This window comes from Psittacula echo (assembly GCF_963264785.1).
Source record: "Psittacula echo genome assembly, chromosome: 1".
In the NCBI taxonomy this organism is placed as follows: domain Eukaryota; kingdom Metazoa; phylum Chordata; class Aves; order Psittaciformes; family Psittacidae; genus Psittacula; species Psittacula echo.
Genome location: NC_137735.1, coordinates 108,121,982 through 108,410,339, shown reverse-complemented (window position 1 = coordinate 108,410,339; position 288,358 = coordinate 108,121,982). Strand labels below are relative to the sequence as shown.

At 40.3% G+C, this 288,358-nt stretch overlaps 2 protein-coding genes across 4 annotated transcripts; one reads left to right on the top strand and one right to left on the bottom strand.

Annotated features, from left to right (window-relative positions):
* Positions 1 to 53,478: 53,478 nt before the first annotated feature.
* Positions 53,479 to 216,858, top strand: PHF21B (PHD finger protein 21B; the record flags this gene model as incomplete). 3 transcript variants are annotated; one of them, XM_080628820.1, is made up of 15 exons in its annotated part: positions 53,479 to 54,207; positions 54,854 to 54,886; positions 55,170 to 55,235; positions 154,090 to 154,413; positions 177,604 to 177,696; positions 191,074 to 191,424; positions 193,188 to 193,310; positions 198,563 to 198,614; positions 204,654 to 204,730; positions 207,240 to 207,294; positions 210,733 to 210,755; positions 212,092 to 212,250; positions 213,224 to 213,299; positions 214,204 to 214,307; positions 216,634 to 216,858. In XM_080628820.1, exons 1-15 carry the CDS (start codon positions 54,154 to 54,156, stop codon positions 216,856 to 216,858), a joined length of 1,815 nt encoding a protein of 604 aa, XP_080484946.1. In that variant the 5' UTR covers positions 53,479 to 54,153. The 3 variants fall into 3 exon arrangements, with proteins under 3 accessions (XP_080484946.1, XP_080484947.1, XP_080484948.1); XM_080628821.1 differs by lacking the exon at positions 154,090 to 154,413; XM_080628822.1 differs by lacking the exons at positions 54,854 to 54,886; positions 154,090 to 154,413.
* Positions 216,859 to 236,587: 19,729 nt separating this feature from the next.
* Positions 236,588 to 287,567, bottom strand: LOC308226754 (rho GTPase-activating protein 8-like; the record flags this gene model as incomplete). Its single annotated transcript, XM_080628777.1, has 12 exons — positions 286,963 to 287,567; positions 283,524 to 283,661; positions 277,592 to 277,679; positions 274,337 to 274,468; positions 271,369 to 271,455; positions 267,873 to 267,971; positions 266,764 to 266,874; positions 256,449 to 256,522; positions 245,668 to 245,745; positions 244,872 to 245,000; positions 242,057 to 242,160; positions 236,588 to 236,785 (listed from the first exon to the last, which is right to left on the bottom strand). The coding sequence occupies exons 1-12, from the start codon at positions 286,997 to 286,999 to the stop codon at positions 236,588 to 236,590; spliced, it is 1,275 nt and encodes a 424-aa protein (XP_080484903.1). The 5' UTR covers positions 287,000 to 287,567.
* Positions 287,568 to 288,358: the final 791 nt, after the last annotated feature.

Here is a 288,358-nt window from a genome sequence, read left to right as displayed (position 1 = left end):
GCACAGCATGGCGTGTTACATTAGTAACAAGTAATTAATTATTTATTATTTTAATTAATAATTAATTATATAATTAATTAATATAAATTATATTATAATTAATTATTAATTAACAAGTAATTAATTAGTAACAAGTCACATTAGACTTTTGTAGTGCTCAGTTTATGAGAGGCTCTCCATGGCTATGAGGCAAGATTGCGGCTTATCTCCATGGCTGAGGCATCATCTCTATGGGCTGAGGCACCAGCCAACATGCCTCCAGTAGGACCTCTGTTAGGTGAGAATAGATACCTTGATTGAATTCAGCTATCCCTAATGCTTCAAGCAAAATCAGGCTGATAACTCCAACCAGATTAAGCTGCTTAGGCTGATGCAGGTAAGTTTAGCCAGAGACAAATTAGGAAGCCCTTATAAAGCCTAACTGGTAGCAGGTGAGGCAGTGTGTTAACTTCTGACTAAGGATGTTGTATGTGGGATCATTTATTGTACTAGCTTCACTCAGGACCTCTGTCTGGGGTCCTCAAGTAACTAAACAGCAAGGTAATTCCTATCGCAGTGTTGCCTACAGACCTTTTGTGGTTGATATGAGTGTGCTAGTGGAATTGTTCCTTGTAACTATTGTTAATTTCCATATAGGAGAGACAAAAAATAAGTGGTATGTTGGTGTAAATTGCCTTAATGCTGCGTTAACTGTATTTCTCCTAGAACAGCAAATATACTGGTGTGATAATGCCTTTGAAAAGAAATTACATCCCAAAGTAGGTATACATACACAAAACCTGTGTGTCGAAATGCTCTGAGTGGCTGTATGTATCTAATGGATCTGACTCTTTGCTATGCCGTCTCAATATTATACTGCTGTAGCAGATAGAGGAGGGAATTGGTTTTCAGTGAAGAGAGTTCATCAAATTCAATTGTAGAACATCCCAGTTTCTTTGGCTATGTGGCCTCACAGCTCAATCCTGACAGTCCCAAGTTACTTTGAACACTTGGTCACTCCTTTAAATGCCGAAATAGGAACCAGTGGGTACTCTGGTGGGTGGTATCGTACAACAGAGAAATAAACAACCAAGAAAGGACTTTCTCACCTAAACTTTCCAAGGGAAATCAATGTGTGCTGAACCACAGGCCTTGCAGTTACTATTCTGGTTTTACTGAGCACGCAGGCAGACCAGGCCGAAGACTGTTGTTTCTTTATCCATTGAGGTGCCAGAATAATTAAGGTGCTGACCAGAATAAGAGCTAGCCCTCAATTTTTGTTGCTTATAAACTATTCTGTTGACTACCTGTAAATGCTGCTAGGTTAATGCATGGCTGTGGATTGTACCTAATGTAGGCTTCCTGTTAAGATGCTGTTATTTTTTTTTTTTTTTTTTTTTTATTTAAGGATTAAGAGATTATAGACAGATTTCTGTAAGCACACAGTTGACTTGAGAAATCTGTTTTGGAATAGTAGCCACAAAGCCATGCAATCTATTTACCTACTTATGCTGATAAACTGGCTGTATCCATGATGCAATTAATAGCTCCCTGTAAATGCAAATGTGAAGCATTTGTATTTTTGTTAGTTGACTTCCAATTGTATGTGTGAAATGGTCAGGATTAACAGACACCCAAAAACCTTGTTGACTCTGCAAACTGCATGCATGTTTACAGCTGACATGCTGCTCTAGAAGTCAGAGAATATGATATTTTCTACCTTTAGTTTAATAATGGCACAATAATCATAGAATGGTTTGAGTTGGAAAGTACTTTAAAGATCATCCAGTTCCAACCACCCTGCCACGGGCAGGGGCACCTTCCACTATACCAGGTAGCTCAAAGTCCTGTCTAACCTGGCCTTAAGCATTGCTAGAGATGCGACAGCTGCAGCTTCTCTGGGCAACCTGTGCCAGTGCCTCACCACTCTTCCTAATTTCTTCCTAATGTCTAATCTAAATATGTGCTTTGTCAGTTTAAATCCATTCCCCACCTTGTCCTATCCTTACAGGCCTTTGTAGAAAGTCCCCCTCCAAATTTCTTGTAGGCCTCCTTTAAGTACTGAAGGGCTGCTCTAAGGTCTCTCTGGAGCCTTTTCTTCTCCAGGCTGAACAAGCCGATGTCTCTTAGCCTGTCTCCATAGAAGAGGTGCTTCAGCTCTCTGACCATCTTCATGACCCTCCTATGGACTTGCTCAAACAGATCTGTGAATGTCCTGTGTTGAGGGCCCCAGAGCTGGACGCAGTACTGCAGGTGGGGTCTCAGGAGAGCCATGTAGAGGGAGGGAATTGCCTCCTTTGACCTGCTGTTCATGCTCCTTTTGATGAAGCCCAGGATATGATTGGGGTCTGGGCTCTGAGCGCACACTACTGGCTCATGTTGAGTTTTTTGTCAACCAACTCAACCAACTCTCCTCAGGGCTGCTCTCAATAAGTCTGTTTACATTTCTTTTCCTGTCTCTACATAGAATTAGGACATGCAAAGTAATAGAAAATGAAAATCATGTACAAAAATTACCTTAAACTTGTTTGGTCTTAAATGCCACCACCACCAAAGCTTCTGCTGGGTTTGAGTGGTGCTGTCTGTTAAGCTGGGAATTCTATTTTCAGGAGAGCTCGCCCAGACAGCAACACGCTGCTTCGCCAACCTTTGCTAGTTTGGATTCAGCCACTCTTGCCCAAATTAGCTTTTGGTCCTGCTTGCAGAGGTGGATGTGAAGTGCTTGATGCTGTTTTTGTCACCTCTCTCCATGTGGGGAAAAGTAGTTCCCTGTATGGAACTGCTACAGGCCAAGGGAGACCCTGAAATGAGTCAGAAGGAGCTCAAATAGAAATATTTGGTGTGTGCAGCAGTGAACTGAACCTCACAACAAATCTCCCTCACCAGGTGTGATTGCTAGAGTGGGTTTTGGGAAAAGGTGCGCATTATGCAGCTTTATCCGCTCACCTCGGCTCTTGCCACACTCCTAGTGTCAGCTCCCTGAGTCTTCCAATATCCAGTATAACAACTGGGTGGCAAAAGAGATGTTTCATCCATTTAACTTAATTACTTAGCTTCAGCAATACAGATCAGGATTTTGCTTTTGTGCCTCAGTTCCATGTTTGTGAAGCTGGGATAATAGCACTATCTCACGTCACTGATGTGTGCAGTGGATGAACATGTTAAAATTGCAAGGCTCTCAGTTGATATAGCAATGGGAACTCTATAACCATCTAAGAGAGACAGGTGGGTATTTATTCCTTTTGTCAAAGGTGGCACTTAACCTATACCTGCAGGTATACTCTTAATTCTGATGCAAAATGGATGTGGTTCCTGCGCACCACTGGCTTTGCTTTGCTTTAAAATGTAGTGAGTTGTGGCCAAGTTGTTCAAAATAAGAACATTCTTTTTCCGTTTTTTGTTTCTTGCTTATTCTTTTCTTTCTTTGACTGAAAATTAGGGAAAAAAACCCTAGTTCTTTGTTCTAACAACTTTCTTAGCCTTTCTAGTTTAACCAAATCCCGATGGTGTGATTATAGCACAAGCACATGCACTAATATCTGTGTTGGCTTTCTAAAGTCTGCTTAAAAAAACCATTTTCAATGATTTCCAAGTACTTGTTATAAAGATGTTCCTCAGAATGAAGGGTTTGAGTGCCTTGGAAAATGTGCCGTCTAATATGCTGTCAGCTCCCTAAATGCTAAGATGCAGCAGTACGTACATTTCTTCCACTGAAACAGCTTCCTGTGGCCATAAGGTGGCAGTGGCCTGGAAGGTAGTGGAAATAAAAAATCTTCGGGACATTAAATCACAATAAAGCCAGGGCAGGAACTGCAGGCAGCAGTCAGCTCTTTCTGATTCATTCCAGCAGAAACTTCTCTATCTCTCCATCTGTAACGTTGTACATTTTTTTGCTTTGTCTCTTTTCATGATCTTATCAAAGCCGATTAAGCAGCCCTGCTGTAAATGAAAGCTGTGAAGCTGAGCTGAGCAAATCAGGCCATCCCTGTGGATGTATAAATGAGTCAAATGACCTCCAAAAGCATGAATCTTAAAATACAGTTGTATAAACTAACAGATCTCAACGGTGATTAGTGCAAGCAAGCCTTGGAACATCAGAAAAGGAAGTGGGAGAAGGGGGGAGGGGGAAGAAGCAGCAACCTCTTTAATTAAAGTTTCAGTTTGCTCTTCCAAAAACACAGCAGTGACACATACAAGGGCAAATGTGCACAGCATTGAAATAGTAGCAGGGGGGAAGGCATGTTAGCAACTACTGCTGAGGTACTACAGCTGGCAATAAAAGTAATTTCTACTAGTGAATGAAATGGCTTGTTGAAGTCAAAGCTAGAAGGTGAAGTCCTGTTCCCTAATGGAGCAAATGAGAGCCCTGTCCTTGATGTTAAAGGTTTAAATACTGCTTGACCTGTAAGGCAGGGTAGCAATTATTTGATGGAGACCAGGAGAAGGGAAGATTACCAGAATGTGTTAATTTGTATTTCCTTGCCAAATCATGGATGGGCCAGGGGAGATTCACAGGCATGTTCCACAGTGTAAGGAATGTGATCTGCTAGCATATATGTGCCTGGGATAGCAGGAGATGATCTGTGGCTGAGCTGGCCCACGATGGTTGGCAATAACTGATAGCTGTTACAGCATGTTGCAGGGATGTTGTCCAGGAAGCTAGGGACCAGGTCAGGAAAGCTAAGGCCCAGTTAGAACTGAGTCTGGCCAGAGATGTCAGAGATACCTATAGAAGCCCTTCCTGTTATGTCGCAAACAAAAGACAGACTAGGGATAATGTGGGCCCTCTCCGGAAGCTATCAGGAGAACTGGCTACCCTGGATTTGGAGAAGGCTGAGGTTCTTAATGAATTCTTTGCCTCAGTCTTCACCAGCTCTGGCCATGCTTAGAAAGCAAATGCAGGGACTATTAGAATGAACACCTTAGGCTCACTGTAGGAGAGGATCAGTTTTGTGATCATTTAAGGAACCTGAATGTGCACAAGTCTATGGGACTTGATGAAATCCATCCACGGGTCCTGAAGGAGCTGGTGGATGAAGTAATTAAGCCACTGGCCATCATATTTGAAATATCATGGCAGTCAGGTGAAGTTACAGATGACTGGAAAAGTTACTTGACATTTTCAAGAAGTGGAAAATGGATGACCCAGGGAACTACAGACCAGTCAGTCTCACCTCTGTGCCTGGCAGGATCATGGAGCAGATTTTTCTGGAAGGCATGCTAAGCCACATGAAAAACAATGAGTTGGATGGTGACAGCCAGCATGGCTTCACTAAGGGCAAATCCTGCCTGACCAACTTGGTGGCCTTCTATGATGGGGCTACGGAACTGAAGGACAGGGGCAAAGCTGTAGTTGATGTTGTCTACCTGGACTCAGGTAAAAATCTCAAAGCGTTTAACACTGTCCCACATGGTATCTGTGCCTCTAAACTGGAGAGACATCAATTTGATGGAAGGACCACCCAGTGGATAAGGAACTGGCTGGATGCTCGCACGTAGGGAGTTGCAGTCAATGGTTCAGTGTCCGGCTGGAGACCAGTAATGAGTGGTGTCCCTCAGGGATCAGTGTTGGGACCGGTCTTGTTCAACATCTTTGTCGTTGACATGGACAGTGGGATTGAGTGTGCCCTCAGCAAGTTTGCCGATGACACCAAGCTGTGTGGTTCGGTTGATACGCCGGAGGGAAGGGATGCCATCCAGAGGGACCTCAACACACTTGTGATGCCAACCTTATGAAGTTTAACCGTGCCAAGTGCAAGGTCCTGCACCTGGGTCAGAGCAATCCCAGGCACAGCTGCAGGTTGGGCAGAGAAGAGATTCAGAGCAGCCCTGCAGAGAAGGACTTGGGGGTGTTGGTCGATGAGAAAATGAACATGAGCCGGCTTCAGTGTGCGCTCACAGCCCAGAAAGCCAACTGCATCCTGGGCTACATCAAAAGGAGCATGACCAGCAGGTCGAAGGAGGTGATCCTGCCCCTCTACTCTGCTCTCGTGAGACCTCACTTGGAGTATTGTGTGCAGTTCTGGTGTCCTCATCATAAAAAGGACATGGAACTGTTGGAACAAGTCCAGAGGAGGGCCACGAGGATGATCAGGGGACTGGAGCACCTCCCCTATGAAGCCAGGCTGAGAAAGTTGGGGCTGCTCAGCCTGGAGAAGAGAAGGCTGCATGGAGACCTCATAGCAGCCTTCCAGTATCTGAAGGGGGCCTACAAGGATGCTGGGGAGGGACTATTCATCAGGGACTGTAGTGACAGGACAAGGGGTAACGGGTTAAAACTTAAACAGGGGAAGTTCAGGTTAGATATAAGGAAGAAGTTCTTTACTGTGAGGGTGCTGAGGCACTTGAACTGTTTACCCAAAGAAGTGGTGAATGCTCCATCCCTGACAGCGTTCAAGGCCAGGTGGGACAGAGCCTTGGGTGACATGGTCTAGGGTGAATTGTCCCTGCTCATCGCAGGGGGGTTGGAACTAGATGATCTTTAAGGTCCTTTCCAACCCAAACCACTCTGTGGTGTGTTAGTGGCTTTCCGTAACAAATTAATTTAGCGATTTCAATCTGGTTTAGGTCAAGGACTATTGTGCCAATAATGGCACAAATGATGATAACGCTTACATTAGGACTGCTCTTAATCGGGTAGCTATTAAGTCTGTGTATGAGATGTTGGCTGAATTGGCACATATGCTTGACTTGACACTTTGTATGTATTTCTCTATCCACAGAGTGTGATAGAAATGTGGCCAGTTAGCAAAATAAAATCAAATTTGATTATTCTTACCCCAGTGATACTGAAGATGCCTTTCCTTTTATTATAAAGGACTCATGAATCTTGGATAGGGACTAATCTTGCCAGATACCAACAGGAAAGGTGCTCTGTGTAGCTCAGTTTTGCAGTGTTTTTCTACTGAGTTGGATATTACCAGCTCTCCTCTGTAAAAATCACACTCTGGTTATATTAAGTACCTTAGCGACAACAAGGTCTATCAGCATTGTAGCTGTGTCCCTTGTCAGACTTGCTCTGTTCTTCTTGGGAGTGGGTTCTTGGAGCCCTCTCATGAGCCACAGGTGTAATCTTCCCAGGTTATTAGATGAAGAACCTTGTATTGGGTTAAATTTGGGGGTGGCAAGTGAGCTATTTGTAGTTGAGCCTGTGGCAGTGTGACAGTTTGTTCTTCAACTTCCAGGTTTCCCTTTGAGTGCTGGGATCCAGAAACTTGACTGATAACCATGGTTACTACTCCGAGTTGATGCACTTGTGCATCAGCAACGGCTGCCATCTCTTCTAACAATATTAGGTTTAAAAACCAAAAAAATCCCGAGCATGAATATAAAGTTAAAGTCCAACCTTGAACCCTGGTGACCCTGCATCTGAATAATGGTGGAGCTATGTTTTGCACTAGCGATATAGCTTCTGTGTAGTAAGGACTCGGCAAGCATCTCTTTTGCTTTGTCCCCACTGTTGGTACAAATTAGATGACTCTGCTCTGATCGCTCATCCAAGTGATCAGATCAGAGGTGGTAGTTGATAAACTGTGAGACATCAGTGGAATTAAGTTAAACTGCTGGAGACAAAGGAGCTCTGAACCCCCTCCCTAGCTGACAGATCAGAGAAGGATTTAACAGCTTGAGCAGAAATCACTCCATTGAAAGAGAGGCAGTGCAGTTACATTGATGCTAGAGGTGTCTCTTAAATATCCAGTGAGCCTTAATGACTCCCCTTTTCATACTCTGGAGCATTCCATTTACCAGAGAAAAAAGCAAGTTACATAAAACGTTTTTGTATGTGAATCCTTCTCCTGTGACACTCCTGTCATTTCAGGACATTATTCAAAACAGGCTGATTATGATTGCTTCTCAGATCCCACAGAGGTGATTTATTAAGCCATCCCTACTTGCTTCTTGCTACTAGAGTGCAAGACACCTGGGCTGCATTCATAAGGGATTTCTGTATTTCACTCAGAGCTCCCTTTAGTGAGTCAAGATAGTCACGCTCTTCCTGCACAGACCTATGTTTTGCAGTTACTGGAGTCAGAGATGACTGCTGAGGCACTCTGGAGCTAAATCTGTAATATATTTTAAAAGATTTTTTTTTTGCTAGTGTTTATAATTTAAAGGGATCAGAGTGGAATTATGCAGAGGTCAAAGGGGCAGCAACACCGTGGGTAGTGATGTATACACTAGCTTTAAACCAGCTAGCTCAGTTGTCAGAAGTGATAAAGAATGCAGGAGTGTAACTCGGAAGAGGATTTGAAAAAGCCCAACTGGACCTTGAGTGCACACTTGTCCTATTGGCTTGTGATGGAGATCAAGAATGTGTCCTGTGTGACCATGGAGTAGAGTTAACTAACCAACCTGATGGCTGTTCAAGCAACTTGAAATATGCCATGCATATGGAGTCAGAAAGCACAACTCTCACAGTGGCTCTATTTAAATAGCGTGATTATACTACAAATTCTTAAATTGATGTTTTCTTACCATACCAAAACTGTGAAAACCCCTTTGCACCAGTAGGTTCAGCTGGTGTGGCTGTTTTGCCCAACAGCCAGGTCACAACCTAGGCAGGAGTTTTCATATTAAAAATATTATTTTGAATTTTATTCGGGAGAGAACTTGTAGCCTGAGCCATTGGTAAATACGGGACTTCTCACCCTTAGTCTCAAACCTTTTTGACAAGAGTGGGACAGAAGATGTTCATGTCCATTTGCTGTGGGACATTAAAATGAGGAAACTTTCATTCACACTTCCAAGTTCTTTCAGCCGTGTAAGCACTCTTAGAATACATGAGAGTTGCCCTATGAGAATGGAAGTAAGAGGAGCTGTTCAAAACAGAAACTACATTCCTACAGCCCCAAGTAATCAACAAATAACTATTCATGCTGTATCCCACCCAAACTGAGATAGTGGGGTTCCTATCAATTTTTCCCCAAACTTTTATATTGTACTCTTCAACCAGAAACAATACAATTTTAAAAGTACTTGAAGTGAAATGATCATTTTGTTTAAAAAAAAAAAAAAACAACCTGCCTTTTTGTCTCACAAATTTTAAGCTTTTGGATCTTATGTTTCAAGCTTACCAATAGCAATTGCATGGGAAGATGCGAATTTAAGCTAGGAAATAGAAACTGGGAATCTTTCATAATCATGTGATTCCGGCAGCTGCGGCTATAACCACTAAAATACTCAAGTTGTATCTTAAATAAAATTTTGTACTGGAGTAACTTTTATGGGTGATGAAACCGCACAGCATCCTTTGTCTTTAAGGCTTTACTTTGAAGACACCCTTGAAAATCTGATTCACTGTGGGAATAAACTTCTAAGACCAGCTTCTTTTTTTTTTTTTCTGCCATGTTTCGCCTTCCAAGTGTGTCACAGCCTTTAGCAAGTTGGTGATCATGGCCCCAAGTGTGTTTTCTTGTTAAATAAGCATTGATCAGGCTGGGAAGGGTTCAGAGATACTGACAATCAGCCTGGCTTTGGTCCCATGTTAGACAGGGGTGGGGAAATATCATGGGAGGAAAGGTGTAAGGCATGAATTGAGTGAACAGATGAGAGCTTGTAGAGCTGACCCGAAGGAAACTGAGCAGGCTTTACAGTTTATTAACAAACTTATCTTCTTTTTAGCTTATGTGAAAGAGGCCGAGTTTATAGACTCTAACTGATGCACTGACTATCTGAGAAAATGTTGGAAAAGATAGCAGCTCACAAGCCTTATCGTAGCATTGATTTAATTTTTTTTTTAAAGTTCTCAATTGACTTCTAGTTTCAAAAATCAATGCCGTGGTATGACCTAAAGGCAGGAAAGAGGCTGGCCATCTAAGAACAAATTTCTCCAAATACCTTTAAAAGATCAGCTTCATCATGTGCCACAGCAGTGTCGAAATCACTTAAATAAAACAACACTACAAAGCTCTTTTTTAAAAAGGACAGGTTTTGTTCATATTGGCATCTTCCTCATAAATACACGCTAACTTGAAATAACTTCATTTGGAAGAAACTAAAACAGCTTTGTTTCCAAAATAAGATATGAAGCATTTGCACTTAATCACAGTTACAAAATATTCTCATTGCTTTTAATAGTAATTCAGCAACTGGAGGAGTGTCTGCCCCAGTCAGTGGTGCTGCTTACATTCTGACTATGTCCAGCACTTGGCCTCCTCCTCTTTCACCTATTGGACTGTCTGGTAGATGATCACACACCAAACCCCACACTCTCATCCAGTAAATCTAATGCATCAGTCTCTTACATAGCAGCTTCTTCTCTATTTCAGAAGTTATTTTTACTCATTTGCTACACTTCGATTACACAATAACATTGTCTAGGACTTGAGGGTGCTTTCCTCTTTGCTGACATGCCCTGCCGACAGCCAGCAGAGCTGCTGTCTCAGCACTGCCTCTTGGTTGTTCTGTTTTGTTGTACACTAATATCTTTTTATAAATCAATCATAATCATTCCCTTAATTGAAGTTCTGTGACTGGAGGTTTTGTGTTTACTGATGTGCAATGTCAATATGGCCTTGTGCTGGGATTATTTAACACCTGGATCTGGTATCCTAGATCCACTTAAGCACATGCTTTCCTTCAGTCAGTTTGAAATTTGGTGCATTAATATATATTTTTCTAGTTACAGTCATAGTAATGGAGGATTTAATATGCTGTTTAGGACAATTTTTTTCATGAGGAACATGAACAGTTCATGTTTTATCATTGAAGAAATGTACTACTTCTTACATTCAGTGTGTGTATGCATATACATGTATTAGTAGCATGAAGATTAGCCCCCTACCACTTCACTAGTTTATGCTATGGTTAGAGGCAGGGAGAAACCCCAGGAACAAGCAGCCATGGAGCTATGTGCCAGTTTCTAAATCCACCTAAAATGAACCTAAATAGTCTTTCCATCAATGTTGGGATTTTAGAAGAGTTTCTGTGGTTTCAGGTGTAAGAGAAGATGTTCTTTTTCTGCTGAGATAAGGAACGCTGGCATCAGCAGGAGAAGTAAAACTGCACCAGCAGTTCTCACACTTCAGTTATTCTGTTCTGAGGGGATGTAAATTCCAGTAGAAATACCTTTTGCCCAGGATTTCTGAAGGGATGTTTCAACTGAATAGGTTTTAATATATCTTGAGAACCAAAGAAACTCCAGGACATTGAAAAACTGAGCACAATGTACTAATAATGGAGAAGAAAAAAGGGAGGGGAGATAGGTTTGGCAGCTCTGGCCAGCAATCAAACTCCCACCCAGCTGCTCACATGTTCCCCTGCTGCATTAGCAGGATGGAGGAAGAAAACAATGAGATCAAGAAAGCTCATGAATGGAGATAGAAAGGGATGTTGCTTACCACCTACCAGTTACCATTGCAGGCAAAACAGACTCAACATGGAGAAATCAATTTATTGCCAACTTAAATGTATTTTAATTATTGATTTGGGTGTTGGGGAACAAAAACTAAAACAGAACTACCCGAAGCACTAAAACCCTTACTGAAAACACCTTTCTCCCCCTTTTCCAGGCTCAGTTTCACTCCAGACTCCCCTCCTGCCCTTGTAATTGCTGGAGGTCACTCAGTTTCTTCAATAGGAAGATGAGTGGCACAAACAATATGAGGGGGTTTGCAGAGTGGTTTCTCTGCTGCTCCTTCCTCTTAGTTCTTTTCCTTTGTTCCATGCGGGTTCTCTGTGGGCCGCAATCCCTTTGGAAATACCTGCTCAGCCATAAGGTGGTAGCTCTTCCTTTGACCTCCATGTTCTGTTTCCTGCTCTTTCCCTGTACTGTTTTCTGCCCTTTCTTATACATGTTTTCAGAGAGGTGCCACCATCTTGGTGGTTGGCCTTAGCTATGTGCTATGGCAGGTCTGTTATGGAGTCAGCTGGTACTGGCCATGAGTGTCATGGGGCAGCCCCTGGCCTCTTCTCGCAGAGGCAGCACCTGCATCCTGCCCTACTATCAACACCTTGATAGCTACACACAATATGTAAGATATTGGCTGGTTAAAATAACATGAATTCCAGAAGAAAAAAAACCCCAACATTGAAATTAGACTTTCAATTTATGCAGAATATAACTCTATGGATGTGAATATAGTGAACCAAACTTTATGCTGAACCTAGCTCATCAAACAGATCTCATGTAGTCCTTGATTTGACTAAAAATTTGAAGAATAAGTAACCAGGTGTAATATGATTAGTTTTGTATGGCCATTGCTCCTTTTCAGTAGTGACCAGAAAGTGCAAAAGCCTTGCATGTAGCAAAAAAGACTGAACCAGCAGTACAAAATCTAGAGGGCATCCAAGTTCTTTGGGTTGCTGTGTAGCAAGGGCTCACTTAAACAACCTGTGTCTTTAGCCAAGGGCAGACACTAGGTTGAATATGTAAGACCAGGGATGGCGATAACCCTTATTCCCTCATGGGATGGCCTTGGAAAGGGTTTATTGGACATATGGGAAAGCATGAACTACAGCATCCAGTGTGATGTTGTAGAGAGGAAGAACATAGGCCTTATGTCCCTAGCAAGTGAAAGCAGTGAGTAGGAGCAAGGTGGTGGTACTATCTTTTCCTGCTGCAGAGCAATATTTGAATTCTTTATCTAATTTTGGCTTCCGCATCTTGGATGTAGGTTAAATAGTGGAAATGGCACAGGCTTGCAAATGTTATTTTGGGAGTGAAATCACATGAGGTTTTGTTTTGTTTTTCTTGAGGGATTGTAGTCATGTCTGTACTGAGCAAGGTACAGTGGTATGCAGAATCCTTGGTTGGTGGCAGGCAAGTGAGTTTGCATCCTAGGAAGCACCTGGCAGCTTCAGTGCTGTGCTGCTGTGTTAGGAGTTGTTTTGCTTCTTGTGGTGCTCTCAGAACAGTTAATGACCTGTGGGGCATGCTGTATGGAAATGATCCTCTGCTTTTTGAACCTGTGCTAGTGTTTCTGCCCTCTATCTGTAGTCCCTGGGAGATAGGCTTGTCACCTCCGCTGTAGCCTTAAGGAGCTCATCTCCACTCACCCATCAGATAACAAGTACACTTACAAAAAGCAAATACTGGTTAGCCAGCCTGGAGACCTTTGAGCTCTTGAACCTCCAAGCCTCTATTTCCTTCTCTGTAAAATGTTGAAACCAGGGAGATAAAAGTTGTTTCAGCCTGGAAAATGTCACAAAGTGGCCTTGGCTGGCACTGCTCTGATTAAAGAACACTTTGTTGGGATGGGCATAGCAAACAGAATAATCTCTTTGGCTTGCTTTAAGTATTGTTTTTTTTCTGTTGTTTTCGTAGTATATAATGAAGGTTTTATGCTTAAGCTTTCCATCTGAGCCATGAAGGAAAGTTAGCCTAAGATTGTTGATGTTTACGTAAATCTGGAGAGATGAATAAACATCACTGTGCTGCTTTTTAACTTCCGGGCAATCAAATAGTGGCTGATAATTTACTTAACTCAATGACCTCTTCCTTTCTGCTGCAGTTTAAAACATTTGGTGATTCAGGTACCTGGCCTGTTATTATCCCTGTAGTATTTATTGGTGCATTCAGCAGAAAATCTTGCACTATGTACAAATCTCCCATTCTCCATGTTCATAAATGCCTGGCTAATTGCTTATTATCATACTGAAAAGCTGCACATTACAGAGCAGATGCCAGCAATTCGAACGGCTGGATGAAGCTTGGGTATCTACTTCAGTCTGCTCAGTGCGGCGGCTGCAAGAACAAGAGGCACTGAGGAACGCTGGGAAGTACAAGCCGGAGACAGCCTTCTTAAAAACTGGGATAGTCAGCAGTAAATGTTAAATATGCTGTTACAGACCAAAGATTTCCCTGCTTTAATCCTTTGGCAGTAAAGGAGAGCATCACATGAAATAGATATAAGTGGTCTTCCACAGAGAAAGTATGCTGATCGTCTCCTAACAAATGCTGGGATAACCTTTTTAGTCTTGTTAATTTTCTATCTTTTTATAATTTCTGTCATTCAAATCTTGTTGTGTCTTTACCTATAAACAGTGAAAGTTCATCGGGTAAATCATCATTTGAGCAGCTTTGAAAAAGCTGTTTGTGAGATCCTAGTACCTTTTCTGGCTGCGTTTCCTTTACCGATTAATGTATTTGCTCAAAGAAATCTCAGGAGCAACTTACCAAACACTACATTCTTCCTGCACACAGGCAGCTCCTTTCTGCCCCTATATTCAGCTTCAGTTCTGCCAGCAAAGAGAGTCTGTGCTGTAAAGTGCCCTGATTTCAACTGATCCAAGTTGAAAATAACCTGCCAAAAACCTGAGTGCTTTAGTAGGAGTGGCTCCTTGGTTTGTTTTGGAGTCTGGATGTATCCACCTTCACTATTCAAATAAAGCCACAAGGACAGAAATCGGGACTGGGGAAACTTAAACCATTGTCACTGCCAGAAAGGTACACAGGGCCACGGTCTTACTAGGGTCCATTTGTCTGTTCCTATCTATTATTTTGGATAATTGTTTTCTCCATAACACTTACCACAATGCCTCTGCAGTGACTTTTCACAGTTTCATAACAGGGCATATAAACTGTTCCACTTCAATGCACAAGTTCAGGTAATTTCTCATGGGTAGCACCTACAAGGTTAAGGCCCAAGAGACTCTGGTATCAGCTGGTACCTTCAGATACTCTGTTTTTAGTGTACTGAGAATATCTGGGTGAATACTGTCTGGTGGAGGGGATTTATTGCCTGAAAGTTACCCAAGTTGTTATTGCTCCTTTATTTTATACCAGCACAGCCTGAGCCTCCAGACTGTCTGTCTTCTTGGGCAATAATCCTACTGGGCCAAATCATAGCAGGTGGAAATGGGCATATCTCTGCTGAAACAGCTGAAATTAGGTGAGAGGGTGGAGCATCAGATTGTGAAAATGGGAGCAGCAGCAGCAGGAATCAGCCTTGTAAAACCTTGTCATCCCTTGTGATAGAAATGATGCAAAGAAACAGTTGAAATGGTATGCAATTTTCCTATCTTCTGTCATTCTCATCTCCGTTTTGGGTCACTTGCCTGCTATTACAGTACACATTTTAATAGCACATGTACGTAGCTAAAAGTGTTTGCCTATGGAGAGCAGAAATTACATGGGTCTAGTGTCTATACCTTACCTCAGGAGGAAGTTTGGTTCAGCTGAGTTACCTGGGTCACCTCCATTAGTCACTTTAGCTAATGTAAAGTATTAAGTAAACTTTGTAGAACTGAGAAGCTTGTATTTTTCTTCATTTAACATTTTAGTACTTTAGATTCCAGAGTTTGTAGGTTTTCTGCCTACTTGCAAAAGTAGTTGTTCCCTTTAATCTTTAAAAATTGCTAGTTTAGGCTTTAAGACAAGAAAGATTGAATAAATACCATGTAGAGGAGGCAAGGTATTAACAATACTGCAATCCTTTTTCTTTTCTCTCCAAAGTTATCTCTGTCTGCAGCATTTTCCTATTGCAGTAATTTTTCTTAAATTATATATTATTTATCTATTTTTGAATCTATGTATGTATCATTGCCAACAGTAACACTGGTGAGATGTTGGTACAGAGGAGACGTCCATTTTTCTTCCCTTTTTCTCATGGACTTGAGAGGACTGGAACTCTTGACAGCTGCATTTGGCTGAGCCAAAAGCGAAACAGAACAGACATCAGAGTAAATGAAATGGTATTAATCAAGGAAAAAGGTAATCATGACACAGGCAAATGTTTTGACTGCTGGGAAGAGCTGTGAGGCTGCAGCAGAGCCAGCTGCAGTAGGAAACATGGTTGCCACCTTTTGACAGTGGAGTGACAGATAAAGCTGCTCTGGGAGGATCATGTTTTCTTTGCCTTTATCTCAGTGTTTTTCACAACAGTTACCTGACTATTTTTGAATGGACTAAAATCCTTCCTGTTCCTTCACTGAGGTCTGATAATTATAGCCACATGTCTGCAATTTGTCTAGTCTAATTTTATAGGCTGATCATGTGAAGGGGAGGCGGAGCTGGGTAAGGTATTCAGAAGAGGAGGTATTGAATGTCGATGCAATATGCTGGATCTTAACATCCAGGTTGTCATTATATCAGCTGTCTGGCTGTCAGGAGAGTGTAAAAATATTTCTGGGCTGACTGGAAGATTTCCTGAAGGAAATACCTGGGAAGCTTTCACTTGCATGCAGGTCACTGAAGGAAGACAGCAAAGAAAAGTGCTCTGAAACTTCAGGGTGGTCTTTCCCATGGAAAGGGTGGTTAGACTAATTCTGCTGCTTTTTTCTTTTTCCATGTTAAGATGAAAATCATAAGGTGAAAAACATAAAGGGAGAAAAAAGTCATCCTACAGCAGAAGGCTATAGGTTTGCCAGAGAAAGCCATCTAGTGGTCACTGTACTTTACCTCTCCTTACACTCAGCCTTGCAGGCATCTTGCCAAAACGCTCAGGTTTTTAGCCATCATAGAGGTTTTGTGCGTGCTGCAGGAGATTACACACTGACAGAGCTTGTAGCTGTACCCTCCCAAGCAGAAATAGAGGATGGAGGTGAGTGGTCTCTTATTGAGTAGGGCAAGTGATGAAATGACCCACCTGAGCAGAAGAGAAGTCAGGTTGTCCATGATAAAGATGTTTGTAGTGGTGAACACAAAAGGATACCAAAGGTTGAGGCTGGTCTGTAAGAAACACTGCCAGAAATGAAGTGACTCAAGTAAAATCCTGCCTGAATGGAGTGTCTAAGTCTGTGCTGAGCATCAAGAGCATGGTGACCCCAGCTGTGCCTGGGATGTATACATGACAGCAGAGTAACAACTCCTGCTGGAACTTTTTACTCATTAGGTGACGTAAACCCCAGTTCATCAGTGTTCTGTGGATTAGAGCTGAATTTATTAAATTGTTTTATCCTAAAAAAAAATTATTTTAAAAACCCAAATGTTTTTGTTTTGACATAGTCTAAATGTTTTGACACTTATATGTAATTTTAAAAGTTGAAAAACATGGGGTTTGGATGGCAGCCTTCACTTGATCACCATATGCAGTTTTTCCACTTCCCCTACAAAAAACAATCAACCAAATATATTTCATATTAACCTGAAATACACTCTGCCCTGTGCTCTCTAGTTCAGTCAATGAACAAAAAGCACCAGCATTTACATTGCAAGGCCTTAGTTTAATGTCCACTTTAATCTTCAAGGAGATACTTTAAGACCTGTTCAGCAAAGCTGACACTACAAACTTTTTGCAAGGTATTACAGAATCCACACTGGAGGTACATATTTATTAGGAAAATAACCATCTAGGCATCACAGAGTGACAGAAATGCAGGGTTTCAGAAAAACATGGAATAACAGCATTCAGTGCAGGCTGTGCGCACTCCTTTTCTGTTTGCACAATAATTTTCATGCCCTGCAGAGTAACTAAAATATTCCTTATATCATTCTGCCTCCACCTTTTTCGACTGACATACTGAAGCCCTGTGCAATTGCATGGGTTCCTCTGAGAAAATTGCTCCTATCTAACTTCCAAAGCTACATTTGTCCTGCTGATGGATGTAACAAGTCCCCCTCTGCAATCAGTCTGTAAGAGATTTAAGTCTGTGCAGAGGCTGAAAGTCTGCGGCAAGCTCTGGGGATCCCCTGGCCAACCTCCGGTGCAGTGATGAAGATGGGAATGGTCAGGCAGTCTCAGTAAGTTTTTGATCTCCATGGGTGTTATAGAATTAAACAGGTTGTTTTCTCAGAGAATCAGTGAATAAGCATCAGTTTTGTAGACTGCGCCCAGGGCAAAGCACCAGTGGAGTCCAGTGACTGTTGTGGTATTGTAGAACCGAGCACCTAGTTTCGTTTCTTCTCTGTCCTGCCCCAGCCCAATGTGTCCATTGGCCACTTCTGTGTGATCCTGGTCTGACAACCACAACCGTAGGAACTGTAGGAAGGTCCTATTGCAGGGAAGCATGAAGATCATCAGGAGGGCGAATGAAGTGAATGTCTGTGTGTATTTTAGTGTGGGTAGAGGTGAACAGTCAATGTCAGTGAGGAAATGCAGCAAAGTAGACAAGCCTATTAGAATTTTTTTTCTGCTGTGTACTCTTTGGGAGAGAAGACAAAAGATTAAACAATTCATTACTTCAGCGGCTGAGACTGCACAGCTTCTAAAATGTCTTCATAGTGCGTATATTGTGGATTGGCACAAATACAATCCTGTTATTAAAATCCAGCCCTGACTTACAGGGCTGCATTTCTCCCCTTTTCTGAAACTTCTAAGGAGGAAAAAACCCCCAGAAGTGCCCATATTTCTAGTTTTCCCAAAGGTCCTGAGGAACCCTGAGCTAATCAAAAGCTGGTGCTTGTTGTAGATTTGTCCCTTGCCAATATCAAATCTCTACTATGTGAAAAGTGAGCCCAAACTTTCAGTAATGAGGAGATAGAGAAAAAGGTGCATTTGATTTAATTTTTCCTTTCCCTTTCTTTTATCCTGTCTGTGGTAAACTATTTTCAGCTATTCTAGGGATCCAGCTAATGAATCTGTGTGCATTTGGAATTTGCCATGTTGAACCTTGAATGCCTGCAGAGTAAGTTGAGTTCTTCAGGTGCAAAGCTACAAGGAGGGAAGGGAAAGTGGTGTGTGTGACTCAAGAGCAAGCAATCAAATCCATCTTCCTGAAAAGAAGAAAAGACTGGGCAGTTTCTTTCAGTTTCCTTCATGGGTTTTTCTTTGCTTGTCTCTCTTGAAGAGCACAAGTGTGAGAGAGAATATCGGGTCAAAAAAATAATTTTCCTAGTCAGCTGGAATAGTCTTTCCTATCTGGATGATCCTTCTTTCTCTTTGCCAACACCATGTAAAACAAACAGTGGTAACAGTCAGCAGGCCACCTTTTCCATGTTTTCATTGTAACTGTTCATTGTAAGTTCTTGCTTTAATAAGCAGATGGGTTTTTTTCATAATGCTTATGTCGTGGTTTAAGCCCAGGCCGTAAATTAGAACCACGCAGTCTACTTCCCCCACACACTTTCTTCCCTCTGCTCCTGGAGAGGTGGGGAGGAGAATCGAAAGAATGCAGCTCCCACGGGTTGAGATAAGAACAGTCCAGTAACTAAGGTATAACACAAATCACTGCTACTACCACCAATAATAATAATGGTAAAGGAAATAACAAGGGAAGAGAATACAACCGCTCACCACCCGCTGACTGATAACTTGTCCCCACCCCGCAGTGATCCAGCCCTTCCGGGTAACTCTCAGTTCTACATCCCGGGCAGGACGTGCTGTGCTATGGAATACCTCTTTGGCTAGTTTGGGTCAGGTGTCCTGTCCCTGCTTCCTCCCGGCTTCCCCTCCTCCCTGGCAGAGCATGAGACTCACAAAGTCCTTGCTCAGGGTAAACATTCTGACCAGCAACTGAAAACATTGGCTTTATCAGTATTATTCCCAGGCTGAAAGTCAAAACCACAGCGCTGCACCAGTAGAAAAAATGACTGCTACTGCTAAACCAGGACAGCTTAAAAGGAGTTAAAGCATCAAAACACAAAGAAATAAGGTGTCAAGTTTTTAACTAATGGATTTATACAGTAGAGACCCCTTAAAGATGGCTTGGCCTAAGTGATCCACAAAGACCTTGAGGGCCTAAGTCCACAATTTATTCTGTGGACAATAGTCTCTTTTGAAAAACTCGTGCAATCAAAATTTAGAGTTCAGCAAAGTGCTTAATGTTATCGAAGCATCTTAATATAAATGCATGAGCTTCCTGAGCCAGCTGCATATGCTTCTGCCTGCATTTCTTTTCTAGAATGCTGGCTCTTTTGCATGTTTTAATAAATGAAAAAAATCTATAGATCTCCTTGTTTCAAAACAGCATTTTTATCTCCTTTGTGATCCGATGAATGCCATCCTTTCAGGACTGTATTTTTTCAGGAGCAAAAAAAAAGGAGGGAAAAGTCAGTATTTTAAAAAGTAAGAAAAGAGTTTGTGCATTAGTATTTAACAATGTTGTTTCTTTAAAAACAACCCAAAACTCAGCTGTGGATTAAGGGCAATGCTTATTATGTTTGACTATAAAAAGGCACAGGTTTTGTATAGATGTGAGCGTTTGAAAACATAAGGTTTTATAGAAACCACACTGCATCTTTATTGCCTTCACTCCTGGTGAAAGCCGGGATGCCTTATGGGAAACATAAGGAGTTACTGAAGAGATGTGAATATCCTCCTGAATATCTTAAGGTCGAATCTTACCTGAGAATCTCATGTTACTTTTAAGGGATCTTTCTCTGTGGTGTCTAGGGCCAGATCCAAATGTATTTGAATAAATTTGAGTTCTTGCACTGACTTCCAAAGCCTTCAAATCACATCCTAAGTGGCTTACTGTCTAAACACGACTTACTTCGGTAGATTTCTCACTGAGATCAGTGGTGACTTTGCCAGGTTAATGAGAACTTTCCTTCGTACCTCCAAAAAGTGTTGCAGATGACTTTGGAAGATCTGCTTTATTTGCCCATGCTTTTGAATTCAGTCACACCTGTTGCTACAGTGCCATTATTTGGTACTTGTTTCAGCTCATGACGACTTGGAGGTCTGTGCATCAGGTGCAGAAGTGTGGCTAGCGCAGGCATGGTGCCCATCCTGTGGCTTCAGGCTCCAGGTCCTGTATTGTGCCTGTCATACCACTGTCAGCAGGGCTGTGTGGACACAAGGGCTGGGGGTTGCTAGGAATGCCTCACACTTAAAGGATGCAAGCCATCAGCAAGCCATCAGAAGCTGATGCCTTGCCATAGAAGCAAGAGAGAGTCTCGGAGCTGCTGTGGCCCACAGGGATGTTTGGGGAATCTTGCATAGAATCACTTTCACCTCTGACTTCTGAGCTATTTCTGGAATTTGCCCTTTGTTCAGCTCATTGATAGTGATTGGTATACAGCTTACGAGGTCAGGAAGAATGGTGACTCTTGGTCTAGGGGTAGATCCTGTTTGCAGAGTTTTCTTGGATTCACAAAGATGACACCCTGACAATGCCAATGGCAGGAGACCTACTTCCCTGAGGGCTGCAGGGCAGACAGAGGTGGCTGATAGCTGCAGCTACAACTTCACTACTGTGATTCTAACACCTATAGGTGGCCTGTAAGGAGGAACGTTTCTAATCCCCCACTAAAAAGGACTTGAGTAGTGTGAGAATGAAACCCAGCAGTAACTGGATTGCGTAATTACTGTTACTTTTGAGTTCACATTTCACAGATTTTACATTCAGTTAGAGATTTTTAGAGAACAAGGAAAATATATAAGCACAAGACTTTTTAATCTGTTTTGTGTGTGTATGCATACATGTGCATTGTCTTTCTGAAGTGCCTGGACAAAGGAGTAACTCAAGTGCCTTCTCCAAGATCCACAAAAGGAACTGACTCTGGGTTAGCCGAGTCCCTGGCCAGGTTCTCATCTCAGTCAAGATATCTTTTGCTAGAAAGGCAGCTCTGTTATAAGCAAGGAAAGATCCAAACCTGACTGAAATCTTCAGTAGGATTTAGATTAAGCCCACAAATCCTGATTCTGCAAAGATTTAAGCTTATGCATAACTTTACATATGTGAATAGTCCCATCGAGGTCAAATGAATTAAAATAATGCACAAATAACGAATTAAAATAATGCACCTGCTTAAGTCTTGGCAGTATTGGGGCCATAATGAACTGGGGGAAAAAAGACCCACAAAAGAGAAAAGCTGACTTTTTCAGAGCTATTAAGGTGTTATTTCAGAAACCTAGGCAGTGACAATTGTATTTACATGTACCATGCAAAGCCTAAATGAATGGGAGCGTTCATTCATCCGTGTCATGTATTTGGGTCAATGAGGGATCCCATATGGCTTCAAAGGTTCGGCTTTTCTGCTTTACTCAGAAAAGCACCTGAAAGTATTAGTTTTGCAGCCTGATCCTACTGGGATCAGTGGATGCTTTTATTGTACAGAGACTGCAGGATTGGGATTGCAGGCCTTATTAAAAATGGGCCCATACTGAAGGAAAAAAGTGTGATAGGCTGAGTTAAGAGCCTGCAAAGTTGCAAGGGCTTCCTCATGGTGTGAGAAGCCAGATCCTCTATAAAATAGGGGTAGGAGAGGTTAAATAAATTCTTATGGGGGCAAACAACCCCTGTGCTAAATCAGGGTTTGAGCTGAGGTGTGAGGGTGATATGTGCTTGTGCCTGCAATGACTTTGCTGGCTGCCTCTCCCCTTTTCCCTCCCCTCTGCCTTCAGTCCTGGGTTTTAATGCCTGAGCTTCTCTTTGCTGCCACTGGGAAAATGTGTCTCCCTACTCCTCTAGCAAGCAGCAAAATTAGTGAAAGCAGCACCCTTGGTTAGCACACCTTTTGACCCATCTTTCTTCTGTGTTCAAGGGGCACAAGCTTCCCTCTGAATACATGGTGTTTGCATCCCTTCAGCTTGCCCTTCTGGGTTTTTTTTTTCCTGGGTCTAGCTCCATGCATCTGGGTCTTCAGAGCAACAGATCATCACTGCAGAGGTAAAGAAACTCAATGCATAGGGGGAAATCACCCCTGTGCCAACAGCTGGCAGAGCTTTTATGCCAACAGAGCTCTCCAAATGGGGGCTAAGCAAGGGAGAAATTGTGTAGGCACTCGAGCAGCTCTGTATATGTGGAAGGTTTTATACCTAATGTGTTATCATCATCCTTATCCTTAAAAAGTCCTCTGCGCTTCATCAAGCACTACCAAAACATGCTCACTTAGGAAAGGTAATACTATGCCAGATGCAGCATATGTGCAAACTCAGTGATGGCAATTTCTGCCCATGAGCTGACCTAGACCGTTCCTCCCAAATTATTCTTGTAGTTTCTAGCCCCAGAGGAGCAGGGGCAAAAAGCTGACCCTGAACTGTTGGCTTGAGGATGCTCTGCGTGGTCTGCCCAGCATCAAGCCTTGAGGGAGCAAACAGCTCACCAAGCTGAAGAAAGTTCTTGTTAAGTGCATTTGCTGGAAACAGAAGCCCCCCAAAGGGATAATCACATGGGACAGCCTGGTCTAAGCCCTAGCTTTGGAAGCCAGAGATTACATTTCAGTATGAACCTAATATAGGAAGCGAAACAGCTTTTCCTTTTGGACTGGCGTCCTGGAGAAACACTGTGCAGTTCCCATCCCAGGAGCAAGCCATGCTATTTAAACAACCTGAACCAGAATCAAAAGAGATAAAAGTTTAGATGCTTTTGGTATCCATACCAGCTATCAGCAGTGTCAAGAAGCAACGCTTGGGGAAATTAAAACCAAAGAAAATCCACTTCGTTGGCTGAAAGGTCCCAGGGAGCCCCATGGACAAATTGTCTTGCCCCCAGAAGCTGTAGCTGAAGCAGTGTGGTTATGTGCACAAAGGTGGGGGAAGAAGGAGGTCACGCACCAGTACATATGGGGAGCAAATTGTAATTCAGATGTTAAGATCTGATTGTCATGCTACAGGAGACTGGGAGCTTCTGCTATTGTCTTTGTGGAAAAGATGGAGCCAGTTGAGAGTTTCTGCTTATAGCAGCATTGTATAACAGTGTGTGGGGGCCAAGACTCTGGGGGGTGGGAAAGATTTTAAATATACAAATGTAACAGTAGTCATGTCGCTGATATTAAATGTAGGGAAATATGGTGAAATGGGTTTATCCAAGTCCCCAAGCCAGCACAGAGCCGCCTCAGCACTGGTCTGCTGCTGACAAGTGGTCTGTCCTCTAAACCAGACCCGAGAGATCAGGGGAACAATACTGTCTTCATTCAGCTCCCAGTGGCAGGATCTCTAATGACAGCTTTGAAAATACTTCTTAAATTACTTTTCTTTGCGAAGAGGAGACATGTCACTGAGAAAGTTCCGCTCTACCCCAATTATTTGTGTATCTTTGCAAGTACTCCCCACGCATGCACAAAAATACATGCTTAACTGTGGCTTATTAGTGGCTTCAGACCCACAGAACCAGTCCTGTAAATATCTGCATAGGCACAAAAATAATAGTTACAAAAATATGAACAATTATCTTACTGCATATGTGCACTTGCTCTTCGTTTGCTGTAGAAAGACACTTTCAAACTACTAAATGCTGTTAGACTTCTTAGAGGAAAAAAAAACCACCACCAACTGCCAAGTGTATGTATTTGTTTTAACTAGAAATTGTTTGGAAAGGACCAGAAGTATGAGCAGCTGGTTAACTTCTCTTGATTATTTTCCCCTACACTTCTAATAATGAACTCAAATGATTTTAGCACCTTAAAAACACTCTGCTTAAACAGACTATGCGTAGGCAAATTTAGAACTGTACAGAAGTCCTGGAACACAGAAGTAATGATGGGGGGGGGGGCGAAAAAAACCCACGAAGATAAATGAGAGGTAAAAAGAAATTGTAACAGGAAGAATAAAAAGCCATTTAAAACACACACACACAAAGTTAAGAGAAGTCCGCACAGTGGAGTGTTGCAGCCTGCCAGGGAAGTATTGGGGAGCAGGTGCTTGTAATAATGCCAATATTTTTGGGGGTCTCTAAGCTGCAACATGAGGCAAAGCTGAGGATGGGAAGACGACAAGATGGGGCAGCAGTGCTTGAGGAGAGCAAGGGAAGCGGGTACCTCTCCTTACCCTTCCTGACAGCCAAACACAGTGGAAGTCTTTCAGGAGCGGATCTTATTGTCCTTCCACTGTTGCACTGCCAGAGGGAGACAGAAGAACCCCCAGCAACACCTCCTCACAGGAACCCCACTGTGCCACCCTAAGAGCTCAACCACACCATCTCAGCCTGACCACGGGATCTGCTGCAGCCTGAATGCTGAGTTTTGCCTTCACTATCTGTGAGGAAAAAAGTCTTTGTAATGACTGGGGTGGCAAATTCAGTGTTGTTCACACAGATGAGGTGTAAGAAAATGTGTTCAGCAGAGCAGGATGGGCCTGGGTGTCGTTTCCAAGGTGTTCGAAGGAAGAGTGCAGCAGTGGCAGCCCTGTGTGGGGTCCAGCCTGTACAAGTAGGTGGATAACACTGCTAGTTTGGAAGCAAGTATGGATTTTTATCCCCATATGTCACTCACCTCGGCTGTCTTTAGTTAGGCTGTCTGTAAATTGTTCTGGAGGCCACACCTGCCCCAAAATCTCCCATTCAAAAGACAGTCTGTATCTGGGGGATGTACGACTTCTTAAAATCACTGGGGCTCTCTTAAGGGAAGACTGATTTCATGGTGTGTTTGAACAATACATGGAAGAAATAATGGGTTTTCTTGATTGCTTCAGTACAAATACTTAATAGAAGTAACTAATGATAAATGTCCTGAAGAGCTGTGTAGAAGAAGGACCACTGTAAAGGAAACTGAAGATGTACTTTAGGCTCCTGATTCTAAGAGACCTTGACTGTGCTCTACACTTTAATACTGTATTTGAAGACTCATGTTGTGTTCCTCACCAGTGAAATTGTGCAAATAACTTTATACACCAGAAGCGCCATTACACAGTTTTGTCACCATGTCTAATTTTCCTTGAGTACACCAGGAACAATAAGCAACCTACACCTTGGTCACAGATGTCCTCTCCTACCCAGCTCTGTCTCCAAATGATTCCACCCACCCCCCTTGCTACTCCCAGGATTATTTTTTGTTTAATCTTGGCAGTCTTTCAGTTTTTCTGGTCTTATCTATCATTTCTCAGTTTAACCATGTCTGAGCTTTCAGCGTACCTGAGGGAAAACTCATAGCTGAGGGGAGCTGGAAGCAGGAGGGGAGAGCCAAAGCAAGGGATCTAAATGATGCCTCCCAACATCTTTCCAGTGATCCCTGTAAAGAAGGAGGCTGGCGTTCAGCCTGGCTGTGCTGCTCCTCCTTTGCTCATGAGGTCTTTGCCAAAGTGCTCCCAGGATTTCCTCATGGAGTTGGGAAGCCTTTCCCTTCATTACCACTCACACTCAGCTGGGAAGTTTTGATTTTGATACCAGCATCTTATGACCAAAGGTTGTCTTGAGGTTTCTCGCACAACCGCACTACATGTTTTGCAGCAGCGCATGGAGGTGAGGAAGTTATTCTGCGTTGGTAAAATTGAGGCATACTTTAATTGCCAGTTGCCTGCAATCAAAGTGGATGACAGCAGTGTGAGGGGTAACTAATAAGGGCAGAGCACCTCAGACAGTTTGGAGTTTTGAAGCTTTGCAGGGAGATTGAAAGGAGGCACTGCTGCCACCACTGTGTTAAGTTCTTTGGAGTAGGACGGCTGTCAGATGTGCTCTACAGCTAAGTACAGTTTACTACATAAAATGAAAAGGGAAGATGAAAAGGCAAGGACAACTAAGATTGTGCTGAAGTGGAATTGCTGTGGCTCTTCCAGGGACCATGACGCATCAAAGGCATTGAGGTTGGTCATTTTTCCTTGCAAGTAGCTCTGTATTTAATTTGCGTAGCTCCCAGTGAGAGCCTGGTGCTCTGGCACCTTTAATAGACAGCCATAGCACAGGGGTTCGCTATTTCTTTAATGAGATGGAAAATACACGAATCTCCCTCATTTGACTGGTGGTTGTTACCCCTCTGCTCTGATTGGCTCCTGCCCTGAAATATTTTAAACTGTTTTGCAAGCAAGAAAAAGAAAAAGCAACCTCAGCTTTTCATAACATTCAGCTGAAGTAGGAAAAACTCCAAAGATTACATGAAAGAGAAGATGGGAAAAAACCCACCCCAAAAGGCAAAGCAAATGGGCTGTGAAACTGCTGATAGGGAAAATGTTTTCATAAAGCGGTGAGTGCTCTGAGTCACTCTTCTCCTTTGAGTCCAGCATTGCTCCTGTTGGTATTGACAGGAGTTTCGGCAGTGGAGAGCATGTGGGCTGGATTGGGCCCTTCACTCCTGTTGATGCTGTCTGAACAGTTCTCTCTGGTGGTTTTGTTGCATTTATGACGTTCTCAAACCTTCTCGTTCAGTTTTCTGAGGAGTCTCCAGGTGTCCTGCACATCCCCCTGGCATGGCATAAGACCATTCCCCATTTTTCCCATTAAGGATGTCACCTGGCAGCTTGGATACCGTTGCTCCTGACAGGTGCTTTAGGAATCCCCCATTCCAGACTTGCGAGCACCTGAGGAGGGACTTGGCATCTCTAGGCTATATGAAATGTTCTTCTCTTCCCACTGCTGCTGACTGTGGCCCACTTGTTCCTGCGTTTACCACAGGACTGGGGGAAGAGTAGCCTGTAAAATATTTTGACTGAGTAACAGGGCTCTTCAACTGTACTAATCTCCCTTCCAATCTCTCCTTTTTTGTGCCATTTCCCTATGCTCTGATTGAAAACCATCCCAGCAATAAAAAGAGGTATGGAGGTTATGGAGCAAGTCATCTTTGTAAACACTAAGGAAGGAGCCTATGTGAATCTGTTTAGGTGGTTTCATGTTGACAGGTGGCATTTAGCACTTAAATAACTCCATAAGCAATTTAGGAATAATGATCAGTGTTCCCAGCATCAATGCTTTTAAATCTTCCTTAGCTTTCCTTTACTGAAAGACCTATAAAAAAACCTTTGAGAAAGTAGGCAAGCAAATAGTAATAGTTGTTGTTGTTGTTTGTGCCTTATAATTTCTGTTTAGTCACTGAAATGGAAACCAAGATGATTCTACCTGAAACAAAGCATTTCTGATAAATGCATCTGGGAGACTGTGTATCCCAAATTCAATCCTAAAAGTACCTATTCTTAAGGCAAAGTCATTCTGAAAGGCCTTTGTTACCAGAATGACAAAGTCTCCCCATGTGGTCTCTCTAATATCGCAAATAGCCCTTTTAAGTTTGACTGATGGCTCAGGCCAGTGTTCCTTTGATTATAAATGAGGTAAAGTGTTTGCATAGAAAAAATGGTATTTTATAGAACATCTCTCAGTGGTAGAACTAGTGAAATTTTCAAACACAGTTTACTCATTGAAAAGTGGGGGTTTGGCTGAAAAAGTAGAAAAATCTGGATGTTTTTAACTACTGAATTCACTGTCTTGTGTTTCGAAACAATGCTTCATTTTAAAAATGCTGTTAAGCACATTTTAAAAGACAAATAGGATGGGGGGGGAGGTGAATATTTCAGGTTGAAATAAGTATTTAGTTTGGCATCCAAAATATAGGTTTCAGTTCTGTGCAGCTTCTGGTTTTCTTTCTGGAGACATGGTTTGAATAAAAAGTGTGAACACAAAGCAAGTTTGTATCTGGTGCATCTGATTTTTCTTCTTCTCTGTCATGCTAAAAAAAAATCAGTTTGATCCATCAGGTTGATTGAATTCAAGTGCTTTAGGAAGTTACCACCCCTTAGTTGAGATGTGATAATTGACTGTGTGTATTTTCCTGTTTCAAATGCAAAATGAAATGAACTTATCCTGTTTACCTGTTCTGGCAACATTTTAAGATATTTTCACTTAGTTGTTTGTGATCATGTTTCCACAATCTGGTTTTTAAATTGAAGTGAACTTCCATATTTAGGTAAGCTGTAAGTCTGGTGCTGTTGATTCCCGCTAGTGACATAACTTCTGTACTTAAAAAAAAAGTCTCACAGGCAAAATTTCATTTAAGGAAAAAGAACATATATTTTCTGCTAGCATATATTAACACTTCAGGTATGTCCAACAACAAGTCAAAGCTGGTCCCCTGTTAAAATCTGCAGTTCTAGGCTATGTCAAAGAAAACAGATGAAGTCTTTGAAATTAAGTTGAAGCAAGTATGTAAAGAAGTGAAATAGAAGGAAATAGAAGGAAAGCTAGTGTGGCTATAACACTATACAGAAGTAGTAAAAACACTTTATTCAGATGAAAACGTTAACTTTATATCAATGCTGAAAATAAATTTGAAAGATGAAGTAATCAGTGAAAACCGTTTTGGGCAATTTCTTCAATGGAGAAACTGTTTTATTGGCTGGTAACTTAATAAAAAAGTTATAAAGAATAAGAACTGCCTGTAGCTTATTAGTCTATTGGATACAATAGGACAGATTGAATTCCTGTTGTACATAAACCTAAAATAACTTCCATGATGCCATCACACTCTTTTTACTACTCTGAGGAGCAAACAGCAAGCAGAAGGTCCTTTTTCTTTCAGCACTGGCAGGGAATTGCACATCACTGATGAAACCCTTTCGGTTAATCCATGAAGCCAACATGACTATTTGTATGAAAAAGGCAAGCCAAATAGACTGCCCATGCGGATACCTGGGCAGGTGGGTGTTGCTCTCAGGTGTGTTTCTTTGGCTCAGTAACCTGCACCCATGATAAGAGTGCGAGGACAGGGAGCTGCACAACCCTTTTCCTGCACATTCCAGACACACAGGTCTCTTGTAAGGAGAAATTAAAGCTTCACCTCCATGATTTTGTTGCTATTACTAGCCATGGTGTCTTGAATAAGTGGTCACAGCTTTCATCACACAAATAGAGCAGATACAAGGCTTCCTATATCATACTCTCTTCCACTCCTCTTGCCAAGTCTGATTTGGGATCCATCACTCTAGTGCTCCTTTGAGATTAATGTATTTGAACAAAATATAAGGTGGTGCAAAATGTGTCTCTCTACAGCAAAGCAATGTGTTTCTTTCTAAAACTGACCTGCAAATAGATGTCTTACAAAGGACGTTTGCTTTGGGGGCAGTATTTTCTAGCAAGAGAAAAAAAAATCAAGATGATCAGTAACAGGCTTTTACTATTTGCTTTAGTATTTATTTTACTTACAATCTCTAGTAAGAGACTTTGGGGAAATTCAAGTTAAAAGACAAATAGATTAAAAATCACTGGTATATTCTACTGTATTGCATCAGATTTAGGGTACGCTTTTCTTCATTATTTAACCTACTGCTCATTTACTATTAGACTTATTTTTAATTTAAGTCAGTGTTTTGTCTTTTACCTTGGAGATAGTAGTGGTTGAAATGGAAAATTTCTGCCTACTTTCACTTCTACCTTAATACTGTGTTGCATGATCTCTGCTATCTCTGCTTTCTCTGAACCATGCTATTGTGCCACAGGAGCAAGACACCTCCTCTTTTAAGTGGCACTAGCTGTCAGCTGGTCCACATGAATACTGCGTAGTCAAGGTAGCACGCGGTCTTGTTTTTCTTTTATTTGAGGGGCAAATATAAAGATCAAGATGACACAATCAAAGTCATAATTCCACTCTGGTCTTCAGTTACGCATTCCCTGTGCTATTCAACTACAGACTTTTACTAACTTCTGCAAAGAGATTTAGCTTTGCATATGATTAAATGGGTAAGGTCTTGGAGTCTCCCTCTTCCGCTGATCATTTATTTCTTCTTTGCAAGTTGCAGGGAGAGAAGGGTTTAAATAGCAAATTGGCATCTGCCATACAGTCACATGGAGCCCATCTATATTTAGATTGATGTCTATAGCAGCTACACTGATCAGGATCATCCTCAGTTAGAAAGGCTGTAATTATGGCATTCAAACAAACCAGCGTCTTGCTTTCCTGCTGGGTTAAATCTGGAGTCACATCATAGAACTTGTGTGTTGTAACAAAAAGTAGTATCTGCTTCCAACTGCTCAAGCAAGGCTTCAAATAGGTTTAAGTCAGGTTGAAAACTATATTTTTAACATATAGCTGAGATAGTTACCTGGTTTGGGAACATGGAGAAGATGGCTTCTGTCCATGTTATAGCTACAAGCATTGTCCCACGGTATAGGAATATAAACTTCAGACAGAATCTTTATTCAGAATGATTGGTAAAATTGAAAAAAACAGGGAGGCTTTTGGCACATGAGTGTTTCCTCAGTTTTTGAATAAAATTCAAAGAAATTGCAGAGTTTGTGTGGAATAATTTAAAGCTTTCAAAGATTTTCCTTGCTACAGTTACATTTCGATATAGAATCATAGAATAGTTAGGGTTGGAAAGGACCTTCAGATCATCTAGTTCCAACCCCCCTGCCATTCACAGGGACACCCCACACTAAACCATGCCACCCAAGGCCTCATCCAACCTGGCCTTGAACACCGCCAAGGATGGAGCATTCACAACCTCCCTGGGCAACCCATTCCAGTGCCTCACCACCCTCTCAGTAAAGAATTTCTTCCTTATATTCAATCTAAACTTCCCCTGTTTAAGTTTGAACCCATTACCCCTTGTCCTATCACTACAGTCCCTAATGAAGATTCCCTGCCCAGCATCCTTCTAGGCCCCTTTCAGATACTGGAAGGCTGCTATGAGGTCTCCACGCAGTCTTCTCTTCTCCAGGATAAACAACCCCAACTTTCTCAGCCTGTCTTCATGTGGGAGGTGCTCCAGTCCCCTGATCATCCTCGTGGCCCTCCTCTGGACTTGTTCCAACAGTTCCATGTCCTTTTTATGTTGAGGACACCAGAACTGCACACAATACTCCAAGTGAGGTCTCACAAGAGCAGAGTAGAGGGGCAGGATCACCTCCTTCGACCTGCTGGTCACGCTCCTTTTGATGCACAAAAGATAAAAAGAGAAAAAAACCCCTCTCCTTTGTGATTATAGATGAATAAGCCACCAACCATGATGGAACTTTAGTCTTCTTTTCCCATGTTGCTTAAGACCTGCCGCTGCCCACCGTCACTCACTGCTGAGCGCCCAAGATGGAGGCCACGGCCCCCCCTTCCCTCCAAGCCCCCCCCGCCCCCAGTTGCTTGACTAGAACTTGCTGAAAAATACCAATCTTGAATAAAAATGAACACCTGAAGGTGTGTCTCAAACTTAGGCACCTTCACTAGTGGGTTGAGATGTCTAGTAAAAGCTCATGGCAGCTGAAACTGAAACCCTAAAGTGGCCTAAACATTGGCAACTTTGGGTTCTGAAGATATCATCCGGAAACCTTTCAATTTGCTAATTGAATATGAACTTATCCACATTTACATTGCACTGCTTTGTGGTGAGGGTGTGGGGTGTGTGTGCTGACACAACAGTCCTGATAAAACTACCAGTGTGGTTGCAGTTACTCTCGGCAGGATGCTGTATCTGGTTGAGGAAGCGCAAGCAGTATGAATATGCTGGCAGAGAAGCATGAAGAAAATGCTGCATGATGTGGACAAGGCTGTCAAGCACTGGTCTGATCTAAGCTTCTGGAAGTTAACCGTCGTATTGACTGCAGTTGGTTTTGGACTAGAGCATGCCCTTCACATGCTCCTCAGAGACAGCAGTCCTCTTGCAGGAAGAGGAAGATGCTTTGCCAGCAGTGGTGCAGCTGACCTTGGGACACCTGGAAAATGTGGAATGGAATTGCAGGTATACATAATCAATGTGGTTTGAAAAAGCTTGTGTTTGCACCTGGTGGTACTTTGCTGCTCCTGGAGCCAGTCTCGGACAGGTCTTTGCTTGGAGAGGTATCCAAATACAGAGGAAACTCATGCCTTCTGCCCCTATGAGTCTAACCACAAGGGACAATGTTGCTTCAAACCTAGCCTCGGTGAAGCTTTTGTAACTCTCCTACCTACTCCAGGGATGCAGTAGGCAAAGTAAAATGTCCTTGGTAGAATACTATAATACTTCAAGGAGAGGATCTGAAATTTTCTCACTTTTTGGTGGTCAGTGACACAGCAGCCCCTAGGGAGGCATCAACTGACAGGAAATGCGTCCACTTCTTCGTTTCTGCAGAGAAACTGATTAGGAGAAAAGGCTTGTGTATTCCTGGCTTGGCTTGGGTTTTCTTTTCTGTTTTAATAAGATGGCCTGTGCCACAGAAAACAAACTAAACTGCTTTTTTTTTTTTTCTCCATTCCTAATCTCTCAATGTGATATAAATACCATCCTACAATTTAGTGTTGCTAATTAATATGTACTTTCCATTACCTTCCTTTTGGAGAGCTCATTATCTTGAGGAATGTAACTCTTCATTCAAACATTTCATTTTGTAGCAGGAGAAAGAGACGGAGGCGCAAAAGAACTACTTTAACTGGATTGTGTAACAATGGCTGTGATAATAATTGTCTGGGAGAATTATATGGAGGTAACAAAAGGCCTCACAAAATGAGTAGATTACAAAGACTCTTTTATGACTGAAAAATACTGATGTCCTTAAAAGAGAGAGAGAAGTAGGAGTTGGGTGATTTTGTAGGAAAATGCAAAAATTATACTGAAGTTTGTCTTGGAATAGTGAAGACATTTCCTTAGGATTGCCAGAGGAAAGCTGATACTTTTTTCTCTTGTTTCCCCACCCCTATTTCCACAGCACGTGTTCCTTTTCTTGCTCCAACACCAGCAAGAGGCTGGGCTGGTCAGCCTGGCCTGGTCTCCCATCAACTTTGCATTCGCTGAGTGTTCATCAAGTGAAGCAGCTCTGTGATTTCCTTCGGCTCCTGTGCAAGTGTGATTTATCTCTGTACAGACAGCCTGTGCCCAATTTGTTTTGGTAGTCTAGGCTCGCTGCCAATGCGTCACCCTTTAGGATCCAGTTGCGCAAACAGTGCTAGATGAGGCAGTCCAGGGTCTTCACTGAGTTTGAGGAGAGGTTGGGGGGACAGAGAGGCTGAAAAAGTGGGATATTGAGAGGAAAGCAGAGAGAAGCAGGCAGAGGGGGTATACTAGTTATTCTGGGCACCCATCACCATGACAGCTACCTATTATTAGATCTATCATATACACACTTATTTCCACAGCATGCAGAGGGCTGGTCTACAAGTTGAAGGATGGTTTTCTGCCCCTTTTAAAAATGCCAGACTCTTCATTGGACCTGCTTGACAAGTGGATTCAAGCTTGTTAGTTTTTTCTTAACTCTAAGTTATAATCATGAAAAGTCTGTTGTTCTTATCATTTATTTCTGCTAAAAGGTTGCACTTGCTGTCACCATTTGGAACGCTGTAGCCGTGTGTATTGAACACTGTTCAGAAATTCTTATTTTTGTCACCGAAGTACAGCTGTATCTTAAGGGTGGTACAGAATTAGAATAAGGTATAATGAAGTACTGTAGGCTGCTAATACACATTACACTTAGCAGCACCTTGGTATGTGGAAATGTGCCACTTCACACATCTGGCTAAAAGGAACAAACAAGGAAGAGGTTTAAATTCTTTTAACGCTATCAAGGGCTATGTTGTCTTCAATGTAACTGATAATTTCTTCCTGTCCTTGGTGACTACCCAGATGACGACCTTTCCATGACTAATGTTAATTTTAAGCACTTCAAAGGAATGAGGCAGGGCAGGGGGTGGATCTGCTTTGAAAAGCAATATATTTTTCTGAGAGGGTGGTGGTTGTATGGATCAGCTTTCTGACCTGGCTAACCACATACCTGTAAGTGGTGGTGGAGAACAGGAGGATGTGAACAGAAGCAGGAGAGAAAGCATGTTACTCCCAGCTACGGTGCTGCTGTGGTGCAGCACCCACCTCTGTGGTGGAGGTAGCTCTCTGATGGGAAGTGCTGCCATACCCCACTTCTATAGGCCCAGCTATGGAGTGGGATTTGTGGCCTTTTAGGTGTGATGCTGGATTATAAATGCAACATGAGCTGAAAGAGCCAAGGAACCTCTGAATAAAATCCACCAAAGTCAGCAAGTGGAGCAGAAACTGCTTAAGGTTAACAAGAAACTCTTGAGAAGGCACTTCTTGAATCTCATCTCTCTGAGCCTGGGATGTCTCGGGCAGCATTAAGGACACTTTGCACTTCAATTTGGAAGTGTCCCGTTGAGGCAGACATCCAAAGTCTCCCTATCAGCAAACTGTGGATGGTAGAGATACTAGAGACAGTTTCCCTATGGATTTGTGACTCTCCCACAATCTCGCTACAGTGACCCTCCCTGTTCCCTCACTGCAATATGGCTTTTGCCCCATAAGGAGATGATTTCCCAGTTGTGTGTTCAATGCCTCTCCTGACTAAACACCATGGCTGGAAGCAGTATGGTTACTGCCATGTCCCTATAGTCCATGGACAGGTCATGGTTTTGGCTTGCATATCTAAATGACACTGAGTCACTGAAGCAGGCTTGGAAAGAGAACAAAGACTAAGTATATTAGTTAACAACAGAAAAAGTACAAAGTATGCACTAAAAATGGTAGCAGTGTTTTTTAGCGTGTGTATGTGAAACTGAGTCATCCTACTCTTAATCTCATTTTGATTACAAGGTTTGCAATTCATGTAAAATCAGGGCAGTCCTGAAGTGGGAACAGGAGGTGGTACCCACACACCCACCCTGCCTGCTGGATGCTCTCAGGAGCTCTGAGCAAGGCTGATGTCCACAGGAGTCTGGTGAGCAAAGTCGGGTTCAGTCCTCATGGTTTATTCTGAACTGGACATCCAGGACACCCGTGATGGCATCACTGCTTGGGGTCCCCCAAACAATGAGGGGGAGGCAGAGCTGCTTCAGCAATGCTTGTGCAGCCCTGTTCAGGGGGCACGGGGCAGAGTTGCTTTTCCAGGGCTGCCTGCTCATCTCGGCAGATGCTCCTTTCTTAACCCTTCCCCTCTCTCTCCCTTCCCCCCAAACAGCCCCTTTTCCCAGTCAAAGCCTGTTTTCCCCAGTCAGTCACTAAATCAGTCGGATGTGTCTCCCTTCCCCCACCTGACACGGTGACGATGAGTGCCTGCTGATCATTCCTTTCATGTAGACTCTGCTGGTTGTTGCTTCAGTTATTAAAACACACACACACCAAAGCCAAAAAGGAACAAACCACCCAAGGAATCCCGCTGCTGCTCCCGCCTCTCTGGCCGGAGCGGTACCCCAGACATTACGAAAAGCAGCGCTGCCTGCATACCTCATCCCACCCTCAGGCTGAGACAGGAGGATGGATAGGGAGTGTAAAATTATTCCTGTGGACCTGGAGGAGGTGGAGCTTTCTCCTCTTTGCTTTGAGTTGCAGCAGTCCTGAGCAAGCTCAGGGCTGCGGTGTCAGTGCGGAAGAGGAGGGCTGAACTTGAGCGCACTTCGCCATCCCTAGGTTCAGAACAAAGCCCCGTCTTCTCCCACTTCCCATCGCAAGGCAAAGAGGAGAGACCTGAGCATCCCTCCCCTTCCCCCGGCCGCTTTCCCTGCAGCCCAGTGGATCCAGCATCCGCGGCTGGCTGGGCACGTCCGCTGTCCTTCATCATCCTCCTCCTCCTTCTCCCCTCCTCACCCCGCTAAAACACACAAGCCCGGCGGCTTTAGTGAGATAAAAAATGAGATCTTGCGAAAAGTCAAAAGCATTTGGGGAAGAAAACAGGTTGGACATGTAAAGAGAAAAAGAGTTGAAGAGTTTCACCAGTGAGCCATGAAATGAAAAGTAACAGCTGATGTACTGGAGGGAAGGAGCAGAGAGTCATCGGCAGGAACTGTGGATCCAAGGTTAACGGGGGGGGATGGGGAGCTGAAAGTTAAAGTAATTACCAAGGCAAAGGAGGGAGAGAGAGAAAGGGAGCCGGGCTGCTGCCTTGCTTGTGCTGCAGTCGTTGGGAACGAATCGCAGGGAAAACTCTTGGCTACACATTAGCAAAAGCCTTTCCGCGCTCAAGAGCCAATGCCCCCCTCCTGTAAAGGCACGAGGCTGAGCACCTGGTTGCCTTAAAATAAATAAATAAATAATAATAGTAAGTCCCAAAGGGCTGCCAAGAATTTTCATTTTCTACCCTCACTGCTCCTTGCCCGGGAGGCTGAAAGGAAGAAAATACTTCACTTTTTTTCTTTTATTTTTCCTTTTCCCCCCCCCCCTCTCCCAGCTCGAAAGTAAACACAGAAACAAAGATGAAAATAGAGACACGATGAGTGGTAGTAGTGGTGTAGGGGGTAATCGTGCAACTGGGTGTAGGTTAAAAACACCAACAATAATGTTGAAAGAACACCCCCTTAATTTTTCATTTAGGAATATTTAAATGAATGTGTTGAAAGCTGTGAAGGATATTGTGTTGTCCTGGTGAGATGTAAAGTTGAAGGCATAAAAATGAAATCAAACCGAAGGAAGAATTTTTCTTGCTCATGTTTTAAATTAAAGGCCTCTTACACACAAAACTAAAAGCAGGGCATAAGTTTTCCCACTTGGTAGCCCTAGGCCTAGGAGCTGAAGCCCCAACACATGGAGCAGGGTGCCAATGGCATGCCCCTGGCCCAGCCCTAGCACTCCACAGCATGTGGGATTCCCATGTGCACGCAAGGCTTTCCAACCAAGTTGACCAAACCCCAAGAACAATGAAGCTGAGGTGGTCTGAGGAAGCCAGCTCACCTTCAGTCCCTTCTCTTCCTCTCCACCTGCTCCTTGGCTAAAAAGCCTTTGGCGAGAGTCCCTCACACAGGGACCCTATGTGGGGAAGGGGCGCAGCAGCCCCTGCTCTCTTTTGTTCCAAGGTGGCTGCAGCTGCACTACATTTCCCAGCAGGCTCTACAGAGGAGGAGGAGGGGTGCGGAGAAAGGCTTTTCCACCCTTCTTCCTCCCCCATCACATTCCTCTTCAGTGACGGGAAAAAAAACCAACCCGCATATTCACTTTGCTGACACATCATGTGTGTTGAGCACGCAGGAGTGGCAGGGTGGTGAGGAGCAGATCATGGAAAATAAAGGGGAACTTCCTGCCTCCAAAACCAAACTCCAGAGACACGTAAAAAAAAAGAAAGGGGGGGGGGGGTGCGAGGGGAGGAAAGAGAAAAGATGGAAAAAAGGAAGGAAAAAAAAAAAAAAAAAAGGAAGAAATAAAAAAGAAAAGGGAGGGAGGAGGGGAAAAAAAGCCGAAACAGTTAAATCCTGATGTAGGAAGAATGTAACACTGAGCTTTGAAATCTTAATAAGTACACAAAGGAGAGATGCTACTTTGTTCTTTTGTGTGCAGGCACGAACAAGATCCAGTCACTCCAAATACACAACTTATGCAACTATTTTTCCATCACAACTAAAGCACATGCATGTCTTGCGTAATGTTGTTTGCCACCATACAAATGTTTCTTTTCTGGCCCCTGTAGAGCCTACAGATTGCTTTACTGATCTTCTGCATCAGATGGCTTTATCCTTCTGGTACTGCATCTATTCAGATCTGAGGTCTGTGTAAATATGTATAAACAAAATGCATATTTTGTAACAGGTTTATTTTTAGTCCCTGTGTTTTTACGCTAGGGAAAAAGAAGTTTGTTTAATTGATACTGAACCTGTTGGTGTAAGATTGGTTAGTGCTAACAGAGATATAGTGGAAGCTTAAACCTTATAAAGGCTTTAAAAAAATACACTAAAAATTGCTGGGTTTAAGTGGTCTTCCTACAAACACTGCCCTCTCAGTTATACCTCTGACATCAGCAAAGTGATCCAGTTTAAATGAAGAGATGTTTGCCTCAGGTTTCTAAAGAATCCTGGTGATAGGGTTTCTCTCTAACAAGAGATTGGAAGCAGTGATTATAATGAACTAAGGAAACTGCTTGCACAGCCTCTGCTCCTTGGGGAGCTGATTCAACGCACACAGTTGTGTGCTACGGCATGGGCTTGTGTTTAGAAGCCAGATTTGAATGATTGAAGTGAAACTTAGTAGTAGACCTTACATTTAAGCATGTGGGGGTGTGCATATAAGTGTGAGTGTGTGTATGTTGGTATTTACATATGTGTGTACATACATACGTAGACATATATACGTACATATGTAGATACATCAATGCCATGTATTCACTGTGTATCAATTGTCTGTGTGATGAGATAAACATAATGTCAGTATACACAGTTGTCTATATGATGAGAGAGAAATATAATGTCAATATACATGAGGTTGAATGTTATTTTAAATGGTAAGTTAGATTAACTTCTCCGGCTGGTTTGGCAGAGCAAATTATTCTTGTTCAGCTGTAGATTTCATCACAGTGTTTTGTCCTTGGTGTCCTAGGATACATTGCCAGGATTTTTTTAAAGATTTTTACATGTATATATTTAAAAAATATTTGCCTGTGCTGCTGATAGCACATATCCATTCTGGAGGAGATAGTTTTATATCTATCATTTTCACATCAATGTTTTCACTTTTGAATTGTAACGAAGGTAACAGTCCAAGCGGGTTCACTCCATTATAGCTTCACTTTTGCCTCTGAAGTCTGGGCTTCAACCTTACTGAGGATTACTAAAATATATTAACAATCAGCATTGTTTTCACTGAAATTAAAATTCCTGTCAAGGTGGCATCAAGTTTTTTATCAACCAAGTAGGGCTTAGATGGTTGTTTGATTTTTATTACACATAGTATAATGGAGTTTTGAGCCAGATTTGTGACTTCAAGCCCCAGTCATAAGAAAGAGGGATAAGGAGGCACAAAGTCTCAGACAGGTCCCTTGGGGTCACATTTTATTCCCAGATGGCCTTTCTTCCTAAGATCAATTAGCAGCTTCCCTCAACATGTTGCTACCTCCTTCCTTTTCAAAAACAGCTCCTGGTCCCATCCACTCATTGGTGGAGGGATAATAGCATGTTCTCTCCATTGCCCCATCTTCGTCTTTCCACCAAAGAAGTATCTGAGCTTCCTACTTGCTCGTTGAATTCCAAGCTCTGATGTGTTTTATGTGCAGGTGTGTCAGTAATGGTGTGTTTGCTCAGACTCCTGTAGCTGAGCTGTAGTATGAGTCACAGTCTAGTCATCTAGTAGTGACAAAGCTCTGCCGGGATGTTAGCTTGAATGGTGAACCTTTTATACTGTATTTTTTAGTCCATCTTGAGGCTAGAATTAGATTTACCCTCTCTATAGGATAAACTTGAGGGCTTCTTTTGCTCTGATATAGGAACTATGGTTTAGAACCAGATGAAGAATATTTGCTAGAAGATGTCCCTGCTTTAAAGGGACCTTTAGATCTCCCTTCCAACTCAAACTGGTTTATGATTCCTTGTGCAGATACTCAGTTGTCTTCAGATTATGTATATATAAGGTAAGAAAGAGGATACATTTTCTAAAGCGTTTGCTGATTAGAGTGGACACATTACTGTAATTCTTTAATTTCCCAAGACTGAGCGCAGAACTGAGAAGTGCAAACTTCTATATTGCAAGAGTTAAGTGAACTTGGTTTAAACAGTTTCTTTTGTGTTGTCCTATTTAACGCCATTGCCACATACGTTTTTTCTGCAGCTCTTTTGAGTAGCTGCATCTTCTCAAGACATCCATCCCATATTTATGCTCACTGAATTCCTCCTGAGCTCAGCAAGAATATGATGTTTCTAAGGTGTTCCAGACTGGGCCCAAATACAATTTTTTCCCTTGCAATATGTGGCTAATGAAAACATTATTCTTCTTACCCTGCTCTTGCTGAATTTCTTTCTTGTTCTGCTATTATTTTATTAATAATTCTTGTCATTATATAGCAAAAAAATCTACTTTTACTGCCTTGTTGGTGTACTGAGCTCAGATCCGGCTTTGATGAAAATAATGAAATGAATGAAATAGGTGTAAGGATCTGGATTATTGTTGGCATGAAAGGCAAGCTGTATGCCCAGTCTTGCAGCTCGCACTCAAGCAAGCTAGACCACTGGAACAACCCCTGCATGTCCTTAGGCAAGCCTCATTGAAGTCAATGCGCGTTAAGGCTGAATAAAGGAATTCATTGATTTCAGTGGTTCTAATCTCATGTGTCAAGATTTATTCATGTGAGCTGCAGAATTGTGTTTCAAAATTGATGGTATTTCATACTGTAAAACAGATGCCCAGACCTGAAGCTAAGTCTCTGGTTGCTATTCTGCTTATGATTACTGCTGGATTCCTGTTAGTATTTTATGTATAGCATTTGAACTAGTAATTGAGGATGTTTTACATTAGGTAGATACAAAAATATTGTTAGTGGCAAATACATTTCATAGTTTCCTATCGTTTTGGAGCAGATGAGCATGGAATGTATTCAGGAAGGTAAGTCATGTGTTTCAGAGCCTAACATAAAGATAATTAAGAAAAAAAGATTAGCACAAAGCCTTGGATCACTGACATTGTAACAAATCAACACAAGCTAAGAAATGGAAGGGAAGAGAGGGACCAACAGGCTCACTTCCATTCCTGCAGAGTTAAGTGAGGGAATACTTGGAAAAGTTGTTTGCTTGTTTAACTTGGTTGCTGCAAAGTTGTCCTAAAGGGATTCATCACTGATGGAAAATGAGAAGAGAAAGTCTCTGGGACAGCCTTTTTAGTAAGATCACATCTATTTTCATGATGCTTCTTTACAGTGTAGATCTATGACTGAGAATCTGAAGGGAAACCTTTAGGAACAGAAGCCAGCCAGTACAGGAGGCACCTCTCCAAGTCATGTTCTTTAGACCCAATTTATTTTTCAAATCCTCTCCTTTAACTTTTGTAATCATTCATTTCCCCAGCGACACAAATCAGCTGAGGGTGATATGAAGGAGCGCAGGGACCGGAGGATGTACACAGGCATTCTGACAGTGAAAACAGTATTGCTGAGCCAGGGCACTCAAATGTCATGAGTCAGCCTGTTCCTAGCTAGTCATGAGACTGAATAAAAAAATCATGAGACGTTCTTAAAGTAAATTCAGGCTTCCTTTTGCTTGCTTTCTGATTCTGGTTTTGTCTTTTGCCTGGGATAGGTTTGCAAGTTTTTCCCAAAATATAAAAGGACTAGAAGGGGATTTAAGTCCAGAAAAAAGGGCATTTATAAAAGCAAGTCCAACGCTTGTCTTGCAAGAATGGGCAAAATTGTAAAAAAGGTTTCTGCAGAGACATAAAAAGAGTAAAACAAGCATTACAGAGCATCCTTATACAACTCACCTAATATTTAACTGGGACAAGGACATGGAGGCTGACATTTAGCCCAGAAAAAATTCAGGGAAAGTATATAGACTGGCAATGTAGCATGGAAAATACATAGGAAGTATCAGGACACCGGTGGCCTTTATCACTAATTTGGATCAATTGCAGCTCAGAGATTTGCATCAACTTTCAGGCTGTGTGTAATTCAGTATGTTTGTTTTTATCTATGTAGCATGGGCACGGCTGGAGGACAATACCTTCCTGTGGGAGACACTGGGAGACACTCAAGACTTGCAGAGACACTTAAAGTCTGCCTACTTTCAACTGGGAAACGGGAGCAAGCAAGGTGTATACACCTAGCGTATATACCCCCTCCTTTATTTTGACAGCCCTGGTGATTTCTGGAAAGTGCTCAAAAGCCTTTTGTTTTACTAGCTTTTGGAGGAGAGCTTATCAGTGAGGTGAGAGGACTTTAATACCCTATCAGAACATTGAGGGTCAGGAGATAGTCATGACTTGAGTCATTCACTCAAGTGTTTAATCTGGTTTTTTTTGGTGCTCTGTTGTGTTTTGCAGCCTTTGCACATCTTTTGTTGCACTTATGCTTAGTGCAGAGAGGACTATTTAAAGAACCTCAGTATGTTTATTTAAAGAAGAGAAAAAAACCCTGAGAATGCAGAATGTACTTTTTAATATTCTGTGGAGCTATTCTCTGTGATTACATGTTAAGTAAGATACAATAGCCAATAATTGCATTGCACATAGGGACTTTTGGTCATAACTATTTAATTTAATTTATTAATATTTATATTTATTTTACTATGGTTTGGTTTTTATTTTTTATTTATCTACCTTTATTTATTTGTACTTATTTATTTCATTTAATTTCATGTCATTTTTTTAACCTCAGCATATACAGCTCCTAGCGCAGTTATCATACCAGGGAGCTTATGTGTGTGCTGCTGGCAATACTAGGAGATAATTAGTGTACCCTGCTCAAGAGAATTAGTGCATGGACTGCATGAACAATATCCTGTTGCTCAACACTTCTCATTTGACTTTCTTAGACCCCCTATTTTGAAGATGATATTCCCATAGCCTCGCTGCGGTGCTGTGCGGTGTTACTTTCAAGTGATATTAACAGGGATGATATTGATCTGAATATATTCCCAGAGTGATCCTTGGAGCAAAATTTGTTGAATGAGTGTTATTTACAAATTCACCCCAATGTACAAAAGAAATTCAATTCTTTTTTCAAAGCAGAGTGATAAAAGGATCCTGGTGACTGGATCAGTCTTGCAAAACACAGCGAGCCTGGAAGAGCAGGACAACAGCAGCAACAACAAAACTGAAAAAGGGGGTGGGGAGGAAGAGAGAAAAAGAAATACAATATCTAGGAGGTTTCTTTAATTAAAACCAGATTAAATATTCGTGCTTTGCAAATGATACAAATTGATATAGTTTTAAAAAGCCATTACTGGTACTCCACTATGGGAGTTCAATATACTTTCTGCCCTAGGGCTCTGTTCAGCAGAAATGCTAAACAGGGCTTCTATGTGCAGGAGCCTGCTGAATACGGTGAAATGGGCTGCTTCATCTTTTCATCCTATTCAGTAGAAATTTGACTGTCCCATGAAAATGTGAGTACTGCTGGGGACTTTTGCACAGAGCCAAAGAAAGGTGAAGGCTTCATTGTAATACTTCTCTTGCTCCCTGCTGGGTTACTGTCTGTTCATTGCACTACAAAGTCCTGTTCCGTTCTACCACCAAAATTAATTTAATATTTCCATTTGAAGTAAAAGTGGCATTGAGTTAAATCACTGCCAGCCCATGGGGGAACAAAACCTTGTGGATATGTTTGCAGCACTTTGGGTAAAAGCAAAATGTGGCATCGAGCAGCTAAGTCAATTGGGATGGAGCCAAGATGACAGGTGTCAGTGCTTTTTCTACACTGACCACAAGAAGATGACAGAGATCAGGAAGTTTGTGGCCTATGCCAGAGCCAGGCCTCGTTTCTAGGGTTTTAGGACAAACACAAAATTTTCCCCATGACAGATGACTTATTTGGTAGAGTGAAGACACTAGTGGCACAGCTACCTCTTCTGTAACAGTATGGTTGAAGTGTGAGTAGGCTTGGGCTGATAGTTGGTTATTCTCTCTTCTCCTATCTTTCCCTACTAGAAAGCTTAAATAAAGGATTTTCCAAACTGCTTGAGAGATTTAAATTCATAACACTTGTTGGAAAGAGGCTTTTAAACCTCCTTGGCAGCCTGGGAAACCTCAGGCTTAGTGTGGGTCATTTTTGCATTACTGTGATTTTCAGCCAGGTTTATGTATCAAGCTGCCCAAGTTTTCCATGTGCTACTGGGAGTTGAACCTGTTCAAAAAGCATTTTGTAGAAACAGTTGGCTCATTACCTCCTGCCTGAAAAGGAGGTCAAGGCACGCTCTGGAGAGTGATGCTGGAAGGTATGAACTGCTCATTTCCTAGGAAGGAAGCAGATCAACTAAAAGTGAGGAGAGAACTTGCTGTCAACTTCAATATCCTGTTGAATTCTTCATTAATGTGAAATGTCTGTGAGTAGGTGATATTCAGCAGAGATAGGATTCGTTTCTCAAAGGAGGTTAGGAGCTCAATCTCAATGACTCAATGAGACTCAAGTGTGAATGCATGCATCCTGAAAGGGATGGGGTATCTGAAGTCCAAATGACACTGCAAGTTTCTTTTCTATACCTTTTACACTGACACAATACTATGCTTTACTAGCTATATGCCCCGGTGCCTATATGTCTAGCCTAAAACAACAAAATAATAAAAAGGTGATTAATTTGGCTACTCTTTGTTTTCAGGGGTATAACTTGATACAATTCAAAGTGACTTGGTTCTCCAGGAAAAAAAAGTTAGCACCCTTTCCAACATGAGAATTGCAACACCCAGAATTTACTGATCAAATTTTAAAATACTCCTTTAACCTCAAGGTCATGGGGGGATTTTCAGAAGTGCTTAGCATTATTATACCTCATTTGAATTTTACTCTTCAATTCCAAGTTAGTGATGTTAGCCCAGTATGAGAGCTTTTGAAAATCACACTGCATTGATTTAAATCTTACAAGCAGCAATTATATGGCACTGATACCACAGATGTAAATCAGGGGTGTGTTACACTCTCAGGACTTGCTTCAGCAGTTCAGCCCAGGCACATCTCCTCCTAGTAAGGTGCCAGATGTTCTTTCTGCACTGGCTGCATTGTACAATTCCTTGACGTAGCAGGAACCTTTTCCAGGAAGAACACTTTGTTGACCAGCTTTTCCCAAATGTCCAGGACTATGTGGAGCTTAGCCACCTTTCCATGTGGGCTGCTCTGTAATATGGGGACAGTACTAGAGACTGGGATTTCACCGTGTTACACTTTCTATGGTCATTTACATGGATGTAAAAGTCTATGTAGAGACATTCAAAATGTTCTTTCAAAACAAAAGGAATCAACTGAGAAGAAAACTCTTCCCAGGGAAAATTAACACAAAAATCCCCTATAGGGAATCATGTTTCCAAAAAGCAGGCCATGCACTTTACCAGGCACTGCAGAGTAGGTGATATGTGAGAAGCAGCATACAAAAACTAAGTTTGGTAGTTAGAATAAAAAGAAATAGGGTAAAGAATGGAGCTGACTTTAACTCTTTGTCCACAAATAAGGCGTGTGTACCTAGCTTGTAATTTTTTGGGGGATGAGTAACAGAACTTCAGTCAATTCTTCATGATGACTCCTCTGGAACAAGTCCAGAGGAGGGCCACGAGGATGATCAGGGGACTGGAGCACCTCCTGTATGAAGATAGGCTGAGAAAGTTGGGGCTGTTCAGCCTGGAGAAGAGAAGGCTGCGTGAAGATCTCATAGCAGCCTTCCAGTATCTGAAGGGGGCCTACAAGGATGCTGGGGAGGGACTATTCATCAGGGACTGTAGTGACAGGACAAGGGGTAACGGGTTCAAACTTAAACAGGGGAAGTTTAGATTGAATATAAGGAAGAAATTCTTTACTGAGAGGGTGGTGAGGCACTGGAATGGGTTGCTCAGGGAGGTTGTGAATGCTCCATCCTTGGTGGTGTTCAAGGCCAGGCTGGATGAGGCCTTGGGTGGCATGGTTTAGTGTGAGGTATCCCTGCCCATGGCAGGGGGGTTGGAACTAGATGATCTTAAGGTCCTTTCCAACCCTAACTATTCTATGATTCTATGACTTCTGACAAGAGACAGAAATGTTTTGTTTATCACTTTTACGTGAAGTTATGTTAAAATTACTGATGCAGCTGCTTTTCATAAAAACAGCATGGGGACAGTGATGCTGAGACTTGCAAATGTGCCAAAAGTTTTGATTTTAATAGATTTTTTTCCTCTGTATCAGAATGTCTGTGTTTTTCAGAAGTCTTTTTATCTGGGGGTATGACAGCACAGGGACTTTCCAAGGACTGAAACAAAAGCAAAAGCCCAGCTGATTTACACTGTCATGTAACACACTGGTAGTTTGCCAAATGCGTACAAATACTGGTGGTTTTTTGGATTTAAAGGGCCACATCTTTTTTGCAGGTGTGATCATGCATTTTCCATTGAAGTAAGAAAGACGTAAGTAAGTAAGCGCATTGAATAGGATTTTGTCCTATCTTGAGATTCAGTCTGCTTGGAAAGTCTGATCCTGTGATTCAGAGAGGAGGCTAAAATGAGATAGCTGGGAAAAATCAGGGAGAATATAAGAGAGAGATGGAAGGACAGGATGAAAGACAGAACAGGAAAGCGTTTATAACACAACGAGAGAACAAGGGAGATTGTTATAACTAGAGAAATACTTAGAGCTGACAATCGAAAGAAAACCATTTAATTGCAAACAATGGGCTTCAGACCACAAGATGAAGAGCTCGTACCTTCAGGGAAAAGACAGATTTTAAAGGTATACAAGCACCTAACACCTTCTGAAATAAAAAAAATTGGTGATTTGCAGGACAAGTCAGATTTCTAAAGGCGCCTGGGATCCAGGTCAGAGGTGTAAATACCTTTAAAAATATGGTATTTGTATAGTATAATATTCTGGGTCCTCAAATCTTCAGTGTTGAGGAAATCGGTGTTCCAAAACTGGGATGCAGCTGATATGAATGAATGTAGCATGTCAGAAAAATCCCATTAGTCAAATCCTGAATACCTTGCTAGAGCAAGGAGGAGGAAATTTGCTCTTATAATGATAGGACAAAGACTGCAGAAAAGTTGCAGGACATTCCATTGTGAATGCTAATTTTGTAGAAGTAACTTTTAGAGACAGGCCAAAGTGAGTATAGCCTTTTGGCTGCACTCTAAAATCACTGTGTATCGGCTTTTAGGTTATACCAATACCCTAGAACACCACCCTGTCTTCTCTTATAGATACTGTAGCTTCTACAGCTTTTGATGTGACCCTTCTCTCAACAAAGAAAGCCAGGAGATTGTGTTTATATCTACTAGCCTCTAGAGTCTTTGAGTTAGGAAGGATCTTGTGCTTGTCCTGACTCATACTAAGAGTATTTCTGAGAAGTCAGTATGTGTAAATAATTTCTACAGATGTGGAAAGAGTAAAGCAAGAAAATAAATACGTTCAGGAAAATCTTGATAATTATTTAAAGACTAGCAGTATTTTAGACTTCCTTCAAGTTAAGTTTTACACTTGGAATTGTTACAAAGAAAAAGTGTTTGTTCTCTTAACATCACTTCCCCCATATGAAGATGACAGGAAGTCTAAAGATGCTGGTAACTGGAAGATGGAAATATGGAATAATAACTTTTTTCTACTTTTGCTATTCAAGTAATCATAACAACAGAAGCAATATGTTGCAAGACATAAGGTTAATATCTATTTTAATTGGGTAACTGGGAATAAGACTTCTGCAAGGTCAGTTAGAGAGTGAAACGTAAAACAGGACAGCTGAGTATTAGCAGGGGGAACCCTGTGAAGAAGAAGGAGAGCTGGTAGTAGATACAATTTAGGGTATCCTAATATGATGTCTCAGCTTTATCATCAGAGAGATAATAGTACATTGATCCAGAAAAGGTCTTAAGAGGTCATCTTGCCTCTCCGATTTCTCCAAGAGGGTATGAAACCATTCTCCTGTCTTTTCTGGAGACGGTTTGTTTAACCTCTTCTTAGAGATCTCCAGTACCAGTGATTCCACCATCTCCAAAAGGAATGTGTACTAGCATTACCTACTTTTGCCTTTAAATATGTGGGGTTTTGTTTGTTTGTTTGTTTTTTTTTTTTTTTTTTTTTTTTTTTTTTTAATGTTTTTTCTGAATCTCTCTCTGCAATGTAAATCTAACCCTTCCTGTTCTCTCCCTGAGATGAGAAGAACCAGTTATTCCCTTCCTCTTTTTATATATCTGAAGACTGTTAGTATGTTCATCCTGCTAGCCTAAGTAACTGCAAGCCCTTAACTAACTCTTTATTTGCAGATTAAACATTCTCTAGATCTCTGATTGCTCTTGCTAATGTCCTTTGCTTTCCCTCCAATTCAGCCACGTGTTTGTTGAAGTGCAGTGCTCAAAATTGGACATAGCTGTCCAGCTGAGACTTTGCCAGTGCTGAATAAAGCAGAAGGATTATTTCATGTATCCTAATCACTTCAATCCTGTTTATGCGTCTCAGCCCTTTTTTTTTGCAATAACATTGTTTTTGACTCTCAGCTTGTGATCCATTATGAACTCATTCCTGCAGAATTACTATCTAAGCAGTTAGTTCCTATCTCTGTATTTGTGAAGTTGATTATATCTGCATACATTTAGTCTCTAATACTTGTTCACATGGGTTTGCAGATTACTTTTTCAGACCATTTCTCCAATTAGTCACAATCATGCTGAGCTCTCATCCTATCCTATTTGTCCTCCAAACTTCAGATTATTGCTGAATGTAATACTCTCTATTACATCATATAGTTCATAAATGACAATATTACATACTCAAAACCAACAGGGTGAGAAATCTGGTAAGATGTTGATTTGCTGTTTCTTTTCCATTCTGCCTTGGAGGAATAAATGTTTTTCGGAGTCAGAGATTTTCTGGCAGGAGATGGGGAAGGGGGTAGGTGAAAGGATTGTCTGTATCGTGGGAAGATCACTAGACGTCAGATCGCTAGTGAAGATATGCTTAAGTATCTTAGTGCTTGCCTCACCTACAGGCACCTGTTCCTGCCATGTCATTATACTTCTAGAACCATCTGAGGAACCAGGATCAGGTTGGATAAAGTATGTGAGTTTAACAGCATCTGGAGGGAACTGAAAGCTTGCTGACAAAAAAACAACCCAAAGACAACAACAAGATGAGGAAGAAAGCTGCACACCAGGAATAATAGCTTGAGGAATTCCAGTTAAGAGAGTGTTGCCAAAGTTCAGCAGAGGTCTTTATCATGGTTGGTAGGGTAAGCTCTTTTTTTCCTATACTGAATTCCCAAAGGGATTGAAATGCAGTCTGATGTTGTTGTTGTCTAACAATGCACCATTAATAGTTGGGGTCCTCTCAGCTTTCAAATGCATGATGCGGAAACAACAAAAAGAGAATAAGTTCTGATCCTGTGACCCTGATTTTACTCAAGTCAAGGAAGTGAAAGGATGCAATTCCTCTTGCAACTACATGGAAGAGCTAACTTCTGAACCTGTGAAAAGTGAACAATTTGCAGCTCTGGTGATGGAAGTGTGGAGATACGGGCACTCCAGGTAATGAGACAATGAGGATGTCAAAGACTTAGAAATGAACCCAGAGGATCAGATCTTTAGATGAATGTTGCAGCCTCCTGCACATCTTTGACACCAGCATTTAATTGTTCTTCATATCCCTTCCCTCTGGTAATCATAGGGAACTCCTGAATTTCCTGATCAAATCTGCCTTTTCCTGAAGGTTTCTAGTCCCTGATTAAGTTGGCTTTGGGAAGAGGAAAAAGTTATTTCCATAAAATAATTCCTGTTCTCTAAAGTGTCTTCTCAGTTAAGCTGGAGAGATGATCCTAAAAGGGGGAGGAACATATTGCAGGATGGAGGTATCCAGAAAATACAGAGCAAACTACGTATCTTGGATAGTCTGGCTCACCTTAAGCCCCTCAGTGTGGCTTCATGCTCTGCTCTTCTGTTTTCTTACCTATCTGGTTCCTAACTTTTATTATAACTGGCTATTCCCACCTGCAAAAAGAGCCCTTGCTCTCATAGGAAAATTGATAGTGGCTTGTACAAAGATGAATCTGCATTGTACATTGCCATTCACTTCAAGTACTTTCCCAAGGCAGCCTGTGTAAAACAGCTGCTCCCTTGTTGTTCACCTTCCCAGGATCTTATTATCTTCAGATACTTTTCCTTGCCAGTTTGGGAAGAGGCATTCAAAGTGCATGGCTTCTGCAGAAGAGCCACTGATTGTCTTTACAAATCATGGTCCATTACCTTATTCCTCCACACCTTTGTAGCACTCTTTGCAGGAAAGTGAGGGTATGTGGGGATGTGGATTTTCCAAGTTAAGGGTAAGAGAAATATGACATTACCAAACGCAATTAAGTGTCTTGATCTTCTTTGTAGCTTTGCAAGTCTTCCTCTGAATCAGTAATTGTATCTAATAAGGAAGGAACATCATCACCTCTTGTAGGAATTTGAAGTCTGAGATTTGACTCCCGGTTGTTGGATTCCTGGCTACCTGTAATTAGAAGCATTAGAAGAAAGAACTTTTGTGTGGTTTGTGTTCTAGATACAATGATTGGGCCTGAGTCTCTGTATGCAGGAAATACTGTCACAAAAAGTGTTATTTACTGGCTTTCTGTTGATGCTGTACAGTGCATTTTTAGGTAATCCTGTGAGGTAGGTCAATCTATCAAATACATTTTTGCAGTAACTTGTTGCAGAAAAAAAGTGTGTGATTTAGAAACGCTTGTGCACATAAGTAACTTTATTACCAAGGACTCTCAAATTGATGCATATGCATAAAGCTTTCCATGAGCAGAAGTGTTTGTAAAATTGGCCTCTTGGTTCTTATTCATCCAAACAAAGTCACATAGAAACCAACAAAACTTTTGGCAACAGAGAAGTTACATTTATATTTCACTATAGAACACACACCTTTTCTCCAGGACTGCAGACTACTTTTGTCTAAAAGTCCTCATCCAGGCTCGGAACATGATCTCCACTGTAAGGAGAAAAGAGGGGTACAGTTTCTTCTGGAGGACTTCTGAAGTTCCACAACTTCTAAGAGCGAGGATAATCTTTCCAGTGGTCAATCAAAAATGTGTTTAATCACATGACATGTCACACTTCTATAACATTACTTTCATTTTGTTAGCAACAATCATAAATTTCCATGCTTAAGCAGACCCCTCTGCAACGCCGCCAGACATTCTACCTGGTCTCCCATTTCCTTCACATTTTCCAGCTAAACTGTAAGTGTCCCTTAGGCAGATGAAGAGGTGGAAGGGAAGCCCACTGAGCTCTTGTGTCCCTCCAGCAAGTAGGATGACTTTTGCCACCATAATCTTCAAGTAAACTGCATAAAGCTGTTAACATTTTTATAGGTGACTGCATAATGTTATTGCACAAATGTATTTGGCAGATTAATGTGTTTTACACAACTTCCCAGTAAGAACTCCAATGTTTTCAATCCAGATACCAAATACCCTGTGGAAAACAGACATTATCTTGTGAAAAAGAGTGAAACTAAGTTCTTGATTTTACCTATTTGAGCAGTGTGCAGACACTAAACAAATGCTGTAAATGTAGTCCAGAACCATAATAAACATAACTAACCTGAATAAGGCTTTTCTAAAATAATTTCTTTACTTGTAAGGTTAATAGAATTTTTCAACTTAGTCTTTATTCTTAATTTTGGCAGGCTGAGAATATTTCTCCATGAACCTTAGTACGATCATAATGTAAGAAGTTGTGTTATTTTCAGACAAAGTATATTTCAGAAGTTTAATGAAAATTGGATACACTGCTTCAGACTGCCAGCATGTTGTATCTCAAAGTTTTTATTACAGTATGGTTGATGTAAGTTGGTATTGGTGCTATATTGGTGTCCTTAATTAGTTTTGTAATGAATTTAATTGGTTATTAAAATTGGCACCCAAGCACATCTGGAGGACAGTGGTGTTTTAAATAGTGGCTAATCATTTAGGGTGCGTTTCAACCTAACGTTTTAGTGCAGTTTAAATGAAATACCAGCGTTCAATTGTTGCAGGAATGGGAGTATGTATGCACCAAGGTTCTTGTCCCTAGCACTCTATCAGCTAACTCCTTGTTAAAACTTGTCCTAAATTTTGACTGTTATTAATAAATTTATTCTGAGCATTATTTTTGGCTTCCAACCCCACTCTGGCTATGCGTTAAGACAACAGTAAATCTAACTGCACAGCTCCTATTACTGCATAGAGACTACCGCAGCTGCATGGCAAAATATTGACTTCATATAAATTTGTGCTGCCAGTTTAAATGTATTTTACAAAATTGACAGCAGGGTTGATGCTGGATCAGACAGTGTCTGCCCATACGACCTGAAGCTGGGTCACGTGTTTGTGGAACGAAAGTGCTGCATGGACACGTAAAGGTGATATCTTTCTGTCCGCAGCTGATCTAGACTTCATCAATGGTGCTGAGTGACCCAGTGGCACATGGATCTGTTGCAGACAGCCAAGGAACTGTGGCTTGACTTGGATGAACTCGGGTTTCCACTTAAGCCAACCCTTCCGGTTTAAAGTCTTTTTGCTGTTACTTAGTAACTAAACTGCGGCTGTGGCTCCGTCTTGCCATTCATCCCCTCAGCAGCAAGTTTGTTTGAGAGGGTTGCATGAAGAGTATCCCAGACGTCCCATGTCTTGCCCCTTTAGCTGCTGCAACTTGTTGTTTGGGTGCTTGTGCTCTCAGCTGCAGACCTGAAAACAGTCTGCCCACCAGAAAAGTGTTTTAGCTCCTCTAAACCCACTTTGCTTTTTAACGTGACTCAGGTATGACGTCCCGTTTTGGGATGCGAGGACACCAACTGTTGGGCTCGGTACAACCCAGGCGTGGAGCAGCTTCTTCTGGTGTACTGGAGGAGGCCGAGTATGAGGTGAACGGTGAACAACTCCAACTCGATGCGCTGCCAAGGGGAAAACGCCCTCCCTGCTTCCTGAAGCTGTGCGTTGACCTGGCTGAAACCCCACCCGGTGCCGAAGCCGGGACCTCCTGCAGGTGCCGGTTGTGCCACGCATTATCCCGGTTCTCCTGGGCTGCCGGGACGCCGGCAGGAGATCGGGCTGCTCAGAGAAGTTTTCTGAGGGGTGAAGGTTTTGGGGAAGGTTTTTGCGGAAGTTCTTTCTTTCAGGGGGGGAAGCAGCCGCCCCAGGGGCGGGCACACCCCCTCCCCACACCCTGTGGCGGGACGGGGCGAAGAACGGCTTTCCGGGTAGCAGCTAATCCTGTGCCGGCTGGGACAGGGAAATATAGAACTGGGAGAAGCGGAGCGGGGACCAGCAGAGTACGCGGAGAAGATGGCGCGGGGGAGGAGGGGGCGTGCGTGCGTGCGTGCGTGCGTGTGAAACGGGACCGGCACAAACTTCCCCCTCCCCAGCCGCTGAGGACCTGCCTCTCGCCTGGCGGGGAGGTCCCTTCTCCCGCCCCAAGAACAGCCCTTTTAACGTGGGGGTGCGGGAGTGTAGAGCCACGGAGCAGCGCCCGTGGCGGCGGCAGCCCTGAAGCGATGGGGGGCGATCAGCGTGTTTGCGGGGGCAGTCTCGCCCCGCCCCTCTCCCCGCGAGCCCTCAACCGGGAGGGGAGCGAGGGCGCGCGCGCGCGCGCGCCGACACTTTGTTGTTCACTCGGCTACCGCGGCGGCGGCTGCGGCGGCGGAGTGAGGGCGCATGCGCGGGCCGCAAGCCTTCACTCCAACACTCCCCCCCCCCCGTCCATCCGGGCACCAGTGCCGAATTAGCATTGACAGCCGAGGCACAACTTTTTTCCCCAGGCAAAGTGAAATCAAGGCGCGCACTCCGAGGAAATATAGTCCCTCCCGTTCCCAGCCCCTTGCCGTCCCCATTGGCGGCGGGAGGCGGTGGAACGGCTGCGGGGCGGAGCAGGGGAGGAGGCGGTGGCGGGGGGAGTGTGGGAGTGGGGGGGTTGGCGCGGGGGCGCGCGGGCGGGGGCGCCGGGGGGAGGGGCCCCCCCTACTTTGGCGGAAAGTGAGTGATGAGTCTGTGTCCCCAGCAAAGAGGCAAAGAACTTGCTTTGCAGACTGAGTAGTTGTTTCTTTCGACTGTTGTTGTCGCTTTTTCCTTATTTTTTTTTCAATTATTGTTATTATTACTGCCAGTCCTTTTTATTATTTTTAACTTTTTTATTATTTTTTTCTGGTCTTTCTTTCCTTTTTTTATTCTTCTTTTTTTAATTACTTCCTATTTTTTTCCCGTGGAGGGAGGGGTGGCTGCCTGGCAGCGGGTCGGTTGCAAAAAGCGAGAGAGAGAAAAAAAAAAAAAAAAGCCAAAAAAAAAAAAAAGCCAAAAAAAAAGAAGCAAAAGAAAAAAAGGAAAGAAAGGGAGGAGGAAAAAAAAAAAAAAAAAGCCAAACAAAACCAAACCAAAAACCAAACCAAACAAACAAACAAAAAAAAAACTTCATTCGGATCTGAAAGTGGCAGGAAAGTGCCTGGCAAGTTGCAGGGATGGAGCTACACAGCTTGCAAGAGGCGTTAAAAGTGGAAATCCAATGTCATCAGGTAAAAAAAAATACCAACAATAAAATTATAAGCAAATAAAAAATGCTCTCGTATCCCCGGCGCTTTTGAGAGGGAGAGGAGGATCGGAAGGGAGCCCGTGGTGCATGCTTACCAAGTAGCCTTCGCTTCTTGTCGCAGGGTCTATCGATCAGGGGAGGGGGGCAGCGGGGCCGGAGCCGCGGCCGGGGCGGCGGAGGGGGGGGGTCGAGGCCGCGGCGGGGACCCCCGGGGCTCCCCCGGCCCCCCGCGGCAATGGCGAACACTTCGCCAAAGTAGTTTTGCGGCTTGTTTGGCTGAGTTTTGGTTTGGGGTTTTTGTGTGTGTGTGTGTATGTGGTGTGCGTTGTGGAGATGCGGAGTTAACGTTGCGGTCGGTGATAGTGCTGAGTGTGTGTGCGTGAGTGTGAGTGAGTGTGTGCGAGTGTGTGTGTGTGTTGGAGAGATTAGGACGAGACTTGAATATTTATGAGCTTTGCTTGAAACTGACTCGCAGTGTTTACTTGCCTCTTTGTTCCTTACCCCCCTCCCTCCCCCGTCCACACACATACATACATTTAAAAAAAATCCATTAAACTTGAAACAGTTTCTAATTCCTCCTTTTTTGGGGGTGATTTTTTTTTTTTTTTTTTTTTTTTTTTTTTTTTTAGAAACTAGTTGCACAGATGAAGCAAGATCCACAGGTAAATGCAGATCCTTTTTTTTCTCTTATTCAGTATTTTATCCCTGCTGTAATAAGCGCAGTTGTGCTGGGACAGCAGGATGAGAAACTTTATCAGTAAGAGATCTCATTTTGTAGCCTGCACTGAGCTTTCTTACTAAGGAGGGTGTTTTGTGTGTGCATGCTTTCGTATGGCTTTGGTGGAACGGTTTTGCCTTTGAACAATTTCTAGATCGCAAGTTTATTCATTACAGGGGTTAGTTTACACTTTGCCTCTAATATGCATCTTGTTGCCGTTTTTGCAGAACGGGGATCTTAAGAAACAAATCCATGAAAGGCAATCAAGAATAGCAGCTCTTAATGAGAAACAAGTAAGGAACAGATCGATTCAGTTGTGTTTGGTTTTTCTTCTTGTTTTTACAATGCACTATCTAAACATCCGAAAAGTGTCTGCGTTAGCTGAAAAATACTGACAGCAGGGAATATAACATCCATTTTCCTAAGCGTAAAGTAAGAAAATGCATGTTTTCAAAATGAGGTCGGAGTCTTGAATGTCTTGCTGGGGGAAGGAGTGATTTTAGTACTAGTAGTAGAAAGATAAGCAGTAGTTAAAACGTACAAAAAAAAAAAAAAATGAGGCGTCCATTTTGAGTTGGTCGACATGTTTTAGGAATATGGAAAATTCTCCTGTCTTGGGCTACTTTGTGCACTTCCGTGTAATGTGCCGAGCAAGAGTTGGGAGGGAGGAGGCTGGAGCCGAGTTAGGAGCCATTGCTGGATTTGATTACAAAACTGATTTTTATTGATCACTTTATTTTCTTTCTTTTCTTCTTTTTTTTTTTTTTTTCCTCCCCACTTGCCTTTCTCTTCCCTTGGTCTGATCTGACGTGTTAGATTTTGATTCGAGTTCACTTAGGCACTTTCACTTTTCCCCCCCTTCCAAAAATATGAATAAAAACAGATTAACCTGTTTCAGCTGCTGGAAGAAAAAAAATACATAAAACGGGGGAGGGGAACAAAACAAACCAGAAACCTCCCTCCCTCCCCCCTCTCTCTTTCCCCCTTCCCTCCCCAAACTTTCTCGTCCCTCTTTTTTGTGCCGAGTGACCCCCGGGACCGCTGCTCCGCCAGTGACCCGCCCCCCGGGAGGAAAGTTGCCGGGCGCGGCGGGGGGCGGTGGGCGTTCAGCACCGCGGACAGCGGCCGCCGCCGCCGTGCACGCACTCACGCCCGCACACTCGCATTCACACTCACCGAACTATCCGCACCACCTCCCCCCAGGGCCCCTGTCCCCACTTCCAGGACTTCCAGTGCAGGAAGTGCAGTTGACAAAGCCAGTAGGAGATCTGCTTGAGCCACCCCCCCTCAGGGTTAACTTTCCCTCTCCACCCCCCCGGCTCCTTATGCCCCTCTCCCCTGGGGGCCGGCGCGGCAGTGCTGAGCTCCCCTCCCCGTCCCTCGGCTCCCGGCCCCGCGGGCGACGGGAGCGAGCGCGGTTCCACCGGAATGCAGCAGCCCTTTCAGCACCGGGGCTGGGGACAGCGCCCGTGGGGCGCCGCGCTGCCAGCCCCACAGCCACCGCCTCCTCCCCGGCCAGGGACCTCCGGGAAGAAGCGAAGGTGCACGTGTGCAATTCCACCCCTTTTCTCCCCTTCTTTTTTCCCCTGATTTTGTTTTGTTTTGTTTTGCCGGAGTTGTGGTTAAAGTTGAAAAGTGATCCGTGCATATATAATCTTTGCACATAGGTGGTAGTGGTTATATGCCACCCTTTTCCTTCCAGTTTATTGTAATCAGAATTTGTCAGCACTCTCAATTTGGTAGTGGAAGCTTCCATTTTGTGAGGAAGGGGTGTTGGTTTCTTCTAACATGGAGAAAAGTCTGCAGAGTTTGAAGGTGGGGGATGGGGCCCCATTCATGCTGAACATTACCATTTTGATTGCTTTGATGCCATTTTTGGAGGGGGGAGGGGATAGAATACCCTACTCAGCAGAGCACAAAGATATTTAATCACTGTATAGAATCAAATCAGATACTTTCTTTTTTAAAGCAAATCTGACACTACGTGATAGCTAAGGGCTGTTAGTCCTTTTTTTGCAGTGTAAAACAGCAAGTTGTTGAGTCTAATACTACTATACTGAGTAGAAGATTTTTTTTTTTTAAACAAGGTAACAGCCTTTACTGCAACAATACATCTTTATGTGTTCTTTCTTCAATATGGAAATAGTTTTACTGTTCTAAGTGGGTATTTAGAACATACATTTGATCATTTTCCCCTGTATTGTAGCAACTATTTCAAGGCTGTTTAAATTTTTATGATCATAGTAAATGAGAAGCTATTTATTATGTGTCATGTTGGAATTTAGATAAGGCAGAGAGACACATTTGAAAATACAGTTTGAATGTTCTGATTCAGCTCAGTGAAAAAGGTTTTTGCTATGCTTGCACAACATATTTATGTATAATCTAAACTAACTAGTAAGCAGTCGTATATTTATGACTTGCCCTTCTCATAACCTTATAAATGAATCTATAAACTATGAAGTAACTAAACGTAAAATACTAAAATTCTGTAAACAGCCTATTTGGCCTAGCAGGAAACTACTGGTTTTAGGCAAAACCCTAGATTTTTTTTACTGATTTTGTCGTCCTGTGCAACAGGAACTTATAAATGAGAGACTGGCTGGTTGTGTGGTGTCCTTTTGCTCCAGACTGCCACCTCTGGAGGTCTAAACTGAAATCTTTCTTGGGTCACAAGTGAAATGAGTGTGGAGGTCTTAGCCTTTGACCAAGTCATAAAATGGTGGTGTAACTTTGCAGACTTGCTGTAATTAGTAGTTGCTCGTTAGGTAATGGCTTATAAATGAACTGTCGGTCCTTGAGGGCATGCAGGAGGTGCACTGAAGGCTACTGAGACAATAGATGGGCTAAGGTTGGAGCCTTTTAGAGGCGTCAAGCTCTCACTTTTGTGGCTATGCCAAAACACTTAAGCAGGCAATGTAAGTAGGGTGGTTATTTCTACATAAGTATTTACATTCCTTCCCTCCTTGCCCCCCCCGAAGATTTGTTTAGGCACAACTAATTCATAATTCAATAATGTATACCTTTGATTGTGCATGCACTGAATACAAAAGATGCTAAAATTGCATTTCAATTAAACTGCACATGTGGATGATGAAACAGATAGTAAAATGAATGGATGATCACATCATCCACATCTGTTAGAAATACAGCAGGAGTGAGGGTTATCTTTCAGTACCCCTATTCATCAGTTTTCCATTGTAGTCATTGGCATTTCTGGTAGTATTTCCATTTCTTGAAAGCTACAAATAAAGAGAGAAAAGACTGAATGACAAACTCAACTTTTGGTGAATGAAGTAAATGTATAAAGTAGACTTTTACGCACAATTGGATTTTAAGTTGCAACTTAATTAAGGATCCCTGGCCAGCCATTGATACTTCTTTTATGTTGGTTGTTTAGAGAAATATGGAATTAAATGCAGTTTTAATATTTTCTCAGTGCTTTCAAAGAAGCACCGCAGAGCCATCATTTTCATTATTGAAATGATGCAGCTTCAGTCAATACTTAATTTGGCATCCAACTCAGAAAGACAAAAGTTAGACTTTTGTTAGAAGAGTATCTTTCATCTGCTATAGTTTTGATGAATTGTAATAGCATTTGAGAGTGGGTTACCTCTTCTTTAACAAGATATGATGTGTGAAGACTCCATTAGTTGGTCCAGTGGTTTTACACCTTCAATCTACAGCACATGCAGAGCAGCGGTAACATTTTTATCTAAATTGTCAAGCAACAAGCATTTATATGTAAATAAAAGAGCTATCATAAGAGCCAGCATTGGCCTTAAAGCACACCAGAGGTGCTCTGCTGCATGTGATTCTTGCTTTCTTTATGTCCTTAAAGAGTCATTAAGGGTCTTTTAATTTTAGAAAGTTGCCTCTTATTAATTGTTAAGATAAACAAATACACAAACCTTTAACCTCCAGTTAGAAGTTACTTGTTACTGATATAAGCATTAGGTGGTAAGCCAGGTCTTAAAAATTAACAATGAGCATGTGTGGGCTACTATTTTTTTCAACTGCAGTGAACTCTGAATTCAGACAGCCTGTCCTAGAGCGCAGTAATAAAAATATGTCTTCCTGAAAGACATTATGTGTATGCCATTCACTTATGCACTGCCTCATTTCTTTACCATAATTTACTATCTATGCAGAAAATCAACATTAGTGTCAGGCAGACTTTCCCATCCTGTGTTATTGCTGGTTTGTATTTTTGGGTAGTATATCTGAAATTAAATCGCTGACTGTATTTTGCCTGTGGTGATCACCAGCAAAGCCTATTTGTGGAAAGTGTTAGACTTCTTAAAATTTAAGTACAGTTCTTACGCAAGTTGTTGGAAACGATTTAGCTCAAGATGTCTGGTTTTACTGATGTTGTATCTTTGGCTGGGAGAAAAGGAGAAAGTGTGTTTTTGGTTTGTTGAAATTCATGCTGTGCTGTGCCTGGAAATGGCAGCATTGTTTACCCATGTTAAAGGGTAAATTATTGGTATTTGCCAAAGCTCAGTATTTCATACGGCTGGGTACTTTCAAAATTGTTGAAGTAAAAAAGGGTTATAAGCTTCAGTGAGAACTGAAGAAAAACCTGAAAGGCGTTTCCAAATCAAGTTGAACCTAATGTCAAACTCTGTCCCAAGGTACACACAGCACTCCCATTTGTTGTGGCAAGAATTGCATCTATGTATGACTTGGTGAAGTCGAGGGAGACAGGGTGATGAGCTCCCAGTTGAAGTATTAAACTTTTCAATCAATGCATTGAGTCTTTAAACACAAAGACAGCAGGTATTAAATATGGGCTTGACTTCGCAGTTCTTCTGCACATTGAGGTCTTGCTGACTTTGCTGGGAAATCTGAACAACTGCAGAATCAAATGAAGCTTACTGCATTAAAGTAAAGATTAGTTCTGGATTGTAATTCAGAAAGCTTCAATTCGGTTTTTTTTTTTTATTTTTTATTTATTTTTTAAGTTCTAGAATCAGCTAGTAATTTATTGGTTGCTTTTGCTATCTGTAGAAAAAGTGACAAAAGTAGGGAATAATTTGTCTTCATCTCCTTGGAGAAGAAACTTGCATAATGGCAATCCTAGCATTCTGTTTGTGCTTTCAGTAGTATTTCATACTGGGGAAAGGGGATAATGAAGGACATTTTCATAGAGGTGAAACACAGTGGAAATATGTATACTTGTGGCTTTCTGTCTTCTGTTAGGTTGCCCTTGTAAGATTCATGGGAATCACACATCTGTATGAAAATTTGCACTGGAGGTGGTTAGAACCGCCTTTTGTTTGGTAGCTGCTTGACTGGCATCTGAAATGCTATTTCATTCCAGCATTTTTCTTTGACTGTACATTTTTCTGTACTTGTACAGTATATCACTTGGCAGGGCTAAGAGTTGAAAAGTAAATGTTACATTCATTCTAACCATTTTAAAGAGTTCACTTTGATATTTTAGCCACTTAAAACACCTGCTGTCAGAACAGTACAATTGATTTCAATTAACTTTGAATTTCTTCAATAAGATGACTCTTATAATAACTCCAGTAATCCCATGATGCCTCATTAGAGGAGCTGGCTATGATGATTATCCCTGTGATTTAGCAATTTTTTCCTTACAGTGCCTTTGTCTATTCAGAAAAAGGAATTATGCCAACAATACCTTTTTATTTCACTTCTGATTTTACACTAACAGTACTTGCTACCTGTTACACATTGTAAAGTATCTAATTTATACTTGCAGGAAACAGGTATTTGTTCAGATGTACACAATACATCCCCTTTGAAAGGGGAGACCCTTTCAGAGAAACTGGATGTAGAGTTTTATATAGGAACTCTATGTCTCGGAGTTAGAATTTATTTTAGTTTTTTAGTACACACAGTTAGACAGTTAAAAGTGGTGCTTCTGCAGGAGTCTTTGTCTAGAGCTCTGGTTTAATGAAACAAATTCTTCACTGGTTTGTCCTATGTATGCAGCTTATCCAGAGCAGTGTATCACATCAGGCATTTATACTAGTTCACCTTGCTTCAGGATCTTGTCCATGGACTCATTCTGCTTGTGGAAGAGAAGGAGAATATGTCTCTAAATGTCTTCTTTCCATAACATGGTGCTAGAGAAGGGTTTTGAGTGGTAATTTTAACTCACATTTCCAATGAGGTACTGCATCACTCTAAGCACTTCTGGTATGTTCCAGTAGAGAAAATCTCTTTTCATCTCATTCCAGATTTGATTTTCAAGTTGAAAGCATGAAGGCGTATAAAGGCACGTTAATACAGAGTTACTTTTAACTTTTCTCTCTATGCCTTTCTCTTTGTGATCAAAGATAAAATATGCAGTATTTTTGCACTTGATTATAAAATTATACCTCCCTCTCCCCTCTGTCCCCCAAAACAAAATCTGAAGCATTAACACAGTTTCTAATCAATAGAGTTAAAGGGTAGAAGTTTGCAAATCAATAAGACAAGGCTGTGGTAAATGGTGTATGTGTGGCCATGATGTCAAGGAGGGCAATTTGCACACACAGAGTAGTTGGACGTAAAGGAAGTATGAAAATGGGCTGCAAGTTTAAGATAAGAACAAAGAAGAACAAAAAAAAAAAAGAAAAAAGAATTATACTAATTGAAATGCAGATTTGTCTTTATGCCATGAAAGTAGACGGTTATTTCAGCCTAACAGACTTGTATTTGGTTTATCCAATCCTCATAGCTGAATCACCTTAACCACACTTCCCTTGTATGCATGGATATAAATGTATGGGTTGTTGTGGGTTGTTTGTTTTATTTGGTTTGGGTTGTTTGTTGTTGCTTTTTTTTTTTTTTTTAACTTAAGATGGTACTACTTTTATTTGGAAATGTTCTTCTTGAGCCAAAATGTGCTTCCTTAAACATGCTTCCCTCCCTTTTTCTTTTTTTGATTCAGCTACTTATTGTTATGTAGTAGCAATTTCCAGAGTGTCATATGAAATTGCTGATGCGGCTTAGTTCTAGCTACAACCTGCGACTGCCAATAGTAAGCATCTATTGAAATCTAATATGTACCACAGGGCTTCTTTGCACATGTACAGGCAGACCCTTCCGGTTAATATATAGAGGAAGGGGAAAAATGGGAGGATGTATTTTCTTTTTTTAACCCATGGAGGAGTTCAAAATGACCCTTTGACTGAATAAAAGTAAACCAGAGAACTGGCCCTAAATGCAGCTGCAGTAAAAGCAAAACAATAAGTACCTGGGAATTCTGTAGATATGATGGGTTATGTTAATTTGAGGTTTTTAGAGGCAATCTTATTTTTAGAGTTGGAACTTAGTCTTAAGAGCCTGGGCATTGAGGCTGTGGCAAGAACAGTGTGTTGGCCTGAAAGTTTGTCTGATTGCTTGCATTTAATCAAGAGAAACATACAATTAGTCTTGAAACAGAAGTTAGATCTGTGTAGTGTATAGGTTGTTTTCCTTTCCACACTGATTTAACTTGATCATGTTGGTACTTTGAGATGTAGCTTACCTCTTACCCAGTGAGAAAGAATGGAATAGCCCTTCTGTGCAAACTCAGCTATCGATGAAAAATCGCACAAGGTTACAGAAAGTGAAAATGTGTATTACATTTTGATTAACATGAGTCAAGTGAGAATCACTGATATTTTTGACATGTGCAGAAATTAACCTGCATTTTCTGTAATTTTCCATTTTTCTAAAGCGCTTTGAATCAGCTAAGATTGCCTAAAGATTTATTGGTGAACTGAAGCCTTCTTAAGAATGAGAAAGATGAGAGAAGCTTCCATTCTCAGAAATGTGCAGACTCTGTGTGTAAATGTGCTTGTGCGTATGTGTGGTTGGGCATGAGCATAAGGTCTTTCTCTTTGATATCATTCAGGCAGAAAGCCAATATGCGCATGTAAATGAGCCTGAAAATGTAATTAAAAATATATACATACTGGGGACTGTGATGCAGAATTTAATATGAGATGCAAGTTACAAAGTGACAAGTAACATTTCCTATATGATCACTGATACTAACTCTGATCTGTGATTTATGCATCTCATGTGTTATTAAGTGCTGAACAGATAAATGCTGAAATTACTTCTTTAGATGTAATTTCACCACAATGAGGGAATGCAAAGTATGCCTTGCCCATTCTTTTCCCTTCAACCAAAACAAAAGCCAAAATACACCTACCATGAAAATGTTACTACGGAGACTAAAAGTATTTTATATAAGATGAGATAAAGACCTTTCTGATAACGTATCTTTCCTGGCAATGAAAATGTGACAAAATAGTCTTATTTGTGTTGTTAACATATTTAAGATCAAGGAAATTCTGAAAATTGTTAACATACATCCAGGAACTCATACACAGATGGAAAAGATAAAGCTTGCCAGGTGAAAGACATAAACAATCTTGGCCTTTACCTCAGTGTAGATAACAAAGGCTCACACATAAAAGCTTATATGAGAGGCATCTCAGAAACTCCAAACTTTGGGCAAGAAGCCAGTTTTCTTTGCCTGAAAGTATTTTCTGAAAGTTAAGTTAATGCTGGGTGCAGGAGCTGACATTTCTGCTCTCCAGCTTGGGAAGAAGCTACTTGGAGAAGCTTAATTTTTCATTTAAAAATACAAGTGGAACTCTGATGTATTTCTATCAACAGCTCTGTAGCCCATAAATACATGCAACCTAAGCCAGTGCCTTATTTACGTTATTTTATTAACATTCTTTGCTGAGTGGGCTTGAATGGAGCACAATTTCTCATATAGAGGATCTAATTATAAACACAAGGGACAGAACCAAATAAGCAGTCTTTAAAGGGAAAAGAGTCTAGCAGCTTTGTTTAAAGTGTCCTTTAATGAACTTCTTTAGCAGCTTGTATCTTAGCAACACATTTTATTACATACCAGTGCGGGAGAAGCAGTTTACAGATGGAGTTGCACACAGTAATTTATTTCCCCCCCTTTTTTTTTTTTTCCTTTTTTTTTCTACTTCTCTGTGGTGACTCAACTGGAATGTGCAGAGTAGCTTTTCTAGCACTGATAGCTCACTCGAAATCCCTGATTGGTTCATTTGTATCTGTTCTGTTTTGTTAGTTGATGAAAAAGGCATTTAGTATGGTAAATGCATAGTGATTTTGCTTGCTCTTAGAAATTCAGATATGACTGTTTTGAATAGGCATGGATTTAAATTAAAAAACAACCCAAGGTTCTTTCAATGCACTTTTTAACTTGAATTTGTTCCACTCATGCTAGTCCTCATTGCACACAGGCGAGTTTCAAGATTTGTAGGTTATTTACTCTCCAGTGTTACACAGGGTTATTATAATCTATCGTCTCTACTCCTCTAAAACTAATTGGAATATAGCAGTGACAGGGATATTTGCAACCTTTTTTCTTTCTTCTTAGACAAAACCTGTCACTTAAACTGCAAATATATAAACAAATAACTGTTGTTTTAAGCCCAGTTGAAATACTGTGTTAGTCACTCCTTCAAATGACCTATACTACTTATCTTTGTTGAAATAAATACTTTTTGTTCTCTCTGTTACTAATTGAAGACCAAGTTCTGTTTGTATGTTTGAGTGGAAAAGTCTGTGAGTAGCCTTTTTCAATAGGGTCTGTTAAGGAATGCAGAGCTACTGATTATTTGTATGACCAATAGAATCTAGACGTCATTATTTTTTTCTCATAAATTAAAGGGGGAAAAAATGCGTTTTATGAGCGAACAAAATACTATTCAGCCCAATTTACATTTTCTGCTGGCTAGGCAGGTGTAAATCCAGAAATATATTTCCCTGGAGTTACCCAGATTTTGCACTGGTGCGATAAAAATCAGAATCTGGCCAGAGGGAGAGAAGCAGGTGAGAAGAGGAGAGGGCAGGTGAAAGCAGTCCAGAGTGTTAGGAGAGCCCAAAGAAGATAGAGATTGTTGGCTTAGAGATACTGCTCTTGGGGAGGGCTTCATTACACTTGTGTTAAGAGCTAATATGTTAGGGTTTAATATTAAAAAGACAAACCCCGTCAATTTCATAAAGTCCATTGGTATTTGCAAGTAGACAGGAGATGGTTTTGAGAGAGATTTAATTATTTATTTGCTTAACATTAGTAAAATGTAAATGTATTTCCAATAACTGTCGAACTGTTATGTTTCTTGAATCTTTAGTTCAAAACAGAAATTTATTCTCACTCTAAAATATGGATGGATAAATTTGACTCAGTTTTCTGGTTTCAGTATGTCAGGCAACAGTCTGCCTGTTATCCCCTTTGGATCTGCAATATCTCAACCTTAATAAGAGCGTAAAAGAAGTCCTTTGAACTTTAAAAGCAGAAAGTGTGCCACAAATGGTGGAGGAAAAGACACAGTCCCACCTACCTTTAAAATGCTGTGATATTAGACCCAAAGCAGAAGGATGTCCTCTGAAGCCAAAAGTGATTAAGTTGCCATGTGATGAACTTACTTTTTTCTTTTACAATTCACTCCACTGTTTATTAACTTAAATTGGATTGAAAAAACTCGAAGCTGGGGAAATGCATCAGAATCTTGCACCATCACCAGGATTAATGATGACAGCCTGAACTGTCAAACAAGCTAAATCATGAAATTTGCAGTATTGCTAGACAAAGGGTTATATGTTTTTCTGCAGCTGTATTGGCCATAACAGAAGGGACCGGCAGTTTCTGATTACAATTCATGTCCTGTCATGAGAAATAGTATTTACGCTATGCACGACATTTGAAGACCATGTCTCAGAGTAATTTTTTTTTAATGTGATAGCGCTGGGAATATATAAGTGAGGTATAAAAGCAAGAGTCTTAACATATTTAGAAATTTCCTTTGCAAATATTGTGGTAACAGAACAAAATGAAGAATTTAATTATTTTCCAAAACATTTAGGAAGCAATTAGTAACCTGTGTATCAGATTGGCCAAAACAAATCAACCAGCTCCAGTTGTTCATTTTTCCTTCAATAAAGAAAGAAAATACTGTTTGTTTTCTTTTTTCAGAAACACAAACATTTCCGGAAACTTCTTTAACCCTCTGAGCACTAGAACTGCACCTCATTACAGAAGTACTTTTACTAAGGGATACTTAAAGGAACTTCCATCCCAAGATGAAGCAAAGACTCATTTATAAACAATGAGAGCAGGAACAATAGAAAGCTGAGTGCATTCTGCATGAATAATATAACTGAGGATTGTGAAAAGCCTATGATTTTCATATGCCAAACTCAGTGTGGGAGTGCAGCATTCAGCTGATTTTTTCGACACTGGAGATTCATCCCTTCTCCCCCCCATGTGTGTGTGCAAACATACACAGAGGACTAGCACTGATGATTAAAGAGAGTCATCAGCAGCTCCTGTGCAGTGATGTTGAGACTTGGGTGTAAATTCATAACAACTGATGGAACTTAGGTTGAAATCTATGCCAACACTTGGATTTAATATATGCCTTAGGTGGGTGGAAGAAAGGCCAGAGACCTGTTTTAAGAATAGAATTTGAGCGTCAGTCTATATTCTTGGCTGTGAGTCTGATTTTTGTTTGCATTCGTGAGTTTTTTAAGTCATAGAGCTTGTGAGGCCTTCAGTGTGAACTCGTATTTCTGGCACCTTTAATATATAATTTTTATTTATGAGACTAAGTCTGGTTTCAAGCTTTGGGTTTCAGGCTTCTTGGTTGAAAAATTTTGGCTATAGTTGGTTATTTTCTCTTTTTTTCCTTTTGCATTTTCTTAATTAAAGTCATTCTGGCTTTTCATTCTAAAGAGCTGAACTGTAAGCTCTTTGGATCTGGATCTGCCTTTGTCCTGTGTGCATTTAGTGCTTGGCTTAATGATATTGCCTTCCAGAACTCCCAGACCATAAGGTAGTGCAAAGTGGGTAATAAATTGAAGGCAATAGTAACTGATGTTTTGCCATACACAGCGGCAGAATAAACTTTCCCCAAAACTCATCTTTGAGTGTCTTTGCCAAGCATGTTACTTAGGCTGGATGAGGCAGTCCGTTCCATCCACTGTTATGGATTTGCTATCCTATAAAGATGTTCATAGTTTTATAGAAAATACTATACATATAGTTATTTTCTCAAAGTTGAGGAGTTGTGATTTTTTTTGCAGTTCAGTCCCTGCTTGCTCTTTGAAATTACCACCTATTAAACTGATTGCTGTCAAATGGTAATGATGGATTTTGTAAGATGATCTGATGTCCTGAAAGCTGGTCTGAAATCTACTAATGTATTTCCTGAAGGTCCTTCTACTGGCTGGCACTGTTTGGTTCTACTAGTGTTAGCAGTTTTGTTGGGTTCAGTTGAACTGTGACTGTTGATACTTTCCAAGCATCTTGACCAGGTGGATATAACTTTCTCTACCATCACCAAGCTACTCTTTGTAAAAAAAGGGTCCTAAATTGCCTAACCACTGTTACAATGTTTTACTTGGTCCCTAAGAGTCTTTCATTAAGCTGGTTTCAGCTGATGCCACTGTTAGTTTGCCTATGGTGTTTCTCAAAAAACGGGCTAAACCTTCAGATTTTGGTGTCACTTGCAGTAATTTCTTTAAAAAAATAGCTTTGAAATGGTAATCCATGTCGTGGTTTAAGCCAGGACAAAGTCAAAATAATAACTAGACAAAAATTACTACATATTTACTTAATGATTCACTATTGCTTGAAAAAGATCTTTTTATCAGGAGATACTTATGTATTCATCAGCTGGGCTGTTGCAACCTATCATGTGAACATATAAAGTTTTTCAGATGCATTGTTCTCACCAGATTGGACACATACATGACCTGAATTTTATTATGATGAAGATTCTGGACACAGCTGAGGTCCGAGCTCCTATAGTCTGCTGGGTTATGATCCACTGAAGTATTTTTACCTTCCCAGGTTAAGGATCCATTAGGTAGGAACAATTCCTTCAAATACATTACACTATTTCAACTTAGAAAGGCTTGAAGTTAGTACTTGAAATGGAATACTGGATGTCCATTGGAATTTGGTTTGATATGCTGAATGTGCAATGAATCAGTCTAAACCAGAAATTATTTGGTTGCTTTACAAGCCTATCCAATATTATTCTGAGATAACTGTCCTCTGTCTATACTAAGAGCATCCAAAATGTTTGAGTGGTTTTTTTCCTGTTTTGTTTTGTTTAGTGATTTGTTTGGTTTTTTTTTAGTGGAAATGGCTTAGGAGGAGAAGTGGGCACAGAGATTTATGTTTCAAGGGTCAGATTCTGCTTAACTCAATTGTTTTGCCATAAGCACCCTTCATATTTTAAGGAGAAAAAAATTTTCACCTGGCAGAAGAGGATTACAGACTGTATAGAGATCCAAACACTCAAAGAGAATGAGAAACAGGTGTAAGAGATGATATCTAAAATAAAGGGAGAAATGTTTAAGCTTATGGGTTCTTTGTGAACACAACAGGGAGACCCCAGTATTGGGGTGGGAGATCAAGAGGGATAGTTAAAAGTTTGAGATGGGAAGATGGTTGTCTTTCCCATTTCCTGGCAAGCTGAGGAGCTTCTCTGGAGGAACTGCTAGCAGGCAGGTTGTGACTGTATGCATACCCATAGCTGGCATAGGTCTGAGCAGTTTCCACTTCTGACATTTCCTCTTGTCCCACAAGAAATAGAAGCTAACATTTTAAGCCTAATAAGCTAATGATAATAGGCAGAAATTCTGTTCTGCAAGTTTGATGCTACGTGGTTAGTTAAGACAAGGACTGGTATGCCTATGCACACTTTTCAGTCTTACTCTGTTTATTTGCATGAAGTATGAAGTTGATCCATTCTTTCATGGAACAAACTTTGCTGAATTTATACCCAGGAAATGTGCAGCAAACTGAGTTTTAATTTAACTGAAATCATTAATGGTTAGACATTTTGAAATGCTGTGCACTTTTATTTCTTAAGGCTAATATACTCCACCTTATTTTAATTACCAGCTGTAACTGGAGGTGTGATTGATTTTTCTCTACTGGAATGTCATTACTAGCCTTTCTATATTCAGATGTCCATGTTAAAATGTTTGAATAACTCTCTATTTAGAGTTATGATATCTCTGCTTAGTGTAGTGGTTTCAAGCTGAATCATTTAATTTGAATTTATTCTTAACTCCCAGAATGGATGTGTCATTTTTCTTCCCTTACTGTGTACCAAGAGGTAATTTAAAGCTGACCTAGGAAAATGCACAAATAACCCACTCTTACTTTTCTTTTAGGTAAAGCTACCTCAGCTTTCATAGGGCAAGTAAGAAAATACATCAACACTGCCTGAGAGATGTTGACGTCTGATGCTATCACTTGCCATGACTAAGATTATCTGTTTCTAATGTAAATGTTCATAAGGAGTAGTGCAGGTAATCATACAGTGAAAACTGAACTTCCACTACACACTGGTAGTTTTGGCTCCCAGCTGGCTTCCTATCTTTACTGCCTCTCTTTTCAGATTCCTAATGTTTGTAGCATTATCTGGTACATGAGACGCAGAAAAATCAATGTGATTCATAAACATAGTTGAATCTTATTTGGCTTAATTTACTCTTAACATTTTGCTCACTGTAGAAAAGTAAGCAAATGTAACTGAAAAAAAAGCATACTAGTGGCATTGTTTAAAGTTGAATAATATTGGCTGTTATAAAAGAAGGGAACAAATGAGTAGTCTTCCAATATTCCTTTTTGTTAAAAAGCAGTATTTTTGGACCCCAAACTTTACCACTGTAGACCAGTGCTATTAGGAGCTGTGTAAGCAGCCTGGTAGGGGATCAAAATGCCAGTGGTGGTGGGACTGGGGACTGTATAAGTTGGGTTAGGTCAGGTCTCACTGACCTAGTGGTATCAGGGTTGTGCCATAACGTAACTGACCACTCTTCTCTTCCCCAGAAGATGCTCAGCTACCACAGATATAGTTGACCTTATACAATTCTTCCTGGCACTCAGTCATGAATTCATGCTGTCAGGATGTTTTTCAATGGTGTGACACTCCTCCACAGTAATGAGTCTGCATAGAAACACATGACTACATCACATAATTAAATGGAGAGCTGCGTATGCTAAGGGATTAGTGTATAGTGGTGTGCTTGGTGTGTAACAATTGTTTCTTTAAAACTTGAGAGATACACGTTGAGTAAAGGTAAATTATACAGTGATTCTCTTACTGCAACTACAATAGAAATGAAGGTTGGGTCTTGTGTTGGTCTCAAAGAAGTGACAAGAAGAATGAGTTTCTAGACAACTTTCCAATAGAGAAAGTGGAAGCAAACAGCCAGTCTCTTAACATCCAGGGGAATCTGTGACATACAAAGGCATTGAGGAGCCTTGGCTGGCTGCTGGGAAAGAAAACACATAGCAGCAACTTCTGTGAGAGCTGTAATGTTTGGAACTATTTCTCCAGGACATGCAAAAAATGTTAGGGGATGAAAGGGTAACTCAGAGTGTTAGCCAGTCTCTGTTTACTGCATGTTGGGAGTCAGTTCCAGCTGTCGTAAATTTCTTGATGCACAGATGCTTTTGTCATATTAAGAAACTGATTTCAAATTATTTTATGTTCTGGTTCTTAAAGCATCAGTCATAGGAATGTCTTTTTTAATAATTTGAATATAGAGGGGGTTTGTGGTTTTGGTTTTCTTTTTTCAAAACAGAGGTTGGTGACCTAGCTTGTAGGACCACATTGGGATTCTCACAGTAAGTCAGAAGGTTTCTGGCACTTCATGCTCCATCGTGATTTTGGTACCTAGAAGAGGCTTGAAACATTTTAGCAGAGTGCAGCATTGTGCTTGGATTCAGGGTGTAAAAGAAAGGGCTCTCTACACAGTCAAGAGATGGAGGTGACAGTTTAAGTTCTGACACTGCTATTTCTTCTTTGCTGCCAGGAAGCACCAGAAGATGGCATGGTTTGTACAGATGCATGCTTGAAAGTGAATGAGTGAGCTTGCGAAACTGCGATTAATAAACTCAGATAGAGTGTTAAACACTGTCATAAAGAAAAGCAGCAGCGGCAGTATTTTAATTCTTATTTCTTCTTTCTGCCAGTAAGGGACAGCAGTGAAGTCTGGCCTGTCAGCCTATGCTTTTCTGAGTTTGGATGACAGAAAAAAGGGGAGGGAGAGGTGAAAAGAAAGCAAGTGTGATGTAATGTTGGTGCAACATACACAGAAAGGTCAGCCTGACAAAAAAAGGGTATTGATGGTAACTGGAAAAAACACCACCTTCTCTCTCAAGAATTTTGATGTAAAACTTCCTGTATCTCCTCTGTATCTGTCAGCTGAACACTGAAAGGCACAGATTTATCCCTCTAGCTTTCCCCTTCTCTCCCTTCAGTTCCCAGAAAAAGTGCTGTGAGAAGCACAGGGTATTAAAATGATATTTTACCACCTTAACTGAAGTGCCAGAGTCTGCTAGTTTTAGAGATTCAAGGTGTAAAACTCTTTGTTTCATCTTATCAATCCTATTGTTAGAAAAAGTAGGAGTGTATTTTAAAAAGCTGTGTTTGTGGGGTTCTGCCGTATTAGCAGGCTCTGCGTGGCCTCCCAGCATTTTCACTGGAGGAGAGTAGGAGGTTTCCACACTTCACACTGCTCCTTTCTGTGCTCAGAGGTACTGGCTGCCATCTAGGGGGAGGAGAATTGGTGGAGCTTTGGCTCTCTGACCAAAGCCTGACCAATGCCCATTATAACTTGCTTTTTGCCATAGCCTGACCAATGCACATTATAACTTGCTTTTTACAAATAGAGACAGACGTATGTTTGTTTTCTCCCATGGGAGGAAGAGGAGCTGTGTATGATGTGAAGGGGCAAGATGCCATTCATTTCACTTTAATGAACTGAGCCAGCAGATAAACACTTAGGTTGTTTTTTGGTGTTTGAAAAACTCAAACAGGAAAGCTACTAAGAGGCAATAATGCATGTGGGCACATTTGAAAGGAAAGGATTGTCGTTATTTTACTCAACCCAAAGTTTGCCTTCACATAGCTGAAATAGGTGAAATTTTTTACCAGTTTACTTCAGTGCAGCGGTTTGAATTGGTTAATGTTATATCTCTGGCCTTCTCCAAATATAAAGGACTATGAAAATGTAAAGAATTATGCGAATTCTTAAAATTAAGAATTAAGTTAAAAATTAAATTACAGATATGAATTTAGATAGAAGAAGAGCCACTTAAAGCTATCTCCCCTACCATAAGTGTTTCAGCATGTGACATGCTGTTGCTGATAACCTTTGCATTGTAAAATTCATAGAAGAGCTATGTGGTTAAGGTTGATAATACAGAGTTGCTATGTTTTTGTTTTGTTTTGTCTTAAACATTGGCTATCCAGACACTGGTACTTCCTTTCTAAGGGCAGGTTGAGCTTAACTCTGTGACTTGATCTTTTATGAATTTTTGAGGCAGAGAGCTTGATGTTGATTCCAGCGTACTCCAGGAGTAACGCAGTTACAATGTACGCAGAAGTTGGTGGAGTGCTGTAATATCGAAACTGCTTTTAGACTAACCACAGTTCTTACAGGGGTACTTGAAATTTGCTGTTTGCCATCCTGTAGGCTTGTTTCTGCAAATGGGACATCTGGGGGATGGGTCATATTTTCTGCTAGTTTAGAGCTTTCTGAAATCGATACATTTACGCTAGTGGAGAACTTGGGTCTGTATGAGTAAAAGTGGGATTTTAACAGACCTATCAATAAATGCACCCTGTTAATTTCTTTTTGTCTCCCCTCATTTCCTTTGGTAACTACTGTGTTCTGATGCAGAGATACACATAAGTACATTGATTTGCAAGGGTGCGTAGTTTGGATTTTCATGTTGAAGCCGGGGTGTGTTTATTTCACAAAGAACTAGTGTATGTAGAAGTGTAAAGAGGCAGTGATTGTTTCACAAAGTTGACCACGGCCTTCAGGTATTGGCTAATTATTTCAAACTTCTTTGGAGTAACTCATCTTAAATTAAGACTACCTGTTAAGGATGTTGGAACTTCCTGGTGGTTGGCAGGTTAGAAAAGCTCCCCATGTATTTTCACGGTCTGTAAGAGCTGAAGACAGGTTTGCATCAGACTCAACCCTCTTCCCCCTCCCCCCAGCTTAGTTGGACTTAGTAGCTGGAAGTAAACATTGTATTGGATCATTCTGGAATTTTATATCTATGCAGCGTCATGTGAATCACTTTGCAGATGGGATGCTTCCAAGTATAACGAGTCTATAGATGATGTAACAAAATGTAATTTTCAAACTGAAACTACACTGATCACAGTGGGGGGTAGGAAACAGTGTGCGTATGTAAAGCTAACATTACAGGATTAAAGTCAGAAGCTTGCATGGAATACAAGGAGTCTGGTTTTAAATGCAGTTCTATATCTGTGGTTGCATTTTCTCTCCAGCATGCTCTTTGGTCTGTTCCTTAAGGCGTAAATAGTGCAGTTAAGTGCAGCTCGGTTCTAAGAAGTGTCAGTGTGAGCAGCTAGACTTTTCTTGCTCAACAGATCTGCTTTTTGCTGTGTTAGCTTAATGACGCAGCATTGGATTTTCAAAAGCTCTTGACAATGGCCTATAGTATCTCTTGCTGAAGTCAATACGAGTTTTACTGTTGACTTCAGCTGAAGCAGACTAAGTGCTTCTACAGTGAGAGCTTTTGTTGAAAACCATCTGTAACTACAGCCCCATGTGTACGTTGTTCAGGAGGGACTGATCACAGCAGCACCTCTGGTCCCTGTCCCCAGGCCCTTGATCAGTTGAGTTCCTATCTCCAGTGTCAGCCTTAGTCCAGCAGCCCCTGAGGGTTCTCTGATGGGAAGGAACAATTGACATTCGGACTCATTAAACTTCACTAAATTTGTAGGAATTCTCCAAGAAACATGCTCAGAAGTGACTTTTTCCCAAGTTACCTTCAACATGTTCTTTCCTCTCCAGATTTAGTCAGTGTTTTCCTCACCAGTAGAGACCCAGACCCAAAGCCATTTCAAAGTCAATTGAAAGGGTCCCTGGCATACAGCCTGGATTCAGTTCAACTTCCTTACCGGCTCAAGTAGTTCTCACTGCCTTCAGTCAGTGGGCTACAGATCAGTTGTGCTGTCCTTGACGGCTGAAACAATATGGGTTTAAAATGGGGAAAATGTATTAACATTCACTCTTGGAAATCCCCAAACGTGAAAGGGTTTCGTTCGGGTTAAGAAAACCCCCAATGCTAAAGCCAAATGTCAAGCAGTGACTTGTTGAGTTTCATATGTAAGTGAAACACTTGTGCTGCAAAGCAAAGGAAAGCACAGAGAGGCTTCATCTGATTGGGAGCATGGAGTCAGAATTAATTCTGCAAACAGATGTTTCCAAGGCCAAGTTATGCATGTGTGGAAGTGGAATTATAATAGGTGTTGTTTTGCTTGCTTCTTTAACAGACATCACAGAAAGCTTTCTGCAGTATTGTTGACATTCAAAACACTGTAGAAACATGGCTCAGTTAAGTCAGGCTGCCAAAATGGTGTGGATCTCAACTTGCTGCAAATACATAGCTGTGGTTATTTAAGCCTAATGGTCCTGTGGCTTTTTTTCTCTCTTATATATATTGTTCTGTAAGCATAAAGTCTTTGGAAACTATGGTTTTGATGTTTTTGTGCCTTATCTTAGTGCTTAAGGAACAGGCAAACTGATTCAAGGTCTTGCAGTAACAGGGGAATACAAAGGTATTCTCAAATACTAATTCTCTAGTGCCTGTTGAGAGGTGGTCAATGTTGCCTGACATTCATTTAGGCCAAATAATGAGCCTCATGTTTTTGTGAAGCTTGCTGGTAATTTAATATCCTCAGGATGTCTACCCTTCTGTCCAGTTTTGTTGAAATTCCACAATAGGTTCAAAGTAGCACACAAAAGTATTGTAATTCTGTAAGTATCACTTCCTTAGAAAATGAGCTTTAAAATGGTTTTATTATAGTATTTTTGATACTTTTTTTGTTTTTCTTTTACGCTTAATCTTACCTAAGAGTTTCATCTGCCATCTGATGTGAGTGGTGGACTCTTCAAGCTGAAAAGGTGCCCTTGCTATAAGTAGCTCAGAATTCTTTCCTACTTAGCAAGTCATAAGAAGAAGCTTTGCACCTTTTTGGCACTAGTGAACAACATTTCTACTTTTCCATTTATTTCAGTAGGCAGCAGTGGCATTTGACCATCCTCAGAAATGGCTGAGAATTCTGCAGGATGAGGCTTTGCCTGGTACACCTGCTCCAGGAGTTGCTGTCTGTGTCCCTGCTTCCTCTGATGGACATAGAGCTTGGCTTTTGTTCTGTCTATGCTGTTGCCACCAGATTGTGCAGCTAAACTGTATTCTGTATTTTGCATTTCTAATTGGTATTTGCAAAGGGCAATAAAACTTTAAAATGAAACATATTTTTAATTTCCCCTCTGGGGTATAGGTAACACCTATGAGGGTAAGAGGCTATAGGAAACCCCTCATATTGAGTGGGCCATATGCCCTGCTTTACTCCATGCAAAGTTTCAGGCTTTGCTTTGCTTTGTGGAGGAGGCCACTCTAAGAACCTCATGAATGAATCAAAAGTTTTCTGGAACCTGTAGGGCTTTGGTTTGGAGTTATTATTTAGGTCCAGAGTGATGTGCCAGCCAAAGTTAAGGCACCGTTGTAACATACCGCAGATACAGGTCTAATAGACTGTCTGTACTTCAGAGGGTTTGCTGTCTTCGTCCTCCATCTAGCAACTAACTCTGAGGAAGGGCAGCAGAGCAGTTGACCACTTGGTAGGTAAGTAAAAGCTAATTTAATTATGACAGCGACAAAAAAAGGAAGAACAAAGAGGTATAGAAACCCCCATATTTGACATGACTTGGAAAGAATGTTCTAGTGGTTGTCTGACTGGATTGGGTCTCTGGAGGCATAAAATCAGTTCCTTGCTTTGGTGATTTTTTCCTGTGTATAATTTAGCCGGTCCCTTAAGGATACCTGATCCTCCTTTCCTATTTTTAAAACACAAGTAGCACACTGCTCTTATTTTAAATAATCACCATAGTATACTTTCAGAATAAATACCTTCAAGATTGTTGAGTATCAGAATGCTGAATACTCCAATTGTGGTGTATATACATATAAATGATATAACTTTAATTTTGCCATGATCATATAAATATCTGAATTCAAAGATATCAAAATATCTATATTCAAAGATGTACAACACAGAAATCCCTGAGAAACTGAGAATGTTCTCTCTTTACAATACAAAACAAAGCCCTTCTTCCCTTCAGAATGTACAACCTCACTGCTGTTCACTCATTTGTTTCTGTTGGCAGTCTTGAAATAAGATTTGAGGAGAGGTCTGAAAACCTGGTGGACTAATTTAGGTCAATATATTGTCAAGAGGTCTTTGTATAGTCATGCATCAGACAAGGGCCAAATGAAGCCAGGAGAAGTGTTTTCATCACATCACAAACAGGAGCTCCGTTTTCATGAGAATTACTGTTCTTGCTGTCACTGACATCATCGGCAAGACTTAATTTTTCTTCAGCAAGGGCAAAGTTATCAGAAGCTTTCACATTTTTGGGTGCTATTTTAAGTGAGGATGTGGCCACCTTTTACCTTGCCTTGGCATGATGCTCCTGCAGTGATGTGATGAGCCAGCTTACTGAGCTGATTCAGCTGAAGTAACCTTACTATAAATAAACAAACAAACAAATAGTTTTATGTTTCCCCCAGGCTATGGGTTGGTTTGTAAGACCTGTGTTCAGGATTATGGCTGCCATTTGGCCCAAACCATTCTTTACAAAAACAGAACTGTGCTGTATTACTTTGCAGCATATGGTACACTGATCAACAATGTCACTGGTATTTTACCAAAAGGTTTGCAGCATGCTATGGAGTGGATTAATCCCACAGACCTGTCATATAAAATCTTTCCATTTGGTTGCTTGCTTTCACACAAGGTTCTGTAGCAGTTAACTACAGACTATTTATAACTGTCTTAGTAACTAATATTAAATTATGCTTCAATTTTTCATGAATAATCACCAAAAAATTCAAATGAGGAATATTATCTATATTCTGTCTCCTAGAAATAGAGATTTCCATGTATACATTAGTGCAATCAGCGTGGTAATTTACAGTTGCATAGACCTTCAGCAAGTCATGCAAAATCCATGGGGTGTCTATTAATGCTAGAGTGTTAGCTGGAAATCTGATAGAGCTGACAGATGTGTACTGTGAAAGGTCTTGTTCCTTCCTGCACAGTTTCTTTGTATTCACTCATCTGTGAACTTTCATCCACAGCACTGGTTCCTTCTTAAAGCCAGAATAGCTCCGGTTCCTCAATGCACCTTAGGTTAAATTCATTTTTGATATAGTGCGTGATCCTCCACCAGAGGATTCTGTGATTATTGAAAGGGTTCACCACTAAATTTCTTCAGTCTTGCTTCATAGACTTCATTTGATTTTGGTGGGTTAAAGGCAAGGACTTCATGGCCAAATGAAGGTTGCAGTGGAGTTTTTGATGTGCTGTAGTTCTGGGGTGAAGCTTTCCAGTAGGCACTGACTACATATCCTAGTAACATTCTAAGCTGCAGGTTCCTTCCAAGCATATTCTGTTTGATGATAGCACAGGAAATTGATTTTTCTGCTTCCTAGGTGGAACCAGGAGATAAGTACAGTTGGTAGGTTGAGCTATACCTACCAGCTGTGGGTTGAGCTATACGTACCTGCTCAAACTGACTCCAGCGTTGCCATTTAGAAAGCCTTTTAGATACACTCTGAATCTCTTCAAATGGATACTCGGTCTGGGTGTTGGAATTTAGGCAATCCAAAGTGCAGTGACAGTCAGTCACATCTATACAGTGCCCCAGGTTTTACCTTGTTCTTCTCAAACATCAGGAAGATGACGTGTGCTTCACAATCCTGTTGAACTGCAGGGTGTTGAGGATGTGTAGTACCACTTAGGAAGTGCCTCACAGAACTAGTCTATGGCTTGCCAGGCTATTTCTGCTCTGAGGTGTATGTGCCTCTTACGTTCAGTGGAATGCCAGTGCCTCTCGCAGCACAGAGTCAGGCTTCCTCAAAGATTTCACATTCCAAAACAATTGTTTTAATTGAATGTAGGGGAGAACAGTTACAGGCTGTGATTTTTTAAAATACTGAAGTCTTTTTAAGCGGATCAGATTTTTTTTTATGTCTGTATTCAGCTATTTTTGATCTTGTCACAATTTTAAATCCCCCTGATTATGATTTTCTTCACTAGCCTCCAGGTGTTGCTTGCTGTATGTGGAAAACTTGGCAGTTATGAATGTTTGCTCCTAATGAGTTGCCTTTTGTGAAAGGGCATTGATTTCTTGATCAACATCACAATTTTAAATGGCCTTTGTAAACTCTGTTACAAGTAGCTGCTTGCAAAGTTCAAAGACTAAAATTAATTAAAATCTGAGACACTCTTCAGTATAAAATATTTAGTTGTTTTCTTTCTTCTTTGTTAGGAGTGGCAAACGTTTGTGCTAAATTGGCAGCTAATGGTAGCCGTGAGTTAATTTGGTTATTGCTTTTTAAGGCACTGCTAAATATTCAGGTACAGTTCCACTGTTATAACAACTATGGTCTTTTCTGCATTTGCATTCGTAAAAATAGTGGCTAATATTTTGAAGCAGGAGTGAAGTGACTGCATGTTTACTGATGACAGCATTTTGAGGATGTGTTTCTGTTGTGACATAATACAGAAACTTGGCTGTTGGTTTTCACTCAGAAAGCTGTTGGCTGCATAGATAAAAGTGGCTGGATTTAGGCTGGGAGAAGGTCCTCAAAAAACCAGAAGGGTTAGAGAGTTTGATCTTTCAGGAACCTTACGGATTTCTGAGGGCTGTATTGATACTCTGGGGAATAAGCTCAAACCTTACTTCAGTGTTAAGTTTATGTCTGTGGCAAATTGCGCTGTATGTTGTGCAGGACTACGGGTGGAATAGTAGTATTCACTTCTATAGCATCAGTACTCTAGAACTGCCTTTTTATCTGCCTGAAACTCCTTTTCAGAATGTGCAGATCTCTGGTACACCTTAAAATCCCCAGCAGGATGGTCACCTATTAAAAATGTATGGTACAGTGCAGTTTTTGACAGAAGTTTCATTAATTTTTTTTTTTTTTTTTTCAGGCTGAAGGAAAATTGTATATTTACAAAGGTAATTTCATTTCTGGAAAGCACATTTTACTTATTGAAAGAGCTTCCAGAAGCCTGTTAGGAGTCTCTTTGTGTTAAGCCAGGCACGGAAATATAGTGGGGAACATTTTCTATCTGAAGAGCTTTCAGTTTAGACAAAGACTCATTGTAATCCCACTTCCACAGACAGACAACTGAGGCACAGAGGTATTTAACAAGGCAGCCAAGGTTGTGCTGGGAAGTTTGCAGCAGAGCTGGAAACTGAATCCAGGGTTTCTATGTCTAGTTTATTGTTTACCCACAACACTGCCTTGGCTTTCAGTTACCTCCTAACACTGAAATCAGGTGTTTCTCAATAGCTCTGCAGCTGAGTGGATGTGTGGACATCCTGTAAAGGTGCTGCTCACCTGCATTTCTGCTGGGAGCAACCTGAGCTGTTCCCCTTCTTTGTGGGCAGCAGCAGTGGTGTCTGTGTTAGGCTGAGAGGCAGCGCAGTACTGTGCACGTGTCTGCTCACCTGCTCTGGCTCTTAAATGAAAACATTCAGAGTGCCAAATAGTCTTCCTGATGGTATTTTCTACTACTTCTGTCGCAGTGTGAAATAAATGAAAAAAGCCACTGGCCTCTCCAGACAGCCATAACAAAAAAATGAGAACAAAGCTTCATTTTTCATCCTTGCTGAAATGTTTATTTGAAAGCAGCACGGCAAGGTGGAATAGTTTGATTTGATTAGCAAGTCTAAATGTATTAGCAGCAAGACAGAAACTATATTACAATTAGTGATAATTAGTTGCACTGATTACTTCAGACTGCAGTGCTGTTTGACAGATGTTTTTCTGTGGCACAGTATTGAAATAGGAGGGTGTTTTACCCTTGTGTTGGTTCCTGGCTTTCCTTCTGGTGGTATCTTCATCTTGTCGTTGTTTGCTAACAGTCTCCACCATGCCTACTGTAATTTGTGGCTTTGTAAATAAAAATACTCTTGTTAAAGTTAAGTTTAAGCTGGTAAAATGCATCTTAGTGATGCATCTTCTCATCTTGATGCTTGACAGCCCTAGAGAAGGCCTCTTTTTCTCCATGTAAATGGTTACAGCCCAGCCCATCATCTCTGCTACTGCCTATGAGCCCTGTCCCTAAAGTCTGACTTAAAACCCCATTAAATAGCACAAGAGGCTCTCTCTTGAATGCAGAAGACTGGTTCAAATGCCTGCAGCCAGAAGGGAATCTAGCTTCTCTGTCTGTTCAGCCCTCGGTCTCTGTAAAACACAGTAGGGATATCTGGCGTTGTCAGGATTAGTAGCAAGAAGATGCTTTTCAGGGTCAGATTAGGTAGAGTAAAACCCTTTGGGGGACTGGATCCCGCAGGGAGGAAATGACCTCTTCAGCTGGCTTGCTCAGTCCCACCCATGCAGAGAAATGTGGAAACCAAATTGCCATTTACAGACTGAGTAGCAAGTGGGGAGGAGAATGAGCATTCAGAAGCTACCGTTTATGTGTCCATAAACCTCCTCATATTCACTGCTTTGTTAGTTACAAGGTCCTGAAACATTCCTGTGAATCATTCCAAAGAGAATCACTTTTCAGATTGTGTGTCCTTTTTTATAGGCGGTTGCTCTACCAAACAGTGACTGTGAATCCTGGGACACAATCATATTCTCTAATTTCCAGGAACTGTATAGAGCTAACCTCGCTGGCTCAGCCTCATGATGATAAACATATTAAGCTCTGACAATCATTCTGTTCCTTAGGAATAAACTGATACAATTTTGGATGTCTTGCTTTGGTGTATGAGCAATAATCCCATTATCAGTCATCCAGAATAAAGTGCATTATGGTATGTATTAATATAGACCCGTGCACCATCTGTGAGCTGTTTGGGGACAGATAAGCTGGAAATATGAATTTGTACAAGCCAAATGTTTCTGGGTTTTCCAAAACATACCCCTTATATTACTGTACATATGTTTTGCTTGTTGTTTCAAAACAGTGGTTTACAGACTCTACAAAGTACTTCTATCAGTTGGCTGACATGATAGGTCACAACAAAAGGGATCATTTAAAGGTATGACACAATTACTTACGTACTAGTATAGTAGCAAAAGCCAGAGGTTGAACATCTGGAATTGCCCATGAAAAATATTTGAAGATTTCTGGACAGCTAGCTGTGTAAGAAAGGGCTTGGTTGCTAATATTGCATGACCATTCTCTTCACGCCTATCAACTCTTTTAGAAATTCACATGTATTTCCAGCTGGTGAAGTTATGAGTCAAATTTAAATTAGAAAAAAAAAAGAATATAGACATATATAGAATATTGCCTTATCATCCTGGAGATGAAGTATTTACACCCTTTACCAACAAGGCTGTATTTCTGGATATTTCATTTGGCAGATCGCCTATTCCTTGTCACTGCTCTGATAACATGAAGCATTGAAGGATTTTCCTGCATTGTAATGTACTGGGGATCATTCTGGGTGACTTACACAGTTCTCCAGGCCTGTTGTTGTCTTGCAGTGTAAAATCAGGGTAACTGTAAAGCAAGTAAGGAAGCATCAGCTAGCCTGTGTTGTGAAGAAATGTTAGGAGAGATTTGTTTGCTGAGTTTTTTCTCTGATGGTGGGATTCTGCCCTTCTGCAAAGCTCTGAGCACCCTCAGTTGGTGCTCGCTGACTTCTCTGGCTGTGGGGCATTTCACAGGGGAGCTCAGCACCTGGCGGGACTCAGCTTGCAGTGAGTAAAGTGCCAGCTCTGACCTTGTTTGAGGGGAGAACAAACACAGAGCTTGGGAGAAGTACTTAAAATGTGAAATTAAATAAATTTGAGGAGTACATAAGAAACAGAGAGTGGGGGACTCTGCAGGAGGCAGGAATGAAGGAAAGAGGCTGACTAGTTGCAAGCCTGATGGCACAGTGCTTGCTCCTTCAATTGCTGCATCCCTCTGTACGCCCCTTCCCAGGTGGGAGCCTTCCTTGAGGATTGCAAAGTTGTCCCACTTTTTGCCTTCCAACTTGCTGTAATAAAAAGACTTTGCTTTTACATTTCTCTCTCTTCTTCAGCTCTCTAAGCAATTAATAAGCACAAATTAATACCAAACTCCCCAAGTCCTTGTTGTAGATAATGCTTGTCTCCCTTCCCTCTGTTCACAGGTAGGTGAGGTAAAGGATGAGGCTTAAGTGATGTGACAAAGATCATGCTAAGAGTTTGTGGCAGAAGTGGGAAGAGCTCTCCTGAATTGTATGCAGATCCATAGAGGCATTTTGCAGCTAATAGGTCCTTGAAATGAAAAGCTTATAGATAAGTTTATGGATCTGGCCCTTATTTCTAACAGCTGTGCTGTCTTTGTGGTATCTACCTAGTCAGCAGAAGAGACTTCACAGAAGTAATTATGATCATGTGGCTTTGCAGCTGTAGCAAACAGGAATTGCACAGTATCTCTTTAAATAGTATATGAGCTTTCTTGGATGTTCCCAGTGCAAATGGAATACTTTTTTCTAGCTTGAGTCTTTTAGGCTGGTCGACAGAGTGAGTTGAAAGCCATCTGTGGATGCATGGTTTCCTTGGAGCATTTGTATGTAAACTACAATCTCATGACACCAGCCCACAGAAAACTTCCTTTACTGGAATTGTAGAAGGCAGCATATTTATTGGTCAGCTGAAACAGGAAGTTTAAGTGAAGGAAAAAAAGGGTATGTGATATAAATCCTGCTACAAGAAGCTTCAAATATGGAAAAATTGGATTTGCGGAATTAAAAGTAACTTAAAACGAGGCATTAGAAAAGACATAAGGTACCCTTCTGGCTGTCTTGCTCTATCCGTCTTGATCTGGCAGTGCACCTGCATAGGCCATTAAACTGATTGTCTCAGGATATATTTTTGAGATGGAGTAAACTACCTGATATTAATTTAAGAAGAGGTGATAATGGTATCGTGCTGGCAGTGTACACTTGTAGTGATCAACCCTGGCAACTGTTTCTTTGAAAGCTCTGAAACATAAGAGCATGAATTTTCATTAATGGGAGGAAAAAAAAAAGAACAGAGACGTGCCTAAAACTGAAATTAGAGACAGCTTTATACCAAGCTATTAAAAACTGTTTTTAAAAAACATCACTAGGATTCTTGCACTGATTAGGATGTTGCATTAAGGGCCTGTCATGACCTGCTGTACTCATTGCAGAAAGCTGGCAGAAAGCCTGGAGAAACCAAATCAGCTCAGAGCCCAACTTCACAACTGCAGCTTGTCTTGGTTACTTGGCCAAATGACAGTCCCTCCAGTACTTAGGATGGTATCTTAAAAATCAGAGTCTGAAGTTGGATTTGGATTTCATAGCATGATCATGTATATTAATTTTTGTGTATACATATATATACATTTATTTTTACATATAGATGTGTGTAATCTCAATGTGAGCGCAGAGCTTAGCATCACTGCAAATTCTGTATCTTTGAAACTGACTTACAGAACATCCTTTAAAAATAGAGGCCCCAACTGAGTTATTTTAAAATACATAATTTTAAATTATAAAAGCTTTATTCTGTATCCCCAGTGATGCTTCTAAGAGTCTTTTGCCAAAAGGAAGTAAATGGATATGAGCATAGCAACCCCAGACAGCTACTGCTTGAGACAAGTAATCAAAAGCAGAACTCTGAACCTATCTAGGCACAAACTGCTGTCAAATGTACAATGAAGCTTACTTAAAACAATAGAGGGAACAGTTTTCCCTTTGCTAGTGGAGTTCCGTTGTAACTGAGTTAGTCACCATTTGTAGCCATAATACATAAAGTAATTTCACTGTTTTTTGAAGCTGATAATTTCTTTAACTACAGTGTTACAGGTCAGACAGTCTTTTATACAGCTGGTCACCCTCAATAAATCTGTTTCTAAAAATCATTTGGCAGTTGTGGAATATATGACAAGTGTCTTATTAGATCTAATCTTTATATAAAACATACTTAGTGGTGTTCACTGTGTAATATTTGCTCTGTTAAATTTCAGTTACTATCATAATTAGGAAATACTGATTTAAAGTGCCCTTCTAGGTGTAATGGAACAGTGCCTAGTATTTAAAAAAGCCATTTCTTTTTCTCTTTTACTTGTCTAGTGTTTGATGCCCAGTGTCCTATGCTAGGTCACACCAGGTGATATCACAGACCAAATAAACACAGACATGAGCTGATAAAGTCAGAAGGCTTATGATGTCTGATTTTTTGTGGCCCTCCTTGAGACTCTCTCCAGCAGGTCCATGGTTTTCCTGCACTGAGGACACCAGAACTGCGCACAGTACTCTAAGTGGGATCTCACCAGCATGGAGCAGAGAGCAAGAATCACCTCCCTCAACCTGCTGGTCACACTCATTTTGATGCAGCCCAGCACACAGTTGGCTTTCTGGGCTGCAACCACACACTGGTGGCTCATGTTGAGCTCATCAGCCAACGCTCCCAAGCCCTTCTCCTTACAGCTGCTCTCAATCCATTCTCCGCCCAGCCTGTATTTGCGCTTGTGATTGCCCTGACCCAAATGCAGGACCTTGCACTTGGCCTTGTTGAACTTCAAGAGGTTGGCCCTGTCCCACTTCTCGGGCCTGTCAAGGTCCCTCTGGATGGCATCCCGTCCCTCCAACATGTTGACTGCACTGCACAGCTTGGTGCCTTTGGCAAACTTGCTGAGAATGTACTCAATCCCAGTGCAGTTTTAGCACTGCAGATATCCAAATGTATATCCCAAACACTTGAGTATATGAAAACTTTTGCAAAATATGGCTGTGTTTTTATATATCAGACCTGGTCAGTTGCTTTCTTGAAGTTGTGCACTGGGTATGTTTGCAAATTCCCTCTTGTTTTCTAGGACAGCTGGCTCGCTTTCCTAGCACAATGTAGCAACAAGAGCATCACTGGCTTCAATTTCCTGCTGAATCTGTTTAACTTTAATCTTGCAGTCTCCTGCCCTCTCTTGCACTGTTTTCCAGTTATCAAGCAAGAGCAGGGGGTCACTTGGCTTTTCAGGATTTGATTAATGCCATTGTTGTGAATCATTCAGTTTGTTTGGTACCAGCAAAAGTGATCTGAGTAGCAATTTGCAAAATCTGATTTAGGATTTAACATGACTTAAAAAAAAATAATTAGTGCCACTGTTGAGGGTTCTCAACTTTGTATGTTCATATTGAAAAGCCAGTGAAAAGCAAGATAGAAACAATTTAACCAAAACAAGTGTATGTTTTTGTGATGCAGAGCCCATATTCCATTATAGACACCCAGTGCCTCAGTTCCTGGAAATGGAAGCTGCTGTCTATGATGGTAGGTGTTGCAGAGGTGATCATGTGTCCGTGTGCCCATGATTTCTTTATGGATACAGTTTTATGTGATCCTACTATACATTAATTCACAGAACATTCTGCTTCCTTTGAGCTGTGAGAAATTGAAGCTGCAACATTCCACTGCATTTTTGACCAGAGCTTAGTTAATGACAGCGGTCAAGTCTGCCTGTGATACAAGTTGGGGAATTTAACTTGGACGTAAATTTGCCATGAGTCTTTGCAATACTTTAACATGTGAAAAATGATACAAGACTTTTGCTTGTTTAAGACAGTTTTCCATTGCTTTTGTTAAAGAAGTAGTCATAAGAATGAGGGGTCACTGCAGTCACTGTACCTCTTCTCTTTTACAGTGTCTGAACATCACAGTCTCCCAGGCAGTAAGATGTTACTTTTTCACACACTAGGGTACTGGGAAATCAATGGAGAGATTTTCAGTAATGCCCAACGTTTTACTCTCACCAGTGGGAACCCCTGGCCCCTCTGGAAGATGAAGCTTTGTGGCAGAGATGAACACAGCATCCCTTGTCTTGGGTCCCAGGGTAGCGTCACGAAGGGTTAACCCATGTCGGTGGGCCATGGCTAAGACACAGCTTGGATGCTTTCATGCTCTGAAAATCTACCAAAATCCATCTGGTAGATCTTTTTTTGAAAATACGAACCTACACTTCATCTTTGAGCATCTGACTGGTGACAGTGTGTATTATCTCAGATTCCCCGTGGCAGCTTTAGTAGATGTGGTCTGGTAGTGGCCAGCCTCAAAGGGTACCTGCACTAGCTTGCTCCCACCTGAAAGAGTCTCATGGGAAGGTCCCTGTTTGCCAGACATGTTGGAGTTTCAACTCAGATTCTGTTTAATCATTGTTGAGTTAGGCAGCAACAAGATGATTTCTAGCTTTGTAGATGGGGCTCCCTCTGTTTTGAACAGTGCTTGTTTGCTGTGCCCCTTTTTATTCAGTTGGCTGTCAAGTTGGCATCTGATAAGAAACCCTCTAATCTTGGCTGGTGCTGGTCAGCCATTTGCTCTGAGCTGTAAAGAGAAGCTGCCTGCGTAGTTCACATCAAGCAATGTGCCAGTCTTTATCCTTGTCAGTGTTATGCAAATCCTCAGCACTGATGTTAATGCCAGTTTGGTTTTATAGTCTGGTGACAGCAACAGCCCTCAATATTAAATACAAATATACGTACACAGTTACGGCAATGATTACTCTAGACGCTCAGCTAGTCATAATATTTGCACTTGGCGTGATAAGGAGCTTTGAATGATAATAGCACTATAGTAGAAGCTTGTTAAAGTGACAGTAACCCTGGTGTCATTATTGAGTGGTGCACTTGCACTTGCTTCCTGCAGCTTTCTCATAGACTGTCCCTCTCCGTTTGTGTGTATGTAATGTGTAGAAAGAGAAAGTGCTCTAGCTCAGCTTGAGGATGCTATGTGAAGTCCTCTAAACTTCTTTAAGAGTTTCATCTGCTCTACAACACCACTGAGACTTCAGAGTGATTGTAGTTACTAGGAATCTTTTGCTACGTAAGTCTTATTCCATTAAAATAATCCGTTCCCGATGCAGGATAATCAAGTCCCAATAGATGCTGGTTTTATTTACTAACAGAAAAAAGTCTTACAGCTTCCATCTAGCTTCTTTGAATGGTACCAGCTGCAAAGGGGAGCAAGTAAGAATAATGTTGTCATATCACGACAGCATTTTGTGTTTTGTCTTTCTGTTTTGGCTAAAGTGGTAACATGTCGAAGAGTAACAGCAAGCATCCCAAACCCTGTGTCTTTTTCCAAAATGCAGCTATGCAAACTGGCTTCTATTTGGAGAATTTCTGGGATCCCATACCACAGTTGGGTCTGTAAGACCCAGGACACTTTTGCTGCTGTCAAGCAAATAGAAGCAAGCTGCCAGAATTTGCTGGCAGGGCCAGTGCTTAGGTGCCATTGCACCCACGGTTGTCATTCAGTAATCCCAAGCCAAGAGTTCCCCACTTCCCAAAGTCACACTTCCCCTAGGCACGGGCTGATCAGAGTTCTTGCACTTTGGGATCTTTGTCAGCTTCCAGAACTTTAAACATCTTGTTCGTGCAGGTTCTCTTCGTGTGGTCTGTGTTATGGCCAGGTGTGTCAACACATGAATGCCCATCTTCTAAGGGATTTTTTGTGTGCATGGCTGTAAAAACTCAGTCCATGCTGTACTTGAGGAACATTTAGCCTATGATAGTAGCTACTTGCCAAATTTTCAGCTTCCAGTCCTGTAACAATTGTGTAGAGAGAGCTTCCTGGAAAAAGAATTTAGGTGTATGCCTGGAAACATGTAAATAACAGCAACAATTCTAAAAGTATGTATTTATATAAGTATATGAAAGGCATAACTGAATATTCTTGAGTTATTAAGAAAAAAAAAGGACAAAAGAAAAATGCCTTTTTATCTGGCACCCAAGAGACCTCTCTGGTAAATAACATGTGCTTCTGAATTGAACTTTAATTTGACCCATCTTCAGGAAAGCTGTCTAGCTATGAGCTTGAAAGCTCTCCATTACTGGAGCCCATGGATCACCCAAGCTATTTGCCATCTATTGTACCACCCATGTCCTCTCTGTGGCAGTGGCCTCTCCAATGCTATTAAGAGCAAGAAGGATGAAAGAATCACAAGTAACTGACTTATGGCAGAACAAACATTAATGAAAAAAATCTAGTGATTTCAGGTGGGTTTCATGTTAAAGCTGATGTTCTACAATAATAATCACATTTGGAGCAGGCTGTATTAGCAGATAATGTGCCTTTAATGCCATTTTATGACTTTGCCTTCTTTTCATCATGAATAACTGAGATTAGAGCCCATTATTTGCCCAGGAAGCCCACAAAAGTCCCTAACTAAATGTAGTTACATGAGTATCTTCATCCAGGAGACAGGACTTGCCTCTTTGAAGCCATTTTGTTGAACATTTAATGTGTATTTTAATTCCAGTTTGTCTGAGTTTAATATGCAGTACTGCAGTCTCTCTCGATATATTATACATATGCGTCTTCTAAAAGATTGGAATAGCTCTTTTTAAAATTGAGTTTCAATTTTGTTTTACTTTTGCAAAATTAATGGGCCCTAGACAATTCATTTATGTTAAGAAAGAATACGTGAGGGTTTTGGACAATCTGTCAAAAGACAAAATATTCTGGTTTGAGACTATCATTTGCATAATTTGTTGTGGAATTTGAAAAACATGAAACAGTAGAACTCTGAACCAGCAGATATTTCTTTTTCTAGGGTAAATTGAAATGAAACACTGACCAGACACATATTTTATATTCCCTTACTATCTTGAGTGCATGTGTACAGCTACTTAACTAATGCTAAAGGTTGTGGATGTCTATTAAATATTACAAAGTTCACTGTGTTCATGCAGATTATGTATGTTAGTATTTTGCAGTTCAAGTTAACGGATGCTATAATCTTGTGCAGATTTCAAACTCAGTAAAACACTTCAGGGTTGTTATAACTATCCCAGAAATTGCTATTATACATACACAGAAACAGAGTTAAAAGATTAAAATTTGGAAGTGTGTCAAGCATGTTTTAGTGTGGAATTGCAACATTTAACTACATGGATGTTCATAACTCTGCATTTAAGCAGTGTCTGGCCTTAACCGTACAACTGTCATTAGTAAAATTTACTGGTTTTAGCACTAGTGTTGATTGTTTTAGTTTGTTTCTAAACACAGGAGGCTTTTGTCTTATTTATATATTTTTGCTTATTTTTACATTTGTGTTTGTGCTATCACTTCAGGGCAGAGTAAGGGTGACTTGATCTTCTGTCATACAACATTCTAAAATGTACAAGAGTTGCTTTAGCATTGGCTGTGCCATTTTAATGCAAATAATGGGAGCACAGAATCATTGCTTTCTTTTACTTCATAAGTACTGTGGCAATTCCTATGAATGTCAGTCACAGCTCAAGCTCCTTTCTCCTGCTCTTTACAGAAATGCAGAACAAAAATAGATACAGTCCCAAGTTACTTTAATTTATAATAAAAATGAAGTCTAAGTTACCTTAATTTATAATAAGAAGTAGCACACGGTGTTGTTATGATCTGAAATAATGCAATATAAAGGTACTTTTATAATGAAATGACTTCTAGACAAGTGTCATAATATATTTTTACATTAATAATAAAATTAATTTTAAATTAAGAAAAATGAACCATGTTCTTTGCGGCTGTGAAAATGCCAATACTCAGACTCCAGTAAAGTCTTAGGTATTCTGGAGTCTTTTGTCAAGGAGTAGTAGCTTGTCATGAAAACCCTCACTGGTAATAGTGCTGTGTGACTTCTTATCATGCTGTCTTTCCACTAGGGAGTTTGTAGTCAGTGTGTACTACAGCACGTTCTAGCTGTGTAAGCCTAGTTGAAACAGCATGTTTTAAGCAGACTTGGCCTGAGCACAATCATAGAATCATAGAATAGTTAGGGTTGGAAAGGACCTTAAGATCATCTAGTTCCAACCCCCCTGCCATGGGCAGGGACACCTCACACTAAAACATGCCACCCAAGGCTTCATCCAACCTGGCCTTGAACACCGCCAGGGATGGAGCATTCACAACCTCCCTGGGCAACTCATTCCAGTGCCTCACCACCCTCTCAGTAAAGAATTTCTTCCTTAGATCCTATCTAAACTTCCCCTGTTTAAGTTTGAACTCGTTACCCCTTGTCCTGTCACTACAGTCCCTGATGAATAGTCCATCCCCAGCATCCTTGTAGGCCCCCTTCAGACACTGGAAGGCTGCTATGAGGTCTCCACACAGCCTTCTCTTCTCCAGGCTGAACAGCCCCAACTTTCTCAGCCTGGCTTCATAGGGGAAGTGCTCCAGTCCCCTGATCATCCTCGTGGCCCTCCTCTGGTCTTGTTCCAACAGTTCCATGTCCTTTTTACACTGAGGACACCAGAACTGCACACAATACTCCAAGTGAGGTCTCACGAGAGCAGAGCAGAGGGGCAGGATCACCTCCTTCGACCTGCTGGTCACACTCCTCTTGATGCAGCCCAGGATACAGTTGGCTTTGTGGGCCGTGAGCGCACACAGCTGGCTCACGTTCATTTTCTCATCGACCAACACCCCCAAGTCCTTCTCTGCAGGGCTGCTCTGAATCTCTTCTCTACCCAACCTGTAGCTGTGCCTGGGATTGCTCCGACCCAGGTGTAGGACCCTGCACTTGGCATGGTTAAACTTCATCAGGTTGGCATCAGCCCAACTCACAAGCATGTCGAGGTCCCTCTGGATGGCATCCCTTCCCTCTGGCATATCAACTGAACCACACAGCTTGGTGTCATCGGCAAACTTGCTGAGGGCGCACTCAATCCCACTGTCCATGTCACTGACAAAGATGATGAACAATGTTCATTACTACCTTTCCTGAATACATTGTTAGTAGTTTAAAAGAGGTGCTGTACTGCACAGGCAAGATTCAAAGCCTGGGGAAGACAATCCTATTGATTCCAGAGGTTTCCAGCTCACATATTCAGGCCTGTCATGCCTCTTGCTTAGAGAAGGGCCTCAACAGAATTTGCCTCTCATTTCCCTTTCCACTGAAGGCAGACTGAATACCCCACTGAAGTGCAGCAGTGTACAGTGGCCAGTGTCCTGCTCCAGGATCATCTGTGCCAAATGCAGCATGTTAGTCAGCTTTGTGCTTCACTGGTCTGTGGGCTGGGGCAGGGGGTTGCACAGCTGGAGACAGCTTGAGACAGGAGTGCTGCTAGAAAATGGACTGCCTGACAGATGTGCTTCTCTTAAGTGGTTGCTTCTCTTGGCACATGATTCAAGATGGTGCTGAAATCCAAGAAGTGATATTCAGCTGTTTTTTGAAGTATTTCTTGGTATTGCTTGGCTTCCCTTGAGGTCAGAGCTGTGGGAACTGAAATGGATGTCACGATGGGATGGAGAGTGGCTGTGTCACCAGAGAAACCAAGAGCTGCAGCTTCTCCTGGGAGGTAAAGACAGGTTGTTATCAGCTATGAAACTGTATGTAGAAGCATCACTGTTTTTCAGAGACCATAACTCCCAACATGCCTTGAAGATCTGTATCTTTTTCTTTCCTGCTTCCTTTGTAACAAACTTTGGTTATTTCTGACGTCTGTACGTGGTTAGCCCAGTGATAGCAGTCTGTGTCTTTGATTATTACAGCACCTTTCTCAGTATGCAATATCCACAGTTGGTTTTCAGTGGCATATTATGGAAGTGCAAAAGGAAGTACATCTTATTTTTGATGGAGTTACTTCTTTGAGGGAAAAACAAAGAGAGATGTATAAATTGTACAAGCAAGTTAGGCTTGACAAAGCCATTTAATGAGAGATGTTTGTGGACTGTTGGTGAGAAATCAGTAATGGGCTGAAACTCCTTTGTAACTGCTCTTGAGTTACAGTTTGGCCTCAAGTCAGTTGTCCTGCCTGTGCTTTTTTTCTCTAAGCAGCCTGGCTTTTCTCATATCTCTTGATAAAGAAATCCATAGGGCAATGGTTTGCCTGGTACTGGGGTTGTACAGTGCCTCTGATGTAGAGCTTGGTCTCAGTTAAGGTCTCCTAGATCCAGTGTGCAGAGCCACTTCTGTGGGCACAGGCATAGCTCCCTAGCCGCTCCATACCCCAGGAGGACCAAGGCAGTGGTGGCACTAAGATGGCTCTCATTCCGACAGTATTTAATAACGAGCTTTAACTTTTGGTCAGCCTGAAGTGGTCAGGCAGTTGGAGTAGATGTTTGTCCCTTCCAACTGAAATACCCTGTTCTGTCCCATCCCATCCTGTAGGTGATAAGCCTGTAAATGCTTACTGTTGAATAAAGCTTTTTTCTGTTAGGAGCCAGAGTAATAGAAGATGCTGATTTTCTCACACCCGTAACAGAGGGGCCACACTCAAATTCTGTGAACAAAGTCGTGTTTATCTTTGGCTTAAGCTCTAGAAAATGTGAAGATAAATGTGTATTTTACATACATCCAAGGAAGGGCCCTCGAGTGGCTCTTGTTAAAAGAACATCACAAGCAAAACACTGTGCAGTCTGACACTGTGTCCAGCTTCCAGTTTCTCTTCTCTAACTGTGGGCAAATCATTACGTATCTCTGTCCTTAGTGACCCATCTGTTGTTGAGGCTAGTCGGACTGTGCTTTAATGTGACACTTAATGTGCAAATGCTTTGAGATGCATGCATAGAAAAGGCTGCTGTGTCACACCCAAGTTATTGCACATGCTATGTTCTCTTTAAGTATGGTAGATGCCTAGTGTATCATTACTTCTGTGGCCAGACCTTTTCTGTACCTGTCAGAAGCAAGGCAGTGAGTGCCATCTTTTATACAAAAGAAGAGGAATAAAGGATGAACAACATATTATGCCTGGGAACTCTAGCTGCACCCATTGAAATCTATTGATTGAAAGGGGAGCAAGATCAGAGCACTTATGCTTTTATTAATGATACTGACAGTTTAGTATGTGTGGAGAATGGCTTGTAATTAGGTTTGGAACAGTTATTGATTATTGTCATTTTCAGTATTGATTATCTTACCACTTGGAAAAAAAAGAAATAATACATAGACTCCTCAGCAATGCAGAGCGAGGCCTCTTTGGCCTGCCTTTCTGCTGCTGCAGTGAAGATTAAGCTGCTGCTCATGATCAAATGAAGTCCTGTCAGCCGTGTGGGTTGGGCTTTTAGTTTAATGATGCTGGCTACACTCTCCTCCTCCCGCATGGCATCTTAGTTCATTGGCTGCCATTCAAGGAAGGATATACCTATTCCTTTTCTGAACTGCTTTCCAATATAAATTTCTGAAGGAGATGAGGGCTAAATCCTTACATCTTGGATGGAAAGCTAAGATTAATGGTAGTTATTTGTCAGCTGATAACCTCTGAAAAGAAAACATATTTGTCACCCACCCCTATGATCAATGTTGTATAAAGCCACGCATATAATGACTTGGAACAAATGGGAATATCCATGATATGAGCTAACAGAACCAAAGTACAAAATACATAGAACTCTTTCGAAAAGTCTCTGTGATCCATCTGATGCCTCAAATAATCACCATCAGTCTGCAAGAACAGACACTACACTAACTTTCAAAGGCTCCAGAGCTGCTAGATTTCAAAGACCAGCAGTGCTGACCACTCAGAGTATCTGTAAGATGGAAGTTATATAAAAATAGATTCTGAAGCAAAGGAAAAGTGTGCTTTAAAAATAGCAACAATACCCAGGTTGCTCTTCAGTTGTGGTGACATGGCTTGTAAAGGAATTTTGTGGATGGCTGTTTCAGACGAGAAGAAAACCTGTGTGGTTTGGGTCTGCTGAGGTCACTGCACCTCTACCATCACCCTGGGAGAGCAAAGCTGCCTGTAGCAAAGGCTTGGATTGCAGTGAGGTTTAGAGGGCATTCCAGTGACTGGGCAGTATCAGTCATTTGTTTCCTGCATTCAAAACAAAACAATAAGATTTCTGGGAAAGAAAAAATTCCTTAAATGCCTGGGATATTTTCCGAGCCTTTTGCAGCAAGGGCAAGTAGTGCCGAGTATTGAATTTTTGCCTTAATGGAAGTTTCTTTGAACCCAAGAAGATAAAGTGTTCCCAGTGAATAATGAGAGAGACAAAAGTATGCTATTTTTTCCCCTTGGTCAACTTCTGCTAGATCTTGAGGTTTTGTTTTTTCCACCATTTCTGTTTTGATTAGTATGGAACATCCATTCCACGGTGGATTTCTTTTTTTTTTTTAAGAACAAAGACCCCCTTTGACCTGGATTTGGATGCATCTGTGACAGCCTACTTCACTGGCTGCCAGCTGCGCATAGTGCATTTAATTGATGAAATAATAATGATGAACCGTGCCTGAACTTGCTTTGACGACCACTTGAAGCAGAAGCCGTAGTAAATCAGGCCAGTGCAGCAGCACCCCAGTGGTCACAGTCCATCCTCAGGCTTGGTGTGTGGAAGACATCACCTAAGTGCTGCCTTCTGGGTCCTGAGCACGTCCCCACAGGCTTGCTTCATTCCCATCTAGGAACTCACCTCTCCTTCCTTTAATTAAAAGCTAAGTGGAAAGAATCTGTAAACCCTTTTTTTTTTTTTTTTTTTTTTTAAAGAGCAACATTTTTATGCATCCTTTTAACTGCCCACTGCATTAAGATGATTAAAACAGAGAGCTTTCCCTTTCTAAACTGTCTTAATGTAGAGACAGGCTGGGGTAGAACTGCTAAATAGATACGATGGCAAAGCAATATATCTGCCTTAGTAACAGTTCTTTAGTGTGATTACTGCTGCATGTTCCCTCTAGCAGCCCAAGGCTGCACATCGTTAGCTTCCAAAACAGAACTTTCACTGATAACTGAGGCTCCAGCCCTGCCATTTTTACATGGGGAAGATGTAAAAGTCTCAGCAAGCTTTGTATCAAGACTCAGCCTTTTCATGTACATTCTTAAAGATCAGTGGAACATACCAATGGTTTGTTGTTGTAGTGTTTTAATGAGGGGAATAGATTTGGAGGGGTTTTTGTATGACTTAATTAACGTTACCCGTTGGTTTAATGTTGTGAAAGAGGACTTTAAGATGATAAATACTTTGTTTATAAAGTCCCCCTAGGTGTCCTTTGCCTTGAAAACTGGGCTTTTGTTTTCAGGACCAGTGTGGAAAGAATAAGTACAAGATATAGAAAGAGAAAAGGTTTCCTTAGGCTTTTGTTAGAATTTCAGTCTGGGTTTTTTTGTTGCTTGTTTTTTTGCTGGTGCTCTGACGTGCCAAAATGTATCAATTAACTGCAGCAGAGAGATCAGAGCAGTTCTTGCTTTGCAAAAAAAAAAGGACTATTTATGCTCAAATATTGTGTTTTAGAGCATGGGGTACTGAAAAAATATTTTTAAAAGTACTACAGTGACTTTGTTTTCCTTTTGGGAAGATCTCAATATTGATGGTAATTGAATGAGCAAGTGAAGTTCAAAAAAGAAAATTAATTTTATGGGTTTTGTAACATGAGACACTTCGTAGAGGAATTGCATGAGGTAAGACTGCTGTGTATGTGTATTGCTAATGACTGTCCCTCTTAGTGTGCAGTTTATTCCAAACAGACTGGTAGTGGAAGAACTTGGGCAGATATACTGAAGTCCTTGATTCTTCATCATGATGGTCAACTATTGCAGGAGTTTGCATAAAGCGTAAGGAATTTGCAAGCCATGTGAGATGTGGTATTCCAGTTGAGGATCACTTAGAAGCCCATTTGATTTGCTTAAGACCGTACTGGGCTAGATAACCTAGATAGACTTTCCAAATTCTATTCTATTTTCCCTTAGTCATCCCATATAGAAGTTATCTTTCACATTTCAAGGAAATACTATGACCGTGTTGAGAGGCAGCTACCTTGCTGTGAGTTTCAGTTGTGTGCTGTTTTATTGTTAACTGATTTTACCATTAACTGATTTTACCTTCCACGCTAACCAGGATATGTGCCTATTGACCTGCAGCCTGGGTGATTTCAAGCCTCTGTTTATAAATGCTTATGGAAAATGCTGTCTAATCAGTAGAGTACAAGGGTGGAAACCAGGACTTTTGGGTTCTTCGTTGCAGCCTTGTGGCTTTTTCACTTCGAGCATTATCCAATTACCAGTGAAGCATTCCCATCACCTTCAGCAAGAAGTTACATACAGTTTTTGCTGCATCATTCAGTTTATTCGTGTTTTTAAAGAGGAATTCCAAGTGTTAAAAGTACTAAGAGGGCTTCCCTGGAACAGTGTGTCATAGTTACTAGTGCATTTCTGCATTTTTTGTCTCTCAAGACTTAAATGCATTGCTCCGCCCAGTGGGTGTTTTGGTTAAGGGGCACAGGTAGTCATATTGGCAACTTTGAAGTTATTGACTTGTTACAAATGCGGTAAAGCCGTTGTTGTGTTGGTTGTGATGCTGTGGCAAAGAAAAATTCAGCTACATTCTTGAGAATAAGTTTGTAACTCCTGGACTTTCAAGATCTCAAAGTTGTTTGCCCAAGTTCAATGCACATCCTTCAGGAGATCTTCAGTAGCATCAGGAATTAGAAATACATACTAGCATTATTTCATGAACTTTAACAATAAGGAATTAATAAGGAATTGACTTTGTCTTCTTTGTCCTTTGCCACACACTGTATGTGACCTCTTTACTACTTAAGCACTGTGTTTGGGAGCATAAGATAAGGCATGATTCTGTTTTCAGTTTTATTTAAATTAGGAATGGCTCTGTTGAAAACAGTGATTTTTATCCAGGCAAAACAAGTTCCCAAGGGAGAGAAGTTGTGTCAGCAAACTTGGAAGTCCTTCTCAAGCTGTTTAAATCATCAAAAATAGTCGAGACTGATACATTGTGGGTAGATATTACTCAAATTCTTTCAAAGTGAACAAGTGGTGAGAGTCAAGGCTTTGTTTGCCTTTTTTTTTTTTTTTTTTTTGTATATTTTATGTTTTACTAATCTGAAACTGAAATGTCATTAACTGTCAGGACTGACATTTCTTCACATGGCTTTAGTAGCACGTCCCAGTGTCCAGCAGCATTATGACAACCTGTCTATAACTGGAAACTGATCTGTCAGTGTTTAAGCTGAATGAAATAGAAGCAAACAGTAGGAAGAGTGAATATTATTGACTTAAAATTGACTTCTTATTGGCCTTGTTATCCTAGACAGCGTGTTAGGATGAATGAGGCATTCCCCATATCTGCACTGCTTTTAGGTAACAGCATTTGTTTTGAAAAATGTAATCTTATAATATGAAGAAATACTTGTGTTACTCCATTATTTTTAGTTTGCTACAGACCCTGTAAAAATGACAACAGCAGCCTGTTAGGGATTAAGTCCCATTTGGCACTAAGTCTTGCCCTTCACACAAACCCTCCAGCCTGTGCAATCTGGGGGTGCCAGGACATCCTTTATCAGAGCACCTTGCTTATTTATTATTCCCACTCAGCACTGTGGTTCTCTGAGCGCACAGAGTGAAGCCAAAGGATTTTGAGATCCTGCCTCAAGTCTGGCTGATTTTCTATCAAGCTAAGGAATTGTGAGAGAAATGTAGGTCGCTTTGGCACTCCACTTCTCCCAGGCTTTCAGGCTGTGGTGCAGGTACCTGCAGCCTTCAGGCCACTGTCCCAGCTGGAAGTTGAAAAGGGCACCATAGAAAGGCTATAGAACTGGCCAGGCTCTGCCTTGCTGAGTGTACGTATGAGTTGGAATTGTGCTGAAGTGCATTTTTTTCAAAGCACAAAGGGAGTTAATACTTGGTGGATGAAAATATTACAGAATTGATAATGCTTCCCATGTTTTCAGATCAGAGCAGTCTGGTTTTAAATCAGCTGAAAGAGAAGTCCTAGATTAAAAAAGAGAAAAAAGAGAGTGTTTGGAAGGGAAGGGCTGGCAGAACTTTGACAGTGGAGTTAGCATAGATTTGAGCTTTAGGTCCTACAAAAGAAGACTGGGTAGATGGAGATAGGGAAGCAGAGGTAACAGGATGGCGTGGTGACCAGAGAGGTATGAACAGCTTTACTGTATGAACAGGTTTACTGGATTCACATCTCACATTCTGATGGTATGAAGCTATATGCCTGGAACTGAGAACCTTAAAATGCCAGGTTTTGAGTTTCTATTTACTGTTCATGCTATATTGTTGAATAATAGAGTATCTTGGAGAGCAGCAAAGTGTCTTTAAACCCCTTCCATGGTACCTGAAGGGATTCCTCCCTCATTCCATTCGTATTAAGCAAGTATGTGCCTCTCCAGTGAATGAACAGGCTTCTAAAAATGCTCCTCCTGTCTTAAAATGCCAGAGGGATGGAAAAAGTACAGTGAAGCAGATAGAAAAAGTTTAGTCAGATTGAGATAACACAGGAGAGAGAAGGAGGGAAAAAAAAAGAGAAAATAAAAGCTTCTACCAAAATTGTACCATAAATGTGAAGAAATGGTGCTTATATGATCTGACAAGGAGCTAGTTAATGGGATCCATATCCACAAGTTACAATAATGCAGTTTTTAAATTGAGTTTTTGTGGCAGACCGGCTGAATAAAATTGCTAAGCTGTGCTTCAGTTGTGTAGTAAGTGGTGCATGTGGTGTGAAAGACAAGCTGCAGCGTGATAACAGGTTATCTCTTCCATGCACAGAGAGTTCTGTATTCTGATCAACTCAGCAGCATGCACTGGTAAATATTGGTCCAAGCTATTTGGTCATTAGAATTTATTGTGTTGGTTAATCACACTGAGTTTAGTCACTCTTTCTGTCTGAATTTACTGGTTTACTTGCAGAGACACTCCTGTGCAATTATAATCCTGTGTCCTGTTGGCATGAGATGCAGGATTACTGAGGAGCTCAACGAGATGCAACGGCATGTGCGAGAGATTGGGGCGGGTGAGAGTGGAATCAGTTTTTGGTTCTCTCTGGGTTTTCAGGGTCAATTCCAGAAGTGAGCATCTCTAATCTGAGTTCTTGGCAGGACTAGAAATAGAACAAATTCTGCCAAGGTTCACTGAGCACCTAGACTTAATTTGGAGAAATCTTGGCTCATGTTTGCCAGCAGTGGGGTAGCTCCCCAGTGTCCCCCCCACCACCTCATTCTGTGGCAGTTGCCCTGCTATAAAGAGGGACAGCGTAACCTCAAAATCAGCTATGTAAGTGACTTGGCAGTGGTGCTGCTGGGATTCCTGCAGTGCACAGCCAATGCATTGACTTCATTTTCAGACATTTCCTTCCTATAGTTTTCAGACAACAGTAAAACCTAGTTTGTTGTGGGGATTTTTTAATTATTATTATTATTTGGCTTCCTCTTTTTGTTCTAATGTAAAGTCTGTTGCTTGTTGAAGTAAAATAGTGGGAAAGTCACATTTACTTTGATACCGCTGTGTGCCTAGCAAGTGTCCTTCCATCTTGGGCTGACATGAGTGCAGAGATCCTGTTATTGCAATTCCAGGAGTCTTTTGGAGAGGTAATCCTAGTTGTCCCAGTATGTTTTGTGATTTTGGGATGTTGACAGATGGAGATTAGGATGAGATTAAATGAGTATTTTACTGCTTGTGATGTAACTCAGGCTTCAAACCCTAATTTCAAATACTAGGACGCTGGGGCTCACCTTACTGGCAGCCGTCATGGTTTTGCACAGATACCACAGTGGTGAATACTTTTTGGATTAAGGCTCAGGTTTTCTCAGAGAATGTTAAGCTTTTGTTCTAAAAAAAAGAAAAGTTTTTAGCTTACTGATGGTGGAGAGAAACTCAAAAACTCGATCCATTTGCAGGAGCCCACCTGAATCATTCTGCTTGCATCTTAGTGTTTTCAAGCTCATTTCTGTTCTTGTGTGTGTGGGAAGGGGCTGAGGTCTTGAGTTTCTGAACGTTTGGAGCTGCCAGTGTTGCTTTTTATATACCACTGCAAGATTGTAGTCCCAGGTTTTTAGGCGTGTAAAAACTTTTAACTGTTACTGAAATCAAAGAGAGCACAAACGCCTAAATGCCATTAAAAGTTTGATTTCCAGCTCATACTAGCTTGTACTTTCACAGCCCAGGTTGTTATTTGTTTCAAAGCAGTGTAGGGGTAAAAGTCTTCTGAATGAAAGAAAAGTTTCTAAAATCCCTGAAAGAACTTAGAATTATCTATGTTGTCTATTCTCCAGACCTCCCTGAAGTGGAGGTAAATTAGGGAGAAGACATAAGCTGAAGCTTTTCATTTTCAAATTGCAGTCACAGCCACAGCAATTTACTGGATCCAGCCTACTATTTTTGCCTGTGGTATTTAGAGAAATAAACTCTTTTTAAGATGTAATTTCCCAAGTACTCTTTGTAATATCTGCACTCATTCTGGCTCTAGAAAGGCTAGGAAATATTGGAAAGTCAAGGTTAGGCATTCTTTCTGGTGACAGTCAAATGGGAACCTACTGTCAGAGTTCATCATGTGCCTGCCAAATTCATGTGTTTTATTCTGGCAATGACAACTTGAAACACAGGATTGAAGCTTTTGAAGCCCCACTTCTTACTGATGCTGGCTTCTTAAAAACAAAAGCGTCCATAAGAACTTAAGAGTGACTTACAAGGTCAAATCAAAGGTCCATTTAGCCCATTATCCCATCTGTCATAGTAGAGTGGCCCATAACAGGTACAAGGGAAGGGTGTTACAGCAGAGCAGGTAAGCAGGGATACTTCAGGCAACCTCCCGCAATTTGTGGCTCGGGGACTTCCTGAGCCAGAGGTGGTCTTTTTCTAACGTCTCCATAATGGTCCTTAGCAATGCCTTTATTTGAAATTCAAGTAATCATTTGCCTGCGTGGACTTGAAATCATTCTGGAGGCATATTTATATGGAAGGCCAGGGGCCCATTGGATAACTCAATATATTTCTAAGTGGGAATCACCACAGGCAGCATATCTAGCTGTGCTCAGAAACATGAACCCATATCAGCTGCCTTCATTATAGAATTACACTTGAGGGAAGAAAGTAAGATGAAGAAATTAAACCCCGCAGCCAATTAATGAAACAAAAGGGGTGGACTGTGGATTTACCACCAGATTTTCCAAAGTGCTCAGTATCCGAAGCTCTCACTGGAAGATCATAGTTGGATTTTCTAAGCAGCTCAGTGCCCAGTATGTGAAAATCTGCCTTAGACCCCTAGTGAGTAGTTTCTGGATGGTTGGCCTTTAGGTTTGCAGTCTGAGGAGCCCTGTCAAACATTTGGTTGGAGTCCAATCAAAAGCACACCATTTTTGCCTGGAGACCTGTGCTTTTCTTCCCAGTGAGTCTTTTCTAGTTATTTGTGGCTAGAAGCTTAGAAAAGCTGGCTGACAAATTACAGTACCCTATCCTTAAAGTTCTCTTTACCCCAACCATTTCTCCACCTCCTACACTTCTATGCACCATTCATGGATTTGCTGAGGCATTTGTGTGCCAGCAGGACTATTTGGAAGGCATGAGCAGTTTGAGGTGACTAGAACTGGGCCTGAGATACAGCAGATGTAAACACTCAAACGTCCCGTAGGCCAGCACAAGGTCAGACTGAAATGCATGCGTGGTAAATGTAGAGGAAACCTTTGCTAAATCATCACTTGACCTACAAATCCCTGGAGCAGTGCTTCTTTCCAGCCACACAGGTGTGGTGCACCTCCTCCTGCCTCTTCCCATGGTTATCATCAGATGGACAGAGGAGTGGGAGAGGGTTTTGCTCCATCACCCGAGGGTATCAGTGGGCGCTGCTGAGTGGGGTTGGTGCATTGTAATTTACTGCTGTCGTAGATCAGCAGCAAATTACTATCCCTTGGAGCAAAGGGGAGGCAGAGATTTGATTCTCTCCCGATGAGGATGCTGAGGAGGCAGAGTTATCCACAATGCTTGGGGCAAAGATACAATCTGGCTGTCCATTGTTAGCCTTGTAGTTTTCAAATGGGATCATTATCAGATGCATAAATGTAAGCAACGCACCCACATTTTGTAGGCATTTACATTCAAAATTCAGATAAATAAAAATTGATCTCTAGGAGGAAGGAAGGTTCTTTGGCTATGGGCACATTTTTATTTTCAAATAGCTACAAATATGAAATTATTCAACTCATTAATTGTGCAGCTTTATGAGAATGAGCATATGGCTACAAAAATCTTTTTCTCTCTTCTTCTGCTGTACTGTCGCCCCCCCCCATGATAATCAGTCTATGTTTAGACCTGGAAATTCAATGCACCATAAAACTATTAGAATTTCTTGGTGTTGTGAAGCATAAAAAATCTTTGTGGTATCAAGCTCATTGTTCCATTATGTCAATTTAATAAAGACTAGAAATACGTTTGGTCTGGTTCAGAAATTTAAAGAGAGAAATTTCTAAATGAAAACCAGAAAAGTTTTTTGTTTGGTACAAATGCTCATGGCAGGACCAACCGCTTGAAGTGTTTGTGACAGCAAACAGAGGCAAGATTTCAGGGATATTTTTGTGAAGTGTGCCTGGTTTTCAACCAGATCTTTACACATTAACAGAAAGCGAAGTATGATAACTGTGTGCTCTGTAATGACATACACAACACATGGAATTCCAAACAAGTATATGCAAACACATGATTAGCAAAGCAGATTGTTACCCAAATTAATCCCAAAGCAGATTTTTAACTAAAGCACTTACAGGAAACAAAAGCACATTTCGTTAAACTTTCTTTATCGACTGCGTAATTGCGCAGGTTGTAATGTTGTCTTAGGCTGAGCTGCTTCTTGCTTTGCAGGCAGGTAGAAGGGATCCTTTTTTATGCACTAGCATCTCTGTTTAGGAGGCCTTGCCTGTGAGTGGCTGCTGTGAGGACAGGATTTTTCACTTCAATCCAGTGGGGAGCAAGGAGCAAGGGATGTTCAGAGCCTCCTCGTGAGTTCTTGCAGCTGAGCCTACGCACAGGCAGAAATAATGGGCTGCCAGTATTCATAGTGCAGAAGGGACCCTGTTCAAGGCAATGTTGGGAAAACTCAGCTGTATTTTTCTGTGGGCAGAAATTCACAAGGGGCTAGGGGGTGGTAGAGGCCATCCTCAGGCATCCCCTTACAAAGCTGCCTGGGTCCCAAAGCACAGGTAAGCTTCTGTAGATTTTCAAGGGGAGAGAAGGGCTAAAGTCTTTGTGCTTGTCTGCTGATGCTCTGTACCAGCTTTCAGCTAGTCACCCACCAGAGTCAGTTTGAATACAGGATTTTACAAGCAAGTACTCCTTTGAGTTGTGTGGGGATTAAAGCAGACCTGTCCCTCAGTCCCCCTCATCAAGAGAAGGAATGAGAGAAAGTTAAATGCCCAGCCTCATCGTGCCTTTTCCTTGTAATTTCTGACTTTTAATCAAGAGCTAAACTGTCCATGGCAGATGTGATGAGGTTTCCTGTATTGCAGTAACTGATGAAATTTTGGAGAAGCCCCATTTTTTGGAGCAAAGGGGTTTCAGCATGAAGTTTTGTCTCATCAGAAAGCTGAAGTTTGTATTTTGTTTCACACAAAATAGTGCTAACAAAAAGCAAAACATCATCGAATGTTCATTAAAAGGGAGCAATAACATTGCTGCTTGTTTTCTCCTGTAGAAACAGGGTGAAAATGATCTGTCTTTGGTTGATGAACTCTTAAGTGGTCAAAAGGTCAGTAATGAATGTCACCAAAATGTTTCTGGTTGGACTCCCCCTACTTCTGTAATGGCTTTTACGTAAGTAAGCCAGCAAGGTCAAAGAGTGGGAATTAACCGTGATTGCCCTGGACAGTCATTGGTACATCAGGTTCTTCTAAATTCAAATGCTATGCGCCACTAGCTAGTCAGTGGGTGCTCTTAGAAGAACAGAAGTGTAGGTGCTGTCATGAGTAGCTAACTAGGTCTCTGGAGACTCACACAGCACCCTTATGCCTCTTCACTGATAATGAGCACCCAGGAAAGCAGGGAAAAGGAGCACACTCTTAATGTTCAAAATCTGCACTCTCTAAGAGTAACATATGACTTAAAGCGGCATGGACATTTTGCATGATGAAGGAACCCTGTATCTTCTGAAGACTCATAAAAAGTGATAAATACCAATATTTCTGTCATTAAATGATATCGTAACTGGAGCTAAATCGCCACCTGCAATGAGTAAATTAAATATTGACTATTTCATTGACTGTTAGATTTAATTTGAAGCAATCATGCAGGAGCTATAATGGCACAGAAGATGAGTGACTATTTAATCTTGGCTGTCATCCCCGTTAAGTGTTGAATAATGAGAAAAATATGTACTTGACAGATTAAGGGAGTTGACTTCATCTTGGGTTTCTGTGTCAGGGCTTACCTTCATAAATTTGTAACAAAGCTGTTAGGAACAGCTGTTGCTGCAGCGCTTGCCTCCCTTTTGGCATGGCAGGACTTGGTAACCTCAGAGGTCTGTCTACAAGAGATCCAAGTTGACTCTGTTTGCAGCAGAAATGTTTGTATGAGCTAGCAGAGGGATTCAGTGCTTTTCCAATAGCCTGTGAGGAGAGCTGTGCCCGGGGGCCAGATACAGCTCTCATTAACCACACTGCCTTCTGCAAGCTTATCTTAGAAAGTAATATGTGTTTTGCCTGGGACAGTGTTATGCAACTCAGATGCACATACAGTGTCTTCTCTTTTTTCTTTTCACTTGCTACTTTGCCAACTGTATTAAAACCTACACCTCCTTAGCTGAAAGCTTGGTTGTCTCTTGGGGATTGCTCTTTCATTTAAAAAGAAAAATGTCTGGTTCCCGTGGAGCGCTGGCACTCTCATCTCCCGCTGAAATCAGTGGCATTTCAGGTGCTCAGCACGGTTTAGTGTCTAAACAAGTCGTGTGCGCCATCACCACTAGTGGCATTTTCCAGTTTTCGCTCTCCCACAGCCATTGGGTGTCTAAGGGACAGCAAAGGGTGTTCTTTACAAAGAACAGGAATTTGAACTTATTCCATGCTTAAAACCCAGAGATCAGATAGAACTTGAATCTTTGTTTTCAGTTGAACTTATTTTTTTAAATCTTCTCATCCTTTTCATGTGAATGGATGTTTCTGGAGTGTGGAATAGACAAAGGTTCTTGTTTGCACAATGCTGACATTTTTCTCCCTTGCATTCACATTTCTTCATGAAACAGAGCATCTCTCAGCAGTGCGCTCAAACTAGTAGCTCTCTGCAGGTGAATGCCACCATTACTATGTATGATGAAGTCTGCTCTAAGATGATTAAATTTAAAAAGCAGCTGTCATACACAGGCAAGCATAGAAAAACTATTAAAATGGTTCTGTTTGCCTTTAATGCTTTCTGGGTTTTCAACATTTGCTACAGTATCGCTTAATTGTTTTCTTCTGCAACTAAGGTCTTCAGTTCTAGGTGGTCAACTCCTGACCTCTCTTTCCATGCATCTGTAGCATCCCAATCTTCAGCCACACAGAGAAAACTGGGATGAATTTAGTGCAGTAAATGAAGTCACTTTGCTAAATATATGATATGACTTTGAATGTAATGACAGGCAGTCTGTGTTGCCATCTACCATCTACAGGCTTTTAAAGATAAGCCATTAGGTCTGTAGTTTTGGGGTTTTTTTTTTGCAATGTCTCAAATCTATGAGAAATGACAGTAAAAATAAAGGGCAGCTGGTTCTTGAGAGGACAGTAACACTGTTATTCCTTGGAATTGGCATTGCATTAAACTTGGCAGCTGCTGCTGGACCTAGCTCATAGGTTAAGTTCTGTTTTCTTATTTGAAGAGGAGTAGCAGCAGGCCCAAGCTTTTCATCTCCTATTCCTAGATCCAAAAAAGTAAGCTGATGTGGAAAGTTCTCTGCTTTGCTGTTTTGAGGGGAGGATCAGTTGCAGGATGGGGGAGGTGGAAACAAATCCTATGTCAGGCTTTGCGGTATGACTGTGGCTGCCCCCACCTGCCATCCAGGGCTTTGCAAGAGGCACTGAGATTCCTTCAGCCTTGCTGCAGCAAAGCAAGCCTGATTTGTGCAGTTTGTTATAGCTAGCCACCTGCACGAACACGTCCTCGTGCCTAGACCTTCTAGAATAAGCACAAGGTGGCTGCTGCATTCAAAGAGCTGCCTTGACCTTGTACTTGGATGATCTCCAGCACATGTTATGTCCCATGCAGGGAGTCCTGCTCTGCAGATGACTGGGTCTATCCAGGTGGGACTGGTAGCATGCAGGCACATTGGTGTAGAGGCTGTGTCTGGGCCTGAGCTTCCACATTTGCTGTCCCCAGCTGCAGTGAGTCTGGTCTTTGGGGTGGCTTTGTCAAGCCCTTTGTAAAATGATGGCCCCGCTTCTCTAGGGACAGTCCTTCATGTGGCCGTGGCAGTGACTTCAGCAGAGTTGTGCCTGGTTGCAGCAATGTTAGGGAGCTCAGGCCCAACATCTGCTGGGGCAGCCGACTGCATCCTCTTTAGGTTGAAATTTGTGCTTTAGGTGGTGGATGCTTTAAAGGCATGCTGCTAGTTAAAACTGTGACCTACTTAACATTACCTCCTTGTGTCAGTTAAATTAGTATGTTCACCATGCTATAAAGTTTTGCAAGTTCCCCTGTGTGCACAGAAGAGTCCAGTCTGTGAACCCCATCCTAGCCTGTTGGCGAAGGTGCTAAATGAATTTTATATTTCTGTAAGATACTTGCTTTGCCTGGCGTCACTTGCCCAGGTGGGTTATGAAATAAGGAGTGTGGATCTGAGATCTTCACATAACTATCATCCATGTGTGTGCTTTCTGTGAAGATGCTCCTGGCAAGTGGCTTTAATAAGGCTTTAATAAGCCTTGAGGGGAAAAAAGGTAAAAAAGCCACTAGACAAGTTGTTAATTAAATGAATTATGTTTACAAAGGTAGGCATTAGAGGTGACAGCTAAAATCTAAATGGAACTTACTGATGACTGCGGGAATAAAGTAGCAAAACAGAAACTTGCAAGTAAAACAGATAAAAAATTATTTGATGTGTCCAGGGCAAGTCACATCAGACTTCTTCTTTTTTTTTCTGTCACCCCAGTATTCAGCAGTTCTAAGCGAATCTTATGCATGTTAGACATCCTTTGAGTTTGACTGCAATGGCACAGCTTAGATTTGTTTTTAAGATGATAATCAAGTTAATATAAAGAAAGTGGTGAAAACTGAGTGGCTGCAAAACTGATATGCTAACTATACCCATGATAATCTAGAATATACTTGCCTTTCCTAGAGCGGGTAATATCTGTTAAACAATTTAATGCAGTTTGAAAAGCAGCCATTCTGTGACTTAATGGTGCCTGGGAATTAAAAGATCTACCATTACAGCAATGCAGCTACTGGCTGACCAGAAAAAAAAAGAGTAACCCTGCCAACTGTTTGTTTCAAATACAAGTAAAGACTGTGCAGGCCCTGGTTTGGAGCAGCAAATTGAACAGCTGCAGATTTCTGTAGTTTGGTACTAGAGGTTTATTTTTATTGGCCTATTCTTAATTTTGGATAAAAAGAAATTTAACCCCACTTTAGTAAAAGCAAGGCTGGGCCTTCTGCTTGCTGCAGTTTATGTGTGTGCTGGTGGCTACAGGTTAGCTAACAAGTTGTGCTCTTCATCTGAAGTTCATTTACTACCATGTGCCTCGTGATAGGCAAGTAACAGACAGAAAAAATGCACTTAGTATATGACTAGTATATCTTTCCTTTTTTTCTTTCCCTTCTTTCCCTTATGTACTTCACAATTTAATCCTGATGTTTATATACAGCTGAGGTCCTAACCCTCTGTTTGTTGCATGATCTCAGCGTATAAAGTAATTGTGAAGTTCTGCTGAACTGATGAGTCTCTCAATAGTCAGTGGTGTTGTCTGGATAAACATAATTTTTTTTTATAGTTTTATTTGATCATGGTCCCTCAGTTAAGGCAACTTAATTATATTTGTTTCACATGTATTTAAAACAGGACTCAAATCCACCACTCAGTTCCAACTCAAGACGCTATTTGAGGACTGCAAGTAGGCTGATATAGTAGATTGGATTGAGCGCTAGCCCCATGCATGGGATGAACTTCACTCTTTTCTTACTTAGCTGAAATCCCTTTGACATCCTTCAGAATAAGTCTGAGAAACTGAGAAGGAAACAACAGTACTGAGGAGTGTGGGGAATGAGTTCAGTGAAAGATTTACTCAGTAACTGAGTAAAGGTTTCAGGGTTTTGCCCTTTGTCTCGCCCAAAAAAGAGCTTCTGTATGGGAAAAGTACAAACAGAACTACTCATCAGTGAGACCAGTCTTCTCTGGATTACATTGCTCTAAATTGTGCAGCAATTCCCAGAGGGAAGACCTACTCCATTTGAGAAACATTCCCTCCAGAAAACATTCAGGGTTTTTAATTGCATTAAATGAAATACACTGTGCCTGGATTATATTTCAAGACAGCTGATTAATTAATAAATTAGATAGGCTAAAAGGAAATGAAAATGAATATAAAAAAAATACAGCATTAAAAATGTGAATTTATCATACAATTAGAACACAATGAAATACATTTACTGTCTTAATTTGCATAAAGTGAGAATGGTGAGCTTTGTCATTAGCCTGAAATATGTGAATTGCTGGAAGTGATAACTAACACTTCAGTACTTGGGTGCAGCTAGATTAAAATGACCACAGCTTGAGAAACAGGAGAATGCCTGCCAGTATGTGAGAACCTCTATAGAGAATGCACCAATGGCCATCTCAGGCATAACTCCAGATTGTGTTCTTCAGTGAGCAAAGACTTCTTTCTCTTTCAACTACAATTACAGGACAAGACATTTGCATCTCTGAACATTGCCTTTGGGACTGAATTTCTAAAAATCATGCTGCTTCTCAGTGTTCCCTATACCTTTTTGAATCACCTACCATGACAAGCCCTACATTTTGGGGCTTAAGCAGATTCTGCTGTTTCCAGACCTTTAGCTGTTTTCTAGCCGAAAACACATTTCAAGAGTATGGTATCCAGAGCAGCTGTGAAGTGCTGGCACAACCAGTGGACCATGAATTTGGGCCAGTTTTTTTTTGGGAGTCGAAGCTAGAACCCAGTCAGAAGTTATTGAGCAGATATAGGGGTTCCTCAGAGGGACTTGATGCCTGCTCAGAAGGCAGAAGATTAAACAATCCCTTTTGACCTCGAAATCTTTGAACCACAGACCCTTTTCTGACTTGCAAGTTCCTAGGACTATGACTTTGCAGAGAAGGGATTCTGTATTTCCAGCAGCAAGATGGACAGCTGAGCAGTAGCATGGACAGCTACGTGTTTGGGGGGAGCTCTGGTATGGTACAAGTAGCAACTAAAACCAGACAGCATAGGAGCAAATACACAAACCAACCTGTGAGAAGACAAAGTAGAAACTATATATTTTTTTTTGTTTGAAAAAGCTGAGTACACACAGGCAACAAATGGAAGACTTCATACCAGTTGCTTGCCTTTAAACAGCTCTTTTAGAAATCCTGCATTTATTGCTGTTAAAGAATGAAGAAAAAACAATTTGTCTTCAGGGTAAAGGTAGAACTGGCTCTCAGTGCTTTCCAAACGTTTTAAATCTAGCGTATAATAAGACACTCCTTAAGAAAGATGCTTTGTGTGAAATGCTGAAAATGCTAAGGATTATCAAATTCCACAGAAAGCATCCTATTGAGGAAAAACACTGATATATTCCCAGGAGACCTATTTAAAGAGATTAATATTCCAACTCCTTTCAGACATTCCCGGCAGGAAGTAATAAGTTTAGACCTAAGCAGGTTTTAAGATTTTAACTGTGGCAGTTGAAGCTGTTTTAAGGAAACATGCTTATCTGTAAATAGATAAAAGTAAGGACAGAGTGGCTTTGGAGTCTCAGAGCTCTGCAGTAAGACATTAAATAAACCAAGATCCTAATTTAAAATGGTGAACCACCTCCTGGGCTGGTGTAAATTATGTAATTCCTTTTGAATGAGTGGAATTATGCTGATTAATATAATCTGAAGACTTGTCTTCCTGTTTCTCAGATTTTTTTTAAGTCTGTAACAATTCTTTGCACTTTGTTAATTGGCCAGATATTAATCTCAGACAACAAATGTGTGTTTATTCAAAATCATGGATAAAGTTACCAGTGTCAAGAAATAAAGCATGAAACAGGATCACCAGAGAGAGAAAACAAAAATTTGATTGCTGTTGTTCTTGATATTTGGCATCAGAAACTCTGAAATGGTTACTTTATATTAATCTTCATGTTAATATCTTTACACAGTGTATTTTGTTTCAGAAATAATATCAGTTTCACCAGAGTGGCCTCTAAAGGTGCCCCACAAACATCTCAAACCACAAGCCATAGAAAGACAGATTGCTGTGATGTTACTGCTTTGGAGTGGTCTCTCACTAAGCCAGTGCTGGAAATAGTGCCTTGTATGAAATGTTTAGGATTGTGTGAACTCACCTCAACCTCCTGGGTGTAAAGCACAAAAGTTTTCCTTCAACTAATGGTGAATATTGGGTTTGATCTAAGCCTGAACTTTGCATTGACACAATTAGAGGGAACATATATGTATCTTACATTCAGAATTCTACTGAGGGAATGGTAGTCCTGGGTGAGGACAGGTGGGGGTAATAAAGTGTTTGACTACAAAAGCTGGAGTTGCTAGATCATGTCTGGGCTGAAAGAATTCCTGGCTTCAAGATTCAAATGAAGCCAATGAAAGACGGGGGGAAAACAGTTGCATCATCCTCGTTTTACATGTGGGAAAGTGATGCAGAGAGTGGTGTACCTTAGCTTTCAAAAATGTGGTAGCACTTAATCTGGATTTCTAGTTAGAGTTCTGCCCACCAGTCCTTTAATTAAGATAGAATTTTGGCCTAAATTTGAATCATTATTTTCTGATTGCATGAGCTAAGCAGCCATAAAGTTGCTTTTCTATCTCTGTACTCGTGAGAATAGAATGATAGTTGGAGATCTCAAAACTGCCGATTTTTGAAGCATAGAAGGTGTTTCCATATGTGTGAGCTAGGAGGCTGATCTGAATCTTGAGGCTCAGATCAAAATCTCAAACACAGTTCCTTTCATGAAATGCTGTTTTTCTCTATTTTGGGAGAGGTAGTTTCTGGAATGATGAAGTGTCAGGAGCGTAAAACTCTAAAATGCTGTGTACTGAATACTTCTCATGATAAATGGTGCCTGAGTGTAGGAATGCAAATAAAGAGACACTTGAAGTACAGTTGCTTGTGGATTAGATATTCAGGACCTGCTTCTCAGCTCTGTTACACTGGAGTAAGCTGATATGACACACAATTAAAATCAATACAATTGTGCAGGCATAGAACTGGTTTGTATGGGGGTGGAGAATCAGTGCCTTGCATTCTTAGGAGGACTCCAGTTGCTAAGATAAGTCCATGTGCTATAAAATGCTGATGATTTTAAATCAGGTACCCACTAAAATGCCCATACAGACTCTTTTGTTCCCATTGACTTTAATGGAGAGTGAGAGTGCTGAGGATACGATGGCAAGAGGCCTGATCTGTGCCTATCTGCAGGCCTTTCTTAAGCCTGGCTTACTATTAAGGGCATGATCCTGCTGTCCCTATGTGCATTCCTGGAGCTATCAGTGCAACAGCTGTCGTGTGAAAGGGCTATAGATCAGCCCCCATCTCCTTCATTCTCCAGTTGCTAATTTTTAAAATATGCTGGAGGGAAAATAATGTGACTAATTAATTATGCTATTTTCCTTGTAGCTCTTTAAATGTAAGGTCATATTTCTAATGATGAGAATTTCCATTGAGAATTACTCATGAAAAACCAACCAAACATTTTTCCTCCACTACAAGAAATTCCTCTTAGAAGAAACATTAGAAACAATTAAAACATTTTGAAAGTTAATAAAGAGCACTCTGAAGTGGGAAAAGAAAAGTCATGCTCATCTATTGCAGTGTTCAGAAAGAATTGTTCTTACATCATCTTCCTGGGAGTCTTTTAATATTAATATTAATGTAATTAAGAATGGAATTTTGCACCGGTTCATTCTGAGAAGGCTGCTCACTGAGATTTGTGTCTTTTCTGACTCTTCATGCATTTTATCCTTCTTTCACCCAGTGTGTGGATTTTGAAGCTGGGCAGTTCTAGCAGGAATGAAGCAAAGGGAAATGAGTCCTAAGGGAAAAAAGCCAGGCTGCAGATTGCATTGCTGCTGCAGCAGACCCCCCAGTGGCAGGTGTGATTTGCTGCCTGGCCATTTCTTCACCAGAACAATGCCAGTCTGCATTGTCAAAGGGATGCCTTCTTGTCCCCGTTATCTTCTTTGTGGCTGCGTATGCATATGTGTACGTGTAAGTGTATATGGGGTTTTCTCCCTCTTTACACTCACTCCTAAAGGATAATGGAAGGAAGAGTCAGAGAGAGGAACAGCTGGCAGGTTATACAAATGGGTTTAGGGAGGGGTCACCCAGGGGGATGTATACATCCTTGCTCACAAAATGGCAGCCTGCAAAGAGAGATACCAAGCACATTCTGGCAGATGGACTTGTGCTCCCAATTACAAAGACAAAAGCAACTTTACACAACAAATCCACAAGCACTTGTCATTGAGGAACTGCACTTCAGTCATAACCAAAAAAAAAAGTCCTTTAAATTCCTGCATCCTCCTTGCCCTCATGTGGATGGAACTCTGAATTTTGTCTATGTTGCGTGGAACTTCTTAAAAGACGAGTGCTTTTAATGGTGCAAAATGTCACCCCCCCTCTTCGGCAGGGAGTTTTAACTGTTTCCTTTAAAAATTCATTTGGAACATGGCTTTCCATCTCATTCAGAAGAGGTTATTCTGGAGTACTACAGACTGAAACTCTTGCTGATCTTTAATTATGAAACAGGGACTGTCTGTAGTATATTTCCACACCCCTGGGTCTAAGCGTGGTGTCAGGGGAGTGATTTATGGCTCATATAGGTAAGGCTTTTGGCTTTAGGCAACTTGAATGTGCATTGCATGTGCAGTCATACCAAACTTCTTTGTGTATCCATCAGCTCTTTCTTATAATTGAACTCAGCAAGAGCAGTCCTACCTGTTTGCAACTAATCACATCTTATGCTTACAGTTAAGCTGTGTAGCAGTCAGCACCTTATAATACGAAAACAGTATTTCTTTCACTTATTGCTAATGCTGGCATCTGTGTTTCAGTCTGCTGTGTAGGTAGGATCCATTTGTTACTGTTTTCTTTTTTTTATTATTTTTTTTAATCAAAATTGACTTTTTTCCAGTCATTCAGTAGCTATCAGTAGATTTGCAGTCACTGCCAAGAAAGCCAGTGACTGTGCCAGACTATTTGGGAAGTTCAAAGCAGAGTTGGTTTAAAGAAGTCCTCATTTGTTGCCTCAAGGAAAGTGTCCATTTTTCAAGGGACAGTATCTCTCTTTAATCCTGTGGTTGGAAGGCTATGGACGAAGGCTGAAATTTGGAGAAAATATATTTCTGATTTGAGGCAAATTACGTATTCCGTATACTAAATGCTGCGAAAAGAAACAGAAACTTAGTGTAATTCCCAAATATGTTAAAGACATCATGGCAGTCATCTAGAAGTTTCTGTGACTTCGGCATTTCAGGTGTGGATTGTGGGCTGGTCTGTTAAGGAACAAGAAAGAAGCAGCATAAGCCAGTGAGTATCTTTTTCTCTTGAGGACACTGCATTTCTGGGTAGGAGACTTCTGAATACCTCCAGCTGCCCATCCTGGGACAGAGCGTTCTCAGAGAAGTAAGAGTTCCTCTAAGCTCTTCTTCATAGTTCTTTCTTTGTCTTTCCTGTAATTTTGCTGTTTTCTGGTTCTTGGTGATACCGTATCTGTGTGCATCTCCCTGACTCATCCCCAAGTTCTTCAGATTGTTCAGTTGGCTGCTTGGGCCAAGGCTCATTTTTATGTGCTGTCAGGATCCTTTGTGTTGTCCTTGACTAGCCCCTCAAGAGCTGAGAATTAATTCTTGTCCTCAGCCAAGTGAGAAAACAATAGTTGTAAAAACAGGGGTAATATTTACTTGTTAAAGACATGAAATATATTTCACTGAAATATTTTGCCTATCTGGAAACAGTCTCAGCCACCATATGAGAATGTGATGACAGAAATTAAATGTGAGCCTCCCTGGTTTGACAACACACAGAGCATGTGTGTTGTGTGCTGCTGAATTCCACATGCCAAATGCAGTTTTTTTGTTCATAGATCAAAATCTAGGTGGTCACCAATTCTCTACTAGGACAAAGAGAGGAAAGCCAGAAGAGTAAATAATCATGGTACTTACCATTGATACTGCAGTTCCTTTCATCTTCAAAGTGCTTTGTAAACATTAAGTAATTAATCAGATTCTGAACAGATTCTTGAAACGCAGTGAGACAGCCTAGTACAGTAAGCATTTGAGACACATGGCAGCGACAAAACCGGCAGCTACCAAGAGTACAGCTGGGAAGTGTGCAGGATGGAGGGGAACGGCCCTGGGACCTGTCTTGAACTGGAAAGGATGTTGTGAAAGATACGGTGTGTGTGGAGGGGCTGGGGGGAATCTTGTGGAAGGGAGAGGGGGACTGTCACGTCTGATGTGAACAGCTGTTCATCTCTAAGACCCTCCTAGAGTTTGTCAAGAAATCTTTGCATTTTCTAAATGCAGCAATCAAAAAATGTACCTACAAGAGATGCAAGAATCCTGAGCAAGGAACAAGACCTGCTTATATCTATGAACCTAAAAGGCATAAGATATTGCATGTGCTACCGTACATGCACAGAAGTCTTGTCTGCCTCTCTCCCCAGGACATATAGCCATAGTCTAATCTCTCTATGAAAAGACCCATCTGTCCAGGCTATTCAAGTGACATTTACACTTCAATGGCTTGTGATCATCACTGCTCAGTGGCTTCCTGTATATTATGGAGAAAGAGGTACAAAATTAGTTTTTCTGCACTCACTTCCAATTGCCTAGTGTGAAATGATTTTAAGGCCTGTGGAACGTGAAGCAGTGTTTCACAGAAATGTCTTCTTTCTCTCAGATGACATCACGATTACATCCTTGCTATCAAAAGAGAAGGGATTTCTAATCTGGCTGTTTTGTGACATCCTCCAGATCAAATAGCGTTTGATGTCTCTTCAAACTCAGGTCACTGTTACTAAGGGGACTGTCCTTGTGTCAGGAAACTTGAAGTTCTGCCTTTTGCCTTGGAGTTAGCATTGGAAGCATTTGAATATTTTTCAGTTTATGTACATTTTCAGCCACTACTCAGATGCCTTTAGGTAGTTGTAGACAATTAGTGTGGAAGGGGAACCATCTCAATCTTTTGTCACCACAGCATTAACTAATCTGTAGGTTTTCTATTTAAAGGACTAGTTTCTTAGCATGTGTGTTGAAATAAATAAGTGTTAAATTGTTCAGGGATTTGTTTATCCAAAACCTAAAACTAAGGGAAAAAAAATAAAGTTACAAATGCAAAGTGAAGGGTGGGTTGTTTTGTTGGTTTTTTTTTTTCCATCTGTGTTGCAATATAAGTAAAAATTAGCAATAATCACAATAGCCCCAAGATGTTTAAGTCTATTTACATTTTAACCTTTTCACACTATGGTTGTAATGTAACAACATGTGACTTTTACTTACTAATGGCATATCAGCTGCCTTGAGGAAAATTATCATGTAAACAAAACATTGTTTGTTAGCTTTATTCTGGCACATGTGCTGTTCATTAACAAATTAAAACTTTATTCTAACTAATTCCTTCTTTAGTTCCTGGGAGTAATAATACTGACAATTAATGTTGCATTTTGTGCTTCGTTCTGTAGCCTGGCCTACACACAAATAGTACTGGTTAAAATAAATTGGTTTGTAAATCAATCTAATAAAGTCATTGCAACCCCCTTGTGTGGACAGTCTTAAAACTGAGTTAAGCTAACATGATATTAGCCATTCTTAAACCAATTTATGTGTCCTCGCTCGGGAGCTGCTCCAATTTAACTAAATTGATTTAGAAACCGATTTAGTTAAATCGGTGTAATTTCTCTGTGTGTAGACCAGACCTTAGATTCATCATAAATTACTGAAAGTATCAGCTTATCTAATCAGAATGCATTATACAATGTTCATGGTTGTGAGAATAAACTAGAATCAGAGGCAAGAATTATACATGAGACGCTTCTATGAGATGTTGTTCAAAAGACAATAAACAGGGCACCAGCAAGTGCAAATTGGTGTATCAGTGGAGTTACACTGATTTATTCAAGCTGAGGACCTAGCAAGGTGCCCTGGAAAGCACCAAGTATCCTTAAATGGTGATGATGTGATTCTGTCCTCTCATAGTATGTCTGGCTTTATATGAATCAGGTCTTGTACCCTTAGTTTGTCACGGCTACAGGTGTGTCTGTCCTGTCTAAGGATGCAAAGAATAAGTAAAAAAGGTCTGTGTTTCTTGTGCTTGATTTTTGAGGTGCTCATGCCAAAATATCCTGGAGGGGAATTGGGTCCTTAGGTCTTCAGAAATTCAGTGCTCAAATAAAATCTCATTATATAAGTAGTCTGGCAGCAATGTTTTACATCAGCAACCAAGGAAGAGCAGGGTCAGACACCTATTGTTGGGTAGCCATCACTCAAAAGTAGAAATTATGGAACAGACTAAGAAAGACTCCTTTCTAAACCTTAATATGATAGGAAGATGAATACCTTGCCAGACACTTCATGGCATTCTCTCTGTTGTTTCTAGTTTAAGACAGGTATCGATCCCTGTTTTCTTTGATAAGAAAAATGTGAATCTACTTGCCAAAAGTCTGAAATAGAAGCCAGTAATACTTTCCTCATGAAAAGGATATAATTAGTGCAACAGAAGTAGTCACTTATTTCTGTCGCTTGGGAAAACAATTTAAAAATAACTGTGATTTTTACCAGTTTCATCAGGAAATATGTATTTAGTTTTATCACAAATGGACCTGCTGCAATAGGATGATCCACATTTATGAGTACAGTCATTGAGACCAAGGGAAGTTCTCAATGGCAGTTGGGAACCTTTTGTTCAGAAAAGAGCAGAGTGATCTGAAATAGTGTTCTTGTTAGATCTATGTTTCCTAAAGCCTTTGTCCTTTGAGAATGTGTACAAAATCCTACACATCCTAAACTGTCGAATTGCGTTCTGCACAACATCCTTGTCTCTAAATTGGAGAGACATCAATTTGATGGGTGGACCACTCGGTGGATAAAGAACTGGCTGGATGGCTGCATGCAAAGAGTTGTGGTCAATGGCTCGATGTCCAGCTGGAGACCAGTAATGAGTGGTGTCCCTCAGGGATCGGTGTTGGGACCTGTCTTGTTCAACATCTTTGTCAGTGACATGGACAGTGGGACTGAGTGTACCCTCAGCAAGTTTGCCGATGACACCAAGCTGTGTGGTTCAGTTGATATGCCAGAGGGAAGGGATGCCATTCAGAGGGATCTCGACATGCTTGTGAGGTGGGCTGATGCCAACTTTATGATGTTTAACCATGCCAAGTGCAAGGTCCTGCACCTGGGTGGAAGCAATCCCAGGCACAGCTACAGGTTGGGCAGAGAAGAGATTCAGAGCAGCCCTGCAGAGAAGGACTTGGGGGTGTTGGTCAATGAGAAACTGAACATGAGCCGGCTTCAGTGTGCGCTCGCGGCCCACAAAGCCAACTGTATCCTAAGCTGCATCAAAAGGAGCGTGACCAGCAGGTCGAAGGAGGTGCTCCTGCCCCTCTACTCTGCTCTCGTGAGACCTCACTTGGAGTATTGTGTGCAGTTCTGGTGTCCTCAACATAAAAAGGACATGGAACTGTTGGAACAAGTCCAGAGGAGGGCCACGAGGATGATCAGGGGACTGGAGCACCTCCCCTATGAAGATAGGCTGAGAAAGTTGGGGCTGTTCGGCCTGGAGAAGAGAAGACTGCGTGGAGACCTCATAGCAGCCTTCCAGTATCTGAAGGGGGCCTACAAGGATGCTGGGGAGGGACTATTCATTAGGGACTGTAGTGACAGGACAAGGGGTAACGGGTTCAAACTTAAACAGGGGAAGTTTAGATTGGATATAAGGAAGAAATTCTTTACTGTGAGGATGGTGAGGCACTGGAATGGGTTGCCCAGGGAGGTTGTGAGTGTTCTATCCTTGGTGGTGTTCAAGGCCAGGTTGGATGAGGCCTTGGGTGGCATGGTTTAGCATGGGGTGTCCCTGCCCATGTCCCCCCCATGGCAGGGGGGTTGGAACTAGATGATCCTAAGGTCCTTTCCAACCCTAACTATTCTATGATTCTATTCCATGATTCTACTTTAGGTGAGCTCTACCCAACTTTTAGTATGTCAGGCCATTGGTTTATTGTGATACTTGAACAAGGCTTACTAGGGACAATGTCGTCCATGTCCCCCCACCCCAGTTTTTGCAGCACAACCTTGAGGTTGGTGCAGTATGGTCTTATGGGCTTGCCTAGAGGTAAGAACCTTTGCTAACTGAGCTATGACTTGCTCTGCTATTGCCACTCATTAGAGACCACAGGATTCAAGAGTATGGCTGCTAATTTCCTATGGCTTTCCTGACAACACAACTAACAGTTAAATATTGCTCCTTTTTACATTAGAAACAACAACAACAAAAAGAGGTATCAAGACTTTCCTGCAATGCTATGTTCTTTGGCAGGAAAACTTACAGATAAATAGGTCTAGTTATGAGTTTCTCCTCAGCAGCAGCTTGCCATCACAATTTATATTCCGTGAAGCTAAAGTATTTCTTTCATGAAAAGAGTGGACAATTAATAAATTTATTATCTTTCAGATCTTGCAGAGGTTACATTTGTGTCTTAATTGGAACAGGGTTCTTTTTATTTTTTTTTCTCTAACAGAGAGAAAGTCTTTCTTTTTAAGAAAGAACTAATTTAGCATAAAATGTATTTAGTGTCAGGGCTTAATAGAATGAGTAAATCATCACCTAATACAATAATATCTTAGGCTAGTTAGAAAAATTGTCGGAACATGAAGTAAGCATTGGTATAGCGAAATCCCAGCAGAGCACATCTAACATGAAAATCTGACTAATAAAATTCCTAGTTTGGCTAATAATTTTTCAAAGCATTAATACTACAGCTAGTGTGTGAAGTCTTCCACCTTTAGCACCATGAATTATTGGAACTCTGAAAACGCATTGTAAATAAGTTATAAATGTGAGTGTGTTCACAAGGCTCTTTATGTTTCCTTTTATTACAATGAAAAATTTCACATAATTAAGAACCTGACTTCTACTGCCATGGAGGAATAATGGTTAAAGGTGGATATGAAAAACGATGCTGAGTGTGTAAACATGGAGACATACTTTGAGATAAATCTTACTTCCAAATCTATCCCTGTCAGCTACCATCTGAATTCATCTGGCACAGAGAGGGTATATAGAATGCTGCATCCGTCTGCCCGGAAAGCGGGGAATATAATGTACAACCAAACCCAAACCTCATTAGCTATTATAATTTCTTCTGAAGGTATGTAGTTCGCAGTGTCTTAGTAAAGTGCATTAGCTGTCAGGCTTTTTAAATGCCTCGTAATAAAAGCACCAGCTGCCAACAAGCTAGCCTTCTCTCCTCCCCCTCCCACTGCACACTGGTTTTATGGTTGCTAGCGCAGTTTTTATTAGATATTCTGATTTAACTAGCAGAAATTAAAGTGTGTAAGTTTAAAAAATCTGAAGATAAGAGACAGAGGCGGCTGTGTGCTCTATGTCTTTCATTATGAACATGGAGAAGTGAGTGTAGCCAGGGAGGCTCTCAAAGGCATTCAGAGCAAGGTAGCTACACTTTTTAGGCAGCAAGGAGCAAGTAGGATAAAACATCTTTAAAATTATGTAAGATGTTTCACTTTTTAAAAAATAGTTGTGTGAGTATTATTCCAGCCAGTAATGCTGAATATCTAAAGTAGAAGATCCTCCCTGGTATTGCTTTGCTTATAGCTATTAAAGGCAATAGGTTTATGTGACCTTATATTGGCTGAAGAAACCACTCTCCTTTTCCAAGCTCGTTTGTGTTTCCAGTGATGTTAATAGGAGCTGTGTTGTTATGCATGTGAATGAGAATGGGACCGTTGCAATACACACACTTGTATCCCCAACCGGAGTCAAAAGTCAGCTGTGATTTGACATAACAGTAGAAAAACCAGCTTTCAGTCATTAGTCCTAAGGCAGGCAAAGCACAGATGCTTAAAGATCCTTTCTGGACAATGTGTAAATAACTGTAAATGGCTAGAAAAGAGGTTAGAATGAATGTAAGTTAATGTCTTCTGATCCGTTGCTTTAGTTAAGATGCATTTGCAGAATTTACCTGAACCACCTGAGATTTCAGGAGTTTTGTAGTTCCCAAATCAGAGTGGATGAGTGAAACAGTCTTGTGGAGTGTCCTGAATACAATAGTGTTTTTCACTGGACATGGGTTTTCCAGATCCATTTTCTATAGTGTATTTCTTACAAATTAACTTCTCAGCAGCGTCTTGGCTCTGTTCCTGTCCCTGTCACCAGTTCTTTCTATGACGTTGTGTATGGCTTCACAGTGCCAAGTATCTTTAGTTCTACTTGATTTTAGTAACTATTAAGGACATATTTAGGAGTGCCTAGGAAACTACACCTCACCCTGGAGACTTTCTCCATTGATAATCCTAAACCTAATTCTCTGTCTCCTCTACAGAAGTAATAATCACAGTAATATCTGGGCATTTTGTAAAGGATGAAGTGTGATGCATTCCATCAGTGTTTGAGAATTTTTTTGGGAAACCAGGAAGAAATTTCCTTCATTAGGATGCAGTTTATTACTGGTGCTTTATTGTGACCAGTGCTTCAGCTTCCCTGTGGAAAAGGTTGTAACTAGATCAAGTGTTTTCCAGCATGACCTGAGGGATCTGGGAGAGGTAACAAAAGACTCAGAAGGTCTGAGGAAGCCAATCATATTATTGTTATGCTCAAATTTATTGTCCTGATATTAACACATACATGGGAAAATGTTAGGAGTGCACAAAAGGAAAAGCTCTGTTGCTTTACATTAAGGTTTTAAGACCAAGTAGTGGCATTAGCAGCATTGTTAGTTAAACTGGACATTTAGAAAAGATGTTTCTTTTATACAAAGGGCTCCTTTACTCCCCTCTGTCCGAGCTCAAAGAGGTCTTAAAACCCTTATAAAGAAGTGTTACATTCCACTTCAAGCCTCTTTTCATTAACGGAGCAAAGTCCATGAGAATTCAGTTCAAAGCTGCCACGTGTGAGTGAGTTTTGGGAGATGCCTATGAGCCAGGTGGCTCAGTCTTCAGGGAGCATTCTTTAGAATGAGAGAGAGAAATTCTCTGAGCCAATCTTAGTGGCACCTGGGTAAGCAATAGGCTTTGCAACAGACTTTACTACACAGAGCCCTGCTGCTTTACTGCCATCCTTATTGCCTCCAGTCATGTCCCACTGGGTTTCTGTGTGCCTGGGCCCTCGGTACAGGCAGAACAAAGAGTGATACGAAGTGGGAAAGGAAGGGAGGATGAGGAATATATCAGGGGGATACAGTGCAGGATGAATGTTGAACAGTGGCCTCTATGTGACTCCGAAATAACAATTGGTGGGCAACAAACAAAAACCCACCTAGCATTATAGGCAACCAAAGTGCCGGTGAAAATCAAGCTCATTTGTAAGATGATCTGTTAGTCTTATTTGTGAAGAATGATTCAAAACTGCTGTGTACTTTTTTTCTTTGCGTTCTTTGTGCTGCTTTTGTTTGCATGAGCTGGAATATGTTGTATAATATGTTTGTGATAATGTTAGCTCTCACAGGCAGAAGAAAGAAATGAGATATGGGACAGGAGGGACACCAGTAGATTTTATTATTATTATTGGTTAGAATATAAGAAAGATGGAATTTGAACATATTCACTATGTCTTATCAAGATTTTTGAAGTGTAAATTTTCTCCCTCTGTTATTTCCTTACAGATGGGAATAGTAAAGTAGTTTAAGCCTTGAAAGAATGTTTAAGTAATCTTAAAGTAAAAATCACTACAGGATGTTGCTTTTAGAAAACGAAATGAGTAAAACAGGGAAATCCAAGGTAAACTCAAAGAATACCTAAAGCTTTACTTAGTTACAGAGATGTGCAGTCAAAGCAAGCCAAAACAACCTTACCTTATCTCTCCCATTATATCATTCAGTAATTACATATTACAGGATGTGTAACAATGAATGAAATTACAGAGACTCTGACATTTTTCCCCAGTTTTTCCTCTTCCTCTGAAATCACCAGAGATCAGTTTTATGGTCTTCTGGACTGAGCTTTCTATCTCGGGTTGTCGATTACAAGATCAGTGGTTCGTAAAACCAGGCCCTCACTAGCATCCATGGTTAGTCTAAGGATGAGGCCCCAGGCTTGATGTGTATAAAGCTGCTTCAGTGATTGAATGTGCAGTTCCAGTATTATCAATCTTTTCAGCAGGGACTGAGGTGAGGTCAGGAAAGGGGAATGGATATGTTTTGATCCAGTGTTCCCTGTCCTCAGACGTGACTGGTTTGCTTTGAGTCTACAGGTGTAGGGTGGAAGTGGCAGCATTGTTCCAAGATGCCAACTGCAATGCAGTGTCACCACATGAACTGATAGTTCCCTCTGTTAAAGTAGGCCTGTTATCAAAGGGATCAGGCATTTCTCTCTTGTTGATGATAGAGGATTTGGCCAGTTCTTTTCCGCAAGATCTCTTCTTTTCCTCTTTGAAGGACAATCTCATTGTTACATGTTCTCTCAAAGCTGACTTTGATCAGTGCTGTGTACAGTCAGGTTCATGGATGTATGCTGAGAAGCTGTTATGTCTGCCACTCAGTGCTGCATTCTGACCTTAATAATTTTGGCATTCCAAATCCACAACCCAGCACTGACGAATTGAACTTTTTTTTCTCTTGGCAGACTGTACTTTACTCATGTGAACTATAATCTTCTGCTGCTCCTCTTCCCACTGTAGAGGTTTTTAACTTTAAAAACTAGTCGTGGCGTGGCTTATTTCAAAGGGATGTTGAGCTGTAACAAAAGGAGCTTGCCAAGGTAAAAAGGAGCAAACTGACCTGGCCTGTTTGTTTTAGGAAGAACATTAGCAATTCACTAAGATAAATTCAGCCATGGATTAACTGTATTAACGTTGATATTCCCCCTGCAGTTATACTCCATTGATTTGTACCAGAATTATAGGGCCTTTCCATCACTGCATTTTCATAGTTGGATTGATACCATAAAGCCTTATTGCCAAAAATTCCAAAATTACTTTATGCTTTCTGTTCTGCATCACTTCATTTTCTGTTGGGTTTGGGAGTACCTAAAAGGTGGTACCTATGTCTACTGGGTGATACACAGACCACTTCAAATTCTGGCAAAAAGCAGGGAGCTCAAGGACAGGGAGTCATGGTTCAGTGGCCATAGCTGTCCCTACTGCTGCTTGTCTGAGGCCCTTTGGCCATGGCCTGTGTGACCAGGAGTCAGAGATGTTATTTACCATTCCCTAACTATTCTGTGATTCTGCCAGAGATGTTATTTACTGCAGGAGGATCTGGCTGGTTTTGGCAAGGCCAGTTATCTTTGTTCCTTTACTTCTTCCTTCCTGGCATATCATAGAATCATAGAATAGTTAGGGCTGGAAAGGACCTTAGGATCATCTAGTTCCAATCCCCTGCCATGGGCAGGGACACCTCACACTAAACCATGTCACACAAGGCTCAATCCAACACCTTGAACACCGCCAAGGATGGAGCACTCACAACCTCCCTGGGCAACCCATTCCAGTGCCTTACCACCCTCTCAGTAAAGAATTTCTTCCTTAGATCCAATCTAAACTTCCCCTGTTTAAGTTTGAACCCGTTACCCCTTGTCCTATCACTACAGTCCCTGATGAATAGTCCCTCCCCAGCATCCTTATAGGCCCCCTTCAGATACTGGAAGGCTGCTATGAGGTCTCCACACAGCCTTCTCTTCTCCAGAACAAGCCCCAACTCTCTCAGCCTGTCTTCATAGGGGAGGTGCTCCAGTCCCCTGATCATCCTCATGGCCCTCCTCTGGACTTATTTTTGTGGCACTCTAGCACCTATGTTTAATCTGAATTTGTCAATGATCTCCACTTTTTTCCTCCTTTACTCGCTTCAGCTCAGGTTCTTTGTAGCATGACCAGAAAGTCTCAGTATTTTCTGATGTCTGCCTGTGGTAAGCCCACATTAGCTTTCAGTTGTCCCCCATTACTAGAAAGTCCCAAATTTGAAATTGAAATGTACTATCATCCTACTCAGACCTACTGTTATCCTCCCTTTTCATTATTCTAGTTTATTAACATTTGAAGGCCTGAGAAGAATGCAGCAAGACAATAGAGGACCTTGTAATGTGATGACTCGGATGCAGACACAGCAGGCAGAGCTTCAGAAGATTAGAAATGGTAATACTTGTAATTAGAAATTCTGCAGTCAAGTAATGCTAGTTAGGAACTTGCAAGCAGAATTTAAGCACTCAGATTAATCTATATGGTGTGAAAATAATTATGTCAAGTGAAGTGTTTCACCATCAGGCTATCTCTGGGATGAGTCCCTTGGATGGATCTTCATTTTGAATGCCAGTGATGCAGACACAGTGTGAGGCATTAGCGAACAGGTTGTAGGGTGCACCACTTAATACAGTGTGTAACTGCTCTCTTCTGCAGCTGTAAGGGAAACAGAACTTCCCAATCCTGGGTTTATGGTGGTGCATTTACATATTAAGCCAATCCTTGTAAACTCTGCTCAGAGTGCTGCAGCATTGAAAAGCACTGGGCTGGGCAGAGGAAGATTTTTCAGTAGGTGCAGATGAATACCCGTGTTTTTCCAGCAGATTGGTAAATGCCATTACCATTAGAAAAGTATGTCTTAATTCTCATCTGTGCTGAGAGCATGTATTTCCTATCCATGTCTCCAGGAGAGTTGTGGGCATTGAACACCTTGTTTACAATTTTTCTCTTGGGGAATTTGTCATTGTGTAAAGCAGTAAACATCGATTTTGTAAAGGATTTCAAAGCATTCACCTTATAAGTAGAAATATACACGTTTTGCCAAATCAGGAATACTTTCACTTTTTTTCCCTCTGGTTCTGTTCTCTCTGTGCTCTTGAATGTTTGTAAGTAACTACTGGGTATGGCTTGTTCTCTAAAGTTGTTTTTTTTCTTCACCTGTACCTGCAGTTTCTCTTATTTTGGCAGCATGACTTTGTTCCTCAATATGCTCATACTACATATGTTTTTCAGACTAGTTTTTCAAGCTCCAGCTTTTACTGGCTTTCTTTTTTTCTGGGAAGACTATAGACAACTCCCAAACCAACCGTGTTAGTCAATCCTCTGCAGGTACTGTAGAGCCAAGCTGATACTCTTGGTCCGTGGCCACTCCATCACCTGAAGTGAAACCACTTGAGCTTGAGCCATCAAGATGTATCAGCCATTTCTATTCTGCAAGCTGGAAGATGAAAAAAAAAGTGCTGTCAGCACAGGGCAGGCTCTGCATACACCAAGGCACTCTGTGACACAGCAATCTCATGACATGCACCAGAGCTCCACATAGGCAGACTCATGCATCGTCATGCAAAGCAAATGCTTCTGTATATTTTAGGATTTAGAAATTAAGGGCTTCTTAAGTTACAGCAATTAAAAAAAGTTGCTGCACAAGATCACTTACAAAACCTGGCTTTTCTAGAACACAGGAAACTAGGAATATGAGTTCAGAAGCTGAGGTGAAAAAGGTGCCGGGTTTATTTTAATGAGCATTTAAAAGCACCAGTCATTTAAATGTGACTGTAGAATCTGTCTTCCAGTGGCTAGTTTAAACAAATATCTGTGGTGGAATGTCTAGATATACTTGAATATGTTTGAGCCTGCCTAAGAACAAGAGTGCAAAGATGACTGCCTGAGGTTGCTGGGACCCAACGTTTTCTGTTTCTATGTCTTTATTTGCATAAAGAATGTATCTTGATCTGAAAACTGTACTGGAATATATCCAGAATACTTTACCAGCTTATATCCTTGTTTTTCTTCCACTGTAGATCATTATATTTTTAATACTGTAATTGACATAATTAGAAATATTGATTCTATTTCAAATGAAGCAATTTAACTGTAAATGTGCCAAGAAGCCAAAAAAATAATCAATCTACTGTTGCTTTGCTTGCAGGAATGAATCTTGATCCAGAGTCAGCAGGGTTTGTTATTTGGGTTTCTTTTTAATTTTCATTCTTTGGTTTGGATCAGTTGCCACTAATACAGTATTGTCCCCAGCTCATGTATTTTTTGGATTGCTTGGTGTCAAAGATGCTCTAAAAGGCATAAAATGAGTGTGTTAAAATAATCTCTGATAGTATCATTAGAGGGACACAGCATACTTAAAATGTGAAACAGTTTTCGGTTTTAGTGCATGCTTCTCCAGTGGGAGGTCATATGGTAAAATTTAAAATAGTGTGAGTATAATCTGGGTCATGGAGAGTGGAGCAGAATGACATTCTGCGTGAGAAGAGAAAATGAGAAGTTACATTACTTTTTGTCTAAATAAGGCAGAGAAGTGAAGCATTTATATTGCATAATTTGCAAAAAACACTGTGTTTGACTAGATGCACATGTTTCTGAAACAAGTGCTTTGAATAAACATGAATAACACACAAAGAAACTTACTGGTCTCCAGAGTGAAGGGAACGGATTTGAGTCTACAGTTAAAAAAATATATATCCACAATAAACCTTTTAATCAACATATTGATTGCTGAGTTCTCTTTTTGTACCTCTAGCACAGCAGAGTGATTTTTTTTTCTCATAAAGCTTTAAGAAAGCTCCTGGATGGCATTTCTATGTAGTACTTGAAAAGAAGGGTAGAGACAGCCACTGCTACTCTAGGTCTCCCTGGAGAAAATGCCCAATCAATTCATTCCAGCAGAGGAAAAACAGTGAAGGTTCTTTCAGTAGAACTAAAACTGTAAAAGTGATTTTTAACTATATTTAGTGTGGTAAGATTGTTTTTTTTTCTTGGTTATCTTAAAGTCTGAAGCTGATTTTCAACTTACTACACATTTCCAGTAACGTGCCGTTCTCTCTAAAAATACAGACTTTGAGGAAAACAGAATGTTTAGTACCTCTTAGCCAAGAGCTGGCTGTGTGTGTAACTCCTGCTACAAATGTCTTTCTCCAAATGCAGTTTGAAGCTGGTTATACATTTGGATTTGTGGCTCAAGAAAGGTTCAGTGTGGCCTATTAAACAAGCTTGTGCTTTTTCATGGGGTTAGGCTTAAAATAATTGATGAATACTGAAGGAGAAAGGCAAAGAGTGGAGGAGTGCTAGAAGGCTTGGTTTGTGTATCACTGCCATTGCAGTACCGCTTCTTTTCTAGTGCTGCTGTGTATGAACTCGGTGTTTTTCTTGGCATGACATACAGAGGCTACTTTCTCCCCTCCCTTGATAAATTTGCATGGTTCTACAGCCAAAAAGAGGTTTAAAAGGCCAGAGATAGACTCTGTCATTCTTTCAAATCAATCACTTTTGTTATGTTACACTGACAGTAGTATCCAAAGAGAGATTGAGAAGTATAATGACATATTGCATTGCCTATTTTTATGCCTTTTGCTTTCCTGGATTGAAATGTTCTAAAAATGCAAACATGCAGTCCATTTTCAAAACACTATATCAAATCTGAGTCAGAAATAACACGTGTTGGGCCCTTCAGAGAAAAGTGGTAGTTTGAGAAAGATAAAAGTAAAGAATTTGTCCATCTTCTATGTTTTCTTGTGATCCACTGGAGGAAAGCTACTATAGAAATATGAAACATTTCTTTCATGAGTCTCACAAGTTTCCTCGACAGATTCAAACTTTTTACTTCTACAAGATCAAGCTAGGGAAAAATATACCTTTGTATTTGAAGACCAAGTTTTTTGTTTCTTTCATTACCCTTTCATAGGAATTATATTTAAGATGCTTGAGCAAGAAATTCATATTGGAAGATCAGCCAAAGACAAAGTGGTGATACATTTATAGAGGAACTGGTACAGTTAGTACCTAATTACTGAAATAATACTTAACATGTCAAGCTCCATTGTACAATTTGCTTCTAATATAAATTAATAGAAAGTATCCAAAATCATAAAAAAACCAATCCCTATCCTAGCACATATCAGCCAATTGGTTCACTTTAGCATATACATGCATATAGATACTTACGCACACATAAATATATATACCTACTTATGTGTGTTCTCATATAGATAATGTGTGTGTGTATTTATCTCTTTGATTTCATTATTTGATGTCTGTTAGAGCATTTCAGCTTGTTTACACTTATTTAAGTCAGGATGTAAATTTAAAGTGCCGCAGCTAACTGGAATGGTTACATGTGTAGACAAGTTTTTTGTTTCCAGTAGCGACGTTGCAAGAAATGTAATGAAGACTTTTTCACACTTTTGCTTGAATTTCTATTCCTTCACTTTCTGAAAGTCATTTTACCTCACAGGTATACACTGATTGATGTTTCTTTTAGAAATGTGTCAAGAGAAGAGCAAAGTGTTGCATGTGACTATAGAAGATGAGCACAGCAGATGCCTGTTAATTTACCTAAAAACATGGGACACTGAGAGTATTTAACTACTAGCCAACACTCTAGGGATAATACACATTTGCTGTTTTGTGTATAACTCCCTATGCATTTTAGTAGTAGTCAGAATCTAATACAAACATATTTGTTAACTTTTTAATGGAGTAAAGACTGACCATGGAGTGTTATAATTTTAACCATCCTGGTGGTGCAGAACAGTGCAGCCCTGTCTGATGGCCTTTGAACAAGTGCATGTATTACTCTATGGAAGAAAGAAAGCAGATGTAGCTGGTGAAGGTTCCCATCTGATTGCAGTTATTGATGAAATTCTGGCTTCAGCAGAAGCAGAGCAAGGTCCTACAACAGGATATAAGACAGCCAGTGCTTTAATTGATTACAACCGCCCAATTCAGCACAAGTCAAACATTTCAGTCTTCCCTGTGCTTGATTTAATTTGTTTAAATGTCGTGTGCAAAAGTGGTGGAGGCTCTTGGCTTCTTGACAATCTAGTTGGCATTTGATCAAAGTCAAATGTTGCTTGCACTTGCCAGGAAAAAAAAAAAAAAAAAGAAAAAGAGTTAAAAATGGAGTATTCAAAGGTAGAACTCATGCAGGAAATGTTACTGTTTACTGTGTAGTTGCAAAAGTCCCCCCACCTCCACTGTGTCACTTAACCCCAATTTAAATGGGGAAGAGATTTGACATCTGTCAGCTGTATAGTACCGAAAGGACATTCAGTTTATTTCTGCTTAAAGACTGTGTGGACAGCCCACTATGTTTTTGACTTTGGTTGCTATCAGAAACATAAGAAATGCCAATTTAGTAGGAGAGAAAATGGTGACCCTGGTCAGACTGCAGAAGATGCAGGAATAGCTTCAAAACTTCTGCCAGCTTACAGTTATTTTCACACTCCCAATTCAGATAGCACATGCATGGAGAAAGGTTCACTCTCCTGGCAGGCTCTTTTGCTGTTTTGGGGTTTTTATTAAGTTCAGCTCGCTGAGGTTAGGCTGAAAGCAGCACAGTAACCGAGGAGATAAAAAGTGGATAGCTAAGCATTTGAGTGAAAGGGAAGATTTTTCAAAAGGAATTAAATTAATTAGAAAACAAAGGTCTTAGTTAAAGGAATATTATTCATCGGTGTTTTTTCTGATTGACCGTAAAAATTGCAGCTCTTGTTCCATTGACTGCTAAAATATTTATGATTTTTCGTTTTCATCATCAGCACAGACTGAACTTTTCCTCCTCATGTGTCTTTTAAATACCCACATTTTAATCCTCATAAAATGATTCAGAGTAATTTGCACCATGAAGTCCCATACTAATTAGCTCTCTCTGATTCAAAATCAGGTTTGCATTTGAAAAAAAGTGGTGTTCTTAAACACTGTAGCTTCAAAACTATCCTGCCTTCTGCAAATTGAGTTGAGTTTTTCTCACTTACATATCATCCACAAAATCAGGTTAAAAACCAAAGGCCTGGTTACTATTATGAGAACATAATAGTGGTTGCATTGAGTCAGAGTGGACATCCGTCCAGTATTGGTTGGTATCCTGTCTGCATTAGCAGCCAGAAGGGAATGTGTAGGGACAAATAGAAGAGCAAGACAAGTTCATGGGAAACTTTCTCAAATCTCCCCAGCCACCAGCTATTTTGTCTCAGGTTTCCTGAGCCAAACGTAGTCCCCATGTATTTAGCTGTCCTCAGTGGCATTCTTTACCGTGAGCATGTCTTGTTTTCCCCTGACCCCAAGTAAGTTTTGAGCACCCACAGTGTCCTTTCAAAAGGCTTTTCCATTTTGAACCTGGCTTCTACAGGTTTCATTTGATGGCCCATTGTTCTTACTGGAAGAGACATAAATAATGAATCTCCACCTACTATAGGATTTAGCAAACCTGTATCTTGCTGTTCTTTGTCAGCTCCATGCAAAACTGGAGAATTCAGGTATTTTTTACCTTTGGTCATGATAGAAAGCTATTTTGGTGTGTGACAGACCTCTGAAGCTTTTCCAGTTCTAACGTTAACCGTTTGCAATGGCAGGATCAGAACAGTACTTAGGGTGCTGAATGTCAGGACTTGCTTCTCTAATTTATAGTCTCTTTAATTTGTGTTCGGCTGTCATATAAAGAATGAAATTAATTACAGCAGAACTTTCCTTTTAATTGTTTTTCTAATTCAGAAAGACAAATGCCACCAGTTAGGAAATCTGGAGAACTTTAGAATTAAAGTTGCAGGACTTGGAGAAAAGTAGAGGGATTCAAGGCTCCCTAGGAAGAAAGGAAGGAGAAAGACATGGAGAAAATGTTGCAAAAATGAAAAGCAGACACTATAGATGGCTTACTCTTCCATACTATAAAGATATTATTTCTCTTCTCTTTCATCCTTGCAAAACTTACACTTGGAATAGAAATGGTCTGCGAGATTTTTTGAGCTTCTTTTAAATTTGTATTTCACCCTAACCTTTTTCTTTTTAACATGGAGGAACCTTTTTATCTATGTATTGACAACTTGGGATCTGCAGTTTTTCTTCTAGTACACAACTTTAAGAACCTGATAAAGTGCTCATTAGGTTAATAGAAAATTTAGAAAGTTAGAACAATTTATTAAAAGAAGAAAGAAGCTAAAAAAACCCCTCATCATGCTCAGATTGTTAATATATGCCAAGATAGCCTCAGTGAAAGGAGGCAATCAAATGAAAAAAGCACTTCAGACATGCACAGTCATGAAACATGGGCAATATCAGGATTCTGCAGAATGTCTGTTAAAACATAACTCCCTCAAAGCCATGGTTCTGTGCTTTGGAAGATAACCACATAGCCAAATCTCCTATTAAGTGAATAAGCCCTCAAAGATAAAGACACACCTCTAGGTTGGTGTCACTGAGCTTGTTATTGTCCAGTTCCATTCTATGTCCTCATTTGACATATTTAGTCATATGAGATACTCCTCCTGATGTCTGGCATTCCCTGCCAAGTTTTCAGAATTAGGACCACAGTTGGAAACCGTATGAATAATCACATTTTATGAGCAGCAGATCCACAGATCCAATCCACAGCAGAGACTGGGCTATCTAAAATATACAGTCTGCTTTAATTTATTTGATGTGTACTTACCCAGCTTTTTCTAAAAAGTATTGAGAATCTGTTACCCAAACCAAAAGCACTGTGTTATATTTATTAACTGATTCAGCATTTCTGATAAAGCCTGAGTCTTACGCACTGAGACTGACTATTCGGTGTTGAAGCTCTTAACTTTAGAACAATGCTTGGAGGGTTTCCAACAGAAGTAGTATAGGCACTTTCCCTGATTTTATAGTTCAGAAGCTGATCTTATTTTTGATTCATACAGAGGGGGAAAATATAGAACCCTAATTATTATTGAACCAGATACAGTAAGGTATTCTGCCCTCCTCCTTGATTCCAGATCCAGATGACTTTTCCAATATGGTATTGTGAGAGGTGTAATCTTATTCACTGTATTCCAGATTCCCAAATCTTATTTGATGTTCAGTCATGGGAGCACTTCAGTCCCAGCGATTCCCAGTGGCTGAAAGTAATGACACCCAGAAAAAGACTTATGCAGGTGTAGTCATCTGAAAGGACAACACTGAATGCTAAAAGTCATTGGCATACTCACGTAATTTAAGCATACTGATGAATTCAGTCTGGAGCCTTTGAAATGGATATAGTAAGGAGAAAAGGGAGAGCTTGAAGATCATTACAAGTGCACTGCAAGCAGGCATAATTAACTACTCATAAAAAAGAAAGCCACAACACACAAAAACCACTCAGGAGACTGGACAGTGGCTTGCAGCTCTCTGAAAGACAGTGCTCGTATTTCTTATGTGATCTGCATTAATGTGCAAAGTATATTGTGAGGCAGTCCCGTGACTTAAAATATTTCATTAGAGACCAATTAAAGACCAGAGTAGTTCCTCTGATAGGTGAAAAATATAAGAACAATAACAAACCCAGTATTTTCTTACCTGGTGGTTCTGAGTTCCCTGTTGTGGATGTTAGCTAGGGGTTTTTTTGTTGGTTTTATGGAGAAGAGGTTTTATAACTTTTTTGTGGGGTGTTTTTTTTTTGAGCTCTGCTGCAGTTATCCTGCAAAGCATAAAATCTGGCAATATTATTATACCTCTGTAAACAGAAGGTCATTACTGCCTGTATTTTCTTTTATTGTTGAAGTTTTGTTTGAACAAATAAACAAACCAAGAGAACACAAATAAACACACCTCTGGGTTACTGAGTTGCTGGTAAGACAAACATTGAAATCCTGTGTGGGTGTCTTACAGCAAAGAAATGATTCAAACTGAGGATTGGGGTTTTTTTATCACATTCGTATTTCATAATAGCACTATCAAGTAATTCTGTGTATTAAGTGCTGTAAGAAAACTTGGGCCCACGGTCACAAAAGCACTTAGGACTTTGGAATTCAAGATCCTGTCTGTGTGAATCCAGAACACAGTGTCCTTGCTGACCTGTGATAAACTGACAAACATTGCCAGGCATAGTCTCTAAAACCATGATTAGTATATGAGTGTTGATCCTTAGGGAGTGCAAAACTGACTTCAGTTTACTTGAATTCACCTGAATATTCACATTTATAAACCATACCTAGTACTTAATCCTCCTGTACAATCCTCCAAATACTCATGTGGTTACTGATGATTCAGAGAAACATTTGTGCTCTGTCATTGCTTACAGTAATTGAAGTCCTGGTCCGTTTTGATGCATAAATATAAGAAGGGCGAAATCTGAAAGTTTAAAAGCTTCTGACTCACCAAGAATGAGTAAGGACTGACATACAAGTTTTGAACAGCAGCATGAGGTAAAATGCTGCTGGAAAATTTAGTTTCATTGTGCAGCTTGAGTATATAGCATATAAATGAAGCACGGCTAACTGTAGCAGGGATGCTGTGTATCACACAGTACTTGACTTTATTTTTAAAGCCCTGTGGGAATCATGTGACTGTATAAAGTTTTTCACTCTAATTTGTATAAATAATTGGATTTCTAGTGATTATTCATGAAAGTTTGGCAATACCACTCTATAGAGACGATTACCAGGGGTTGGGGGGGAAAACCCTTGTAAATTATTGAGTTTTAAAAGTCTTATATTTTAAAGTTGTTTCTGTGATTAGTTCCAGTTGAAATGTTTGAATGTGTGAGTTTTGTCAGCATTCTGAATCTTAATGAAACTGTATAAATCTTTTTGTTTGTTGGTTTGGGGTTGTTTTATGTTTTATATTGTTCATTTACATTCACTATTAGTGACCTGGTTCAGAAATATTTAAATAGTGATGTTAGTGGTGGTGTTCTACTTAAGATCTTGTCTAGTCTTTAAACTGCAGTATGTAAAGGTATTTTAAGATCAGAGACATTGTATCTGCTAAACTGGAAGGAGGGCTATGAGGTTTTTTCTCATCTCTCTGACGAAGAACTATGCAGTTGTAGACCCTGCACTCTTAATTTCCACTCCAGTTCCAGAGCTGCGGTAGCATAGCAGTGGGAAGGCATGTCATAACAACAGCTGATCTTCAAACTGTTCCAGGATTTACTGAAATAACTCCATTTATTCATTGAAATATTCTCATCAGAAAATCTAATTATGGAACTTAGTCTCCTCTGCCTTCAGGGTCTCAAAATCAATCTTGTGTTCATCAGGTTTAATGCAGAATTTTCACTATTTGTTGAGTACCTTCCCTGGCTTATATCTACACATACACAAAATATGGGGCACGAATGTGCAGTATAATGTATCTTTTTAACCTAGGACCAGTTTGGTAATATTCCAGTATACAGATCTCTCAGATAAAGAAAATCTAGGGGTTCAGGCTAAGGGTTGGATGCTGGGTACGTTTTTAAATCTTGTTATTTTTGAAAAAGGATTTGATCGGAGCATCATAACTGGCACCAGAACTGATCAAAACCTGTAAAATGAGAGAAAGAGAGGGGGAGAGAAAGAGATAGGAGGCAGAGAGAGAGAGATGGTCTCTAGACCTTTAAAGAACAAATAAGTTTTCGGTTCCCATCCCTCTGGAGGGACCCAGTTTATTTAAAAGCTGAAGTGAGCTGTGGGACTGCTTAGCTTGTTTTTGACTTCACAGAGCGCTGAAGGAGTAGGATTTCTCTGCGTAGCGATGAGCCATATGGGGTGTTTGTGTAATATCTCCTTGTGGGGAAAGGAATGAAATGAGATCGTGATTCTCTGTTCCTTCTTTAGAAAGTCCCTCATTGTAAGACTTCTGCTCCTGGAAAAGGCTCCGCCCTCTTACACACAGAACCAACCACCTTCCTAATAGCAATACTCCATTATAACGCTCACACAATGTTTGGCTCCATGCCAGGCTGTAATTTGTTTTTGACATCTATCTACTGACTAATGTGACAACCCACACAAGTATTTATTTCCAGAAGGAGGAATGCATAATGAGAGATGTAGCTCTCCCAAGTTCTGAGGAGCCGTTTAATGAAAAAGAGGGGGAAAGAGCAACCACCCACCCTTCCTCCCAAATGACAGGTTTTGCAAAACCCAAGCACCAAATTCAACAACTTCGAAGTTGGCCTTTTGAGGTTTTTTAGCTGCCATTTTCCCTGCTGTAACTTCACAGGAGCTGGTATTTGTTCTTTGTTGAGCTAGGGGTATTTGGAGACTTAAAAGGGAGATGTTTCTAGAATGCAGATGGCTGAGATCTAGGCGAAAGGCTGGACTGCACATGCTGCATTGCACATGAGTACTACATGCTCCTGCACACTCAGCCTGTTTTGGCTCCCTAAGTCTGACTAAAATACACAAATTCTAGAGCAACAAGGCAGCTGTTAGAAATTCTGGCCATACGAGAGGCCCAGTAGCCCTAACAAACCTAGCAACCACTGCAGGTAAAACTCCTCAGCAATTCCAGTCAGAAACCAGGCTGAAGGGCTTAGAGAGCAGGAGGGTAAAATTTAACTATTTGAAGGGATGACCAAAGGAAATAGAGGATTTGCTATTTCATGAGATCCTCATATGAAAGCAAGGATGCCTTCTCTGGAAGGTCAAGCTTTACCTAAAATTAAGTTATTAGTCTCTGCTTGGTTGAATGCTATGCTGGTGTTATATGAGATGTCAGACTAGGTGTTCTGGATCATCCTTTGTAGCGTAAGAATCTATGAATGGTGATGTGTTGGGTTTTCTTCCCATCAGCCATACTACTACTATTCCTACTACTATTCCTACTACTATTCCTACTGGGTCTTTGCTTGGATGGGAATTCATTTAGTTACAGCATAGGTCTGTAAGTGTACCAGTAAATCTTCAAAGTTTGCTGATTGTGCGTGTTATAGGTACCTGGCTGATGTGCTTATATTCTTTTAGTTTGGTCCTAGTTTTTATTATTACATTAGTAGGTTTAAAAGCAAAACCAGTGATAAAAGAGTCTGCAAAACTGTTTTACCAAAGAGCAATACATCTTACTGAAATTTTAACACAGTGCCATAGGCAAGCTTCCCTCTGACTCAGCTCTTTATTACTAATAACTGTTCATTGAATATAGATTTTAGTGTAACTTTAATGCTTTTTATTTACGCACCATTAGTTAATATAATGGGTTAATTTTATGTGATGCAGTTGTGTCCTGGGAAAATCTCCTGATGTGAATCAAGAGAATTTGGCTTCAGTGCACAAAATTCTGAAAGTAAAACATAACTTGCTGATGGGACCGCTAGCCCTGTTCATTTTTGTCATAGTATTGAGCTGGGTTCGCCATTCAGTAGAGTAAGCATTTAATTTCCCAGAAATAAGGCAAACTGATTTGGCCCCAGACATAAGTTGAAGCAGCCAAAAGTGCTCCTTCTACCCGAACTGCAGTGCCCTCCGTGTGTATGGATGTCCTCATGGAGAAAACCAGAATCATCATCCCTCTTTTCTGGGAAAAGAACATCTGGGTTAGCAGGCAGACATTCTTTGTAGCTGGGAAAAATGCTTAAGTGGCTAGAAGCTAAACTGGAAATAAGATGAGGATTTTTAACAGTGCAAGTCATTAACCTAGTAAAGCAGTAGATGCTATTACTTGAAATCCTTAAATTGAGGTTTAACCTTGGTTTCAGAATGGTTTCTGGGAAGAAATTGTAAGCTTCATGCAGGAATTACTGATTTAGGTTTTCTTGTTGGTGCTATGTGGTCAGTTGGTTAAATAATCCTGAAGTTGCCTTAAAACATTTAGCTGTGCATATAGTAATGTCCAGAACACTCTGTGATAACCAGCAGGATATGATAGGCTGTAAGATGAAAACCAGTGGTGGTCCAAAGGAGTTTTTTTGTGCATCTACACCAATGACTTTTGTCCCTTCAGCAGTTCCTGGTAGGCGTGTGTTACTGTGCACCCCTAGCTAAGCAGTTTTGGTCTGGAACTTGACTCACGCCCTGTGGCTTGAGGCAGTGATGGGCAATTAGCAAATAAAAATACCCTACAGATCTGACAGGGAGTCATTGCAAATGCTTTGTTGTTGGAGCTTGTCCCAAGAAAAATGGAACCAGTTTTGAGCCAATCTCCAAGGTAAATGTGGCTGCTTTTCAGGAACAACAGTTCCTCAAGATGCTAATGAAGGTGTGTAGCCCTTATTCATTCTTGCCAACATGCTAGGAAACATAGGGAGAGGCCAAGGAAAATAAAAATGCTCATGTAGCTTCCTGCAGTTAGCTGTGAAAAATTGTTAAGGCATTTGAAGGGTTTATCTTTTTCATAACCAGTGTATTTTCCATGGTTGCTTGTGGTCCAGCAAACCATGCCTATTGCTATTTTAATATAACACAATGCAGAGTAATTATCCTAAAACTCACTTTTTCTTACTATAACAGGCTCAAAGCCTATAGCACCTATACTATTAGTTACCAGTCACTTGACAGAAACTAGGCATTGTGAAATTTTATTTTACTTTGTTACTTCAGTATAAAAAAGCTTTAGAAGTCACTTTAACAGTATTTCTGTGTAAAATTGTAGGAAATGTACTCTCATATTGCCAGCCCTTAAGAAGAGTCATGAGTGATTAAAAAAACTCCAGGCATCTCATTTATAGTTTAGTCACGATGACGCAAGGACGGATTTTTTGTTGCCATGAGCCAACTTTTGTTTGTACTTGTGCTCTATGCCAGGACACTGAGTTTTTCTAGGTCGTTTTGCTCTGTCTCCTGCATAGTTGCAAAAATCCTTGTTGATGAGGTCACACCCAAGCTTCATTGCTTAGGATGAGCAACCTTTACAGTATCAGCCTACTTCCTAACAAAAATTGTTCTCACACAACACTGCAGCCTCTCATGGAAAGCCAGAACTTTCCAAGGTAGGAGGACTGCCATGCAAGGCTGTGTCAAAAAGACATGTGCGTGTTGCCTGTGTACCTGGAGGAACATGTTTGAGGAGTTGTTTTGCCTTTTATTTAAAAGCAGGAACAACTAAGTGGCGCTCTTGGAAACGGAGAAGGTGAGGCTACCAAGCTTCACAGGCAATGTTGTCCCTGCCTTGGGGAATGCTGGCTAGGCAGCAGCCCATCCGCGTGTATGGGAGACAATTGCTGCAGGTGCAGTTCAGGGATGGGAGGATATTTTGTCAGATGGCAAATTATGCCCCATCATGATTGCATCAGCCTGCATCCTGAACACCTGGACGCAGGATGTCTATACCAAAATTGCCTGTCCCTGAGATCAGTATACAAATTTTCTTGCTTTTGGCATTTAGACTAATTCTTAACATGTTAGAAGCCAGACTAAATGCCAACATCATCTATTTGGGAGTTTTCTCTGAACATCAGATGTTTGAGGTCTAAGGTGTGAAGGCCTAGACTGAGGCAAGGTGAGTCTGATTTATGGTCTGGGAACAGAATTCCTGCAGCTCACTCCTCACTGAGATATCCTAATTTTATACAAATACATCTCCAAGATAAAAACTAATGTGTTTGCATGACTGAATGTCACACTGTTTAGGTTTCTGGGCTTGAATTCTCCAACCTTCATCACCTAATAGGGATGATTAAATTAGAAGCCCACATGCCTAGTGTCAGTGGAGAGAAACAGACCTCCTCATAGCCGAGTTCACCTAGCAGGTGGGGTGAGTTTCCTTTTGAGGTGCTTGTCTCTTTCCATGTAAAGGCATTAGTAGGATGTTCCCAGACAGATTATGGGTCTATCAACTCACAGTGGGTTCTGGAAGGTCCTCGTGGGGTGACTGAGGAGCCTCATGCTTTGCTCCATGTTTGAGCTAGCTCTAACTGACAGTGGAGAGAGCCTCATCAAGTTAGTCTGCCTTGCTTGTGATTGCCCTTTATGAAAATAGTGACCAGAGAGAAAGTAGCAGGACCATTTAAAGACATTCAGTTGGATTTCTTACTGCTTTTACATCAGTTTGAACCAAGACTCTGAGTTTGAACCAATCTCCTGAAGCTGATAGATGTTAGTCTGCTGTGGGAGAGAAGAATAAAGCTCAGTGAGCACATAAACTGAAGTAGAAGTTTCTTCTGACTTGATAGTCCAGCAATGCTCTGAACTGTAGGTGTGCCAGCTTTAAATCTGCAGTTACCAAGTTCAGTGAGGAGGGAACTGCAGAGGCATAAATCTTGGAAGATAAAAAAATATCACAAAATTTGAGGCCCCGTTTTCATCTCCTTGGCACAATAGCTGTCTTGCTCTGAGAGTGGGCACCTCATCTTCCCTTTATGCTGGCAGAGAGGCTAGTCTGGGCATGCACATGTGCCAGTCCAAAACAATTGGGTTGTTTTTTGTTTTCCTCAGGTCTAGAGTTGCTCTTGGAACAGCATAAAGACTGCACTGGCTTATGCAAAGCCCTGTTTGTCAGGATCAAAAGCCTGGTTTTATTTCCACCTTCCAGTCATTCTGGACTGGACTTGGCCTCTTTTTCTGCAGCTTACGTAAGGGTGTCACTGCAAGTCCTGTTACACTCAGGCCGTATGATAACTGGCAAACTCTCTTATGAAATCGCTCATAGAGCGCATTTAAAAACAAAAAACCACAACACAAATCTCTTGGCTGAAAACATATGTGCCCTGTTTCAACATATGCACCATCTTACTTTCATCCACACCCTCCCCAGATAAGCAATCAACGAATAAACTTCTAGTATATTGAGTTTTTGAATGGTAATGCTGATAAGCCCTGAAGTGCAGTGATGCTAATGGATGATACCGATATAATAAATAGCAGGAGATTCAGTCATGCTCACTGCTACAATACTTAGGAGCTTCACTTTCTTTTCAGTTTGGAAAACTTTCCATTTGCAGATTGCTTTTCCCATTTATAGATTTAGCTACTGCTGAATTCAGCAGTCTTTGTCTCTTGCCGCCTTGTCCACCTTCACATTAAGAAAACATTTCTGATGCTGTCCTTAGTTCTTTCTGAAACTTTTAGTTAAAAAATCGAATGCATTTGCCTTTAGCCTAGCACAGCACTGCATTCCAGCACATCTTGCTTTTGGTTCCTGGAAAGAATGCTGTCAAGAAATCTTAAGTTTTGAATGCCTTTCCCTTAATAACCCTGTTTCTCCCTTGTCTGTTCCCTCTCTTTGCATTTGATGGATTTTTGTTTTTTTCGAAATCATTTTTGTTGACTTGTTTTTTTGATGGCTCCCGTTCTTCAGGTTGATTTATTACTTTCATGTCAGCATAAAACTTAGGGTGGTATCTCATAGGTGGATGGGTCTACATGTGTATGTTAGTGTATATTAAACTGAGGTATGAACTTACTGTGCATAGCCTTTTTGGTAAAAATTTTTGTGTGTAGAAATTGTTATTAGAATTATTAAATATAACAATATAATAATTTTTATAACCAAGAGATTTATTTTCCTTGAAATGGCTGTTGAGAATAAAGAATGTGTTCCCTGGCAAGCTATAAATGCTTTAAGACAGGTCAAATTTTAATTCTAAATGACTTGACAGAGACCTATAATCCTCTGAGGGTTGAGAGGGTCATTTACTGACTGCGTCCATGCAGTCTTTAGCCTCTGTGCTGAGTCTGCATATTATCCTTGGTTATGTTGTAGGCAGCAGTCTGCTGGAAACGGGACTGTTTCCACCCAGGCGGTTGAATACCCAACTGAAGAAAGCAAGTGTTGATTATTGATTACTACTGGAAGTAGCATTACTACAACTTGTTTGCCTAGCAATGAAAGGCATGGTGGCTTTTTACTTTGTTTCTTTGGCCAAGGTGGATTGTCCTAATGGGTTTTTGCATGTGTTTTTTTTTCTTGCTTTTAGTCTTTAATCCCTTCTTTTATTTCTCCCTGGTTTCTTCACAATTCACTGTGAAGTTGCCAAGCCTATGCCCATCATTGCCCAAACACTATGCCAGCACTCTTCTGGAAGGGTGCTTTTCCTTCCTGCTGCACTCTTTCTCCTCACTGCCTCCTTCTGCTGTGTTGGCCCAGTTGTTGCTACAACTAGGGTGTGAACTGAGGTTGGTAAGCGATCTTTGTTAAAACCTGTATTTGTTTTCTTTGCCAGGTTAGCTTTAATAAGTAGAGCTATTAGTTTATTGTGCATCTATCTGAATGCTGGTGCAGTCATGTAGGTTGGGATGGCACAGGAAGATGATCAAGAGACCAGGAGATGGATTTCTCTAGAAGCAGTGTGAATTTATATTGGCATACAATGTTTGGTGAAACACGGCCTGTTCCAGTCACCTCCTGGAGAAGACAATCATTTATTTTATTTTTTCACAGTTCCTTTTAAAGATTTTAGTTCTTTGGGAAAAAAAAAAAAAAGATTAAAAGCAGGGTTGAAAGCAGGAATAAAATGATATGGAGCTGGATGCAGTCACACTATCAATAAAGAAGCTGTGTAGAGAGCTACTTCTTTCACATTGAGTGTTGTTGACATCCTCACCTCCTGCTCAGCTGGAATCCACTGGAATGAGCAAAGCATCATTTTGCTCCTTACTTGCCCCATTCTTTTTCTACATCGTGTCTTTGCAGTTCACAGAACTGCAGCCCAGTCTTATCCTGGGGTGGGGGTTACACCCCAGATGATTTTGCAACATGGGAGCTGGAACAAGGACTTTCTTTTCCTTTCCCACTTATGGCTTGACCTGCATTTGAACTCAGATCTCTAGCGGCTGCTGCACAAACCTGCCACAGAACTCCGTGGCCATGTCCTAGTCGTTGTCTTCTGCTTTGAAGAATGTTCCACTTTTGCAGAGAAAAAGGCTATCCCGAATGGAAGTGTGTGTGCTGGAGAACTGGAGAGACAAAGCATCAGTTTTTACTGACCACCCTGTCATTTTTTGTGTTCAGCTTCTTTGCAGAATGGCTTTTATCAAAATAAAAGCTATTGGCTGTGATAAATGTTCCAGGCAAAGGGTGTGAGTGACTGGCTGAGGAAGGGTTTTTATTAAGTGGCTATGATGTTTTGCACTCCTAGGACACAATGGGAAAAAAGGCCAAGGGAATGTTTTTTATTCTGATCCTTAAATGTAACAAAGTTGTAAAAAAGTTTGCTAAAGCTTCTCGCATTCTCTTCTTGCCTTTCTTTTGTGCCCTTGAATCCTGTCTCAGTATACACACAGTTCTCTGTCACTCTGCACAGCTCCCTGTATAGCTCTCATGCTTGAAGTACGTAAGTGCTTTCCACTACCAAGAAAATCAACATACAAAATGTCTTGCTTTCTCCTGTTGCTGGAAGTAGTTCAGCAACCAGTTCACATGCTCATAACTGCAGACTAGGGTCTAAACTTTGCAGATAATTTCCATTTTATCTGTGCATTATATAATCATCTCCATCTTTATGTGTGAAGGCGACGGCAGAGTTACTGTGTAGCGTGTCCTTGCTTTCTCCTTAGCCATTGTGTTCCTCTCCTATTGTTGTTTTGAAGTGGGCCTAGTCTGTTCTTTCTCATTCTGTCTTCTATGTTCTGTTTTATTTACTGCCATTGGCATGATCTGCATTATTTATTGCTCGGTACTCTCTCTTTGGCCTCTGGAATAATGGTTGTGTAGTGTCTTAGTTTCATCCCAGAATCTACACAGTCCTTCATTAGCAGCTCCTTTGTCTCTTTTTAATATTCTTTCCCAACACTGCTGCTGTATACCTTTCTTTCCCTTTCAGCATTATCTTATCATTTGCATTTCCATTAAGTTAGAGTGAAAGCATATCATTCCCTTGTTTCTTAAATTTACCCAATATTTTCAAATCTGCTAATGTATTTATACAGTTCAGTCGTTCTAAATAGTTTTTTTCATGCATTCTCTGAAGTCTTATTAAAAGCAAAATATTACATGCTGTATCCCTCTCTTATTATGACTGATCAATTATCTGTATCTAGTCAAGTGGTATTACTTGTGAGTCTCAAACTGTAAAAATTTGCTTTTGATTTTTCACATGTATGTACTCACGCAGCATTCTTTGTCAGACTGGGGGGATTAGGGAAGGGAGGTTAATTTTTTTTTATCTGTCTAAACCACTCATGTCCCTAGAGGAACTAGGCCATTATATGTCCCCCATAAAAAAAAGTAGAGGATTGCACAGTGGTCTGAGCACATGACAGGGGGCTTGGAGTTCCTAATTTCCAGTATCCCCTACTTCTGTAAGGGGTGGTATCTGATCAGGTGATATTCATTCAGCCAGGTTTTTGAAATTGTTTTGATAATCCATTGTTTGATAATCTACCTTTTTGAACATCCACTTCTTGAAAGACAGAAAAAAACCTACTCACTGCTGTTGCTGCCTCAAGTGCTGTGGCAGCCACACTTGCCTGCACGTTCAACCATAAGTTTGGATAAACAGGGCGGTTTGACTGTCCAAATTTACGTTTTGGACAGGGCACATGGTAAATGAAGTGGTGCAACTGAAGGAAAAATGAAGTGAGGAACGAGGGTGCTCTCCTGATGAATAATGTTTTGGGTTTGCACATCAAGGTTCAATTTCCAGCTGTGGCTTGATATGTCATGTGAATGTGTCTCAGTTTAAGCTCCTGCAGCTTCCTTCCACAGATGTACTCAGATCTGCTACCTCTGGAGGGGTTTCATTGGATCAAAGGGGCTTCTATGAATGATAGAGGGATGCTTGGAGATTGTGGGAATAGACAGAGAAAAGTGTTGAGACTGTCATCCTCTGTATATTAAGGTGTACGAGAAAGTAAGAGGTCTTGAGATGGAAGCCCACTGACAACTCATCCTTCTAATTTACTTCTGGAAAGCACCTGCACAATTGTTCATCATTCTCATTTCATAATTTATGGTAAATTGTTTTATTTTATAGAGCAAGAGGAAAATCTCTCAGAGGCTTGCCACTTCAACTCTTCTCTGTCCATTCACAAAAGGTGCTCCAGAAGGGCTACTGTGAGAAATTTGGCCCCCTGTTTGTCTCCTCTCCCTTCCATCTTCCTTGAATACCTTTCTTCTTCAGACTTTAACACCTCTTTATAGAGGTGTAGTTAGCAGTTGTGTGTTTGCCATCTCTGACTCTGGCCTTTACTACATTTCTGGATCCATAGATTGCTTTTTATGCAACTTGTGGAAAGAAAAAGACATGTAATTAACTTTGTGCCCTCCACTTAGTTCATTATGTGGCCAGGCCTGCACACATAGACCCAGAAAAATGCTTAGAGCTGTGAAGTCCCATCTTCATCTCCACAAGGGTTCCTTTGGAGGTCATCAGAAAATACTGCAGACAAGATTAGATAAACAGTATGATAGTGCAGTAGTTTTGATACGACAGCCATAATCTTGTTGGATTAAGATGAAATCATATTACTCAACTCACCTTTAATAACAAACAAACAGCATTTAATATATGCTAGCCGGTTAATTTTCACAAGGAAGACATGTTATCATTTTGGAAAACTGAGGCAGAGGGATTTATCTAAACCTTAGAAGACACCTCTGATTACATTTCCGTTCTGATGTGCTTAACCAGAAGTAGACACAGGTCCAGCCAGAGACTGGGGTGAAAGGACACTACTCACTGTGCTGCCAAGCCACATGGGTTTTTCACTAGTAAGGTGTGCTAATAGCTGGTGGGTTTTGCAAAAAAACCCGTTCGTAATTTTGCTTTCCTCTTCTGTCCTTTGAACTAAGCACTGTCTTCAGGTTCTGCAACAAAATCTAGAGCTCAGTTTTATTCCTATCCCAACGTTCATGTGCAAAAATGAGCAAGGTCACCTGGGTTCAGGGTGTATGAGCATAGGTGACCTTGCCTGTGGCCACTGGTGCCCATGTGCCAGTTAGCAGTTGTCCATGTGAACACAAGAGCCTGAATTTGGACAGAGGTGCCTAGATGTAGGCACTCAGTTTGGGCTGTTTATTTCCCCTTCCTCTTGTTTGCTTTCACCAAAGCTATACTTTGGAGTGTTGGAAAATTGAAAGGTTGCTCCGAGCAGTTTCATAACTACCATGCAAATATGCTTGCCGTTGGAAAACAGTAATCACTCCAGTGTAACACAGTAATACTAAAAGCTTGCACTGTCAGGATGACATGAGCATATGTAGAATTGCTGGGGAAATGTCTATACAAGGTCTGGAGACGAAGCAGGAATTTTTTGCAACTTATCCAGAATTTCTGATGGGAATACTTCACAAACTGAAGCTGTGCCTTCCCTTGGGGAAAATGCAACCATTTAGCTTCTTTCTTCTTTATATGTATACTGTGGAACGGATGGTTTGATCCCATGGGAAGTCTGTATCTTTTCACAGTTACATTTGTTCATTTCAGGAGGTGTCTGTATTACCTGGGAAAAAGGGAGTGTGAGGGGGCAGGGAATAAAGAAACAAAATTTGGCTTAGTTTATTGTATTGCCAGTTCTTCCTGCCACACCAAGGAAGATGGGCATTTCCAAATTTGATTTTAAGCAAGGGTGAAGGAGGGAGAAATCAAAGAAATTACTATCAGGTCGGGGGGGGGGGGGCAGGGGGGGGTTGGTGGAAGGAAAAAGGGGGGAGGGAATGTGAATCAGGAGGCAGCAGCTTTGAAACTATATGCAATAAATTACTCAATTATTGTTTATTTTTCTCATTGCGTGCAGTTGCATCTCTTTTTGCCTTGTTTGATCATAAGAAGCAGCATGTTTTTAAGTAAAAAAGAGAAGCCCCTGACTTCACATTTTAGGCTGCAGACATACTAGGATGCAAACTTTAGTGACATTCATGCAGAGGAAAAGAAAATTGTGAGGCAGATTACTGAAACAAAAGGAGGCAGGATATCAAGAAATGCAAGCTTTGATGCCGTTTAGAAAAGGTCTGGGTCCCATGATTTATCTAAAAATGACAAGATGCCCCTCTAAAAATGCAAATGTCTGCACTGCATCTTGTAGCTATAATGAATGAGTCTTTCACACAATGGAAACATTCAACTTGTTCTAGGGCACTTACTGTGGCTCCATATGCTGAGCTGCATGTGCCTGGCCTTTAATCACTCTGCCTTTGTTTTTTCAAAACTTAAATTAGAAGCACATTAGTGTTTATATGGTGTACACTGTTTTTGGTTTTGTGTGTTTGTTTGGGGAGAGCTGTTTTTGGTTTTACTATCAAATAAAGCCAAGATGAATTCGGTCCTCCTGAATGCAAAGGACATGGCAAATCATGGGAAACTGAAGTTGGCAACAGCAAAAGGATGTAAATTTTTAGCTGCTAATGGCAAGTAGGACTCCAGCTTTGGGGCTAGGGGAGAACCCTTGTTACACAGCGGGGAGCCATTTAAACCCTCCTCTGACCTGCCAAGAGGATGCCTGTATGCTTTCTGGTTTATTCTAAGTGAGATCAAGCCGAAGTTTTCATCTGTTGTAAGTTTGGGTTTAAAAGAAGCATTTCACAGACATTCAGACTGAGCTGCAATCATGCTACTATGGACCTGATCCAGAGCACAATGCACCCCATCCGAAGGCTGTCATTAACAGGAGCTTTAGCGTGGGCTACATCTTACTGTTAGCAGTTTACTACGCAGTTTTTCTTGGGATTAAGGAAAAAAATAGAGATCCATCCATCAAATCAAATAGGAAACCAACCGCTCTTTCCTTGAAGATTTTTTTGGGAGGGATTTCTCCTACATGCATAATATTTAATGCTCTGGAAGCATGTATGCAGCGTATGTGCGAGTGGGCACACATGTAACTCTGTTGCAAGTTTTAGAAGCTCCTTTTCTGACAGAAAAAGTGGGCTAATTAATAGGAGTAGCAGACAAAATGCCAGCTTGTAGATTTGTTTCCCCTGCAGAAATCAGCCCCCCGTTAGACTGCTCCTTCTTGATCTGATGTAACAAGAAGAGAGAGTCAGCTGTGAATCAAGCGCCTTGTTCTCATTTCCTTGATCATTGACATGGTTTGGGAGAGAGAAAGGAGGAGGGATTATTTGTGAGGTTATTAAAAAAAACACCCCCACCCCAGCTCCCCCTCCTCTCCTTCAAGATGCACAGGCACTTCCAGAATGTTCCATAATATGAATCTGACTTTTCTCATTAAATATCATCCTCTTTCCCCCCTACTCCTTGTTAGTTAAAAAGTGCTGTTTACAAGTCACTAAGCGGATAATTCTGAGCTTTGATGAGTGGATTGTCAGTTAGCAATACAGTTGAAAACGTGTTGTTTTTTTCAGTCAGCAAGCTGTTTAATGGTTTCAGAAATTAAAGGCTAATTGCACTTGAGTGAATATGTGCTTTTCCAAGCCCACTGTTACCATTATTAGGGTGTTTACCAGTTTGGAAAATTCTCTCTTTACATAAATCAGCTAATTCTTCATTGCTGCCCTGTCTTGGAAAGTAGCCACGCAAAGAGCTTTCGCCACATCAGACTGATGAGCTGGGGTGGGGTTTTTGTGGTGGAACTTTAATCATTGCCTGTTGTCGCATTTCTGCGCGATGGCTTTGCTTGCAGTGTTGTACAAGTTTGTTCACGTAACATTCATGTTGTAAACGATCCTTTGTGAAAGAAAACTGCATGTCGATATTCTCGCTACGGTATGAAGGAGATAAGGAACGTGATTGTCTTCAGAGAATAAGTGAGAAATAGGGTAAATTTGCTAGCAGAAAAAGTTTAGCTTTTGTATGCTGCAGTATGCTTCTGTGGTACATAAAATTGCTGATGTGTAGAAGAGCTTGGGAATGCTTCTGAAACAGATTTTTAATAGCAATAACGTTTATGGAAGCCTTTCCTGGGGAACAGGGCTGGTCAGAAAATCCAAAGCCATTGCACCTTAATAGAAAGACTTTCATTATTTTCTGGCATTTGCTTTCCTTCTAATTAATGTCATACACAGAAGGGGTAATCATTCAGCCATCTTTCTAGCTTAAAAAGAGTCAAAGATTAAAAAACAAACAATTACCCAACATAATTAATTTGAGAGAGGATTTTTGGGGGGTATGTTTAAGGGGGGAAGGGGGGTGTTGTTCCCCTCTTCCGTTCCAGGCAGTGTTTGTCATTCTTTGGCAGGAATGACTCATTTATTGTCTGACTCTCCAATCTGGATTCATACAGGGCGGCTTTCATTCCCTCCCCCACCGCCAAAACTCTTCTGATGTGCTGTGTATTTGTTTGGGAGGGGAAAGTAGAGGGGGGGAAGGGAGAAGGTTATATGTTTCTGACCTGCTTTACTGCTTTTCAACTGAAAGTAAATTAATGCACACACTAGATTCCCCTCTGCTGTGCTGATTGGATCCTTGTGCCGATTAAATATTTCACACTGATAGAGGGATGCTGAAAGCACTCAGCTGGTAATGTGGTATGTACATCAGTGATACAATAACTGACTTTCAGGTTAAAGTCAAACAAAACCCCCAGTTTGCTGCAGTTTTGATTAGAATGAGTTTCACTTTGAATTTAAATCCTTGAGCCTGCTGCAGCGATGGCTAATTAACTGAGATCTGATAGAGAAAAAGGAATACATTCCTACTTCTAATGACAGGCAGGCAGGAAGTTGTCAAAAAGAAAGGGGGGGGGGGGGGAAGAGAAAGGAGAGGGAGAAGAATCCAACAGACAAAAGAAGCCTTAAAAAAATCATAATGCCGAGATTGTACTTCAACACACGTAAAACCCCCTGCTCGGGTTTCACCCTCGGCCTCCTTTGGCTGGAAGTCCACCCATGGAAAGGCTGTTTCCATTGAGTCCCAGATTTCCTTCAGCTATTTTTGTATTTTTGGTTTGGTTTTTTAATCCTCCTGACAGAAACTAACAGCCGAGTTCCACCGAGTCGGTCAGTCACTACCTCCTCCGTTATTAACCGTGCTTTGGGGGGCTGCCTTTAGGAAAAGCAGGGGGACAGGGGTTTGCTCAGGGAGCAGCCGAGGGGGTGTCATGCAGCCCCGGCCTGGAGGAGGAGTGGGAGGAAAGGGAGGAAGGCTGCCTGCTGCCTGCCCACTGCATACCACCCAGCATCCCGCGCCATGCTGACCCCTCCCTGGGGGTCATTAAAAATACTTCTGTCGAGCAATTTCCCCTCCCTCCCCTCCTTTCTCCCCATCCCTTCCCCCAGCCCCAGCCTGGGCGTTGCAGGGAGAGCGCTTGCATCAAACTGACAGGTCATTTACCGAGAGATTGGCAGGAGGAACTATCCCAGCCTTGCTTAAAAATGCTCCTCCTCCTCGGTTGCACATCTTGAACACAGTGTTAACATTGAATGTAGTGTTTCAGGAACAGCGCCTAAAACTTTTCCATGTGAGGTTTTTCATCCTCATTGTATGAAAACATGTTTTAAAGTCTTCTTTTTGGGCATAGGCAACCTGGTGCCCAAGGGTTTTATGCAAAGGGAAGTGTTTTTTATGGAAGTCCAGAGATAAAATACAGACTGCAGAGCTTTCTGCCTCCATAAACACCCACCAACCTCCTGTGGGTACCTCTGTATGTGTGTAGATGATGCTCAGCCGAAGCCCTGCTCATTTTTGTTTCAGTGTATAAAGTTTTGCGGGTGGTTGGTTCATGACTTAAGGTATAGATCAGGCAGGATCAGCTGTGTATAAGTAGCAACTTGGAAATGCATGAGGAATACTTTGAAATTCATAGGATTGTACCAAAGTCCTAAGACACTATACTAAAGTGCCATAGCTGGTGGCCTGTCCACAATGCATTTGTGTGTTGTCACTCTTTGAATATTAAATATTCTGTTGTTCAAGAGAATTTTATTGTGACAATTGAGTAAATGAACAGAGGTCACGGCCCTCATTGCTGGAGAAGTCTGTTCTGCTGTTTTGCATGCAGGGCCTTAGATTAGTGCTGAATGCTAAATTATTAATTGACAAGTCATCATTTTGGTTTGAAAGTGGATTGCCAGTCTTCTGCAAGCTAAATAAACTCTCAGGGTTATGCCAAATGTTTTCCCTTAGCCATGGGGCCACTAAGAACTGATACTGCTCTGAAAACAAGTCCAGTTTTTCACAGTGAAACTGCTTCATCAGGAGGGCATCGTTCTAGAAAAATTAATGGACTGAAATCTCTATCTACAGCACGTAGGTGTTAAAACAGAAATGTGATGGACAGTGAATTTTAGGTCCTTTTTAAGCAGATCTCATATTTTACTAGGAAAATGTGAAGGTTTGTTGAGAGGCATGTGTTTATTTTAAATCACTGCCATGGCAAAGAGCAGCCAATAGCTGAGCAGTCCTCCATTGTAGAGTATGACCATATTTCTATTTGAGATGTATGTGTAAAGTAAAGTTGACATTGTATTGGTGAGGATTTGAAGATGGGATGTAAGCCACGGCAGAGTGAAAATGAACGGATCAAAGCCTTACACTAAAAGTGATGCTGTCTCTGCAGTGTACGTACATTCGTATACCATATTGTTCAGGGTGTGTATCACGACAGCACAGCCCCCTTCGAATCCTTTCTCCCTTTGCTCTTTCCCTTTCTTTATTAACTGAACAGAATGATTCATGGTACATGAGGGAAGAAGTAGCATTTAAGTTACCACTGGTAGGGAGGCTGAAACTACTGCGCAGTAGCTTCTCACCTGCAAACCTTTACAGCATAGACCTCAATAGAAAGGAGAGAGTGGGGGGAGAGAGGGCTTGCGTGTACAAATAAATAGAAAGGCCAGAGTTATTTTGATACATATGGAAAAAAATATTAGCTCTGCTTTGAATAGTTGAGACTGTGCCACATACAAGATGGGAAATCATAAACAAGTGGCAGCTTTCCAGCACATTGTAGTGTGTTTGCATGTGACTGGCATACATATTTCAAACTCCGGTTTGCCTGTGGCATCCTGCAGTGAAAATGAAAGTTGTGTTGCTATTGAAAAGGCGCCGCTTGAAAATTGGTGTATTGTAAGAACTGTTATGCTGTGGATGAGAAGCAGCGACCTGCTTTCCAGCATTTAGAGCCAATGTTTTTTTCTCTTTTGGCTCTTCCACTACATCAGCACATGTTTTCAGCTGCAGTGTCCAAAGCTTGCTTCGTTTCTTATTATTCATAATTCCAAGAGTGTCAGAGAACATGTTACGCTCACTGGTTACAGAAATGCAGATTTCCTTTCTCTTTAAAAGCCAAGACTACTCTTTTAATTATTCTGGAAGAAACAGAATACAGCAGATGTAGGTTTTGTTGAGGATTTTTTTTTTTTAATCTCTCATATAGTAATTTTTGGTTTTGCCAACAGTCCTTTATCGAGGTTTTTACAGGGTACAAGGTAGAAACAGTTCTTACAAAGAAAAGCTGCATAACAGCTCATCTCCTAACAGACACAATCTGATTAAGGGGGGTATTTTTTAAGTTTTGGTAGGTCCATTTTCAAAAAATGAATTAAATGAGACACAGAAGAGATACTGTCGCTGCCCTTCCCCAAACAGACAGTTTTTCTGTAACTCTCTTATGGAAGCTAATCTTGAGCACCTGATCCTTTGTATCTGCTTCCAGATCTAGTTTCTAAACCTTGCAGTTATTTAAATAAACTTAGCACAGTGTTGCTCCCCAGGGAGGTGACCGGCATGAGCCGATTGGCCCTTTTCCCCTATATTTACTTACAAAAGAGCCCCAAACCTAAATAAAAATGAAAGTTTTCCGTAAGGAGATGAATGTTCAACTTGACAAGCATTTCACATTTATCACATTTAGACTGAAACAAGCAATAACCCTTATTTCCTTAGCTTTTTGTGTCACATACAGATGAATAGACAGGTTTGTCACTTTATTAGGAAAATACCTCCACATATCACATGCAAAGATACAGAAAACTAACAGTTAATACAGATAGGGAGAACAGTGGAAACGGATGGATAGTAGCTTGAGTACTGATTTTTTCTATTTCTATACAGAATTTCTGCTTTGCATTTCTTGGTACAATTTCCTCCTCTGAAACAAGACAAAAAGCAATCACTTGCTATTGAATTTTGTCAAGAAAGTCATAATCGGCTCCTACTTAATTTACTTGCTTTTTCCACTGAGATACCAAAGATTGTGTATCTTTTGGGATCATGGAGGTTTGTTTGCTCAGATGTTCTTTGAACTGCCCAAGAGAAAAGTAAAGCTGTACCAAGACCCCTAGAATATTGCATATTAGGAATTTTATTTCAGTGAAAATGGAAATTAGTACAATAAAACTATGTATTTCTGTGAGAAGTTTTCCATTCAGAAATCAAAATGTTCACATGTCTGAGGACAAACACTAGAAGACACTTCATCAATACAGTAACCTATCAGGGAGAGCGAATGCTCATAATTCCATAAAAAAGAATCCCTGGCTACTACTGATGTTGGCAGCAAACCTGTGGTTGTCTGCAGCCGAGCTAGGATTTCACTTAACTCCAGTTAAGTGATAGATTTCTAGCACTGTAACCAGGTACAGCATTTTCCAACAGTCTGTGAGCTTTTAGCATTTCTCACATTACATAAATAAAAAAAAAAAATACAACCACAAAGCTGAACTCTAAATATGAACACTTTGTGTCACTGTACAGGTTAATAAGGTGCCATGCAAGGAGGTGTGCAGTATAGTAGGAGAGATGGTATTCAGCTCTCCTGCATGCACTTGCTTTGCATCTGTATCACCACACCCCTGGGGCATTCAGTAAGTACAAGGAACACCAGTGGAAAACTGTACTACAACAAAACAGAGTAGTTGTATAGGATTTCGTCACAAGCAACTTTTCCCACCTACATAAAACACACCTGAGCTGCTTGGCTTTCACTTGAGTACTTTTAAACACACAGGTGTATTTCTGTACTGAAAGAAAAGTTCCCTCTTTCCTCTTCAAATGATCTATGATGTGCAACAGCATAGTCTAAGGAAAACATTGCTGATGCTTCCTTGGGATGACAGTTGGGATAATGGAGAATGAGAGGTGAAGGCAAAACTGAACAAAGCTTAAAACAATTTATATGAAGTCATCATTACTAGGATAATGTCATTAAAAAAAAATGTTTCTTTATATTAAAATACGAAGCAGGTATCTCTGACAAAGTGCACACTTTCTATTTCACATGAACACAAAACCTGCAGTTCCCGGAGCAAACATATTTGACAATTAAGGCTTTGCAGCCTTAAAGTGTGTAATGGGTTTAAAGGTAAGAAGGAAGCTATGTTCTTAGAAGTCAGTTACTTTTGTACCACTTTATGTACAGAAGACTTTCAGCCTTAATTCTGGAAAGAACTAAGCATTACTGTAACTTTATATACACACAGATATATGTATGTATCTACACTGTATTTTAAACAAGCAAAGTTGACAACAAAACTCTTAATGACTTTACTAGTACAGCAGCAGACCTAAAGAGGCAGTGGCCTTTGGTAGAGGGCTACACATTAGATAAAATGGCATTGAAGCCAACAGGACCAGACAGTGAATAACGTTACAGGCAGAAGTCTTTGCAGGACAAAGTACCTTTACTGTCAACTCTCGTAAAAATGAGATGTTTAATACTTCAAAGTATCAAAAGGGGCTTGACCTGGCATTTTTTTCCCCCACATATACCTAACCTGCCTAAACAGTTGGACTTAATGATCTTGAAGGTCTTTTTCAACCTAGTTGGTCCTACAATTCTGTGATTCTAAACGGCATTAATAAGAACAGCTTCTGAGATTATTTCAAGTGCAAGAACTTTTTTGCACAGACGCTGGCATTTACGATACAGCAACTTAACAGCGCCTATAGAAATCCCACATGCAAGTCCTGTAAGGGATAGAGTTAAGAAGATCATAGTCAATGTACCCCTGTTACAGGCGACAGAATGGCCACTCTGTAGCAATTTAAAAGCACAACTGTTAAGAAAAACAGAGAACAGCGAGTTAAAATGGGTGCTATGGAGAAAAGTTAGCTGGGGGGCAGGGGGAACAAAACAAAACAACAACCAATAGTGGAAGTTTGTGAAGAAGGGAGAGGAAGTCAAGGGGAAACGAAAAACGGACTCCGACGTGAGGCTGAAGGAACATGAGAAATAAGCGAAGCGCTGGGGTAAGGTGAGCACGTGTAAGGGACTTTCAGACCAATGGAAGGGAAAGTTGAAAATAACGTTCTTTAAGCCTTCTATTATTAAGTAAACTGCAGTATTATCTAGACCTATACCCGGATTAGTAGTTCCGGGCACAAACAGATACCAAAAGACTTTGGAAACCTCAAGTAAACAGCGACTTCCCGAGCGAGGAGGCAAAGCGCAACCTTGTCCCCTGCCCGCCCGCCCTTCCATAAAGAATTACCTTAAAATATAATAATAATAATAATAAAGGGGGGGGGGGAGTAAACCCAAACCCCTGTTGCCGGGGCTGAGCCCGGCAGGGCCAACCCAGCCGCTGCGCTCGGGAGGACCGAGCAGGGCCGGTATCTGGCTGCAGCCCGGCGAGTGACGATGCCGCTTCTCTTTCCCCTTCTCTCCCCCGGCAGAAGCTGGCGGTGCGGAGCTGCCCCGCGGCCGTGCTGGTGGGCACCGGCGCCAGCGGCAGCGCCAAGCCCGGCGGCGTCCCGGCTCTCCTCAAGGCACCCGGCGGTGGCGGTGGCGGCAGCGGCGGCGGCGGGAGCCCCAGCGGCAGCCCAGGGAAGAGCCTGGCCATCTCCGTTGTGCCGGCCAAGGCGCCCATCGCGATGGTGACGGCGCACCTCAACGGCGGGCTGGGCGTGGAGCCCCCGCAGACCGCCCCCATCAACCTGCAGACCACGGCCAAGCTGCTCGGCGCCCGACGGCCGCCCGAGCTCGGCTCCAACGCACAGGTAACGCCGGGCGGGCGGCGGGGCGGCGCGCTGCGGACTCCGCCGCCGCGGGGGGCGGGACGGGGCGGGGCCGGCGACCCGACGGGGCGGGGAGGGGCGGCTGCTGGAAGCGGGGGGTGTTGTGGGGGCTACGGGTGGTGGCGGGGCTACAAGTGCTCCCAGGGTACGGGCATTCGCTCCGCTGCCTTGGAAAGGGGAGGGCTTCTCCTCATGGTGCTGCTGGAAGCTTCCGTCCCATAGCGAGTGTGGGTGTTTGCCCGCTTGGGGTACGGGGTATTCATCGTCCTGCCCGAGGTAGAGCGGGAACTGGGCTGAAGCCCGGGGCTGCGGGTGTTCTGGGAGACAGACAGGTCCTCTCACTTCCGACAGCGTGGATGGGATGCGGGTCCTTGGCCGAGGAGAGCTGCGCTGGGCAGGGGGGAGTTGGCTGCTTCTTGTTGCTTGCCCCCAGTTCTGTCGCTGTTTTTCTGATTAAGCAGCAGTTCTTTAGAAACAGCAAGGTGATACGTGAAGAAATGTTGGTTGCCACGTTGCAAGCTTAGAGACTGGTCATAGGGGCGGAGAGTCTCCTGGCTGTGCTGGCATTTCAGGTACCCGTGGTGTGTGCCGGTACCTTCCCTCGCTGAGGCAGAGGGACCAAAAGCACCGCTGTATGGGAGCTGGCAGGCTGTTGTTTCCAGCTTCAGGTGTATGTATATCTTTAATGCCTATGTTCTGAATAATCTAATATGCAATGAATGGATTGAATTCGTGAAAGGAGGTCAAAAGAGGAAGGGAAGGTGTTTGCTGGACACATCATTTTGTGCAGTCTGTTAACAGCCACACAAAAGAAGTTTTTGCTCCAGTCACAGTATATGTCAAGAGAAGGCAATGATGCTAATGATGTTAAAATGTGAAAAAAGTGACAAAGCCTTCCTAAAACTTTGGAGAAGAGGATGTAAACTATTATTGCTGTCATTGGAAATGTGGATTTCTTTTCTACTTTCTTCACATAGAGCCTGGGGTATTCTGGATTTTTTGTACTTTAATTCCCCTTCACAAGCTCAGGATACAAATCCCTAATAATCAGGAAAGAACAACACAATATGGATAAGGGCAATAGGCAAACTGTACCTGACATTTGTAAATGAAGGCTATGTTGGAATGCTTGAGGTTTCTTAATACCCAGGAGGCCCCTTCCTAAACACTGGACAGGGAATGACCGTCACCTATTGCATCCTCTAACAAATGGAAGGCACATCCATCCACTTTGGGAAGCAGATTGTCCTGTCATTTTTCTGATACACTTAACTAGCTGTGTGGGGAACTTTAATTTTGAATCCCTGCTCTGTATTCATGCAGGGTAATTTCCTTTACTGAAGGTGGGTTTTATGCTTTATTGGAAAGATACTCGACACTATCCTAGTAGGTATTTCATAGAATCCTGGCAAATGACTATATGAATGATAATCATAGATAAAAGTTTCAGTATTTCAGTGGTCTATCATTTTGTGAAAGACTATCTTTTATTGTCACTGTCAGGAGCCATAGGAAAAAAAAGAGCCAAATCAGTGAAGGAAGAAGCTTGAAATCATATTTAATGTATTTAGCCTCAATAGTGACCTGACAGTACCAGGTGCTGGAGAACACTGCTGGTTAGAATAGTTGCCTGCAAGCTTGTAACTTCTCTAAGTGTTGTTAAAGGAAAAGACTTTCTAACCTGATAGACTACCATGCTGTTGAATTATCCATGGTACTTCGCATTTATCTCTTCAGAAGGGCAAACAGGTCCCTCTTCTGCCTTCCACATTGCCAGAGCAATCCCAGGCACAGCTACAGGTTGGGCAGAGAAGAGATTCAGAGCAGCCCTGCAGAGAAGGACTTGGGGGTGTTGGTTGATGAGAAACTGAACATGAGCCGGCTTCAGTGTGCACTCGCAGCCCACAAAGCCAACTGTATCCTGGGCTGCATCAAAAGGAGAAGCGTGACCAGCAGGTCGAAGGAGGTGATCCTGCCCCTCTACTCTGCTCTCGTGAGACCTCACTTGGAGTATTGTGTGCAGTTCTGGTGTCCTCAACATAAAAAGGACATGGAACTGTTGGAACAAGTCCAGAGGAGGGCCACGAGGATGATCAGGGGACTGCAGCACCTCCCGTATGAAGATAGGCTGAGAAAGTTGGGGCTGTTCAGCCTGGAGAAGAGAAGGCTGCGTGGAGACCTCATAGCAGCCTTCCAGTATCTGAAGGGGGCCTACAAGGATGCTGGGGAGGGACTATTCATCAGGGACTGTAGTGACAGGACAAGGGGTAACGGGTTCAAACTTAAACAGGGTAAGTTTAGATTGGATATAAGGAAGAAATTCTTTACTGTAAGCGTGTTGCACTGGAATGGGTTGCCCAGGGAGGCTGTGAATGCTCCATCCCTGGCGGTGTTCAAGGCCAGGTTGTACAGAGCCTTGGGTGGCATGGTTTAGTGTGAGGTGTCCCTGCCTATGGCAGGGGGGTTGGAACTAGATGATCTTAAGGTCCTTTCCAACCCTAACTATTCTATGATTCTATGATTCTGCAGTTGGCAGTGTACTACAATCTGCAGTACACTGGTGCTCATGCATAAGTTTCTATTCTATGTTCTCTCAAATCTGAAGCAGTATTTGACCTGTCATTACAACTTTTCTCACAAAGAACAGCTTCATTTTAGGCAGAAGCTTGCCGTTATTGGAATAGCATGAAAATACTGTCCAGCACTAGGGGTTTGCCATGTTTTTGCTAAAGGTTCGGTGTTTTACTTTAGAAATGTCTTCTCATTGCAAGTTTTCAGCAAATATAATTTTGTGATTTAGTATCTCTGATTATATTATTTATGGAAGAAGAAGCTGAGCAATGGCAAATTTCTAAGGCAGAAAACTATATTGTATAAACTACATGAAACTATATATATATATGGTTTCTTCTATTGAGGATAGTAGTCAGCAGGCATGGATAAGAACAGTTAGAAGTACTGAGTTATAAATTCTAATAAATGCAAGCTGACCTTTGGTCCTAAGTTGTCAGGAAGCGTAGTGCTGGATTGCATGTTAATTAGCACTCTTTTACCCAAACTAAATTTGGTTTGCAAGATTTCTTTTTTGGGTCCAGTAAAAAATCTGTTCTTGCTTCATGCTCAGTATTCTTGATTGTTCCCAGAGTGGTGATTACAAATCAATAGCAGTAACACCTTAACTACAATCACTGTAGCTGACATTTGTTAATAAGCATTTACTTTATCTTCTTCTATTTTTTTGTTGGTTTTTTTTTTTTTTTTTTCTCAGAAAAGCTTTTTTTTTCTGCTCAAATGAATGAAGTTTGGAGGTGGGGGATAATGACAGCTTTCTGCAAACTGGGTTAAGGTGGCAAGCTGATAGTAGTAAATGAGATTACTGTTGTAGCCCATTCCTCTATATCTGCAAAGTGAGGGAAACGGCAAGGGCATAAAATGTAATGTTACGAGTTTCTGAGCAGTGGTTTCTGCTCAAAAGCATTTAAGGGGATCAGGATATGTGTACGGTCATCTCAAGTGATATCTAGCAGGAAGAATGAAATGCTAAATGAAACTCAGCAGAAAAAAAATAGGTCATCGAACACTGTAATCTGAATACAGAACTTTCAAGTATAGATAGGATTAAATGTAAATTTGTTACAGAATTTTCATTTGGGTAGCTGCATGTCAGCACTTTCATTTTAGGCTGTTGTTTTTATGATTTTGAAACGTTGTTGACTGTAATGGAAGCCATATCTGCACTGAAAAAAGTATCTAAATAAATATACGCATAACATACTGGAAGATTATTTAGATATATATCACATGTTTTATTAGAAGCAGGAAATGTTGCAATATTAACAAAGATTGAAATCTGTAAGCATTGGAAATTGTGAGCTCCAGAAACTAGTGCTAGGTCTATTCCTTGGCAGCCTTTCAGTGTCAATCCAGTGTATGAAGACATGACTGATGGAGCTACATTGATGAAAGTATATGTGCAGGGATGTCATGGGTATAGCTCTTTCTCCCGCTTAGAGAAATGAAGGTTAGAGCTTCATTTTGATGATCCGGAGCAAGTTATGTTGGCAAAAGCAGAATTTTGCTGGCATAAGCTGAATTTTGCTGGCATATGCTGTATACACGCTAGGACTGCTTTGCCTTCAGAGAATAGCTATTGCTGTTCTGTATAGAGAATGCCCTAGAGCTACTGGGTAGTTGTAGGATATCAGCATGCCTGTACCTACAAAGTGCTCTTGGTATAAAAAGATTTTAATATAAACCTCTCAAATTACATTTTTATTGTAATTGTATTTTTGTGGTATTTGCTATTTCCTATCCTAGCCACCATTTTCTAACTAAAGCAGGATCTGAGGTTGCTTTGCTGAAGGACAAGGTCCCATCTGCTGTGCTGGAACAATGTGCTGGGTAAAGAAAATGCGCCTCCTCATTCTCTTCGAAATAGCAAAACTGAGGGCCAGCAGGCATCCCAGAACCTGGTTTGGGGAAAGAAGAAAGCCTTTTTGCCATTTGAAAGACAGTTGGATCAGCCCACTATTGGGAGAACAAGCAAAAAGGGAGGAATACAGCTTTCAGACCACTTGGTTGCTTTTCAGGAGCTGTAGTGAAAGAAAAAAAGGCACTGGAAGGCCATATATGCCCTGGGCCATGAAGCACCATGATACAGGCACTCAACATTGCCCCACAGGAATGTGATGCAGAATGGCTGTCAGTGTCCTGGAAGCAGTATGCTGGGTACTGCTGAAGGTAACCTTTGCCTCTCAGGCAGCTCCACTTCTTTAGTTCCAGAGAGACGTTTGCTATCTTACCTATATCTGTGCAGCCCAGCAGTATTCTCTGAATACACCTGTCGTGTTCTGTATGTGTACTGGTCCCAGAGGCTTCTGAAGTGTGAAGTGGATATTAGGTGCAGGGATATTTGGATACTGCTGTAATAAAAGAGCTGTCTCTTGTCTGTGTTCCTGGTGTGATGCTCCAGCCTCTATTACTCTTTGTGGCTCTTAGAAAATATCTTAGCAAGGCACCGACTCCCTCCACCAACATCAGAACTCCATGAGCAACAGCATAAAATCTGCTCTTCTCCATGCTTTCCTTCTCACATATGTATTCCCTGGGTCAGCTGGAGAAAAGTTTGGCAAGCTTCCCCATGCACATGTGCTGTTGCGTCTTGGGGCTTGTCTATACAGGGAGGTTATTTCAAAGTAAAATACAGTATGAGGATTTATAGTGCTATAAATTCTTGGCAAGATAGTAAACTGTTCTCCACAAATGCTTCATTAACTCCACAGCTCAAAGAACTACTTGCATCCGCGTTTAGATTGAGCAGGCTATGTGGATATCCATGTTTTGTTCCACGAAAAAGTGGGTTTTGTACATGTAGGAGGATGTTCATATATACTTCTTAGCTATATTCAATTCACTAGAAAAAACTGCATTCCAGAACTTTAAGAACATACCTCTGCCTGTGATGGCTGTTTTTCAGAATAATTTATTTGTAGAATGATGTATTACCTTTCTCTTCACCATCCCACTTAATGTGCTCCACTCTGCTCTCTGTAAAAGTGCTTCCTCCATAATTGGAAATCCACCTGCGTGTATGACTAAGTCTTTTTCACTTTTATTTATTATTTGTATTGCAGTAGTACTTAGAGTTTTTATTTATAGATATATTTATCTGTATTGGTTATGTGGCTATAGATAGCTTTATTCTATGATCCATGTTGCCACAGTGTCTTGAGTACATGGCAATAGTTAATTTATCCTCACAATATGGAATTATTATGACTAAGGTGCTATTATTCCACATTTTGCTGTTGGAAAACTGAGAAATAAAAGATCAATTTATGCTTCTTCACAGGAAGCTCCTAGGGGTTGCTTTGGGAAGGATCCATGTATTGGCAGCAACACTACTGGCCTTTTCAGTCATTTTGAGAATGCTTCAAACATGTCCATGCTGCACACTCCATTTTTGGGAGCAAGAACTGTCCCACCAGTCCTTGGAGCATGCTATGGCCCCGTCTAGCTCTTGACATAGCTCTTTGCCCCATACTGCCCCATACTTGTTGATCTAGTATTCAGTTTTCAGCATCCACATTGATCTCAGCGTGCCAAGGCGCAGGCAGAAATAACTAGTGAGTACAGAGAAGGATGAAAGAAAGATCCAGAGGCTCCAAAAAAGTCTAGGGGAGGGGAAGAATGAAGACACTGCATTATGAGTTATGACTACCGTGGTAATTTTGGCAATGAACAGGAGGACTGGCAGTCTTGTTGGCATCAGAAGTGTACCAGGCTATCTGTAATGTCTGTTGTAATGTACCAGAAAAATTGTGTTTCTGGAGTACCTGGCTTCTGGTCTTACTGTCATACCAGTCATATCTTTCTCCAGGTGTGGGATGATCAGCAATGGCTTGTTAATTTCAAGATATTGAAGAGTTTTGTTGAGGGCTCACTTGTGCTTCATTTTGTCTGGCACTGTGCTGGTTTCTGAATGCCTCTCCTGGAGGGACAGAGCAGTGATTGCTTTGTGTGGGTGACAGTTCCTATGGACTTTCCCCAAATTGTGCTGTTTTTTACAATCTCCACAAACATGAAGTGGGGGCTGGATCTCTTGCCGGGGCCAAATTAGCACTCTGAGCTATCCGTCTGCTTCTGCCAGATTATGGGGGCAATTTGGTGTGGTAACAGTGTTCTATTAGGAATAACAATACAGGAGAGAACTACAGAGAAAGCCTGTGGCAGGAAGATTTTGAACAGGAAGGCCCGAGGATGAGATGGTTGTGGTACTGCACTTGTTGTCATGCCCATGGGTTCATAAACCAGAGTTATTGTAGACAGAGGATTTCTGAAGTATAATCCTGGAAAGTCTCCTGTCTGTGGAGAGCTCCTAAGGACCAAAATCCTTCTCTGGAATCCCATTTGAGCTGCTGTGGGTAGTAGCATAGGTAGGGCATTTTGTGCCAAAAACTCTGCAGGGGTTAAAACAAGCAGAGATTGTCTGAAGTATTCCCTGTCCTAAAGCCCACGAGAAATTCTGCTTGTGGTACCTGAAGCCAAGTGTCTTGCCTGGGGACACACAGATGCCCGTATAGGGCAGAGAGTTGGAACAGAGTCAAAAACTACTCAATTAGCCTTCCTGTTTGGTCTCCATAGTAGACACTGAAGACTTAGGTTTTTGAGGGAGCTTTTCTGCTAAAGAACATGTAATGCAAGCAGGCAAGACAAAATTTGTGGGGGAATCAGAGTGCAGAGAGATGAAGTGAATTCTGGGGTCACACAGCAGAGAGATTAATCCATCACAGTCTGACATTTTGTCAAGTAGATCACACCTCTCAGGCTTTCAGAAGGATGTCAGCCACACTGTGAGTATGAGCAGGATGAAGACATCGGGTTATTTTAGTTCTGGACCTCAAAGGATTCAATATTACATATTCAGTCTCCTGCATCATCCTTTGATAGCTTTAAGGCAAGTTATCCTCAGGAAGTATTTGTAAATGTAGAGAAGGACAGGTAGCTCAGGCAGATTAGATCAAAAAGACAAGGAGAGGGGGAACCCCAAGGGTTCACAGCCCCACACACCATCCAGTGATCCATTCTGTCACTGGGGTTTACTAACTTTTAACTCCACCATTAGAATGTTGTAAAAAGCATGGTAATTTTAGGAAATGGATTATAGAGTATGTGGGACAGATTCTGCTTGTATTTGTACCATCTTCACTGCAGGTTTATTAAGGGAGGTAAATGAATCTACTCCATATTTAAATACGGGTAGCTAAGAGCAGGATTTGGCCTTAGTGCTTGGATATATACTGCGTAAAAGCACTTTAAAATTTGTATTTCTTGCTAAATAGCATAAAATTACATCCTTTCAGGTTAATTAAACCGTTTTGCAATGCTGGTTGCTGTTGATGGGATATTTAAATGTCAGATTCAGAATAAGCACTTGCTTCTTGATTATAAATGGCTTCCTTTTAAATATCCCAGACGTACATATATGGTCAATACATCTAAAGTGCATGGATTTCTGCTTTTCTCTGTCTGCATTTTCATTTGGTCTGCAATAGGGTCAAACACCCACTGGTATCAAAGACTGAATAAATACTCTCAGGAACTGAATAAAACCTGATCAGACCCAACATGGTATTCCTTATATAGCCAAACATTTCCAGTGAAGGCAACTGAGTATTCAGCAGGAAAGGATAAGCAAAAGTGGACTCACACTGACTGTCTGATGCTTCGTTGTAAGAATCTAGGAGCAATCTTTCCAAATCTGTTTCTGTGGGGACTGGTGAACAAACACCATGCTGCAAGAACTTAAACAACCTGGAAACAATAGCAAGTCCCAGTTTTGGAGACCGTGCTATGGTTCTGTCATCTGCAGCCTTTGTGTCACTAAGCATCATCTCTGTAGGTTCATGTGAAGTGGGATGTAGGTATGGATGTGCTAATTCAGTGTTGATGGAATGTGTTTTCCTCCTGCAAGTGTCTGGGAAGAGTCGCTACTGAGGAACATGAGTGGAAGTAGATTAACTAAAATTACTTTTGTTTTGCCAGTGATTTCTGATACAGCAGAAGAATGACAGAGGTCTCAGCTTCTTTGTATATATGGATCCTTATAGCCAGAAGTGATTATCTGGCCTGTGTATAAGGAACCAAACAAAAGAGACCAGGTGAAAGGAGGGAAATGCATTTGCTTGAATTTCATGCCTTTTTTGGGGACCTTTTTAAACTTGCTAACAGGGAAAGTCTTAAAATGTAGGAATATATAGGCAGTCCCCTTAAGGAAGTTTCTGGGATATTTTTATGCATGCTTAGATATCATCCATGTAAACAAAGTTCGGAATCCCTTGTTCTAATGCTTAGAGTTTATAGCACATTATTGTTCTGATGCTTATCAGGGTAGCTCCCATGGAGAGCTTTGATTCACTTCAGAAAGCCAAAGAATGCTCTGAAAATGGTAATACACTGTAGTTATTTCATTGTAATTGGAGGCTGTCTGTGCCTCACAGAAATTACCAGGCAGGCATTCTTGAAAATGTCAGAATTTTCGAGTTAGTTCCATTTAAAATGGGGGGAAAAGAATGCGAGGGGATGGATAAAAAATTTGAGGGCTGTGTAAGTTGAAGTGCAGTTTGTTGTAATGAAGGATGATCAACTTTGGGGCTGGGGAAATCATCTCTCAGGTTTTCTAAATTACAGGATGCATAAAACCATCCGCTTATATACTGTTACTTTAATAAAAGGCACCACTTTAGGAAATGAAAGGCTTTGGAATATTGCCAAATGTTTTAGTTCTGTGTATTGTCAAAGGGTAGTTTTTCATTATCCACTGAGTTTGTGGGTAGTTGAATAATTTGAAGGAATTTGAGTGTTTGATACCAGTCTGGAAACTCTGTATTTACCTTTTTTCAGTGTTCATATTGCAAATACAAGCATGATAAGATTTTCTGTTGATGTTATAACTGTATCAGATTTAGCAATTGGTCTGCTATTAGTCTCATAATGTGCATTTGTGTCTAAATTAATCGGAGAACTGATCAGAAAATACTGCTCTTAAATTATTTTGTGTATAAATGTGGGGCAGGCATAGAGAGAGAGAGACTAGATGCTGTAAATACAGAGTGCTGATGAATATTCAAGTAGTAAATAGAAATATCTTAGAAGTCATTCCTGACAGTAATAAAGGCAGCAATTTGATTTCATCTGTGGATAATAAACTGGTTTCACATTGCAATAAAAGTGGTGCTTATGTTATATTAATATTTATTAGCACTTATTGATGTTAGGGTTTAGTTGTTATCTTTTCTTCACATCACAGCCATTTTATAAAAATTGAAGTTAAATTGCTACACAATAAGCAATTAAAAGTGTTTGTGTATGTGAAAGAGAAAGGGAAAAAAATTCTGTCTGTGGAGGTATTCCTGTATGGAAGAGCAGACCTTCACTGTCTAAGAATCTAGATAGTCATGCGCAAAATGATGGAGTTATGTGAGTTTTCACTAGTTAAAGATTTGGCTCTCTGAATGCATATTTCATAAGCACTGTTCTGCTGTTTATATCAGAAGTGTTTGTATGGGTTTCCTGTTGTTTAATGATATATTTTTGTATTCCTTGCTTTGACTGTTTGCAGTGCCTCATAAAGAGAAGAGACTGTGTATTACATTTAGTGGCCTTTTTTGTGTGACGTGCAAAGGATTGCTAACTTGCAGGATAATGTGAGTCAGAAAGTGATCTGATCCAAATTTAACCAAATTTGCTCATCTCTAAATTTAGAGAATAGCTGAATGGCAAGATAGATATATTTCCATCAGTGACAAGGACAGAGTGTTGGCGGATGCCTGTTAACAGCTATATCATGTGGTTTTTGATACTCATCTATGTGTGTATGGGTGGGAAAAGTGTAGTTACTAACTTTTATTTATCATGAGCCTGTTTCTTCTTTGACTGCTTTTAAATCACTCTTAGGCTTGATGTTCTTTCAGTGCAGATAATTCTTGTGCAGAAGGTATGCTGTAGTCTTGAGTCACGTTTTTGCCCTCTGAGTAGAAAGACTTGCATTGGACTTGGATTTTTATCATTATGAAAACTGAAACATAGACCCTTTTAAAATAAGCCAGGTACCAAGCAAGGTAAGACAAACCAAAATTCTTTTTGTTGAGCTTATGGTCAGGCTTCAATATCAATAATTTCAGAAAACAGGTTCAAGTCTATCCTTTACTTGAGCATAACACTGAGTTTAATGTGTATAATTCACATTTTCTGTAGGATTAATAATGTGCTTGTAACTGAGTTTGTATTTACCTGCTTTTCTGTGCTGGGGTCTTAATCTTCTTGATTATTCTAATTCTTTGGCCGTTTGGACAATATTTATTGTCCTTGGAGATTTGACAAGTGAAAGCAAGAGCATGTTCCCACTGCTTTTATACAAGACATTTAGTTAATGGGTACAACTGTTTTGTTTTGGTTTTTTTTATCCCTCAATAAGATGCTTATTATAGACCTCTGTTTAGCCTGTTTGATTTTATTAAGACCCGAGTTCAGTGACTGTGTCATCAAATTTGCACACATAGTGATGGATAGTGATATTACAAAAAATTTGATTGCTGTATCCCTCACTGAATAAAACAATGAGACTGGCTGGTTTGGAGATAAGTTCATTTTTACATGCAAAATCACTGAACTAGCAGTGATTGAATAGGTAGTACCAGAAAGCTCATGACAGCTTTGATAAAATTTAAGTAATATTGTGTTTCCTGTAGTTTGTTGAAACAGTAATAATGATGTAATGGTCTTTCCTTAAACGTTTCTGTCCTTACAGTTGAAAAATAAAAACACAAATAAGCCTTATTTAATTTAATGTAGTATTCATTTTCTCTTTAAAGAATTGGTAAACTAAAGTATTTTTTAAAGGCAGCTATTTTAGTGTAATAGCAATGAGAACATTGTAGAAATTTGTTAGGGATACTGTGGGGTATGATTTTAGAAGAATGTATGTAGTAATTAATTAGCATGTCCTCTAATAAAGTCCCATGACCCTATTTGCTTTTATAATTTTTTCTTCAGAGTGAAACATTACTATTCATTTTCCCCTGCACTTTTCAAAATATAAGCAAATAATCTATATTTTGGTGACTTGTGTTACTTTCTAATGTTTCTTGTTATACAGGAAATTAGACACTGCATTTGTTAGTATTGCTGGAAAAGCCCAGCCTCCCTATTAAGTATGAGAAGATAAAAGGTTTCAGGTTTTTTGTGTTCTTAATGTGGGCTTTAAAGCCAGAGTAAATGGCTTTGAGCTATTAGTATGATGGCTCAAAGTGTTTATACTTTGTTCTCAAATCTTGAGGAATATGAGCTTAAACTCTGGTTCCTCCAGCCTGTGTCTAGAAATTGTTTCTGAATTTAGAAGTTATTATATAGAAGGAGGAGCAACCTTTGTCTTGATATACATGTCCTTCAATGAATTTATGTCTTCCTAATAATAAAGTGTTACTCAACAAATTTTATGAGCATTTTTAAATAAGTGAATTTGTAGTATCTCTACTGAAGTCAAGTACAGTGAAGCTAGATTCATACCAGCAGAGTTAATCTACAAGATTGCATCACCACCATTTTCCTAATAGTAGTACAATAGGCTTTGTATGCCATTAATGATCATTATTATTACATTTTCTTTGAAAAGGAACTTAAAAACCCCAATCTTTGTGACCTATTCATCCTAAATTTTATGATTTTTCAGTTTGCAGTGTCAAGATGGAGGCTTACACAGAACTTTCATGTCTGTAAGTAGATAACTGAAGACTTGAGTAGCATCCCTTACTAGTATTTTGGTTTTTGGGTCAGTGTCATGACATAAATAACCCTGTGTGAGTAACAGTCAGTCAGTCTAAAAAATTAATAGAAATTTCAGGTAGTAAAGTTCTCTTTTGTTTCCCTGGCAATTATTTGGGATTTAAGATACCATTTTCCAATTAAAGAGAAACCCAATCAAACAACAAAACCAACCAACAACTAACCCCCTACCCAAAAAAAGCCACCCCAAAAATAAAAAAAAAACCCAAAACCAGAAAAAAACCACAAAAAAAAACCCCAAAACCCAAACAACACAATTTCTCCCTTTTAGGTCTGGGAATGACTGGGTTGAAGTCATGATCTCCGTATGGGTACCTGCACAGACCTTCATTGAACTGAGTTAAGACTCATAAAAGTTCATGGTTCTGCATCTATGAAGGCATTATTGTTGTGCTATCTAATTTGCAAAGTATACAAGCTGAAAACATAGGACATACAGCTGAAAAATAGGACATATTTTCTCTCATCTTTTATTTCTATCAGAAGTGTTTTAAACTAGATCTTTAGAAGTACTTCAGTGTTGAAATGGAACTAGCTATCTGGAGTTCAAAACTTAGATCTTCAAACGGCTCAGTAGCTATCAAGTCTGAATCCGAGTGAAATCCATAATGGCTCTATTTCTACTAGTCATGTTCCCTGTGTGCCAAAATGTTTGCACTGAGGTATTGTAAGAACTGCTGTGCTGATAACAGGGTTGAACAACAAGGTGGTCAAAACATTGGCTGGAACTGTGGGTTGTCTTTTCCCCAAAGCGTTCTCTAACCCCTGGGCCATAAGACCACATTCTTCCCTCACTGACTAATTTAGCAGAAAATCTTGGAAGAAGAGTCTTTCTCCCAAGTACGTTCTGATAGTTAAATGGCTTACAGAGCCGTGTGTGAATGTAGGAACTGAAATCTTTCTCTGGAGTGAATGAACTCCAGAGAAACTGGTTGAAGGGAAAGATGAGAAGGAGGAAGAAAGGAAAGCATAGTTTTCTTGGAGTGTTTTGAATGAAAGTGGTTGAAGATCTATTAGACTCCAGGGAGGGGCTCAAGGAGGTGAATCCCAGTGAAGCATGTCTCTTCTTTCAGAGCAAAGTACCAAGGCCTGGAGTCAGTAGCACAGTAAAACACTCCTATTGAACACATCTATCTAGATATCTATCTTCTGCCCTAGGGTCCTGATTTACAAATTTCTTCCCAAAGTGCCCCATCAAACTCTGGATACCCTACACAGGAAAACTTGGATGACTAACTGAGACCTGCAGTAAGGCACCTAAGAGCTGGATATTGTACCATGCCTACCTTCATGTGTTTGTTCATGTTCAAGGTACAGAGTTGTTGCCTCCTCAAACGTGATGTTTCCATGCTTGCCAAGAAGCAAACTTTCAGGTGTCCAGAGAATATTAATGGATAAATATGAAGCACATCAGGATTTTATTGTCTTTAAGGCTTGGTAGCAGTTGAGGGGGTGGGGGTGAGAAGGTGATTTTGGACACTTCAGCTGGAGCTAGGTTGGATACAGGCACATTGGGGTGTTTCTGAAACTCAGCTTACTAGGACCTTGAAAGATGTCCCAGTATCCAGGTTTATCTGGGACTAGCAGGATGAAGCATCCTAAGTAGAAGCCAGAAAATGTCACATGGGCTAGATAGTAGACCAGAGTTGTAGTTTGATTTTTGCTGGTTTTCTTCTTATAATTTCTGCACTTCAGAACAGATGCAATTTTGAGGTTCAGAAACAGAGGAACCTTTGCTGACATTAGCATTTATAAGACTAGTTCTGCTACTGCTAATATTAATGCAGCAGCTCAGGAGGAAAAGGAGTTTTTCTACTTACTAACTCTAAAATTTCCTGGCTCTGTTATTGTAAGGAAACACTGGTGCTCACTTTGGTTATTTGCAACTCTGGAAAAATATCATGTTTAATATATTATTACGTGTTCTGAAATGTGTGTTCATGTATTCACATACATATATTGTATATTTATCTTGCATATGTATGTATTAATTCATTTATGTAAGCATAAATTTGCCAAATCCTGTTGCTGTCTGAACAAATCAGCATTAAAGACCAGCCTTTTTGTTTGGATCATCAAAGAATCAATTATATTTGTAAGTGAATACTGTAGTTTATCAGCCTCCAAAACTAAATGAGGTGCTGCTGTATTTCAGTTTTTTCTTTTAATTCAAAGAAGGCTGATACATACCAATATCTACAATGATTTTTCACAGCTGCAATCCTAGGACTATGGAATACCAAAGTTAAAAATTCAATAGCAACGGTAATTCTGCCATGCTGTACTAAAGCAGTGTTTTCCACTGAGTTTTGTTAACGGGCAAGTGGCTCAATATTGCTGAGTAGTCTGCCTACAGAAAAAATGGAGAAAGCTAATGGGAAGTGCTGCCCATACAAGTTAACATTTCCTGAGAAAGTTATTGCTTCATTTTACAACTAAATATATTAACAGTAGAATTTTAAGATCAGTCATGTTTATACACACTTTATATGTAATTCAGGCAAAGTCTTCATGTTCCTTCACCAAGTTTTATGCTCAAGGAATTTACTTTTGGTAATAACATCCAGTTATTATGGCTGAACTGATTTGATAGCTTCCATGCTTCAGAAAGGTTGGAACCATCATTCCATTTTTCTGTTCCTCTGCCTTTGTGGTCTTTGTCCATCCCTCCCTCCCTCCCAGCTAAGAATCCTTGCTTTAACCCTTGCCTTTATACTGTGCTTATTAGATACTTTCCTAAGCAAATCCAACTAGCAGAAAACTTTCTTTATCCTGGTTAGCAAGCTGAATTAGTTCAGCTCGGGGCCTGACAAAAGGGACTGTGTGGTAGTGAGCAATTAGATCATCTCAGGCTGTCACTTCCCTCATGTTTTCCAGTTCTTCAGAGTGACTGAAGAATGTATAATAACTGCAAAAGCAGTTCTAGCACCCTGTGGGTGCTAAAGTGGAATAATTTGGAAGACAATTTTTCAGTACCTCCTAATAGGCTGCATGGGTCATTCCGATAGGTGAGGATTCCTAAATCACTAAGGAATGATGGTTGTTTCGTCCTTTATTTTCCCTCCCCCTGTCTTCTCTTTCCATACCCTAATCCTCATGTCCTGCAACTGGGGTAGAGCAGTAGTACTTCAGCAGCTTCTGGGGCTCTGGTGAAGATTTTCACTTATGCTTCAACTCACTTGAGGGAGAAGCTAGAAACTGCTTTGTGTGACATGCTGTGCGCGCATTTCCCCTTTTGCTCAGAAACATTTCTGCAGACTGAACAGACAATAAGTAATTTGAAGACATTAGTCATTAAAAACAACATCAACCTGGAACAGTTGAGTAGTTAAACAGCAAAACTATTATGAATCATCTGAGCAAGAGACTATAGGTGTGATCACAGCTGCTGAGCGTTGTTGTTGCAACTCAGTGAAACTATACTCATTTGTGCTGGAGGTGGAGACTTAATTAATTGAATATGATTTCTGAATAAAGCTTCACCTCACAGAACAGGTGTGTGCATGCTAATGCAGTCACACAGGCAAGCTTTCTTCTTTTTTATTTTTTCTTTCTTTTCAGAAATTTAGAGTGTGATCTAATGACTGTGAAAATTCCTTACTTTCCTTTGATAAAAATAATGGTGCCTTAGAAAACCCAAATCCTAACCAGTAAATAATGTGGTGGAAGCTGTGTTTAAGAACTCATATTTGACACAGCTATCTGTCCTCTTGCGTAAATAACCAGTGGGATTTCTGAACCAGGGAAACTCGTGAACTTTATTCATCACGTTTTTCCTTTGCCAGAGTACACACCCACAGTGTGTTCAAACAGTTTGTACTTTTGAGTTTACCCAGATGGGAATCTGCAAGTGGCAAGTAGGTAGAGGTCTGAAAAGTCCGAAAGCCGTGGTAAAAGCAGTCATAACTTCGAAGGTGCTCTGAAAAGCCTGAGAGCCACAGTAAAAGCAGAAAATTGTTTGTATCACCTCTCCATGTACTCCTCTGCTACCATCATGAGTTTTGATACCACTGTGGGTTTCCTTGCAGATGAGTGGCGTTGAAAAGGATGAGTATCAAGGCCTCAGCAGCAACTAAGAATTTGGTATAATGTTGTTTTCAAATCAGGTGTGGAATTCAGGGTCTTGCGTCTTGCTGCTTGTGGCTACCCTGGTTCTGGGCCATGTAACGGGCAGTGAGGGCAGTTGTAGGCTGTTTGAGTGCAAAAGCATCTTGTGCAGTTTGAGTCATCGTTAGTTGGCTATAATGAGGGTTGGTTTAAATGGTATTTTAGTGTCTAAAGAAAGGATGGTTAAAAAATACTGATATTTTAAAAAACAATAGAACTTGTGTTTCTGATTGTCTGCTTCATAACAATAATAGATGTGCACATGAAAGCATGATTAAGGAATTCTGAGTAAAAAGAAAGGAAGTGGGGAAAACAAACACTTTGAAAAGCTGGAAGAGAAATATGTAAATGCCTATGAAATTCCAATTAAATTACCGTTTACACAAACTATGTGGCTGAAGTGCAGTCTCTTTGCATACAGTCTGGCTGTGAAACTGAAATATGCCATTATTCCACCGGATTATTAGAAACAGCATGCACAGTGATTTGACCATATTTTGAAATGAAAAATTATTTCCACAGACTTTTATAGAAGTCTAGAAGGAAAGAGAAAATATGTGTGCATGCACATCTTGCAGGAGCCTCAAAGTTACATCCAAGCGCACAGAGCTTTTACTGGTGTTCTATGTGGAAAAATAATAGCATTCAGATGGTTAGGTTAGCTAGAGGACAGCAACCATCCTGGATTATTGAGGTAAGGTGCAGCAAGTTTTAAGTCAAATGAACTTGGAGGCTGCTTATAGTGCTTGGCATTTATATAAAGCAAGCTCAAGGTTGAATGCTGCGTTCAAGTTGTAAAATGGATGTAGAATGGGTAAAAAAACCCTGCAATTACTTCAGTGACGATCCATTCAGGTTAAGAATTTTCATCTTTGCTGTTGCCATAGCAATCTGTTCCCCTGTCACTACCACATTAAAAATCCATTCTGTAAAACTGTTGTTGCCATTATTGAACACATAACAGACAAAAACATTTTTTTAATAGCTTAGGTGTCTTATTTGCAACACGAAGACCTAGATCTTAGAGAGATGCATATGTACTTTAAAGAGAAAAAGATTAGTGTTTCTGTAATACATTGTGCAAACACAGTATTTGTGCTGCACTGTTGATGTTAGTTTAAAATAGTTTGCAAATAATACAGCAATGCAGTGTCAGTTGAACTCAAATAATTGAACTGTTCTGCTAAGATATAACAAACCCATATGTTCCTGAGTTAAGTGTTTATTTTGGTAACATGCTGTAGTGAAAAGCTTTTGAAACTGTATGGCTTTTTAACCTTCTGTTACTCAGTGAGTCTGATTCTTTACAGTGATTGACTTCAGTGACTTTCCCTGTACTGGTGTAATTCTGGAATGTGGGGAGAGCTGTGTCCCGAACAGTTTATGATCTAATCCTAAACTGCTATGTATCCATGCTCAACAATGAGTTTTGTATGGACAATGAATTATAGGAACAGGTCCTTAAGCATTTTTTAGTACATCCAAATGAGAGGGAAAAGGAATTTGTAATTCATAGCAAACATAGCAATGGTCTTACAACTATATTTACGCAAACAGCAAAATGTAAATATCTTTCAATAAAGTAGAGATACATATCTGGAGAGAGAGATTTATTCATTCAGGGTTGAAAGGCAGAAGTTTACTAAAATCACGAATGTGCAGAAGTCGTGGATTTAAAAACTCGTGTATTGACTAAAGAAGTTATAATCTATTAGTAGAAAACTAAATGTATGGCCCTTGGTCTTATCATCGACAATGTAAATCTCATCCTCGTTTCTGCCTCAGCATCCTTTTATTCTCTAAACATCTCTATCCTTCATCCTTTGAATTCTTATTATCTGTCCATACTGTACTTCGTTTCACTTTTTGTCTTCCACTTGCCACTGTCCCCACATTTCTATCCCTCAGTTGTCATTGAGAGCCTTGACTAGGGAAGCTGTTGATCTAAAGCACAAGAAGCATAAGAGAAGAAAATATAGCAAATAGTTACAATGCTATTTGGTATTAATAGAAAAATTGAGGGTGAGAAATTATTTTCTTTTTTAACTGCACTTGGCAGTAACTTCTAAATCTTTTATCTTCTTTTGATCATGTGGGAGGAACTGGTTTTTTGTCTTTTAAGGCAACTGTGTCCTCCTGTTTTGGGGCTTTTGAGTTGGTTTTCTCTTTTTTAAATTCTTATTATTTTCTTAGTGAGTAAACTGACCACTGAAAAAGATCATTTGATTTGCATCTCTTCACCTGTTTCTGCAGTTTGAAATGCGACCCTCTGGAGCGTGCTGCTCAATTACGTTTACCCAACAACTGAAATTGCAGGACACCCACAGAATGGGCCTGCTGTGGTTACTGTCTGAGGGCATCTGTGGCTTGCTGAAGCGAAAAAGGTGTCTCTGACATACGAGATAACTGCTCTGTATAAGTCACTGAAGACAGGCATTTGGAAACCGTTTGTGTTGCAGCTGTATGCATTCAGTCGACATTAACCTCTACAGTGGGTGATGAAGTGGCTGAGGTTCCTATTCCAGTCCAGGGTTGAGGCTGCTGCTTGAGGTAGGAGTTAGCAAGGGATCATGAGCTCCCAAATGCTTGCCTGGGATAGTAAGTGCTGCTGGATTTAAAGTTCAGTTAATTAGACAGTATGAAAGACACCTGATGAATTTGGTTTTATTTGAAAAATGTCTCAGTATAAAGATAGTAAATTTGGCTGAAATACATACTATCAAAGCAAAACAGTTCTGAGCAAACTGAAACTCATCTCTTCACTTCCTCCCATTGCTGCACATTTCAGTGCTCCCTCCACACTTTATGTGTTTCAGGAAGTCATCAGAAAACCCCAGGTAGACTTAGATAGAGGAGAGATTTGGAGTTATCTTTGACTTTTATGAACCTTTTTTATTAAAATGCTTAGAGCTGTAAATGTAGAAACAAGAAACTCATTTATCTTGACAAAAGTGCTGCCATAAACTATTCAGCACTCATAAAATAACCTTTTAAATTATTGTTTCTGCTGGTATCAATAAATTCATACAAAGTGCTTAAAGGTCAGGCATTGCCAGAAAAATGTCTCTTCAGCTTGTTAATTAAAGGTTTATACGAATGTGCACCAGCTTGCTCTGAACAAATTGGAAAAATGGAAAGAGGAAAAAAAAAGGCCTACTTGGATGAAAATGAGAGCATGGAATTAGTGAGTGATGAGTATTTGATGCACCAGTCTCACCATGGCAAGCCTGGGAGGTTTGTGAGTGAAAATAGGTGGCACTGTTAACAAGGAAAAGAAGTTTAGTTCCCTTTTTTTGAGGGAGGTGTCTTGATTACTCACTTGTTGCGGCCCATGAGCTGAGGACCCAGCTAGAACTGAAGCATTAAGGTGAGTGTGAGCAGTATTCATCCTGCTACAGCTTAAGGCATGGGGAGTTTGTCCAGTTCTTATTGCCTGGCCAAAAACATCAGATAAAGACATTTACTTTTTTGTTTGTCAGGCAAGTGGTTTTATCTTCTCCTTTATTTACTGCTTAAATTGGAACAAGGCAGTGCTCTGAAATGCACTGAAATATGCACCCAGAGTAAAACTGCCCAACCATCCATTCTAGCCCCTGCATCTCCTTCATTGCAGAGACCACAACTGTGATTCCCTCTGCTTTATACTTCACCTCTTTCGCCCATCATCATAGAGACATCCTGATGGATCATTAAAACCTGACCTAAAATGAGGTGACTCAGATGTGACTCTACTTCGACAGATGAGATAATCAATAATCAATCACATGGATGAGACACTGAATGTAAGAAGCCTGGCTTGCATTTTCACCTGCACAACAGTCTGGCCCTGACAACATAATTTTATCTCTAAATGTTGACTTTTTTCATCACTGAAACAGGGACGATAACACTGACTTAGGTGAAGTACCCTGAGATAACAGATGAAGTGTGTTACAGGAAAAGTACAGAGGTTTCTGTCATTCAATTCTGCTGATTCAACAGCTTGAACTATTTATTGCCCAAGCTGGGAAACAGTAGCAAAACAAGGTAAATAGTGAAAAGTAAAATAGATTCTTAGGTTTTTCTCTGTCTGAAAATACTATAGTGTTATTATTAGTGCGAGATTAAGGTTTTGAATTTTCCCTTGGCCATATGAGTTTTACACTGAGATTGTTTCTTTGAATATTAAGTAACAAATCCTTACTCTAAAACTATTTGTAAACAGGAGGCTGCATCTTCATCACTGAAAATTTCATAACCTAAGAAAGCCGTAATTTGTTTTTTTCTTCTCTCAAGATTGCTGCAGAACTCATACTTCAGGAAAATAAATCTGACAATTTTTTTGAGAGTGCAGGTGACAGAGCTAATGATAGTTCATTTTACTGATACCCACAAACAATACATCCTGGCTTTGTCTTCAAGTGAAGCTAAGAAAACAGTGCAGAGTAGTTTTATGGCATTTTTGCTTCTTTTCTCATTCCCATTCTTTTTGGCTCAATTGTTCAGTGTTTTGAAACATAAACCAGAAAAACACATATTTTAATACATGGCATTCTGCTGGCCGGTTTGGAAATCCTTGCAGATTCATGTGTATCTGTAGGAATAGGAATATTGGAATATGTGTTCACAAGGTCACAGGTAGCATATACAAAAATGACGAGAGGTGCAGCCACTTAAAGCACAACCTTCCAAAAGGAAGAACTTCTTGTTTAACTTTAAGTTAAACAAGAATTTCTGTAGAACTTCTGGAAGGTCATGCTTTAAGTGTGGCTGCACCTTCTGTAGCACTTTTGTACAGAGTTCTTGTAGAGGGTATATATGCAGCCCAGGAGAAGTTGTGGTGCTCCTGGATTTCCAAGGAAAACTCATGCTTTACTCCGTTGTGGAAGAAATCTCATTTTATGTATAAGCAGTGTTGGGATGGAGGGAAAATATCGATCATACTTGTGATAAATGTTCAGTTCCTCTAGTGTGGGTTGGAAAGTTCACTTTGGTATTCACCTTAAAAAGCAATTATCTGTGCTGAATTAATTTTAGTTCATGCTAATATAAAGCAGAAAGTTGTGACATGTCTAATAAGTGGCAGTAGCAGCAGGTGCCCGCTCAAGTTCTCCTTCTCTCCAAACTGCAGGAATTCATCATGTTGTGCTTCCCAGTGTGTAAGGCTGTGATATGGTAGACAGGGTAAAGAAGTAGTTCATTCAGATAGTTCGTAGTAACCTTCCAATTGTTTTTATTCATTGTGTCACCCGGTAAGGATAACTGCAGTGGAAATACTCCATTCTGTTCCTCACTGTGGCCAATACCTTTACTTCTGCGGGAATATGTAACTTGTTTTGTCAACCATGGGTGGAAATGCTGCTTTCTCCATGCATCCTTCCCCTGACCTTGGCTCACGATGGAAGTTTAATGGAGTATATTTTTCCATGCATAATCCAGGGTACTGATAATTGATGAGTACTCAGGCAAAATAGTCTTGCATGTTTATAACAGTACGGCTCTTCTTATTGTTTAACTCAGGCAAATCTCATGCTAATTTTATTCTTTGCTGAATATAGAACATCACACCCCCAAATGTCTCCAAGAGGAGTAGCAGAAGTAAAAATAAGAACTCTGTAGGACAAGTTTATTAAAAATATTCTGCATGAAAATGCATGGTATTCTCATCAGACTCTGTAGCTAGAATGAAATAGGCTGTTTTACCACTCTGTTGTTGCAATCTGAGGAGAACATACCTCTACAGACTTGCCACAGTTTTGCTTTCCTCGAGCTGATTGCATTGTATTTTGCTTTCTATTGAGAAATTTCTTCACCAGTTTGGGTTAATATTAGCATACTTTATCTTGCTGGCTGTGATCCGATGCTTTTGTTTTGAGGGGAGTTAAATTTAGAGAAGTTCAGGAAGCATTTCTTTACTGAGAGGGTGGTCAAACACTGGAACAGGCTTCCTAGAGAGATGGTCAATGGCCCAAGCCTGTCTGTGTTAAAGAGGCATTTGGACATGCTTTAACTTTTGGTCAGGCAATTGGACTAGATGATCAATGTAAGTCCCTTCCAACAGAAATAGTTTATTATATTCTGTCTTAAATAAGTTTTGGATTAATTTGTTGCACAACCGAGAGAAGTGTGAGTAGATTAAAAAAGCGTGGATAGTAATAACTGCTGTGTTGGCTGAAATGGATGTTGTCTTAGCTGAATATTATGTTACAATGCGCTGTAGTAGATTTATAGGTAACTTTCAGCTTTAATAATTCAGTATTTACTATTTACTAAGACACAGTGAACTTCTGTGACCCTGGCTACTATGAAATGCATCATCATACCAATGCACATTTTGAAGTTTCACTGTGGTGCATTTCACCTTCCTTCAGATCTCTTTTGAAAACAAGCTAGTGCCTAGACAGCCTTCAGCCATGGCAGCGTGCTTGTGTTTTCTTTGTGTACCAAAAAAACTTCACAACAATGAGAGATGTATCCTTTTCACTCAGAATTACCAAATGCTCTAAGGAGACAACAGGCTTCAGTTAAAGGTGCTTTGTGGAAGAGGTTAAAGAGAAGGAAGAGTCTCTGACTCTTTATTCAGGAGAAGAGCTTCAAATGGACGACGTATTACTACACCCTTCCATCAGAGGTCAAGAAGAGACAAAGAAAGAGCTGGAAAGGGAACCACTGGTTTGGGCAGATTCTATCTGGGAAAGCTGTGCAAGTATTTTAAGCTGTGTTCAACTGTTCTTCTTCCAACAGACTTTGGGAACTATCACTGCAGTGCCCATTAAGGTTCCTCAGGTCAGCTCCTTGCAGAGGTTGGCAGGACAAGGACCAGCAGTGCTACCTCAGGTACAAAATACAGTTCCAAATGGGGCTTTGTGTTATTTTTGTATGTATCCTACTCTGTTCCTGTCTGATACCCAGGCCTGGGTAAGTCAGCACACTCATTTTGCTGAGTAAAGACTCACCTTCAGTGAGTTGAATTGCGGAGTTGTGATTTTCTCTAATTCATTAAAAAAAAGAAAAAAAAGGATAAATCAGTTTTCTTCTGGGAGCATACTGTTAGCACAATGAAAAGTGATAAAAATCTTGTAGATTCATTGTGAAAGAACAAAGTACATAAGGTGAAATGCAAATTTATGCTTTATAAGATGAATCACAAATCACAGAAGTGAAAATCTGCAATTCTGTAATTAAAAAAGGGGTGGAAGTATTAACCTTTCTGTTTGAGATTTAACCTCACACATTCTTTTACTAACTTACTGGCCTTATTCCTGTCTACCCCAGTATCAAGTTTTGGTGCAATGAACTCAGGTGCAAGACTGAGGCAAGATTGTCTGGGTAGGAGTGAAAGGAGAGTTACACTCACAGATTATAAAAATCTTCTCAAGCTGTGTTTTCTTTTCTGAATCTCACTGTTTTCCTAACCACACAATTTATTCTCCATTTCAAACCTCTTTCTCAACATTTTTGGGTGTAATTTTCAACAAGGGTTTTGCTACAGTTCTCTGATTTGCTTTTCGAATTCATGATTATTAAGTATAAATGTATTTCTCCCTATGTGGCCCTTAGTGGTCTATTTCTCATATATGAACACTTCTCAAGCACTGAAGTCAATGTTGGGTCTTCCTGTTATTCCTTTATTTTTTTCCTAATATTTTTGTAGTGGCAGAATCTGGTAGAAGATCCGTGAGCTAAATCTGCCTGGAGGACAGAGTATTTCTAAGATAAAGTTCTTAAATTCTCTCTTTAAATTACATTTTGTGGAAGGCAAAATTGTGGACATAAAGGAAGGTTATAGTTTTCTTATCAAGTTCTAGACTGCATTTCAGTTGTTCTTACAGCATAATAACACATTGATTTCTGCCATTTTGGGGTGTTAAAGATGAGCAGATTGCTCCTGAAAATAGATGAGGTTCAAGAGCAACTGAAAGACCTGTATCAGGGGCTTAAATTATCATTAAGGTTATGTTTCAGTAATGATGATGTCATTGCAAATGCTGCCCTTAGAGAAGTATCAAAGTTCTATACTTTTCTAAGTAGAAGAATTTTCATTCATTGTTAGATTCAATTTCGAAGAATTGGAAAAAGTGGAGGAAGCTGATTTTCTCAAGTTTTTAAAAAGAACATAAATCCTTTCTGTCTTGCTATTTAGCTCATGGCAGTGTTTTTGTTTGTATTTCACTTTGTGAAAATACAGACTTCAGTTTCAGACCAGTTTATGCAATCATACTTAATACTAATGAAACACCAACCCTTCCTCAGCAGCCCTAAGCCATAGTTTACTAAATCTTCTATTTCATATAGATAGCACAGGAAATAACCACATAGAAATCTCATTTCTGTCAAAACTAAAAATTAAGTAAGCAGCTGTATGTAAGACCATGTTATCAGAGATACATCTTATGTTCTGAGTTATTTCTGGCTCTTTCACAGGCCCAGTACTTCCTCAGCAACAGACTGCCCCATTTACAGGCTGTGTCCTCCTTTGCAGTTCACCATGGTCTGTATGTTCCTCTCCCATTCACGGCTTACAGAGAAGTTTAAAATTTCCGTATTATTTCTTAGTGAGGAACTCCCTTCACCCATCAAAGCTTTCTGCCAGATGCCTCAAGAGAGATCAAGTTTTCATCTACAAGTGGAAAGTTTGGCTTCTAACTAAATAGTCACATGCCTTCGAAATATATTTAATATAGCCATAAATCAGAGTAATGTAAAGCTGTGCTGTCACAGTGCATGTCCTCCCAGCTATTATGCATCAGACCTGGTTACAGAGCAGGCTGGCTACTACTGCTGGCTACTACGACTGTCACCCACTGGGTGACAGGCGTGATTGCTGTACCTTACTCTGAGTTAGTGGCACAATCCTACCATTCTAGAACTGACTTTGTGAAAGGCAGCTTTGCCACTGTGTCCCAAGCATACTAACAAGCAGGGTCCAGCTGAGTTTGGCATCTGCTAAAACCTCTACTTTGAGTGCCCATGTAGCAGCAACTTAAGGGGACAGCCTTTTCAAAGCAAAATTATATTCATCACTCCTCTACCAAGTAGTCCACAGTATTTCATACAGACAGTTCAAGCAGTACAATGTCTGTACTCACACATGTTAGCTATAGCTGGATCTTTTTCTGCAAGGTATTGTACATTCCATGACCTCCATCTCTGTGAAGTCTAGCTTTAGCAGTTGTGCAGAGCCCTGATAGCAGTGAAGCCCTAGCAGCAAAGGCTTCAATAAGCCCACCTGTATGGCTGACTATTTACCCAAGCAACTAAATCTAGGTGGAGTTTGTGCAAGTGCAGTGCAGGCACAGTGGCAATCACCTAAATTGGCTTAATCCTGTCTATATTTGCTGCCTCTCTTCTTGTCCATGGAAGGGTTGAAGGTCTCATGAATCCCTTTTGGGATCCCTACCGTGTTAGGAGCCTACTTGTCTCTGAGTTACCCTCTGGAAGTGATTTCACACTTAGTCTGACAGATTGCACTTCTATTTCAGGTGCATGTAGATTAATGGGATTAATCCAGGTCAGTGTCTGTGTTCTTAAAAGCACACTGATTGCTACCTGATATTTCTCCTTTTGGCCAGTCTCGTCATCTTCTGGGGATTTCAGAATCCCTTTAGATTTAGATGTAGTCATGAGAGACATAGACATTGCCATGCTGGCAAGAAAGAAACAGGGGACTTCTCCATTTAAAGGCCCCTCATCATGTCTAAATGAATTTTATATTTTTAATGCGTTCACTCTTCTAATCTAGACAGACTCTTTTGATTTAGCTCTATGCAGTCAAGCAGGAAAATGCCACACAAGTAAACTGAGGCACTTAACAGTACTTACGTAAAACTATACATACCGTTTTCTCATTTTCTACATTTGTATGGATATTTGTCATTTGCTTTGTTCATTTGAATGGGTTTATGATATGACCCCCTGGGAGCTCTTCCATATGGGGAATGAAGTTTCAAAATCTGCACAGTCACAAATGGCAACAAAATCCCATCACTTAGTGCAGAACTGCTATTAAATGGTGAGCAAACAAACATTAATTACAAGTTCATTGCACAAGGCAAACAATATTTCTTTAGGCATTCATTATTTGCCAAAACAAGCCTCTTTGGCAGACCTTTTTTTCTTAGAGAATATGAAATTATTTTTTGCTTTCATCAAATAAATAAAATTTCTGCTATGAGCTATGATGTTTGGGAAGTTAATTCCAGATAGTCTTTATATTTTTACTTTGGCCTGTGAGGTTTCCAGCTGGGTGAGATGTTTTGAAACTACATGCTCTACAGCAGATCCTGAAGGTCCTCTACTCAAACACTTGAGTGATGCACTTTCTTACTCTTGAGCTGTTCTTCTGCTTTGTGGCACCCATCGACTATAAGGAGAGGGTGCCCTTATGTCAGGTTGGGGCTCCAGTTTGCAGCTGAAGTGCAGAGAGTCTGTCTATTTTGAACTGGTTTACATAGAAATTTAAGTCACTCTGTAGCCACCTGGAGACGTGGGAAATCTTATTTTATGTTCTTCAAATGAAAGATTTTAAATGAAATGATGAAGATGTTAAAATAAACCTCCGATTTTGTTGTCAGTAATTTGGGTCCAATCCAATTCTCATTCAAATTAATGGAGAGCCTGTGATGATTTGAGTAGCAGTTAAATCAGATTATAATGCTGTTTCCCTGACCTATTTTTCTAGTGCTTGTTGAAGGCAGGGCTTCAGATGGCTTTGCTCGGGACACTGCTGACTAGGATAGATCAGAGTCTCATAGCAGGTGCCTGCAGTGGAGCTGTCATGCAGGTTAGTGCTGAAAGCGTGCAGGTGCGCACAACCACTTTAGATGAAGCGTGCGTATTTTTCAGTCGCTTCTGGCCAGTTCTTTTGTCAACTGCTGCTTAATTTTTATCTTCTGTAGCGATTTCAGTAGGGCCTGAATTCGGTCACTAAGCTGCAGGCTGCTTTGGGACAGGGGCTTTCGTTAGTGTATGTTTGTTCATCACTGGGTACTGTGTAAGCCCAGTCAGAGACTGTGGTCTCTGGATGTTCCCAAAACTTAAATGCACATTTTCATTTTTAAAATTACTTGTCATAGTACTCCTGAGCTCAGTTCTTGACTGACAGCTGCTGCTTCTCTTCATGTGTGTACCAAACCCAACCACTACTCCTGGCTTCCCTGGTGGTAGGACGTCTTTAAGATTTCTTGAAAGCAAAATTACTCCTGTAGACAGAACCCAAGTTGTTTGATGCCACTGTATACTGTAGAAGAAATATGTTAACAGACTGGTCTGCGGCAAAGCCTCTCTCTGCATTGTAAATATATATACAAACATATTTTTCTTTAAGTGTAATGTGTTAAGACTGAGCATAGCCATTAGAAAGTGGAAAAATACTGCTAAATGCAAGTCAGCTTTTTGTAAAACTAGAAAAAAAGCTAGCAGATGTACCTGTTTGTATAAAACGTTACACAGAATTGTGCAGTGGAGAGACAAGAGAACTTCATTGTTTGGGTAAGGAATAATTGAATTGGGTGAAGTCATTTTTACAATATCAGAAAAGGACTGTAATTCCCTAAGGGATGTCATGCACCTTTCTGGTATATAACCCTCAGTGCTTCCATGGGGATGTGGTGGAATGCTAGTGAAGGAAAAGAGAGATAATCTAATTCAAGGTAACTTAATCAGCATGGTATATAACCAGGCTAAGGGGTTTGCAAATGTATTCAATATTCATTGACTGTATGCATGCAGAAAACAGAAACAAAATTGCTTTTTCAAAAGAAAGGTTTGCAAAAGCCTAGCTGAAAATGTAGCCCTTAATAGATATAGTTGTTAATCTGTTTTATTCTGTACAAGCTTTTATATTGTGCTTGTCACTGTGTTTGAAGCATCTTCCCGTAATGTGTTAAAACAAGAAGATTAACATCTGTTGTAAGCTATTTCTCCTCTTGTTCTTTCCTTTTGGGAAGAAGTGTGTGCAGCTGAGAATTTTAGTTAGAGTTCCTTTTTATCAGTTTGCTTATTTTTAATAGGCATGCTACTATTAATTGCATGCCTCTATATATTTCTGTAAGAGGAGTATAACATGGAAAATGTTTGTTGTAGAAAGTGATGAGGTTTGTGTCTTTAATTCATAGAAAACAAGGTTGAGATGCCTGCCTGTATGAGGATCAGCCTTGCTGTAGAGAATCTCTGCACCTTGGCCTTTCATACTGTCTTTACAGAGGGAGGTTTTAAGATTGGGATGAAAACATGGTACTGTATTGAAAAGTCTATGGGAATCTCAGTTCCGCACTAGTGGATAGGTTTGATAAATAGCTGGGAGAGGCATGGACTTGTTGGAGTATGTGGATTGTTCCACAATATGTATTTTACACTGCTGTAGTGCAGCCAAGACAGATGAAGGTATGACTAAGGTGATGCAGTAAGAACTGTTCCTTGTGGATAGTGATATGCCAGAGGTTGGCAGTGACAAGATATCTGGTCTCCTGCAGAAAGATAAATACGTATGGTGGGCAAAGATAAACGTGCGTGGTGTATCCAGAGAGACTACACCCAGATGCAAATTTTCCAAAGTACCTCTCTCTGTTACCTCTTCTTCATGAGAGAACTGATCAAGGATGGTGGGGAAGAAGAAACAGAATTGGCTGTTACTGATGCTTAAGACCTTCAGATCGAGTCAGTGCCATGAACTTTGAAAAGGACTTCCATGGAAGTCAGATCTCCATGACAGTCTGCACGTGGAAGCCTGAAGTACCCATACAAGCCCCCAGGAAATACTCAAGCCATTTTAATACCTGACATGGTACATTTTTCTTAGGTGAAAAAGCTCAGGTTTCTGCACGTCAAATGCCGCTTTGCAGAGTATTTGAAGAAGAAGATAAGAAGATGAGAAGTGTCACCTCTATCCATTGACACCATTTTCATTCATGCGGATGCATGAAGTGTGGCTTCAGATCCGTGTCTGGCTTGGATCTGGACTGTGCTGTCTCTTTGAGCCTCTGTGCCATTTGTACAAGCTTGCAGTATGCCTCTAGACAAACAGGCAGATAGGAAGGTTTTCTCTGTCTTCAATACCTTAGCATAGGCTGGAAGGAATTCACTGCACTGCTTCCTGTCCCTAGAACCTTCATTTTCATCTCCTGATATCTGAGCTTTTTGTGTGCTTCCATCTTGATCAGGCTGTCAGCAGACAGAAATTATTTTTGTCATTATTTTCGGTGTTATTTTGTCTTTCAAGTTTTTTTTTATTTTGGCTAGTAAATGAGTCAAATCATTATAATGTGCCATTATTGTTGTCTAGAAGCAGGAAAAGCTTTTAAAGTGATGGATGGTACAAAGCAGTGGTATCCATGGTCTTTGAAGTGATGCCAGAGTTTGAGTCCAGTGAATGCTGCGTGGATTAGTCCAGAGCTCGCCTATGAAAGTATACGGACAGGAGGAAAACCAACAGATGTTCACTCATTTATGCCTAAAGGCTTCATGGACACTTTATATTTAAATTGAAGTAACTTAATCATTGATGAGTATCTATGAGAGAAGCAAGCTGACTTGTAATGCTGAAAGAGTAGAAATGGAAGTAAGTTATTGACTGGTGTGTATAATCACAGTCTTGCTTTTATATTTGTATTGTAATCCTGAACAATAAGGATTAAATTCTTTCCTCAGAGGCACATAGATAACTGCATATTCAAGGACAGAATCATTGTGTAGAAGGAAAAATAAAAAAAGCAAAAATCCTTGTCAACTTCAACCCCTACTAGTTATTTTTTGGAATAATATTGATTTTAATTTGCTGGTTTAATGGTAGTTTTCCCTTTTGCAAATGGAAAAGAGCCACTTAATGAATCATCAACTCAATACCAGCAATGCCAAACTAGAAAATAAAGGCAGTATAGCGGAGGAGAAAATGCACATTTCATTAGCAAAAGTCATTCAAGTTCCTGTGAAAATACAGTTTTGTGTTCAAAACACTGGTAACATTTCTAATAAAGAACTCCCACCTGACTGTCTTATGCCAACAAACATAAAAAGCAGAGCTGGCAGATTCCCACACAAACATCCCTCTCAGCAAAACTTCCATTTCTGTAATACCAAGCAAAGCTGAAGGAGAATAAAAACTAAATTAAATAGCTTTGTCTTCTTAAAAATTGCAGAGGAGTTATATTATCTGTTTGTCACCTATACCCTAAAGTTGGCTCCTCATGACTAACAAATTAAAATACCAAAGCACTGTAGGTAGAGTCCAGTGGAAAATGTCTGATGTAGTGCACATAATCTGAATATGTTCTGGCCTTACTGAAGTCTATTCAGATTTGCTGTTGGTTTAAGTCAGGTTAAGATTTCTTCTTCGGTCTTCATGATCCAGAGCAGCAGGATTAGAAACATGGGCTGGAGAAGCTGCTGCATTTCATATCATTTTTCTGTGTAGATGCTAAGGAGAGTCTTACACTGTAAGTCAACGTAGGATACACTGAACTGGGTCATCTTGCTTGGGGTTTCCTCATGATGCACCCTGAAGCACACCTTTATTTTTGTGTACGCCGGTCAAGGGTAAGGAAGAAAAATGTATGTGGATCCATAGTCACATGTGGTTTTAAATCTTCTCCCTGTGGCAAGAAAATAAACTGTGTTTAATTTGACTGTGGTCTTAAACCAGGCTGAAGGTAATAGGAGCTTATCAGGAAAGGGACCAAAAATCAACCAAAGCTCAGTTGGGCAATCTGGATTTTAGGGTGTGTCATTGCTGTAAAGTTACACAGAACCTTTTCTTTTGCATGATTTTCATTGAATACAAAAAGAAGGGGAGAGAGTCGGTCCTCAGCTGGCATAAATAGACACAGCTTTACTGAAGTCAGTGTGCATCTGTTCATTCTGGTGAAGGATATAATTACCCCATATTGCACTCATTTTATCAGCCATTGCTAATGTTTTCTGTGTGATCCTCTAAAGCTTTTCAAGAATGAAAGCTCTGTCTGCTGCTCCCAGCACTTTGCCTCTGTGACATATGAATTGTGCCAAATCCATTTTGAGTTTTTGTTTTTAAGCTCCGAGTACAAGGGTGAAGTGAAAATAAAGTGTGAATAATGGCCTTTCTCTCAAAGGCAATGTGATATTGCGTTGAGCTGAAAAATTTACTCTCATACAGATCGGCCCTGCCAGTATGAAGGGCTGATTGATGCTGAGCCCAATCCAGCTGATATCTGATATAGGGAAGGGGGAGGGCTCTTCAGCATTGCTGACAAAGCTGTAACAAGATCCAGGGACTGGAAGCTGTAGTTAGGCAAATTCAACCTTGCAATGAAACACCAGTCGTGGGTATAATAAAATATTATAACAGTTTATTGGGGCTTGTGATGAATTCATCATTAAGAAGTCATTAGTATTTTCTTTTAAAATCTGTCTTCAGTTTCTGGCAGAAATTCTATGGCCAGTCTGTGAGCTGGAGGATCATGGTGATCCCTTCTGGTTTTGTGATTGAAGTGCACTTGTTAACTTCCTTTCTTTGCTAGGCTATAAGGAGAACACATTTACTAGAATTGCCCTTAATAATTCTCATAGCACCAACAGATCAACAAAGAGATAACTGTTCTAATTAAATCCTGTCCTTCAGGACTAAGTAATATTGCCCACAGAGATGGGAGGAATTGTGTGCTTTGCTTTCCTTGTCTTCCTTTCCCCCCATACTTGTTTGGGTTGGATCTTGAGGGCTTATTTTGTAAGAGGTTTTCTTTTTTATCTTCTTTTTCTTTACTACAGCATGGGAGCGGCTCATCTGATGGGGTGTAGCTCAGGAAATAGATTGCCCATGACCACAGTTGCCTTTGTCAGTGGGGGCACACATCAGGCTCTCCCACTTCAGCCACTCAGCAGTTCATTCACCACGGCGGTATTCAACAGTTTGTGCTCTTGAGAGCTGGAATGATGTTTTGGTGTAATGAAAGTCTTTGGGCGTCATATAGGGACATCTGGATGGAGCTTATTGATATGGGATATACAAGAAGTTGTATTAGTCACAGGAGCTGATTCCCTCCTGTTCTGAAACTCTTTGAAATACATATTAGATGTTGCTGAACAAAAGAGCACTCTGCACATCTCACAGGATTGGGCTCCCTGTTATTTCTCTCTCTGAAAAGCAGACACCCCCCACCTAGTGAATTCTCAGGTTCGGGAATATCTTCTTGAACAGTGTGCTCACCCACAGCACACTCTTCGGGAAGTACTAGGAGTGTCTGAATATTGCCACCTAAAATCAAATGTTTGTTATTGTGGGTATTGAGGAACCCCAAGAACAACATAGGTTTGTGAAATCATTACATTCAAGAAGAAGCTCTCTCTTCTCCTGCATTTAGAGCCCTGGTAGTATCACATTCTGTTTTGACAGCTGTCAGAAGTTAAATGAAAGATATTTGGGGAGAGGAGGGCTGAGCTACAGGAGAATTGTTACTTGTAGCGCTCGCCAGCAGTTGCAGTTTTCACTTGGTAACATACATGTTTTCTGTTATTCTTTCTCTTTTCTTCTCTTTTACTAAACTTGTGCACCTTTTATTTCTGTGTCTCTTGTAATGGGGACTGGTGCCATCCCACCTGTGCTACTTTTGGTAGAAAATGTCTTTTTGATACCTTGCATGTGGAATGCAGTTCGCACCCTGGCCTAGTTTTTCCCCAGTTCTTCTTTGGTTCTTCTTTTCCCATGGGCAGGGACACCCCACACTAAACCATGTCACCCAAGGCTCTGTCCAACCTGGCCTTGAACGCAGCCAAGGATGGAGCATTCACAACCTCCCTGGGCAACCCATTCCAGTGCCTCACCACCCTCTCAGTAAAGAATTTCTTCCTTATATCCAATCTAAACTTCCCCTGTTTAAGTTTGAACCCGTTACCCCTTGTCCTGTCACTACAGTCCCTGATGAATAGTCCCTCCCCAGCATCCTTGTAGGCCCCCTTCAGACACTGGAAGGCTGCTATGAGGTTTCCACGCAGCCTTCTCTTCTCCAGGCTGAACAGCCCCAACTTTCTCAGCCTATCTTCTGTTAGCCACTGTCCTCCTTTCATCTCCCAAATTTAAGCTACAGTTTTGCTGTGAGGAACAGGAATTTGAGCTAGCTCTTTCCTTCATTTATTTTTTTTCTTCCTAGCTGACACTGTTTATTCTCACAGATTAGCAGTTTGGTTTTTAATGTGAAAGTCTGCTAAAGGTCTTTCACTTGGCTGATTATTAAGTGTGTACACTTAATGTCTGTATTCAAAGGGAGAAGGTTCATAGCTATTAGAGCACAAGGAGCTTCTATGCTTGCTTTCCGTTTTGGATTCATGCCTGTGGACTCTGGAATTAAACATAATTTTAACTTTAATTTATTTTAGCTTTAACTCAAGATCACCTGAAAGTTTTTGTGTAGTCAATCCTTATCATTATTTTATAATTGCAAATAAATACTCTCTCACAATGTTAGCTGAATGTGGCAGCAAATTTGCAGAGGCTTTAGACTGTGAAGGCCGCTATACCTCCTTTGTATCACACGGTGGCAGAAAACGCCCGGCATATGTTCTTGTGCTGTATCGGAATGGTAAATCGTGTCAGATATTTCAGTCTGCAGCACTTTTATATGGAGTGTGTTACTTTGGAAAATTAAGTCTGTTTAATTGCCTGTGCAGGAAGAGCTTATTTTATAGCAAAGTAATATGCATTCATCCACAACTTGCAGAATGTGTATTAAGGGCATGTATAGGATTCGCTGAGGTATTACATCTGACAGTCAATATATGTATTTTATATATATATGTAATAGTGTAGAAAAGATATAGCTGGAATATGCATATAGGCATTTAGTTGTAATTAGGCTTTTGATTAAATATAAAGGCACAATTAAGAGTGACAGATACATTGACAGTTTTTGGCTAGAAAAACTCCTGAACTGATTTTTTTGTCAGACTTGATTCTTTCTAAAGATCTCAGTGACTGTCCTATTGAATCTTTGATCTGAACAATTTCTTATTCTCTCTCTCCCTCTTCCCCTGAATATATGTGCTTATCTGTGTGTTTACAGTATTTCTGTTGGTAACATGCTATATTAATGTACAAGAAAATTATTTTGTTTTAAGGAGAGGTGGTAAAATTTAGATGTTAGCCAAACAGCTAAGAATTAAATTTGGATTTTTTTTAGCCATGGTAATACATTTTAACTGTGTTTTGCCAACCTTCTCAGACTTTTTTTTCTGAATAATGATACTATTTCTGTGAACGTGTCTCTGAGCACATGAGCATGAGCAATTTGTTAAAGGCTTGCATATGAGAGACTTATATAAGATATAATAGAGAAAGGATGTTTTATGAAAATATAAAAGTAGATATTACAAGATCTGCTTGTATAACTGACTGGTATAGACATGAATGAGGTGCTTTGCGTATCACGTCTCCTATTGCACTGAATTGCTGTTTGTGTTAGAAGCCTTAGTTTTGCAGAATGCCTGAGCCAAGACGGGTTTAAACCAATCCTCTGTGCACTACTTTGGAAAATAAGACCATTAACTAATTACAGATATGAAGCTAATTATAGATTCCTCTTAAACAACTTGACCAGGGTGTTTGTCTGTTATCTCAACTAAATAAATGAAATAATCATTACGTAAAGTGATTGGATAGAGGGAAAAGAGAAAACACCCTCAATTACTGTCACTGTATCTTGAATATGGTTACACCTAGTTTAGCATAGTTTAGCATCCTTTCACAGTGGGTCTGTGAGGCCTCCAGTGTTATCCCAAAGTTGTGAGCTGAACACAGCAGCTTTCTGGCTTTATCATGATTCTGCTGCAGGACTTCGGGCAAATCCTTCTCTTTTCTCTTATTCAGCTTTGTTTCCTCTTTCGCTTTCTATCTGCCGTGATTACTGATAATTTAGACACTCCTGAGCAGGACTGTGTCTCCAATTTGCACATTTGCTCTGCTTGTAAGTTTTAGGATTCTATTGGCAATTGCAGACTGAGTTATGAAAACACAAAGAGCTTGCAATACGTGTGTTGCTGCCCTTAATATTTGCTGTGGGGACAAACAGGTACGTATCTCCTTGACGTGATAGAGGATGACGGCCAGCCTTGAAAAATTATTTTCTGCACACTAGTAAATCCCCATGTTTTCATTAAATTGCTTACTTAGGCTGCAGATTGAAGTCGGCATCATTGGAAGGGCTCCTGTAGACTACAGTGCAGTGCCACAGGCAGCTGTTTCCCATGTCTGTCTGTTACAACTTGTCATTTCGTTTCACAGTATGGAAGGTGCGAGAAGTGACAGGACTAAATAAGCACAGAGGGAACCGACTGTTTTATCTGGCCGTAGTAACAAACAAGCTGGGAGTGAAGTTAACTTCATGCGAAGCAGTTTAAATTATTTATTTTCAGTCCTAGAACTGTACTTAACATGTTGTTAAGGCAGAGCCATGTCACCAGGGTGACGTTAATTACCCCACTGGAAACACATTACGTTAGCTGGAGACAGTTGTTCGCACCTATCGTTCATGGCTCTGAGTAAAGCCACAGACTTCATAAATCTTGGCAAACAGTTTCCCCCTCCATGCATGGAAGTTCCTTCTTCATCCACCCACAGCTGCAAATGAGATCCTTACTTGCAGCAACAAAATATGAAGTTTGATGGTTGTGGGTTTCTTTTGGTGAGATGAGTGGTTGCGTGATTGATGTCTTCTCTGTTAGACGTGGTACATCTTAAAAATGTGGGGATCTTCATTCACTAATACACCAGTATAAGTGCATATGCTTACTGTTCCTGTAAGTGCTTTCCCACAACTCCCTTAATGATTCGGTTCCCACTCCTTAATTCATAGCAAGAGTGTTGTACCCTTCAGAACAGGAAATTACTGTGTCTAGGGTTTCCATTCTTTGCAAAGGCTTTGGCTTAAACATCCCTACTGAGAACTGGATGTGACTTGAGTAGCATTGGTATGGATGTGTGGTAACAAAAGTGAGGAATTGACTTTTTCCTCCATTCTCGTTCAGCATTGCAATGAGTTAAGGACTCCGAAATGACCCAGCTGAGGAGTGCTGGGAATATATCTACAAGTAAATAAGTGGTTGGCTACTTTGAGCTGCTACATTATGTTTTTCTAGATGCTCCCCTTCCATGGTTAATGCAGCTAGGGGTTCTACTGGGAGAGTGCATGTGTGCAGTGTTTGTTCATTATGGTGTGAGGCTGTGCTTGGTAACTTCTAGCTCTCTGTTTGTAGGTTAGGCCAAAGACCCTGATTCCAGACAGCCTCCCTGTCTCCCCGTGCAGAGACCAACCTTCCAAGCAGCCTCCTACCTTCCAGAAGGCAACTGTAGTCAGCATCAAAAACCCCAGCCCTGCCCTCCCGACTGCCAATAACACTGTCAGCCATGTACAGACGCCTAACAGCCAGTCACAAAGTGTCACCGAGCCTACTGCTATTTCATCACCTCTGAACAGTGCAGGTGTGGCATACGCCATCATTTCCACCTCCCCCAACAATGCAACTCCTATCAGCACCAGCGCGACTGTCTCTGTGGTCAACGATAGCATTAAAGTGCAACCACTCCTCATTAGTGCCGACAGCAAGGTAGGTTCTGCTTTTCATGGCATTATTTTTGGTTATCAGGCACAGCAATTACATTGCAGATGTAAGAAGAATATTCCCTTGGGAGTGCACAGCCCTGTGCAGGGTGGTGTCAGTGGTTCTTTTTGAAGAAAATAATGAGAAATCAAGGGGAAAATTCTTAGGGGGACACATGGGTGCTGGTAGACATCTATCTGTGTACAAGCATATTTTTTAGTGGGAACAAAATGCATCATTATGTAGCCTGACATTAATGGGACCATATGATCTTCCATTTCCTTAAACCAGTCCTCACTAATAATATCCCTGAATTCTGTGCAGCCTCAAATTTCCTATGGACTCCCTCTTCAATTACACAATGATACTAGTTATATTGACTGACCCCAGGGGAGCATATCAAATAATCAGGCATTCCCTTCTACACTTCCAGGGGAAGACTAAATGAAATGAGAGCTCAGGATTTCAAAACTGATCAGCAGATGAATCAGTAAGAAAAAAAAAAAACAAGTTCCGAATTACTTGTTTCTTCTTTGTACTGCTTTTCAGCTGTGAAATACAAGAACTTCACTACTTTTATACCAGAAACAAATTCAATAAAAGCTAACATACCCAGGAGACACTTACTATAATTTGCTACTAGATTCCTACTACTTTGGGTCTTGTTGGCAGCGCAGGTTCTTGTACAGTACTAAGAAAGAATATATGATGGCTTTTGAGGTAAATAAAAGCAGGCATCTCTTCTCCACTTCTCTAACATAATTTAATTTTCTCTTACTTAAATTGGATGCTGCTTAAGAAAACCATTCTTTTTTATGCTCTTGAATCTTCTAGAGTGACTGAATTGAGATAAAGTATCTAACAATTAAATACATTGATTGAAAGCTAACAGTGAAATAGATGGAAAAGGCCCAGTGTTCAAATCCAGTAACCTTCATCAGGAAGGTGAGCTTGGAAAGATCTTCCGTAGTCCTTCATGAAGCTTTGATTACGGATGTAAAGTCACATGTGTAGTTTTGAGGTCAGAAATTGTCCTTCATTCCTTTCAGCTTAATAGCTTCTGAGTTACATGCATCATGTAAATCTTCATGTGGTAGTTCAAATATGAGCAGCTGGATATACTAACATACATGCGTGTATAAGAGATCTGTGTTGTAATTCCAATGGCTTCTGAACCAGAATTATTTTTAATTTAAACCACATATAGTTTGTTTTGTTTATGCAAAACTGAACATCCACTGCTCATAACACATAAATGCTGAGGACTGAACTCTGTTCCCAGTTACATGAGTAGTACTGAGGAGTATCTTCTTTCCCATCCACATGTGTTTATTCTGAAAAACACTGGTATGACTGAAATTAGACTGTGGTTTTGAATGTGTGATAATACCATCTCTTCTACCTATATGCAAAATAAAATCAAAGGAAAGACCTTAAAATCACTGACAACATGAGTGCTAAAGCTAGGCTGAGTCAGCTTCAGAAGTTCTCTAAATAGAAAGTGTCCTAATTTTCAGAGGCACTGATCAAGTGGTTCCCTTAGGCTGCAGTAGGTTTATAATGCACCAATAAAAATTAATTTTTAAAAACTTAAGTATGGTTCTAGAAGCATAACCTAGGAATCCAGGTTTTTATATATATTTTTGGCTTGTGACTTGTATTTGTTTTCTGCAGGCATATCAAGTAGCCTTCAAAGAAGAATCAACGTTGCCAGGCAGAAAAATCCAGATTCATATAGTGAATTCTCTTATTTCTACATTGTCTTTTAGGTTATCATTATTCAGCCTCAAGTCCAAACCCAGACAGAAAATAAAGTGGAGACAAAGAAACCTCCTGAAGAGTCAGCTCAGGGACCCCCTGCTACCAAAAAGAAAAAGGAGGAAAATCCAGAGGTGAATTATTTATTTTTAAATAAGTGGGATGCAGTACAGTTAAGTTGTGGCAGCCAAGTCTGAACATTTTTCTGTGTGCATATTACATTACTGCATTTGTGCTCATGATTCTGCCGGCCATTTGTCTCTCTACCCTATCACTGCAATTGGGGTGATTTTCCTTCCGGTGACGTGCTCTGACAAATTTGGTTTGCATCAAAACTTCCAGTGTCACAAAATGTAAGATTTGTAGGTCTCATAGTGATCTAGTCACTTCATGTGGATATTGCTGAGTTTCTTTCCAAAGGTGTATACAAATTTCAGATACTTTCTTTTATGTTATCAAATATATATCATTGGGTTTACAGGTTGTGTATGAGGTTGAATTGAAAATTCATTCATAAGCTGAGCTTTTTACATCTTCTTTGTAATGAACACTGCAATTTTTATATTGCATTTAACAATACAGTTTCTTGCATTTACTGTGTATGTCTTCCCACGTGTACAGGGTTTTTTTCTAGCCTGAAATACATTAAAGACCTTCAAACTGAGTTAGAGAGCAGAAAGCAGGTTATAAGATTAAATCTCTTTCATGAATTGTATTTGTGATGTAAACTGAAAATATAAATCAGAAGTCCTTGTAGAAACAGGGTCTCTCTTTAACAGGCATTTTCATTTTTTACTAGATGTATTCACATTAGATTGTATGTACTTTTGCAGCAATTTGAGAAGTTACACAAACTGAATCTACTTCTGTTGTGGAAATGCTCAGCTATGTGAAATCTTAACCTTTCTAGTCTAATAAATGTACAGCACAAAAGCATCCTTGGAGCTGTAGTTTTAAGAGGATTATTACGATATAAAATTATAATGTTGCTTGAGGCATGTGGGTGGTCATTTGTTTTACCATTTTAAGAGGTTGGTATAGTTAAAGCTGTGTAAGGATAATAGTGGCTTTTAGCCTAAAATATCACAACTTTATGAAGAAGCTCCGCAGAACTGCGCTTAGGAAATCTCCCAGGTTTAAAATCTGACCCTCATATGAATCTCCATTGACACCGAATGATGGGGTTGTAGAGTCCTGTTTTGTTTAGGGAGGTATTTCCAAAAGATTATTTATTGTGTAGCACTTTATAGGCAGAAAGGGCTAGTAGATCCCACTTAAAAACAGAATGCTAGAAAAAACATAATTTTTCCTTTGCCTGTAACTGATTACCATAAAGAATATTGAAAGAATATTGAGCAAAAGCCTTCCTTAGAGGTGCAGGAAGAGGCCCTGGGACTGAGCACACTTTCTGGTGTAGCATTCATAGAGTTAATGAGCTTTTCATGAAATTGCTGACTAGAATATCCTGACTACCTTTTTGGTAACCAAGAATATTGTTCCTACCATGTATACTGGAGGTCTTGGCAAGCACAGTTTTCTGGGTAGAATGCTGAATGCTATGTCCTTAAGTATGGTGGTTCTTTTTTTTTTCATAGATTTGTTTCACAGCCTTAAATAGGTGTTGAGTTAATTTCTTTTGTTCTTTGAAAGTAAACTTTAGTTGATTATCATGTATTTATGCAGTTAGTGTAATTAGAACTAACAGCATAATTAGTGTAAACACATGTAATGACATAAATAGAACATGTAATTACAAAATGAAATGGTTTTATAAAAATCTTTGTTTTGCTTCATGAAAAGACATACTGTGCATTTCTAAAAGCACTCATGGCTTTTAAACAGATTATTAAGTTTAAGGCAAAGAGTAACAAAGATACCATGATATTTTTTAAAAGAAAATAAGCACTCTAGGCACTTCTCTCCACATTTTTATTTATCTTCAAAGCACAAAACTGAGGCAGGAGCTCCAGTATGGCTCTACATAAATGCTAGTCATGGCAGACTGGGATTTAACAGATTAAATTTAAAACTTAAAACAGATAAACCAGAAATAACCAGACTTACCAGTAGCCAGGAATACCATATGTAGTTACTGAGTGTACCTAAATGAACAGAAAAGACTGAGGATAATTACTGTATTTTTGTTCCTGGTTTGATCATTCTGTTGGGAAGCCATGAAGCTGATCCCGGACACAACTCCTGCAATAGGTATGCCTTTTGCACAAGACAGAGATATCTCCTTTCCCAAGTATGTCATCATTAAACTAAACCAAAGCTCCTCATGTCCGTTGTCTTACAGCCAGGATACCTGGATGGACGTGTGGCTATGCAGTGGCTTTCCCAGAAGCAGGATAGAGGGTCTCTGCCACCCAGGGTGTCCCACGTCCAGTGGTCAGAGCCCTGTCCTGGGATACGAGCTGGAAGAATTCAGTTCCCCCAGGGCTAAGGAGGATCTGGAGGAGTGAGTCACCCACTTCCTGCCATCAGCAGGGCTCTGCTGGGAATGAGGGTCAACAATTGCCTACTTAGTGATGGGTCTTCTCCCACCAGAGTGACTTCTGCAAAGGAATGAAGGGATTAATTCAGGGGAGCTAATCCTCTGGGGAGCAAGTGCCTGGGAGTTTGGGTTTTTTTAGTGGTTTTGGTTTTTTTCTTTAAAGAACCTGAGTACAGCACAGAAACAAACAGATTTCTTTTTCCCCAAGTGTTTCACTGTTAAGAATTTTTATATTAGTAAATTTTTATATTTCTGACAACATTTTCCAGGACATTCTAGCAGGTGTTATTTAAAAGAAAAAACTTTGCTATAAAAGCTGGGTATTTAGCTAACAGTGTTTTTAATCCCATGTAAGAAAGACAAGAGAGACACATTGCAATTATGAACTAAATACTAGTGTTTGGCCTGGACTGAAAATCTGGAGAAACTGAAGCCTCCATTTTGTAGATTCCTGTGCAGAGGAGAAATAGAAACAATACCAACTCTGCAATATTTGAAAGAAAAGCATTGCAGTGGAAGTAGTACTTTGAGTCGAATGTAGCGAGCTACACGAGTGTGAAATAGCAAAGCCCATAAAAACAAATCTACTGTTAATATAATAAGTTTATTAAAAAGAATACAGCTTCTACTGGGATTTTTTAAAAAGGAACCATCTTTCAAATATCTATAAAAGCTAACCCTTCCTGTGCTTAATAGTGAGATAATTATCACGTCCATTTATGAAGGCTCTTCATACGTTAAACAAGTATGCTGTCATTACATTTAATTAGATATGTATGCAGATGATTTTATCATGAAGAGAGGAAATTGTTTAGCAAATATTCCAGTACTCAAATAATTTCAGTTTAGATGTCAGAAAATGTATGTTCCCCCTACAGTTTAATCTTCGGGTAATACAGGCGTTCTGCGCTCCATTGGGATAATACAATTGCACATTAACCGTTCCAACTTTCTGATTCTATACCTGAATGTTATTACTTTTCCTCAGAGTGCTGAGATGCATCCTGCCACAAACTTACTTTTTGGTGGGAGTGAGGTGAAGCTTGTAATTCTACTCAGTTGGCTAATTTTCTTCTCAGAACTGCACAGTGGATATCGGATCAAATATTCATCTTTCCCTTCAGGTGTGGAGCCCCCACTGTGTCTATCTGGTGGTTTAGACATGTAAGGAGTGAACATTATTGAAATCAAGGTCTGACATGCAAATGAACACATGTGCTTGCCATTACCACTGCTACGGAAGGCGGAAATATAGCGTGAATATAGCTAAATTGCCAGTGATGAGATTCTACATCACCATTTTTTTAATCTGCAGGGAGAGTTACATGCCAGAAAACTGTGGAAAGAAAATATTCCTTTCTTACGAGGCTGTTAGTTCACCTGTTTGACAAAGATATTTTCACAGATACAAGAGGGGTATAAATGAGCAATCCTGACCCTCAGACTTTGAAGAAATCACCCCATAGCTAGATCTTTTAATCTATCAAATGAGGGTGTGCTTGCTTTCACAATTCCACTGCATTAAAGTCAGAACTGCAGAGGAAATGATAGTTCTAGTGACTTACTAGTTCATTTAATCCTGAAATGAAATGAAAAGTTGAATCATTAGGCTTTTCACAAAACGAGAAGGTTCAAACTAATTTTGACTTGGAAGCATTGAAACATCTTTTCCTGACACTTCTTTGGATGAAACAGAATGTTTTGACCTTCTGCTGCTTAAGCACTGTATTTTAGTTTGACTTAAATATACAGATTTTATTTGTGGTGAGTATGATAATTGCATCTTTTTTAATTGTTTCGTTAGAGTTGGATTGTGGGCTTTGCTTCCTTGGATTTTCTAATAGCTTGGGGTTTATAGTCAAATTGTCTCTCATGTGAAATTGCACCTCATGAAGATGCCACTTGGGTAACATGATCCAACACATTGTTCAGCACAGCGGAAGAGGAAGAGATCCCCAAGGCCCCAGAGTACCACAGGTGTGACTCAAAACTGAGCTCAGTTCAGTTTGTGCTTGAAACAACACAGCAGAATTTCAGTTTTCCATCAAAAAGATGGAATAAAAGCTTCAGCAAAACTTTTTCTGAAAAGTTTCCCAATGAAAAATCACTGACAGAAAATTTGAGATCTGCTCCAGTACTTCTCCTATTACTGCATTGGTATGTTCTGAAGATTTGTTAGTATGAAGATGTGTTTTGTATATATATAGTGTACAAGAGTTCTGAGTAATATTTTTGATCAGATTCCTCACTGCAAAGTGAGTTCACCAGTGCAGCAGGAGATGTTTGTTTGCTTCCCGTTGAGGGGAAACACTGGATCAGTGTACCAGTGTACCTCTTCATGATTCATGCACATGATATTCTTTCTGTAACTTGGGAAGAGAAATTTCTGGAAGTTTTTTTTGGGGGAAGGGACTTTCAATATGCTTCAGATGTTTTGTAAAGTTCAGTGGAAGTGTATCATATCTTGTTTTACTTCATGCAGCTTGCTCTCATCCAATAAAAGCAGTGCCATTTTCAGATAGTAATAATAATACACAATTACTTCTCCAAAGAGTGGAGTAACAATGCAGGTAGCAGCATGAAATTGAATTGATTGAATTGACTGGATTTTGATCATGCACTGTATAAAATCAGTAGTCATACAGCATTCGCTTCATAAGTGTCTGAACTGCTGAAGTTCATATAGCCATACAAGTAGGCTGTAACTGGCCAGGCATATCTGAAGCAAATCTTCAATTAAAGTTCTTCATATTACAATGCATTTAAATAAGATACATTTCTAAAAGGCCTTTGCTGGGTTTGTGCTATCAATGCTAGATTTATTTATTTACTTACTTCTTCCATGATTGTTGTAGTAGAAAGTCTAACCCCTGTTTATTTTTTCTTTAGAAAATTGCCTTCATGGTAGCATTAGGACTGGTTACAACGGAACATTTGGAAGGTAAGATGTCTTATGTTGTTTTACACTTCCATTTCTGAGTGAAATCTTTCCTGTTGGCTGTTCTGCAGCCAAGAGGAACTGGTGATTCTGTCCTCTGAAGGGCAGTGAAAGATCAGGTGAAATGTTATCTATGCAAATTGTGCTTCTCAACCTCAAAATAATGGGTGACCTTACTTGCTCTGCCTCCCATCCCATTGCACAGCTCAAGTGGCTTGAGAACTGGTTCTGCAGCCAGCACCACAGGTTTGGCATAAGGAGGCATTTGGGCTTACTCAGTCATCATGGTCCTTTAGAGGATGTTAACAGCTGGAGGACAATAGCGAAGCAAAAAGCTTGCAAAGGCTATGACCAGCGCTGATCTGGTTGAAGAATCAGTGAGGTTCAAAAATGTTTATCCTTATCTTCTGTATTAAGCATGTTCTCTCCTCTTTTCCCATGTGGGATGGCATTTCATTTTTTAAGTAAGTTAATCATCTGTCATCTCTAGAGTTCCACAGAATAATGTGTAAAATAGCCCCAATTTAGCCAAAAAATAAACTTCTAGTCTCATCCTGCTTTTGTGTGAGTTGCTAAGCATGCCTTCCTAAGCTTCTGAATATGAGATCAAACAAGTATTGCACATAAACTAAATGCAGTATTGCATAGGATTCAATTTACTTTCCCAGCCTTCCAAAAATACCTTGCAAGACTTGACAGATCTGTACCTTTCTTTGCCTCAGCTTTGTCTTTCTGAAAGCATAGACGAGAAGGATAAAAAGAGTTTGTTCAGCAAATTTGGCATGTAGTGTGAGTTGAGTTGGGGGTTTCTTGCCAGAGTGGGTTAGTTCTCATAGTTAGCTTTTTTTTACGAAAAAGTCTACATCCTGATGTATATGTCATATGCTCAGCTAATGCAAGTTGATGTGGTTCCACTGGTATATGGAGAAAACGCTCATATATGTGTCAGCTGACAAAGATTCTTGATCACATAAAATTGTAATTATCATTGACATTTACCATCCATGCCATGGACAGGAAAATCGTGGAATCATAGGATCAACTTCGTTGGAAAAGAGCTTTAAGATCATTGAGTCCAACCATTACCCCAGCACTGACAAGTCCACCACTAAACCATGTCACTTAGGGACTCATCCACGTGGTTTTTGAACACTTCCAGGGACAGTGATTCCACAACTGCCCTGAACAGCCTGTTCCAATGCCTGAGCACCCTCTCGGTGAAGAAATGTTTCCTAATATCCATTCTAAATACTGACGAATTTCCAGTGCACTAAATTTCAGTTTTATTTGCTTTAGAGTTGGGCATGTGCTTAGATACCTTGCTGACTAAGGGGGTATCTACCATTTTACAGCTTGATTTCTTTTTAGTGAGATTCCCTGTGCTTCTGCTCCTTGGTTTTAAGAGAGGTTGTAAATTAGGCAGAAAATAGTATCTTAATTGTAAGGTCTCTTCAGTATATGCAGCAAGTTTTCTGTGGGTCTTGTTGCCCGTTTTCAGTTTCTTTTCTCTTTAACTCTGCATTTTAGAAATCATTTAATGACCCAGTGGCTGAGAATTTGAAAGTGGTTTAGAGAAACTTTAAGCCATCGGCCTTTTTAATCCCTTAATGGTAATGGATTGAAATGGAAATTAAAAGCTACAGCAATTCTGCGGGAAGATTTATAATGCAAAAAGTGCAAATGATGACTGGTCCTTGTTTTCTTTGTCTAAGGAAAATAGGACAACATTTGAAATTATGCTGAAGTGCAAGTTATGCTTACAACAGAGAGAACTTAATTTTGAATAATTCTTTACCCTTTGATTTTATTGCAACTAATAAATTGTTTGTATGGATTTAACACTTATGTTCAGAACACCAAGACCCGCTCTGCTCTGTTTGTTCTACAGTGAGTGCATAGACACACATTTTGAACCTAACTGCTACAATACTAATCCTGCAGAATCAATTCTTTCAGGCAAATTCACTTTTTATATTGCTACTAGCATTAAATAAATGGCTCCCACCAAGAGCTATTTACTATGGAAAGGGTATTTCTTCATGAGTATTGGTGATTACAACTGTCAGAAATGCCCTTACAGCTTTCACATGCTAAGGGTTATTATTTTAGTGCTATGTCATATTTACAGTTATCAGCCATTGCTATTTATCAGAAAGCTGTGGTCATTACACGGTTCGGTTTATTTTAGTACTTCTAATGTATTTCTCAATTTCCCATTTTTGGAATTAAACTGTATCAAGATTGGGTCATTAAAGGCTTATTCACTTAGTATCATTAATTCACAGTGTTACTGCTTTTTTCATTTTATTCATTAGTTTTGTGGTGAAGGGCTATGATCCACTTCTAGATGAATTTCTCTGTCAGCCTAGCAGCCTTTCTACCTAACGTCCAGAGGTTTCCCTTACTGGGAAAAGAGCTGTGTTCTGGAGAGCCTGAGTGTGAGGCATGTTTTGAGGCCTTTGCCAGTAAATGAATACAGCTGCTTCCACTGACTGACATTCTGCAAGGTACAGCTTTCCTTGAAGATAAATCATCATTACAAGCCTCATAGAATGACCATACAGAATATTTACTGATGAAGGCAGCAGCTCATTGAAGCTTTACCGCCAACAAAAGGCTGTTTCAGATGTATTCATCTCTGTCAAATGTATTACAGTTTAGAGGCTTTGAGTTTTCTTTCTGGGTTACATTTTTTAAATTAATAAACTAAGGAATAAGATAACCCAATCTTGTGATGCAGTGCATGGTTGTAACGTATTAAATAACTTTCCCTAGGCTATTGGAACACCTTTTAGCATTACCATTGTGTAAAAAAAAACCAAAACAACAAAGCCAAAACCAAGTAGATAGAAAGCAAAATTTTAGTCCAGGTCATTCTAAAAATGCACATCTTGATTTACCATAGCAAAATAAAACCCCAGAAATATTTCCATTTATGTTACTGGAATGGTTTAATCGGTTAAAAACCAATTTTACTTTATTAAACCATGTTTTGAAATGAACACTATATAGCAAAAGTAACACCTAACAAAAGATTGTATATACCATGTATGCTTTTGTTCTATCTTGGTGTGATTATCGACAGATACACTCTTAAATGTACATCTTATATCACAAGCATGGATATTTTTTGTTCACGGTTTCCATAAATAAAGTGCTGACATTGTGCTCACCCTCCCTGATGGCTGCATAGGGTGGAGCACATCTAGAGTTGTTTCAGTTCATTACTCTCGCTCTCTCTTTATTTCCATCTATTCCCACTGCTATTACTTTCCCCCCCAGCCAGCTTTTATCTCTGTACCCTAGCGATGCCTCTTCCAAAGCTACATCCCAGGCATCTACCACATATGTGATTCAGATTCCATCAAATATTTCTGTTGCCTTGGTGAGCGCATGTACCAAAGAAATTTTCTCTTAAACCTGGGACCCAAAAGGGCAGAGAGCTGCAGATCCATCACAGTTCTCTTGTGAAGCCGTTCGGCCCAGTTATGGACACAGAAAGCTCTGCTGTATTGAATTGTTTGTTTCTTTTTCTGAGCCAGTGACAAGTCATGATCTTGTATCCCTGTGACCACCTCTGAAAGACTAAGCCTGGGGTTTTAGCCTAACTTTTTCCCCCTACTATCACGAGGGTGCTGAGATGCTGCAAGCTCTGGATTCACTGACCGCATAGCATGGGTTAATTCACACTGTTGAGACAAAAGTAAAGAATCAGTGGAGGGCCACTTCCTCTATTTCTTTGCCAGCATTCAAGCACATGGTTCCTCTGTTGTGACATCTCTCACCTTTTGGCCTTGAGAGCATTCCCCAGTCTTGTAAATAAGTGACACTGACAGAAAGAACAACCATCTGTTTTCTGATGGCTCTGTGGCAGGCTACTGGATCCATGTCTAGCACTTAACACTGCTGCTGAGGCCCGATTCCTGATGCCTAAGGGTCTGGAAGCTTCAGGATGGAGATTTCAGCATAGGCAGATGAATGTTTCATAGGGAATACTTTCACAGGGGAACAGAACTGTTACCTATACAAGACCCTCCGGTTTGGAGTCTGTGTAGCACTGAGGATGTTAACAAGATGCTGGCAGTAGTTGCAGCCATGGCGTTTATCGCACATCTTGGAGCAGCCTTGGATCACGCATTTCTTGGTAGTGAGATTCTGGATAGCTCCCTGAGTCGCATGGCAGCATATGTCTAGCTCATGTCAGACTGTGAATACAGACCTGCCTGTACTCTTTCAGTTGCCCCAGGAGAAGACACCTGCTGAGCATGTGAGGTGACATGTTACTGTGCCAGTGGGAAAAGTTAGGCAGAATATGCAAGTAGTCGCTCTTCTTTTTTTCTTGTCTATCGAGTTTCCTTCTGATACATCCATCACTCCAAGAGTGGCAGCTTAGCCAATAGTGTTTTGTGAACGAAAAGTTTCAAATCAGTATCTTGGATCTCAGGCCAGTTCAAAATCCACGCAAAGTGTTGGCCTTGTCTCTAGATACACTGGGACACTATGTTCAAGACGTGACTGACAATGCAAGTACCACTTAGTATAAGCAAAGTTTGAAGTGTTTTGTGGCTCCTTGTGCTCTGTGGGGAGGTGATCAACATTTGGAAGGAGTGCCTGGAAGCCAGAACTATGTGTTGGGAATCCAATTCCCATGTATCTTAAGCATCCTAAAAGCTGGACTGTATCTTATCATTGGATTACAAGTGGGAGGTAGTGCTCAATATCCTGAAGGTCGTTTTCAGGCACTGAGGATGTTCTGAAATAGACCTCTAGCTCTGACATGGACAAAAAGATACCAAAAGTTCAGAACCAGATGGTGTCCTGAGTTTCTGTTGGGTTTTCTCCTGGTCCTCTGGGCTGAAGTGCTAGAGCTCCTGCCAGTTCCTCTCATTCTGAGAGATTTGCTTAGAGCCAGACAGAGGGGAGATGCCACCATCATGGGGACCCTCTAACACCTCAGAGCAGAGCCTAAGCTTTGCCTTACAATACTCATATAGGAAACATTTTGGAATAGAGCATCAGCCCAGCTGTGCACACTTCATGTCATGGTGTGGATTCTGGGTGTCTCTCCTTCCTAAAGTATGCCTGCTCTTACATTATTATCAAAACTAAAAAGTAGGCTCTAAAATACGTGGTTGTAATAATCTCACCATTCTGAACTGATGCCAAGAGCTGGAAAAGAAATTCTGTATGCTGAAAACAAAATCCTAGTTCAGATAAAAGTAGTATTAAAAATACAGATTTCAGTGGTGGAGGAATCCATTCACTCTTTCTGGGTGTGTTTACAGAAGTATGCACATGGCTAATTGTTGCTGAATGCAGTTCTCAGCAAGTACCCTCTTGAATAGGTGTTATCACTTAGTGGGAGGGAGTTGTCTTGTCTGAACAGGACATTCTTTTCTGAACAGGACTGCAATTTGATGAGCCTATTTCTGTGCTGCTGTTTCCAGTGACACGAATACGTGTACAGCTCGTAACAACATTTTGCATGCTCGGAATCATGATGTTGTATATTTTTGGATGGATAAATCGTCATGCCCTAGTTAGAGCTCAGTCTGACCATACCATTCTGACCGTGCATTTTCTAACCTTCACAGAACAAAAGTAATGTAAATCAAATTTATAAGGATCTCTGTGCTTTCATCTGATGTGAATTACAAGGCTTAAGTTCTTTAAATGCTTTAAATGCTTCATTTTTGTTAATAGCAGACGTTGATAGTATTTTGAAAGCTCTCTGTTGATGCTTGCTGAATACGTGTCTGAAGGGATCATAATAAAAATCTTGTAGGGCAGGAGAAGTCCATCTTGGAGGAAGGAAAAAAAAAAAGCCTGTATTCTGAATCTTACAAGGAAAAGCTTATTAATGTCAAACCTTGAACTGCAGCAAATATCAATGCTGATGCAACCCAATTATACTTTAGAAACTGAAACTGAACACAAAGCCCAAGGGGTTGAGGGTAAGAGCATCTTGCTTAACAAGTTAGATCTACATTTTTCCCCGATGAATGAGAAACACACAATTCACATTTCTTTCCATGGTTACAGAAATCCAGAGCAAGCGTCAGGAAAGAAAGAGAAGAAGCACAGCAAATCCAGCCTACAGTGGACTCTTGGAAACAGAGGTACTTTATCATTCACTTTTTTATCACAGTTCTGTTTCATGTCAATAAAAGGTTTAAGTGCTTCTTATGACAAGTATACATGAACGTAGAACCACACATTTACTTGCAAACAGATATTGATGTAGAAAAAAAAGATCTCTCAGTAGCTAAGCAACAGGTTTTCACTCCACATTTCACTGCATTTTCACTTGCTTCAAACTCGAATTTGTCTTAGTTTTAATAAAGGCCAAAAGGACTAAATTAATGCAGGACCTAGTTACTCTTTCACCCACACAGACAGTCCCTTTAGGTCAGAATTGAAGAACAGAAACACTGCATTATGTTCAAACTTGCGTTGCTATTTCTCTTTTCCTCTGTGTCAAGTAATAAATGGAGAACTTTGCTTTTTTTTATTAGTGGTGTTCATAAAACGAATGTGTTGGTTTAAGAATCAGTGTGCTCTGCAGGGAGTATGGAAGCCTGCATAATAAATACAATAATGCATAATTAAAAATAAAATGCTCTGGATAACGTCTGTTGTCTGTTACAGTTATGCTGTTACATTTATAGTAGTAGCAAAATGTGGTCCTAAATAATATTGAATTGCAAACCTGGTGTAAAGGCAGCATATAAATAGGCCAAATATTTTCTGGAATTGTTTTTTTCTTTCTTTCTCAACTGACATATATGCATTTATTCAGCTTAGTAAAATTCCACCTTTAAAATTTTGCCACAGTTTGGGGTTACAATTTGAACTTCCTACAGGAATGAAACTGATTTTCAGCCAGCTCTCCATTTAAGCAAGTTATCTCTGTGTTCTGAGTTGTTTAAGCCTAAAGAAAGTGATTTTTCTTTTTTTCTTCTTTTTTTTTTTTTTTTTTATTTTTTTTTTTTATTCCTGTAATTCATTTAGGCTTTTATTTAGGTACAAGTGATGCAGAATTTTTGTTATGCCAGCATTTCAGATTTCTGTGCTTGTTGGCAGACAGCAGACAGATGAAGCTAAGAAGAAACCCACTACTGTAGTCAAGCTGCTTAGTGCTTGATTGTTCTTTTTATGAAAATATTGGAGATTTTTATACTCCAGAACAGCTCTGGGCATTTGAATTCTTCAGAACTCATCAACTTTTCTCTAATGACCTCTTCAGAGCAAATACTGATGTCCATACATCCAGTACTTACCACATTAGGAACCTTAGCCCTGCTAGCATCAAATTTGTAGTGTCTTCTCTTAGACCTTTTTGTCCCAATGAGTGTATTAAAATACTTGCAGCAGAGTTTTGTGGCTCTAGTCTGATCAGTGTGAGAAATTTAATTATCTTGGAGCAGGGATAGAAGAGGTGATGGAGGAGGTTCATCCTTCTCATTATATCTATTCTCAAAAGCATATCCTGAAGTGAAAGATGGCATGGAGAAAGCAATGTCTCTGAAAGAGTCCTGTGGCTGATCAGCTGTGTCCTCATTAGGAGTTGTCATTAAGTACTGACCATGGGGAATGCTGTTCAAGTAAAATGGAGGCAGATGGTTTTTCTCTGATCAATTAGCTGCTCAGATTGATTTGCTAATCAGTGAGTTGAGGTTTTTTGTGGCTTTTCAGGCATTTTGGTGCAGTTTAATTTACGGTTAGTCTACTGAATGATCTTTAATTCATGATTGTTTAAATTGAAGTTGCATATAAATTAGACTTTTTATTTGCCAGTGCCCCTCAAAACGGCAGGAGCTCAGCATCTGTAGTGGTGATGCTAACTTCCTTGATTACAAAAATGTGATCACAGTCTTATGTCTTTGCTTGAATGTTGTGCTTTTTGCTTTCAAAGCTTTTTTCCCACCCTCAGTTGCTTTTTTCCTTTCTTTATTTCTTTCTTTTTTTTTTTTTTTTCATAGGAAAGGGTTAAATTTCAGGCTGGATATTTTTTGGAGGAAGAAGCATCTATTCAAAATTCATTAACAGACTGGCAGGCACCCGTGTATAGGAGAACAGTTTACTCACCACAGAATAAATCATTTATTAGCAAAACCCCTCTAATTTTCCTCCAAGCAGAGTCTAACAACATCTAATGGCGGAAAATAGTACTGTTTCCAGTCCTGCCGTACAAGTATTGGATGGCTCAGAGAACCAATTAGGGGTTATATAGACTGTTAATGAAGCTTGGCTTGCTATTGACCAACAGCTTTTACCATCTGACAAGTTGGCAATGGATGCATTAAATGAGTTAAAACATCTCAGTCAGGTTTCCAGTGGTCTGCATTTATAAGTTTGGAAATTTTTGGTGACCTCAGCAGATTGAAACCACCGTAAGCTCCTAGAGGTCGTGCACGTTAGCCTCTGAAAAGAGAAATATTTTGCTTAGGCCCTAATACATTGCTTGCAAACTCAGTATGTTCCTACAAACTGTAGGCAAGTCACAGAACTGGCTTCTGGATAGCTGGTTATGTATGAGGGAAGCTCATGGGGTTGTTAATATGAGATTGTCAAAGGCGACCAGAGTACTTTTCAATGACACTGTGGTTTGTTTCTTTTCCTTTGTAGCGGAAACGCCTTGCATCAAATTATTTGAATAACCCCTTGTTTCTTTCAACAAGAGGTAAGCATATTTTTAAACGAATATACTACTATTCTAATGACATGTTAAATGTTTATTAGTAGGATTTCATATGAATTACTGTTAGGCCACCATAGGGCACTACTTTGTGTAAGGTCCCTGCACTTTTTAGTGTGCAGTGAAAATAGATGGTTTTCCTGCAAAAACAATTGAAAGATAAAGCTAAAGGTCAAAGCTATGTAGAAACGGATCCAAAGTCTCTGCAAGCAGTGGAAAATCTGATCTCTCGTATTGGAAGCACCATGCACTGAGAGGACTGAAGGCAGTGTTGACCAACCCCAAGTGCTTAAAATATATACGTTGAAAAATCGGGATTTAAAAAGTAATAACTATTCTGGGCTTTTCATTCACCTCTTTTCATCAGCTTTAAGAAACTGCTGTCCATCCTCAATGGCTAAGGTTTTAAAAACAATGGCTGAAACCCATGCTATTTTTTTGACTCCAAGAACTGAAATCATAAATCTATATTTGATGGCCTTGAAGATGCCTTCGAATCTGGTATTTATAAGAACTTCAGATTCTGAAAATTTGAGGGTAAAAGCCTAGAGAATGAACAACTCTGATGAGCCTTTTGGGGATGATGGTGAACATGTGAATAAGCCTATTCCAGGAAAAATGTGCAACATACAGAGAAGGCAAAGAGTTGTGAGGTGGAGATGAAACATGGAGAACATTAAATACAGTGTAATTCTTCAGATGTGGCCAATTTAGGATTTTAAGAGGGAAAGCAAGAAGCTTGAGTTGCATTTCAGAAGACAGAACACCAGTAAAGACGTGATTATCCTTACCCTTGTGTTGCCTTTATAACTTAGGTATATTATAGGTAAGGGAAGGTAGTCATTTTTCTAAGCGAAATATTGTTTCAGTATTAGGAGCGTATACGGGGTAATTTCAATTAAGATATGAAGTTCTGACAGTGTTTCAGTGGTAGCTTGATATACCTGTCAAATGTCATGTCTAGTGCTTGAGATTCATCTTTTTGGCCCTGCCTTGAATTGCTGCACCACAGGATAACCAACTGACACTCAGCGGTGCTTCTCTCTACCTTCAAAACTTCATGTGCTAGATGCAGACAATTGGCCTACTTACCATATGTCTCTAATGCATAGGGTCTCAGAGGACAAGAGAGGTTATTAAAAGTAAACAGCTATGATGACATGCCTCTTAGCAGGAGCCCATGCTTGTGTGAGCCCCAGTGGAAAGAACATTATTCCAGGCTTAGTTTTATCTTCAAAATTAAAATTATATTTTATTATTTGTCTTATCATAGTACTTGTTTTTCCCATGTAAACACATGGGAAAAAACACAAAAGAATGGCAGTGTTAGCAAGCTGGGTTGTTAGCCTCTCAGTTGTTTTCATTTAAGTTAGAGCTTGGTATCTCTGACCTTCTTTCCGCCACATTTCCCATTTTCTTTGCAAGGAAGTAGGCAAGTGACAGCGCTCCAGTGAAGTGGCTGTCTCAGGGCCACTTGGAAATCAGCACTCTCTCTCTTAAATGGTTCATTCCTCTTCAAGTCCTGTATCTTTGGGGGTTTTCTTCCAGCGTCCTGTATCTGCATTGGTATTCTGCATGTTCTGACAATTTTAAGCTGGACTTCTTTATAGTAGAACTCCCCACCTCTGTAGGGGTTTGTTAGCTGTGTGCACCAGGCACCACTGTGGTAGATGCTGTGCAAGCTCTGAACTGAAGACGGACGCTGTCCAGACAGCTTGGCACTGCAGTGATATAGTTGTTCACCTTTATTGCAGAGCTGATTTCCACTTCTCTTATAAAACGCTCCTTTAAAATAATTGTCTTCAGTTTATTTTTTCAGCAACTAGAAGGCAGAAGTGAGCGTATTTTAAAATGTTTAAACTGTTGGGGTTTTTTTGGTTTTGTTTTGTTTTGTTTTTTTGAAGTGAGCTGCAAGGAGAATTAAGCAAACTAAACAAATACTGTGAAGTGCAGGAAACAGCTGTAATTTCCAGAAGTGCAGAAAAGACTGATTCTTGTAAATTTTGAGCAAAATGCCAATTAATCAGATTCATTTATCTGAAAATGCCTTACCTGAAATGAGGTCACATGCTCTGACATGCATCATTTGTAGGAAAGACTCTTCAATTATCAAGCCTTAGTGTATCTGAATAACATTTATATCCCCTGAGTAATCGTGGTGTCATATCACAGTGGATCTCTGCGTGTGTATTTGTGTATACAAAGTGACATCTTCAAGTCTGTAATTATTTATGGAACTCATTACCAAAGGATGCTACAATTATTGGGAAAATAGGCAAATTTATGGAAGGAAAAAACCCAGCTATCTAAGGCTGTTAAATGTAAGACTAAAGATGCAAACTCCAGGTAAGGGAAGCCCATAAACTGCTAGTGTCTGTGAGAATACTTCTGGAGTAGAAATATTTACTCTGTGCTTGCCCTGTTCTTGCGCTCCGTGCATGAGTGGCAGCACTGGATGCTGCATCTTCATGTGTATGCATACATCAGTGTACAAAATGAATATGTAACAGCAGGAAGCAACTCACAAATTGGTCCGTATATGAGGGATAACACTGGGACATTGTGATCAGAGGGAGCTGAAGGACAGAAATATCAGTTTCGTTGTTTCCACTTTAATCCAAAGAAAGGCCTCTCCATCAGCTGTTTGGCACTGGGACAGCGTGCACCAGACTCTTACAAAATCAGCAGCAAAAATTGCAACGCACTCTGCAGTTTTCATAAAGCTGTTAAAATTTCCTGGCTTTTTATTTTTGGATCAAAGTGTGATGAATTTCACAAATATTTTTATGAAAGGCTTGGTCTGCTTTCCAGTCAGCTCCGATGGTTCTTGTTCTTATCAGGCTGTGAATGCAATCACTGCAGGCTCAGTTCATCAAAAGGTCAGGAAATCTTGGCATTTTGGGTGGGAGTAGTTTGATGATAAAGAGCTGATGATAACACAAAGCTGACTCTCACAGATATCTGACTATTTTGGCCATGAATCAGCTGAACATTTAAACATGTGGTTAACGGTAAGTCAGCGGCACCCATTTCATACTCCAAGTTAAGCATCCACTTAAGTGCCTTGCTGGTTCAGGGCCAGACTGTTCATCACCCAGCAGGCTAAAGTCCTTAAGAAAGACTTTTGACTACTGGCAGGTGGAGAGGAGCTGGGTATGAACATTTCTGAAAATCTGAAATAGAATGTCCTTCTCATACTATGGCATTTTAGCATCGTGGGATGCCTGCAATGTACATTTTAAAATCTCAGATGCTGATTCCACCACTTGCTGTTGCATTCTATCCTGCCCACATTAATTTTGGCAATGTCCTGATCTCTTGTGTCACCACTTTAATGAAATTACTCCCATACCTGAGAAGTAGTGCTCACTGCAGTGACGTATTTCTCACTAATCCTTTCTTTGCCCTTCTTTCACATGCTAGCAAATGAGGATGCATTCTGGAAGGTATGTGTAGCAAAATTTGTGTACTACCAGTGTCTTTCTCTTCACTGTGTAATTCAGTGCTTGCTTCTGATTATTTTAGTCTCCATCAAGGTACAAAATTGCAGTATTCTCTTTGCCTTTCATAGTGCTTGTGTGAAACATTTCCTATGTAACTAAATCTTTGAGCCCTTAAGTTAGAATTTCAAAGAGATAAACTCTTGGGCTTTCATATGCAAGAAATGGCTTGAGTTTAATCCCTTTGTTGAATCCACTGATTGAGAAATTGCTAGTCCAGATTTGTGGGTTTAATGAAAATTTTAAGAAAAATTACTAACCATTCTAATTTGTATAGATTAACTCTCTTTACACTGAGGTTAAAATTTTGAGACTTTTGGAGCAGGGAATTTCTAAAGAGTGATTTTTTTGGTGGGGCTGAGTTAGAATTCAAGATATAAGCCTGCCTAAAACTATCATGACGCATTATAATTAATATCTCTAAAATGAAATTATGCTTTTGGAATTAACTAAGATACAGAATTATTATTCTGCTTCCTGGAAAAGCACTAGGAAAATTTAGGAGTTTTTATGATTCACAAGCCATGAGAGTTTCAAAATCAGTATCTCCTTTATTAAAATGCACTTAATTATACAAAGAGTAATTAATGTTGCCACCAGATTAGCATAACGATTTACTACATGACATTGTAACTTTGTTGATGAGTCTTAGTTCATTTTATATATCTCTTCAGACAAAGTGGTAATCAGTCTTGTTGGAGAAAGGGTGTCAGAGCAAGACTGAACAGGGAACAGTTAGTACCAGCAAGAACAGAGGGACAGAGGAGCCATCTAGAGGGGTTCATAAAAGAGGGTACATAGCAAAAGGTTGAGCATACCATTTTCATAGCTGCTCTTTGAGCAATGGGCTTAAAACATGGAGCTGTGCTTTTTCTCAAAAAACTTTTTCTTGCTTGTTTCTTTCTGGTTTGGTCTTGAAGGACAAGTGATCCACATACTGACTTTGACCTACACTTCAGAATAGAGCTGTGTTGGAGTGACACATTATCAAAAATAAATGAAATAATTCCTGTGTCACAAAGTGGCTATATTAGTCAGCTCCCTCCTGTATTTGTTTGATTACTTGGGGTTTATTTCACTGTTTCAATTTGTGCAACTTGCTTCTGGCTCTTTTGTTTGTTTGTATCTGTTCCTATCATACACCATTATTTCTGTCTTCTACAGAGGCCAGACAATTAGATTTTGTGTTTGAATGAGCCTTTGAAAGGGCTTTGAATACTCCATAGAGAGGAGTTGCCAATGCATTGACTTTACCAAAGCCATCCATTTTCTTCTCTTGCAGAATGAAATCCACCATGATGAACACTGCACTGCTTGCAAGCGTGGTGTTAACTTGCAGCCCTGTGGCACATGTCCCAGAGCGTATCACCTCAACTGCTTGGACCCACCCCTCAAAACTGCCCCCAAGGGAGTTTGGGTCTGTCCAAAGTGCCAACAGAAGGTAAGTTACATGGAGCATAGAACCCAGAGAAAAGAAAAGGGAGAAACCTCGAATTTGTGTACCACTAAACTAATCTAACTTGTAGTCACAGCTTAGGGGACTACCTGAGCTAAAGTAATACCAAGAGGCTTTTAGTACAATTTGCAGCATTTGTTTCTGGAATTTTCATTGTCCGAGAGTTAGAACAAACACTGACTGCCTCAGCCTCCCTGTAATCACATCCTCTGAGATTTGCCCTCTTGAAATGTTTCTTCATTTCCTTTTTCCCCCTTCTTTAAAATAAAACCACCAGCATGTAGGGTTGCCAGACAAGTAATGAAAGTCTTATAAATGAGGGAGAAAGTGTCAGAAGGGTATGTTGTTCACCGGTGGATCTGAAAGCTGTGGTTTTTACACACAACTGTTGATCAGCATGTCAGAAATACTGATTTATCTATTGGCTGTGAATGATGTTGACTGCATGAACAGGACAATGATTACTAAAACAGTGTCACTAAATCGTAGAGTGGAGGCTTAGATTTTGTGCGTAAGAGTTTAGCATTGAGATAATTTATGTTTCTTTGAAAATGTCAAGGGGAAGTTCTTGTATGCAGTTGCAGAGATCAGAGCAGCCCAGGATTAGATCCATGCAGGCATGTTTTCATATGGACCATGCTGAGCAGACAACACTCCTGACAGTGTAGATATCTACATGTCAGGGGCTGAAGAATGTCTTCTGGCCATGGCAAGAAGAAACAAAGGATTTGTAACCCCTTTTTACCACTGTTAGGTAGTACTATTTATAGTGATGTGTAAAGGAGTAAGCCCCAATGGAGAAGGCTACTCAAAGTATTCTCTCTTTACTTTTCAGCTTGCAAATTCTGAGACAGGGACCCGAGATCTGGTCCTGCAGAGCTGTGAGGCTGGAGGAAGAAAAAACATTAATGTGTGTCTTTGTGGAGTCCTAACTTTTTATTGTTTCCTGGGTTTATAGGTGTTAAAGAAAGATGACAATGTGCCATGGACTGGAACTCTGGCTATTGTTCACTCTTATGTTACTCATAAAACAGGTAAGGATTAACGTAGCTATTGACAAGGGGTCCCTACATGTGACGTGCGATGCCTTTGTTAATGGCACTAATGGCACTAATGTTAAAGTAGTGTTGTACTACCACCAGGTAGATGGCATTAGTAAGCCTGGGAACAGAAGGTCACTTTCTCTCCCCTTCCCCTCACGGTGGGCTAACTTCTCTCTTTAAGGAAGCTGAGATTGATCCCTCAGGACCTTCACTCTGTGGAGGAGCCTATTATCAAAGTGTTGCCTTCCTAACAACAGACCTAGAAATGGGATTTTGAGGCAGAATTACTTCAGGCTGGGAGGCAGAGAGACACAGTCAGGCTAGGCAGAGCCATGTAATTGGGTATGCACTATGATGCCAGACTAATATCTCTGGGACCACAGCAATATTAGTTCTTAATTGTTTCAGTATTATTTGGAATCGCAGTCATTAGTGTCAGATGTTGTATGATATTTGTGCATTGACCATTACTCTTTTTTAGTTCCCTGTTGCACTCCTACAATGGGCTGTTTGGGGCATTAGATCATATTTGTAAGGAACTTTGCAGAGGTCTGGTACTGTTATGATTGTGTTTTTCAGCCAGGGTCACTAACTGTTGCCATTCCAGGTGACAGACCTGTTCTTAAATACCATTCACTGTTTTCTTGGAGACCTCTGCAACACATATGGTCCAAGGATTAATTTTAATTCATCTCAGAGGTGCACTATAGCTTTTGGGTTGTCCTGTGTGCAAGCCGAAACTCCAGATTTATTTGGCTGTATCTGCTGACAAAAGGCTAATGAGACCTGAAACTCGCTATTCAAAATACATCCTTCTGTTTTCTTCTGTCAAGCACACAATTTTGCCATGTGTCCTTTTCTTAACTTCTGCATCCTTAATCTTATTGTTCCACAGTCAAAGAAGAAGAGAAACGAAAGTTATTAAAGAGAAGCAGTGAGCTGAAGAATGAGCATAGACAGTTAGAAGAAAAAGATCGACTTCTCAACAATGCGGTGAAGGTAGGACACCTGACTGGGAACACAGAGTCTCCTGCAGAGATGTTTATAAAGCATTTATGCCTGAAAAACTGGTATTTTGTGAGTAGAAAATGATGTATGCTCCCAAGCTATAGATGTTCAAGTATGAATGTGTTTCTCTCTGAGGAAAATCATGGAGATTTCCTTTATGCACAAAAGCAAGCTGCTTTGGCAGGCTGAGGAGGAGAAATCACCTGAATTCCTGCCGCACACATCCCCTCCTCTTTCTCCCCCTCCCAAAATAGCCATGGATGCCCTCTTTGTAGTGCCATACACAGCTCTTATCTACCCACTGACTTTAAGGCACTTCCATTCTCCAGGTGAAAAGTTTAGTCAGAACCGTGTCCTGCAGTGGTGCCTGCATCTCTGTTAGCTCAAAACTCTTGAGATTAGGTAGAAATAACCATCTTTATTTGACTCAGGGGCTGAATGTTGTAACAGCCACTCCATGACTGGAAATGGATTCACAATAATTTTCTCCATGAACTCCTTTCAAAGCTAAATGTTGGCTGGAGATGTCTCCCGTGCTTTACCATGCTATGAGGACCAGTCTCTGGCAGTAATGAATGAAAAGCCATAATTCCTGTCCTCCATGGCTGAAGGAACTTATTTGGGGCAACCTCACCTCAGGCCCACTCATAAGGGGAAGCTTAATAAATTATTTGAAACTTTCTTACCCTGGAAAAATCAAAGTGGCAGCTGCCAGAGTAACTGGTCACTACTTGTTTTACCATTGCAGTTATCCAGAGGAGGCATGTTAAAATATTTATCACATTTAAAATAGAGTGGAAGGAAAAGCAATGACTTATTAAAAGACATCACAGTGGGGAAGTGGGTATAGCCACCATCAGCACTAATGGAAGCACACATATGTATGAAGAAGTGACTCTGGGGTACGGAATATCTTTAGTACGTAGGAGAGTGCGGTGGGATGAGGTGTCTGGAAAAAGAAAAGCATTTGAGGAGCAGTCAGTTATCAGGTGTATGTCAAGGCTGTCAAAATCAGGAAGTTTCTACCTAAGCAGAATCAGGTTCTTTCAGTGGGCAGCACTGTCTTATTTGAATTGTAATATCAGCCAATGATTGTATTTATTGGAGATACACCCACTTGAAAGGAGAAAAACAATTAAAGTTGTTCTGGCACAGAGCAATTTCATTTCTGATATTTACCTTAACAGAGATTTACATTACAGAGAGCATTCTCATATACACCACAGGTGGAATGGTGTTATTTGGTAAAAACAGAACATGATTTATGCTTCACCTGAAATTTCATCTTTCTAAACCAACCTCTGAGCAGCTCCACATGGTTGCTTTTTCAAACAGCTTGGCTTTCAGGTCAGCATTTCCTGCTTCCCCAGGACTAGAGAATCCCCCCTGCCCCGAGCAGTCTAGACCACAGCCAGAGGAGAGCAAGTAACTGGTTTTGCCAGACCCCTGGGCCATCTGAGAGAAAGAAAACAGGAGGTTTCAGGTACTAGAGGCCACCATCCTCTTCCATCTGGCTGACAGGCTCAAGGTTTTGTTCTCTCATATAGTCCCTCACAGGCCAGTTGACAGTGTAGAGAATGGGTTGTTAGCTGTAGCAGTATGTGGCTGGGGAGGGAAAGGAGAATTACTGATTCTTTCTTATGCCTTCATGGAGAAGAGGGAGATTTGGGAATCCTTTGTTTGGCTCTTGGTCTCGTTTCCATGTAGGTTTGTATGAAATGTTTTCAGTGATTGTGGGGTGCGGTTTGGCCACCCTGTAGGAAAAGCCTTTTTTGTGACTGCAGTGGTATAACAGTAGTTGTCTTAGGTCAAATTTTCTGCCAGAAAGGTATTGACATTATCTTCAGAGAGATCAACTTAACTTCCCAGTACCGACTCCCTAAAATGTGTGGCACTTACGAAATGCATCATGGTGAGGTTTATCCCTCAAGCGCTTATCAATGCCTTTTGGTAAGATTTAGAGAACTCACTGTTGCTTGTGGTACTTCTCAGTAATACAGCTATTACAATCCCGTGCCAGTAATCATTTTGCAGTGCATAAGGCATTTCTGCCAGGCTGTCTGCAGGTTGAGATCAGAAACATCCTCTGAATGCACTTGTACTGGGATGAATATCGTTACCTTAGACAGTTTCTGCAGTGTATGCAGCACTGGTGATTACTCCATTCGTTAAGCTGTGGTTTTGCTGTCCCCAAAGGAGAATATGCTTCATTTGCGCAGGACATGCACTCAAGACAAAAAAGGATGTTTGGAGAGATGTTTGACACCAATTTGAATGTATTCTCAGTCTTGTCTCTCCCCTTCTCTTTATTTGACAGAAATGCTTAGAGCTAAAAACCAGCCTGTTGGCCCAGCAGAAAGGGACTCAGTCATCACTGGAACGTCTCAAAACCCTCATTAGACTGATACAAAACGAGCAGATGATTCAGGTTACCATGACGACCACCACCACCTCCTCCCTGCTAACTGTCCCCTGGATCAAACCCTCCCCTGCTTCCGCTGCCATGCACAAAGCCTTGCAGCAATCACAGGGTAACAACTGACAGAGCCGGCTGCCAGAAAGCAAAAGAAGGGGGGAGAAAAAACTTTACACACATGCGCAGAGGAGAGATTAAACGGAAACAAAGGAGAGAGAAGGAACAATCTCAGTTTTGATACGCAAAATAGAAACTTCCAAACCAATCAGCCCAGTTTGTAGGTCACTGTGGCAGCAGGTTCCCACGGAGTGGGTTGTGCTGCGGTTTTGTATTTGCCGAGACCTTCAGTGCTTATGAGATTTTTGTTGTTATGTTGGCCTTAATGTATTTATGACTGAGGATGAACAGGAAAAGAATGGCCGATAGGAAACGGGGTATCCTTTTTTGGGGGCAGACGGGTTTCCAGTTCTGCTTTAAGGGGAAAAATTTCAATGCAAAGAGTTAGTGAGCTAGTAGAGAAGTAGTTGGGCTGAGAGCTATGTGTGGGAGGGAAATTGGTGAGATAACCAGAAACTGAACTACTTAGGACTCGAGATGGATTCTTATCAGAGGAACAAAGTTGGCCTCGTTGATTCAGACGACCTGGAGATGGGGCCATGTTGATGAGAATGGCGTCACAGACGCTCACAGAGCCTTCGAAACAAAAGATCCTTTTTTTTTCAGTATTATTAGAGTTGAGAATTGCAGATATTTAAATAAAGAAACTGTATGAAGTTAGCATTTCTAGTAAAATATTGAAGTATTTTCATGCTGATGCTTCTGTATATGCGTTCTGAAGTATTTAAAAAAGTATGACTGTAAAACTCCTTACTTTTTTGCAGGTCCTTTTTACTTATTTTGCTATCGGCGTATTTTTCTCATGGAGTTTTTGTGCAAGGTTTAGCATAAACCATAATAGTGGATATCTTTGGCAGGTTGGGGTTTGTTTTTTAAAGAGATTATTTTGGGGGTTTTCTTTTTTGTTAATTTGAGAAGTTTTTTTTAAAGGAATAAAGCAAATAAATAGTCTGGTTTTTGTTTCTTGCAAGTACAGATAATATGCCAAAAAGATAACTTTACATTTTTGTACTGCATTTTTATTGTTAAAAATATGTAACGTGATTTTTTTTTATTATTATTATTATTAGGATTTTTTCTCTTTTTTTTTTTTTTCTTGCGGAAGTATCTGCTGAAACGGCACAGGAAAAAAAAAAAAGAGCCCTGCCTCAAGGGGTTGTTTCTCGTAGTGGATAATATCAAGGGTTCTGGGGGAGGGACAGGACATGGAAAATTTAAAGGATTTGTTGGGTTTTGTTTTTTTGGAAACTTGATTCCTTTTTAATATTTCGTTGGAGTTTAGCACATTTGGGAAGCATTTAGCATTAGCCTGAGAAAACCCCAGTGCGCCTGTTTGTTTCACTAGCTAGTCTTCCTGATACTGCAAGGGTCCGCCTGGCCCTCCCATAGGTCCCAGGGACCCCATCACGCTGTGGCCTGCCTGGGAAGGTAGTGATGGGCACCCCGGTTTTTCTCAACGTCACACCACTCACCAGATGCCATCGTCTCTGTCACTCATGAGTTCTCCATCAATTAGCACAACAGGTACTTAAGGGAAGCAAGAAGCCACCAGAGCACGACACAAGGCTAGTCTCTCACATCAGCATATCACATGGTGCCGAATATCTTTATTCTTTGTTTTAATAAAACACAAACCACACGAGGGACTGGCTTTTTCCGTCGCCCATCACTAGGCAGCACATGGTCCCTTCAACCATTTTCACAACTCCGGGAGAAACTGTGCAGTACTATACAAATCTATTTTAATACACAACACTCGGTTGAACAAGATTTTTATATTCTTTTATTGATGAACAAAGTGAACTAAGTAAAACACAATTGTTATACATTGGTTATTGTATGCCAATTATGCATTCTAACGTGGCTTGCAATGTAAATGTTTTCAGGTTTAATGATTTTTTTTCCTTCTCAGACAAATAAAACAAGGAAAAGCGTGGAAGGTTGCATATGTGAAGAATTTCTGAAGAACTGTCTTGGACTGTTAAAAGTAGTTATTTTGGAAAGGGGACTGTCCAGTGGATAGTGTGCATAGAAAAAAAAGTGTTTGTCTTAAATATGCCAATGTAGTTTTACTTCTTTATGATGCATTAAACTTGATTGACAATTTAATGGCATTGTCGTTGTGGTGATATCCGCTGCTGAGGGGACACAGCGTGTCCTGCCCAGGGACAAAAGCTGTGACCCCTTCCATGGCCAGACTCTGGCTGAGGGGGAAAGGTGACCAGTGCTGGTTTCTCCACCGCCTTCTTCAGTTTTCAGATTTAAGCAATGCCAGAATGACTACGGTACTTTCTGCTTTCCTTCTTCCAGGAAGATGGCAGTCTGTCCACTCCCTTTCTTGGCTTGCAACCTGTTGGATTAATTTCCTGCCCCATTCTTCCCTGGATCTGTATGCAGAGATGTTGGTGGTACCTCAGATCTCTCCTTTTTTCTGTTGCATCTCCTGTGGGTTGCGTTGTTGAAGTTTTCACTAGTATTTAAACACTACAGTGGGCCTGGCCCAAATTGAGATGGGCTGAGTCAGCTCGGGAGCAAACCTGGGGTTCAAGGCAGAAAAAGGTTATCACAGGGTGACATGGTGCTGTACATCAGCCAAGCTGTCTACACATGTTCCTTACATCCTTTGTGCATGTTGTGAGCAGTGTGGCCTTTTCTTAGGGTGGGTTACTGGAGAGGGGCTTGCTGTGAATGGAGGACTAACAGTTGGCTGTAGCAGATCCACTGACAGACCCGTGGGCATTGGTTTCAGACTCTCAGGTGCTCCTCAGATGTGTGGTGGGTCCATTTTGTAAGGGTGTTTGCAAATGTAGTGAAGTCTCTCAAAGGAGATGTCTGGTTTCTGGCCAGGGGAAGCGACAGAACTTCCTGATAGGATGAAACAAATGAAAGCAAGACAATGTTACAGCTGCATAAAAACTTCCACAGTGTCTAATGCTTATGCAGAGCAGAAACAGGGTGGGTTTTTTTTTCTAGGGGTAGGGGGAAAGGGTGTTATATGTTTGGTTGTCCAAGGGGGCAGAAGTGTTGCCTTGTTTTCACTTCCTGGCAGCATCACCATTTGATTTTGGGCTGCAGTTAGCAGGAGAAGCTTCCTTGCTTTGCCTGCAGCTAGGCTGCTCTCTCCTCTCTCCTGGCATCTGCTATGGGAAGGGCATCCTGATTTTTCTTCACATAGCTTCCAATTTTAGAAGATACCTCTCCCCCAAGCCAGCAAACCCAGAAATCATATGTAATCATCATCATCCTCCTTCTGCCACCACCCTAACCTATAAACTCAGCACTATGCTAACAGACAGGAGCCAATTACAGTGCTCTGCATGTTGCCTTAATAATTAATGTGGTTGCAAGGGAGTGTAGGCTTATGCTAGCCTTTAATCTTCAACAGTAATTTAAATTAAGGTTTTGGTGGAGATTTGTAGGAGCCACGGCAGCCTCTGTGCTCCTCGCTGCGGTACCGGGCATTGTCTTTGAAAAGAATCGGGAGCTGCAGGGTTCCCAGCCTCCCCTCCCAAAGCAAAAGTTATTTTTACAGCTACGCCAGACTTCACAGCTTCAGAGCTCTTTATTTTAACATGTCAGACTGTTTTCTGTGTGTAGGACCTTTTCACATGCCATTAGCTATCATGCAGAGGAGCTACTCTGCAAATAGCCATTTGAATGAAATGTGTTGTCTCCAAGACTGTCAGTTTTAGATTTGCACCTCTTCAAATGTAATTTCACCTACTGTTCCTTCTCTCCCTGGCTCCCCTTCCTCAGAAATGAGAGGAAATGGAACTCTTCTCTCTGTTGGGAAGTAACATGGGGTGATATCAGCTCTTCCCAGTGAGCAGAATGAGGAACAGTGGCACGGCTTGTTTGTTTCAAGGTCCCAGATGTTTTCGGGCTTCATACTATTAGAGGTAGAAACCACAATGGATCCACTCCTCCCTAAAAGCCCCAAAATCACTAAGCAAAGTCAAGATCCCTCCATTATTCTTACATTTAGTTCATGATCTCTGGCAGTGATTTTAATTTAATGCTAGCATCAGTCTAACTAGCGGCTTCTCTTGAGGTAGACTTCTATGTAAGGATGACAACACAGACTCTACAACACCTATATGAAGACTTTATGCTATGTGCCAACAACGTACCCATGGCACGCTGGTTTCCTAGCAGTTTGATGGCCTATTAGGAACACTTAAACTTTTAGAAGAGTGTGTTATAATGTGCTGCATACTTTTTGTTCTGTGTTCTGCAGGTCTTCTGTAGTTGAAAAGAGAGACATTACACTGAAATGAGCGGCAACAGCCACATCAGATAAAACTCCACTCACTTTAATCAGGTTTTGCCAACTGCAGCTTATTTTACTTCGAAAATGAAGCCTGGCTTCTGAGATCAATCACTAGCGACTGACTGGTGCAAACAGAAAATGCCAGACTCCGCTTCTGTAAGCCACTTTTAAGTTCACCATGGTGAATATTATTAAAGCAAAAGGGTGGGTTGCTGGGGTTTTTTTCTCTCTTAAAAAAGCAAACAAAAAATTAAATTGTCATGATAGAAAAAAAATACTACAAAGCGTACACAGGCATACAGAGATTCTAGCCAGAGAGAGGGAAAAGAGAAAAGATGCCATTGCTCTTTGAAGTTGTTGTTTGCATTTGTACCGGCGGATTGCAGATGACTTCAGTGCTGTTTAAATACAGCAGAAATGCTACACTCCAACCTTTGATTATCAGCCTCACTCATTAAGCAGTTACCACAAAAATTTCAGTTCACTTTTGTATTTCATCTTTGGGCTTGATTTGCAGCAATAAATAGCCTTTCTCCTCAATATTCATGCTGGAGGCACAGCTGACCGGTAGGCCAGTTGCTGTTGACAAAGCCATCTTCCCATTGCCGAGATGCAAACTTCGCCATGAACATCTCTGTGGCTGTGCTTTGTCCGTTCTGTGTGGGAACGGCGCTATTCCATTGATCATGTGTACTCCTGCCCCCCGCCACGGTTGTGGCTAGACTGCAGAGCAGAAGTGCTCCCGTGATTGCGGCTCTCCATTGCCTGTCGGGGAGGTGGGCTGGCCCAGAGAGCGGGTGGTCTGGCTCCCTCATTGTACACTTCAACTCCTGCACGCTTACCTCCCTCTCAGGAAGCCGAGGGAAATGTAAGGAGAGCCCAGGGTGCTGAGAAAGAGCCATGGCTAAAGCACTGCCCTGAAAATCAGGCTGATGCTAGGTTCATTGTTTTCCATTTGAGGAGGCTTGAAACAATAATTTCAGGAGTGAGCCCAATATCTCTTTAAAAATTACATCTCCTCCCCGCTACACGCACTCCTCATTTTCCGAAGTGGGGAGGTTTGCTGCAGCAGCACAAGGGAGAGTGAGAGACCCATGCAGCCCCTGGAAGGGAATTTTATGTCCTTGCACACTGATGAGCAAAGCTCCAAACCTGTGAGCGACAGGCACTGGCGAGCCCTCCTTCCTTGGTAGCCGAGCACAGGCAGCCTCTAAAGTACCAGAGAAGTTAAGAGCTCTTTAACAAAAACCAGACCTCCTCTTTACCTGTCATCCAGGGCATCTTTGTCCCTCTGCCAATGTGCTTGCTCTATGTTATTAAAACCCAGGGTTGTGGTTTAAGCTGTAGCTGCTGAAAAAGAAATGGTCATGCCATTACTGGACATGGACATGAGCATACTTCACACCGACAGGCTTTCGGGTCTCCTCACAGCAGCCCTTCCCAGTTGTCTTCTTCTGCTTTTTGGGGCCACTTCTTCTTTGTTTGGCCATGGAAATATTGTTGCTTTGTCTCAGTTAGAAACCCAAGGAGAATTCAGAAGGGGTGGCATTAGAAATAAGCGCACAAAGAAGCACCTTAGAATCATAGAATAGTTAGGGTTGGAAAGGACCTTAAGATCATCTAGTTCCAACTCCCCTGCCATGGGCAGGGACACCCCACACTAAACCATGTCACCCAAGGCCTCATCCAACCTGGCCTTGAACAGCGCCAAGGGTGGAGCATTCACAACCTCCCTGGGCAACCCATTCCAGTGCCTCACCACCCTCACAGTAAAGAATTTCTTCCTTATATCCAATCTAAACTTCCCCTGTTTAAGTTTGAACCCGTTACCCCTTGTCCTGTCACTACAGTCCCTAATGAATAGTCCCTCCCCAGCATCCTTGTAGGCCCCCTTCAGATACTGGAAGGCTGCTATGAGGTCTCCACGCAGCCTTCTCTTCTCCAGGCTGAACAGCCCCAACTTTCTCAGCCTGTCTCCATACAGGAGATGCTCCAGTCCCCTGATCATCCTCATGGCCCTCCTCTGGACTTGTTCCAACAGTTCCATGTCCTTTTTATGTTGAGGACACCAGAACTGCACACAATACTCCAAGTGAGGTCTCACGAGAGCAGAGTAGAGGGGCATGAAATCACGTTACTGTTTAAAGTGAACTTACGGAAGTCAGAAATTTCCTAATGGTTTGACATTACACCATAAAAGAAAAAAAAGTGCATTGAGCCACTGACCAAGTGTTACATCCTTCAGTACTCTTTGGTTACTTCATGACTGCAAAAAGAAAACCCACGTAGTTCACTTCATCTGGGGGTCCTACCTGGGTCATTGCAGTGTTATTCCATTCTTTCAGCATAGCGGAGGTCAATGGTGAGAGGTTCCTTGTCACAGGACCAGACACCTGATGGGCGACAACTGCTGCTGCACATCCCTGTTGCCACCTGAAGACTCAATTCTATGTTTGCGCTGGGTGGTAGCCCCAAAGGCTACTGTTCGTTAGGGAACATCAGTATGATTCTTATCAGCTGATGCTGCTAAGCTCTTCTAAGCCACCCCAAAGATTTGCTTACACTGATATTTGTACTTTACCTGCGATGGCTCCTTGGTTTAGCCAGCTTCCCTTAGCTCGTGGCTAGACAAAAGACTGTTTAATGTTTCCTAACTGATGCTTTGAATACACTTCGGAAGAGATCCCAGCAAGTTTATGGGAGCACATGGCTTTGATTGCTACCTAAGACCTAAATGTAATGTTGACCTTGGGAAGGTCCTGGTTCCCTGGTTTACTTGCTCAGCCCATTCTTTTCCTTCAAATTGACACTCCCATCATGCTTTGGAAGAATAAGCAGAAGTGTCAAGCTAGGAAGGGAAAGGAGGCCCTGACACAACCCTTCTTCCTCATGGCCATTGACAGATGTGGTGGTAGCTCCATCACCATCACTCATGGGAACATTTTGCCCAGGTATGGATTTGACTAAGCCCTGTTACCAATATGCGGTGGCAAGGCTCATTTGTCTGACCCTGCCCAGGTGTGGGAGATTCCAGCCTGATGGAAATGGCTGATTCCAAGGACTTTTCACATGGTATTTCTACATGTTTCTTGGGTTGGTTTTTTTTTTGGTCCTCTCAGTGAAATTTCTCTCATGATCTCCAAGCAGCTTAGGAAGAGCTGAGACTGTGCTGGGATGGAAGTGCTATGGAAACAGAGGTGCAACAAGGAAACTCTCTGTTCAAGACCTCTGGTGCAGGGCAAAGATGAAGCTGGAACTCACCTCTACAAACCATCATCCATCAGATCCTTTAGTCTGTTTTAGAGACATTTCTGGCTCTTGCTATAAGCCTTTGGAGAAGCCCTTACAAGGGACTGGAGGATAATGACAACCAGCCTGGCTAGCCAAGCACAACAATGGGCTCTTCTGCCACAGGGCTGCCTTGCATATGGTTACCTAATGTGCTAGGGCCAGAGTGACACTTGATTTTGAGGCGGTGCTGCTCTGCATGTGTTTGTGACCTCTTTTCTTTTGGGCTTAGACTGGAGCCATGAGGTGGGTCCCAGCAATGCACATCACGTGCCGGGTGGCCTCCAGCTCTTGCCCTGCCCTCATAGTGCTGGAGCAGTAACTAAACACTGCAGCCTAATAAGAATTGAAAGGCACATGTAAAGGCCTTAGACATGAAATAATAATGAAACAAAAAAAATGGATCAAAGCTTTTAATTTCACTGTAAGTACTTTCACTCTCAGAAATTCTTATCAAAGACAGGCAGATGCCACTGCCTCCAGGGGTCTCAACTCCACGGTTCCCAATTTGCATTTGCTCCACAAATTTGCCTTCAAAACCAGAGACCTACAGTGTAAAAGCAGTAAAACCACACACTGGAATTGAAAAGTACCGTGGAGCTGGGTAGGGCTTTCCAGGGCTGATTTAGTGCTGTAGAATTGTAAATACAAATAAATCCCTGTACAAATGCCATCAAGCCTCCACGTACTGGTAAGATGAAATATTGTTAAGTAACATGAAAGTTTATGTCCACGGTAAAATGCTAGCACAAGCCTTCCTTTTTGGGCTGTATGTTAGGTAGGAGTGGATTTAAAAGGCTTATAAGCAAAATGTGCTTCCAGCCCCACCATGCCATGGGCTGGGCACCTACAGCCTGCATTAGTTCCTTTTTCTCAAGATGAAGGTGGGGATTGCTGGACTTTCACATGAGGTGGTTTGCCTCATTTTCTCTTTTACCCCTCTGGTCATCAAATTATTTTTCTCAGTCAAAAGCTCACTTAAGGGTACAAAAGGAAATAGTTTACTGTAAATGGCATTGCATGGGCCATCTGGGAGCAGGGCAGGGGCAGGTCATCTGGAGAAGGCACCCTGGATTTGGGACATTTCCCCCTGGAATATGGACTCATGCTGGCCAGGCTGGCAGCCTCTGAGGAGGTGACAACGCAACTGCGCCAATAGGGAGCACAAAACCAGCACGTGCCTGGAGGAGGAGGGTCTTCTGGGAAAAGGAAGAGCTAATGGACAGCCCCTCATGCTTCCCTGCCCAGCAGGCAAAAGTGGGTCTTCCTCCATCCCTTAATGTAGCTGTGCCACCAGAGGAACCCCTCTCCTATGAGGAATGGCTGAGAGAGTTGGGGTTGCTTAGCCTGGAGAAGACTCTGGGGAGATGTTATTGTGGCCTTTCAGTACTTAAAAGGGGTTTATAAGAAAGATGGGGAGAGGCCTTTAGTGGGGACTGTTGCAATAGGATGAGGGTTTTAAACTAAAAGAGGGGAGGTTCAGGCTCAATGTGAGGAAGCAATTCTTTCCAAAGAGGGTGGTAAAACACTGGCACAGGTTCCCCATAGAGGTGGTGGATGTGCTATCCCTGGAGACATTGAAGGCCAGGCTGGATGTGGTTCTGGGCAACCTGATGTAGTTGAAGATGTCCCTGTTCATTGCAGGGGGGTTGGATTAGGTGACCTTTGAAGGTCCTTTTCAACACAAACCATTCTATGATTCTCCCACCCCCAGCTGCCCAGCCCCCAGGCAATGCCTGAAGGGTGGTGGCACTCCCACCATCACAGCTGCAAGGAGCCGGGGATGCACCACAAGGCTTTGCCCTCCTTAATTCTGCAAGATAAGCAGGGCAATGCCAGGTCACTGGAACAACTCCTTGACTGCCAGCAGCAGTCCAGCTGGGTTGTTTTGCTGGAGCAATGCTACATCATAGAGGCCTGCAAGGTGCAAGCATAAAGGGTATCAGGCAGGGGAAGGTGAACAGACCTTGGTTTTGGGGTCACCGAACAGCCTAGAAAAATAAACTACACTCTAAATCTTCTTGGAGAGAAATCCACAATATCCTATCTGTTATCAGGGCATAATAATAATAATAGCGGTGCCACAGATGTGCATCTTCAAAGAAAATAGTTGAGAAAATAATTGAGTGCTTACCTAAAAGCCTGTGGTGCTGCTCCCCAGCTTTAGTGGTGCTTCCCAGCTATGGGGTCTTCCCAGAGCCCTACCACCTAAGCTCATATCAAGCTTTTTGATTGAGGCAGGTTTTAAAGCACCAAGATAAAGTTGAGTCTTCTTGAACTATCAGGACCTGTTTACCAGTTTATTAGCACAGGAACTGTGGTTCCAGGAGCTAGGGATGCCCAGCCATGCGCTGGAAGAAGTCGCAAGAGCTTTATCTGGGCAAACACTTGGACTTCTCGGGAAAGCTACAGAAAGGGTCTAGACTTGCTTTTCTCTGCCTAGACAGAAAAAATCATTACCCTCAAATCATCACAATTACACCACAGCTAAAAAAGGAGTGATATACTTACTTAAGTACTGGTTTCCATTGGTGTCTGCAGTGTGATGTGGTCAGCAGGAATCAGGGGTGCAAAAATTTGCCAGGGTCACCATGGAACTGGCGCTGGCAGAAACAGGACTGACCCCAAGAGCCTGACTTCCTCTGTGTAGTACCAAAGCCACCCTCCACTAACACCAGACATTTCAGCCTGAGAAATGCCCATTCAAGCCTGGCCAGCTGGCTAGGCACCATGGTCATGGCACACAGGAACTTGTGCCAGGCAAATGCTCAGTGTGTCTGTAAAATTTTGCTCTGATGTTTGTCCTCTGGCCCCTCCCAGGCGCAGGAGAAATAAAGCATTTAAGCAGTGTATGTGGGTGCACATCTTGTCTTGTAGATGCTGGCTCAAGCTGTTCCTACATAATATATATTAAACTCTGGGCACCAAGTTCAGATGCTCCCAGTTGGAGATGAGATTTGACCCTCACTGTTTGGCAGCCTGCAGCATCCTGTTGGGCTGGTAGATGGACCTTGTGCTGGGAGGGCTTCAGAGCTCCTGGTAAAGACAGATGTAGTTGGGACCCTCCTGTCACAGCCTCCCCCTCTCCTTCACCAACCACGCAGAGGAAACATCTCACCATTTTGCAGCAGTGCTTCCCCAAGCCCCAGGCCCTGCTCCTAACGCACACTAGAGCCCCAGCCCCGGGGCCTGCAGGCAGGGGGGTACTTGTGGTGAGCAGGTGGTGCCGTGGCCCCGGGTTACTGGTGGCTGGCACATCTCCAGGCTGAGCCGCCACTGCTGTGCCCGTCAGCAGCCGGTGGAGATGAGAGGGATGTCAGGCAGCCATCAGCCGCCGTGCCACAGCCGCTCTCTGAAGTAATCTTGAATTAAAAACTAATGATAGTTTTCTTTGATAGCTCGTTTTTGATAGTGCAGTCGGAGAAAAACCAGCCACAAAGGGAATTCAATTTATTTAAAATAATTAATTTGACTCTTCTTACTAGGTGATTTCTGGGTATTTTCAGTTGTCTTTTTAATTCCTCTCTGAACAACATGAAGAAGGAAGTCTTTGGCAAATAAAATGATTGTCAAAGTCATGGGCAAGGGAAAATGTGGGAATGAAAGATTTCCCAATGTGAAGATATTAACTTATCAGCTCTCCTTCGACAAAGAATGGAGCAAACAGGGTTAGGCCTGGTTTAAAGACCAAGGCTGGCTTGGTTGGAAGCTTGCGATGAAGGCAAGAAGCAGGATGCTCTAGGGTGCAGGGGACAAAATCTGGCACAGCACAGATAGAGATACCTAACCAGCTGTCATAAAACGGTTACATTTCCCACTCTCACCATTTAGGGTGTATTCACCAGAAATGTGTCTGTCCAGTGTTCACCCTGTCCCACCTTACCTTCTCTTCTTCTACAGAAGGTGAAGCAGCTTGGGGCTATGAGCAGCAAGCACAGCCTGTGGCCGCTTTTGGGGCTCTCACTGGCAAGAGGAAGAGAAAGGCACCATAAACCTCTTACAGGTAGAGGGAGAAGTTTGCTGACAAGAAGGACAAGTAGGAACGCTTTTGAAATATCCCAGTATGATTGCTCATGATAATCAAATGAATAGTTAATTTGCACTTGGCTATACTCATGTGCATAAAGCCAAAGGAATGTGCCCAGAACAGAAGTTTTGGGTGTATAAAAATGTATAATACCTCTTCTGATACACGCTGTTAGCTTCACAGTGTTTGTTCAACTTTGGGACCCCTAATGTAAAGACTGGAAGAGGTGTGATACAAGATACATGTATGAAAAGCTTGATATACCACATCTAACGTCAATCCACTCATGCTTGACACATAGTCAATTCTCAGATTTGGTGACAGTTCTAGCAGAGCAGCTTTGGCTATCTGCTGTGGCAGACAGACACTTGCACTGACCTGGATCCTCAGTCTAATGACAGGATTTAAACAAGAATGATTTAATGTATTACTGTTGAAATGCTTTCTGAATGGATCATGATTAGCCTAAAACTTCCTCAACCCAAACCACTATGATCAGGGAGCATAAGCAGTGTGTGACAGGCATCACCCCCAGCTGATTTACCCATCTAACTAGGAGCAAACACCCAGGGATCTCCACCAAACCAATCCATTCCTGTGATACCACATTTCATCAGTGTCAGTTCCTCTTCCCCTGCATCTGATGACTGCAGTGATCACTTTTCAGGTGGCATTTTTCTTGTACAGTTTTGTTGTGTTTTGTTACATTTATTTGGACACACAAAGATATTCAAAACAATTATGAGGCCAAAATACACTTTTTCCAGCAGCTGTGATTAAGCCTGAATTAAAGGGTCATTAAGAGACCAGGATCTGGCCTGCTGTAATCTGCCTTGCCTGGCATATACTGCTTTATTCTGCTTTCACTGTACCTATGGCCCAAAACATTGGTGGTTTAGAAGAACTAAAAAAGTTCAAGTGCCTGTGCTCCCTAGCAGCGCTAGGGAAGTGATCATCCCCCCATACTCAGCACTGGTGAGGCCGCACCTCAAATACTGTGTTCAGTTCTGGGCCCCTCAAAACAAGACATTGAGGTGCTGGAGTGGGTCCAGAAAAGGGCAACAAAGCTGGTGAAGGGTCTGGAGAACAAGTCTTACGAGGAGCAGCTGAGGTTGTTCAGCCTGGAGAAAAGGAGGCTCAGGGGAGACCTTATTGCTCTCTACAACTACCTGAGACAAGATGGTGCGTGGAGGTAGCTGATCTCTTCTCCCAAAGAACAGGACAAGAGGTAACAGCATCAAGCTGCGCCAGGGGAGGTTTAGATTGGATATTAGGAAACATTTCTGCACCAGAAAGGTGGTCAAACACTGGAACAGGCTGCCCAGGGAAGTGGTTGAGCCCTCACCACTGGAGGTATTTAAAAGATGTGTAGATCTGGTGCACAGGGACATGGTTTAGTGGTGGACTTGGCAGTCCTGGGTTAAATGTTGGACTTGATGATCTTAAAGGTGTTTTCCAACCTAAATGATTCCATGATTCTATATTAGTTAGGCTGCTTTGGTTTACTTATGTGCCCCATCTTTTCCTGCTCTTCACTGGTGTTGTCCATCACAACTCTTGCGAGAAGGAAGAATCACCTCTCCGTCTTTGCACCATCCATTCAGGGCGTTGGTGCAATGGTGAAAGTGAAATCACTTGATTTCTGAGGCAGCCTTCCGCAGCTGGGTCCCTAGGGATGGCTGTGGATGCAGAACATGCAGCGACTACAGAAAATACAGCCATCACATTGGGAGCGGAGTCTTATTAACTTTCAAGTGGTAATTATGCAGAGAAGTTGTGATACTGTGACATGCAAAGAATAGGGTGTTTATTGCCTTCCTGGCATGAGCGTGCCGGGTGTCAGGGCTCATGAGAGAGCTCTACAAAGCCTCTCATTATTTTCATCCTCTCATTTATATTATTTTGTAAGAGCTCTTTTGGTGTGGAGGACAGTGATACTATCTGACTGAATTGTAATGTTATTCTGTAATGGAATGAATTTGTTTTGTCCTTGTGCCATGGCCACTTACCCATCAGGGCTGGCAGTGTGCACTCTGGACCCTGGAAGGCTTTTGCCGCAGTATGGCTTGGGAGGTCAGCCACAAGCCAAAGATACGCTAAAACAGATTTATTCAAGCTTCAGAATAGAATGCGAGTATAGGAATACAATGTAGGTCTGCTAATCCTTCTGCAAAGGTGAAAGTGATTTGTTTGACAACTTGCTTGTGTAATTGTTTGATAGTAGCATTAAGTACTCCCTGCAGATGGGACTAACATGAAAGCATGTAGGGGGTGGTGGCTGCTGCTGTTTGGTAGCCCAGTGAGTGTGAGGGAGCTCCTGTACTGAGATGGAAAGGGAGGAGGGAAGCAAGTCCCCTCTACAACCCCTAACATGGAACAAGGCAGACACCGACACCAGTCTGTGCCTTGCTCAGCTCTGTGCACGTGTTCAGAGTAGGGAGCTATGCGGCCTGATGAGATGCTGTTTCTATTATTAAACACAATATTAGCTTCACTGGACATCGGCTGCAGTTGCATTTCATATATGCACCGGTGTAGTATGCTTTTCAAAAAATCAAGGCTGATAAGGAAGGCTGGGAGTAGTGGGAAATACGGACAGGGAAAGATCTTCCTAACTTCTTTTCCCCTTCATCACCAGTGTTGGGATATTAGATATAAAAGTTTAATCTGGTTATCAAAAGCATAAACCTCTTTCTGCTTCAGAGATGAGGGAAACGTGATTTGGGCAATTTCACTCACTCAAACACTGCAATGTGAAACTTCCCCACAGAACCAAGCATCTTGCCAGTTCAGTTCAGTCTATCCAGCCACAGAATGGCCACAAGAGCTTCAGACAGCTCCTGTCCCCATAAAAGCACAGTGAGACGGTGCGTGCATGAGTGTGAGCACCATATGCTGACAGACTGCAAATGAAGAAGGATGTAAATGGCAATAGGCAGAGGATGCAGCTTTGAAGGAATGGAAAATACATATGGGAAAAAACCCAACAAACCCAACACTGGCAGGTGAAGCAAGGGGAGAACATGTTTCTTTGGAAGCTTTTGAAGCAGAAAAACTAAGTACATTACTTCAGCCCTTACTATTTGCAGACCTTTGGGTCAAGAGATTCATGGGTGAAGTGTCAAAAATCCATCCATCCAAAGACTGTTCCATGACTGCTGCACAGATCCAGTTAAGACACCAAAGATGATGCAGTTTGATGCATTTTACAGTTGCTTTCTATTGTCCCATTAATTAAGGGGATAATTTTCATCACAGAAGATTAAGAGGCCGTAAACTGCTTTTTGTGGGCAATTAAAGGTTGAAGTGCAAAAATAATTTGAGAGTACAATTCAGTATTGGGGAATACAGTCCATGTAATAGAGAAAGAACTCAAAAAACCACAGAAATCCCGATTTCATGTAAGTAAGGCTTGAGGAGAATGAGCAGTAACTTAACTGAGTAACTGAGTAAGTTTCTGAGGATTAAAGCAAAAGAAAATAAAGCAGATAATAGACCGAGCTGTGCTTTGGAGAAGAACAGGCAGCAGACCCAAGTTAGGAAGAAACAGGAGAACATGTGAACTATCATGTCTTTGTGTATCACCAGCAGAGAGGCAAACCAAGATTCTTTTCCCTCAGAGTGACAAAGCTGGGTAATGGTTTTCAGGTGCCTATGGGCCCACTGTGGAAAAGTGGTTCTTTCCTGGTGGTGTTTGAAAGTTTCCTTCTTAGTGTCCAGTCCAGCTCCCTATCCAAATCCCCAACGTATCCCCAAAGAAATCCCATCGGTTAAGGCAGTCCTTTCTCAAGCTTTCCAGTTTGCAAGAAAGAAGACAGCATTTGTAGTACCCCATTACAATCTCCACTGCTCTCAGATGATGCTGGAGGACACCGGAATCCTTTACTACATTAGGTGCAAAACACTGAAATGGCTTTCCAGTATATGCATGGATAAAGAGAAAAAGCGGTGAAAATGAGTATTACTCCACTGGGAAAGGCAGAACACCTTTCACACACCAACCACATATATCACATTTACATACTTTTCACAGCCATACCATTTTTTGGCATCAGTGAGGATGTGCTTATTTAAAAGCAGGGTATGTTTGCTTCTGACTTCTCTTTGTAGGTAAAAACATATTAATAGAGTGTCAGCAGGAATGTGAGTGGCCAGTAGAGCTTCAACTGAACATGAGATTCTCACCTCATAAATCACAGGTGCTTGCAGTAACTCCCTCTGACTTTCTTCTCCAACACCCTCACAGCCGCTTGAAAAGTGGGAATGTTGCCAAACTTGTCCAGGGTTGTGAAGACAAACTATGCAGGAAACGAAGGAGGGGGAGGAAGGGTGACTGTGTTATCAATCCCATTGAAAGTTCAACTTGTAACCTAAATATACATTGAGCATGTGAATAAACTATCTGTGCCCTTTCTATTACGAGTCTCCTCACGAGTCGATGAATATATTAAAGTTTATAAGGCTCTGAGAGATTCTGCAAGGGATGCTGCCCAAGGAGTGCAGCTCACACAGACAGATCATCTGCACATATGTAAGTGATATTCATTGATGGAAATTTTTTGTAAGAACTGTAAAGACCCCCCTCGGTTAATGACATTTTTCAATCTTACATTTCTTCATAGATTCAGGGTAGAAAAGTATTCCCTTCCTCCTTCAATGCTTGTTGCTGAAGGCATCCTGATAATCAGACTAATCTTGGGATCAATTTTCAGCTCCTAACAGCTCAGTAAACTAAAATGCTTAGGCAATTTATTCTCTGTATATTGTCAGCTAGGTAACACTTGATTTCTCATTCCATGACTGCATTTTATTGTTTTAAACTGAAATCCAGCATGTGTGTTTCCAACAGATTATCTCCATAATCACTTTCTTTTTGCTATGGAAATGATCTGAAAATTGTTCTTTGATCGGAGAGAAGAGTTCACAAGGCCACACTGTACAAAAGCCGGAATTGTGCAATTATCATTTGTAAAGAGAAACTGTTATCAAAGTAACTGCAGGGGACACCTCCAGGACTCCTCTTAGAGTCAGGAAATTTGAAACATACATTTCTCTAACATGAATTTAACTCCAAACTCTTCTGAATAATTCATGAGAGCTGATTTAATATCATAGTTAAGTCTGGCACTCAGGACAGAGGTCCGGGGCTGCTGCCGCAGACAAAGGATTTCACCAGTTCCTTTGGGGTAGGGGAAACAGAGCTGAGGTTCATCACAAGGAAAGTTTTGCTACCCAGGTGCCCCTGATTTGGGAAAGTCCCATCCCGTGACAGGCAGCATCGCAAGGAAAAGCGGGAGTAGAAGCGAGTACCTTCCTTATTTCTGTCTCGGACTGCCTGCTGGAAAGGCGGGAAGGTAAAGGGGGAGCAGGAGCTCCCTGTCCCTCTGCCGTGCTCTGCCTCCACCAGTGCTAATAGCGATCAGAACCAGAGCGTCTAAGTTTCTTAAGCAGCATCAGATTACCCACACTGACGGATAACAGATGTTATCTGTTCTTTAAAAGAAGAAAGTACCCTGAGATGAGAAAACGCCATTTTGTTCTTCATTCACTAAATGAGAAGAGCTATAAAGTGCTGGAAAATGGTAGTTTACAAAGCACTAAAAGGAAGACTTGCAGTTTGGCATGTGACCAATACTGAAAGAGTGAGTTTGGCTTTAACTATCATCTTGTGTGTCTACAGAAAGGCAAATTAGGAAGGGATCCTCACTGCTTGAACTTTTTACTTGTAAAAGTAAAGGGTCCAGAGGCAGCTGTGCCCTGAGGGCTTGCTTCACCAGCATGACTGCTGCTGCCAAATTCCCACCCTCTCATAACCTAGGATGAGTTGAAAAACTAAATCTATGAGGGGGCCCTGTCCCCAGGCTCTGGGAACTTATTGGGCAAAGCTGACTTCCATGAACTCAGGATTTCACTTTACAGGGCTCTGGTACATTACTGTGCTAAAACTATCTAGGACTCACATTCCTATTATGCAGTGTAGCCTGAAGATTAAATGCCATTTGATGTTGCTGGATTTTTGGAAAAGGACATAGGTGAAATGGAAAACAACCATTTTATAGGACTTACCAGCATTCAATCCCAAAGCAGTTTTCTAATGCCAGGTGTTCTTTCTTTTTACAGGCAGCAAAACTAACATATGTGTATTTTGACCAAGGTCAGAGAGTGGCAAAATAGTCAGGTTTTGTTAATTCCCAGAGGCCAAGTTCCTTCCCTATAAGTACAGTGTGCTGATGCACAGAATCATGCTGCTAAGTCACTAAGCAGTGCTAAGCAAAATTGTTTGTTTTTCCTAATACAAGGCTAGAATGCTATCACCGATGATAGTTCAGATGTAAAACTGATGAACTGCAATAGAAAACTATGACAGTTTTAGTCTTGGGAATCTCATTTTGCTGAAAAGCAACAATTATGAATACTTGTTAATTATTCTCCTTGTATTACACAAGATTCTATATTTAAATGGGAGTCATAGGTCGTTATTACTTACAGATGTTCAAAGGCCAAAAAGTTGTCTTTAAGACACATGAGGAGCTAGGGAAAAAAACACAACTGTGACGTGAGAAGTTGGTTTTAATACATCTTGTGCTAAAGCCTCTGTATTTTTTCAAATGCTAATCATTGCCTAATGCTATAGATGACACCTACTGGGCAAATGAAGGCCTGGCACATCCAGCCTTCTGAATAGTTGGTTATTTCCTGAAATTGCCGAGAACAAATCCTCTTTACCCTTGCAATAAGATTTTCTTGCACCTTTTACACAGGCAGGCAATTTGTAACTGCTAAGAGGAAAGCCAGAAGTAGACACCCTCAACTAGCTAGAACCTACAGGATAAAAAGCATCTATCTCTGTGTTTGCAGAGGAGGGAATGCCTAAATTGATCTGACAGTATTACTTTTACTGAAGTCTAAATTGTCACTCTGTTTTGTTAGCATTGTACAGAGCATTAGAGAAAATACTACTTGCCTTTTTTTACCACTGGTCAATTTTCTTTTTCTTTTCAGGCTACTATAATGATAACTTTGTTACACCACCCCATTACCAATCAGTGTTAAAAAATGACATAGCAGTGTGTTAGGGTACATCAAATACAAGAAATATTAACGGAATAGCTAGAAAGAAAACACTGAAAATTCTCCTTTTACATTGGTTAATTATTCACATTGAGACTTATAATAGACTTTCAATGTATAAAAATTATATTAGGTACATTATCCAGGTTGTTGCTCGCATTACTTTCTAGAGAAACTGATTTGAAGAGCAAATTTCTATCAACTCAAACTGCAAAAGCATGCAGCCCTAACACTATGCGTATTCTTCTCAAAGTTAGTCTATATTCTGTATTATTCACTCACTGGTATAACTCCACTGATGAAAATTCCAAGCATTTAGAGGAAAAAACGTAACATTATTGCTCCTCATTAGAATTTATAAGAAGAAAAAACACTTCCACACACTTTACATGTGCAGCTACAGTGATTAACTGCATATATTAGATATTTGCAAGCATAATTAGTTAGCTGTCTGCACAACTCAAATTACCCAGGAAACACTTTATTCTCCATGGTAATTGCAACCTGATGTGCCACAACTGCCCACAACTTTTGCTGTAAAACAAGACACTTGAATATATAGAAAAAATAGTTTAGAAATTTTAGTATCTTAAAAATTTATTCCATCTTTATTAATAGTAAAATTTCTAACAAACTTGTATTCAGATAACAAAATTAAAATCCAAACAAAAAAATGAAGAAAGCTGTACATTCAGGAGTGATCCAGAACTTAGCCCTGCCCATGCAGAAAATGATGGCACATAGTAAGGTCTCCAGATCCCCAAAGAAACGAAAGACTGGCATATAGTGTCATGATTTTAATACACCAGTTTTTGTAAGCTGCTCAAGTTTAATAAGGGAATTCATTTTGACCTGTTGGTCTTTGAATGCTCATGTACATATTCTCCCATATGTGATAAGAATATATGGGGCAGTGTGCTTCTCCCAATATCTTTGGTATTTGGCAAGTTATAGAAACTTTGTATACTTTACTCTGTAAAGTTTTCTTCACAGGAAAGAACCCTGAATATACAGTTCCCACCAGCTGAGGCATGGAGACCTTTCCCTCAGGCAGTCATACTCCATTTTCTTTTCTGGAAGCATTAAGGTAAGATCTCACCAGGCACTGTTCGGGAGTTGAATATATTCATGTAGAAATCTATCAGTAGTTCAGTGAAGAGATTCAGAGGTACCAGAGCACTCAGAGAGGCTGGTCCTTTTGACGGCCAGATCAAATTCAAACCAAAGACACAGGCCAGGCTGGATGCTGTCATTCTGTTATATATGCTCTCCTGTGAAACCTGGGAAAATATAAACATGAACAGATGTATGCAGACAGGTGCCACAGAGAGTGAGAGACAAGACACCATCCTGAACTGAGAATGAACTAATAATGGGAGTAGACCCTGGCCACAGTATATTGCTGACTTCTTAACAGCCTCAGGGCTGACTATGTAGCCTTGAGCTATGGGGCTACTGGAGTCTGTGTTCCTCAAGTACAAGATAAGATGTCAGTAAGCCAAGCAAAAAGGCTGAACTGTTTCCTTGTGGGAGGAAAATTGTTTCCTATCCTTCTATATGGAATCTATTGTTATCTGCTGAGGGGTGGGGAAGGACAGCATAAACAGCTACCCCATCTGCTTCAGTACTAAGTTCTCTAAAGAATAAGCCTTGAGGAATTGTGGAGCTGTTTGCAGGGGTTTAGAAGGAATTTTTTTTCTCCCACGGATGCATGACTTCACTTCCAAGCACCTCAACATCCACCCAATTCCTCTGAAGCAATGGAGGTGATAATGAGCTATAGGTAAAATACACAGCACTGAAGCCTGTTCTGTGCCTGGATGATGTTTTCTGCTTCTGTCTGTGAATGTGAGCTCAGAATTGGGTAGCAGTAGATACGATTTTTTCTCTGTGTGAGCTTGGCAGGGAATCTGTGTGTGTTTTGCTCTCCTGCATTGCATGACTGGTATCCTAAACCCCATATGGCCTGGGTGTCCTGTCTGACAAGTTCTCTGCTATTGTAAGGAGCCAGCAAACCAAAGGTGCTCTTGATTCTTCCTGACCGAGGTAATTCAGTTCTTCTCAGGCTGATGCCTGCAGTTGTTGATTAGTAATCTTTCATGGAAGACCATGCTGTTGCAAACTGTTACTCTGAAGCTGTCATCTTAGAACAGGGAATTATTGAGCAAAATCTCTCATGTATTCTTCCAGCTACAATGTCAAGTGGAATAGGAAAGCAAAAATTCTCCTTCTGAGTGCCTCCTGAAAAAGCAGTTCTGTAGTACTATGAAAAGCCTGAGGACACTAGAGGAAAATCTCTAAAAACTTTATGATTATGTGAACACTTCTTAGCATATGCATAAACTCCAGTTGCCCTCTGCTTGGTAACACAGGTTTCATTCCCCATCATCTGAGGCAGATAAACCTTATCCGTGAGTCATGAATGAGGTTGACACTTAGGAATTCAAGAGAGACACAGGCACCTTGCTTCACTCCAAAATGCACAGCAATGCCTTCCTCAGCAGATGCAAGAAAAAGTGTGTAACTGATTCCAACTCTCTCCACAATAAGCTTTGCTGGCTTGCCAAGAGCTGCAAGCAGGAAAACCCTGTCACAACAGTGGTAATGGCTTTATCCCTTCCTGAGGGGACTGGGCTACACATCATCTCACCCCCCTCACTATTCCAATGCCAGATTTCTTTCTTGAATGACACGAACACATCTACTTCATCTACAACACCATGATGAGCAGCTGATATTTTCTTCCCAAACTAGACCATGTAAAGGCAGCATGCCTCCTTATGGGCTACTCCTCTAAATAACTGCACCCCAAAGCTATGTTCTATCCAAGAGGTACAAATGACATTTAGCATTTGGACTAATCCCCTTGACTCCTTTGATTCCTTCACAAAGTTAGTAACCCTTGTCTCAGTTTCAGTTGAAAATATACTTGATCTGTCAATTTGACAAGCTAATAAAAGAAAATTCTCCAAGGACCAAGATCATATCTTTGAAGGAATCATCTGAACATGACCGAAAAATATTACAACAAAGAACTACACAGCTCTACTTTGTTGGCTTTCTCCCTTCACCGGAACATGTATAGAAAAAACAGTAACTAATGACAGCCTATATTGAAAGGCAGTCCTCTAGAAAAATAATACTTGTCCATTGTAAAACTCATTGCTGGGAATAAACACATTGCCATATCAACAAATGCAAAATATACATCTTCACTATCCTAAAATAAATACCAAATTCATCCCAGCAAAATTGTGATGATTTTGGATTCCATTAATTTGCATCCCTGCACCCTCATGGATACTGCAGGAGACAGCCACTATACTACCAGACAGCCACTATACTACCTAATGAACTTAGTGACATGCAGAGGGTAGAAACAGCTGATTACTATCACACTTTAAAAATGCCAAGGACATCACCATCTCTTTGGTTTCTCAGTCTCAATGCGGAAAGGAACTCCACAAAACATTTTCAAAAGAAAATTACTAGATATTAAAACACCCCCACAAACTGACTGGAAATATAAGTTTCTATCCTCCACTCTCAGCTACCTTGCAGACATGCCAACTGCTTGTGTCTGCTCTGTGAGGCTTAGTCATCTAATTCTTCCCAACATGCCCTGTCATCTCTAGCCACCCCCAAGCTTTGCTGGTGCTTAATTACACTTTCCAATTGGACGAGCAATTGAGACAAAACAGTAATTCAGAGCACTTTTTTTTTTCCCCAGTGTGCATTTGGCTTTAACTTTGCTGCTTCAGTTACAGATCTGAAGCATAGCTCATGGGCCCCAAAACCTTGTCTATTTCTTCTAGTTGGTCCAAGTCTGACATTTTGAATTTGGCAGGTTTTTGCAGTGGTTCTTTCAGCCAGCTCAGCCTCCCTTCCCCTGCATCAGGCATGACTGCAGCGGCAGAAATAAGCAGCAGAGAGGGAAAGTGTGTAAGTGTAGAGGCGGCTGTATCAGCTGGTACCAAAACAAAGACATGGCTATAAAACCACAATCTAAATTATATTATTGTCTCTACAAACCTTCCTGATTATTTAGCCTTAGAGTGTTGTGGAAAGTACAATTACAGTTTTCTACTAAATGGTTTTTGGCTTCAGAACTGGATAACTGTAGCTCTCTGACTGCTTTGCCAAATGATTTGCAAGAAGGCTTCTTTGAGCCCTTAAAGTTTGCATGTGCATTCATAAATCCACTTCACTGCATGTGCAACACATGGCTTGTGGAAAACAAACACTTGTTTGCACACCCATCTTTTGAGAAATCGGCTTAGCGAGCACTGACATTTTTTACAGATATAATTCAGGGACTGACTTGTGAAAATGGACTTTGTTTTCCCTCTTGCTCCTGGTTGCCCAATTCTGCCTAAGAACCCCAGTCCACTGCAGCTCCAAGAGTCCACTGCGAATCCCTCTCTAGTGATCAGATGCACTACAAAGTGGACATGGGCAGCTTATACCTTTCACAGTGCTCTGGGTAATAGCTGGCAAAATCACTGCTAATCTAAGGTTAAAGGGTTTGGACCCATTTCTGAAATTCAAGTCTGTTACTTCTGTAGGAGTAGCACTGTCTCTAGCACTACTCCAGCTCCAAGTTCCTTGGACTAGAAGGAGCTGTTTCATTAAGTAAGGGGGTTGAGACTCCAGAGAAAATAGGGATTTTTTTTTTAATCCTGTCTCCACAAGCCTGTATCAAACTTGGAGTGTTCAAAACCCGCGTCTAGTGATTACAATTCATCCCACTTCATGAAGTTACCACAAGTACCTCTTGCACTACTCAAGGCTGAGCTCATGGAAGAATTAAATTGCCTCTTATATGTAAGAAGGTTGAAGCTTGCAGGTAAAAACTAGGATTATTGGTAGAGTGGTCTGTTAAAGTTTGAATTGTGGCAGCTTGTGCAGCACACCAATCTTCAATGAATAGCAGTCTCTAGCTCCTAGATTGTTTCACGTTCCCTTGACCTTTCCAAATGCAAATATTCCCTGAGATATTAAGGATGAAAAGCCATGGATCAGCAAAAATTGCAGATCTGAGCACCAGTATCAACTCGATGCTGTGCTTTACCTAACAAGGCATACTCAAAAATAATGCTATGTTCTGTCGCCCAATTACAGAAAACACTATGTAGTGCTTTTGCACATCTCATTAACACCTCAAGTGCTCAGCTCTTAAGAAGTGCGTTGAGATGGTGCATCTATTATTGGAATAAAGTCACTTACACAATTCATAACACTGAGGAGAGATATAGTTGCTAAAATAATAGCAAATGACATGAGTGTTTCCTTAATAGCATTAGAGTTCAGCTAAGCAACAGTAAATGAACATGTGGGTATTACAGGAACCTTGCAAGTGCCGTCAGAGTGAGGGTGTATCAAGGTGTTTCCTTCAATCTTGCTTTCCTCTAGTATTTTGATAGAAAAAGGGATTAAATGTACTTGTTTCTGAAATATGCTATTGACTAGAATATGGAATACATGATTGTAGCCTAAAAACAGTTACTGAGGGCGAATTTCTTCACTGGTGAAAATTGGTGTCATTCCACATACATTGCTTTGGTGGGTGATTAGGACTTTTGAAGGCTACCTCACTTTATTTAGGTGGCAGCTACACCATGATCTTCAATTTTAGGCATCTGGATTTGGAAAATGCAATCTAGAGGAGGCAACGCATTGGATAAGGCAGAAGGAAGGGAAATTACTATGTTTTCCTGCACATAAACTGGCAACAAAAGGATGTCACTAAGCTAACCATACAACTGTTTGTAATGGGTTTTCCCTAAACCCTTACACTTGCAGAGATTCCAAAAACTGGGGTAAAAAAGAAAATTAACAAATCAAAATGTAGGACAAAAGATGTATAATTTTATTAACCTGAATCATACCAAAAATCCTTGCAAAATGGCATGTTTGAAGTTTTTCATTTAACACTGTATTAAATTAGAGAATGAAAGGCTATTTTAAATAGCAAAATGTTATTTTTAAGGTTTAATATAAAATATTTTGCTGACTGTTGCTCTAAAGCTCATTAATATTTCTGTCATTTTCTAAAATGACACTAATTTATTTGTTGTTTTAATTGCCCAAGATTTATACTTTGGAGGAAAAGGTGATTTCACCTAATTTTCCTCTGGCATCAAAAATTACACAACTATTTTTTCTGACTTTTTTTTTTTTTTTTTTCACTCCAAAATAGGAAAAAACCCCACTAAATCAATAAAAACATACATTTGTGGAGTGGAGAGGACAGGACTTTACATTTTTCAGTGCAGACAGAGTTCTACTAAAATTTACCTAGTAGTTTTCATTACATATAAAGAATTTCATGGGAAAGGGATGGCCAGATCATTGTTTAGCACTAACTTTTACTAGAACTGAAGGGCTCTGCATTTAGAGTTCATTCCATTGACAAGTACTGCACAACGACCTCACCATCCTTTCTAAACTGCTCAGTTGTATTTCCTGTGGAGATGTCACATGTTGCATTAACAAGAACAGATTTGGAAATGAAAGACTAGTGGTATTTTGGAAATGTTGCTTATACTCACCAGATGAAGGAAGCATATCAGATACTTTAGAACAACGTAATTGTGCTCAGGAAGTCCTTGAATGATTTGTTTACATCTGGTGACTCGTAAACTGCTCTCCACACCTGCAATGTCAAAGTCAGTTCAGTCTTAACTCCAAAACATCAAAATACTACCAGAAATAATACCTTATGTGTATCTGTTGGAATTACTTTAAATAGCTGTCTGTAAAATTGACCACAAAATTCAGCTCTACTGACCTCCACAACCACAGTAACAGTTAGGGTTATCCCCTTGAATGTACCTATCTTATTTTGTATTACCATATATCTGGCTAAGATATATGATAAAGTATCTATATATTATATACTAACTTCCAGAGTATTGATAACTTCCAGAGTATTGATTCAGTGAAATAGCCAAAATAATTTACTTGCTAGAGAGGACTTTCAAAGGTCTTGATTTGAATCCCATTATCTCTCTACACACTGAATCGAGACATCTACTTTTTATGCTTTGATTTTATTCTTGCTGAGACATAGTCCTGCCCAAAACACTCTTCTGGCACTTTACGAACTTTAAAAACACTTTTAGGATTCTGAAGGAAACTCTTCTGTCTTGGCAAACACTTATTAGAAAGTCACTTGAGTGGGTAAGAATTTTCTAGAGATGAACCTATGCACGTTCATTAACCCATTTCTACAGGTGCGCTAAACCAGAACCAGACCCCAAACTCTTTGCACCATGTAGACAGTCTGGGTGAGCATTATCCTAACTCTGGACTATATTTCAAATGCTGTACCAAGTGGTTTGTTGTTGTTGTTGTTTTTGTTTGTTTGTTTGGTTTTTTCTGAACAATATTGTAATTATTTTGGTACTGAAAATTTAACACCAATTTGGAAAAAGGTCTGATCATTCCTGACCTAACTAGCCCATCTGCTCTGATGGTTTTTCTACATTTGTTGCACTTCTTTCTCCCTGACACAGCTAGAGGCATGCATAAGAATGTGTGCATGCACAAACTTCCAGCATGTTAAAAATTCCCTAATGCTCTGAGTTAAATACATGAAACTATACTATGGTGAGCCATGTTGACATTTTTCCCACTGCAAAGCTACTAGTTCCCATAAAACAGAATAATCTGAGCCAAATATTTTTTTGTCAGCCTTCTGCAGAGTAAATAATGCAGGCAGTTTAGCATACTGGCTAAAGGAACTCCTGTTAGCAGCTTTCATGACCAAAGAAGTTATTTGACAATTAGAAGCTTCAGGATTTTATTAATTTTTCAATCACTCAGCTAATTGATTTCACAGGTCTCATCAATAACTCTTTAAAAACATGTTTCATAGAATTCACTAAAGAAAAAGTTTCACCATAATTTCAAAGTACTGGAAAGCAAAGATACTCTATTCCTGGGTTTGCAGGTTAAGAGTTGTAATAGATACATCACAACTCTGCTCTCATGTCTTCCGCAAGACAGAATGAGAATTTTCAAATCATCACATGACAGCTGTCTGCAATCACACATCTTCAAAGCTCCCTTCTGCACTGTATTCAGGCTTAAGATCTTTTACAGGATATCACTACAGCATCAAGAAAAGATAGTGGACATCACACTTCATAGCAAGAAAGCCCAATCACAGAACAGTTCAGGTTGGAAGAGACCTTAAAAATCACTAGTTCCAACCCCCTGCCATGGGCAGGGACACCTTCCGCTAGACCAGGTTGCTCAAAGCCCCGTCCAACCTGACCTTGAACACTTCTAGGGATGGGGCAGCCACAGCTTCTCTGGGCAACTTGTGCCAGTGCCTCACCACCCTCATAGTGAAGAATTTCTTCCTTCTATCTTTGTATTTATTTGGGCACAGTACAAGAAATTTTCCTAGAATACAGTATACCTAGCTACAGCATACTTGCTGTATTTCCACACTTTACAAACATGTAGCAATTGAGATTTATCCCCAGTCTGAATTACTTTAATGCCCTGCCCCAACAGCAACAGTCATTACAAGTGATGATTACCTACACTTTGAAGAACATCAGTCCGTGGTTACCAAGAGGTACGCTAACAGACTCTGTTGGAAGCCGTACTCCATTTAGATACAATTTCCTCAAAAAGCAGCTTTGCTTGTGAGTTGTGACTGGGAGCCGTATGGGTTCCCTGCTAGCCTGTCTATTGCCTGGATGGCAAAATACCAGTCTCTACAAGTACTAGGTACTAACTCCCAGATATTCTGGGATCTCAGATATTCAAGCCCCATGTGTTAAGGGTTACCCTGCCAGCATTGTAAACTCTAGTCCCTGACAAAGGCCACATAATTGAAGCTTTACAATTCGTAGTTTCATGTGTGCCAGATCTTTAGATAATCAATGTCTTCTCCTGGCTTTAGATTCTTTCTTCCCCAATATGTTATCCCATGGGAACAGTTGCAATAAAAACAATCTCCTCCAAAAAATTTTGTTTCCACAATTCTGCCAACCCTGCTACTAAAATTAAAGCTGCTTTGACATAATCTGCATCACTGAGACTGACTCAGTGCTGTGCCATGATATAAAAATGGAGCCCTCACAGTGAGAAGTCTGATCCGATTCTTCATAATACAGCATGATATACAGATAAACCACTAAACCCTGTAAAAGGCAGAAAGGGTCTTTGTAGGCCTGACCACTTTGCTCTGGCACAGATTACGGGGTTGTCCATCCATGGCAGCAGTGAAGCACTGATAATATTATATATCCACAACTGTGTCATGGTTACCAAACAGCAGAGATTACGCATTAGCCTGGTCCACTTCAACTTGCTATGTAAATTTTTCTAAAACTTATTTATACTTACTTGTTATTCCAATGATATGATCATAACACTCAAATGTTAGCAATGGCTGAGGAAGTTCCCTAAGGAAAGTCTTTAGGATAACAGCAGGAATATGGATATCTTGATAATCATCGAAATTCACAGACTTGCCTTAAAGGAGAAAAAGAAGAAAAAATGGTATTCAATCATATGTTTTACTTTTGCTTTAAACTACTGCTTAAAAACTGTTTCACTGTTAGAAACTGTACATTTTGAACAGAAAACCTCTTGGCTGTCTGCTGCTAAACTCCTGGGATTTTATTTCGTATTTTTCATAGAGTTTTATTAATTTTTTTATAAGAGATTTTCCCCAAAAAGGCATTTCATAAAATGACTTCATAGGGAAGTCAGTGACTTTCAAAATTACTTCACTGTATTTCATAAATTAGGTAAAATTATATTTCCTTGCCATAACCATGGAAAAAACACCAGAGGCAAAATGACAGAGATATCGTACTTTGTAACTACAGTATAGTGAAAAGAGGCAATATTAATGTTCTGGAAAAAAAAAAAGACCATTTTTGACTCTTACCTTATCATTCATTAGCTGCTACAAATATTGTAAGCTCTGGCTTGACATCAACTGATGACTTGCTATTCAGTAAGCATTAGGTGCCTGCTGCTGTCTTTCAGGTTTCTGTACTAGTGCTTTTATTATTCTATGTTACAAAAGTTTTTGTGATTAATTATAAGAAAGGTAGCATTTCCGCTTCACCAACAAAACTAAGATCAACAAAGCCCACACGCTATTTCTAGTGATGGTATGATGATAGCTTACCCTGATTGTAGAGTTTCTGAACATCTTTGATAGTCTGGATGCTGGCTGACCTTCTGAAGAGGCCCTCTACTTGTAGTCCTGAAAAACAATTAATGCAGGTCTCATCTGTAGAAGTTGTCACTCTCTTGTTTTTCTCTATAGGCTCACTTGAAAGGAGAACAGAGTGATACACTAATTTTTTGGAAATAAAGTCCTTAAGAATAGAAAGTTGGATCAAATCATGTTTCAGCATTGCCTACAGCACATTCTTTGATGTGTCACATAGAAATAATACCAACTTTCCTTACATGTTTTAGAGTGTCTTGCCAATTATAATTTTTCATCAAAAGTAGCTTTCAATTGCACCTACTAACATACAAGCGATTTAGATTTATACATTTTTTTTTTATATACTCACTCTAACTCAGTGTATCTGAAAAACTGAGCACCAAATCACACCAGTAAATTTGCTATTCTTCTTGCTTTAAACCTTTAGCAAGCTAAAAAGGGAATTTGCAAAGATTTTCTAGGCTCCCTCTTCTGCCAGTGGGCGAGACAAGATCCTTTAGGCTAGGGAATATTTCATAGGATCTTTGGATGAGAGAGCATATTTCTTACCATGGGAGGTGTACTGGCCTCCCCATTGTAAAGGTAGTCTGGGGCAGACCATTGCTCTCTCTGGAAGCCAGTGGGAGTTAGCACTCTGCCTGCCCAGGGTATTTTGAAATACCTGATTCTAGTGTTGAAGCACTTATGAAATATTTATCATAAATCTCCTGTTGTGGACTAACCAAAATCTGACTTCAGCTACAGAGGAAAAATGTTAATAAATTGCACCCAATCAAGGGTCTAATTTGGACAACAACTTTCAAGGTAAGTTATTAACCTGAACAATTATGCAGAACAGGACTGGGACAAGAAGTGTTACTTTTCTTGAGACCTGGGTTACACTTCTTGCCTTTTAGTTTGGTAAAATCCCCATTGCCCTCTCTCTCCTTCTCACCAGTTTGTGCTGTTCCTACCACTCTGCAGGTTGTGCAGTTTGGCTCACATGTAGCCTGAATTGGAGATTCCTGCTGGAAGCAGAGTAATGTAAAATACTAGCCTATGCTGGTCTGACAAAACATAAAATTGTTGATATATTTGTCCTTCTAAGTCAGTGGGTTGTCTGCCGTGCTTCTTAAAATATTAACAATTTGTCAACAATGCTTACAGAATAATAGGTAGTACTGTTGATATGAATTTAGATCAATATACTAAAAGAACTGATAATGTACTACTGATGTAAATTTTCATAGACTTCTTTGAAAGACTTTTGCAAAGAACCCCAAGCTCTACTTGAAAGTGCTCTGCTGACCAGATTTAGAGGCTTAGCTGGAGTTTAGCTGAAAATAGCTCCTAGTTACTTTCTAAGCATTCACACCCTTGCCTGTTAAATTTCAGGTTGAATGCTAAAACTTCAGCCCATGCATTCAGTACTAGAAGGAGTACGACTTTTCAAACTACAGTATCTAAGAAGGACATATGTGGTGACTAAAGGAACCAAATGGACAATAATTTTGATCTATTTGACCACTTGCCTTATTCCCGATCAGATCATACTTCAGGTGAATAAAATTACGGCAAAATAACATCACCATAGTAAAATTGTTCCATTAGATTTATAGTGCCACCAGTCTAAAGACATGGCTTCAGAAGAGGCAGTGTGAACAGTGAGCTAGTCAAGGTGTTGCCCTCAGCAAACAAGAACAACAATAATTTCCTGAGAATTTGTAGAAATTTATGCTGGCTGCCAGCGGACTAGGACTAAAGGTTTCTGTAGAAACAAGTTTTTCAGAAAAACAACATCATAAACGCTTGCAATTTGGTTTGCAGGAATTAGGTTAATAGTTAATGTTGTAATCTGATGTGAATCTCACTGTATAAACTACAATGTAATAAATATAAATTTTTAACACGTTTATGCCTTTATTGGCTAAGCTTTCAAGAGTCTAATTAAAGACATTAATCTGTAGCACAGACAGCAGCTGTACTTGCCTGGCCCTGCATCCCATCAATGTTACTGTAATGGCACATAACACTAAGCTCTTCTTGGGTATGTTTTTGAGAGAAGGGAAAAGCAACTTTTACCCTCATCTGCAGAAATCTGGGATACAGGCAATATCTGTGCTTCTTCCAGAATTCATTTACCATGTCAGCTGAAATGAATCAATATACAGCAATTTGTTTGATCACAGGTGGCAACAAGCCAACTACCAAAGCAGGTATCTTCAATCCTCCTTAGATTTTTGGGCAACCTACCCAAATGACATGACACTAATTAAATAAAAGTTACTGCAATTCTTCAGGAAAAAGAAAAAGCTATATTCTTCTTCTACAGTAAAAGAACCACAATAGCAAAAGAGCCACCTCTTTTTTTGCATAAAAGATACTCAGACCAGAAAATAATATAGCAATTTTTAAATAACATAAGGGTCATAACTTCAGCCTACTTGTAAAGAGAAATGAGTCAACAGCAGTTATGCTGTTGAAGGGAGAAAACGATAAGCCTGGGTCCAGAGACAGTCTTTTTGCAATATATTTTCCTGAATTCTGTGATATGCCATGAACTGAGAAGGATACTTTTTTTGGAAGTCTGTAAGCGTATTAATTGCTTTCAGTGCTTTCTGTGTTTTTATGTAGGGCAGGGAAAAGCTACCTGAAAACATGATGGCATTTCCCATGTAACAAAACCTGAACAGCAGTAGCATATGCCTCCAACTGTGATCTCATAATAAGGGATGGGAAGGAGGAAAGCAACCTGAAGCCTCTCATAGGTTATTCCACTGTGATGGATAAATACACAGCCTTATACACAGTCAGGAAATATTTTCTTCAATCTTGTCTCTTCTTTTTCAGACACTGGAGGAAAAAAAGCTACTTCTTGGAACTACCATAATTAAGCTAACACAAGGTGCTCACACTAAAATGAAATGAATCCCTTTGTCTTCTTTTTTCAGACAAAATTCATGCTAGAGCTACCAGAGTTAAGGGATGAAGAAACAAAAATGGCTAAGGATAATCCTGGTCATTACAGCTCAAAGCATTCAGTTTTGTCCTCCTAAAAACATCATTTTGAAGTAGCCTATTTAATTTTTGTTAGTAGTGTTTTTCAATCAAATCCCATTTACAGCATGACTCATGTCAGCTGTCTCTTTAAAGTGAATTTGTGTGTGTGTGTGTGTATGAGTTGAACTATTTTGCTATTTATAGCATGGGTAACACTGTCCATACAGAATACCAACTCTGGAGCAGTAGTGCTTGCCAGAACACTGCTACAGGATGACTGACATGGGCTTTCCAATTCTGATAAACATGCAGCTGTGTGTCACTCATGTACTCTACCGATGCTGCAGAGCCTCACACAAATCAGCACAAACTGCTCCCTGCACTCACCAAAAAAAAGATAGATAGATAGCTAGACAGATAGATAGATAGCATGGACTTTTGCTACCCTTCACTAAAAAAAAAAAAGAGTGAAATTTTATTTTAAATATTAAGTGTGGGGAAAACACAGTGTGTGACTAGTGAAGGAGCCATCTGTATTCAATGAAAAATGGTTCTGCGATTGAGAACTTAACTGAGTAATTATTTCAATGTCAGTAATCATAAATGAAAACAGGCAGGCACTTCATTCCACATTGAAATAAGATGGTTTTTACCACAGTAGGCAAAATTTCACAGTACAATGACACAACTTTGTCACATTCTGAGTTAATAAACTGTTACTAAAAATACTTAACTCCCTTATGCCCCCCCAATCAGTTGTCCCAAAGGAAAGACACAGAAAATCAAAACTGATAAAGATAAATTAAAGCAACACATGCTGTCACATTGCTGCAAACTTGTCAGAGAAAGGGAGATGAGAAAATTACATTCTTTCTCTTTCAGTCATCCCTGATTTGAGGGTTGCTGGCACCAAAAACCTTTGATAATTTGTCTGCTTTCAGAAGACAAAAAGCAGAGTGAGCATCTAAATTCCTTCTGTCCCAAACTGAGTTTGGAAATGTTTCTTTTCACTAGGGTCCTGCCAAATCTTAGGAAGCGTCCATCCTGATTTGAAAGAGACTATCATTCTCGTTAATACAACCGATTTAGACATCTTCTTGCAGATTACCTAAATTTAGTAAGATTCCTTTTTAAGAATTAGAAATAATTTATTTCTGATGTGAGGGCTCATGAGTTTATAGCATATTTTAATTGTGAATTTTTATGTTTAGGTCAAATTTGAGTTTTGTTATGGGTTTATTTTTTTTTAGGGGGTGTGTAGTTGGTTTTTTTTGGGTTTTGGGGTTTTTTTTAAGCTAGAATACAGTACAAGTTTGAGATAGCATAGCCTTTCTTTCCCTTTGTGCAATGAATACAGAACAAGTGAGTGTGATGTCTGTACTCTGTAAAGATGATTTGCAGTGCAAGAAGGAACACAGAAGATCAAGGGCAGAGAGGAAGAGAAGGGACAGTTCCAGCTCTACTGAACAGCTGAGCCGCAGCAAGAATGTAGAACTGTGCATCCTCCAAAGAATCCAAAATGTATTTGTGCCCTTGCAGTTTTGAATGGCATAGTTTCTAGCCTTTGGATTTATGAATTTACACTTGGCACCTCTGAACATAATTTATTTATAATGCCTGAGCACCAAAACCACAAACTGTTCTTATTACAAGGTTCATTTTTATTTGATGGCACACGAACCAGTCTTGGGATTTATCTCATCTCCATGAACCCTAGGTAAAAAAATTCATATGAAAACAAAAGAGCCAAGAACTCAGACTTGTTTATATGGCCCATGTCAGGCTTTCCCAGTGTTGCATTTTTAAAAGGTATTTGATTGATCACAAGATGTGGAGGCCAGGAGGAAAACTCGCTAAGCTGCAGCAATCCAAACCTATTCAGAATCCATAACCATCCATCTCTACCTGTTCTGACTATCACTACCAGAATGTATTCATTCACATTAAAAAATGGAACCAAAACTTTCTCCATCAGCAAGATTTGTTGTGCTTCATGGAGGGGATGAGGAGGAAAGATTAATAATGTTTACCACTGCTTCTGCTATTGAACAGATAAGGGACAGCTTTAGCTGTCACTATAATCATACCATAGGATATTTTTTACTTTATCATTAAACTTCTATAGCATGGTTATTACCATTTCGTTTTGAAGCCTTAGTCATTGCCGAGGATTTTCCTGTGGTACCACGAGACAATGTTGAACAAAAATTGTGCTGCAAAGCACTCCCAGTCAACAAAAGAGATGAGGTAAGAGAGAAAGACTTGGCAATGGGGGCTACTGCAAGATAATTTCCCTATAGGGGACAGTTATCTTTCCTGTTTTATAATTCTGTAGTGTGATTCCTTCACCATGAGTTTATTGTTCCATTACTTCTGAGCTGCTGCTGATCTCACACAGTCTCTTTATTAATCAGTTCTCTATGCAATTTTTTGTAGCTGTTTCCTTATACAGCCATTCCATAGAATGCAAATGTTATCAAATTTTGGAAATTTTAGTAATAATCGCATCAATTTAGCTTTTGTTTTAAATTGTTTAAACCACAGACAAGCATTTCATTTATACCTTTGGCCATACTCTCGAAAACATAAAATATATTAACAATAATAACCCTACTTCTATATTTCAAATTGGCACTTTGCATGACCAATACAAATTACAGTGTATTACTATTTGAGATAGACTTGAGCAACATTCCTGCTGCTTGTAACCTGACATTTTCATGCAGGTCTAAATAGTGCAGTTTATACCCACCATAATGAATCAAATAATTCCCTTAAAAGCTGTCACCTAACCTCCGGATGTTTGGGGGTTTGCTAACAAAGTATGGATGTTGCCAAGCAGTTTTACTTTTAGTATGCATCAGTTAGTACACCCAAATTGCAGGTCAGAGTTTAAAAACTAAGAGAGCGTGGCGAGTTGTACTAACTAAACAAATTACTAACTAAACTAATTACTGATTAAACAAACACCAAAACCACCAGCCATACACTACCTAGCTTTTAATTTATCACAGTACTTTAAATCCAATCTGTAATATGTTTTCTAGGAAGAGACACATGTAAGTAAAAGACACAAATGGGAACTTCTGCTCTGACATCTTACTTGAGTTTAAAAGTAGAAGCGCATTTCTGAATCCTAAACGCTATGACAGATAAAATTGCCTCAGAGGCTTGGCACTCTGAAGAGAGCAGGCCCTTCTCTGCCCGATGGGCTGGTGTAGGCAGCACCAGCAGCTTCAGCCACTCACACAAACCTGTCCCCTAAGCATTACGGAAGCTATACAAAGGAAGATACACCCTCCATAGCATGGACTTACAGAAAAGTTGGTTTGAAGCAACAGCCCACATTTACGGTCTCCCTTCCACACAAAGGAGGGACTGAGGACATGTGAGAACACATTAACTGGAGAAAGAAAATTACTACCCTGCGGCATAAGTTGGGCCTCTTGGACAAAAGGGCCTGTAAGCGAAGCATCAAGATCATTACTGCCAAAGGAATGACACCAGTTTAGAAATACTTACGAATTGTTCTGATAAGACAGTGAATATTTAATTAAGCAAGGTAATTTCTCGTGGCATGGTAGACATAAGGTAGTACACAAAAAATACCTTATTTAGTGCAAGTCAAGCATTTATAAACTAGACAGAGGAACTGGTTGTGGTTTTGAGGCTCAGCGTAGAAAAAAATGTCCTCTGGTTTGCTGGTTACCATGATGAACTAGCCACAGATACGCGATGTTAAATCTGTCCTTCCTCTTTGAACTGACTAAATAATCAATTGTGTTCAGGATGATACCAACACCTTACTTATGAATTAAGGTGACTTTTCTGGTTTGGTCCAGAAGATGGACTCTGAGGTTTAGTCCTAATGAGCTGATGATTTTCTCAGATACTCAGAGCCCATTTTAGGAAACCAGTTCCTCCCTGTGAAGCATGAACTGGAATTAAGATTTTTAAAATTTTGTATTAAAAACTTTAAAAATATTTTTTTACTCTAAAGTGGAGCTAGAATGACAGTGGTGAAATGGCTACCTTCTCTTCCTTTCTTGAAAAAATAACCTGGAAGTTATTGTAGAAATTAAGAAACTTAATTTGTTGTGTTTATTCTAATAGTGTCTGAAGCATCAGCCATAATAGAGCTCATTTACATAACACAAACAGATGTAATATCTGCTTACAGTGGATTCTTTAGTCTCTGCTAAGGTACCAAGTGACTTACTGGATCCAGTGAGAGTTACCTTGCTCAGATAAATATATGAGGAAGAAACCCACACTTACTGTCATAACGTTGATTTGGCTGTTGGGAATGAGGACATGCTTGCTACTGTCAGAACCCACTCAATAACTCAGTACAAAAAGGCAAGTTTTGGCTCAATTGTACAGATAAGGATGCCTCCACATAGGGAAGAACACTTCTGTAAACAGTGTTGTCTGAAACTAAGGCAGAAAATTTAAACCTCAAGAAAGAAAATTATGATATGAAGCAATCTGTCAAAGGGATTGGAGTCATTAAGATGGAGATGGCTGAGTGAACTTTAGAGACTGAAAGTTTCCTTAGCCTGGTAGCATACTATTGCAGGCTGGTGCCTAGTTTGAATGTCACCACAGCTCCTGCATCAGATCTGTTCAAGAAATAAGAGCTTGAGCTGTAGAGAACGGACTTAACAGATGTCAGAGGGTCTTTGATGTTTCAAGGAATATTAACCCTGTTGATGAAACATGATTTTGCAGAAGCTTTTGTGATCCAAGTCAGTTCCAGAAACTGATTTCAGGTACATAGATGTGAAAATGCAGCAATGGGAAGAAGTGGAAATACTGCACCTAGGGTGAAAACCAAAACCCACTCCCTTCTAATTCTGCGAGGCTGGAAACTATGCCAAAATCAAATGGAATAGGGTAATGACAGTGAATTTTTGTCACTTCCGGAAGATGATCACTGTGCTCATGGCTGCGTCTGGAGTGCAAAGAATGCTGCCAGTCAGCCTCCCGGGGCTGTCAGCACGGGAACCGACACTCGCTGCAGCTGATGGCAGAATTGAGATATTCCAGATTTAGAGAAAGAATTAAAATCATAGCAGACAGCAGGTACAACAGATACCTGCACACTTATAATCAAGTGCAAAAAAATGCATGTCTATCACCTACTGCTTAACAGCCTTGGCATGGCAGGTACTTGGCTTTCAAGCATCAGCTGGCTGAGAATGTCAGAAAACACTCTACCTGACAAGCCATCTCCTTAGAAATCTGGTTTGTGGAGATCTCTTTATGATAGGGAATATGACAGCTCTGAGCAAACCTGGGCTTGGCTGGAAAATGCCCTTACTTCCTGGGGACACAGGACAGACAGCAGTGGAAAAAAAAAAGAGACAGTCTGGCTAGCAAGTGCATGGGCTGGACTAGGTATCAGTGGCCATGCCAACTGAATTGCGTAGACATATAAAGTAGGACAAGGGCTTTGTTCAGAAGTATCATCACATTTCCTCAGAGACTGTCCTTTACAAACTGTGCTGATACTGCACTGAACAGATGAAATTTTAGCCAAAAAAAGAGATGAAGTTTGGAGAAAACCCAAGTATGATTACTGCTTTCAGAATAACAAACATTTCATCTAGAAGAAATTTTTCAACGACTAAGTCAAACCAACCCTTTTTTATCACAACTGTGAGAGCTAACTTGCTATTTTTCCCCTGTACTGTGCGATTGGTATTGCTGCTTCAGAAAACTGTGGGTACCTGAGCTGAACTCAGCAATTGTTGACAGAGATAAGTATGGGATTGCTTCAATACTGATGAAACAAAACACCGAGAAAAGAACAAAAGCAAGACATGGAGGTTTTGTGTCAGATCAGTGCAAGAACTACCAGTTACTGGTCACTAACACAATAAATGATGGCCATAAACCTTCTATTTCCTTAAAATCTTTAAATAGGTCCAAGAAAGTGCTAGATATGCATAGCCCTCCTCCCAAGCACAGCCAAAAGATTTAAATCTATTAACATTTTAGTGACTATATTTTTGTTCAATTTCTAAACAATAACAGCTGTGAGAAATAATGATGTTAGTGCAGATCCATCCTCATTTTAGCTCTCTCGACTCCTGTGATTAGTGAGAAAGAGGTATTTACCTATTGAGATAAGCTAAATATATGTAAGGATGATTGTTTCATAACAATTTAAAACACAAAAAAGTCTGGCTTTCATCTGCAGATGAGGCCTGCACTGATACACTACACAAGCTCTAATTATCCACTTACAATTATAATTACAAGGATTGTCTCAAGCTGCCTGTCACTTGCCTTTAACATTCTTAGTAGTGAACTATTTACGTTCCCTGTATCCAACCATAATATTTGACACAAGCTACACCTGCAAAGTCTTCATCATTAGCACCAGTCTGGAAATAGCACATCCAACAGCTTTATGGGCTTGAGTGGAAATCGTGTATTTGAACCAAGAGGCCTTCAAAAAAGTCTATTAGAAATTCTTCATCTACTGCAGATCAGTATACACCTTTAAGAGCAGAACTAGCCCCACTCCAGTACTTGGCCTTGGCTGCTGCACATATTTTGAAGATAAATCAGCAGTTTCAAGAGGTGAGGAGCTAGCTGTTCTGTATACAAGTATCTCTATAGATGCTATGCTCCACTGCCTGTAAGCTGTAAGCAGGTATCCACTGCAGTGGATGTCTCTCTCATTCTTACTCTCATGTAATTAATGAGCTTCACTCAGTATATGAAATCAAACAAAAATAAAAAGGGCAGTTATTTAATGTCCTTATTTACCACGGGTTAAAGCTAAAATACAAAGGAGCATAGCCTAGTGATGATGGCAAGACACCGTCTAGCCTGTCCTCATTTAAATCAGCATGATCTTGTGCTGATTTAAATGAAGCCAGGATATGCCTTGAAAATCAGCAATAAAGCTGAGAAGCAGCGTTTTGCTTGCCCTCCCCTTTGTGTTCACAAACGTGAAGCACATTCAATGCATGCTTTTAAAAAGTTAGAAATTTCTCACTTCAGGTTCAAATAAACTCAAACCCAGACCAAATCCTAGTGGCAGTAGCTAAAACGAATAGAGGTCAATGATGCATACTATTTGAATACTGAAAGCAAAATTTACCCTGTTGAGAATGACAGATGAGGGATGCAAATTCAGAATTGGGAATGTTGCGGGATGAAGATTTTGGCTGAGCCTGTCAGTAGAAGAATATAATTTACTCAAAATTTACTTTAAAATAGCTCTCTAAATGAGCAGAAATCTCAGATGAAACTCATTTAATAGAAATACAGAGATCTGCATCTGGATTTTGTCTTCAGAAAAATCATGCTGATCCTCAAAATTTGTTCAAATATTAGCCAAACTTAATGGCATATTAAATGTCAGTGAAGTTTCTTTTTCTATTTTTTTCCCTCCAAATAACTGAACCAAACACATTTTGATGTTCTTCACTTGACATACCTATTAAAAATTCACACCCTTCTTTCAGAGATCTTACGAATCATTCCCAGTTCTACCACTGTGTAATGTTGTGCCAGACACATAACTGTGTTATGCTCTGTTTCTGTTCTATCACCTGTAAGATAAATGTACCTAGGCTAGAGGTATATATACTGTAAGATGTAGCAACAAATCGTGAAACTTTGGGACCTTGGAGCACAAAGGGCTATGGAAATGTTGCTGGATCAGGCACTGTTATATAGTTTCATACTATTGTCCTTATTCCAAAAGGCACATCCTCTCTTGATACAAAACTCACCTTTTCTTTTTAGGTAGGATACAGTTTCCTTCATTACTGGGGGGATTAGTTCACCTTTATTTTTGTCCTTGATACTGTTAGGAAAAAGAAACAAAAAAGAAAAGGTAACAGCCGTTAAATAGCATTTATAGATAAAGGGTCAAACCAAGACAGAGCAGTCTCAACAAAAACCTGAGAGATACCTGAGAGCACACATGGCAGGGGGATTGGACTAGATGATCTCCAGAGGTTCCTTCCAACCACAACGATTCTGCGATTAAATTTCACAGATTAAGGAGCCTGCACCAAACATAAGTGAGTCCTCCACAACTCTAACACTCCCTGAACAAGCCATTGAAACAAGAGGCTTGGACTTCTATTCAAAGAGCTGTTCCTAAACATTTTCTTCTTGCTAGAAAAGCTATATAACTGCAACAGCGCTGATTAATAAACACAGAATCATAGAATGGTTAGGGTTGGAAAGGACCTTAAGATCATCTAGTTACAACCTCCCTGCTATGGCCAGGGACACTTCACACTAGACCAGGTTGCTCAAGGTCCTATCCAACCTGGCCTTGAACAGTGCCAGGGATGGAACATTCATGGGGGTTGCAACTAGATGATCTTAAGGTCCTTTCCAACCCTAACTATTCTATGATTCTATAATTTCCTTGGGCAACCTGTTCCAGTGCCTCACCACCCTCACAGTAAAGAACTTCTTCCTTGTATCTAGCCTAAATATCCCCTGTTTAAGTTTGAAGCCATTACCCCTTCTTCTGCCACTACAGTCTCTGATGAAGAGTTCCTCTCTGGCATTCTTGTAAGCCCCCTTCAGATATTGGGGGCCTACAATATCTATTTATCTGTAAAATAAACAAGTGCTGTTTACTGTCCTGAAAGGGAATCAAGGAAAGAGCAGAAGAATGATGTTGCAGGCTAACTTTGCATCTACTTGAGATTGGTTTTGCTCTAGTTCTGTTCCCCTCACTCAGCATGCCCCAGCAGGGCTGCTTTTAACCATGATGCAGTGACAGAAGTGGTGGTGGCTTTGACTAGATTTAGTTGGACACTGTTGGTAGAACAGGGTTTCAAGACAGCTTAGAGGCAGGCAAGGAAGGAGTGTGCAGTAAATGCTTTATAATAAGTCTTGATCAAGGGATGCTGCAAATTTAGGGACCTTTTATCATGCAGATTTTTCTTTGTCACTTGTCTCTTTTTAAGCTACGGTGTATGTATAATTAAAAGGATATTGTGCCATTTATTTTGAAGGCAAAGTGATGCAGCAAGATTATTAATGCTTTGAATGATTTCCATGAAATGGATTTTTTTTCTTGTATGAGTGAACAGTTGAGGCAAAAAATTGAACATAGTATCTTCTTGATCTAGACAGTGTAAAAAAATCTGCAATCATATTTCTTATTTAAAAAAGAAAAAAGTCTTTGCCAGTTTAAGAAGTATAACAAAAGAGATGGTCAGATTTGCTGAGTATTCTGCTACATTGTAAGAGTAATCAACAACAAAATAAAGGACCACTCTCAGATTTTAAAGCAGACTTAATTATGTATTTATGTGCACAATTTCATATTTGATATTTAAAAGGTGACCAGCTTTACAAAGAAACTCTAAAGCAACAGCACAAAACAGCACAGAGATCTGTGACTGTATCATGACAGGCTGCAAATGCTGCAGCTCATCCACAGAAAATGCAGGATGTTTATACAATATGTAAACATAGCCTTAACCTAGTCCTACTAGTTGAGGTTGCACCTCCAGAGATCTTTGGGTCTTTTTCTTTTCCTTATATTGTGATTTCCACTATTTCTGCCTAAGCTTGCTTATTGCTGTATTAACATGGACCAACTAATAATAACTGGAGTATATTTAATAAAATTCTGTAACATTGTTGCATGGAAGGAGCAATCCACTATGTTGTTTACACTACACATAAAACCTACTTTAAGATAAATGTTACAGCAACATAAGTCAGCTCAGCATGGATGGGTAGGGAAACTGTCAAATCGCCCCACCTCCTCCTATTTGTTTTAACTATGCCTGTGAAGGGAGTTACAAGATATGTGGACTGCTTAATTCTGGATCTCCAAGCTTTGGAGGTTGGTCACCCCCAGCTTCACATATGGGGGTGGTGAGGGTATTTTGCCAACAGAAAGACCCAGAGCAGGATCATGACCTAGGTACTGAATCACTCTGTGGTTTTGCGTCTCTTACTCATAAACTGACAGGAGAATATACTTCATGCTATTCAGTTATTCAGCCATCAAATATTTTGATTTCATTCATCACTCCAGGGACACAATGCTGAGCCACCAGTGACATTTCTTCCAGTTACAGTTTCATTGCCTGCCCAGTCCTACTCCTCCTCTTCTCTATTTTCACCATCCAATTTCATCCCAAGCACTAATATCTGTGTGCCTGTATGTTACCCAGATTCTCCTAGACCATATTTTTTTCCCCTCTACTGTGTGCTACTTCCTCTAGTACTACATAAAACAATGCAATTTGTTACGTGATTATAATAAACTTGTTAATCCAGCTCCCAGAGCTTGTTGTTCTACTATTTCTAATACTTAGACCAACCGTTTGAAAGGAAATAAATTGTTCCCTCAGCTACAGAACTAATGAAGTTGATCTGCTATGGATTTGTATCCTATGTTCTACCTCTTTCCTCATCATAGTAACCTGAGTTAATTTCCTTATGTCGCTATAACCTCACTTCCCTTACAGAGTATTTTAATTTCCTACCCTCACCTCTTTATCTCATATTTCCTCATAAGGTAAGGAGTAGCTCATAAATAATGACCATCTAAACACTAACTAATGCACCAGCACACCAAAGACAACTGAAACTGGAGTTCCTGCTATAGCTTCTCTCCTTCCAGCCAATGATTTTTAAGACCTTGTAGTATTTGTGAAAGCTTCACTCCTCTGTCAAATTTGGCTGATGTAAGCCCATAGCTCTCCCGTGAGCCTTACTAAAAATCAATTAATTGAACAACTTTTTCCTGTTCTTTTTCAACAAAGTATCCATACCAGAATCCAAAGTGTATAAAATTCAATACTGTTCTATATGTGGGCTAATACTACTTTTTGGACACTGCTGTATCTACATCTAACAGGAACTGTTTAGGAAAGGGGAACTTTCCTTGATGTGAACAGACATAGAAATTTTGATGAAAAAAATTTAGCCAAGTTTCACAAAACTATGTTCATAGCATGATAATTTTAGACATTTGACCACATAAATTCTACAATGTATGCAAAGCACTTGCAGGAAGAAACAGATTAACAGCAAGGAATGTGTTTAATTCAGATAATCCTAAAGTATGATTTTTAAAACATTAGTAATTCTCATTATTTTCTGCTCTTGCATGAAATGATCTTTACATGAAATTATACAATTTCTTGTCCTTACACATTAGCAAGGCACCATTAATTTCAGTATGAAACAGTACTGGACTTGCTGGAGTAATCATTCTCTGTAGTATCATAACAAAATGATAATGGCCAGAAGAAAGATTTATAACCTGACTTGTAAGACCAAGTCCACTCTAAATCTTCTCCCTTATCACAGACATCTTATGCAAGTTAAACCAGAGCCCGTAAGTGCTTCATGAGAAAAAAATCACTCATTAGGAAAGGCCATGGACTGAAATGCTACCAGGACCAAGTTTATGACCCAGTCCTCAGAGCAGCGTCCTCTTCTTGTCCACAGTGACAATCAGGTACCTATGTAAAATATCTCTCTAGCAGCAAAATCCTCTCAGCCCCTTTCAGGATATGTACCCCCTCACTCCTAGTCTTTTCTGCTCCTTCCAGCTTCAATAATCTTACAGCATTTTTACGCATGCTGGTGACACTGTAGAGTGGAAGGTCAGCATTAGTGTTACAACCAAGCAAGAACTGAGCAGCACTCTCAGACCCAGGTTGTTCTCCCCTTCCTCCTGCTTTCCACCAAGACTCTGGAGAGGAAAAATTAACAAAACTCTGCTTCAGTACCATGAGTTCTCTTAACATCCCCTGCAGAAGATGGTCACAGCAAAGGAGACAGAGACATACAAATGCAGAACAAATGAACCCCCTACCCTACTCTGAAAGACAGTTTCTGTATGTGAATTACTTTCGCTCACAGCAGATCAGTTGTATAACAACCCTGCTGCAACAACATAGAACAAAACAGGCAATGACTGTGCAGCCCCATTAATAAATTAGCCTTGCTAATAAACCACATGAGAAAGGAAGTTTTAGTGCTTGTTTGCACATCATGCAAAGTTGAAATCCCCAATGAAATTATAACCCTGGGTGCGGGAAAAGAAGCTGGGAGATGAGGTCAGTACCAAGGTCAATGGTTAGGATATCAGCGAGGAAAAGCCTGGAGCAAATCAAGTTAAGGGAAAAACCAAAAAATCCCACCACATTTATTTTAGCCTTTCTAATAGAGGAGTTATAACACACTGTTTATATGTAAAATAATTTTGTTCCATGTATTCAAATCAGTACTCGAAACATTTAGGGCAACTTTTATTAAAATTAGTCGAAAGCCTAACTCACTTAAATGGGAACATCATCAAGGCTTTAATTTGCTTGGAAGCTGTTACATCTTTATTATTGACAATTTAAGCTCATGGAACTCATTCTCAGCCTCTCTGAAGTTGCTCTGATTGGTTTTGCTTTCTTACAGCTGCTCACTCCAGAGGCACCAAATAACAACCCAGCAGCTTTTTATAAATGTTTTCTAATTATTATTGTTAGCCATAAATGTGTTTCCCATTTCAGTGTATAAATAGCAAACTGATTATTTACAGCACTCGTTCCTGCTGAGCACTAGTTTATCTGTCAGAGAGGCGAGACAAATAACTGGGCTGTAATTTGTAATAATAAAACCTACACATCATTTTTCTTTTTTCTAGGAAAAAAAAAAAGATACCGCTTCTGCACTTCTACCATTTTCTATAGGATTCCTGTTTCCTTTGAAGGAAAGGTTCCATTCCTAGTACAATGAAAGAGGTTCTCAGGATAAATGGTATTTTAAAATAGAGTAGGATATTCACTGAAAGTCACGTGCAAAGGATTGTTCTGCTTTTGCAGCACTGGGAAAAGCTGGGATGTATGTTCTCATAGCATTTCACAATGTGGGACATAGCATTTGGTCTACTGGACCTAAGGTGACAGAAAATAACAGGGACATTACTTCAGCTAATGTAAATCAGACCAGCTCAGAGGTCAATGAAATTACACCTCCATCCTCTCTTTGTGGATCCTGTCAAGTAACCTGCATTTTTCTTGCCTTGTTCAGGATGGTGTGATGAGCAGCTGTGCTTTATGATGGACAATGTGAACTGATATTGGAGATCAGGCGCTACTATGGGCAATTTGAAATGAGAGATCTCTTTCTGCATACAAGGCAAGCATAACAGAGCATTTCAGTGCACAGTATAGTTTTCCGTAACTGATTCACAGATCTGAATTGTACTGCAGCAACATGTCAGATTCAAGAAGGATCTATTCTGGTAAACACAGTAGCCAGAGAAAATGAGTACTTCTCACTAAAGGATATATGATTAGTTACTTCAACACGTTATATATCCAATGACTCATTTCTAGACAGTGGACAGTTATCATGAAAGGCCTTTATATGTTGTTCTGAAGTGTCATTAAGTATTCTTGGCTGATAATCTTTGTCTCTCTTTGCTTTTCCTCTCCTTTTCATTTTTTCCCTGCTGAGACATGCTGAGATTTGGTTTAGAATGCATTCTTCCTTGCTGGTCACGCATGCACAGCATGCACAAGCAGAAAGATTATGACCAAAAGGAAAGCACCCTGAAATGTTTATGATAACAATTCAACAAACAAAAGCTGTACAGTTGTGGCAATTCTGTGCATTTTCTCTGCCTCCCTCTCCCCATCCATGTCAATAGATAGAAAACCAAAATATTTCCTGTCTTCTCACAAAAGATATTTAATTTTAGATTTCAAAACCAATTGGAGAAAACAGAACAATGTCAATAGCTGGTGAAGGTCGACTCTGTGTTCTGTGGTAGAGTTCAGCTGTAACCTTCCTTGATTACAGAGGCAATCAGGTGCAGCAACAGGGGTCTATAGGAGCATGCTGAACATAGAAAACGCAGAGGAAAACAATGCTGCTTAGCCCATGTAGTCAATTAATAATTCATTTAAAGTGTTGCAAATTCAGGAAGCTTCATTCACGAATTTTAACTATGTTTATCTATCAATATAGGCGGAGGGTTCTCCAATTTTTTTCCTTGCCTTTTTAAACCTAAAATCTTTGCTAATTTACTTTTAGAATCAAAATCCTGTTTTCACCCTGACATGCAGTGCAAACTAGTGAGGATATATTCTGAATAGCTAACTCCTGATACTCTACATTTTGAATGTGACGGTAGCATTGATGAAAGAACAGAAGAATAGTCTTGCTATATCAACACAATACATGAATATTCTGTGAAATGTCTGGATTTATAAAAGTGATAGCTACTGGTCAGTAACAGAAAGTAATTTTCATAGTACTGTTGTACTCTCCTCTGCAAGTCTCTGATCGCTACAGGCTGGGACATTATACCTGAGGAAGTATCACTATACACTTGCTCTGTTCTAACACTGTTCCCTGCTGCCATCTGCTACTGCCCTGTATTAGAGACATGACATGAGGCCTGATAAACCTTTCAACTAGCTCGTTATGGTTGTTATTCTCCTCACTCTATCTGCGTGTAAGAAGCTCAAATTAGCAAGTTAGAGACCGACATCACAAACCCTAAACATGCAAACTGTCCCACCCAATCTGTACTACACATTCTTAAGTACCTGTCAAATCTGGATTCCCATTACATTAAAAAAGAAAAATTAAGTGTGGACAAAACCCCCTCAGGAGGACTTTCCTGTCTGATATCCCCATGAAGATGAACATTAGTTTTAGTTGTGTTATTTTATATTTTCAAGAAAATCACATAGCTTTTAACATGAATTCAAACCTTTAAAGGTACAATTTGGCAAACTGGCAATCGAGGCTGGGGATCAGAAACACTGTAGGACTGAAATCCAGCAAACTGAGCAAGTCTGCTCTATACAGGTAGGCATAAAGAATTAAATAGGGAGACAACCAATTTTTTTGGTCCCCCACAGTTTATTCTGAAGACAGAAGTCAACTTTGGATGATTTAACTGCCTTTACTAAGCTCAATGATTATTGTCTGAATTAGCACAGTTTCAGTGGAAACTTCAAGATAACTTGGTACTAGATTCAAGTTCTAGGATCAAAGATCAAATTACTGAGTTCCCACAGGAGCTCACAATGAGGAAGGTTTTCCACTTCACATCTGTGCCTAACAAATTACATGCTCAGATCCCAGACAAGTAAATGTAAATAAAGCTGGGTGGACTCTTAAGTCAGGTTAGTGTGTGGTTTTATTTTTCTCCCTACAAAGAGCTTAGAGTGGCACTGAGGGGTTAAAGACATCAAATGCAGCCATTTTAAATTCAGATTTTGGATCCTGAGTGGATAGGAGTAACATAAGAAAGTTTTGAACTAGCCTGACAATAAGCCCTTCATCAGGTCACTCATAGATTAAACCAAATTTAGTATAGATTACATTTCAAAGCATTAAATTCCCAGCTATCACAGACATTCCATAATTTTTAAATGCTCAGTTGCCTTATGTCATTTTGAAAATCCTACTACAAGGTTAAAAATGTCTTTATCAGTTAATAGATTCCTCCAAGATGAGGCACTGGTTCCAGACACTCATTTATCAGTGTCTAGATGGAAACTTCCTTTAGCTTAATTTTGCTGTCCTAACAAAACAGGTTCCCTCCCCCGCAACCCCCGTCGCCGCCTGCTGGACAAAAGTGAGACACTGTGAACCAGCGCTTACTCACTTCGCTCTTCTAATTATATCTCTGAAAAGCAAATGTATGAATCCATATAAACTGAGAAAAGGGTTACATGAGGACGTGTTACCAAAGAGAGCATTGCCTGCTGCTTTTATGGAGGCACATTCAAAAGGCTATAGCTTTTCCACTTTCCACAGCCAGAAGACTCAGATGCCATTATCAACCATCTTGGCAAAATTAGGCCACCTATGATGGCCTTAGATATATCTCATTCACCAGTGTTTTACTGACTGAATAGAAATCATTATCCCATAGGTACTGAATCTGATGAAACCTCAGGCCTATGGACCTTACCATTTCTTTTCTTAAACTGAAGAAAAAGACTCCAGAGAAACAGTTCTTTAACAACAGCAGCTTTATCTCAGCAGTACCTCTGACAGTACTGTTTTTACTGACTGTAATGAAGTATACGGTACACATATTCCCATAAGCCTATACAAAATGAAACCATTCTCCTTGTAAGTCTCTTCAGGAAAGGAAAGAGCCTCATCCAGAAGATGACTTCAAACCTGCCTCTTTGCTAGACAGGTGGGAGGTCACTGCCATTTTGTCATTATAGTCTATAGAGATCATAACGGAAGAGGGAATTAGAAAATGCAATTCATTCATCAGATGAAAGTTGATACATTTTTCGTTCAGATTTTAGAAGCTCCCAAAACATACCATTCCCTCTCCTCCACTAGCTTTACCTTTCTTTGCAAACACAGTCAAAATTAACTCCTTTAGTTCTCATTTACAAGTTCTAAGGGACTTACTTTGTAATTTTTTACTACTGATGCCTCACTCTCTCTTCTGCAAGAGGAAATTCAGACAAGGGTGAGCAAACAGAAGGAACAAATATCCCTATGGACATCCACTTTGGACACATGAGTGCTGTGAGCTGCATCCACACATGGAGGGCAGCTGTCTGTCAGCACCTCCATCACTAGCGCTGGAACTCTCTGGGTCAAAAATTATAGTAATACCTCTCTCAGTGTTTCTCCACCCACAGATTTTCCACAGAAAACTCTTTAGGAAATATCCACCTTTTTTGTACTTAGGGAAAGTTAAGACATGCAGCAAGGACATGATTTGCTGATGGTAACTCACCTGGAAAGTGATAGAGCTAGGAATGGTGGCCACCACAGCCTCAATGTGTGCAGCCCAATGAAAGACGCTGTTAGCTGTTCAGGCATAGTCAGAGAAATAAAATACGGGTAGCCTATAGTAACAGTGGCATATAACACGCTGTCTGATTGCATAAGCCTGTGAGAAGTTTGACAGAGCTGCTTGAGCAGCCAGGCTAAGCTGGAGGCAAGTGACAGTGTGCCCTGATGCCGGCAAATAGTCCTGGTTTTACTATTGCAGCAGCATCATGAAACATTGCCCGTCTTAATGACCCAGTGGAACCCACCTAAAAGATATTCTCTGAATTAGGGAAGTGAGTTAGCCATGTTCCAAGTGTTAGGTTGAACTCTAAAGAGGTATCATAAAAGTTAATGTCATAGTAGCTCTTACGCAATAGATATTGATTATACTAATTTCAGGCTTTCCACAGAGGATTAATGCTTAACATTTAAGCAGGGAAAAATTCTATTTTATATCTCATTTACAACTGAATCATTAGAACCAGAAAAGTAGATGGGGGGGTGGGAGGATATTCGACAAATGCCCAAGTGTCAGACAGACTAAACTGCCTTTGCTGAATGTGAACAATATTCTTCGGCTGTTTTTGAGAAGGATGCAATAGAAAGAGGACAGAAATGACAGTGGGTAGGAAGCTAGAAGATTTTGTGGGTTTTGTTGTCATTTTTTACCAAAATTGAAACTTGCAAGCACTATTGTAATCCCATTCCTTGTGTAAAGTAAATCATTTTTTATACCACATACAGTGCTGTAATCTATGTAAACAGCTGTCAGGGCATTTATGGAAGAGAGTGATTTTATTCAGTTCATAAAATTCTGATCAGAACAATATGTGAGCAACAAAACAACAATATATAAAGGCTAAAGCATCCATTTTAGCTTTATTCAGCCATTTTGGAGCCTGAGAATTTGTTCTGGTTTTCCTATGCAGAAAATACCTCCAAAACACTTTCATACTGCCAGCATCCACCAACAACAGCTTAGCACAGGACTCCGTTGTATCTGGGCAAATTTCTGTCCACTGAGAGAAAAGTTGTGCCGTCATGCTAGCAGTAAATACCACAAAGATATTGTAAATGTGAAGACCACACAGGTCACTGGGACTGTGAGACCTATTCTGAATGCATAAAACCTATTGTCTAGCAGCACGGTTTTGTGGCTTTCAAAGAGAATGAGAAACTAAGCATATAATAAACAGAATATTTGTAGGCATTCTGTCTGGTGAATCTGCGCATCACAGAAGGCTGCAAGGTATAGAAATAAAATATTTTAGAAATTTCATGGCTTACTATTGCAGGCTGACTCCAAATTGCTGGGTAGGTAGAGGTGGCCGTGGTGGAGGCACCTTAACCACAGGTGGCAGTTTGCCCTTCTGTTTCCTACGAAGATTTTCATCATGTCTGCAAAAATCAAGAAATCATTGGTTTTCTGTGCACCACAGCTGACAGACTATATGTATGAACAACTACCAGTATTGTTCCTGATGCTGATCTCCTGACAATAGTGTATATTAGTCTTACAAAACTTGCATTTAATTTAAGCATTAGGAACATTTTTAAGTAGTACTTGTGGTAAGATACTGAAATAAGGCAGAGAAGAGCTCTTTTGCTTCAGCAAATGGAGCATAGTAATAAATGTGCCCCCCAAAATAGAATGTATTATAATTCAACAGCAAAATCCAAATCTATCTGCTACTCAAAATACAACTCCTCTTTCTTTGGCAAGCATGCAATCCAATTTATAACCTTAGAGCTGTAACGTATTTTCTGTTATTCCATATTTACACAAAAGGTGTGTAAAAACCCACCAGGCATCAATAACAGTCATAATCAAAGCTTCCAGTTACTTTCATTCAACAGTGACATAAAATCACTTCCTGTCAGTACATCAAAGCATTTCCATGTAAAGCGCTGTGTCAAAAAGACTGTTATTGATACTAATACTGGCACTTGACAATTCCAGCACTATGTATTTCTTTTTCTCTCCTGATCCCTCTCTAATACTTCTCCATAATGCACATACATGCACAATATAAAAGTAATGGATCCACTGACAGTAGATGTATCCATATAGTTTAAAGTCAATCAACACTTTGCTGACAGTGAATGCTCTTAGCAAAAGGAAGTCATTACACTAAGAAAATGCTCCACAGCTGAGATGGAGATATCCCAAATCTGCAGAAAACTACACAACATTCTCTTCCCCAAACACCTGACACATTTCAGCAGATCTCTGATGGCAATGCAACTTTTACAATTAAATCCAACCAAGCATAAACAGGTAAATTAGACTTTTAATCACTGAAGAACTAGGATTAGATTCTTCTTGAAATACAGTGAACAAGATGAAACTCTACTTGAGAGAAGGTGAAACAACGTATTTTAAACTTGCCACATACCGGATGACTTCTGGAGGGATATTTAGCTGGTCGTATTTGAGATGCTCCCTGAGGTCACTTAGATAGTTCAAGTAGGTGATTTTCTTCCCAAACTTATGGCTAAAAAACCCCCCCAAAATCACAAAGAAGTATAAAAATCAGCATGGGAAGAACATTTATGAAGGGTTTAGTTTCTATTACAAAAATGTAAGTGCTGATACAACTCAAAAATTAGACTGTAATTGAAGCAGCAGGAGATGTAAGATGTATTTCATTTCATATGATCAAACATATACAGAGCACGCCTGAGAGTCTGATTTGAAGAAAAATAACTGACTTCCATCTGAATGTTTTTTGATTTGCATAGATATGAAAAACAGTACTCTAAAAGCCACTGAAAACCAGGTTTCACATAGCATTAGAAAGCTCACTAAAAACCCATTAACTTTGGAGAAAATGTTACACGGTCAACAGAACAAAATGTGTTATTTAGGCATTCCTCCCTTCAAAGGACAAAATAATTGGACTGTAGACACAAACTATAAAGTAGCAAGCAACAGGAAAGATTTTCACAGCCTGGATAGTGTATATACTTGAGCAGCTTTATCCATTTTGAGAAGGTCTAGATAGCTTCTAGGAAACATCCTGAATAATAAGGCTTTTCTAGCACTTGTTCAAAACAGACTTCCAAATTTGAAGCACCAAGTATCACTAGTTAGGTCTTGACTTTCAGACAGATTATACTACTTTACTGGATGAGGTGTTCAAACAAGGCTTAGCAATGCATTTATACAGATGGCCTGAAATAATTTTGTATTTTTCCACAACACAAAATATCTGCCCTGTAATGAAGTGCCAAGTAAAATAACAGGTATTTATGATAAAAAATATACTTTGCTCAACTTATTTTGACAGTAAAATTGGAACAAAATTCTCGCGCATTAATGGATTTATCCCTGGATTGTCAAATACACATACACACACTCCCTCTAGTGGGAGATGGTACAAGTGTTAAGTCACTTCAGCATTTTAGCTTTTATTTGAAATGAGCTAAATTTTGCTGCCAGGCAAGCGTTTTTGGGACTGATGGGCATCAGTCTGTGGGTGTACAACTTCAGAGCTCTTCAGTATTTCTTTTATTCAAAAATAGTGGGCAATTTCAACATCCTACCTAAGCCACAGGCTAACACTCTCAGCTAACTCTCAGCTAATCACCTCTGGCAATACAGGACATGCTACAGATACACATAAGTTGTAACTAAATTGTGGGCATTTAGAAATTATTGCTGTGCCTTGAAAAGGCCACATCACCACCACATTGACGTAAATGTATATTATATTCCCTTTATAACATGTGGGTGGCTTCCTTTAGCTCACACATAGAAATGTGCTCTTAAAAAAAAAGCTTGGAAAAACAATGTCCAGTGGATTATTATTTTTTTTTTCCTTTTTTTCGTGAACTTTAATATTGACACTTAAATAAAAGCATGATCTGCTAGAATAAGATTATTCTAGGCTGGAAAGAAAAGGTACTGTGAACAAATTTAAAATTGTACCATTCTAGTAAAATAACACTGTTCATAGGTTTTAGTTTTCAGTGAGTATAATTTAGGCAAATTGTACATGGACAGTTTCACACTTCAGTTTTAAAATTATATCCTTCCATTTTCCCTTATTTGACAAACCCACACTTAAGTCAACCCAAAGCACTTCTTTACACTTGGGCATTTGACACTTAAACTGTTTTAAGGAGTAAAGAGGGTTTTTTTCCCTAGCTTCAGCTAATTCCTGCCTTCTGGCTTATGGACCCTTTCAGAATTTAGTCATACTTTCAATTATTTTGTCAGTTCCAGTGGTCACATATTTTAACAACAGACAGTGTTACTAAATTAGACTCAGAGCAAGTGTCCAGGTACAGACTGGTAAAACAGGAGCAGTCATCCTAATGGAAGCAGGGTGTTCAGAAGGTCAAGATGATGCTGCCCTGTTTGATGATGCCCTAAGATGATAAGCGTGGTCTGAATTTTCTCTTCTAGATATAAATGCTTAAGCTTATCATGTTCATCCATTTTCACATTCCATGTAAACAAGAATTTAATTGCCAGTGCATCATGCTGTTCTGAGACAAAAAGGTATTCATCTTATTTACAGAGACATAGTAAGATCCAGGGAAAATAAGTATTTGGAACAGGAACCTGTAAATTTTCTTTTGTAAGAGTTAGCAGCCAATTACTACTCCAAGTCAAATAGCATAACTGTTGTCCAACTATGACTCCACTGAGTGCAGTAATAGGCTCAGATTGAAAACTGTTAAGTGTCCTAGAACTTCTTGCCTGGAGCTATGCCTAAGGAGCTCTCAGCTGCCTCTCAGAATAAGTTGGTTTCACCTGAGTGTTCTAAAGTCTATCAAGAGATTTTCTGGTCTTTGTTTTTTGTATTTTTTTTTTCCTAGAAAGCTCTCCATACCCATCACAAATCAGTTACAAAAATTATCTATCCCCATTCCTGAGGCACCATCACCTAGCAGACATCCTGCTTCAGTCACACTTTCCTAACCATTGCTTTATGTCCTGGATCTCTGGCATTTATTTTAGTGCCAGTTAAAATAAACATCTATCGTTAGTCTTCCCATTTCAAGAACAGCATATTCTGCATGATTTTTAGCTGTAATTACTTTTTTCTTTTCACACGCTTTTTACATCCTCTGATCAGTCTAGAAATTAAACTTTCTCTAATTAACTAGCTTTCTACCAGTCAGAAACTGAATTATTTGACAGCTACTGTAATGGACATTATTAGTTGGTTCATTATGGCTTCTCAGGAAAAGCTGGTTTTGTCCTCCAGCCCTGAGGACATTCATCTGCAAAAGAGAACTACTTTTGAAACTACAGAAGTTCAGGAGCAGAAACTAGGAAAGCCCAACCACCTTAGCACTTAGAAATATCTGCCCATTGTTGCCAGTTCCTTGTAGGTATCATCAATTTTTAGAATGCAAAGGAATAAATGCACCAGTAAAATACATTCACCTTCACTATTATACCTTCCATCTCAAATCCCTATGGGCACTTCAGGACTTATCCATTAACTTTGAACACACAAGTAGTATCATTCCTATTCGTCTCAGCACTTGAGATCAGACTGAAAGTCTGATTTATTATCTGCTTTATCATACTGCCTTGCAACTTGTCATGGATCTGGTTCTATTGTGCTAAGTGCTGTCAAACAGGACAAAAAAGTCATTCATGGTCCACAGAATAACTACATTTTAAGGTAATATTTACTTTAACACACCAGTAACACTACTATGAATTGAGCCTCTCTTTTCTTAGAATTAAAAGAACTCTACCCTATTATTCACATCCAAGCTTAAGCTCACCTTACTCATTAATTTAAGACAGTTTAAATGGGTATTGTGCTGTTATGTGACATATTTTACTTCAAGGCTTTTTAAAAGCAACTTAGAGAACAAACCACCTTATACTAAACTGGAAAATGTGTTGAATAAACTGCCAAGTACCTTATAAGAGGTTTAAAGATATTCCACAGAATTTTTATGAAGTTGGTTGGATGTACAACATAGAGTGCTTTAAGGTTTTTCTTATACCTAGGAAAAGAAAATGAAATTGTTAGAAGACTGTTGAGTATCATAGATGGTAGAAATGAATAGCTACAACTGAATGGGAGGTATTATTACAAGAACATTAGACAGCATTCTTTTCAAATACATTAAAAAGACCTAATTCAGAAGACACTGAATGTAAAATGAAGCTCCCCTCCCCAAGTTTAAAAAAATGGTCATTATTGGTGATACAATAGTAGGCCAAGGTAACACTACTACATTCTTAAGCAATGTCTGCTGTCTCGTAGATTTAATACCGAGGGTGCAGAAGTGGGGAAAAAGAAAATATTAAGAAGAGAATGAAGAATCTACAAACAATTACTTAATCTCCTTTTATTTCCTACTTATAGGAGTTTCAGGTTGGAGAAGATTTCTAAACTTTCAGATGTAAAATTTACACCTAATCTTCTATTTTTACCACTAACTTTGTCTTGTTTTGTTTATAATTACTAGAGGTGAAGCCAATTCCATGCTGTATTGAACTGAATGGTCTCCTTTGTATAAAACAAAACCCTTTCTTCACTGTATCTTTGCTTGATTCTACACTGTCATATCATGACACATAAACAATAGATTCTAGTAGGCTGGAATTGAAATGGAAACCAGGCCGCACAAAAAGACTCTGCTCTTATTCAATATTATTGCAAAATGAAATTAAGAAACACATAATGAAATATCCTGTTTTTATATATAAATTGTTGCTTCTTACTTTGCTAAGTTTGCTCCCCAAAGTATTCACCGCTTGCTGTTATGAAGCAATGATCGTGAACTCCTAAGAAAAACCCTCTTCTAACAGGTTATAATAAGAGAGGGAAAAGGGACTAAGACAGCAATTATAACAGTTCTTCACTTTGGGTTTTAATTGGGCTCATACATCTTTGAATGACAAAAGCAACTTTTTCACAAAGCCACTATCATACACAAGCAAATAATTACCCCTGTGCATTTGGCACCACTGTGGACAAGAATCCAGAATCAACAATAAAAACTAACAGGGAAAACTCCTGAATAGTTTTATTGACATTTCCGTTTTGTTTTGTATATTGAAGCAATGGGCATAAGTCATTGCTATTTCCTAGATTACAACTGAACATCCAAAAGACTTTACTAAGTCTCTGCTGTAAACCTTCAAAGCAAGATCTATTCTTTTGAAACTGTACCTGCTGAACATCTGCTTTCATGATGCTAGTTAATTACTATCATCCTCTGTACTCTTCTCTGTCCTCTTTTTCCTTTGACTCCAAAACATACACAGGGAAGAAGTCTGAAAGGTGCTACTTTTGTTTTGTTTTTTTTTTTCCTCTGGCTAGTGTAGTTGAACACACATGCTGGATTGTGAATGTTGCTTTGAGCTTCTCAATGACAATATACTAAGACGTTCCAACTGTGAACAAAATGATGGGTGTATGGTTTTGCCTGGCTACCTGAGCTTCTCTGTTCCTCTTTGGTCCTCCTGCTACCTGGGCCATGGCGGGGGAAAGAAGAGAACAGATGTCTGGCATAAATGACAGTCATACTGTCCACTTGTAGGCATTGCAAAAGGCAACAAAGAAGATACTGCCCTTGTACTACCTCTCCCCATACAGCAACTGTAAATTTGACCTGGGATTCTCTCAGAAGGCAAATGGTACAATGTTTTATTTTCAGAAATTGTCAATGCATGGCATAAAACCCAGTATTGTAGTCCAAATCTCTTGTCAAAGACAAAATGTAAGAGAACTTTTGCCTTTCTTCTCCCTTATCCAGTCCCAAAAAGAACAGCTAGATGGTACTAATAGTATTCAGAAACCTGCTAGCAGAAATAAGCTTTTTTGGTCTGTTGCTGAATGGAGAGCAGTATCTCTTGAAAGCAGTTACAGGCTTCAGATGACAGCTTCCCACTGCTGCTCTGAGAGCTGCTAAGCACAACCTCATCTTCTTGCTTACTGGATTTTAGAGTACCAGGAGGCTATTGGGTGACATTCATGAAAGTCTGAGCTCTGTCACTAAAGTAACCAGAGGTGTTGTGCTCATCTCAACTTCAATTTCCAAAGTAAGGTTTGGTATTTCACTGGCCCTATTCCCAGTCTACTCTAGAAATACCCAATAATCTTTTTCACAGTATCTTTTTTTTGAGATCTGCTTCTTGTTTCATCTCCCAAATTGGAAAAATCAGACACTTATGATCCATCTCCCCCAACATACACATGCACACACACACAAACACACATACACTCTTACTATCAGGAAAGAACTATATTTTTACTTTCAGTCATGTTGCCTTCTTGAGGCCAACTTGCAAACAAATAACTTTCAAACAAGTAAAAGACTAACTGATTTCAATTGGAAATTCCTGCTTTGTTGGTAAGCATGTGCTTTCAGAGAATAAATATCAGAACTTCCATCTACCTAGAAGCTTTGGCCTCAACTCACCCTAACCAACTAAATCATGAAGTTATGAGCCATAGCCATTGCTGTTCCAAAGGTCAGGCATATACAAGCACAGCTGTCCCTCTGGGGCTTTACATGTAACAACCAACAAATGCTGCAAGGCCTGTGAGGGATGGACTGTTAAAAACTTATCTTTCCCGGTTTTGTACACACATAGCCTTGGGACGATCAAAGGTTCAAACACAGCTGTGAGATAATCAAGAATGATGACCAACAAAGTGCCACAGGTATCTTGTCAAATAGTGCACTGAAAAGGCAACAGCGTTGCACGGAAGACACAAGAGAACCAGCTGCATTTATATCAGTGTAAGAATTTGCAATGGCAAAATGAACTCGGCTAGATGTGGGCAGATCAGGAAAGATCTGCTTCCTTCATGGAAGTTAGTTACAGACATTACACAACCCAAAGAGTAAGCCAAATATTTTGGGGACATACTTCCTGTCAAATTCTTTGTAGGCTGTTTGTAACCATTTCAGAGATGGTTTATTCACACTTTTCAGGCCATAGTGAAAGTAGACAACTGTATAATCATTCTCTACATACTGGTCCAGAGTATACTTTAAGTACCTGAGGAGAAAGATAACATTTTAGTTTTAAGACAGTTTACTGGATGAGATTATTAAAACAGTAACTGAGAAAGAAAACGTGCTATTTTTGCACAGAACACTAGTGACTGCAAATTCGTATATGCTTCAATGTATTTATCGGACAAGTTCCTCTTGCTCTAGTGGCAATGTTGCCAATAATTCCACATTACTGCAAAGCCTGAAATATGAAAGAATGTGTATAGTGACAAAAACTATGGTGCTCATGAATCACTAAAAGATGAAGACAATGTGGGACTGAATTTTCCAAGAAATTTTTAAAAATATGCATTTTTAACTGTCAGCAACTTTATTTTGCTTTCTTCTTGTCTTTGTAAATTCCTTCCTTTTAGCCAAGCAAACAACATCATTTTTGACTTTTCAAAACAATAAATAAAAAAAATAATAAAAAAAAATCTATCTCCTGTGAAGACAGGTTAAGATTTTGAGTTGGGGTTGTTCAGCTTGAAGAACAGAAGGCTCTGGGGAAACCTTATAGCAGCCTTCCACAGTCTGCAAGAAATCTGGAGAAGGACTTTCTACAAGGACATGTAGTGACAGTACAAGGGGGAACGGCTTTAAACTGAAAGAGGGGATTAGGAAGAAATTCTTTACTTTGAGGGTGGTGTGAGACACTGGCACAGGTTGCCCAGAGAAGTTGTGTCTGCCCCATCCCTGCCAGTGTTCTAGGCCAGGTTGGAAGGTGTCCTTGCCCATGGCAGGGAGGTTGGAACCAGGTGATCTTTAGGGTCCCTTTCAACCAAAATGATTCTATGATTCTATGAAATCTTGGGGTTTCCTTTCAATTTAAAAATTTCTAAATTCTTGAAAAAACCATTAGACCTAATTACCAATTACAAATTGTTACTCTAAACTGTTTTATTGTATATATTTGCCTTTCTCTTGTTTGTGTGATGGAGACTGTGCTCATACATCATTTCCCTTAAAACTAATTTAAAGAACTACAATACTTATTCCCATCTTGAAATAATACTGCACGCTTTATAAGCAGATTTCTGTGTGTTCATTCTTTTATGGTACAGTTTAAGATGCTTGTCTCTTCCCTTTCTCTTACAATTGAGAATACTGTATGGCCTATCACACAGCTAAATGATTCAAATAAAGCAATGATGGAGGAGTACAATCTGGCTTCACTTCTTGCTCTATTAGATTTCAACTTTCTCTAGCTTATTATTCTGTAATCGAGCCCCAGCTATTGCTTTTAATTGTATGTAAGTGATTTTCATTCAATAAAATACATAGTACCATGTGACATTTATTATGCTGTGGCTATCTGCAAGTATCAAGGCCGCTGTGGCTATCCAGCTTTGCATGGAAAAGATCATAACTCCAACTCTTACACTGCACTCCCATGATCGCATTTACCTGCTTATTCACTCAGCATACTGTAAATCTTAGCCTGCAAACAGCCTGGGACAAAGGTTGCCACTGCAATTAATATAATGCTGGCTTGATCCCCAACTTGAGTATTAATGGTATTTTAACAGAAGAAGTAGTAGTAACAGTCATTCAAGACTTTTTAAAGAAGAGTTTGAAATTAAAATATATCTTCTTACATAAAATATATATATATGTTCTTACATGCGAAGTGCCTGATGCTTTATTTTACAGCATGTAAATTCCTTGGCACATTGCATCCAGAAAGCCTGTACTTGAGAGAGTTTTGTGGGCATAAAATAACCAGTATTTTTGTACAGTTACTTGTTCCAAGGCTGTAACAGAATTGCAGGGACATTACAAAAGCTTTACCAAATCAATTCTTTCAGAGATTTTACCACAAAATACCTACCAATCTGGGCCTACTCTGCAGCTTTTCCTCAGAATTTAACATCTGGGTCTAACTACTTAAAAACAGATAATTTGATAGTTGTATTGCTAGCTTCACATTCAGACACCTGCCTTTGGTGCTCTCTTAGCACAGACTTTCCAAGTGAATTTGATGTCAGCTCAGATATAGGAAAACATGTAAGTGTTTAAGTCCAGAAGAGCATGAGAGCCGGAAACACTAGTTTCATTGAGGTGTCTCCTCACAGAACTGAGGAACACTTGGTAGAAATGTGGTTTCTCACACTCTTTTCTTTGGCATTTCCTATTAATCATTGCAGATAGCTCCTCCAGGTGAGGAGCTGACTGGAATGGTTCTTCCTCCTAGGGGCTAATATTCCCTCTATGCTACACAGGAAACTTTGGCTTAACACTGTGGAAATACCCTAGCTGTGAAGAGCATAAAAATGAAGAACATGGTCTCAAACACATTTCTTAAGTAATCTGTTTTCTAATCCTTTTCTATTTCTGAAAATATAACAGTATTTCTGTCCTTTCCAATGATGGAGGGTACTGACAGCTGAAAGGTGCTCAGATATTTTGGCAATGGAGGCTGCACAAGAAGTCCAAATAGTTTTAAAATGCTTAAAGAGGACAGGACTCTAATGGCAGAACAGATCTCCATGTAGTGACAAACTACAAGGCAAAAACATGTCCTGGTACCTTGCTTCAGCAAGTGTATAAGGAAGAATGTTGCAATTTTACATATTTGTAACCTCATCTAACACAAAAAAACCCAAACATTACAAAGTGAGACACATATAAAACAGTTAAGCATAATATACTGTACATAATGCAGATCTTTATAAAAAAGGAAAATGACTCAGATGTAAATAAGTAAACAACGCTCTTGCTGAGTGAGTTAGGACATAAAGTACAACAAATTGAGGCAAACACTGACATTCATGAGAATATATGTATGGAACACTAAAGTACTAAAATTATTTTTTCTTTGGTCTTCATCATAAATTGAATTTTTAAAATATAATCAGAATTCATTAAAAAAAAAATCAAGACTACAAGTTAATTTCAGTACACAGTGAATTGCTTCTGCTAGTCAAGATTCCAGGTGAAGTAACTGGCAGTTTCATCTACATTTCATTCACTCAATATTAACACTAGTAAGTCTTACATCCTATTTTCATTTCACTCCTTGCCTCCTGCTTCTCCTGCCTGAAACTTCATTCACCCGGAAACAAGTTAATAGGAGTTCACATATAAAATGCAAAGTAGTCCACACAGGAGATTGAGAGAAACTTACTCCAGTAATCTGGTGTGATTGAGCTGATGGGAGGGGGGCATACGGCAGCAACTGAAGGTAATCACCTTCCTTCCAGAATTGTCATCACCTAGTGAACAAAACAATTAGTAAAGACAACACTCATTTACTTATTCAGTAAGAACCCCCCAATCTGACCTGAAGAATGCCTTATATCTTCTGATACAAGCTACTTCTATCACCCATCATTACTCAAAACATACGGCGAAACTTCAGTGTCAAATCACATTGCCTAGAGAAAGCAATTTGGCCACCACTGCAATGAAATGAAGCAGTTCCTGGGAAAATGATGAAGCTAAGCAGAGAAAGTCATGTTCAAAGGTGATTGGTGGTGCTTAACTCCTGACAGGAGAAACTTAAGCCTTCCTGCAGCATTCAGTTGTGGAATATAAAGGGTTTGCTTTCTCTAGCAGTCTTGTAAGTGACCGGTTTTCACTTTTATTTCTGAAATCTGAAATCTATCAGAATACCACTCTGTCTACAAGCACTTGGGGCATCTGCTTTGTCACATTTCTGAGTTAGATTTTTTTTTTTTTTAAACCCAATTTAAGCTTTCTTAGATACTGTCTTCCAGAAGCACTGCTACATTCAGACCACATTTAAAACACAAGCAAGGCATACAAGTATGCTTTTCATAATCTGAATATCCTTAAGTGACCTTAAGTGACCTATGGCTCCTCCGACAAAGCATATATTGCTGTACTCCAGTTCATTTACTCTTTGACTCATGACAGCTTCACCCACATTGTCTGTATAGACAAGACTGGTGTTCATACCATGCCCACCCCACACCCAAGTTTGACTCTGGAAAGCCAAGTGCAGAGGTTAAATCGTGCTCATACTGAAGGTAAATTGGCACTGAAGACTGGGAGGTTAGGATTTCAACATATGTCTACATGAAAGATACCATTTCCTTAACAGCAATATAGAAACACCCCAGAAGGTGTTTAATCTGAGTTAATATTTGACATTCTTGGTATAATTTCGTTCTGCATTATTAATTCCAAGCATGTGTTATCACCAGGAACTGTATCACATAACCCTTCCATTGATTTGTTGAGGTGTATCTAAAAAACTAGTTAGTTCTTTCTGCTCCTTGCTCATTTTGCTCACTGCTTTTACCACTGGCAACCTGGTTTCAAAATTCCAGTCTAAAAGTTACTGCAAAATTGTACGAATTTGTTCATGTGACAATGACATCACTCAGCTGAAGCAGCACTTCTCTTTCAGTACTATTTACCATCCCAAAGGGTGCTCTGGACAATAATCATATCCCCTCCCAGCCTTAATTTTACTGCTCAGAAACATGTTAGACCACCTATCGCTTCCCTGACCTTGTTATTCTCTACCTTGCTCCAATGTAAATGCATCTTTCCTAAACACAGGTGGCAGGAGTTAGATAATAAATTGCAGATGAACATCACATACAGGACTTAAAAAGATTTCCTAATAATGTAAAAATCATTGTCTTTACTGAAAACCAAGATGAAGTATTAATTTAGTTTGACAGATATAGCTGGTTTATGTCTGATGGCCATCCCACTCTTATTTCACAGAAAATCACTTCTCCATTTTTGATTTATACAACCAAAGAACCTTTTGATGTTTGCTTTAACATCCTTTAAAGATTTAACTCAGGTTGAATTTTGATAATTATCACGATAGTCCTATATTTTGGACTTCCAAAACATAGCTTTCTCTTGCTGGCTCTTTTATTCTTCCTGTTCTTTTTTTTGACTGACTGTTTTTTTTTATTCTCTCAAAGGTGTTTTTTCATCCCACCAGGCCTGTTTCGCATAAAAAAAAAAATCTGGCCCCAGGGTTAAATAAGGTGCTTGAGCACCACTAAAGGAAGAATATGCACAACATTACAATTGTATGTACTCAGGTATGTGTGCATATTGTTCTTAAACAGACCATAATTTATTTCCTGAAGTTACTTTAAAGTGTCTCATTTGATATTCTCAGAATAGTTATAAATGCATTATAATGTGACATGCATTGATATGAATGATTTACTAAAATTAAATTCAAACACTAATAAAAGTTTGTTCTCTAAATCATGACTTATGTGTGAAAAAATTGCTGTTACAATGCACTGTAGAATACTGTTAGAGACAATAATTTTTACCAGCAAAATAAATCTAAGAAAGATCTCCAGTTAAAGTACTAAACGAGCCATTAATTGCTACTGGTGGTCATATGTGACTGCTTGAATAGAAAGCCAAATAACCACCTTTATAAAAGGCTGCAACAGATACACACTTAGAATATAAATACACATAATTGCGTAGTTTCAATAATGGGAAAAATGAGAGGCAGAGAAACTTTCTCAAATTACCAACAGAACAGAGCACCTTGTTCTCCCACCAACAAGTGCTGCACAAGCAATAACAGCAAACCAGAAAAGGTGACCAAGAACCTCAATTTCATTACAAACTATATAACACAGTGCCAGTGTCATAACACAGTGCCAGTGTTCCAGTTAGTGACGGCAGCTAACGAAAGCAAAGAGGCTGTTCTTTCTTCACAGGTATCAATAATGTTTTGAAAAACACCAAATTTTAACATGACATGTGAAGTGCTGATCAAAAAAGAAGGAGGCTTCCTGTGCCCTCCATCAGAAGGGCTGTGGCTGAGCACCCTGGGAAATGCCCATCGCATCTGATAGAGCATTTGCTTCCCAGTCTGACATAGTTTGAATCCCATGATTTTGAGAATAGAATTTTTACCCAAATATGCAGAAGTGCAGTTTGAAGGGTAAAGAGGAGAGACGCAGTTATTTGCACATTCAAATGAGAGTGTAACTGGAAGCATGGCAATTTTAAATCAACACAGATTTGTGGTTTTATTCCACAAAAACCTTATTTCCCTACTACTTGGACTTACTCAGAAGGTAAAGATGCCTCACATCTACAGGGGACCAAGCAAAGAAAGAAGTGCGATTTCAGCTTTGCTCCTTGATGTTTTGCTTTCAGATCAAAAATGTAGTTTTGTATTTATTTATTTTATTCCACAGTCTAAAGTCACCAAATATTTTTAGATCGAAGTGGATAACATCCAGCCTCTCTGGAAAATGTACTCCCTTCCACTATCTTTCTGCACTGGTTTTTAGCTCCAAACATTCAGAAGGCAAACTACAGAAAATAAGGAAGCATGATGTGCCACATATACTTACATGTCTCTTCCTTTTTGCCACAAAGAAAAACAATCTTAAGTTTCTTTTAAAGTAACAGATTGAAATCCCTCCTTCAAAATAGAAATAAAAAGAACCAGCGCTGTAGCACTGTTCCATTTACATATGCTTTGCCAGTTGCACATTGGTATTTTTGACATAAATCAGTCTGTAATTAATAAACAGTTATTAAAGCTTACATCTTTTAAAAATGTCCTCTATTCTTATTTAATTGTATTTTCACACTGGTTGAATACAACTCAAAAAATCTCCTTTGCATACAGTCAAAGCTATTGTTATGGAAAGCAGCTATAAATCACTCTAATTTGTGAGAAGCAAGGATAAATTTTAGATTATTTTGTTACTCAACAGTTGGAAACTAGATAACTGTAAGAGGTGGATAAATTACTGCAAATATTTTCACCTAAAATCACTCTTTTTCTAGGAGACTTACTTCCCTGCAAGAGAATGCAGTATTGAGGACAAAACCATCAGAGACAATCCAACATTTCATCCTTCTAGTATTTATCTTGTGAATACCTCCATTTGTTCTGGCAAATTTAAGCCAGGAGCATACCTTATATTTGGACTTTATTTTAAGCAAACACTGATACAGAGCAAGTTCCAAGATGAAACTATAGAAGGTACAGGTAGGTCTTTTTAAAAAACACTGTGGCTTTCACTCCATACTGAAGTATATTCCTATTTCCTAACACAGGCATAAGGTGTATATATATATGAGATGAAGCCAGGTGGGACTACTCAAGAAAGGGCAGGCTGGTTATAATTCTGTCTCTACCGCATGTTCTCTGTTTTACCAGCAGTAAAAGCATGAATATTTAAGGAGAACTGTTCCAGTGTATTTCATTCTTCTCATGCCAAAATATCCCCCTTTTTTCAGTTCCTCCACCATTTTAACTCTTCCAAGTCAAATGATGGATTCCTGAGACTACAAAAGTTACGTTTTGTTTGACTTGGTAATACATAAACTTTTACTCCTTTATTTTTAAATCAAGGGAATGTCTTATTAATCAGTCAAGGAGAACTTACTAAGATTGCCAACTTGTCCCCTTTTTCCTCAGTCTAAAGGGATGGAGAAGAGGAGCTTTGTCTAAGCACAGACTCTGGGGTTTCAGCCCATTACCTGCTAGATCTGCCCATAGCAACAAAAATCATGATGGCTCCTCCAAGGAAAATAAACACTAAAGGACCCTTTAGGATTAACACCACCAAATAACAAGTGCTTATAACTTCCACGGCAGCTTTAAGTGAGTGAAGAATGAGGAGCAACAACAAACATTTAGAAAATAGTTGTGCTTGGCTAAAACTGAAGCAGTAAATACATAGTGCATCACAATTTGATATTGAACATACTAGCAGGAGAAAAAAAAGACTTGAATTTCTCTTTTAAAGATCATGTTGCACTGTGCAATACAGCAGATGGAAGAGATTCTTAGGTGGACAGTTAGAGTGACTTGGGTGTATCCAGTGTGTCAGTTAACACATGTATTTCACACTTCGTCAGTGTGATTTCAAGGGTTTCATTATAACTTCTGTATCTTGGTATTTTCCCCATCCCAAAACTGATGCTTGAGTGAGAAACATTATAGTGGGTTAGCAGGTAGCAGCTTTTGAATCACAAGACCATGAATCTGTTACTCCCTTGTTTATGAATTTGAGTCTTATGTTGGATAGTTAGTTTTGAAGAAGGAGAAGGTAATTATTATCTGAGTATAACATGCTTCCAAATCAGAAGTTACTATGGGTAAAATTCTCGTCCCGCTGTAAGTCAGAAGCCAAATTACCAGAGGTTTCTCTCCCCTAGTCACCTATACCTCACTAAAGGTTTTGCTAAAGTTGATATTTTCCTGGACAACATCCTGTTTACAGCTTGAATTCAAGAAGGTACCTATGTATAACCCGAGTTCATAATTTTCCTGAAAAATCATAATCTAGGCTCACTGAAGTATGAGGTGCAAAAAGCAAGCACAGCACAAACCTAGACTTCATTAGGATGAACAGTGTTAAATACTGCTCTTTGTTTCCCATTTTATCAATTTCTTTAGTTCAGGATTGTGATTATTAATGATACTAATTTAACAAGCACATTGGTGCCAAAAATAAGCCCAAAGGAAAAAAATAGGCTATGCATACTGTAAAGAAGTGCTTTTATATCATAAACATGTCTTATACACTGCCAAACTGTTTCAAAAATAAATAACTGTAAACATTGAATGATCCAATAGTCAAACATGCGATGTACCCATAGCTTCTCTCCATGTCACAACAGAAAGTCAGATGATAAATGCAGTTAACACTTATGTCAACAGTTTTCTTTCTGCCTTTTGTTAGTTTTTATACAGTAACCCATATCAGTTTGGTTGCACACCCTTTCCAAGGCAGACTAGAAAATGATTAAATGTGACTACACAACACTTCAAGCTATTCAGAAAACAAAACAGCTTATCACAAATAAAGTGCAGATCTGTTACAGTCACAGCTAGGCCTTAGATTATAATATAAAGCTATAGTTATATTTTAAAGCAAGATTAAGCCCAAATATTTAGCTCATAATTAATCCATAGAAAAGCACTAAGTTCATATATTACTGTTCAGCTGATTTTCAGGATGAAGGCTGAAGGCAGCAACATGATTTCTATGCATCACCTTGAGGAATACAGTAAGAAACATGCGGTAAGGGGTGTAGTAAGGTAAAGTCATAGTATTTTCCAAACATACCTGCTAACTGGATGATGCCATGTCTTGCAACATCATAGTAAGGGTGATTGATATTTAGCTCAGGATCCTCAAGTGCTGGAGGCATAAATGTTTCTTCCTGTTCTGACTGTGTATCTTCCACTTCATCCTTTTGCAGTTCTAAAGGAGCAAGCAAGACTGTTTAAGTGCTAATGAACAGAGAAAAACTTTTGCCTCCAACACATTATTTAAGGGTTGAACTGTAGCTCAGTCTGTCAAAACCACAGCCATTTATCACTCTTTGTTGCAGCTTCAAATCAGTTTCTTGTCCTTTACCCTTTCTCATGTGTGGGAAATACAACCCTTCAATACTTTAAAGCTATCTTCATGTCCTCCTTAAGTTTAGTATCTACTGTTTTGCTCACAAAAATCTCAACAATGACTGGACAGCTGGCATACTGTGACCTTGATATTCACAACTAGTGGAGTTTTCTCATAATTTTCTACACTCCCACAATCCGCTTTTGTATCCATCTACAGCTTCTTGACTTTTACTTCAAGGTTGCCCAAGTGGAGAAGTCAAAGCTTCAGTATGCTACCATGTGCTTTGATAGCTACTCCACATTAACACCCTACGTGAACGCTCTCAAGACAGCAGACTCATTACTTTGCATAAAGGTAGCAAATTGCAAACAAATCATCTCACCTCCCCCACAAATCCACAGTTTCCTTGAAATCCTTTAACTTTCTGAACTTGCAATAGGGCAAATGCAGCTACATGTCCATCAAGCACATACTCCAGCCAGAGGCCAAGCAAAGGTGTAAAAGCCTGCTCAAAAGCACAGTAAAAATGAATGATCATCCTTCCCTCAACTTCAGTAAGATTCTGGATTATATCCTAGAGTTAAAATCTACTCAGTACTGAAATATGCAACACAAGGTTAGCTGACCTTGTTCCAGGATTTTTCGGTTACATTTTATTTTTTTCCCCTATTTTTTTCCAAACTGTTACAACATTCAAACAGAACTGGTCCTAAGTATGTACCCAAATAAGCACAGATTTTGGGATAATTACTGTCAATAATACTCTACACTATTCTTGTGAATGTTTTCTAGAACCTGCAGGAATAACATTAAATTGACACACTAACGGACAAGTTTGATGGTGGCTTAAAAGAAGAAAAGGCACATGTAAAAAGAAAATTCTGATAAGGTGCATCATTCCCTGTACATCATCCATCTCTTTTTGTCATGCAAATTTTAATAAGGTAGAATTAATGGTTTTATCTACAATATTATTAGTGACCCTTTAAAAAATGCTTTAAGAATATTGTGCCTTCTGATCATCTGCGTATTTCATATGCCTTGACCACCACGCAAGACACTAGGGCAGAAAGAACATATTAAGTATTGATTTCAGCCAGATTTATGTGCCAGTACCGAATAAGTGTTAGAAGAAAAACTCTTAGTAGATATTACAGAATGATTTCCACTCACAGTTCCTCAGTATCTTTCTAGCCTATAAACAGCCACATGAAAGCTTTATTGTCTCATTTTTATTTTTAACATTATTTGTACTAAAAATGCATTTCACAAGGATGAAAAATGCCACTAGTGGCTGGGATTCTCAAAGATAAATAGGAGGAAGGAACACATGTACTACTTTTACATTTCTTTATGTCTGAATTCATATTACAGTGTTAGAAAATAAATCAGCAGTCCTACAGGAAAACAAATCTGCCTTTAGAAATACACAATTAGAGTCCTCCTTATACATACAAAAAAGTTTAATTTTTTATTATTATCTGCAAAATGTGTATTTTTCTACCATTTAAAAGTGTATCATATGTAGAAAGCTAGACTAACCTTAACTGGGAAAGTATTCTTTTACTCTAAAGAATGTTTCTGATCCAAGCGCTGGGAAAAATAATACAAATATAATGTAGTATATGAATGTCATGATTTTTTCCTTTTGAAAGTATTTAAGTCCTGTTAAAACTCAGAACAAGGAAAACCTTGTTTTGTGTATTTGATTTTTGTTTTGGTGGTGGGTTGTTTTGTTGTTTTTTTTTTTTTTCATGTCTGAGCACTGTAACCACCTAAAGTAACAAAAACTTGCAAAAGGGAGAGAGGAAAAGAAATAGAAAACCGTAGTCTTGTGGAGACACAAAGTAGCAGCTGTGAACCATTTACCTGCCATAATCCACTGAAACTTAACATGCTTTATTAAAGGCAAAATGTATATTCCAGGTAAATACAACAGAAACAATCAATATGTTAACTACAGCCTTTGGTACAGAGAGGCAGAGGTAAATCCTTCTGTAAAAAATTATTTTGTACTAAGCATAAAAAAAGACATGTTTCCAAAAAGCAGGTGTAAGGATTTGTAACAAAGTACAGATATCAAGCTTTTTGAGATGTGTCATAGAACTAGAGAAGCAAAGTAAATATGCATGCCCATTTGTACTGCACTTACAGAGGCTAAAGAAGTCTCAACAGCAACTATATCTACCAAAAAGCTAGTTAACTCTAATCCAGTAAGATAATTCTTTGTATATTCTTTTTCTCATACCTCCTTCCTCCACTCCCCTGCCCTTCTTTTTTCTCAATGTGTGTACAAGAGGACTGGACCTCAAGAGATGTTTTGTAATAAACACAAATGAAAAAAGATTTGTTGTTCCAAACTGATGGAGACTTCTGCTCTATTTTTCTCCTGCACATGATAGACGAGTTTATTGCCCTAATCCGTGAGCTGTAGCAGAGTATCATCGTTACTACTTACACTGTTCTTGCTGCTGAACCCAGGCTGGGAGACAACATGAGGTGCCTGATCCAGAGCTTGCAGAGGCCGAGGGGAAAATTGCTTTCAATGGATTTTGAATCAGCCCCTAGGAGCTAAAAGACCAGCCATCTGCTCCTGAAAGTCATGATGTGGAGAAATCAGAGCTAAGGCAAGAAACGAAAGGGAAGTTTGGGGGGAGTAAGAAGAGGGAGGTAAGATCTGGAACATTCTTGCCCTGGTGTTCAGCCTGGCATCCTCAAAAATTCACAGAAAAAAGAAAAAGTATGCTGATCTTTCAAAATTACGAGGCTGCTAATGCCATAGTCATATTGCTCAGCTCAACTAACATCTTTGAAATAACATGCAATACGGCAATCTCTATGCTCATTCAACACTTGTCTGTTTGGAGTAATGACTCCCATTTGTGCCACAATATGTGATGATGGTGATATTCCAATAGCCTAGAATTGCAGTAGGAACATCTACCAATAATTCAAAAAAGTTGAATGTATTAAAGTAACCTTCAACCCTAATGACTTTAGTAGCATACACATCAGTACAGTGGCTGTAACTCATTTTGGATTGCTCCAAGAATTATTACAACATACAGATGAAGCCTCTCACTTATTGAATATCCTCTATTAAATCACCTGCAACTATACACAGATGCCATTTGAAGTATAATAAAAAAATATTTACCTATTTCAGCTAACTTCTCATAGTCAATCTCAGACATGTTTCCCCTTAGGAACAAGACTACGCAGATCTTGCTAACTGATTCTTGCAGGATGAAAAGGTCCTTGGGTCAATCCTACAAAAACAAACAAAAGCAGCTGTCATCACAAGGTCGCATATTTTACTCACTTTACAGATATAAAAAGAAAACAAAAAAACACCCCAGAAATCTTACTGTCCAATTATTGTCGAGGAACCATCATCAGCATCTGGCCACCATTTTCTTACAACATAGAATATTATAAAAATATTTTAAAACAGTGGTCCAAAGAAAGAAAAGCTATGCATGACAACAACTCAAAAAAACTGACCTATTTTTATTTTAGAGTATATACTTACATATTGCACATTTTAAATCATAAACATCAAAATTGCAGATTAATTCCAGAAACAACTAAATCAAAATTATTTCTTAGTTTTATTTCTCTGATCAAGAAGATACATATACTCCATATTCTCACACCAAAGTCACTTATTCTGCAGCAGTTGTAAATTTTATCACAGGAAATATTCCATACCCCACATCTCACACGAAAGCGCTTCATGAAAATTGCAAGTGAGCATTAACACATAAAAAAACCTGAAAAACCAGCAGTTCCTGTGCGTAATCACTGCTTTTTGTCAAACACTCTGTGGAGTGCTTTGTAAACAGAATACTAAGTAACACACTCAAAGTGAGCATCAGAAGTGAAGAATACAATTCAGGAGATCTGTTTCCCCAAGCAGCTGCTCCAAAAAGCAAAATGAGTGCTTTCCTTAAATTAAAAACCCAGTCTCAGATGTGGAGGTAAGAAAGAAATCGAGCTTTTATAACTTTCCTGTTAATTTAACACCCGTACTTTATGCCGGCTTGTTTTCATCTAAATACATTAAATAAAAAGAAAACAGCAAATTCATGGCTTGGCTGTCAAAAAGGCATACACAAGCATGTTCTTCTCTTCTGCCAAGAGGTTAAATTTTTTATTTCTCCTTCAAGCCCCTGAAATTGGGAAATTATTTTGGACCAAAAAAAGACTAGACAGTTTGCCTGCTTGCTGATGCCCACACTGCACATCCTAATGCTTAACTAGGTTTATTCTGGACCCACAAGCCTGAAAGTTAGACACCACCTTTTTTCAGCCAGAAAAAGGATCTATAAGTAGTTTTTTAGAAATAAAATGTACATTGGCAAAGCAAGTAAATATCTGTCTAATTATAGACATATGTTTATCTGTTTTCCTGAGGCGGAATTAGTCATTAGAGCAATCACAGGTACTGTGTGTGCGAAGTAGCATCAGGCTCTAACAAGCTAATGCAGTCTGTCCTTCGGGTATCTGTTTACGCAGGCAAAACAAATTTGCATCCTAGTATATGACAACAA